This window comes from Vidua macroura, chromosome 1 (assembly GCF_024509145.1).
Source record: "Vidua macroura isolate BioBank_ID:100142 chromosome 1, ASM2450914v1, whole genome shotgun sequence".
In the NCBI taxonomy this organism is placed as follows: Eukaryota; Metazoa; Chordata; class Aves; order Passeriformes; family Viduidae; genus Vidua; species Vidua macroura.
The window spans coordinates 21,194,123-21,449,558 of record NC_071571.1 but is presented as its reverse complement, the minus strand read 5'-3'; the positions used below and the strand labels follow the sequence as shown (position 1 = coordinate 21,449,558).

The 255,436-nt window shown below is 39.7% G+C and overlaps 6 protein-coding genes and 1 long non-coding RNA gene across 23 annotated transcripts; 2 read left to right on the top strand and 5 right to left on the bottom strand.

Moving 5' to 3' along the window:
• Nucleotides 1-25,294: 25,294 nt before the first annotated feature.
• CROT (carnitine O-octanoyltransferase) lies at nt 25,295-44,662 on the bottom strand. Of its 5 annotated transcripts, none has more exons than XM_053991193.1 (17): nt 44,621-44,662; nt 43,662-43,785; nt 37,649-37,773; nt 36,426-36,607; nt 36,118-36,242; nt 35,431-35,539; nt 33,858-33,951; nt 33,639-33,764; nt 33,100-33,201; nt 32,388-32,471; nt 32,177-32,284; nt 31,773-31,903; nt 30,354-30,477; nt 28,453-28,531; nt 27,572-27,665; nt 27,277-27,396; nt 25,295-26,233 (listed from the first exon to the last, which is right to left on the bottom strand). In XM_053991193.1, exons 2-17 carry the CDS (start codon nt 43,774-43,776, stop codon nt 26,113-26,115), a joined length of 1,839 nt encoding a protein of 612 aa, XP_053847168.1. In that variant the 5' UTR covers nt 43,777-43,785; nt 44,621-44,662; the 3' UTR covers nt 25,295-26,112. The 5 variants fall into 5 exon arrangements, with proteins under 5 accessions (XP_053847168.1, XP_053847136.1, XP_053847160.1 ...); XM_053991161.1 differs by lacking the exon at nt 44,621-44,662 and adding an exon at nt 44,421-44,567 and having other exon boundaries at nt 43,662-43,868; XM_053991185.1 differs by lacking the exon at nt 44,621-44,662 and adding an exon at nt 44,421-44,567.
• Nucleotides 44,628-56,474, top strand: OLAH (oleoyl-ACP hydrolase). 2 transcript variants are annotated; one of them, XM_053991296.1, is made up of 7 exons: nt 44,628-44,712; nt 51,003-51,134; nt 52,705-52,843; nt 53,419-53,518; nt 54,545-54,708; nt 55,612-55,697; nt 55,941-56,474. In XM_053991296.1, the coding sequence occupies exons 2-7, from the start codon at nt 51,005-51,007 to the stop codon at nt 56,072-56,074; spliced, it is 753 nt and encodes a 250-aa protein (XP_053847271.1). In that variant the 5' UTR covers nt 44,628-44,712; nt 51,003-51,004; the 3' UTR covers nt 56,075-56,474. The 2 variants fall into 2 exon arrangements, with proteins under 2 accessions (XP_053847271.1, XP_053847279.1); XM_053991304.1 differs by lacking the exon at nt 44,628-44,712 and adding an exon at nt 45,523-45,533.
• Nucleotides 56,443-64,895, bottom strand: ACBD7 (acyl-CoA binding domain containing 7). The gene is made up of 4 exons (XM_053991317.1): nt 64,700-64,895; nt 56,975-57,092; nt 56,812-56,874; nt 56,443-56,724 (listed from the first exon to the last, which is right to left on the bottom strand). The coding sequence occupies exons 1-4, from the start codon at nt 64,709-64,711 to the stop codon at nt 56,651-56,653; spliced, it is 267 nt and encodes an 88-aa protein (XP_053847292.1). The 5' UTR covers nt 64,712-64,895; the 3' UTR covers nt 56,443-56,650.
• A 548-nt stretch (nt 64,896-65,443) lies between these two features.
• RPP38 (ribonuclease P/MRP subunit p38) lies at nt 65,444-69,600 on the top strand. Of its 7 annotated transcripts, none has more exons than XM_053991237.1 (3): nt 65,444-65,937; nt 66,510-66,639; nt 68,563-69,600. In XM_053991237.1, exons 1-3 carry the CDS (start codon nt 65,894-65,896, stop codon nt 69,436-69,438), a joined length of 1,050 nt encoding a protein of 349 aa, XP_053847212.1. In that variant the 5' UTR covers nt 65,444-65,893; the 3' UTR covers nt 69,439-69,600. The 7 variants fall into 7 exon arrangements, with proteins under 7 accessions (XP_053847212.1, XP_053847227.1, XP_053847249.1 ...); XM_053991284.1 differs by lacking the exon at nt 65,444-65,937 and adding an exon at nt 65,962-66,245; XM_053991252.1 differs by lacking the exon at nt 66,510-66,639 and having other exon boundaries at nt 65,583-65,879.
• A 1-nt stretch (nt 69,601) lies between these two features.
• On the bottom strand, nt 69,602-104,335 carry NMT2 (N-myristoyltransferase 2). 4 transcript variants are annotated; one of them, XM_053991202.1, is made up of 12 exons: nt 104,087-104,335; nt 95,576-95,711; nt 90,486-90,630; nt 86,381-86,499; nt 86,193-86,284; nt 85,970-86,086; nt 85,243-85,413; nt 83,959-84,067; nt 80,308-80,478; nt 78,256-78,423; nt 74,143-74,280; nt 69,602-73,954 (listed from the first exon to the last, which is right to left on the bottom strand). In XM_053991202.1, the coding sequence occupies exons 1-12, from the start codon at nt 104,194-104,196 to the stop codon at nt 73,934-73,936; spliced, it is 1,497 nt and encodes a 498-aa protein (XP_053847177.1). In that variant the 5' UTR covers nt 104,197-104,335; the 3' UTR covers nt 69,602-73,933. The 4 variants fall into 4 exon arrangements, with proteins under 4 accessions (XP_053847177.1, XP_053847198.1, XP_053847183.1 ...); XM_053991223.1 differs by lacking the exon at nt 95,576-95,711 and having other exon boundaries at nt 104,087-104,165; XM_053991208.1 differs by lacking the exons at nt 95,576-95,711; nt 104,087-104,335 and adding an exon at nt 103,667-103,737.
• Nucleotides 104,336-112,584: 8,249 nt separating this feature from the next.
• Nucleotides 112,585-200,011, bottom strand: FAM171A1 (family with sequence similarity 171 member A1). Its single transcript, XM_053991149.1, has 8 exons — nt 199,507-200,011; nt 149,785-150,012; nt 143,522-143,614; nt 138,343-138,501; nt 133,259-133,435; nt 119,920-120,036; nt 117,330-117,444; nt 112,585-116,690 (listed from the first exon to the last, which is right to left on the bottom strand). Exons 1-8 carry the CDS (start codon nt 199,598-199,600, stop codon nt 114,986-114,988), a joined length of 2,688 nt encoding a protein of 895 aa, XP_053847124.1. The 5' UTR covers nt 199,601-200,011; the 3' UTR covers nt 112,585-114,985.
• A 5,023-nt stretch (nt 200,012-205,034) lies between these two features.
• Nucleotides 205,035-236,653, bottom strand: LOC128814989 (uncharacterized). 3 transcript variants are annotated; one of them, XR_008439535.1, is made up of 6 exons: nt 236,575-236,641; nt 236,377-236,456; nt 235,721-235,761; nt 222,947-223,083; nt 222,037-222,184; nt 205,035-206,749 (listed from the first exon to the last, which is right to left on the bottom strand). It is a non-coding gene; the product is annotated as an uncharacterized LOC128814989 (long non-coding RNA). The 3 variants fall into 3 exon arrangements; XR_008439534.1 differs by lacking the exon at nt 205,035-206,749 and adding an exon at nt 221,169-221,800; XR_008439536.1 differs by lacking the exons at nt 205,035-206,749; nt 236,377-236,456 and adding an exon at nt 221,169-221,800 and having other exon boundaries at nt 236,575-236,653.
• Between the last annotated feature and the right edge of the window lie 18,783 nt (nt 236,654-255,436).

Sequence of the window (255,436 nt, the reverse complement as noted above, 5' to 3'; positions counted from 1 at the left end):
GAACAATTTAGCTCTTCATGAAAATCAAGATAACACTGTAAATACTTTACCAGAAACATCTGAAAACAATTTTTTTTAATTTTGGCCATATAGTTTAAAATATATTTCAGAAATTCACATCAAAAGCAGAAACTTTCCAAAACAATCTATTTTCCTCCATACTTTTCTTTTACATTTTTAAAGAAGTATTTGTTGAGATTTGTATAAAAGTTTGTATAATAATTCCAAGTCCACTATAAATGCTTGAACAGCTATGCTGCTGTTCACAATTACATAATTTTCAGATTTTTTTTTTCAGCAGACCACAACAGCCATGTTGCTACAACTGAACTACCATTCAATACCTCATCATGTAATTTATAGGCACAAACCTAAAAGGACAGACAAAGACAACTCCAAAAATGTGTTCTTCATTATATTATATTTGTACATCTTTAAATTGCAGTGGTTTACCCAAAGGAAGGGTTGACTGAACTAGGACAATTCTGGTTTAAACACCATGATTCCAGCACATCTTTCCAAGGGGCTTAAGAGGTCTTACTCCTCCTTGCCTTTTCAGTTAGGCTCTAACCATTCTGGTTCCCCTTGATGTCACAAGACACTTGTCTGAGCTCTGAGTCCTCCTTGTTGGAGCAGTCAGCTCTTGTCTTTGCCCATGAGCACCCTGAACACAGGATGATATGTATGTATTGTTATTCTGAAATAATAGGTCTTTTTTCCTCTGTCTTTGAGAGCCTGCAGCAGCAGTTTCAAGCAGTACTCACTGTTTTGAGGGGTGATAATTTAATGTTTTCCCACACATTTCTTGTGCCTCTAGACCCATTATCTTTGGAGCAAGTCTTTAGAGAGATGTCAGCATTGACACCACCTTGGCAATCCTAACCACTTTGCAAGCAAATGCCACTGACTGTGGGGAAACAGAAAGCAAGGACTTATGTTCAACAGTCTGATAGCCCTCCTGCTGAAACAATTAATCAAAATAGAGTACTCAGAGGAAAAAGAGAATTTAGGTCTAGAAAGTCATTCTTACTGCAGATTCTTATCTGGCTGTTATATACCAATGTCCTATTGCCCAGCTTTCTCCAGCATATTGACTTCTGCAAGGATAATTGATCCTTATGGAACAAGTATGGAACAAGTATCTCGTTTCTATACCCTTCTATAATTTCTGACATAGAGTGAGAGCATGAGTAAACTCCATCATTCTCCCTCGGCTCAAGAGTTTCTGAAAGAGTATTTCTCACCAGCACCATAGACCGTGTACCATGTCCAAAGGAAGATCTGGATCTCCACTAGTCTCTTCTTCAGGCATTCCCTCAGTGTTCTTCCCGAACTATCCCACATGCTGGGAGAAGTTCAATGGTCTTCCTCCCTGAAACTGACTCCCTGTCAATCAAGATTTAGTGGAACCAGTTCTCCTTTCTTGCTAGTAAATCCTTTGAATATGGTGTTTCTTTCCTTTTACTATACTTGTCTATAAAATCAACCTTCCTGGTAGCTTGATTTCTGTAAGACACTAAATATCTCCTTTAAGCATTTGTTAATGGGTAATCCTTGTAAATTGTTCATAGCACAAATAGACATAAACATAATATCTTCCTCAAGGTATATAGTCTATTTGTACCTTTATAACTATTTGTTATACTCTTCTCCCTCAAAATCCAGTCTAACTTGTAGATTTGGTCATTGAAAGGAAACAAGACAGCTTGGAGAAAAGAAGAAACTTGATACACTGCTTATGAATACAGGGCAAAACCATTCAATTCTTGTGCAGAAAAAGCTACATTGCAATTGTATCTATGGACAGCCTAAATAACTGTTATTGTCAAGTACTTAGTCTTGTAGACAAATTGTCTAGAACAATGTAGCTTAATTATAAATTCATTCTGTATTTCCAAGAGAGGATGGTATCATTATTCTATCATTATCATTATTACCTTAAGGCAGTTAATTGAAAGCTGAAAGTAAGAAATAGGAGTGGCAGCAACTTCAAATTCTTTGCTGTGAATTTCATGGACTCTAGAGCTATCAAAAGTAGAGAACAGGAAAGAAAAGAGTAGAACACACAAGGGCACCTCTTTAGCAAGGTGAGTACATTTCATTTTGTCTTTGTGTGCTTATTCCTGTATACATTTCATTCCATTAAAGATGGATATCAGTATCATAACGCTGTTGCTGTAGAGATCTAGCACAGGACTGCACATAACTCACAGTGAGTATTCAAACCTAAATAATTTCTCTAAGCAAATCTGTCTCCTGCAGGGTTAACAAAGGTCTGGCCAATGAAGACTGGGGCACATTTCATCCTGTTCTGCTGTCACTAGCAGATCAGATTAACAACAATCTTGTATTGTATCTCTTCATAAGAAGGTGCAAGACGATTATCATAAATACCTATATTGTTAATGCCTTGGCATAGAGTAAATGAATCACACCTTGAATGAATGCTCTACTAAAATTAGCATCTTCAATCCTGCATTACGTAATGTTTTATAAAACACTGGCTGCAGCCTTACATTCACCAAGCCAGAGACATTTTAATGGAAATACTAGAAATTGTATGGGCTGTTTTCAAATGTCCTGACATTTAAAGTCACTGACATTTTAGGTAACTTAAATATAAATATTGTGCTTACGTATATAATCTCTGAGTAGAAATGGTATCATTCATTTGCTTATTAAAGGAGATAAATATGTTAAGAATCTTTTTTAAATATACCAACACTTGTTCTAAGATAAAAAAGTGTGGTCCTTACACCATCTAACAAACTGAAATTGTTTTATTTCCACATTAATTCTGACTTGGTTCTCAAATCACAGATGAAAAAGGAGTAAGTGAATAACTTGATTAATCCAAGAAAAATTTATTAATTACATACACACAATCATTATATACAAGATGTTAAAATGAAGCAATGTTGAGGGGAGAAGGAATGCATATCTATATGACACAGGAACCCACTTACATTTCAAATGTCCATAGTTAGGACAGCTTTCATTACAACAATATATTAAAAAGCTAGGACAGAACTTAGAAAGAATGAAGCAACTATAGAATTACAGAATGACTTGAGTTGGAGGGGACTTTAAAGAACATCTGGTTCCAGCCCCTCTGTTGTTGACAGGGACACCTTCCACTCGACCAGGTTGTTTAGAGCCCCTCCAAGCTGGTCTTGAACACTTCCAGGGATGGGACATCCAGAACTGTTTTGGTCAACCTGCTCCAGTGCCTCACCACACCCAGAGTAAGGGATTTTTTCTTAGTACCTAATCTAAGCCTGCTCTCTTTCAGTTTGAAGCCATTTTCCCATGTCCTGTCCCTACATGCCCTTGTAAGCAGTGTAGGTGCACTGTGACCAGCACTGTTTACTCTCTTTACTGCTGGGGCTATGACAAGCTGTTTGGTTAACACTGACACCACACTTTTTTCTTTCTAGGCACTCTAGACACCCATGATTAACTTCTTACCTTCCCTTTTACATATATGATATTTTGTACAGCTTTCATTTTGGATTGTGCTTGCTTGTTGTGGAAACTTTTCAGTCATTCTTTGATATGCATATATTTAATACTGTTGTAAAGCAATACATCATTCCCATGTTGTTCAATAAATAAACAAACAAACAAAAAAAATTTTTTGCACACATTCCAAAACAAGAGTAGGAAAAGGCACTATGGAATTATGACAGATTTCTCCATCCATCAGATTAATTCATAATCTAAATTAAGTTTTCCCAGGATTTTCTTTTGGATAGCTCTACAGAAGACTTATCTACATGTATCTGTCTATTTTTCACTGTAAAAGAAGATGAGTTATTAAAGATCAGAGTTATTTACATATCTGCTGAATCAAAAAGAGCTTCGACACTACTCTTTATGCATATTAGAGTTGTGAATTGCAGTTGTGGATGATAATATTTCCCTGTTCAGCTTGTTAATGGTACATTCAATGAAGCATACAGCAATCTAGTTTTGCAGATGTTTATAATTTCGTTTCCTGCAATTTCCTGAGGAGCTTGATAAATAATTTGAAGCTTGGTTGCTCACTTGGTGCTTGTATGTAGACATTTGAAATCTTTGCTCTGAAGATATGATTATTCCTCCTAGCTCTCATTTCCACACTACTACCTATGAGACTTTAGCTGAAGAAAAAATGTATGTGATTTCCATCTAAGAATATTTAATTTCAAAATGAAAATAAATTTCAAAATATCATTCAAAATTTCTCTATATGTACTTCTGAAAAATTGAAATGCTAGAAGTAATTTCTGTGATTGAAATTTAACACCAGTTTCCTTTGAGCTCATGGTGAAAGATGTGTATTTTCTTTTTTATTACTCTATTCTGTAAATCAACAATTTTTCTTCCTATGGCCATGTCTTTAATTTGCCACATGATGGCCACATTTGTTCAGAAAATGGCTAAACTTATCTGCATTGTCTTTTTTTCTTTTTGCTTCCTCGTATATGTCCTGTTTGACTCAATATATGCAGTATTCTTCTAACCTAAACAGCAATGTTCTCTTCCTTGCCTAAGGGATTAGCACATCAAATTTACAGTCCTGACAGCATTGCTGCCATGTCCTTTAAAGTCAGAATTCCTAAGACCTAGACTAAGGCAGTAGACACTAACTGCTCTTCCCAGCGTCTACTACATCAAGCAGGCCTGCTGGAGGCAATCCATGATGGTAGATAATGTTTATCTCCACATTCAAATCAAAGGCCTTTAATTTATTTCTTCCTAATTTAATCTAATTTGTCACAAAACCTATTAAGATAAAGGAGAAGGATAAAGAAGAATCTTCCCATGTAAAAAGTATTTCAGAGTATTACAAGAGCAAAGAGGTTTTCATTTAGTCTGGGTAATTTGATTCCATATACAGAGTTTGAGTTCCATTTTTTTGAGTGACTTGCTTCTTTAAGAGAATTCTCATTCAACACCACTATCATTCTACATTGAATTTCACATGACCTCTAAATTTTACAGAACAGATATAGGAATTTAAAAAATAGGGTATTAAAATGCCTCATTTATATTGAAGTTAAACTGTTCACCTGTGAGACAACAGGCATTTTACCACCAACACTGGTATTTTATACTAGGTGAATTTAGTATTGCCTGTTAATAAAAGATAAAAGCATTTCACAGTAGCTTGATTTTGCAACTGTGGACAGGAAATTCAATGTTTGGGTCAATTTAATATACTACAGACTTTAAAACAGATGTTCAATGCACTTTCATATGACCTAAATGAAGATAATTTTTAAATAATTTAACTGTCTAATTGGTGAAACTGTCTGCAATGAGGACACTGAGATGATTTATTGCTTTACACTGAGAAAATTCTGTTTCTAGGACGAGATTGGTTCACAAGAAGAAAATAATTCTCAATAACACACCAATGAACTTCTCATTGTGGGTGAATATGTATGTGCACAAACACTACTCTTTTTTGAGTCCAGTAGCAGAAGAAGTGATGGGTCCAATTTCATCTGAACAGAAGAAAACAGTTTATTATTGTGAGGGTGGATGAACATGTTGGAACATGTTGCTTAGAGAGGTTGTGGAGTTTACATTCAGATATCCAAAACTAAACTAGTTATGGCCCCAAACTACTTGTTCTACTTAGCCCTGCTTTAGCTAGGCTTTGGACCTGACAATCTCCAGAGGTGCCCGTCAACTTCAGCCGTTCTGTTTTTCTGTGCAGGAAAAATGGTGGTCAAGCGTATAGATCCAACCCGTTAAACATATCCACTCCATACAGTGGCTTTCCATATGTCAAAACCATTCAATACGTCACAAGTGTATTAAGAAGTAAACAGTTATGAAAAAATGCTTGAACAGAATTTCATAGACTTCTGTACAAAAGTACATAAAAGTCTCCCATGCCTCAAAGATGACTGTAACACAACAAAAGGGATGTTATAGAAATACTTCATGAGCTCTGCTGACAGCCTGAGGCAAAGAATCAGGTTTGGGTTGTGTCTGCCAAAGGAGAAAAGTTCTTCACTTTTACCAACGAGTATTATTTCTAACAGAACATTGTTTTGACATCAAGACAGTAAGCCATGGCTTTAGTCAGTGAAAGCCAGGGACTGGCAAATCTTTGTTGTTAGGAATTGCAAATAATTAATACAGGATGGCCACAAGCAGCTGGAGAGTGGATGCTCAAATACTGCCTTGGCTGCTTCTCTCTGCTCTTCTGAGAGCAGGTTTCCCCTTCCCCTCTGCCACCTCCTCATTCTACTGCATTGATGTAAGACCCTTAAAGGCCACCCTGAGAACTCATAATGAAAGGAAAACACTGAGTTCCTCCAAGTTTCTAAGAGCTCTCACATTATCAAACCTCATTCTGATCAATTTTTTTTTGGTTTAATTTTTTGAGCTTTCGTCCATTCTCAACCAATGCTATCAAACACTAAAAAACAACACTGATTTTCTAGATATAAATACAACCATCCATTAAACTAATTCTAGAAGGAAAATATAGCATAATTTAAAGGCTATTATAAAACTTTGTGGCAATTTTTTCTTTATTTGTACATCAGTGAAGAATTTTTCTAAGAGATTTTCCTTGCATTCTGATCGGAAAGCTGGAGGTAATAGGAAAGTTTTCAGTCAAGTCATGGCTGTTCTTTTTTATAATAGAGATCTCAAGTGAATGTTCTCTAAAGATTATTCTAATATTTTGTTAATCTTATTACAAATATTTCACAGAACTCTAGGAATTCAACTTCTGTTATGTCTTTGAGCTAACATTTTATGAGTGAGGGAGCACCTGCATTTTCCCACCTTAATACCATCTGTGCCAGATCACTTGTACTCTTCCTCCATGCCCACATCTTTCCCTCCTCATTGTCCCCTTGCACTCCCCTCTTCCCATTTTGCCATAAGCCCTGCCTGATTTGCAGCCTGGTTTCTCTTCTTCCTGCCACAGCTTTCTTGTTCATCCTTTTTCCTCTTCTCCGATGCTTTCCCTCCTCTGTCAGTGGGTCAGGACCACAGGAGGGTGAGGCAAAGCCCAGTGCACAAATTGCTGCCACACATCTTGCTCTGAGGGGGGCCCTGGGAGAGGGATCTCTCACAGCTGGGTTTTTTTAGTGATATCTCCAAGATTACAAAAGGAATAGGGGAAAAGTGCAATGTTCATTCAGGTGGTGGCTACCTTTTCCATTGCATTTAGAGTTGGTTTTACAAAAGGCTGGAAATTGACACTTGTGATTCTGGCCTTTAGTCCTGTTCTGGAATTCTCATCAGATCTCCATGCAAAGATATGAAAAACATATGAGTTTTCAATAAAATGGTGACCCATATCTTCTATAATCCCATTTGGTGTCTGTAAGATTTAAAAATACAATCTGTCTCTTAGTGAATTTAGATCTTGTGATATAGGTGTGAATAGCTGCATGATGACACTGGGGCAACTGTAGAAGAGCAGTGCCACCAGCGTGGAGTCAGATATAATGCTGCAAAGTTTCCACATGTTGGCTGTTTTTATAACAGTGGCTAAAGAGATTTTTCATTTTTCTAATATATTTTTGCTGTTGATTTTTTCTTTTAATTAATTTCTTTTTAGTAGTTTAAAAAAGCAATACAAAGCATGTAGAGATGGAGTCCCTTTCTTAAAGAGAATATGGTCTTACAGACCTCTTAAACCCAGTGAGAGTTACAAACTAAAAGGACAGGAACATGGCAAAAAATCCCTGAGGATAACACTAAAATACCAAGGTCATGCACATGTGTTTATTTGTATTACATTATGAAGTACCAGTCTTGCCATCTTTTTGATCCTTTATCTAAATATAAACAGCATGACCACAAAAGTTTTGAAAATTGCATGACCAGCAAGTTTTGAAACTCAGAATTAAATAACAACTGTCACCCACAGAAAACCTGTTCCATGCCTTTATGCTCCAGCTGCCGCTGTTACCTAGCTCAGCTAAGGAACATCTTTGGGTACCTTCACTTGGCTGCCCAGTTCAATACAGCATCTCTCTTTGGTCACCCAGTGCTGTTCATTACTCTCATAACTCTGATTATCTCTCTTTCCTGCTCATCCTCAAGGCACTGTTTGCCAGCCACTTCCTGCCACGAGTGCACTAAACCTGATACAGGTTTTTCCTCATGGCTCAGAAGCTGAAAGACCTTCCCTGTTACTGAGACCAGGTCTTGTTTTTGTAGAAAACATGTGTATGACCTGAGCTTTTTAACTCCACTGCTTCAGGAAGGGCATTCTACTTGTTTGAAGATTGAACATCTCTTTCCAACAAAATAGATGCACAGTTCCTGTATATTAATTTATTCCTGGACCAGCACTGAGCCTTTGCTTTAGTAGCTCCCTCCTGTGGGTTTACTTCCCTGTGCTGTTTATAGAAATAAATCTTAGATTCTCTCAGATAGCATTTTGCTAGGCAACCAAATTAAGTCATTTATGTTTTCTTTTACAGTATAGGTTTTCACTGATCATATTTTTTTCATTTTGTCATATTGTATTTCACATAATTATGGTTCATCTGCTTCTCTTGTATTACTCTCCAATATAATTTACTTAATTCTGTAAGATATTCTGGTATTCTTTTGTCCTTGTCTTCTCACTGGTTTTCTGTACTGATCATCTCAGTATTGTACCATCAGAAAATTTCATAATCATGAGTATTGTTTACATGCCCAAGTAATTAATTTAAGTAAGAGCAATAAATCCCAAGACTGAGTGAAGAATTAATGTTGTCAGCTCCCTTGGGTATTATTACATCTCCATGCTGAACACCTCCGTCTTCCTTCTAACTCTTTTTTACCCTACTGTTCTTTTATTGCTTCACAACTATTGTTTAATAATTTATCTCATGGCTTTAGGATAAATTGGCATTAATGAAGCCCCAATGGATTAGTTTTACTGGGTCTAGCCTCTCTAGAAAAAAAGAGTACCAAAGAATTGGGTTCATTCTTTGCTTCCCTAAATCATGACATAATTTATTGCCATTTATTTCAGACTATTATTTTATTTAGGATTTGTTTGCAAGATTCCTGTGCTGTTTTTGTAGAGATATAAGTGCAATTTCTCAGGTTACTGTTTCTGTTGTAACTCTTCAGCCTCATGTCTCTATCCACAATTTGAAAATAATTACTAAAATCTTTGATACTGAACCAGTATTATGTTTGCCAGGTTATTCAATACTCTGGAATAAAGAGTTCATGATCACCATGAGAATCACATTCCTTCCTTACCATTTTCCCTCTCAGGTTAGATGTGGTAATTAAGATACCCCAAATCACGTTTGTTACCCTGCTTTTGGCAAGATGCACTTTTCTGGTTTTTTTGTTTTTTTTTGGTTTTTTTTTGTTTTTTTTTTTTTTTTTTTTTTTTTTTTACTGAAAGTTAAGGCTGAATGACAGTTTCAAGGCCATCCCTGGTGCAATTATCATCTCAATGTTTTTTAATTTCCAAGACACATTAAATGAAAACCCATTGTTGCAGACATTTTCTCTGTTCATCTGTAATTACAGGAAGATAAAATTGTTCAGTATATCACAAGTATAGAGGGGTAGTCAATACACTTTCTTCTACTCTTAGCAAGATATTTATTGGGCTTGAATTACTGTGCACAAAAATATTTTATACCTCTTCAATGTATTTCAAGGGAAATTTATGCATATACACAGTGAAAGAAAGGGTAATTTCTTGTTTGTGTTTTTTTTTTTACTTTGAGGTACCAAAACAAAGAAGAAGTCAAGCATACTGCTATCAAATAGGCTGTATCAGCCAACATCTCCATGGGTATTGCTTTCTTTTTGATACATACATCACAGGTCTTGGCCTTCTGGTATGGAATCATTGTGATACTTTCTAATTTTAATAGAGTTCACAGTCCCAAGATTCTTCTGCTTGATGAGGCAACATCAGCTTTGAATACTGAGAGTGAATCAGCAGTGAAGGCAGCACTGGACCAGGTCAGTATTGGTCAGTGCTGAAGTGCTTTTGTCAGTGCCCATGGAATTCAGTTAATGATGCTATAGGTAGGACTGAACAGCAGCAGGCTCCCCAAACAAGCTTTAGTTCTTCAAGCACTAGAGAGCTCAATGTGTGCTGAGACCTAAATATCCACAAGCAGTTTTGGGGTTCCCTGTGGTCTTATAAACACCCAGCAAAGTAATAGAAAAACAGCTCGGGGGTTTCTGCTAGAGCAGCTGCTACATGTTGACTGCTGTCTAGACCTAACTTGTAAACCACACCTATGGTTCAAAGCAATAGCCAATCCTGTATTTCTTGCTATCTACTCTAAGCATGTCTGTGAAACATTTACGGAAGAATTCCACCTATTACCCAGTCTGATTCAATCATTTGCTGATTTATTCCCCCCTCTATTTCTCTACCTTACCACACATTTATGCTTATGCTCTGGATGAAGACAAATTCTCACCATTGTATAAAGAGTTTCAGCAATGATCACAGTTTTTCTATGAACAAAATGTTCAGAGAACATTTTTCACAATATACTGTCACAGGAGAAGTACCTAATCTACCTTCTCATTGTCAAAGATATTTTAATCCCTAATGTCTACTTGGACACCTAATTGCCACTAATTTCAGCAAAATTGGACTCTCTCTTTGTCCAGTAGTTCTAATTCCTGATAATTCACACTACTTTGTGAAGCTATGCTTGCTGGCACACACGGGGATCTTTCTCCCAACCCATGACCTGGGAAGTGAATCCCAGAGACAGCAGGGCAGAGAACTGCTGATAGAGAGATGTTTGGTGGGATTCCCACCTAAGTGCTGCAATATAAAATTTACAGAGCTTGTTTAAACAAGACACTTAGCCTCTCACCTCCCCCACAGAGCTTTGAAGTATGTTTTCCTATTGACATTTCTGGCAGAGCATGACAGAAAGGCTTGCTGGGACTAGACTAGCTCTGATCGCTGATGTTGAGCAAGACATAGCTAACCTGTTGCCTGCCAAGCATTCCTTTGACCTCTTGCCTAATTTTTCTCTTCCTCACTGTGCTGAGCATGTACCTCCACAGAAGGTTTATCCAATGTAGACTCAACTCTTTTCCCTGCAGGCTTTACCAAACCTCTGATGAATCTCTGTTTACTCTTTTTGTGAATAAGATGTTCTGCTTCTTGAAATGAAGGATCTTAACTTGATTTTCTTCTACATTTTGGTGTGATTTTAACTTTTTAGTATCATCTCAGACATAGTGAAGCTCTCAGACTACCAAGAAAAATCATACATTTTTTAATAGAATGGTTTGAATGGCTGTCATTTCCAGTTCTTAAAATCATGATCCAATATAAAGACATCAGGTTTATCTAGAAATTCATGGACAACATCCCATACATTACAATTTAATCTTTTATTTCCTAATTCTAAACCAGATATTAAACCACTTATATTCCAGCAGTTCAAAATGTTCAGTGAAGATTTTTAAACTGAATCATATAAAGTTTGTACTCATTTCTTGGATCATTAGACATTAATACAAAGTCATCCCAGCAGACACTGTCACAATGTGTCTGTAAATAGATCTTTGTTGTGACAAACTACATATTTCTAAGATTCATTTTACTATTAATTAGCAATTTAAAAGATGGAAAAAACAATATGAGTAACAGAAGTATGATTTTAAGTACAATTTTAGATAAGTATTTTCAACTAATTCAAATGAGTCCTTTAGGGCAAGTAAAATTAAGTGATTAATTTTTTTTGTATTTTTGAAGTGTTCTGAAATAGAATGAATAAAATGAATTAATGGTAGTCTTTTTTCCAGGGAAAATTCAACACCTACCTGGGGAGGATATTGACGGGGAAGCTCAAAAGTATAAACTATAGATATTTGTGTTTAGAACATAACAGGGCATGAAAAAAACAGAGTACCTTAACATAGATTTTCCTTGCAACTCTATTTTGCAGTATCTGATTAAACTTACATTATTGCTTTAGTCTACCTTGAAGAAACCTAAAACTCTTGTGAAGTTCAAATTTCTCAGCTGCCCATTTTGATTTTTACCAGAATACCATTTTAAAATATTTTGTTCAACTCTAATATGAAGAGAGGAAATATTATACGTACCTGAAAATTTTTATCTGGAGCCACAATTTCACTGTTTCCAGTTCAGGAAAGGATGATACACATAGCTCAGTGTAATGCAGATTTTATAGCTGCACTTGAAAATGGTGTCATCATAGAATAAGTTCAAAACGAATTAATGGAACAGAATGGAGTTTAATACAAGCTCGTCAATATGCACATAGCTTTTCTCATAGCTTTTATCATATTGTGTACCATTGACCTAACTGAATTGAACTGTTCCCAAAGGTACCTCCAGTTTTCAAGTGTTTTCTCAGTGAAAAAACTCCAAGGGAAAAAAGCTCCCTAGGAGAGTGCTAAACTTCAGATTAAGAAAAATTAATATTAAGTAAAATGTTCAAGTCTAATTCAAAGCTGTGAATTACAGGAATTCTAAGCAATCTTTTTTTTCAGAAGCATGACATTAAAAATAAAGTATTGTGTAGGTAAAAATTAGGATTGTAGGTAAAAATAATGTGTAGGTAAATATTAAGGTTGTGGCAAAAATGAAGTTGTGGAGCTGATTGCATCTCAGACTACCTTTCCAAATCATAGGATTATTAAATCACTCACGTTGGAGATGGCTGTCTAATCCAAGCCCTGCAGAAGGCAGGGTGCACTCTGAGGCCAGGGCAGGGTGCTCAGGGCTGTGTCCTGTTGACTTTGAAATACTTCCAAAGGTGGAGACTCCACACCCTCCTCAAGCCCTCTGCCCCAGTGCCTCCCTCCCTCACTGTGAAAATACAAACTCTTATGCAAGTACCTATTTAAATCAACAGCATCTTAGTGACTCAGGCTCCTAAAGTTTTGTCAATCAGACAGGATTTATCTTCACTATTTTTATTATCTCCCAAGCTACTTCCTGAACTTCTCAAACAGTTTCTCTCAGACCTACACTTTAAATAGCTTTAAGTTTCATTTTCTATTCTTCTTGGCTCCCTCCTCACACTGAAAGTTGACCTTCTGATTCTCTTTTAATTTAGGACTTTTTATATAATTCTTGCATTTTAAAGAGACTTTCTGGCAGGTCTCTTCAGTTAACTTAGTTCTGTATATTTTCATAACAGTTTAGCATAATAAAATAATGAGAAAAAAATCTGTGGCTAAAACACACACCCACCCACCCCTTACACACTCCACTTATGAGTGTTAGTGTAATGTCAAGGTTTTCACTGAATATACAGAAGACTTATTGAAACTCAGTACTTGATTGGGCTTTGCAAAAATACTCAGCTCTTACCAATCTTTCTTCCTCTTGACAGGAATTGTAGTTTTTATTCAGAATTGTTCACTATTTGAAAGTACAGGATAAGATAGAATCATAGAATTACAGAATGGTTTGGGTTTGAAGGGTCCTCAAAGATCACCTATTTTCAACTCCCCTGCCATGGGCAGGGACACCTTCCACTAGACCAGGTTGCTCAAAGGCACCTCCAACCTGGCCTTGAACACTTCCAGAGATGGGCCAGCCACAGCTTCTCTGGGCAACCTGTGCCAGTGCCTCACCTCAGTTTTCTTCCCAATGTATAAATCTGTTTCACTTTAAAACTGTTACTGCCCATCCCATACCTACACTGCCTCTCCAGCTTTCTTGTAGCCCCCTTTAGGTACTGGCAGGCTCCTATAAGGTCTTTCAACCTTCTCTTCTAGAGGCTGAACACACTCAATTTTATCAGTCTTTCCTCATAAGAGAGAGGTTCCAGACCTCTGATCATGTTTGTGGCCTCCTTTGCATTTATCCAGCAAGTCCATGTCCTCATGCTGGGGCCCCCAGAGCTGGATGCAGCGTTCCAGCTGGGGTCTCACGAGGGCAGAGCAGAGGGGCAGAATCCCCTCCCTGCTGGCCACGCTGCTTTTGGTGCAGCCCAGGGTGTGGTTGGCTTCCTGAGCTGCAAGGGCACTTTGCTGGGTCATACCAAGCTTCTTATCAACCAACACCTCCAAGTCCTTCTCTCAGCTGCTCTCAGCCCATTCTCCAGCCAGCCCTTATCCACGCTGGATTACCTCAGTGCACATGCAGGACCCTGCACTCAGCTTTGCACTGAACTTCATGAGGTTTGTAGGGGCCCACCTCGAGCCCATCAAGGTCCCTCTGGAAGGCAGCAAACAACTTTTAGCATCATAATGTGTTCTGTTTCAGGCATCAGGAGCTGAGGATCAGTTACAGAAAGAAGTCAGTGCATCAGCCGTCTCAGAGGAAGCACAGAAGGGATCAAAACTGACTGGATAAAAACCACCATCCACTCAGAAAAGCATAAAAACATTCAGAAAACAGCATCATGAACTTTATGTAAAAGTTTATTTCTCTGTATTCAAATTCTCTCTGTTTTCCATAACTAATGGGTAAAAAAAGGAACACAGTCCCACTTGAGAGGGTAAAACTTTTAAACAAAATGTGTGAAGGCATCCTGTGTGTCTGGGTAAGGACACGTCATAAATTGACATCATCCTACAAGACTTCTGTGGAAATGCCTTTTCCTCTGAAGCTAATTTTTTTTTGTTGTGATACTTAAAATAGTTTGATTAATATTTTGAAACAAAATTACTTTAATATGGGAATAGCCTAAGTAGCAAGTTAATTAATTTAATTGTAGAACAAAACCAAACCCATGTAATTAGTCATACAACTGAAATAACACACCCTGAATAGAGAATAATTACTATTTTTGTCTAAATGTTTTGATATCTGTTGTTCAAAATGCATGTGTTAGCAAATAGATTCCTGGAAATCAAGATATAATTATCAAGCTGTCTAAGGACCTAAACCTGCAAGAGATCATATTCAGCAACAAGAAAGAAACAATTCTCTCAACATTCAATACCACCAAATGCATAAAGTGGTTTAAATTTTCAACTTCTGTGTCTAGATAGTTCCATGAAAGGTAAGTGACTTAATGTACATCTCATTTACATTTGCTAATTTTTTAATTTATTGCTTAGCTACTTTTTCTTGCCCAGTCTGTAGAGTTGTGAGCAACACCTTGCTTCCTTCTGCCTGATGTCTCGAAGAAAATGGTGCCTTTTCTGAAAAGACATGCAGCCCTTGCCCTCTCTTCAGGCAGAAACAGCCTCAAAATTCCCAGTTCTGTGATGCCTTGGAAAAGAAGAGATACTGGTATAGCTGTTATGGATGTTTCTCAACCTAATGTGTCTCATCTCATCATCTCATCTCATCTCATCTCATCTCATCTCATCTCATCTCATCATCTCATCTCATCTCATCTCATCTCATCTCATCTCATCTCATCTCATCTCATCTCATCTCATCTCATCATCTCGTCTCTCTGTACTCTGGCCCTGCACAGCCCTGCCCCAAGAGTGAGAGATTCACCAGCACATCTTCCTGCACACAGAGTTGGGTTGTGGTCAGTATCTGAGCAGGGTCTGGGGCTTCCTCTAGAAAATAACCAACAGAACTACAGGTTTGGATTGTAAGGTCTAAGAAAGAGAGGGGAAAACCCTTGGTATTTGTACAGTGCCTAAAATGAGCACAGGATCTTGTGGGGCCTGAAGACTTCTACATGATATACATTTATTTCTTAAAATAGTGTCTCATTTTTTTCTCTACCTTAGGGATGCTAAATTTAGGTTTTAAAATTTAGATTATCTCAGTTACAGCTTGAATATTATTTACATGGCAATATTATTTCTTAATTGTATGTACACAGTCACTTTACTTATCTGAAAAAGACAAAAAATACGATAAGGTAATAAAAAAAGCCTTTTTTCCCCCCTGAAACAGGATTTCACATTTGGCAAAACTGGAGAAATCCTTACAATGAGGCTTTGATCCATAGTATTTAAAGCACTTCTGAGTCAGGTAAAAACATTATATATTTAGCTTTCTGGAGCTTTAGAAATGCTTGTTTGTTTACATGACATAAATTGTCTTTGTGTTTAATTAATGCTGTGATCCTAACCATAAAGATTATGGTTAGGATTCCTTTATCTCAGTTTAGAAACCAGCTGTGCACAATCTTCAGAACAGGTCCAGGTAGATATTTTGAATGGTTTTAAAATGTAACTGTTAGTCAGGTGTAGAAAAGCTCAAAGGTAATTGTGGTGTTTATTTAGCTGTTTTAATAAAATCGAAGCACCTTTGGACAGAGGACCAGAGAAAGTAGACTGTACTCTAAAAGACTGAATCTGAAATTCAGATCAGCTAACTGAAATTCAAGGACAGCTAACTCCATGTATAGACTATGATCCACAAAAATGTACTAGTGAAGAGTACAGGACCTGGATATGTTACTAACTGCACTCACTGAACTGGTGGCTGCTCCTCTGTAGCAGGCACAGAGCCAAAAGTGGTCACAGCAGGGATTGGGTCTAGGAGCAGGGCTCTGCTGTCTGCAGAACAGTCAGCAACACAGTAAATCTCCTAAAAATCCTCAGCCTGAAGTGCAAGCAGGGCTGTCTCCAGTTGCTATGCAGTGAGGAGGGCAGCGAGGCTCCCAAGAGAGTGTGTAACCAGCCCTGGCACCACTGCTGGAGCTTGGCATTAGCTGCTTCCTGGAGCTGCTGCAGTGTTGAGCTGCTCATGCCCCTACACTGCTGAAAGATCCAGTGGAAACTGCTAAACCCTCCCTGGTAGGCACATCCTGCACTGGTACCTGCCCTGAGGACTGGACAGTGCTTCCAGTTTATATTTTAGCACAGCTAGACCTAATTCAAATATTTTTATCCTGCCTCTGTTGCCATTCCTACCCTTACAGTTGACAGTCTAACAAGCATTCTTTTTAATTCATTGCATATTTTAGGGAAATGTTAGTATTCAGCATCTTACTATCAATCCACAGCATAACGTCAATCCTTCTCTGAATTTCTATTAAATTTTACTTTCACCTTACCTATTTACAGGCATGTCTGTGATCCCTGAAGGAGTAGAAAGCAGAGCAATGTGATACTAGACCTCCCTCCCTTGTCATTCTCTCATTACAGACAGTGGTTTATCCCAGCCACGCCAGTCTCATACATCCACAACCCCACCACTTACTGAGTCCCTGCAGCTGAGTGAAGCTTTCCTGGCCTCCAGAGAGGGTCGTTTTCTCCCTGAGAAGTTCCCAGAGCCAACCTGAGTCACATCAGCTTCACTTGTTAACCCCTTTCCCTAGAAACCCAGATGGCCCCTCTTTCTAGTTTATATGGGAAGGGATTATAGGTCACCTCCTTGGAAACTAAGTCCCATGAGACTTTTTTGACCAGCCCAGGAGGAAAGTGAGGTCTCTCAGACCATGCTGAATCTCAACAAAAATTTATGATTATTTCATGGCAGTGATATTTTAGTTTTGATATTTGGCCAATTAATTTGAATTGTTAATGAGATAGAAAAGTATATAATTGACAAGATATTTTCCCCCTAAAAACAGTATCTTCTACATAAGGAAGAGGTGGTGTTGAGAAATCTCCCAGCACTGCACATTTCACATGTTCTCAGACGCCATACAGATTTTGCAGCAAACCTCAGAAACACTTCACAGCAGAGTTACAGCTCTCACAGTACTTGTAACTCACAGAGAATGAAGATTTATTTCTAGTTTTATAAGAAAGTATCTTGTTCAGTAATCTTTGCAGATGTATATTATACATCCAAGTAATTGTCCCTGATTGGCAGTTTCCATGGCACTATTTACTGAGCACCTGGTTGTCAAAAACATGTTAAATTCACAAGAAAAAATCCTTGTAAAGCTACTTTAATATGAACTAATGTGGTGTTTGCGCTGCTGCAAAAAGGAACTTGTGTTCCTGTATCTCTATTGAACTTTTAGAGCTATTGCATTTATTATTACATGCAATGAAAACCATGTTATGTGTGTCATCCTACCGTAACCTGAAGTGATTAAGTTCTCTTATGTAACCTAATTAGGTGATGTGCAGACTGAAGTTTTTTATTAATTAATTCTTTATTACATTTCTATTTAAGTAATATTTATTTATGTGTCACAAAAATATATTTTATATATAATTTCATTCTAGTTCATATTAATGTATAATCCAGTTATCACTAGAACGAATGAATCATCCAAGAAGGCTGTTGACCTTAAGTTATTTATCCAATCTGTTTATATGTGTAGACAGCATTGTGATCTCATGCTAAATATTGCAAATATTAAAAATATTAACAAAGTGCTTAATTGTATGCCTCAAAATGGAGATTGTTCTCTTTGTACTGTTTCTCCTATTTAAAGTGGTCACAGAAAAAAAAAATAGTCATCTCAGACTCCAAGTAAGGAAATGTCATCTTTTGGGATCTGGCAAGTTTATGTCATGGTTCTACATATAAAAAAATATGAGATTTATGGTATGCCATTGTGTTTTCTTGGTAAAACCTAAGAACATGGACTGTAAGTCTGAGTGAATATACAGAAGCAGAGGAGGAATACTAGATAAGATTCAGAAGGCTTGAGGGAAACATCTGTACAACTGACGAAAGACAAAGCTTCCAATTCCGCAGAATACTTAGACCAAATTAAGCACTTTCAGGTGGCCTCTGGTGAATAGATCTCTATTGTCTAGGTAAAAAATATTCCCTGTTTAGTTTTCAAAAAAAAATAATTTACAATGGTTTCATTCATTTCCAAGCTACAGGTTCCAGATTGGCACTAATTGACCAAAATGTAGCTATTCCTGGGACTGGGATGTTTTGTTGTTGACCTGTGGCTAGCAGCTGATTACTCTGCTTTTAGTCATCGTGCAAATTATTGCTGTAACAGCAATGATTCAAATGAAGATGCCTGCAGGACATGGGAAAAGAAGATAAGAAGGAACTGTAAATCACAGGAAAAAGGTTCCATGGCATGTTTAGGTTTCTATGTTGTAGTAAACTGTGTAGCTTAATAGGGACATTGGTGATGGATCAAGAATATACTCCTCAAACAAGTCAAAGTCTACCTTGTTCTATTATTATGACAAAGTGGTGATATAGCAAATATGAAGCTGAAATTTGAAAACATGAGTAACTCATTTGTGTCCTCAAAGAGTTTGTAGCATTCAGAGCATACTAAGCATTTTAAAAGTACTGGTTCCCTCATGCCTGTCCCAAACCTGCATTTGAGTTCCCCAGTGTTTTCCAGCACTCTGTTTTCCTTTCCTTTTTAGTAATTCTTTTTCAGTTTACTCCCTTTCAGAGGACCTCTCTTCTACCTCTCTTTCTCTCACCTTGCAATTGTCTGTGGGCTTAAGATGAAAAAACACTGTATAGAAACTATCAGTAACAAGGATGGGTGAAAATGTGACAGTGTAGCTGACCATGCCCTGCAATTTCTTGCTCTGATTTTCATTCCTTCCCTCTCAGCCAGGAAGAGAGGCAGGAGCCTGGGAACCTGTTTCAAAGGAAAATCATGAAAGGATTTTTAGTGAGGTAGTAATCAGCCTTTCCTCCCAAGTAACAAGCCAGAGGACAAGAGGAAAATGACCTCAAGTTGCTGCAGGAGAGGTAAAGAATCAGAATCATAGAATTATAGAATGGTTTGGATTGGAAGAGACCTTAAAGATTACCCAGTTCCAACCCCTCTGCCATTAGCAGGGACACCTTTCATTCCACCAAATTGCTCCCCCCCCAGGGATGGGGCATCCACAGCTTCTCTGGGCAACCTGTTCCAGTGCCTCACCACCCTCACAGAATGTTTTCCTAATATCTAATCTAAACCTACTTTTCTTCAGTTTGAAGCCATTCCCCCTCATGCTGTCACTACATGCTCTTGTAAAAAGTCCCCCTCCATCTTTCATGAAGGTTTTCTTCAGGTACTGGAAAGCTGCAATTAGGTCACCCCTAAGCCATTCCCTCCAGGCTGCACAAACCCATTTCTCTCCACCTTTCCTCACAGGAGAGGCTCCCCAGCCCTCTGATCATCTCAGTGGCTCTGCAACAGGTCCATGTCCTTCCTGTGCTGGGACCCCAGAGCTGGGTGCCGTGTTCCAGGTGGGGTCTGTCTCACCAGAGCAGAGCAGAGGGACAAAACCTCTCTGCCCTGCTGCCTACGCTGCTTTTGGTGCAGCCCAGGACACGTTTGGCTTTCTAGGCTGAGTGCACATGGCCGGGTCATGTCCAGCCTCTCATCCACCAGCACCCCCAGGTCCTTCTGGGCAGGGCTGCTCTCAATCCCTTCATTCCCCAGCCTGTGCTGATACTGGGGGTTACCCCAGCCCAAGTGCAGCACCTTGCACTTGATCTTGTTGAACCTCATGAGATTCCCATAGGCCACTTCTCAAGCTTGTCCAGGTCCCTCTGGATGGCATCCTGTCCTTCAGGCGTGTCAGCTCCACCACTCAGTTTGGTGCACCACTGCAAACTTGTTGAGGGTACACTTGATCACACTGTGTCATTAATGAGGATATTAAATAACAGTGGTACAAATACAGACCCCTGAGGGGCACCACTGGTCTCAGATTTTCAAAAGGACTCTGAGCCCTTGACCACTGCCCTCTTGGATGCGTCCATCCAATCAATTTCTTATCCAATTATCCTCTCATCAAATCCACGTCTTTCCAATTTAGAGAGAAGAATGTTGTGGTGGGGTTTCTCAAAGGCTTCACACAAGTCCAAATAAATGACATCTGTAACCCTTCCCTCGTACACTGATGTAACCCCCCCATCCTAGAAGGCCTACATCCTTGAGGGCCACTAGACAGGATATTAGGAAACATTTCTTCACTGAGAGGGTTGTTGATCATTAGAACAAGCTTCTGAGGGAAGTAGTTGAGTCACCAACCCTGAATTTTAGTGGTGAAAATAGCAGTGCTGATTACACAGTTGAACTCAATGACCTCAGAGCTCTTTTCCAACCTCAATTATTCTGTGATTCTATGGTACTTAGTCTGTTGTGTTTCTTATTTGTAGATTGTCTAAGCATTTATTCTACTTCTTATGCAGAAGTAGTGATGTGGAAAAAGGGATTTACTAACTGCATGGGTAGAGTTAAGTTTTTGGAGGTTAGCTCCTGTATTTAGAGCTTCTAGGCTTTTCCTTCTTCTTGGTGAGTTGGAGGTTGAGTCATGTTTGATTCCAAGCTGTTTTTTACATTTACAGTAAGGGCTGATGATTCACAAGCGTACAGATGTTCTGTCACACATTAAAATAAGAGTTAAAAAGGTTTATTTTTAAAAGACTATGTGTTAAAAAAAAACATATTCTCCTTTACATGATAGGGTAACCAAGAAAAAAAATCAAAACATTGTCTCTAATTATTCACAAAATTTTGCCAAATCAGTAACCTTGTTGAGTGTATTTTAATGCACTGAAATATGTCAAAGTTATTCCACAGCCACATTGTTTACAGCTGATTATCATCTCATGCCAACTGCCTTGGAGAGTATTTGTAAGAAGAGTTACAGGACTGTTAAGCGATGACCTGAATATCTGTTTTTGGCAGATTATATTAAACAAAACAATTTTTTGCAGATCATCAGTTTCTGGCAATATTTAAAATATGTCTTTCCATAGCAATTCAGCAAAACATTTTACTCTCAGTATATCAAGCAAACTTGAAGGAAAACAAGTCACAAGCATCTATTTTTAGTGCCAGGTGGAAATCTACTTTTTTAAAAGTGAGGTTCTTCCTGGAATACTGCCTATCAAGAAATGCCATTTTCCCACACCAGAGGTAAAAATAAACTACTCATTGAAAGGCAGTGCAGAAATGACATAGTTAAAATAGAGTAAATTAATTTCATACCTTCTTTATGAGCAGCAAAATTTATCATACACTTCTCTAATGAATGAAGTAGCTCCTGGTAGAATCCATGAGCAACAATTCAGAGGGGTACAGACACTATGGAGAGCTTCTGTGAAGGCAGTGGGATTCCCTAGTGCACAAGTCTGACATGGGTGACAGAAAGTGTGAAAGAATTGAGCTTCAGTCCCACATACTGACTGGTTTTCTAGACATATCTAGTGATACAATCACATATCCAGTGGATAATTTTAAATTTTCTTCTCCCACAAAATGAGTACTTACAAACTAAATTATGAGCTGTAGTGAATTTAGTGCTTAATGAATATACTTTGCAAAACTGATTTCTGAGATGCATATTGAGTTTTGATTTGCTAGATTCCTGACCAAGGCTAAACCAACTGCTGTTATTATAAGACTTGCTGTTGATATTAATTAGATGAAAGTAAATTCTCTTAATATTTGGGAGCATTAAGAAAATTAAGGCATGAGCTTCCTCTAGTTTTCAATTACGACTGGGTACCTAGCTTAAAAAAAACTAATAATTTTTGAGAACTTCTACTATTTTTCTTCTGTGCAAAACAGGAAGATTTTCAAAGATATAAAATGAATAGGGATTAGATGCCAAACTGTTGTATGAGCCAGGAAAATGTGTCTCTACATTTTTAGGAACAAACAGTGGTTCTCCTTTAGGTGTTTAAATAGCACTGGGTTTGGAATTTCTCCTTTAGGAGTTTGGAAAAACTCCCGATTTCTAAAAAATGCTGAGAAGATACCCTGTGAAAGATAATTTCTTTATGGGCAAGCTCCAAATCACTGGTTGCTTTTGACAATGCAGGATGTATGTTTACCCTGCAGTTCCTTGCAGGTGATGTGGGCTTGTTCACTGTATTGCAGAGCAGCGACAGCCCCATGGCATTATCCTCACGACAGCTTACACAAGGAAAATAAACTCTCATTGCTACAATGTGTGCTGGCTCCGCTTCAATGCTGTAATTCAGTCTAATTGGATATATTTAATAGCAGCATATCCACAAATGTTGTGACTATGCTCTCAATAGGATGTGGACTCACTTCTACTGCAGTTATCCATTGGATTATATCTAAAAATATCCATTAAATTGTTTTTTCTGTTGATGAATATCTGCTCCCAGACACAGACTGCTTCAGCAGCCATGGAAAATACTTGCACTGTTGTTACTTTGAATAAGGAAAAAAAAATAGCTTATATCTGGACAAAGTTTGCAAGCATCATACAAGTTACAGAATGCTTCTTAAACAATGTATTGAAATATTATTTTTAAAAATGAACATAAGCACCAATAAACTTAGGTCTTGAGTGGGTGTTATGTGTGTATACCAAGTAGATGCTTTCTTAGTGCTTAAAACTGAAATACAATATTATCCAGCATGTTATTTGATTATATGGAACTCTTTGGTGGATTAAGTTGCAATTCTTTGGTTTTTGGGTTGCAATGAGTGGGACTGAACTTGGAGCCATTTTCCATGTTGCTAGAAGTGAGCCAGAAAGTGCATGTCAAATGAGCCAGGCCAATTTGTTTAGGACAATTTCTAAAACTAATCAACTAAGATCTGCTTGCAGCAGAAAAGAAGGGCCAGACTGTGACCCTGGAAAAGTCTGTTTGACCTGATTTCTGGGGCAAATTAAAATACAGTGAGCACTGTCTCTTGTCCCTCATCCCAGATGTACAAATAGGAACCTGAACTAGTCATCAGGATAAAGTTTTTCATCTCCAAGGCCATAGAAGCTCTGTCATTGTTCTATCACAGATAAGAAACTAGAGACACCACAGGTGGGAACAGCTGCTGTACTGGTTTTTAATTCACCTTTTGGTTTTTCCACTGTGCAGACTGTCAGGAACTGTCAGACAAAGACAGTAAAGGTCACACGTGCATCCTTGTAGCTCACCACCTCATCCACCATCCAAAATGCAGACAAGATTGCTGTGGTTCAGAGTGAAAGGTTGTAGAGCAAGAGAATTAGCAGCAGCTCTGGACTGAAAAAGGCACCTACTCTTCTCTGGTCAATGTTCGAAGTGGGACATGAAATGCATGAGAGTGGGCAGGACCAGCTGCTGAAGTGCAGCACCACAGCAGGTTCAGTCTTTTAGATAAAGACTGATAAGGATGTTTCAATACATGTGGGTTTGGTACAATTCCATAAATAGTTTCCTAAAAACCCGTAACTAATAAATACCTGAGGTACATTTGCTTTAAGAATCCAACCCTCTTCCACCAGCACAAAATTCACAGTTCCTCAAATTAAAGAGTACAAAGCAGTCTTGAAAAAGCCTCACTGACTTGCCAAACTGAAAGCAAAGGACTGGGTGGAGAGCTCCAGGCAATGAGATCAGCACTGCAGCACAGTGCATCTGCACTCAGGGAGAAGGGCACAAAAACGGGAGGCTTTGAGGGCAGAGGCACTGGAGATGAAATGCTTTACACAACAAGGAAATTAATAACACATTCATGAATTCATGCATCTACAGTATATAACAAGCAGCTCTTACAACTCACAGAATTTAAATTTTTTCTCCCTGAATACTCTTCTGGCTTCAGTTTCTCTAGGCAAGGCTCAGACTGTGTCAGCTGAACAGGAAATTCTGGTTATGCTGGTGATTGAATGCCATTTTCTCAATAATTCACTTTCTGAAAAAGTTGTCCTTTTTCTGTATTTCTGTCAGGATTTCTATGTTCCCAGAAATCCTCAGAAAGGCAGGAGTAGGTGTATGGAAAATAAATGCAAATAAATGCAAAATCACACCCTTCATCAGACTTCAGGCTGGTTTGAATGAACGTTCAAAGCAAAATGTCCTTATCACAACTGCAACCAAGTTTACTAACCCAGTTGAGGCGTGAAAGGTTGTAACTATCAGACAAAGTTTATTAAATTAAAGAATAAAAATATTCACACATAGTTTGATCCAAAATACTAATCTATCTCAGAGAAATCACAGCATTATAAAGACACAGGCTTCACTGCCCATGAGATTTTAGAAGGTCATTTACCTCTGATAAAGAGGCTGGGTTATTAAAAGCATTGCAGAACAGGGATGGATTCTTTCTCCATGTGGGTTTTGGAAAATCTCAAACTATTAAACACTGAATGGTTGTCAGATGTAATTGAGACAAGATGTACAGGAAGCTCAGTAAAGGCAAGGAAAATAAAAGCTGAAATGAGGAGACCACTTTTTGAGGCAACAAGACACAGTGTAACACACCCTGGACTGCAGAGAAGTGTCAGGCACTGAGGGAAGAAATCAAAAGGGGAAGTGTTCTTGCTACTGTGGACCAGAAATATGCAACAGAGCCTCCAGAGGGCAAAGAGACTGGTTCCATGTTAGCTGAAAATTGAGTTGTTTCTGTAAAATAAATAATAGTATTTGATCTCTCTGAAACTTTAAAAGCTAGAGAAAAAACAATGGGTACTTTAGAATCTCTGTTTCAAATTCACCTGTCACCAAGATCATCTTTCTCTCACAGTATTGCTACACTACATTAAACAGTCCAGACATAAATTAATTAAGACAAGGTTGATTTTTGGAAAATTTTATTTCTGTAACAGGAAAATACAAAGTTGCTCAGAGAAATCAAGTATTAAAATCCTGAGAACTGTATCAAACTATATTCAGTGCTTATTTTTACTGTGCATTATTAGTGTAAAGCAGCAGATATTCACAGTTCACTAGAGAATGAAAACCGAAAAATTTGAAACTCATGCTGCTTTCTGTCTTTACTATTGAGTGATTCTTCTTCAAAATACTTCAAACTGTAGTGCTCTCATACTAACTACAAATGTAGTGGGAACATCCCCATTCATGGATACAACATTTATTTGGTATAATCCTGATAGCAAAAAATGAAAGATAACTTCTAAAATACCACATAACCCGATGGAGGCATTCTGTTTCATTAACCACTCTGAATAGGAAGCATAATCACATAAGAGGATAGTGTGGTTACTTTTAAGTACTCAGTTAAGTCCTCAACTGGCATAAACACTATCAGCAGACTACAAACTATTCTACATATGACTACTAAGGTCATAAATACAGGTCTCTCATCAATTTTCCACTACAACATCCCATCCCTAAGTATGTTTGCATTGTTGTGGCATATTTTAATATTGCATAGTTCTACACAGGTAAGGTACTACTGCTTGCATTGCTGTTGCAAATGGCTACATTATTCTTAAATGGGTATTGTTACTACAGTAAATCTCTCAAAAATAGATACATGTCACATAGATCATTAAATGTCTTGGATTTAACAGTACTCTTGAGTAGCATTTCATTTTTAAGTCCTACATACAGCATGTGAGCTTGCAAATCCTCTTACATTATTATCAAGCTTACAGCTCAGCTGTAAGTGTTAGCTGCAGCACATCATGGAAACACTGGAACAGAGTTCTGCACAGCACTTCTGCATCAGTCTCTGGACAGGATTTCCAAGAAGAACAGGTAGTAACGATCCTACCAATATAGAAAACAGTGAAGTCACTGTGCTTAATTGTCAAGGTCTAGGATAAAGTTACATGAATTGTCCTGAAATGTGGAATTATTGACAAAAATTCTGAAGTAAAAATTGTTACATAAACATACTGTCTCAACACTGAAAGAGGACTCAGATCCTTAGTGCCTTCAGTAAGCAATAATGTTGACACATCTTGAAATCAGATACTTTGATTTAAATACCTGTTACTACATACACAGTGACACAACTTTTCTGTTTATATTTGAAAATGCTGTGAATTATATTTCTTCTTTTTCTGCAATTAGTTTAAGGTTTTAGGTACTTATTTTCTATTTATCTAATAAAAGGTATATCTTGATCTAGTTCTATTTATTTAAAGAGAGCCATAGATCAAAGTATTAATGGCTTGTATTCTCAAACTGATTTGAATGGGCACACAACCCCTGCCTAGCTTTAGGAAGAAGTCATTTGAATTACACCTAAAGTAGCAATTTATCTCTACACATTCTAACCAAAGTGGTTTTGGATTTCATAAAACAGCAGTAATTTTTGTCCGTAAGACCAGTTAAGCCAAAGTTGGATCTTTTCAAATCGTGTGATTTTTGGAGAAGTGAAACCAAATGCTTTAGCCTCTCAAGATATGTGTCACTGCCACGAATGATGGGCAGTATGCTCACCTGTCCTCTTATCTGCTCTAGCTCAGCCAAAAAACACTTTTACATGTAACAAAATGATCTCTAAAGTGACAGCCTATTTTAAAGTTAACCTATTTTAAAGTCCTTTTGTTGCTCCCTTCTTTCACCTTCCCTACTCTTTATTTCTGCTTATTGTCAGTATCTTGGTGCTCACTTGCCCTCCATCACTTGTTCTTCCTCCCACATGTGCATTCCCAGAATGCCAATGCATCTATTCTCGTGTATCTCACTTCTCAATCTCTTCTGACACAATGAGCCGTATTTCTTCAGTATTTTCCTTTTCTCATTCTAGCCTTTTCCTCTGTGACAAATGCAGAGCCATATTCAAAATGAAATTATATCCTTACCTGTCATCTCTAATTGCATAAAAAAAGCCATAGCCATGTTGTACCATAGGGAGTGCAGATCCACTAAACCTAGTGTAGCCAGTCAGACTAGTTGAAAGGACAAAATTCCCACCTCCTCCACTGTGAAAGAACACAAAACAAAAACAACACTTTTGAAAGTAATTTAAACCAAAGTGAGTCTTACGAAAGAGTGATTTTGTCATAGAGATCAAGACATCAGCACACATAAGGCCAGTGTAGCAAAGGCCTTGGTATCAAGGGATACAACTTCCCATGGGACAAGAATATGAATTACCTGGCTGTGAAGGCCTTATCCCCATACAGTTCTGGCACCGGCAGTCCTTGCTCCTGCGCTATGAGCAGCAGACCCAGAAGATGACGATCAAAGCCTGTCAAATAAATGCAAATACTGAATCATTAACAGCAGCATTCCCAGTTTTTCTGCTTCTTCTGGTCTGTTCAGCTGGGAGCTCAAATAGCAGCTGAAGGACAGATAAACAACAGCATCATATTGTAGCATCCAAACACATTTCCCACATATTTGATCTAAGAGGTCTTCAACACTTTCAACTTGCAGCACTGAGCTCAAAAGCAAATTACTTCAGTAACAGAGATGCAGCACAGTCCCTGTGGAAAACAAAACCCAAGAAAACTCCCACTTCAGTCAAGGAGGAAGAGCTCCTCACAGTGGAAGTGGCCCACGGGCAATTATGTCAACACAGCGAAAAGGCTTTCAGGGCCATGACTGCTCCGAATTGTGATGACAGGCTGGAGAGAGTATGAAGTTCATCAGGTTCATTTCCCAGCTACTCTTTCTTATTCACAGAATGGTGTAGAGCACTAACACAGTTGGGTTAGAATCTCACTCTAATCTCTCCTGTGTCCTAAAGACCACCTTTTTCACTTTTCAGCCAAGCACATACTTGACTGGAAGGTATTCCAAAGTAATGATTTGCTAGGCAGAAAAACTGAATAAATATTCCAACTGAACTTATTTTTGGGGTACAAGGATGGGTGCAAGGAGCACGTTTTATTCTTCTCCTCAAAATTAAAAGTATAAAATATTAAGGGGTAGTTTTTATTCAGGTTGAAAATAAGGAAACAGAGAACTAGCATACAATGGTATTCCCTTTTCACCCGTGCGAAAAAAACCCAAAAATTTTGATCCCAGAGTACCTTTTCCATTTTCACATTCTTTCCTCATTTTATTGTGTTTTGCAAATGCCTTATGCATCAGCTGTAGCCGTTGATAATTCTGTAAAGGGCAAGATTAAAATAAAAAGCAAAAAGAGAGAAAAAGAAAAATCAATCCAAATGAGTAATACATCAGCAATCACAGATCAGCAGGTTTTTCCCTCTCATAGTTTCTTACAATTTTAGATAGAAGAAAATGGAGGAACTTGAAAGGTACATAAGAACCTCTCTTAAACTCTTTTCAGGAAAATGTGCTTGCTTGTTTTCTGTATCTCTGTTGTTTTACTCAGATCACTTTTGAACTGAACAATATTCTAAACTTCATACTCTTTCCCAAATAATCTGAAACAATGGAAAGGAACCAGTGTGAACTAGAGTGATCAAACCCAAAAACCTTCTACTATATCATTTATTCAGAAGGACACTAGCTCCTAATAGGTGCATTCCCAAATTTTCTCTGCTGATTGCCAATTCTGCCCAACATTATGCTTTTTCCAAGTTTATATTAGAACTTTTATATTAAAGTCAGAGAGAATACAAATAACATGGTTTTTGTAAAGGAGACTTGACAAACAGTCCTAGATGCTCAAGATCTTCACTTCCAAAACCTTAGATCTTGATAGCTCCTTGACTACTTAAGAAGGACTATTTATCCTTTCATTCGTCACACAAGAGGCTGCAGCAGAGAATGTGAAACAAGGATAGAAGCCACTCGATTTGGATAAAAATCAAGCTATTAAGCAGACAAGGGGCAAAAGAAAATTTAAGACAAAATGATAATTTCAAAGCATCTGACTTTAAGGTATTAAAAATTACATAAACGCAGACTTTCAAGCATGTTAATTTCAATACTATTGAACAGGTTTTTTTTAAGCTCCAGGAGTTAGTATTAAAAAAAAACAACAAAACAATAATAGGGAGATATTTGTAGATGCTATTTAACATTACAAAGAGAAAAATACTACAGTTAGTATACACAGAAAGTTACACACTAGTACTAGTAATAACCACAGAAGCCTGATAATTGGTTAGAAGGTAACTGAGGAGCAGGGAAATAATAGGAATCCATATTTGGAATAGGAAAGCAGATTTGGAAGATGGCCAGAAAACTGAGTTTTAAAACTGCAGTACATGCCAAAAGAAGCCAGTGAAGACCAGGAAAACATGTTCTTAAAGGCCAGAATTATTATCACACATGCTTTCTGACAGCTGTCTTTTGCTGTACTTTTCAGATGCATTAATAATACAGATTTAGATTTTTCTAAAGATGTGTTGCCCTTTGTCTCAAAAACCTTCTCCTTGCTTAATTTCTTAGGCTCTGAGAAATATACAGTGAGGGCAACAGAAAGAGCTTTAGCAGAGCTCTTGCTTGGCAAGCAAGGCATGACCTGCTTTGCCAGCCAAGCGCCAGAGGGTAGTTGCTGGGAAAAGAAAAGGTCTCCAGTTCAGCTACTTAGAGACAAACTCAGGAACACACCCCTGTTACCACTAGGACCCAAACATCTTTCAATCTTGCTCTCAGATGCAACTATTAGATAAACATTTCCTGATTTCACCTGAAAATTAAAACAGAACAACTGCACAGCACAATACTTTGGCTCCAACCCAGGAACTTTTTGAGGTGTGAAATAAATCAGTGTGAATGTAATTTGAGGCAGTTACATTCTTGAAACCAAAAGGTAAATAGCACACAAAACCACACATGACAGCACATCTCAGTCACAATGACCAGAATCAGAGTTCAAGCAACCCAACATTTAAAATTTGTCTCCCTGGAAAGGTGCCAACTCCCATCAATGAGACAACAAAAAAGCGAGTTTGAAGTGGTTCAGATGACAGGCCTTCTAAATACATAATAATTAAAGTAGGATTTCAGTATTTACACTGTCAGAAGGATCCAACATGGACTTGCACCATTCCACTGCTTCCACAGTACATGGTCTTATGGTCTCTGTGCGGCCATGATAGAAACGCCTGGTCATGGCAGTTTCGTAACAGCAGCCTGGACTAAGAACAAAAATTAAGGAAGAGTGTCTCATTAACATAACAAAACTGTTTGCTATCTCAAGGGCTAAAGGAGTCCTGCAAAAGATCTTGCACATCAAGCTCAGTTACAAGTACCAGAAGCCCATAAATTTTTTTATAACTTATGTTTCTGAAAAAGACCCACAAAGCAACTCTATGTGGTTTGATGGGACAGATGACTGAAAAAAGTACTATACTCATACCTTGAAAAGACTGCATTGCCATGGACATTTTCTGCAGACTACAGATCTACTAGCCTCTAGCAAAAAACAGCTGATATTACACAAGTTTCAGTTTCACCGTGTACTTCCACCTACACCATCTAAACCCTCATAAATTAAGAGACACATTTGAAATAAGCTGTGTGTTCCAAAGCATTTAGAGGGAAAGGTCAAAACCTCCTCTGCTGCACACTGACAGCCATCAGGCTTTTACATGGAGCAACTCCAGCTCTACTACAGTCTACCACTTAATATACAACCTACATCAAATATACTTGCATGTTTACAACAGAGCAAGGCTATTTTAGTCAGATAATTAATGTCCTCATGTTCAGCAAACCAACCTTTGTTGAGCTACACCTCACCAGTGACAAAAACATCACACTTCTATGATGAAACCCTCCTCCTTCCGAAGTAAGCAATACTCTGCTGGTCAGTAATGACTTACACAAGCCATAATGATTGCTAGTTAGCAAATAGAAATTTGGGAACACCAATAACAAGAAGAATGACACCTTTTAATCAATAATACAAAATTAAATGACACATCCAAAAATGCAGAGGCAGGCACTTGAAGGGTGACTATCTTCATCTCTATTATTCTGCCTAAACCTTCACGCCCAATATTGCTAAAGAAAGTGAGACACTGAAGTTTGTGAGGCCTTTTACAGGCTTAGAAGACTAAACATTTTACTGGTGGCTGCCACATGCTACAGCCAAAACTCTCTTCTACATTTGAGCAACTATTTGACATTAGAGAATCCCGACCCACTGTGCATTTCATGTTCCCCCAAGTGTTTCCTTTGTATGGCCCAAGTTCAAGTTTTCACAGACTGGGTTCTACCGTCCACTCCATAATATGTATATCTATTATCCCTATGGGCACAAGAACATAATTCTTCTGAAGCAAGTATGGCTCTATGCAACTGTTACTGCAAAAACCCCTTAGTTATTCATTCTTACATCCCCATGGCAAATTACATACTAACGTTGCAAAGCCACTGAACACCTCTACTCAATAACTAGTTTTTTATTCCTAATCTGGTATTTTCTTACCGTCCGTGGCATTTGTAATAAGCAAGCTGAAGGGCAAGCTGCACAAATGTATCAGGATGAAGTTTCCTCTTTCTAATCAATGCTTTGCCGAAGGATGTGAAGGCGTAAGACACCAGCTGCAAGTCAGATACCTGCCATACCAAAGGAGGAAAAATAACAGAAGTCAAGAAATATCACAGCTTGGTCCTCTGCAAATAAAACACACTCAACATAAACCATGATGTAACAAATTTAACCATGGTGTTAAATTCATCAATTCATCAGGAACATAGTCGTTCCTGTTCTCCAGCATGAAAAACTAAAAACATGAAAAACTAAAACTAAAACCTCAACTAAAAGCATGGAAATAGAATGAAAAAAATTAGTTATCAGTAACAACTAAGAGAACCAGGAGTAAATTTCACCTTCTTGTAATACAATTCTTTAGTACATCCGATTTCATTCATAATTTTTGAATCCACTGTGAATACAAGTTCCTCTGGCCATGGAATATCCCTCACATTATCTGATCCCTGGGAAGATCAAGACAGAAAAAAAGATGCAAAACCAGAAAATGTTATCCATAAGAAAAGGCACATTAACTGATAAGCTTGAAAGTTTATAAAAGATAGATACCTTCCATTTTCCCTCATTTTCAATAATCTTCATTTCAGCATAAGATAACATGGTAATTAAAGCCATGGCATCAAAAGGAGAATGCTAGAATCAGATAAGAGAAGATATTACATTTCTTTGCATAACAGCAAGAAGATCAAACTCTTCTGTTTTTTTCCCTATTCTGCTCCTTTTCCTGTCAACCAACAGCTTTACTGTGCAGTGTTGGACTTGTTTTATAGTTCTGCAATAAATACAGAAGTATTTTAAGTCCACCCACTGTTTTAACTGCTCTGCAGCTGGACAGGGAGGTACAATGTATTACTGCCATGAAAAGGCAGATTTAAGGAAAAATACAAGCCCTGCTGGCCATGTAATAATGAGTTTAAAATAACATAGTTTAAAAAACACAGTTGTTCAAATGGATACATCAAACAAAGAGTTAATTTAGAGCTTTCTTGTGTATTGTATTTTTATTCCTTTGGAACTAATCATTAAGTACTTTCAGAAATAAGATTATGACTTCAGATCCTCTTGTTAATTCAAGTATGGTGTAATGGCAAACACCATGAGAGAGCAAAGAACATGAGAAAGGAGACTGCTTTTGGAAACTTACTAGACCAGGTGCCACGTAAACAAGGCTACATTAAAGAGTAATACATTAAGCACTTAATACTCTGAAGGGGAAAATTCATTAAATAAATACTCAGAAGATGGAAAAAAAATAACTTACATCACAGAATGCACTACAGGTTCCATTGGAAAAGAATATGCTATTGTAGGATTTATCTCCCCAGCGCACAGTTGGATCACCTGTTAGCCCCAGCTTTGTAAGCTAAAGCAGAAGAAACATACTGTGAAGTCTAAAAAACACCAAAAACACTGCCAGTCTTTGTAAGCTAAACCTAGTCTACATTAAGATAGCAAGACCTCCCTGACAGATGACATTTTCATCCAATTCAAGAGGAACATGACTACAGGGCCAAGTTATTAATTAAAAGTGTGATTAAAACGTTAATGACTATGTCTTTGATGACCCTGAAGGATAGAGGGCTAAAATGTTATGAAGGTAGATTTCAGCCATTCCCACTTCCAATGGCCTAACAACTAAAACTATTTAAGTTTTACTATGGATCAAAAAAGCACATTTTTTACATATTTACCTGCTTCATTTTTCCTGTTCTGAAAGAGCAAGAGGTGCTACTTCTGTATATATGCAGGAGAAATTTTTATGTAAAGATGATCAGATATGAATCAAAAACTCTTAACTACCTCAGTGTAGTCCTCAGGAGTTGCATGAGGGCTACAATCATCAAGGCCAACCACAAACAAACTTCTCTGAATTTTTTCCAGAAGAGTTAAGTTCTTTGGATCAAGATGAATCAAATATTCCCGTAACTAGAAGGCATAAAAAGACAAAGCTAAGTGAAATAATGTTTTTCCAGTGATCACAATGCTTTTCCCAGAAACCTGCTGCTGAAGTATTTCTACCTCTGCCCATTTGGTCCTTTCATTGCTTGTTAGGGCTGCCAGTCCTGGTCCATCTGGTTCACTGTAGCATTTCTTCTGTATATATGTAAGTTGCCTTTAAGAAGATTTCAAAAACTGAAGTTAACAACAGATGGAGAGAAGGTAAATGTCACCTTGCGTTTCTCTCTCTTTTTTGCAAAGCTGGAATTTTGGTTCAACATTCACAAGCCAGTGTGAATTTTCAGGAAGCATGAATCAGCTCCCTTAGATTCTAAGGACAATTGAAGACCTGCGCAGGTTTCAGTCATTCAGCACCTACAAGCCCAGTACAACCACACATAAACAATTGTAGTGCTAAAACATTGCTACACGCTTAATTTAAAACTAGATTTAAGACTTCAACAGTGCAGGCTGAGACTTTGCAGAGCAGCAGACATTTGCCATACTGCAGCTTTACAGCTTCTACAGGAGCTAATCACATACAGGGCAAACCTTCCCCTCAAGACAAACTTTAACACAGAACACTTGCTACAGTACATCCTGAATGTAGATTCTGAACTACACAACAGTAATTTTCTTCCTACCTTTTCCTTTTGAGGAATAATTAACAGAGGGTTAAGTTTTAGTTTGCAAATTCAGTTTTCCACATGCTGTTCTCCATGTTAAAGAAACTCCATAAACTACAGGCACTTAATCTGGCTTCTTCTTTGTTCTGGCACTCTTGCCTATTTAATATAACTATTGATCATCAGTTACATAGTATCAAAAATGAGACACGCATGATGACCTTACAAAAATAAAGCCAAACAAAAAAAAGCCCCACCAAACCAAACCCAACCTGCCCTTCCTATAGACAATAGATTTAGGGGGTTTTGTCTGCATTCCAAGTGTTCATTTATTTCTTACTGGCTTGACTTAACAGGTACAACTACAAAAATTAGAAATGCATGTTAAAATATTAGCTATTAAACTACCAGACTATTTTTAAAAAGGGATTTTTAGATTCTCTAGTTAGGTTTATCTTGCCCAAGGAATTTGGCCATCCACTTTTTGCCTATTTTAATTACAAGCCTTCTGTTGTGCACTATAAGCAGCACTTTGACTGTTGCATTAAGTTATTCCCTGGCAAAATTAACAACCCTTTTTTAGTAAGGAGATGCATATAGATACCAAATCAGTCACAAGAGACTTATGCTGAAACTACATCTGTATGTAACAGGAGAGTTCAACACATGAGAGTGCTTCAACTTTGATAATGATTAAGTAGCGATGCAGATTGTACCTGGAAGGAATGATGATAGCTGTAATCCTACTCATTAAATGTAAAGAAACCATAAAAAATGGTATTTCCTACTAAAGTATCTTCTTTCGGCCCTTTTGTATGATGCTCTACAGACGTATTACAATAGTACACGGAAAGAAATTTCCATCCACTGAACAAGGATTTACTCAAATCTGAACCTTTCAGCTAAAGGAGAAGCTGTAGCCTCTCTCACACCTAATTCTTTGATCTCAAGGGAATTGAAAAAAAAAAAAGCCTCTTTTGTATGTAGCTTAAATAAGACAGCTCATTTAAAATAAGCATTTTGAAAACCTGAAAATCTCTGGAGGAGTCAGCATGCTGCCTTCATGCATAGCATCAAATGCAAATACTCGACCTCGACACAGGACTATCAAGTGAGATGGACATTCACCTTCAGCCTCTGAAATGAAAAACAGGAATAAATGAAAATCCAACCTCGGGGATAAAGTAACAGATACAGAAAAAACTCAGCAAGTCCTACAGACTTTTTTTGTTCAATTCTGCAAACTTGAAGACATTTTAAAAGCCAACAGAAGTCACACATAACTTTCACTGTTAAAAATTCCTTCAAGTCATTGCCATTATCTAGCAGCAAATTTCATTTATTTGTATCTCTTGTAGGCAGGAACTCCCTCTGCTGAAATGAGTGTTCCTTGCTGAATCCACACATACTTACAACACACAGAATTTGTCCTTCACCAATTCTTAATGCTGGTATGTTTATTACAGGCATCAGGCTGGTTATACACAATTTGAAGCAGAGCTTTGTTTTACTCTAATTTGATAAGAACTAAATATTGGACCAAAAAGGGCATTTGTAGATGAAGCACCTTCTTTGCTTCATTATATGAACACTCTACAACCAGTAGCTGATTTAGTGCTCAAGAAAGCAAGAATTTTACGGTTAAACTGACTACTCCTTTAGCATATTAATAAAAATAATTTGCTTATATTAATCCCCAATTTTCATTTGTTTACCAGTTTTAAAATAACTGCAGAGAGAGTCTCTGGTAAGTCCAGGAATTTTGCAAGTGCAGAAGAGCATTCGAAATTGGTTCATGTCCAGAACAGTACTCCTAGATCTCTCTATGGCAACCTTCTCTCTGTAGTAACAAACACAGCAACATTAAGCAAGAGAAATTAAAACAATGGAATTAAATCAAGGTAAGACAAACCTGGCTATTACAGCAAAGAATGCATGCCAATGGACATGAACACACATATGCAATTAAGGATACAGAGACCATCAATATTTAGGATCAGTAATTTTTTTCTTAAAGTCTTACGCTCGTAGGAGATCCCAGTATTTCAGGGTGTGCCATATATTTACACATGCTCTTTCTATCTGAGTGCCCTCTTTTGGTGGCCAGCAGTGCTCAATATAGGGACCAGGGCCTCCCATATTACAGTGTATTTGTGTTGAGATGCGAAGATCAAGATAAGCCACATTCAGCCACCAGTCCTCCAGCTGAAATGAAAAAATGTTTAACATCAGAACTTACTGTTATTCATTAATTCTTTAACAATTATGTTCAACTACCTGCTTTTCACTTTCTTATTTTAATACTCTGAATAGCAGGTCCTATATAACTCAAGGCAGGACAATGGTTCAAAACTAACTGATGAAGATAATGACACATTTAGCTCTTCTGCTTTCAAGCTTGAAATAAAATTCAATGCTGCTTAAGAATATTAAATGGTAAATTATGGTATTTCTTCCCTGATAACTCATCATCTTAAACTCTTGCAGATGTCAATTGTGGCTGCTGTGAATATCACAGACTACTCCATGAAGAATAGAAGGAAACTAGACTTGTGCTGAGAGGGGATGTGAGAGAGACCATTTGTAACGCACATTTTTTGCCACCATCTGAAAATCCCCACTCTGGAGTGTGTCCTGTTAGGATTTAGAAAGCCCTCATGAATTCCACTTGGTAATGACCTTCCTTGTATCGCCTTCTCTGTTAAAAGACAACTTTAAAATGCTACCACATAGTTTCCTTCTGAGAAGAAAAAAAAAAGAAACAAAACTCTGAATTCCAGGGTTTTGGGTTGGTTTTTTTTTTTTTGGTTTTTTTTTTTTTTTTTGGTGGTGGTGTTTTTTTTTGTTGTTTTGGTTGGTTGGTTGGGGTTTTTTGGTTTTTTTTTGGGGGGGGGGGGGTTGTTTGGTTTTTTTGTTGTTGTTTTTTTTGTTTTTTCCCACGGTGGAGGGAGAAGGGACAAATGTCATAGAAAGAGAGACTGACAGATAAAGCATTCAAAAGCTGGTAAATAACTTTAAAATTTAGTTAGTGAGGTCTCTTAGCCACTCAGCTTTGAAAAAAACAAATGACACATATGTAAGTGAATGAGTTCATATCCACAGGTCAAGTGGCAGATGTAAGGAAGATTTGAAGATTTAAAAAAGCAAAATGATCTTTTGAATTATATCCTGAATAACCAACTTTCCACAAGTTTAATTAAGATGTTGTACACTGAATTATGATTTCTTACATATCTAAATACACACCCAATTCCTTCTCATTTTGGCTCTCTCCAGTAATTTCTGATGCAACTCTTTTCCAATGCCATTTTCAAAATTTTTAACTATATCCTTGGTTCTTTGATACTCTTCTTGATTAAGAAATGGCTTCACTGTAAAAAGAAATTATTTTATTTTAAAGACAACTGTATACTAAGATTTATTCCAAGACTCAGATATTCACAGGCAAGGGGGTAAATGAGAATTAATTTTTCTAAAACAAGTATTTGAAGGGAAAACACCTTTTAAACACCTCTCAAAAGTCTGTAAATAAATCAGTATGTTCTAATAAAACATAAATACATACTTTTAAATAAATACAGATGATAGCAGACTAATGTAATTGCTGAAAACCTGAAATATCTATCAGATAACTAAATCAAATATATTTACATCTCTAAATACTATGGAGTTCTTCCAAGTAATTAAATTTACAGGAAATTTGTTTGTAAATTAACACATTGAGCACACACATCTGCCACCATACTGCAGCAGCTACAAGCTATTTGCCTGTATTTTCAAGCCCATTCATGGTCTACAAGCAACTTGCCCATCAGTTCTCATTCACATGTCCCTGTGTTATATCCACCTTTGATTGATACCAAATGCAGTTACTGGTAGATAGTTTTTCTGTTTTTAAATCCTTTTGGATTTCTCTCAGATCATGTGCATAATAGGCCAAAATCCTCCATAAACATCTGCAAAACTAGTCATTACTTTAATCTAAACATTCCTTAAAGACTTTTTACCATGAAATCTATGGTCAGTAATGGGCACTGCTGATGTAATTTTCCATACAGGCACATCTCATTTTTTTCCTATACTCACCTGGTGTATAATTTATTTTCTGTAATATTTATACTTAGATTGTGAAGTCAGTGGGAAACAGAATGGAGGGCTGTGAGTGAGGTGTGTTTCTGGTGATTCAACGCCTACACAATGCGGCCCAAGTAATTTTTGAGGCTGCTGGACACTATCATTAATAAATACCTGGTTTGCCTTGCTACTGGTAACCCTGTAATCAACTTATAGCTGCTAAGAAACAAAGAAAGAATACACAATTACAAAAATTTAAACAAATATCTGCATCATCTCTCATCTATCTCTTGCTTTTGCAAGCAATGAGCTAGTTTCAGCAGGGCAAGTTATCAAATACATAGTTAACCTAAGTATTAAATCTTAACTCTGTCTTGCTGCAATCACACCTGCTTGCCTGCAACCACTATTTTTCATTTCTTCATAAACCTAGAGATCATCTTGTCCAACACTTCATCTCTGTAGGGTCAGTTGCAGCAAGTTGCTTAGGACTGTGTTGGATTTTAAGCATCTCCAAGGATGAAGATTCTACAATCACCCTGGTAGCAGCCTGTTCACTGCTTGACCACTGTAGCAATAAGAGGAGTTTTCTTATGTTTAAAAGGAATTTCTTGTATTTCAGTTTGTGCCCATCACCTCTTATTCTGTCACTGGATACTACTATGATATCTGGCTCCATCTTATTTACTCCTCCACAAGTAATCACACATATTGCAAAAATCTGAACAATCCTAGCTTTCTCTGTCTCTTCCCATACGTCAGATAATCGAAGACCTTAATCACTGTCACAGCCCCTCTCTGGGCTCACTTCCGTATGTCTCCATCTCACTTGTATGGGGAGCCCAGGAACAGACACAGAACTGCAGATGTGTCCTCCTCAGCACTGAACCAAGGCAAAGGATCACTTCTCTGTACCTGATGGCAATGTTCCTTCTATAGGGAGCCCTGGACACCACTGGCATGCCTTGCTGCAAGGCCACATGCTGGTTCATGCTCAACTTCATGTCTACCAGACCCCCAGGGCTCTTCTGCATCCAGACATTAGGCCCCAGCTTGTGCTGCTGTGGCAAGTTATCTTCTCCTGGGTGAATGACTAGGCATTTCCCCGTGTTTGTTGAGCTTCATGAGGCTCCTGTTAGCCTGTTCCTCCAGCCTATCAAGCTCCCTCTGATGGCATAACAACCATCTGGTATATTAGCTACTCCTTCCAGCTTTGGAAGCTCCCAAACTCAGAGTACAATCTGTCCCATCATGCATGTCCCTTCACCACCAATGACCATATTAAAAATTACTGAATCCCTGGTGTACACCATCAGAGACTGGCCTACAGCTGGCATATGTGTTGCTGATCACTGACCTTCGAGCCCAGCAGATGATAGAGTTTCCAGCCTATCTGACTGTCCTCTACCTAGCCCATACTTTATTAGTTCATCTATGAAGATTTTTTAAAAGCTTTTGATATGCCAGAAGCCTTACTAAAGTCAATATAAACAGTATTCACTCTTCTTCCTTCATCCAGCAAGACAGTCACCTCATCCTAAAAGGCTACCATGTTGGTCAAGCAAAATTTCCTCTTCAGAAACCCATGCTGCCCATTCCAAATCACCTTCTTGTCCTTCATATGCTCAGAAATGGTTTTCATTATTATTTGCCAGGGATTCCCAGGAATTAAAGCAAGATTGATCAGTCTTGTCCTTCCTGAAGACAACAGTAACATCTGCTTTCTTCCTTTCCTCAGGAACCTTCACCAGTAATCAAGATCTTTCAAATATTATCAGAAGTGGCCTCCCAAAGATAAAGACCAGCTCCCTCAGCACTCATGGGCACATCTCAACAGGACCTATATAGTTTTTTTATGTCCAATCTGTTCAGTGCTGATCCTCTTCTATCAAGGGTAAGTCATCCTCACTCCTCTTCAAAATAATTCCATTTTAATCCTAATAATATAAGGCATTTCATTATTTTGCACTACTTGTCCTAAAGTGAAAGATAAGGATCCATTTTCAGATACATACTCGTCTCCTTGTATGGTGTGGTATTCCACAACAATAATGCAAGTCCTAGTGATATTTTTTCTATTCCACAGGATAAACATGGAGAGTGAGGGCCAAATATTACCTACAAATGTGGTCTTAAACACATTCTGACAACCTTAGGCAGCAAGACAGAACATCTACTTTCAAGTATTACCATACAATGCTTGTGTTTAAATTGCATTGGGACCTCCAAAAATTCCACTACAACACCATGCAACTGGAAAGGTACCAGCATTCCCCTTACATCACCACCCCAGATGATCAGCTATGGACATTCACATAGTGCCTACACATCTAGACCTCGTCTAGATGCAGCTTGAATTGCACACCATCATTTGTGAACACAAATGAAAAAAGAAATAACAGCAACAGAGCCATTCAGCTTTACCCTTTTGCAGATTACAGTTTTCATCCTGAAGCTCAAAGCCTTCCCTGACTGAGGGTAGTCCAACACTCAGATTTCCCAGAAAATGAACTTATTATCACACACTATTGAAAGAGAGGATGATCACCCTCTGTTATTCTGGTTACAAAGTCATTACAGAACAATATTCAAATAGAAAATGAAAATCAAACAAAATTATTTGGTTCTGGTCTCAATTCGTGGAATCATTTAGGCTGGAAAAGATCTGTCATTAATTCAGTTGAACCATTAAAGGGGTGACTAAGATTGCAAGGGGACTGGAACGAGATGAGGCTGAGAACTGTGTTTGTTGAGCTTATGAAGAGAATGCAAAGGAAGACCTGGCTGCCCTCCTCAACTGAATGGAAAGTCCTGGTGAAGCATAGTTCCTCTCAGAGATGGAATGAATTAGCATAAAAGAAAATAGAATAAAGGTGGAATACAGAAAATTTCTCACATGGAAAATATGAAGTTTTTCAAGTTTTTTGGTCATTGCTGGTTTTTTTTTGGTTTGTTGGTTGTTTTTCTTTTCCCTCCCACAATCATGAGGGTGATCAAACACCAGAACAGGTTACAATGAAGCAGTCTCCACCCTTGTAAGTAAACAAAATCTGGGTAAGCAGAGCCTGAGCAACATGCTGTAGTTGGAGCACCTTTGAACAGAAATTTGGTCCAGATAAACTCTTCCCAATCTACATGATTCTATGACCACAGGGTCTCTTTCCATTTAAAAAACTTTAATCAGATGTAGAAGCAGCACTGTTAAGAAGCAGAACTTGGCCTCTTTCTCACCAGAGTTCAGTGAAACTTCTCTTGCATTTCTTCAGCCCACAGATCTTGTCTTTCTTTCTGATGAGGAGATCAGCTCTGCCCATGAACAAGAAGTATCCCATGAAAGACACCTTCAGTTGCATAGTTAAGGAACCCTCTGGGAAGCTGGAAATTTGAGTTTTCATACTTTCATGTGGAGTCTATTTTTCTGAATCTCAGCCTCTGGGCTGGAAGGCTACGTAACATGGCTATGGCCACCTTCTCTGCTCAAGGCTTACTTTCAAAACAGGGTTATTCCTTAAAAGGTAGCAACTGTAAAGCCTTAAATAAGGCATATTCTGACACATACTTTGTCCAGCTTTTCTAGTTAGATTCTGGCTCTAAACAGACAAGTGCTTTACCAGCAGGCGCCCTGACTAATGTCAATTGCCTGGAGTCCTCCTCCAACCAATGAAAGAAGGTTTCCCAGAACTAATTTAAAGCCTCTATGAAGAATCATTTGGAGGCTCTGAATTGTTCTTCTGAAGCATCTCCTTTCCATCACTCATATTTATAGACTAAAATGACAAGCTTAAGCAATGAAATTCACAGAGCTATGTCTGGAACTGTGCCCTGCACCCTTTGACTTTAATATATTTGTACAAGGGAAGACTGGCAAATGCTGGGCTAACTTTTCTCCACCACCAGTGAGACTAAAGAAGAGTAATAGTGATTAAAATGATAGAATGATTTTGTACATGGAACAGTAAGCAGCAACTAACTTCAGCATGAAAAAAGAAAGGGACATGTGATAGGTTATTTATGAAAACAGATCAGAATGAGAACACAAGAGCAAACAAATTCAGTCAGATTTTCTCACTCCGTGACAGAGTTATTTATTAACCTGGAGAGACACATGGGTTTACAAAACTAAACAGCAATTTTGTTATTGCAAGTTCTACTCTTGCAGCACAAGTTTAGTTAATTGGCATTACAGCAAAAAGACTGCATTGTTTTAGACACCCATACACACACAACACTTTTGCTCAAAATCCACCACTTCAACATTCTGCATCAAAAAACAATTGTGTAAAGAACACCAAAGCAGGCTATTTCCAGCACTCAGAATAAATAGGAACTCAAGAGTAAACTTCAGGAATTTTATTTTGGGAAAGGGAAAATTTGGTGTAGTATGCTTCTGCTAAGGAGAGAACTCCAAGTCTTACTTTGTTAGCATTTGTGTAAAACCGGTAAGATGGTAAGATACAAAGTAGATGTTCCAGAAAAAAATCCATGTCTCAGAGTTCTGAAAATTATTGAAGAAATAGAGAAAAGTAATATCAAGATACTTCATAACGCATTTTTGCTGTTCCCAATAAATAAAGAACCAGTCATTTTTCTTTATAAACAAAACTAGATACACGTGCACTGATGTTGTTTTCCAAACTTTTCTGTGATGTTCTTTAGATTAGTCAACATGCAGAAAGTATCCAAGCTAAATTATGTAAAAATGCTCACCACTGCTTTTGCCTACTACTGTATAGTTAATAAGTGTTCTTTCTCACCAATAGTAAGTATGGAGAGTTTTAAATAACTTGTTTTTTAAAAAAGATCCTGGGCAAACACAATTATAAACAAGCAGGCAAACCAAAATTTTTAAGTGAACTATCTTTCACCAGACCACCTTTTTTTTTTTTTTTTTGGAGAAAGAAAAAAAACTGAAAAAAATCCACTCTCAAACCAAAAAGTTAACCAAGTGCCAAATTCCCTTGAAAAAAGGTAATTAGGGATAAATAAGAAACTTTTACTCAAGTTTCTCTGAGCACTTAATTTCCAGTTTTGAGCCTGAAAGAGACCCTTTGGCACTCTAAGCTTGTCTGTATGACACGCCCCAATTACAGTACAAGCTGTCTCTACAGTAACTTAGCAAACATCTTCAGATTAGCCTGGTTACAACAGCACATGACATGCTACCATTACGACATTAAGTCATTACCTGAATCGAGATATTTACTCAAAGATTCATCAAGAGGAGGTACTGGCAGGGAAGGCAGAGAATCTTGGTACTGAAACGTTCGCTCCTCTGAGGATTCAAGCAGTTGCTTTTCCATGTTGCAAATCTGCAGCACAACCAAACAGACTATTCACGAAGCCCACGTTCGGTGACGAATCTCCCCACACTGTTCTCCCTCGCTCCGGCCTCCTGCCATTTACACGGTAAAAGACAAATATCAGGAAACGTTCCCCGACAAAGCACGGACCGAGGGTTTCTTGCTGGCTTGTAGCCACGAGAGGCACACACACAGCAGGAGGAAACGATGACCAGGCTGCTATTGATGCTTTTCCCCAGCATGTCGCTCAAAGACTGTCGCTTTCTCTCCCAAGGAGCAGCCAGTCAGCCGTGGAACACCCGCGCGAGACTAGAGGATATCTGGGGAAGGGGGAATCACGCCCAGCCCGGCTGGCGGCCCCTCCTCGCCTCCCCGCAGAACCTCCCCAAGGCCCCCGCCCGAGCCTCGGCCGTGCCCCGACCCCAGCGCTGGCCGAGCCGGGCCGAGCCGGGCGCGAGGCCCGCGACATCACAGCAGAGTTTACAGCGGCTCAGGGCCCGCATCGAGGAAAGCCCGGGAGAGCCCCAGGCGGATGGGGCCTGGGTGTAAGGAGACAGCCGAACCGAACCGAGCCCACCCCTCTACCCCGCGCACTCCTGAGGAACAAGACCGGTGGAGACCACCGGTCCCAGATCCCTGCCCACCTCCCTGGCCGCCGCCTTTGCTTCTGTCCCACTTCCCAGCGGGTCCGGAAGCCGCGCGGGGCGGGGCGGCCGCGGAGGCGGGAGGGGAGCGGCCTCGCCGTCCCCTGCGCTTCGGGGGCCGGCGGTGAAGTTAAAAGGGCAGTTCGAAGTGGGGGGGAGGTGCTGACTCCCTCGAGGGCAGACGCGCCCCGCAGAGAGACCTGGGCTAGTCGGAAGGCTGGGCAGTCGCCAGCTGTGTGAAGTCTTAGAAGATTAAGTGCTGGTCTGCGCCTGGGAGAGGGTAACTCTGGACGTACGTACAGACTGGGGAACGAGAGACCTCATTTCCAGCGACCTGGAATTCCTGGTTGATGGAAAATTGAATATAAATCTGCAGTGCCCTGGCAGGCAGGAGGGCCAGCCGTGTCCTGGGGGGCATCGCCAGCCGACAAGGGAGGGGATTGTGCCGCTCTGCTGTGCACTGGGGTGGCCTCACCTCGAGTGTTGGGAGCAGTTCTGGGTGCTACGAGAAAAAAAGGACATTAAACTATTAGAGAGCTTCCAAAGGAGAGCTATGAAAATAGTCAAAGGTCTAGAGGGGAAGCCACATGAGGAGCGGCTGAGGTCACTTGGTCTGTTCAGTCTAGGGGAGACCTCACTGCAGTTACAACTTCCATCATGAGGGGAAGCAGAGGGGCAGACACTGATCTCTTCCTGTGGTGCACAGTGACGGGAAACAAGGGAATGACCTGAGGTTGTGTCAGGAGAGGTTTAGGCTGGATATTAGGAAAAGGTTTTTCCCCCAGAGGGTGGTTGGGCACTCGACCAGGTTCCCCAGAAACCTGGTCACACACCAAGTCTGCTAGAATTCAAGAAGCATTTGGAAGATGCTTTCAGGCACATGGTGTGATTCTTGGGATGTCCTTGTGTAGGGTCAGGAGCTGGACTTCACTGGTCCTTAGAACTCAGTATCTGTGACATGGGGAGAAAGCACAGCTGGAGCTGCACTAGGGGCAACAGCTCTTCGCAGCTGCTGTCCCTCATGGGCTGTGCTCTTAGCTTCTGTGGTGTCCTTAGCAGGACTGAGATCAGATGCAAGCCAAGGGGACTGGCCAAGGGGACTCCTCACGCAGGGTAAGTGGCCCAATTGCTTTGTGGGTGGGCAATGGCATAGGAATCTGCAAGGGTGTTTTTGTGGAGCAGGTCTGGACTGATGGGTTTCTGTGCCATCTGTTAAAATATTATGTGGGAGAAATGCTTGTAGGATGTGACTTACAGCTCCACAGGAGTAGGAGTAAGCAGTAGCCAGAGTGATTGGGTGGCAATTGGAGCAGTCTTCACATGCTGGAGCAAACATTTGAAGTTTGGTGAAGCACCACTTTTAATGGGGAGGGCACACGAGGCCCAGTGTAGTACACAAGCCCTACAAGAAATGACTGAGGGAGCTGGGGTTGTTTAGCCTGGAGGAGACTCAGAGGTGACCTTATCACTCTGAACACCTTCCTGAAAGATGGTTGTGGTCAGGTGGGGGTCAGTCTCTTTCTTCATGCAACAACTGACAGAACTACAGGATGCAGTCTTAAGCTGCGCCAAGGGAAATACAGGTTGGATATTAGGAAAAAGTTTTATACAGAAGGGGTGATAAAGTATTGGATTGGTTTGCCTGGGGAGGTGGTGGAGTCATCATCTCTGGATGTGCTTAAAAAAAGACATGATGTGGCACTTGGAGCCATGGTTTAGTTGGGATTTTAGGGTTTGGCTGGAGTCGATGATCTTGAATGTTTCTTCCAACCTATTGATTCTGTGACTTCTCTCCTCTTTGCATCTGCAGCAGTGGCACCTTCTGTTTCTTTTTGTTACTCTCTGCTGCCAAAATGGCTTCCCATTACCTACTGTCATGGTTTAACTCCAGCCAGCAACCAAGCCCCATGCAACAACCACTCACTCACTTACTCGCCTACCAGTGGGATCAGGGAGAGGATCAGATGGGTAAAAGTTAGAAATCTCGTGAGTAGGGAAAGCAAAAGCTACACAGAAAAGCAAATCAAAACAAGTAATTAATTTGCTGTTTCCCATGGTCAGGTGTTCGGCCATCCCAATGAAAGTAGAGCTCTGTCACGTCTAACAATTGCTTGGGAGGACAAATACCATCACTTAAAATGTCCCCCCACTCCACCTTATTCATTCCACTTCATATACTGAGCTCTTCCTGAAGCCTTTAGTGCTGCATGGGATTGTTTTGACCCAAGAGCAAGACTCAGCACTCGGTCTTCTTGAATCTCATACCATTGGCCTTGGACCATCAATCCACCAGCCTAGATCCCTCTGCAGAGCCTTTCTGACATCCAGCATGTCAACCTCCCACCCAACTTGGTGTTGTCTGAGAATTTACCGAGGGTGCACTCAATCCCCTCATCCAGATTATCAACAAAGATACTAAACAGGAGGTTGCAATCTCCCAACTCATTTTTCCCCTTGAGATGGTAATTATCTTTTCACATTGATGTATTTCCTCTTGATTGTTGAGCTACTTGCCTAGCACCATCCCTGTGCGCCAGCCTTTATCTCCAGTTTTATCTCTCTTACCTTTCACAATTCAACTCTATGGACTGCTTTAGAGCTCTTTCTCTCAATTGAACAATTTCCTCAAACATCTGAGCAAAGACAACATCTGGTAGTTGTTTCAGAGCAGAACTAGGATGACAGCAGCAGCAGTAGGAAAGGAGGGGAGATTATACTGCTCCTTGTGTTTGTTTTTGAAGTATCCACAAGGTCTGTATATTTGGCAGTTTCAACACCCTGGAAGGTCCAAGTAGTAAAGTCCATGTTGAGAATGTATGTTGTGTGCCTTTAATATTTATTTCAATAATTTTGCATTAGGGATGCTTTGGGCTTATCAGATGCAAGTGTTCCACAAATAAGTTTCTCTGTAATAACGTCCTAGATTTTTTTTCAAGACAAAGTAAAGAACAGCTTTCTGGAGGACACGATTTCAGTTGATAATGACACAAATTTTTTTTCATCAGCAGCTTTTAGATGTTAGCAATGACATCAACCAACTTCAAATATAGTCTGCTAAAAATCTAGCCATGAGAGATATGTTATTGGGAAAAATATGACTAATAAGATGGGTATGCTCCATACTTTTCCCCTATTAATTTATAGCATCTAGGTGTAAAGACAAAGGATTTCCTGAAGTCTTTATTTTTCAAGAAGCAAACACCAGTATTTTCCTGAACTCAGGAGCTACTGAGATATGGCTTCCCACTTTTTTTTTTTTTCCTGTGGTTTATGCATTTTGCTGTCTCTTAAATGGAAGATCACACCACTGCTTTTGCTGTATAAGAAAACTTTTAGGGATATAAATCTGCAAACCTCAAAAGCATGTAATAAATATTACAGTGCATGTAACAGATGTGTTTGCTCTCTAACTGGACCCCTCTTTTCATAGGTCTGTAATTTTTCAGAAAGTTTAAATGCCTACCCTGAAAAACATATTTTTAAACTTTTTTTTAAAAAGGATTATTTGAATAATGAATGTAACCAAATGTGTGTGATACAGTAATATGTGAGGTACTGATACAGATGCAGAAATAAAAAATTTCAACTGTGTTACAATGTTTAGAACACTGAGACATTGGTGTCTATCAGTTATACAAACTGCGTTTCTCTTGTGGAGATATAATCAGTAGAGGATTACATTGCCTAACGGTCCTACAGCCTGACAGTTCTATTCTTACAGGATTGCAGATACCAAGTGGTCAATGCCCAGCCAGGTGTCTCAGATACATGCCTAGCTGTAAGCAATCCAGCAGCTTTGATAACAGACTCCATACCTACCATGAAGTTGATCATTTGACTCCCAGGCTCACTATTCCACTTCTGTGCTTATTGCTGGGAGGTGAATGGACTACCTGAAATCTAAATTTTGTTAGTAGACTTGGATCTACTTGCCACCTGGGAAAGAGAGTTGCTTTTTCCCTGGCTTCCAGAATCTGCAGACAAGGGGTTAACTCACGTATGTGTGAATGAGACAGGTCTGCTATGTAGGGTTTGCAAGTGCCTGGATACCTGAGAGGCCTCTTAGGTCCTGGACTGCCCTACTGGCAAATACCACACTCCCACAGTTCACAAAGTCTTCTTCCACAGGTTTTTAGACTGTGTGCTATAGGATATATTTTCCTTGTGGAAATATCTTGCAGCCCTGTGCTGCAAGCACTTGGTGTTTCTTTGCCTTTGGCTTTCCGTTCCCTGCAGGGTGGGGCTGTTGGTCCATTTGTCCTAGCAGCCGGTCAGTGTGAAAGCAGTTTTATTGTCACTTATGTTTTCAGTTGTGCTTTTCAATTAATACTTGTCCACCTACTGTAAGGTGATGCCATGACAATAAAGCTCATGTAAAAAGTTTGTCATGCCCTGAAAGCCTGTCTCAAAAACATGTTTGAAAAATAATCGAGAATTCTTTGGTATCCCACATCTGTGTCCATTTTTAATTCTGTTGTATTAGAAGGATATTGAAATACTGAAGTCAGCGTGGCACGGTCCCCTGCGATTGTGACTGGAGTGGGTGGTGTACAAAAGAGTCTGAGATAATTGGTTTTGTCTTAAGAGGGGAGTGCCAAATGAAGATGTCTTCACCTGCCTAACAGAAGGATGGGCAGAGCCAGGCTCTTCTTGGCTGTACTCAGCAAAAAGAGGGAAGACTTGTGGATACAAGGCACAACAAGCATATAGATAGAAAGTATCCTCACTCTGAGCAATAATTGAACATTGGAACATGGTTACTAACACCAACATGGTTACAGTCTCCATCCTTGGAGACACTCAACACGTAAGGAGAGAAGATTTGAACTATATGATCTCTAGAAGTCCCCTTCAGCCTTCACAAGTTACTCTGTGATTTAAATGATGGCTCTTTTAATCTTTTATACAGCTCTCTATCAAGCTAGAATTTTATTTTCAGCTTATTCTAAATATGAAGAGAAAAAAGCCAGGAAATACTTCCTTAAAATTCGGTGGGTTTTCTTTTTTTCACTGGCTGAGCCATTTCTTTGCCAATAGTTCAAGAAAGAAACATTCTTTTGATTTTGAACACTCTGAAGTAGTTTTTTTATGCCATTAATTTATCAGATCACACATCTAACTTAAAATATATAGGGAATAAAATAAAAGCTTGTTTCTCTTGAAAAGCTTACAATCTAGGAGAATCTTGATTCTTCAGAAGAATTCTTATGTATCCTCTCTTTGTTATAATAGGATCAAAGTTAGATCTCACATATAAGGCCAATAGGTGGAAGTAGATGAAAATATAAAGACAGTTTGGAAATAATTTTTTTTAATTGCTGTCTTGTCTTGTAAAAAATGAGAAAAAAGACATTTCCCTAACCAGATATGCTTAGATTTCAAAGAAATTGAGATTCAACTGTACTCCAAAGATTATGTATTCATGTAATAGTTTGTGGCCTTTTTTTTTTTTTTTTTTTTTTTTTTTTTTTTTTTTTTTTTTGTGAATGAAAATTAGATTGGCTGAATGTATCTTTCAAACCAGTAAGACAGACTCTGCAGGTTCTTTGTTTCAGGGAGAGTTGTAAAATAATCCTTAAAGGCAAATTACTCCATTAGGTTAGCACAGATGTGTCATTTACATCCAAACTTTGGGGCTGTATATGTAATATCAGCATGCACCTGTCCAACTGGATATGTGAAAGCTTCCAAAAAGGTCATAAAAGGCTCCTTTCATTTTCAACAGGAGGATGGTGAGACTGATGTGGGTGACAACTAACTACAGGATTAGTTTACAGCTTGATAAACAATGTGCTCTTACTACATAGCTATGTAGTTGCTAGAGCTGAGTAAAAGACTGGGGTAGAGCATTATGCTCCAAGAAGCCAGGAAGGGACAGATTTTCTCATCAGTGCATGATCAGACACAGCTGCATCTTGTGACAGATCTGCATCCCAGTTACAGCTTTGACTTAGGTTACTCTCTGAGCCACTAAAACCAAAAAAGGGATTCATTCTGTATGCATCAGATAGTGGAGCTGTGCAGCTCATTGCAAGAGGATGTCATAGATGCCAACTGTTCAAGGGGAGACTGGAAAAGTACATGAAAGAGTAATTCATAGACATTTTATATATATAAAGAAATGTCATCCTGCTGTTCCTTTGCACGTCTATTTTACCACTGTGATAGAGAGAACATTGAACTAGGTGGCCCTTATGTTTTCTAGCTTCTTCAGATGGACCTTTTCTTTTTGTGTATATTCTAAAAGCCTATATTTTTAAATGGTCTTTCTGAAATCCCATAACAAATTATTTTGCTGCTTGTAATGTTTGTTGGGGTCAGTGACTGAGCATATATTTACTAAGGGTATTGCCCAATACTATTCTACCATCATTTATAAAAGCAGAACAGGTTTACAGTGTTGTAGGAAGATTATCTCGTATCTACCATAGCTGTTATAACACAAGCAGTTTTGATGACAGAGACTATTGCACCCTGATATTTCAATTAAGACTTAATTCACTCTAATTTTCCTATATCTGAAGAGTCTTGTTCTACAATGATGTGTTGTCTTGTTTTTTTGTTTGGTTGGTTTTTTTTAAGAAATGGAAAAGCTGGTTGCTTGTGTACAGAAAAAGCCAGATGCTATTTGTAGACTGATTTGCTTTCCATGGGCTGGAAGTGGAACTTCAAAATTAGCTAAATGGGGCAGACTCTTCAACGACTCAATTGAAGGTTAGTCATTTTGTAGTTACAGTAGAAGTTAAGCAATTCTGAAATACACAGTAGCCATTTTTTAAAATGGAATATAATAGTCTTGAGAGCACCACAATCGTTATCCAATGTGTCTTCTCCAGAAAGGAAGGAACTAGCATTCATTAGGAACTAGCATTTCCACAAGGGTACATTTTCTGTACCCTTGAATCAAATTATATTTGATTGAGTGAAAAAATTATATCCTCAGAGCTACAATTCACAAGAGTACAGTATGCTTGACTGCTTCAGAAACTACTGGTATGATTCAGAAACAGAAGTACACTGAATATTGTTGATAAGCCAGTCTTCAGCAAGGTTAACAGTGAAGATATGAGAACTATTTTTGAGAGGCTGCAGAATATCTCTTATCCAGTGTTTGTGCTTCTTGAATCAAAACTGAAATTTAATCTATGAATTTTATAACAGTGAAATGATGTTTAGTTACACTATGAAGTAATTTTCATTGCTCACAAGATATATCAACACTAAAAAGATCCATTGCTTGACCTATTTGAAGAGGAACCAAGGCCATTTTCCAAATTTTCCACAAAGAAAAAAATAATTTGATATTCATGAGCATTGCCATTGAATTTTACCAGTCCTCTAAATGCAAGTATACTTTCTGGTAAGCAGTTGCACATTGAATTTTCCTTGAAATTAGGAAAAAAAAAAAAAAAAAAAAAAAAAAAAAAAAAAAAAAAAAAAAAAGAGGAAAGAAAAAGGTTTTGTCCACTGGAACTACTTCCAAAGTACAGAAGATGCAAACTTTTCTGTACTGGTATCTATGGTATTAGGTTGTGGTTTAGTCAATCTCTTCTAAAAGAGTCTATCTTTGTGTCTGACCCATTACTTTTACATAACTGGCAGTATGCATGATGTTAAGGAGATTTGAAATAAATCAACAATTTTTCTGATCTATTCATTCCTTACTTTCACTAAACAGTGAGAGGAAAATCCTCAATTTTGAAAGGAAAATAATAAAAGCATGTAAATTTCATTCTCTATAAATATAAATAACTATAAATATAACTATAAATATAAATATCCACCAATTTGCACTATGATTCCACATTTTCCAATGTGCAGTGCTGAAAAGCTGACATAGAAGAAAACAGGGATTGTACAAGTCTAATATAGTTTCACTTACTAATGCTGCCCATGAAAGGATATATTTTACACAACCCTCAAACTTACTATTATTGAAATGAATTAATTTGTGGTTGTTATTAAAACTTATAACAATAAAGTTGCTTTCAAACCTCAGCTGAAATCAGGATCTTGTGGATTCTGACCCAAGGCATTTATCAATCAGATCAGCTGGAGGGGCAGCATTTGAGACTAAAGGAAGGGTGGAAACCTAATCTCTTGCAGGATTAAATCACAGTTGCAGCAATAGCAAGCAAGTGCACAGGATCAAGTGTAAGAAGGATTAATTAAAATAGTATGTATATTCTGCAGAATAATTTAAAAACTTAACTAAAATTATTTTACTGTGTCTATTTGAAATAACTATAATTCTTTTCCCTCCCTTCTTTCGCCTCTTCTGCAGTGTTCTGTATAAGGCTTCCTGGAAGAGAAACTCGTCTTGAGGAGCCTTTTCCAAAAGACATGACAAGTGCAGTTAATGAAATTATAAGTGTTTTGTTAGAAAAATTGAAAGAAAAACCATTTGCATTTTTTGGTCACAGGTAAAAATATATACATTTTTAGATACCCTAGTGAAGGAGTTTCTATTTCTGAGCTCTAGGAGTAGAGAGTTACTTGTTTTTATTTGCAAAACCTTTAGGAAAAATATGCCTCTGCAAGGATCTTCTGTCAAATCATCCTAAAACATGCAGTTGCTGTCAAAGACTCTGGTTATTTATTTATTTATTTATACCTTCAGGTACAACTTCTGAGCATGTGTTTCTAATCAATTATAATTGCATTTATTGTTAGTATTTGTGCCAGTGCTTGATCTATATGAATGCAGGGGGTGAACCATTCATGAAATACAGATTTTAGAGATTGCTGAGTCTCAAGTATTCAAAATAACTGTTCTTATTGAAAATTAAGGAGACTATTAAAAGAAAGAGAATATGAAAAGGTCTTATTTGCAAAATTAGACCGTGTAGGAATATACTTCATGTCAATAAACTAATATCATTATAATCTGCATGTTATATACCATTTCAGCTATTGTTCAAGATAGCCAGTTAGCACTGAAATTATGTTTGTATGTATGTTTTTACTTACTTTGCTTTAATTTCTTCTTGTGCTGCAGTTTTGCAACTTACCTGAGTTTTGCCGTTGCACTTCAGCTGAAAGAAAAGTACGGACTGGAGCCAGTCCATCTTTTCATGTCAGGAGCACATGCCCCAAATGTAAGCTACAGAATCATTAACGTTATGAAACAGAACCATAAATTAGCTACTAAGAGTAAGAATAATATTTTACAGTATGGTATGCAGAGTAGTTTTAATAAAAAAAACCCCAACATTTCTTCAGAATCTATGGAGTGAAAAGTGTTCTGAGGTTGACGCAGAATACATAATATTCACTGCTACTAACCTTAGCCTTGGGAGAACAGTCTCCTTAAAACTAATGCTGGAATTAATTAATGCTTAAACTAACTAATCCTTAAACTAAACTTTTTAAAATATTGTGTTATTTAGTATGGCCATTGGCTTAACACTCAAAAACAATCAAACCAAAATTCTAAGTGGTCCTCCTTACTGTGTAATGTGTGAAGTAACTGTCTTTCCCTAGTCTTTCATAAACCTGCTGCATTAGTCCTCAATACATTGGTCCAATTTTTTTTCTTCTCTCCTCATTCTGAGTAGGATTTTTAATCAGTTTTTTCAGAGGTTTTGCTGGTTCTGCTAGTCTTTCTCAGAAAAACAGTAGTGAAGTGGCATTTTTCCAGTCCTCTCCTCAGTCAGCATTTGCTATTTCTGTTATTCCGTTTCTAAAGCTTCTTAGCAGTCGTGAGTATGAGCTAGTGATTCATAGAAGCAATTATTATTCCTGCAAATTTCCATTATCAGTTGGTCTCTTCAGTCCCACATTAGCCAGGTTTATGTCCAGTGCTAGGTTTTTCTTTCTCTTAGATTATTTTACTAGTTGTATTTCAATAGTAAGAGTCAAGCTTGAACAAAATAATATTAACAGTTATTTGTCTGTATAAGTTTCAGAAGTAGAGAGTACTTGGCTCACTCATAGTTTGTAATTTCAGTAAGCACAATCTATTAGCCCTTTCCATGAAGTGCCCTCTGTGAATGTTAAATGAATCAGCCATTGTATTCTGGAGATGGAAAATTATTGTACTTTCTACTAAAATAATTTCAATGAAAAGGTTATTTAAAATATATTATATACAACATCTGATCTGCTTTTTTTGGTACCAACAGTCTGCATCATTTCTTGCCATCAAAAGCCTGATCCCACCTGATGAAATCGATGACCTTCTCATACTGATGAAGATTGTAGGAGGAAATTCTGAGTTTCCATCTGATGAAGACAGTTGGACAGATACGGTGCTTAGAGAAGATGCTAGAATTCTTCACACGTTTTCGTAAGTTTTACAACTTTGTATTACTTCTGTATTTGTATTTTACATTTTTACTTCTGTCTGATCATGTTAAGTTTCCTATTTTCTTTCTTAGTAACTTGTTCTCATTTCTGTTATAAAAAGAATAAGAAACAGTAAACATAGGGTTTTTTCCTTTGTGTGCTTTTCTGCTTGTTTTCTGGTATTTATGCCCTAGATGAAACACTGCGTTCTGCAGCAACCACAACTGTTACTGCAGTAGCGAACCTGTCATGGCAGAATTACAGTTCTACCTATGATCCAAAGTTAACAGCTACTAAAAGGGAATATTCTCGTGTCTTTTATTGTTTTCTGAGATTAACAACCTCAGTTTATCATGCTTCAGGAACATTGCATTCAGCCTCCAGATCCAAGGTCCTCTAGCCTAACCAGAAAAAGAATCCCTGTGTTCTGGGCACCCAGACAGCAACCGGCTTCCTGTGTCCTAACTGCTGTCCCCACTGGACGTCACATGACAGCTCATGTAGCTGAGTGGTTAAAGGCTTCTTGGCAAAAACAAGGACACTCTTGGATGTGGGACCCATTTTGGTCTTAGGAATCTGACATTGAAAGACACTGAAATGTTAGAACTTGTATATAAGTAGGTAACATCATTATTTATTGTAGGTGAGAATTTTTATTGCAGATCGAAGCTCTTTTTTTTCCCTAACTATTGGGTCATTCTTTCTTTACAATTTTATATCTAATTGCAGTAGGATAAGCGCTAAGAAACTTCAAGAGTATTTTCTTCTCCTGATGTCTGTATAATCTAACTCCTGAAATTTGTCAGATTTTGGAGAAAAACAAAAAACCTTTTTTGTATGTGGAAGCAAATTCCAAATATATTTATCTTATGGAATGTTTTATGACTACTTTTTATGTTCACAGATTTGAGAAGACAGACATGACTAGCCCCTTCTCCTGCGATATTACCTACTTTTCTGGGTCTGATGATAAAATATTTGATGCAAAAGGTACTTTGCTTAAATGGTTTTCCTCTTATACTTACACATTTTCTTGTTGTATTACACCTGTTCAGTAGTGTTTTCTAGAGTCTACCTCCTTCTTCAAGGAAACAAATCAACAAAGCAGTTTCAATATTTGAACCAAAAAATTGATATGGGATTTAAAATAATTATTAAATTATAGCTTTGAAGTAGTTATACAAAATTACCACAATAGTTGACATTTCTCTGACACTTTAAATATCTTTTTAGGTTGGCAAGAACTAACAAGTGGAAATACTTCCTTTTATGAGCTTCCTGGAGATCACTTTTATCTAATGAAACCATCTAATCAAAGCTTCTTGATAAAACACATCACAAGAAGCATAGAAAATGCCGGTCTATGAGTATTTTCCTCAATTTTAATAGCAGAATGTGTAGGGTTAGTCCACAGCAATTTGTAATAAGGCACTTCTTTCTCTAAATTGCATGCAGTTATGCCTCAAAGTTGTTCTGTTCTTCCTCTGTAATCCTTTATAAGGGGGAGTTTTCCTGATTTTTTGAAAACAAACATTGGCTTTGAGTCTTTAAAAAGGTTTCATCTTCTCCTTCTTCTCTTGCACATGTACAAACTCTTCACTTTATTCCATAACCTTGTTTGCAAAAAAATTACGTCTATGTTATTTTACTGTTAGAGCTTCTCTGTTTGTCTGCTCCTGTCAAAATGCTAAATATAATTTAATACCCACAAAAATCCATAATTCCCACGGAAAGCTTCATTTATTCAGTTCAAATTTATTTAGATTAATATACAAGCTAAGAAAAGATTATATATGCAAATCCCCTTTACAGTCAAACAGCTTATGCTTAAAAGATATTACTGTCAGACCTCACAATAAGGAGTTAGTACTGCATTTTTCTCAACATAGTTAGTTCATTAGCTACTGAAGAGTTAAGTATTAGTGGGAATTATTTTGAATATTCTAGATCCCATATTTTTCTACCATTGCTCTTGCTTTAGAGATATAGGCATTCATGGCATCCTCCTTTGATAAACCTGCAAAGGAAAGTAGGAGTCATTATCTTTCCTCATTTGTCATCCTATAAACTTGACTACAGGATGTAAATTTAATTGGTGTAATACCTTTTTTCAGGTTCCACGCCTCCCATTTGGCTTTGCCTTTCAAATCTAGCATTCCTGGACATTCTGCCAAAATAAATGCATAGCTTTGGTTATGCAGATTTACATAACATTAGATTGATTTTATCAAGATATGTGAGTAAATGTGAAGTATATATAGTAATACCAATATTAATATCTCCAACAGTAGCCTGTTTGTAGAATCCATATAGTTCCTTCAGTTCTTCATCAGTCGGTCTTGTTTTTAATTTTTTTACATCTTCTGCAGCACCATCAAAGGCAGCCTGATGAAAGAACAGAAATGATTCTCCTCTCAAGGGGTGTTTTTAAAACATGAGTTATAAGACAGTAGTATCATTAGATTTTCTCAGTGACCCACTTGAGTTTAGCAATCAGACAAGGCTTTTCCCTATGAAAGAAGCTTCATAAAAGTGTGTCGCCCTGGTTATCAAGAGTTTTCTAAAGCCTTCTGAGTTTACATTCTTGTAGAGAACTTTCTCACACAACTTTCTGTAAACAACCTATTGTTTTGCATTCTTTCATAGAGGCGGAGAAATTTGATGTACAGGTAGTTTGTCCAGTGTCGTTGGAGAGGTGGCACGTTCACCCTCCAATCCACAGGCATCTTTTGAGAACTATAAAAGATTGGAGTCAGAAAAAATAAATTAGTCTCTTCATCGTGACCAAGGCTGTGGTGCGTCGTTTTTGCTTGTGTCATTTGGTGACAAAAGTGTACATTGTTAGAAAGGGATATAGGCTTGATGGCTGATAGGGGCAGCCTCCACAATTTATGTGGTGTATATGTCTTTTACAGTCACACTGCAGGTATGAAGCCATTCACTGAACTTTACATCCCACAGTAATCTCTGAATTGTTTTGACCCTGCCTACACTGTGTTGGCTCAAGTGGTGGAGCTCAAATCCCTTCTGAGTGGTACTGCCCAATTCACCCTCCATTTCCTCTGCTCTGCTGACAGGGAAGTAGGTGACCAACAGCTGGCACAGAGGTACCTCATGGAGATGAGCTAATGCCAGGACCACCTTCCACAGCTATCTCTGAAACACAGGAGAGCACCAGAGCAAAGTGTGAATTTACTCCTTTCATCACTGTGAATCACACACTCACATCAACCCGAGGCTGTAGCCATTCTCGCTATAAAGCAGGTCTCAGGCTAAGGTTTGGAGTTCTGTTTCATGCCCAGAACATTTCAGAGAGAGATAGATTTTGTATAATGTCTACAGACCCATCAGGTCACCACACTACTCTAATGCAGAATGATACAAGCACTTTAACATGCTATATGCTGGTTTCAACAATTGTTTTAGCTTTTGAGTTGGATCTGCATTAACAGAAGCACAGTATATCCTGCACAAATATTTAATATGTACAAAACCAGCTGTATTGTTTTTTGACCTGGTTTTTGGTAGTTGGGGCGGTGGGGCTATAAGGGTGGCTTCTGTGAGAAACTGCCAGATTTTTTCACCATGTCCAGCAGAGCCAATTCCTGGTGGCTCCAAAGATGGATGTGCCACTGGGCAAGGCCAGGCCAATTAGAAATGGTGGTGACAGATTTAAGAAGGAAAATAAACAAGAAGTGGTTGCACAGTTGTAACTACGGCCAGTGCAGGAGGGGCAGGAGGTGCTCCAGGCGCTGGAGCCGAGATTCCCCTCAGGCCGTGGTGCCGGCCATGGTGAGGCAGCTGTGCCCCTGCAGCCCATGGAGGGCCGTGGGGATGCAGGGATCCACCACAGCCCGTGGAGGAGCCCCAGGCCGGAGCACGTGGATGCCTGGGAGGAGGCTGTGATCCTGTGGGAGACCCGTGGAGAGGGGCCCTGCTCCCAGGCTGGAGCAGCCTGACCTTGAAGGGCTGCAACCCGTGGAGGAGTGACCCACACTGCAGCAGTCTGGGCAGGACTGTTCCCATGGGAGGGGGAGCTGCTGCTCATGAGATGAGCTCATGTTGGAGAGGTTCACAGAGAACTGCCTCCCGTGCCACCCCACGGTGCAGCAGGGGAACGACTCCTCTCCTTGAGCAGCAGGAGAAGCCATGGGTGATGAACTGACCATAACCCCCATTCCCTGTGCCCTTGCACTGCTGGGGTAGGGGGTAGACCTGAGAAGGCAGGAAGGTGTTTGTAAGGGCTTATTTTACTTCTCATTATCCTGCTCTGATTTTGTTAGAAATAAATTCACTTTATGTCTCTAAGTTGAGCCTATTTTGTGCTCAATGGCATTTAACGAGCAATCTCTCTCTCCTGGTCCTTGTTTCACCTCATGAACCCTTTGTTACATTTTCTCTCCTCTGCCCAGATGCAGAAGAGAGTGAGTGAGTGGCTTTGGTGGGTGCCTGGCATCTGGCCAGCATCAACACACTACTTCAGCTTAAAGTTTGTGTAAAAGTCAGCAATAAGTACTGCGGCTCTGGTAAACAGATCACTGAGATCCTGGCATTACCTCAGAAGTTCACACTGTGCTTCTTTATACCACCTTTAGTTACAGGAAAGATTTTAATTATTTTTTTTAATAAGAAAACCTAATGCATGTTTATCTCCTTAATTGATGCCTTTCTCCTTGGCAAGTGACTGTGCTGGGTGCACCAGGTGATGGAAATAAGCAAATATGAATGAGAGCTAGGTTCACTACAGCATTCTGTATTTAAACAGAGAGAAAGTACAAGAGAAATGTTATTTCTTTTTTAAAATTTAAGAAGGAAAAATGACTAGTAATTTAATTAGAGAGTGATGTTCAAGCATCTTTCCTCACAGAAAGGGCCCTCCCTGGAATCATGAAACTACATATTCGTTGATGTAAGGACATGCCAGCTGGTGGCTGCATTAAGGAAGGGGCAGCAGGCAAAATAGGGTAAGGACAGGTAGCTGAGTGCAGTGCAGCTTCCTGCACAGAACCTTGGCCACTCTACCACCATGTGAGTCAGCTCTGCCTCCTAAGGTGGAATTCACTTTCTATTTTGGTCTGGAAATTTAGTGTGGCTAATGAGATTCACCAGATACAAACTTCTGAAGAATTTCTAATTTTTTGCAAATTCTAAATTGTTGTATGAAACCCACAAGTCGTCTAAGAACAAAACTGCTTGCCACAGGAGGATGTACATCTGGAACAGCAGTGTTGCAACAAGGAACAGCAGGCAGAGAAGTGCATTTAAAAGGAATGTTTTAAAAAATCATGATGTGTGATTAAAAAGGCATTCGAGCTCCCTGCAAAACAGCAATTAAATCTTGAATATTCTTTAAACCGCAGCTGTAAATTCACAGAATATTAGATGGGAAGGATTCTTTATGACAATACACATCTCTAGGTCTGTCAGTTCATAGCACCTTGAAGTGAAATGAAAGGAAAAGACCAAAATCCTACAGCAATGCAGATGCTTTTTAACAAATAATCTTCCAACTCAGTGAGAACCTCAGTGCTTGCATAACTGACAAGCAAAAGTGTCTGGGAGATTCCCACCAAATCCTCCCTGAACCAAATGTCCAGTAATGGATGAAGGAGTACAGAGAAGAATTGGTGTGTTAAAATTGATAACGACTGTTTAAGTTTGAGAAGTGCTGCTGTTTTATTTTGAATATAACAATTCTTTTGAGAATTAGACAGATTCCAAGTGCCATTTGTCTTCTTAAAGATCTGCCACTTGGTCATTCAATAAAATATATGATTTGGCAGTTTCTGCACTAAATTTTATATTAAATTGCTTCCAAATTATTTTCTTAAATCTAAAACTTTATATTCTAAAACATGTAATTACTTATGTAGTTTTTTCCTGTTTTAATAAAATTAATTTTCAGTGTTACTAAGATGCAACTATACCATAGAACCATAGAAAAATATGAAGCTTTAAGTCCTACTTTTTGTATCTTATTTCTTTTAAGAACACTGTAGATTTATTTTTTTTACAAATCAAGCATTTGAGAGTGCTGCAAAACAAATACAGGATTCTTCTAGAATAAAAAACCAAAAGGCTCAGAATACATTCATATGCTATGTATATATGTTACTTGTAATTTAGAGAAACCAAAATTGTGTGCTCTAGACTACATATAAAAGCTGAATCAATAATATTGAAATGGCCTTACAGTATCCCTTCTCAGCTTTTTTTTTTTGTAATATTAATATTTGATTTCATGAAAGTCTTGAAATTTTTATTTTTATTATTATGCTGTACTGTCTCTTGGTCTCCTTTTGCACAGCAACTGGATTTGCTACAACCACCTGAAATGCTTCAAGTAGTTCAGATGTTAAACTCAGTTTTAATTTTTCATCAAAAATTGCTGAGGGCCATAGTAAGTAAGTAAGTAAATAACGCTATTCTTCCTTTCAGCAGCAAACCCAAAATGGTGAACCCATGTGTTTGGGGCCAGGAAGTCACATCAGCACAAGCAGAGAATTTGGGGTTTGGGGCAGAAGCACCTTGCCCTGTATCTTAGGCCCAGCATGAGTGCCTTCAACCTGGGAGCAGGGAGGGGACAGACACTGCCACAAGCAGTAGTCTGAACTCACAGTCCCTGTGAGACTGCTTTATTTGACAGGTGCCTTATCCTTCCATGAAAACAGGCCTGTTCCACTTTGTGCTCACCTCGGGGAAGAGGCAAGGACATGGTGATTGCACAGAGACTCACATGTTCTGAATTTACATCCCAGCCTACCCGAGTCACTCCAGCCATTCCACGCTGCTGTGCAGTGTTCCAGGCGCTGCCGCATTAGGATATGAGGGACTTTTGTACTAAGGTAGCAAGGCAAGTCTAATTACACAAAAACTCCGATACACTAACAACAGTGTTTTTAGTAGATGTACAGCATTTATAATGGAGAAGAATTTAATGAGGGGAAACAAAATTAGCAATGCAAACTACCTTACCAAGGAATTAAAAATACTGGTTCAAAGAAACTGGAACTGTACATATTTGATGCTCCTCAAAGCAAAGCATTTAAAATCCCACTATTGGTACAGATGTATAAAAGGGATGGACATTCACTTACAAAAATAAATGTGCTGACCTATCATTCAAGGGTTTTTTTTATAGGTACAATTTTATTAAAATAAATATTTCATTATGAATACAAATATCAGAAATGTGACATTCTTGATTATAACTATGACTGACTCCTCCATCACAGATATCTCTTATATATTATCTACACACGTGCAAACAAAAGCAGGAGACTCTATTAACTGTAAGATTTAAAATTTGTATAAATAATAAACCATAACTAGGTTGCCATATTGTTTAAATTTAAATAACTTACTACTGCATGTGAGCTTCTGTCAGCACTGATGTACAAGGACCATTCAAATCTGTGGAAATCCTTCACCAGTCTGGAATTGTTTTCTGAGCTAAACTTCTGTCCTGGTTTTGTCTGGGGAATAGTTAATTTTCTCCCTAGTACCTGGTACAGGGCAGTGTTTTGGATGCAGGATGAGAATAATGTTGATAACACACTGATGTTTTGGTTGCTGCTGAGTAGTGCTTGCACTGAGCCAAGGACTTTTCAGTATCTCACTCTCTGAACATGAGGAGCTACACAAGAATCTGGGGAAGGGAGAGGGACACCTCTGGGACAGCTGACCAAACTGGCCAAAGGGATATCCCACAGCAGAGAACATCCATGCCCCCAGTGTAGAAACTGGGATGAGTTGGCTAAAAGGACTGATTGCTGCTCAGGGATGGGCTCATTCTTGGTCAGTGGGTAGTGAGCAGTCATATTGTGCATCACTTGCTTCTCCTGGGTTTAATTGTACATGACATGCACTCTTTCTCTCTTTCTCTCTCTCATTACTACTATCATTATTATATTTTATTATTATATTTTACTTTTTTAAAAAAATATTAAACTATTCTTATCTCAGCCCATAAGTTTTTGCCTCCTCCCCTTTCTCCCAACTGCTGATTCTCCTCCCCATCCCACTGTAGGCAAAGCAGGGCAGCAAGTGACTGCATGGTACTTATTTGCTGGGTAGTGTTAAACCATGACAACTTCACAGTAAGAATGAATCAGAATGAATCAGAAGCCCTGTTCAATTGTATAAGACAAAAGATAAAAAAATAAGGAAACCATTAAGCTAATAACCTTATTTTCCTATAATTTTATTATATTTGCATCTATAGGCAAGTATCACAAGATAAAGATTTGCAAAGGCATATCTTACAGAGCAAGAAAGGTGCAGAAATGAAATCTAAATACTAAACTTTTTGTTCTTTATCTCTCTCCAGCCAATCATTCTGCACAGACTGTTGCTTAGGATTTGCCTGCTTACACAACATGCTTATAAGCAGCCTGTAAAAATATAATTTCCTTTTAATCACGATAAAATTCCCTTTAACTCCTCAAATAAAAAGCATAAAAATATATACAGACATAAACATACACGTGCCTTGAAGATAAAAGCACAAATTATCAAGATTATTACCAGACACTGTCTTTTTGCAAAGAAAAAAGCTTGAATGAATTCTTCATTTACAGACGAATATTTTACCAGTTTGCAAAACTTATAAATATTTTACAGCCTCACTAAAGAGCACATTATTTTATTAATTTGTCCTCATTCCCATACAGGTAGATTCAGTAAATTTATGGATATGGTTGGTAACTGTCAACCAAACCAATGTGGACAGACAAGCTCTATAATGTCTAATGCAGAATGTGTACGGCATCTTAAAATTTCAACCACTGATTTTTATGTGAAAGTGTAACAGTATACAGCTACGGAACAGCATATCAGACTGCATTCAGCTCTTTCTTATCATAATTTATGGCTCATTGCTTAATCATCAGGCTAATAAACTCACTTTCTAGACTCAGTTCAAGGCAGAATAAAAAAAAATTATAATTTCAGCCATTATTAATTAAGCAAAGGTGGCGTTATGTTTGGGATTTGGCAATTTTGACCCACTGTAGAAAGAGATTTCTTCTTAGCTGTAACACAGCACAATGAAACCTCTGTGCTATTCAGCATAATTGCAGCTCAGAAGAAAATTGCTAAGCTGCTGGCTGTGCACTCCCTGCATCTAGGTCACAGCATTGTGCTGCTCACTCTTTGCAAAATGCGCACTAACTAAGCTGAGACAGACATAATGAGACAGGGATAGAAGAGCTTGCAAATCTTGAAAGTGAAAGGGATAATAGGAAAGCCTAAAGAAGAAAATCAGCTTAATCTATCAGGACATGGCCAAGACAAGGGAAGTATTCATAGTTTTCCACAACGGTAGGAGGCTAAAAGCCAGCAATAAAGATAATTTCCTCAACAGCTATTTAAAGCTACAATCAGAGAGTACGTAAAAGGAAGCTCTCTCTCTAGCCAGAAGAAAGTAGAAGCTCTCCTACCAAGACACAAACCTATCAAAATGTAGCAAAGATCCATCCAAAGATGCATACACCCTAAAAAATACACACATCTTCCTTAAAAATTATTTACGCTTCCCAAATGCACATATAACACTGCCTCAGTGTTAGAAGTTTCCCTCCCCCTTTAACAGCTCCAAGCAACCAGCTAGATCCTAAAAACATAAATATGTACCTGCCTTTCCATGTCTAACTCAGTCCTAGCAAACTCAGATGCATACCTGAAGAAACATAATTCATGCATACTCTGAACAGGTAAAATGACATGACACATGAAAAAAAAAAAAATCCAAAATATTACATGACCAATGAAATAGTTCAAATTAACCAGCTTGCATCCTCCACTTGTGAAAAGTAATGCACTATTTAACCTCCAAGAGTTTAGGCAGATTTCTCTTGACACAAGGTAACCTTGATTTTGCAGTAAAACTCCTTACGCGGAAGAAATACCACAGTCTCCAGCATGGCATTACACAGACGCACAGTGCATGCCTCTCCTCTCGCCTCTGTCTCTCCAGATGCAGAAGTGCGTACCTGAAGAGTCATGATGCTGCGGGGATGCGCAGGGAACGGCGTCGCTCGCTCCTTCTCCGGCGGGGACGCGGCGCGTCTGCCAGTCGGCTCCGGTGGCGCTGGACGGTCCCCGTGACCTCAGCTCGGCAGCGGAGCAGCGCCGGCAGCACACAGGGACTCGCTGCCGCCGCGCCCCTCGGCACCCGCTGCGACAGCTGAGCGGCGACCAGCGCCGGCCAGGGGCGGTGGCGGCAGGGAGCACTAAGCCCCCAGTGCTGAAAGCCTGAGCTCCAGCCATACTACTGAGCATTAGGCCGCCAGGTTGAGAGCACTGATACAGAAAGATTCCCAAGCTGTTTGTCTGACAGATTTCTTGAGTGATTTGAACTGCAACCAGTCCAGTTATTGGAACTGTTCCTTCTGCCGCAGTCCCTGCCCATGTCCATGTCCAGCCAACCTGGGACCTCGCACCCTTCAGCCGCAGCTCTGAAAAACACGTGGGTCATCCCTCACACAAGTGGCTACACACACAAAATACACTGTGAATGCTGGTTTTTAATTTGGTCTACTAAGTACAGAATAAAAATACTATTAAATTAATTGATAAACTACCCTCCAAATGTAACCACTTAAGAAAAAAAAATCCATCCCTCTTGTATCAATTAATTATTTATATTATTTATATTCATGCCTCTATACATTTATGTACATCATCTATGGTAGGTACTTCTGCATTTTTTAATCCACTAACTTCCATAAAATCATACCAAAAAACTAATTTGAGGGGAAACAAGTCCAGGTTAAACTAAATCAGGAATTAACAACAAAACAATCCGAGTAAATTTAAGTAAATAGGAGATTTAAAAAAAAAAAAACAAACTGAAAGCATCTCTGAAGCACCGGTGCCCTAATGAAGAAGCTCGGCTCTTTCAGGGCCAAGAAGCTGTGCTTAACCATGCTGCGCACTACGGTGAATGTGGAAGATGGTCGCACTTGTGAAGATTTGTTAAAGGCTGAGGGCAGACTGCAGGAAACACTGAATGGAACCAGTCCTTAACTGTCACCCTGGTCACAGAACACCACGCCCGTGCACAGCACGGCGCACACCGCACTGCAGAGGGACACCCCTGTGGCTGTGAAGTTGCTATGAAGCACCTGCTGACCTGGCCCTGGCTGCGTTAGCTGACAAACGACTAAGCAGGTCTGCCATCGCCTATGCGCCAGGTCTCGGGAGCGTTCGAGCCCTGGGAACGCCAGTGGTGAGCCTGCCTGCCAAGGGCAGGCCCCCGGCACCAGCGCTTTGTGGCTGCTTTGCACTAACGCTACGGCCGCTTCGCGATGCGGCCTTGAGCGCAGCCCCCCGAGCCGCCACAGCGGGACGCGCCCGACCGACCCCCACGCCGCTCCTGCTCAACCCGCTCCAGACACCGCCCCGCCGCGGAGAGACTCGCCCGCCGCGGCCGGGGGCGGAGCGGGGCCGGGCCAGACCGGGGGCGGAGCGGGGCCGGGGGCGGAGCAGGGCCGGGCTGCGTGCTGCGGCGTGTTCCTGGAGCGCGGGACGGCCGAGGTAGGGCCGGCTTTGTGCCGGCGGGCGCGGGGCAGCTGCGGCCTGGGCCCCGCGGTCGGGCAGCCGGAGGCCGCTCCGCTCCCGGGGCCGTCTGGGCCCGCGCCGGCCCGCAGTGCTTGGCGGGCGAGCGGCTGGCGACCCGGGATGCGGCGGCCCGGGGAGAGGGTGCTGCGGTCCCGGCGGAGCCCTCGCCAATGGGGACCTGGAGGCGGCCGCAGCGCGTTGTGCTGGGGCCGTGCTTAGCCCGCGTTTCGCTGTTGCCAGGGGCTGGAGGAGCCCCCGGAGCGCTCCGCGGCGGAAGCGGCTGGCGCGGTTCCTGGCGGCGGTGGAGGTGGGCGGCGTTTCTCCGATCTCCCTTCCGCCGGAAGCGAGGGCGTCGGGGCCGTGGTGCGAGGTGGAGGAGTTGTGTTCGTTTGTTCACTCGTTGCTCTATTTCCCTATACCTGCACGCTTGTTTTCCTCAGGGGTGCCCATTTTGAAAAGAAAAATGCAATCTGAACTGTGAACATGTTCCATGGTTTGGTTTTTTTTGTACGTATCTGTTGCTGATTTTGTCAAAGGTCATCAGAGCATCCCCAATTGAGACCTTTTAAAGGAGATAACGCAGAGCTCATTTTTTAAAAATTATCAGAAGCTTCCATTCTAAGTCACACGTAAGAATTCTCGTGGTCATTTCCATTTTTCACTTGTGTTCACTTTTTGGTTGTTGCTATTGTGATGGTAAGCAAAAGGGATTAGATAACTTCACGAATGATAGCTCCATGAAGGACTAATAGGTTAAGTCGGCAGATCTTTATTCTTACATCTCAGATGCAACCATTCTGGTTGCTTGGGAGCTGAGGGGAATGGCAGCCCTGTCCTCCCCAGGTGGTTTCTCCGGTCTCCACTGTTGCAGGCAGATAACTGGGTTGGATGGACCATCACCGAGGTGGCCCAGGGTATTTCATAGATTATTCTGAGAGTACTCAAGAGTGCCACGGTGGTTTTTTATGTATTTTGGAATTCTCCATTTTACTGTTCTCTGAAAACTCCTTTAGTGGTTTTGACTTTCATTTTGGATAGCAGTTCACATTGCATTGATACAGTTCTGTTCAAGGCAGAATCACAGACCATCTTGAGTTGGACAGAATTCATTCACAAGGATCATCAAATCCAGTTCCTGGCCTTTCCAGTCCAACTCATGGATGGCCCCCAGAATCACACCATGTGCATCTTTCTCCTCCAGACAAGAGTTTAACTGAGTGAAAAATCTATCCAGATAGCTGTTGCTTGATGGCAGTGCACTTGGGTCAAGATGGTATTTGTCTTTTTATATCAAGGTGGCTCACTACCAGTACACAGAGAACTGGTATGACTAGCGAAATGGTATCTTTTGGGTGGCAGCTTTTAGGTGTTCATGAGCTGTACATAAATGAAATCTATATGCCTGCTTGGGTAACTAGGAAACCTAGGAGGGAGTCATGTCATGGTTCTCCTGATTAGAAACCTGAGCTGCGCTTATTCTGTGAGCTTGCCAGTGCAACAATGAAGATGGCACTAGTTCCCACGCAGGAGCATGGGGGCTTTGCAATTTACCAGGGACTGCCATCAGGCTTGACCTCATGTCTTCACTGCTACTCTGGACTAGATCAGAGCAAGAATAATTACACTTTCTCCACTCCTGTTCAGTTTTTCTCACCCCTGAAGGCATTCTCCAGGTGACACAAAAGACCCCTTCTGAACTTCTAGAGGCTTGTAGGGAATTGCCTTCCTTCCCTGAAAGCATAAACTGTTAAAAGAGTCTGCAAGTTTTTATCACACCTTCCACATACAGAAAAACACAAAGGCAGGACTAAAGATTGAAAAAACAGATTTATAAAAATCCTAAATAAATGTAGGAACTTGTTTCATGTTGTGATTCAGTTCTTGCTTTTTTTTTTACCTCCCATGTCACAGGGGGCAATGCAGCTGTGCAACAGCGAAAATGGTGTGGTCCTTCAACCTGTGATTCTGGGGATGGGTTGTTGTTTGGTTGGGCTTGTGGGTTTTTTTACATCTACAATACCTCCAGCTGCTTTTGTTTAGCTTTAGAAGGGTCTGTTGTCACTGCTGTTGCCATACTGTCCTGTCCAGCTTTTTTTAATTTATTTAAAAAAACCCAGCTCCACACCTGCCCTTTGGAGAATGTGTGATGGATTAGTGCCCTGAGGAGGCTGATAGATGCCAGTATCACTGACATACGGCGTTTCTCTTCTGCATTTCCAGAAGAAGCTTCTGGTAGCAATGTCCACAGCAGACAGTACAGTATTTGAACTAATGTCTTGCTCTTTCTTCCTAGAGAGACAAAACACAGAACCACCTCAGGATGTCTGTAATTCAGCAAGGGACGGCAACACTTCGGAAAGCAAAGAAAACCACTGTAAAAACGTGTTTAGATAACCCCTTTGTTTTCCAATGGAAAACCATAGATGGAGAAGATATGCATTTTATACTAGAGACCTTAGAAGAAAGGATTAAACATATTGGACTTAAAAAGATTGAGAGTCCAAGGAGGAAAAAACGTTCCCTTACAAAAAAGCAAACAGAAAGAAAGTGTGATGCTGGCACCAATGAATTCCCTAAAGAGGAAGCAGAAAGCCACCAACAAAAACCAGGATGGACTGACATAAGTATCAGAAGACAGCTTGCTATTGGAGTTAATGAAGTTACAAAAGCATTGGAAAAGAATGAACTTCTTCTCTTGCTGGTGTGCAAGTCTGCCAAACCTGCCATGATCACGTCGCACCTGATCGAGCTGAGCGCGAGCCGTGCCACACCGGCAGGGCAGGTGCCACGGCTCAGCGAGACCGTCGCGCCCCTTCTTGGCTTAACATCCATTTTAGCACTGGGCTTCAAAAAGCAGTCTGACAAATTCACTGAAGCAATAGCAGCAATAATTCCAAAGATACCAGCTTTGGAAGTGCCGTGGTTTCAGTACAGAACTGAAGAATCCATGGCTTATGCAGATACAGATTCTTCAGAAAATCTGGAACCTGAAGAGCTTGCAGAGGTGCTGGGGGATAAGCTCCCAAGTCAGAAGAGGAAGCATACGGAAAGCAATCAGCCTGATCTTTCAAATGTAATTTTGCAGCCTTTGAAAATCAAGAAAATTGTCCCAAATCCCAATAAGATAAAGAAACCACCTCGCAAAAAGAAAAAGGCTTTTTCAGCATAACTGAGTTTGGTTTGTTCTATTAAACAGATTTTTAAATGCAGGATGGAGTACAGTTCTAACAGTTCTTTTAGGCTTTACAGTGTAAAGGTCTTGAGTACAAGGAGAACTTCATGTTGTATTTGGCTGAGGTACTTTCTGCTTTAATAAAAAATATTGCTCAGACTTGAGTGTTAGTCTTTACTGGGGGTAAGTATTTTCATTTGCAGCTGGAGACCAGAGTTAAAGCTGGTAATGAACATGTCAAAGTAATTTTAAGACATAATTTATGCTTCTTTGGAATGAATACAAAGCATTAAATGAACTCTGTCTTTTTACACAGATGAACATGCTTTAAGCAAAAGCGATTTAAGTATAATTACTCAAACAAATAAATACCAAAAGTGAAAGTTTATTTAAACAAAGGTCCATGCCAATAAAACTCTTTTAAAGCTGGGTTCAAGTAAATAGCACAGGCAGACTTCCCTTTTCAACTCTTATTTTTTGCTGCTGAACAACTTGTTTTGATCACAAATGTACGCAGACTTGGGTTCCACCTGATACCTGGTGCATGGCATGCTGAAGGAAAAGCTATTTCCAAATACAAAACCAAATGACTACTGCTGCAGTTTAAAAAAAATACTTCCATATGCAAACTATTAACACATATCCTGTGAGAAAATGTAAACCTAAACTCCATTAGCTCTCTTAATGAAATCTAAAATTATTTCCCAGGAAATTGACATAAGCCATATACTGTTTTATGTAAAGTAGATGAGAACTGTTACTGCTACAAGACAGAAAATGTATCATGTAATTTCTGAGTTTCCTTTAATTTTACTGGAGACTATGAAAAAATTTCCTAGTGAGGGAGCTGGGTTGTAGGAAGGAAGGGAAATAGCACTGCAATTCAGGCAATCAACAGCCTAGGAATTTACTTGTAGAAGAAAGCATAAAATACCTTGAGTAACTTTTGTTGTTCCTTAAAAGGTAAAATTTACATGTATTTTTCAGAGATTTGCTAATCCAGATTTCCACTGCCATCCAATAGCTCATCTGTATTTTGAATTTATTTAGAGATTACTTTAGTTCATAATAGCAACTACAAAGGCAGGCAGTAGCAATGAGCAGTAATTCTGTAGTCATGATGCTCCTTGAAGTTTAAACACAGCATTTAATGCTACAAATTGTTTCCATGTCTGAGGGTGCAAAAAGAGCTGAGATTTCTTTGCCTTGCTTCATAGTCCTTTATACACATCCTTTTTTTGGATTTCTGAGTGCATAAAACTTGGAAGGCATGCTAGCACTAGTGTGTTTCATTCCCAGGCTGGCTAACCATAGCATAAGAATTGTAGCATTTAGCATAAGGATTAGCTTTGGTTAAAAGCATAAGCACAGCAATTATCTTTCAAGCACTTCACTGCCTGCCCAGGTCTATCTCTGTCTTCAGGGATTTGGGTTCCCTCAGCAGACAGGAAGTTACTTTGGGAAAGAAATAACAGATGTTTAAAAAGCCAGGTGGGAAAGGTGGTAGAGCAAGCTTTATATTTGCCAATCCTTTGCAAACACGTGTTAGGTTCTGAGGAGTCTTACCTTCATAGCAGGACTAATGCACACAGGCTCAACCTTAGAAACAAGAGACGGGTCTCTCCTACTGAGCTCCTGGCAGTGGCCCCACACAGATATTCACCTTTTGTTTAGTACCTGCTTAGGAAGTCAAAGTGAGTTGCCACAATTTTCACCTCCAGAGTCTTATTATGTGGGTGCAAGCTGGAACACCTTCAAGATTCAAGTCCTGTTGATGCTGTGATATTTCAGCAAAACACGACAGGTGGAGAGCACTCAGCAGGAACAGAAGAGGCCATGCTTAACACAATGAACATGAACAGAACTCTTCAAGAGCTGCCCCAACACTCAGGCTTAGATGCCTGCTTCCCTCATGCTCTGGCTGATAAATTTTCTCTCTCACCTACAGTGCTGCACAGCTTCTACAGGAGCATGTCTCTGCCCTCCAGCCCCCTAGTGAACATGCAGAGGGAGCCAGACAAGACAGAAGTTTATCCCCTGGATTCAGAAGCAAATGGCACTATTTTACTAGAAGAGAGCACAAGACTGGCCACGCTCCTTCCTTCATGTGCCCTAACCTGAAGATTTAGGCAAAAGCCAGGCTGCAGGAAACCCAGGTTCAAGTCTGTCTTCTACCTGGACGTACTTGGTCCTATCATGGCCTCAGTTTTACAAAGGACAATACTTGGGAGGATCTGCCTTCTGATTTCAGAGGAGAAAAAGAAATCATCTGCCTAACATTTCTTCCACTCACAATTTTTTGAGGGGAAGGAAGGCAGAGAACATGAACATATCCTTCACCAGGGCTGTGATCACCTGGGCTGTCTCAGCAAGGAAGTATTTAAGCCATGAGGACAGAGCTATGCCCTGCTGTCCCACCTCACCTCAAGCAGCCCTGAGAGAGGACTGCTGAGGCTCTGCCTTTAAGAGCTGAAGCAGAACACATTGAGCTCCTTGGTGAACCTCATCCCAGAATGCTCTATGAAAATGTCTGCCAAGGAGGCAACATCTTGTCTTTTAGGAATTAAAAAAGTCTTTGCTGGGGTCAAGATTAAATCCTTCTTGTTACTTCAGGTATCACTACCATCAATTATGTTTTCAGGCACTTAATTCTGCTCAGGCCTCAGAGTCCAAGCTGTCTCTGCACCACCTGTTTTGACTGCTACTAGTAGGGAGGTATCAAGAGTGGCCAGAGATGTAAAGCCCAACTGCACCATGAGATCGCTCCTAAGTCCTTTTAAACTCATGAGGTCCTGAGCTGGTGCACAACCAGGGGTAAAACAAACCACGTTCAGTCCCTTCCTTTGTTTGAAGGAGGTTGAATGCTTTAATCAGCTATAATGCAGTAAGGGAAAGTATTTATCACTGTTTCTAGGGCAGAATCCTCTCACCACAATTCAACAAGAAAAAGAAACCAAACCACAAACCATTCACACAGTGGAAAAGGAGCGGGAAGAAAGAAAAACCCCACTGCTACAAGGTAGTGGGTAGGGCTAACAGTTATGAAGAACAGACAAATTTATCTTCATGTACAGAATTAAACTTCCAGCAAAATCTGCTGTCAGAATTACAGGCATGTTTAAAAGGAAAGTTAGACATTTGCATTTCATGAGATATTCAAGTCACATTCAAAAGATGCTCACAGCACAGAGGCTTCACTACCACAATTTGGCACTTTCAGCTAGAACAGTTTCTTAACACAGATTTTCTCAGTGCTCACGATTCTGCAGCATCCATGAGCTGAAAGAACTGCTATCATCTCTAGCTATGACGCTATGCTGGAATGCATATAAAGTGCTTCAGAAGCCACTCCCATTGCTGAGCATTCATGAGGGAATTAAAACAGCTCCACCCAACAACAAAGATCAGCCCTCCTACATTTCAGGAAGTGCAGTACAGAGACTTCCAAGGACCGAGGGCAGAGCATTTCTCTTTTGCTTACCAGCCACATATATAGCAAAACTTCTTGTTCCAAAGTCAGGATAAAAACACTACCAGGAACAATTTATGAATACATATTTACACAAGGTACTTTTCATTAGAATTACAGACTTCATAGGAAATAAAAGTAGACAAAGGAATATGTGCAATTTCGCAGAAGCGTTGAAAACATTCAAACTATAAATATCCTGATAGCACTACTAAAATTCTTAGTTTTACACACAGGCTGATGTTATTCTACTGAGGAAAAACTAAGGTATTGTGCCACAACTGTAAGTTAAGTACAGTAATGTATTCTCATTCTGGCAACACAGGTTACACCTGCACTGAACAGTGCAATACTGTTAAATCAATCCACTGATCTATTGAAGATCAAAGTACAAATCTGTATTTTTTATTGATTTGGCAGCGTTGCTTATGGAGAAACAAATGCACTAGTTAAACCAGTACACTGTCATACTGCTCCAGTTACAAAAACATCCAGGACTTTCATAGAGCTACAAAGGTATCATACTTCATGATTTTCCCCCAAATGATGATATCCATGTTAAGTAAATAAGCAAAGATACTCCAGTTTGTATCCTTCATTCTGTTACACTGACATACTTACATCACCACTTAATAAATAGAAATGCAGCAGTTCATCCACATAATAGCAAATATTTTTGTACCCTAATCCACCACTGAAGTTCAGTTTGTACAAAACAGTCTTTTCTACAGAGTGGAAAAAAATACTTTCTTCTCATCCAGGTGCAAGCTAAGCTTTGAAACTTAAATGAATGTGCTTTTTATTCTTTTCATGGACAATAGAAGAGTTTCATGAACCGTCTGAACTATCTGAAAATGCATAAATTTGGTCACATGTGGATGTTTTCACTGATCAGATTTAATGGACTATTTCAGTATCACTGACGTTGTGCTTTTACTCCTCTTGAACAACACCATTTCAAGAGTTATGGAGATCAAATTAACTCAAACGATGACCTCAAGAGTTCTAGAAACATAAGCATTCTCATTGTAACACAAGACCAACCTAAAGGAAGAAGAAAAATATAGTATTTTAGTTCAAGTATGACAGTAAATCTAAACATCAATAGTCTTCTGCATCTCAATTATGGATCATAAACAGGGCCAATTACATTATATGGCCCATTGTTGGCCAGTGTAAATTAATGTACCATTACATCTAATGGAATTCAGGAACTCATTTTTCTCCCTTACCTTTTCAGATTCCATGCCTGGACATCTCCAATTGTACAAGTAATACTGCAAATTTCCATCTCCAATCCCAAACTTGAGTTTTTCCAGGAATGTTTTGTTTTCCATTAAGTCTAGTGCATTGAACACATCAAATCCTTTCTGGCAACAGCAAAACATTTTTAAAATTTTACTTTTGAAATTTTCAAATGACACAAAAATGATACTTTACAGAGTGGCATATGGTATCCAAGAGACTTAGGCTAATTAAAAGGAAAAAATACAGTGGAATAAATCTTGCCTTTTAATTAGGCACACACACGAAGACATTTTCTCTATAAAAACTAAAGTATAATGCACAACTGTATTTGAAGATTAGCTCCAAAAGGGTATGAATTTTAAAGCCATTTTCAGGGCCTAATGTCTAAAGAGTCCCTAAAGCATTTTTCATTATTTTATCCTTACAGACATGCATTTTTTTACAGTGTTCTGACACATATGGCCTATTCTAGTTGTAGCTGCATAAATGCAGTTACTCTGTTTTTCAGCAATTTATCATTCTGTTAATGATAAACATATTTTGTGATTTAATCCTTTTCTGAAGTGCCATTCTCTTTAGAATTCAAATCTTTCATGTGATTCTCCCTCCCTTACTTATGCACCCTCTATCAACTCCTCTTTTCATAAACATCCCAAATTCACCACAAAGAGACATTTTTTGTCTCAGAAGAGCCACATGGCTGAATCAGTCTCAAGAGTTTCTTCTCCATTAACACATGCTCAAATCCTTTCTCCTCACTGGGAACTCTTAACAAGCAACCTAAACCCCAGATCTGGTAAGCCATTGCAGCAATAATCATCACGTAAGAAGAGGTGAATTTGCTCGGGGGTGTGGATATGAAATCCATTTATTTGCAATTATCTACAAGGGAGTCTGATCTAAGCTCCTGGAGTCTTAAAAGCACAAAGGTGCAGCACCAGCAGGACATGATACACTTTTAAGACAAAAGGTACAAAACAATAATGCTCAATTACTTAAGCACAAGAACATGGGGTAAGGAACATTCTTTACTCAGTAAAAGAATTAGATTTTTTTTTTCTTTTAAATGAGCATCACATATTAGGGAAAAAGAGGTCTGAAGAAAAAGAGCACTTAAGCTCTTCATCAGGACTACTTAACAGAAAGTTACACAGCACAGACAGTGAGTTTAGTAAGGCTTCCCGCTACCTTACACAAGGATCATTTTGTGTGCAGATGACGCCACGCTAAGTTAAATGTGCTGTGAAAAACACGCAGAAATAAGACAAATGAGGTGACAATATTTGACAGTTGGCATTGAAAGTAAATTTTGAAATATTCCAAGTAAGTAACAGTAACAGCAATCTCAGAAGGCAGGAAGGGAATGGGGGAGAATAGAGACACGCTCTAGATACAAGCACACCAAGTTGTGCAATTAAACACTCAAAATTCAAACAAAACTCTGCAGATGTAGTTTTAATTCAATATCTAAACACCAGCAGATTAGTTTCAGGTTAGTATCTTCTGAGAGGGATAAAAAGGTTTCTGTTTCAAGGTACTTTCTCCACAGCTCTGACAAACCACTTAACCAGACTCAGAAGAGAATTTCTTCCCTGTGTTCTAGATCTAGAAAATTTGTGTCAGCTTCAACAATAAAATATGCAGGGTTTTAGAGGGATTATCCTGATATAAAATCTCACTCTCTCTCCATGCAGAATACATAGAACCTAAGTTAATAACTCCAAATTTTGGGTTTTACTTTGAAGGTCAGGTGTTTTGTCCTGTAACTGCCTAACTAATTCTAAACTAATTTTATATAGTGTCATATGAAGATAAAAATAAACATTAGCTGACATGCAAACCCTAGAAGTAATTTGCTGAGCTGAATTTGTAGCTTCAAAACCAATGCTTTGGAGTTAAAGTACAGAAAGGATACTGTGGTGGGCTGTCCCCAGATAAGAGCCAAACACCCACACGGCCTTTGGTTTACGCCCTCCCACAGGATGGGGAGAAACCAGAAGGAAGGCAAGACGTCTTGTGAATTGAAATAATGACAGTTTAATAGAGAAAGCAAAAGCTGAAGGCACAAGAGAAGCAAAAGGAAGAATTCATTCACTACTTCCCACTGCCAGACAGATGTCAAACCACTTCCTGTGAAGCAAGATCTCAGCATGCATAATGATTGTTAGGGAACATAAATGCTATCACTGGAAGCATTCTCCCTTCCTCCTCCTTTCCTTCAGCCTTTATTGTGGAGCAGAACATCATATGGTGTGGAACATCTCTTTGGTCAATTGGGGTCACCTGTCCTGGCTACGTCCCTGCCCAACTTATCCACCCTCAGCCTCCTCAGTGCAGGGGAAAGAGAAAGCCTTGAGGCTGTGCAAGCAGTGTTCAGTAAGAACCAAAACACTGGTGGTGTTATCAGTCCTGCTTCAGTGACAAAGTGCAGCACCATATGGGCTGCAAGGAACAAAGTTAACTCCATCCCAGCCAGACTCAGTATGTTTGTAAACAAAAGGCTGTGAATAGGACTGCATTATCAGCTCTCTTCTGTGGCCTTACCTCTCCTCATATAAAACTCAACTGCCAGATCTGTAACTATGATTAGGCATCTAGTGATGCATTACAGGGCCAGCAGGTACTTAAGAAATCCACAGGTGTCTAACTCCCAATATTGCAAGAGATATAGGATGATCCGCTCAAAAGGAAAGAGCTGCATGTCACACTGAGAGAGAAACATATGCAGGGGAAGGTGCAAAGCTTTGGGGTCAGACCATGGAACTACCTCCTCACCTGCCCCACCCACAGCCTAGAGAATGGCCAGACACACAGCCTAGAGAATGGCCAGACACACAGCTCCCTGGGCCACACTTCTAACCCAGACTAACCTTTTTCCACCTTGACTTTTAAGAATAATTACCAGTATTTTTAGCCACTCCTGAAAATTATACTGGCTTCTCAAAGTCTGTCTCTGAACTTCCTTTTGGATAATTCTGGAGCCTGAATAATGATATTTCCCATAACTATCCAGGAGTTTTCCCTGACAAATAGTTACTGAACTGCTTCTAGGTTAACAATCCTCAGCAAGCAGTTCCCATCACAGTTGGCAGCTCTGTTGCAGTGCTGCATGAACATGGCTGGGACAGACAGGCTGAAGATTGTGTGGCTGTTTTCATGCATCCTGAAGTCTGAACAGATACAGCCTTTGCAGACCATCAGTGGCTTTGTCCAGAACCAACAGAGAAAGCCCAGTGGCAGATGCAGGCAGCTCTGAGCATGGCCTGCCAGGGCACTCCCCAGGAGGCTGTGACACCACCAGCAGTGCGGGAAGGAGGAGCAGGAAACATGCCTGTGCCCTGCAGCCTGCTGGGAATGGTGGCAGAGGGGGTGTTATGGACCAGATGAAGCCTGTACAGTGCTTTGAACTACCCAGGGCAAACAGGTCTTTGCAAATTCAGAGTGCTGGCATGTGCCATTGATGTTAGCACTGCACTCCCATGAAACCCTAGTCTAAGAGCTGAGAGATAGCTTTTCATTAGACCGTACTAAACTCTGAAAATTCTTTGGCTTGAGAACTTCATTTATAGTCTTTTCCCTTCCATTCAACCAAACACCTATCAGTATAATTCCATACCTAAGAGTATACTTAAAAGCTACACCATGACATTATCTACAGAGCTTTACATGGAGCAATGATAACATGATAAAGCTCACATAAATAAAATTTCTACATATTTTAGGAATAAGAGATATTTTTAAAAAGCAAAATGTATTTGATAGTGCTTATTAATTCATCTCCGAAGGAAATTATTTAGTGATACTTTTCATTCTTCTGATACTTAGTGATGATGGTCATCAGTGTGCTCTTGGGTGTATCCACAGTTCAAGCTATTGCAAATACTTTATGCATTTGTCATTCCCCAGCATCACTCAAAGTAAAAAGGAAAAACAAGCATACTGCTTTAGATTTTGATATATATATGGTGTATGTCTCATCAACTGTACTCTATGCTGTAAATGCACTGGCATGGATAAATTATTCCAGTTCTTACCTTGCCACTACTCCTAAAAATACTTTTGTGAATGAAGCAGAAAAAACTCAACCTACAACTTACCAATTTAGCTATAATAAGTGCATCATTCATTAAGTCCAACAGGGGAGTCTCTGTATGAATATTGTAAAAGGAATAGGCAGCTTTGAGGCTTTTATGAACAGGATGATGCATCACTGTTGAAGGTAATGTGTAGAAACTGAGGAAGTCTGTTAAAATACCATTTGAACCCTATAAAAAAACCAAACCAAAACAAGAAAGTCCATTAGTAAGTAATCAGTTACTGGTTAGGCTAATGTGACAGTTCTACAGAAAGCAATAAATGCAGCAAGGTTTGTGTACTGTAAGTACTATGGTATAGCAGCTAGTCTTAGCTAAGATTTGAGGAAACAAACATTTAGATTTTTCTAGTCTATTACACCACTAACATTTTGACACACAATTGTCAAAGCAGTAGTTTTCTATAGAGAAAGCTAACAAAGCACACTTCCACTGAAAGTATTGAAGCTTTTTTTCCAACCGAACTAGTTTTTAATAAAATATTCTTAAAATATTATGGCTATTTTAAAAATCTGATGACATTCATACCAAAGAATAATTTTCTCATCTTTCTAAAAACAGAGAAAAAAGTATACTGTGCTGGTATTCAAAACATTAATAAAAACTGCCCAGAGTATCTCCAAGAAAATAAGGTAAAAGAGACACACAAATACTTCTTAGATCTGCACATTACAAAGATGACTTAAAGGTCTGACAGTAGCTTCTCCAGGTCACACTGATCTTAAAAAGATTTTAAGCACTAGCAAACGTACACTTTGTATAGTAAAAAACTAGTCCAAGAGACAGCATAAAACAAGTAAGTGAAGACTGTGCTGTTTAGTTAATATGGCACTGTTAGTGTCACATTCATGCTAATCGTGGTGCTTGTGAACTCTCCTGTAGGCTTCAACTCACAAAGCAAGCCAAAAACCAAGTCAGGGAGCAGGGCAGAGGGCAGGGAAAAGAGGGAGTGGAGAAAGAAGGTGGGACTATAAATTAGACCATGGGAAAGTCCAATGAGCACTAGGCCCACTACAAAATAAGCAGAAAGCTAAGCTTGGACAATAAAAACTGATGGCTTTTATTTAGCTCTAGGTTTCCTAATTCAGCTGAGGCTCCTGCACAAATTCAGGTTACAGTTACGCTGACCTTCACAACCTACGGCTTTTCTGTGAGGAGAAGGTTTAGGGATGTTAGTCCTGATCATTTTAAAATAATATTATCACTTTAAGCAAAGTAATACACTGTCTAAATATACTGTCTACAACTGAATTTATATGGACTCAAAGGGAAGGGTGTATCTTTCCACTAGCTTTAGTGCATCTATTCCAAACATGTCTGGGAGATTTCCAATCCAAATGCTAATCTATTCCTGCACTCCTTATTTTGAGAGAAGCATTATGACCAATTCTTTGGAGGGTGGGGGTGGTAGATATGTGTGTGTGTGTGTGTGTGTGTGTGTGTGTATATATATATCTCCAAATTCATACACATATATACACATTCTTTTACTGGAAAAAACACACTTTACTGAAGCAAACCATTAAAAAACATAGTTCCTCCAGCAGGTGCCTCTAAAATTAGTTTTTTTAAAACAGAATTTTGTAATGGTGTTATGGCAGAAACATGTACACGTGGGATAATGACAGTCAATTCAAACCAAATCCTTATCTCAGTCATGGCATAATTTTTCCTTATTTCTAGAAAATAAGGTTTGAAGACCACTGCTTAGTATCATGTCATACCTCTGTATAAAGGAATCAAGAAATGCAGGTGGAAAAGTTGATCTTAAAATATGTAGGGTTCTTGTCAAGATAGTGATTATTTTGATATTCCAGATATTCTAGGAGCGCTGCAGTTTATCACAGCCAAACATATTCTTATTAACAGAATGTAATACAAAGAACAAAGCTAGTACTCATGGTATCAAATTCTACCTATAATACACATATTTCATATTGCCTGCATTCCAAAAACTTGATGCTGATATGAACTAGTCTGGCACTCTGAGTGCAGAGTGCTCTGAACTACTGAGTGACACTCACACACATTAATATATATTAGAGCATATTTTACCTCTACCACATAAGTGTCAATAATATGATCCCGAGGCAGGAACCAGTGGGCCACCTCTTCTTCATCCATCACAGGAGCAAGATTAAACTGTTTCAAGTAAGTATTGATTAATTCTTGTACTGCTTTAGTATCTTTTTGTTCCATTGGTCTCAAACCTGAAGTCTTTGTGGCCTTAGTGTAAAAAAAGAAAAATAAATGTTAAGATGTTGAAAGGAAAACTGCACACACAGCAAAGGCTGAAAGTAGGTTGCAGAGTCACTCCACTTGCTATAATGCATTCATTATTAGCCTACTTTATCCCAGCCACCTAATTCATTATGCTATTTTACAAACAGCTTTCAATCAGAATTTCCTCTCTTCTAATTATTGGGACAGTCTGGGGCACTTAAATCTTTTAATTTCATTATTGAAACAGCTTCATTTCTCCAGAGAAAGACATACCATCACCAACTGCCTACACTTTGTGCAGTTTGTTTTTTTTTTTGTTTTTTTTTTTTGTTTTTTTTTTTTAGGTCAATCTATTTTTTATCTTCTTCTAAACTACCTGAGGCCCAGACACAGAAACAAAACAAAGAAACTTGCATATCAGAAGTTATCTCAAGACAAGAACACAAGCAATTCAAACTTATGACAATTCTTGACTGATGACAGTCAAGCTATACATCAGTGTCAGCTGATTAAGTTTAATTATAAATTATTTAACTAAAAAGATTCTACCTATTTTTAGCATTTGTAAACTTCCTTGCTAACAACTTTCTATGCAGGCACAACTGCTATTCTGGTAACAAGAAAGCTTCTCATAACTTACAGCTGCCTGAAATTAAAAACCTATTTCAACAAATATTTTTCTGACTTCAAACATCAGAAAAGGAAAGAATTACTTTCTAGTATTATGCAATTGTTTAAACAAGCAAAAGTGATTTAAGTTTTCTTCCCATCTTTTGCCAGCCTTCTGGATATTTCCTTTTGGGGAGGCTAATGCTTACTCTCTTAAGTGCTCATTTATCCTGCCTCATCTGTCTGAGCTACATACTTGGGCACGTACCACATTAATCATAGCAAAGTTGATTGCAAGAGCAGCCAGGTAGAGACTTGATTACTGGAAGCCTGAAATTAGTGTAGCTGATTATGCTTTGCCCAAAAGGCATTATTCTGGGGGAGATGTTTATTCACACGCTCTGGGAGTCAGCAGCCAGATGAGAATTCAAGGAACATTTTGCCACAGCTCTGGCCTGTGTATTACATTTCAGCATTCCTGCTTTTCCAGGAAGCCTGGGACTATGGTTTGACTCCACAACAGTACATCATCTGTATTTTTAAATGCCCTTATTCCAGAAGGGTGTACACTTGACATACAGGAAGGATGGAAGAAAAGCAGCTGGGGTGGAAGCTCTTTTTCCCCCCAGTAATGCTCAGAATTGCCACCAGTAAGTGACTATTTGCAATCCCAGAGGTGAGGAAAGTGTACAGAACTGTGCTAAAATTTGTTTCTCTGGGCATGTAATCATGCAACTCTCCAGCGTTAGGATCCCAGCTGGTCACGAAAAGACAACAGACACAAATATACTCCTGTCCTGACTCTAAATACTGACAATTTTTAGTTCTTCCAGAAAACTCCTTGCTCAAGAGATTAAACACTTAGGAAAAAAAACTTTTATTTTTTGTATCTATAGGTACATGCACAGCCTTTAGGGAGGGTGATATTTATTAATTACAGTATTTATTACACCTGAAAACCTTTTTAATTCAGGCTGTTTAAGTGATTATGAATGATTAATTCTCTTAAAGGGAGATGAGCTCCTAGTGCCAATGATATTCCAAGGACACTAAGAAAGGAGGTTAAAATGCAAGAAACAGTGTTTGGTGCGAAGGGACAGGATAGCATGGACTGAATGGACAAATTCGTTTGACAATAGTGTTTATAACTGCCTGAAACTGACAAAAACAACCCTCAACAGCACTTAATCCCTTTCTCAGGAAAAAAAAAGCCTCCAAATAAACCCAAAGCACAAGATCTAAAGAGAAATCACCAGAACAAGGATTAAATCTTCATTTTCCATTGAGAAGCTCCCAAATCCAACCTAAAAATAACAAAAATCCTGAGGTATGTGGGCTCCTACATCACTCAGTTTTGAAAGCTGATTTTAAAAGCACCTATTTTCTATTTGTACTTCTGTGTACAGTGTATGTTTCCCTTAGCTATATTTTATGGATGAGATAATGATATATTATTTGTTTTCCATAATTTACTTCTCTGTTGAAACTGGGTTTTATGATAAAGGAAAATGATCAGGATACAACTGCTATTTCTAATGATTCTCTGTAGTTATATCTTTGGTACTACAAGTAAGATCCTTATTCTTTAATCACTTCCTCAGTTGTTTCCATAAGCAATGTTACTAGAGTCGCCACCAAAACCTACACTTGAAATTGTATATTACACTCTCCAGACTGTTAAAAATGTCTTCAAGATTTGATGGAAGCTATATTTAGCTGCTCAAGATTAAAACCCAATTAATTTGGTTATTAATTCTTAAGCTCTGCAAACTGCTGTCCTGCACGCAAGGGAGAAGCTGCACGTGCAGGCACAGGTGGCACCAGGCGGAGCAGGAAACGAGGCTCTCCCACAGCAGCAGGAATATGGATCAAGGCATGGCATGTGCTTTATTCCAAGGGCTGCTCAAATATCTGAGCACTAAGAGAATCTGCAGCATCAAGTCAAATATAGCAACAGACACCATTCTCCAAAATCAGATAAATCATTATAAATACTATGAGTGAGGAAAAAAAAGTATTGTTTTTAACCAGAAGAGAGGGTTTGTTTAAATAAAGAGAGGTTTACTGATAAGGTAGAGGTAAGAGATACTCTGCAATCCCTTCAAAAAAGGTAGCTTTTACAAGCAAATAAATTGTTTTCAGCCATAAAGCTCAGACTAAATTCTACAGGCTATTAATTACAGCAATGAGATTTTTTAACAGTACGTAGCATTTACAGTGACTTGCTCTGTCATGGAAATGCACCCTAAGGCTTTTTACAAGCTTAACTATTAGCTGAAAACATGAGAAAAAAAAATTTACTAACCTAGCTATGCCAGAATACTTGCTTTTTACTAGACCATGCAAACTAACAGTGCACAACATTTTGAAGTGGCTTTTACTGAGCCTGCTCAATGCAGAAGAACAACACTCTCTGACAGCACAGAAAAAAATATGAATTAGAGTGGAATCAACAATATGATTGTATTCAGCCAAGTTGCTGATGGATTTCTCTGAGAATTTTATGACATGAACTGTTGATTTTCTGTTACAGTAAACTCTTATCAGATTAAACATATCGAGAATAGTCTTATGCATCTTCAACTCAATCCCACATGTTTGTGAAGTCAAGCTTTCTGTTTTTTTTTTTTTTTTCCTTTGTTTAATGATTTTAGGTTAAAATTTGTATTTTCTCCATAGAGATCCAGATTTCCAGCAATAGTCTCTTCTGTTTAGTATAGCCCTTAAGGTCCTTTTCATCAACCAGAGATTATTTTTTTAATGTCCTGCATGCACTGCCTTTACACAGAAAAGCCTGTGCTGTCAGAGACAGATGGAAGGTTATTTTGGGCCTCACAATAACTGTGGGGATTCTCTAGATGTCATATTGCTTACATCAGGAAGTCTGTAGAGCTTCATTGTTCTTTGTAGAGTCATGTTTCTACTTAAATGTGAAAATTTCACCTCCACCAGTTTTCTGGGATTTAGTGATCGATGCCAATACCTGGAAATAGAACCAAATCATGAATTTAAATAGTACTTTAAGTGTCAGTGTCACTTGCATCCATTGCTCTGCTTTCTTGCTTCCTTCTTTTCAACTCTTCAAATTTGTTTCTAAGCAAGCCTGTAGTACATCTATAAGAAGGCTGATTAACAAAAAAAAATATTAAGGAAAAGTTATATCCAAGAAATAGCTTTTAAAACAAGCCTGCTATCACAGTATTCTCAATCTAAGCAAATGCTTTTTGATACAGAATGAATAAGCACAGGGCTAAACATTTTAGCATTTGTCACAGCCCTGAAAACTCACCATACATACATAGCAACATTTATTTTCTTGTGCAGACAGCACCCTCTGCTCATGTCTGAGCATTTTTTTTTTTTTGAAGGAGCTCTCCCTTTCCTAGGAGGTCATTGTGCAACAGAGCATCTCTGGTTATTCTAACACAGCATAGCTTTTTATTTCCCCTCGCCCCCCATCTTTCCTTACAGAAACTTACAGGATCTTTGGTGTTGATAGGTACAAAACAATTTCAAATCAAAAGGTACTCTGTCCTCCAGAAGTCTAAACAGCTGAACTAAAAGTGCAGGAACTGAACTTTTCCAAGTAGAAATAAAATCCATTCCAAGCAAATGGAATTATATTTGACTGTAACTCTTCCCACATGGTAGTGTTCCTGTATTTATCAAATGCCAATAAAGTCCTCCTTTCTCCAGGAAAGATGAAAGTATTTCAAAAAAGCAAATCATACAATTACCAGAAACGCTCTGCCATCTCTGGCAAGCAACCAGGTTAACAGGGAAGTGTCCCAGTAGGGACACAGGCCATTTGAAAAACACAGGTATACTATGTTGCCACTGCTAGCATGGCTGCCACCAGAAGGTCAACAGAAACATCTGTTAGTCTATTTAAAGTATGCTAAACAAACCACAATTTTTTTTTAAAAATTTTAGTCCAAGAAGCTATTTCATCCAAGGCACTGGGAGGGAAGGGGGAAAAAACACCCCAACACAAAAAAACCCAACACTAACAAACACTCCGGCCTTCAGGTTAGTCAAGGCCACAACATTTAATAGCTTTGAATTTTATCCTTTTACTGTTTTTAGACAGTTTTGTTAAATTTTCTTAAAAATTACTGTTATAGGAACCAATAATATTAAGAACATCACCTAGGTTACCTGCAAGTGGCCACAGGTTTGGGAAGTACCACTCCAGCAGTGTAAACAGCCTGAAAAATTCCTTCCAAGTTTACTCTTCTGGTTATTTCCCGAATCAATACAGGTGCCACCCGTTTAGACCTCAGTTTCTTATGGACACACAGAAAATTGATTTCTACCATTTTCTTCACACTAAAAAGACATTAAGTAGTTAAAAAATTAAAGAGAGTTACACATTACATGTTTCCATTTTTATAATTACAGCTGTCCATATTGTGACAGAAGAATTTGAAGTAAAATAAACTTGCCTGTGACAAAGTACATCTGCAATGAACACTAATCTATGCCTATGTGACAGCAATGATAAACTGTGCAATATGCAAGCTATCTCTAAGAGGTTTGCAATACTTCTTTTCCAAAGCTCTATCAAGACTTAACTGATTGCTTTACTTTAAGATGCAGTATAGCATCTAAGCAAAACTATGTGGAGTCACAATGCTTTATGTTTGTCAGTGTATGAAGACTTGGCAAAGAAGACCAGCTGATCAACTATAAATGCTTTTCAGCAGGGTCAGAAAACTGTATGGCATTAGATGCATCATTCGTCACTAAGAAAACTCTTCAAATAAATATTGGTGCTCTTCACCTTGTTCTCTCTTTTTAATTTCTCCATAGCAATGGATACCGGTTTAAGGTTTGTTTTGTGGCATTATTCTTTAACAAATACAAAAGTACTGGTGCATTTTACCTGTCATAAATACGAATATTTGCAGGGATGGCACTTATGAATCCTACCAGTTTTTTGTTTGAAGACACTCTAACCCCGCAGTGCCATTGCGGTAACCAGCCCGGAGGACGCAATGCCCTAGAATTGATGACAGAAATAATTACAAATTACTGCCTAAGAAGATGTAATAAAAACACCCTTCATTGCAGTCCAGCCAGAACAGAATGTGGAACTTGCTACTCACCACAGAAGAAATTCAGGTGAATAATCAAACCTAAACATATTATCATCATCTTCTACGTAATTCTCATTTAATAGTGTGTATAACTCCTTCAGCTGAAAACATACACAAAAAAATCCAAAGACTTATCCACATATCAATCAGAAAAAACTTGAATTATTTTAGATACATATAAAAATTGTTCTACTTACAACTTCAGCATTGCTAAGGTCCAATGTGTCCCACATAAAACCCTGTGGCAAAGAATATGGCTCTAGGCGGACATTGTCCTTATCTGGTTCAATTGCACCATGTGAAGTTATAACTTCATCTTTTGAGGGAGGATGAGAAAAAAAACAAAACAAAAAACTATTACATTGCTAGCTTTCCTGATACTTCTGTAAACTGCATTTATTTCACATCATGTATTTCCTCATAATTATGTGAATGGAACAAGAAGCTTTTAAAAAATGCTGAAAAAATTATTATTATTAGTTTACACTACTTCTCATTTTCATAGATCACATTCAGACTAATGACTGTCTCATCAAAATATTTATAGATATGCACAGAACCACTCCATCTCAACTGACACCCTGCATTTCATAACACAAGAGACAACAACTTATCAGCACACGCACAGCATTTAGCCAGCCATGAGATCCACAGCCTCATCATGAGAACATGTACTCACAGCTAACAAGCTATGGCTCAGATCCTGTTTACCACTGCCCTGAACAGACCTGAACTCAACAGGATTACTCAGGAGCAGTGACATAGCAAAGCTAGGGCATTTAAGAGATACTGGTGGTATGTGAAATGTGTTCCAAAAATCCTACTTGAAGGCATGCTTTCTTCTCTTCCCTTACTTTACAGCTCAGTCTTCCTGCACTAATAAACTGCAGCTGTTCCTCTTCTAAGGAGCAGCACCTACTAAATCAAAGAATCATTTAGATTTGGAAAGGACCTGTAAGATCACTCCAATCACTAACCATACACTGCCAAGCCCACCACTAAACCATCCTAGGTTTCATATCCTAGGCATCATATCTTTTCAATACCTCCAGGGATGGTGACCCCACTACTTCCCTGGGGAGCCTCTCCCAATTCTCAACCATCCTTCAGTGAACAGATTTTTCCTAACATCCCATCTAAATCTCCCCTGGCACAGCTCCCCTTGAGGTAGCTTCCCCTTGTCCTAGTGCTTGTTAGCTGTAAGAGGCTGACCCCCACCTGGCCACAACCTCGTTTCAGGTAGTTGTAGAGTGATAAGGTCTGCTCTGAGCCCCCTTTTCTCCAGGTTAAACAACCCCAGCTCCCTCAGCCACTCCTCATCAGACTTGTGTGCAAGACCCTTTACCAGGTTTGTTGCCCTTCTCTGGACTCAGTCCAGCACCTCAATGTCTTTCTTGTAGCATTGTCTTTTGAATGAGATTACACTGTAAGGGCTTTGGACCTCCTGATTTTCTCCCTGCATAACCTCAACATCTTTGCAGTCCCTTTGGTGGGGCATCTCTCCATCCATCCTTGGGCCTACTCTATGATCTCAGCAGTTCCGAGTAAGCCTTGACCAAACCAGCTGGGCAGTGAAATGTCCCTTGACCATTAATAGGAGCTCCTGCACAGTAAAGGTGTGAGTGACACTGACTGTATCAGGATCATCATTTGCCTGAAAAAGGTGGGGAACAAGGGATAATCAGTTATTCCCTAATAATCAGCTATTCCCTGAGAGCCTTGGAACACCATTTACCTAAACTGTAGCCCAAGTGAAATGGTACCATTGTTATGGGATGGGATTTTTCTGCTTTTTTTTTCAAAAAGCAGTTACCAATGTGTGTTACCACCATGGTGGAAACTTACTGATTATTAAAGCAAATTACCTTGCAATCCTATGAAGAGTGGTCCTAAGTGAGGCCCTTTACAGTGCCCTGGACTGCAGTGGGCTGCACCAGCTCCTCCCTCTGAGAGGGATGTCTTGCAAACCCTCAAGTCTGTGATGCACTGAAGACTTGCTGTGGACGAGGCCTACACTGACACCCTCCACTCCTCAAAGCTCAACCCTTCCTGCTGAGAAATGCAAGGGACTCAGTGTATGTCACTGGGCTCAAGGGGAATTTTTAACAGGCACCTTTGAACACGGTAGCATGTAAACAACTCTCTGCCTGTGTGCATGCGTTGAGTTGAGCATAGTAGGAATGCTGTTATCTAGAATCTATAATTAAGTCATTCTTATAATTGTAGTAAATCCTACGTAGGTTGAAGTCCTGATGAGAACAACAGCTAGTGATTGCAAGACTTCTGCCAGATGTTTAAAAAATATTTCATTTGCCTCTTCATCCTGGCTGGGAGGTCTAGAACTGACTCACACCACGGTATCTGCCCTGTTGGCCTTCTCCCTGATTCTTACCCATAAACAATCAACTGTATCGTTATGCCATCATAACGGTAACTGTATCGTTAGCCATCATCAAACTAGACAGTCAAAGGTTCCCTTGAGTATGAATTTTTCCACATGATGCACAATCCTGACTATAGTTATGACCTGCCATCCAGTTTGGAAGGTCATAATTATTAGCATTTTTAAGCAAACTCTGAAAAGTACCAACAGCCCAATATTACTGCCACTAAATGGCAGGTTTGGCATAACTAAAGGACCTATTGCTAATAATTTTAACTTAAGGCCAAAGGATTCTGAAGTTAGTTTACTGCAAAGATCCCTACAACATTTTCTTGAATTGACAGATTATTTTTTCCACCTAAACACATAAAGCATATCAACTAGTGATGACTTCCCAATCTGTTCATTCAGCAGATAAAGAAAAGCTTAAAAAAATCTGTGTGATTAATTCATAGAGACTGTTGGACAAAACCTCACTGACCAAATTCAATGAAACATATTTCTACTGAACAACACTAGCAAGTAATTTTCTTAGCCACTGTATGGGCCTTTTTAGACTGGAAAGTGACAGACTCTCCTCTCTATCTAAGATACATTGATTAGCCTGAACTGAACTCCTGGCACTACTGCACAGACACCTGAACTAGCTCTGGAAAAGCTTGATTATGGCCAGAGCATTTTTTGATTTACACTTTAACTTATTTTGGGTAGGGTCTTTCTCCATTTAGGCTGGATTGCTGGTGACGATTACTACCATTACTTTATGCAGGTATTTGGATAGAGTTTGCACAGGGTAAAGCCATGGCAGGTCAATTCAACCCAATCCAAAGGAAAATACTGTATCCAGGGACCCTGCTCTGGACTTCTCTATGCAAGAAAAGTCAGGAAGAAATAAGATTGCTATGGATTAATGTGAAAAGCTGCCTGTGGCAAGAGAGTGAGCAGAGTGCTCCTGTGCTTTAGATTCTACCTTATTTCTGCTTATTCTATTCCAGTCTCCAGCACAATGGAGAGAAACCTGCAGCACATAGCAGCACCAGCTACTGTGCTGAGAATGTTTTACTTGTGGGGCCCCCAAGGTATGTTCACACTGAAAAGCTGTAACTGCTTAACTTGAAGATAATGAAAGCAGAAAAAGAAGGTTCAGAAAGCAATGCAGAGAACACAGTCAGCAACTACTTTCTCCAACAATGAGAAGATTTACCAACTGTGTTATCAGGGATCAGATCAGTATAAAAAATAACTTGCCAAATTCATTATAAATTTAAAGGCAAGGAGAGATCACCTTATCATCTCACTTGGAATCAAGAAGAGAACAGAATCTGAGAAAGCATGTCTTCAACGTAGTGTATGTTGTGGAGGAGAACATGAACACACAGCAGAAAAAGAGTCTGTGTATCAGACAAGTGCCACTGTCTACTTAAAGCTGTATGAAAACAGTGCAACCTATGGCAGGAGAGTCATTTCTGTGATAGCAAATCCATTTATTGAAAAAAAAAATAAAGGAAATACAAATAAACAAACAAAACAAATACTACTAATAAAAACATTAAAGTTTACTCTTTGTCACCACTTAAGAGTTCTTACTTCTCCTAAAGTGAAAAAGACTTCTGTGTTCTATTGTTCAATATTTCAGACCTAAAATACACAAAAGAATGCTATTTCAATAGCATTTTCCATTTTTACAGAGGACATCAGAATGAGACTTATTAACTTCTATCTTGCATATTATCTGAGGGGAAGACAAGCACTTCCCTGGAAAACATCAAGAATTCCACATAAACTACACAAAAGACTAAGGATCCCTACCGCACACAGTTCAACACTATACCCATTTTAGAGAACATGCCACAGAGCTAGCACATTATGTCTTTAGTGATCATAAGACAGATCTTTTGCACAGATCCAGTTAAACTTACTAAGTTTAGGTACAGGCTGCGTATCCCAAAACTGGTATTTACGTTTGGTAGCCTCATCAATATTCTTTGCTGGGCCTTGGCATGCAGAGAGCAGCTCCATTGCTCTCTGGATGTCTTGAAGCTTCTGCATTGGAATGGCTGGATTCTGCACAAAGAGACAAACAGAACAGGAAGCTTATTGAGTACATTTACTTTGTGAATAGCTGTACAAACATGTTAATTTCTTTTACTGTTACCTACTCTTACATGTACTCTTCTCATCATGGTTAGTTTAGGTACAATGTTTGTAGACAGGAAGGTGGAAAAAAGTTAGGTTAAGCAAACAAAATAGTTGCCAGCAGTACTTGCATTTAACCAAGAAACATCAACATTTTTAACACAAATACAGCAGCATTAAGGCAGGATGCTGTATCGCAATAAACAAATGCCTCTTACATTCCCTGTTCCCCTGGTAAAACACAGTAAAATAAAATTTTAAAGAAAGGGTCAGTTTAGGTATTTAACAATAAAGACACCATTGGTACATGTGGAGTTTTTTGATAACTGTGAGTAAATATAACAGGAATAAGAATTTTTCCTGCAGAGGACAGTACAGCGGAATAATGGTAACAGACCTCTAAATCTAAAGGGATTTTTCCCTCTCTCTTTTTAAAACTGTTTGTTTTGTTTTGTTATCTTCCTGGTGGTAAGTCCTGTACTGAGGCATACCTACAGCATGCTTGTGCTCAGGTTTCCCTAGACTGCAGTGCAATAATGCATCTGAAAGAATAGTTTTAAATGTACTGGAAAATGTTAAGCAACTCTGCACAGAGATTTCAAGCCACACTGTTTGGTTTTTTGGGGTTTTTTTACTAAATAAGCAAAGGACTACTATTTCCATATTTCACTTTCTTTCTAGGATTCCTACATTGAAAAACCACCATAAAATAAATGTAATAATGAAGGTAAAGCTTAATTTGGGTGATCAGCCTCTGGTGTCCTCAATCACGAGAAGAGCAAAACTTTGTGCCTGGAGCTCAAGCAGCCTATCATTTAATATTTATAGTAAACACTTTTATTAATGAAACAAAATGCCTAATGTTTAAGTGTTGCGAATTTCACCTGTAAGTGTGCATTAAACACCTGTCAACTGAGTAACTGTGAATTAACATGTTTATACACTTTAAAACAACACCGTCCCAGCCTAAAAAACCTACTTTATTTCTATATCAGGATAATAGAGACATAAATTACTAATGCCACTAGAAAAATTCTGAAATCTCATTAGTACACCATGAAACCATACATAAATGCTGACACACTGTAATTTATTCTGTATATTTATTTAAAGTCTATAATATGTCTTCTATATTAAAAAAGCAGAAAATCTAAAAAAAACCCAAAAGTTCCTAAGAAAGATCTTACTAGCATAATAGTAAGTAAGACATTAATGTTCAGGTACTAAATAGACCATGGCTAGGGACATCAGGAGGAATCCCTTTCATTTCAAAACACTCAGAGATCAGCCTAAGAAGTTTACTTTCAATACTTTTTGTTTTCTTTCAACAGAAAGCAAGGAAAACCTACACAGAACTGCCCATGAATTATAAAAACAAAAGCCAGCTCTTTTGTTTAATTTCAGTTTAGGGTAATATCTCTTCACAGCACAAGACAGCACTGTTGTGCAATGGGGCTGAGGTACAAAATGATGGTTTTGCCTCAGTTTTGTTGATGACCTCAGGCCTTTGATGTCCCTGTGCACTGTAGCAGTCTGACAGAAACTTAGGAGACTGTTGAGCAAACTAATCATGCATAGGTCCCTGAAAACAGAAGAAAGGCATATAAGGATGCTAAGAGAGCTGCCTGATGTTAGTGCAACTAACATCTATTAAGTTTAAAATAGCAATTGGTGGAAGTTTCCTATAAATAGATAAAGGGAAATGTCACCTGTTTTCAAGAATGCAAGGGAGAGGACTCAGGTGTCCATCCATACTGTTTAATGATCTGGACTTGACAAAGAGTACTTTCTCTGCAAGTGCACAGATGATACCTAGAAGAAGAATTCCTGGAATTGTTGATACGCTGAACCACAGAGCAGCTATTCAAAGCTATTCTGACAAGCTGGAAAAAGCTTGTTAATCAAGTTTGACAAAAGCAAAGTCCTCCACCTGGGATAGAAAAAGCCCATGCAAAGGCAGAGGCCAACATGGACTGGTTAGGAAGCAGCTTGCAGAAAACAGCTTAGAGGTCCAGAGGGCAGAGGGCTGGACGTGAGCCAGCAGATTGCTGGCCAGCAAAAGACATCTGCATACTAGGCAGTACAGGTAAGACTGGCCAGGAAATCTTGCCTGGCACCCCTGAGATCACACCTTACAGTTTGGGGTTCTCCATTACAAGGAGAACATTGACAGAGTGTTGTGAGTTCTCTGGAGAGCACCAAGATAAATGGGGACTGAAGCACATCACACACAAGGAGAAGAGGATGAGAGACCTTGGTTTGCTCAGCCTTAAGAAGAGAAAGTTGAGGGAGTAGGAGAAATCTTGTTACTGCCTAATGGGAGGGCATAAAGAGAGCTGAGCCCTTTTTTTTCAGAGGAACACAGTGACAGGACAAGAAACAAAGGAGACAAGTTGCAAACCAGCAAAATCATTTAGATATAAGGAATTGCTTTTTTTTTAACCAGAAACTGTAGTCAAACACTGGAATAAGTTATTCACAAAGATCGTGAAGTCTCTGTCCTTGTAGACCAAGCAACTGATCTAGGCCTGAGCAACCTGATCTAGCTGGACCTAAGCAGTAGGTTGGTCAAAGAACCTTCAGATGTCCCTTCCCATCTATTATTCTGTGACTAGGTTATGTAGGCCACCAGTGACTGCAATAATGACTGATGAGATTGCAGATATGGCAAGCTTTCTTTGTGTCAGTGTGGACAGCCTACATCACTGGAACTTGTAATAGGGACAGATGGAAGTCTTGTAAGATGGGCAGTGAAATGTCCTCAAGGTCACTGTAAGCATACAATGCTATGTATTTACTGCTATGACTGCACTCACACCAGTGTTCGAAAGTCCACCACCACTACCATCACATATAAGGAAGGCAGAAGCCAAGGAGACTCACTGTTCTGCTTTACCCATCTCCATACTGACAGATCTGTTTACAAACTCATGTGACCTCAAAATCCTTTTTCAAAATCCTTTTCAGTGAGTTCAGGAACCCCATTGAGTTCTACCTGATGATCTTGTGTATCTTCTCTTAGAGGTAAGGTGTACAATGTTATTCTCCTCTAAAATATACTCTTTTCAACCAAGAGCAAGCAAACACTAAAAGCCTGTTTTCTGTAATAAATTTCATACAGCACAAGAATACAAAATCTAAGTATTACTCGAGAAGCAGACAGAATAATTATACTTTTCCACACTGATCCAGATCAGCAGTCTAAGATCCTTTCAAAAAATCTATAACAGAACAGTTGTCTATGACAGACCTGCAACACAGCAGAGAAGGCAGAATAACCCCCCAGGCAATGTTGATGCATTTGTGAGTAGAGAAAGTGAAAGCCATAAAAGAAGAGTAAAGTGGTTTAGCTGCCTAGAGCTTGAAAGAAAGACTTATAAAAGAATTTTTCCCTTATGCCAATAAAATAGAAAATTTTCTAAGATTGCTAATGAACTGACTAAACTTGTGTCAGTAAAATAATCATGAACAGTGCCACTCTAAGTACACAACTTGGAACAAGGATAGGCTTCCACATTTGCACATCACATCACATCAGAGAAATGGTGTGCAACACTGCAAGGTGCTGGACTAAAATTTTGCACAAAAAAAGAAAAAAAACATGAAGCAGCTTTCTTTTAATGCAATTAGAGGCAACACATGGAACAATAACCTTGGTCAGCAGAAAATCAAGGAACTCACAGGATAGCAATTAACTATGCCTTTATGTTATCATGAAAATTTATCTCATGCCAGTTGTAAGAGTGTGAAGTTACTTGTGCATCATTTGCCAACAGTCTTCTTGTATTAGCAGTTCATGACATGTTTTACAGAAAAGCAGTATCAAAACATGTGGCAAAGTACTTAAGATCTCTCTACATATTATAAAGTGTCCCCTGTGCCAAATGTGCCCATGCAAAGCAATCAGGGTAACACGGAAAAGATCTAAAGGGACAACACAAAAATCTATCACTATGCTAATGAGCCAGAACACAATCTTTTTCCCCTAAAATTAATTGGTAACCCCAATGTACTTGACAAATCTTACAGGACAAAGATTCCTGTTGGTACAATGGTGTAAAATTCTCCACAATAAAGCAAATGAAAGGAAATATAAACTACCTCAATATGCTCAACAGTCCAAAAACTTTCTTAGTTTTACAAACTTTAGTTCTTGGACTCAGATTTCTCTTGGGATAAAAGCTGTATGCTAAAAAGGCACCACATCATGTTCTGCTCATTCAGAACATGATAGACAAAGGCACACACAGACAATGCTATTTTATCAGAAAATCCACAGGCCTGTAGATTCCCTCAAGCAATTTTGCATTCTTAATTATAGTGGAGGCCTTTATAACAGCAAAATTTTACTTCAGCCTTTATCTCCATGTTTGAGATTACTGCATTTTATGTACAAATACATGCTGCTTCCTTGCCCTAAAGAGACTCTGGTTAGCACAGCAGGCCCACCTTCCCTCCTGCTGCTGCTGCTGAGAGAGCTTCATGCTGCACAAGTGACCAAAACTGCACTAAGCCAAGTTAGATGGTGGCTAAAAACTAAAGGCAATTCACCAAATACAAGATCTATTTAAAAGCATTACCATCACAGGTGGTATGCATTCTATGCAATGAGGCTGTCACTAGCTCAAGCTCTAACTGCTCAAAGAGAAAGACAAAACTCCTCCTCTGCCTTTCTCACAGTACAGCACCGTGGTGGTGACGGCAGCTCTGGACACACCAGGTTTTGGCTTGCTTCCCTCTGTTCAGGACAGGAACCATTTGCTTAATTTTCACACACTAAGGCAGAACTACCAACTCACTTTTACAACAAGTGACATGCAAATTAAAATTAAATTAGAAAGCACGCACAAATTAAACAGAACCAGGCTCTCACTTTTGAAGGTTGTTGAATTTTAATCTCCTGGGAGTCAGATGCAGAATCTGATTTGGTGCCTCCAGAATTTGGTTTCTCCTTTTTTCTCTTCTGCTTCTTTTTCTTCTTCTTCGCTCCCAAATCCCCTCCAGGACTTCTGCCAGAGATTCAAAGAATGTGCAATAAGAAAAATCAGTACCACTGAGCCTTAAATTTAAAAAAAAGTTAAATATGGAAAAGCCAGCATTTTGATATGAAAAATCCAACAGTGGATTGAATGTAAAGAAAAGGCAGCAGAAAGAAAGCAAGGAAGGGGGGAATTGACAGCATTGATATAAAACTTCCTGTAAGTGCTGTCTCATTTGTTTTATACTCTGAAACCAGCACAACCAGGCATTTTGACATACTCATGTCAAATTGTGACACTACATAGAAACCACTGCTCTTCTCCAGACTACTACCCAGCACAAAACCAAAATGACCTAATTCAACAGTTTGGAGGAACACAAGAAAGCATGGCAACTGAGGAAAGTAACCTCCTTGGAAACTCAGTAACTATTAGTGCCACAACAATTTTTCTCCTTCATGCTCAACCATAAGACACATCTCAATGTGAGAAGAATCCAGATGAAACATTCTGTTTTAATGAAATTTTGTTCCTAACTTAAGCCGCAATAGAAGTCTTGCTGAAATCCCAGTAAGAGACAATATAAAACTAACCAAATACTTGCGCTTTAAAACAATAAACACAATGGGGTCAACTTTAATTAAAAAGCCCCAGTAACAAAGTAAAAATTGCACTTGAGGATTCTGATATATTTTGACTATTGATAACATAAGTTATTCTTAAAGGAGATTTTTATTTAACAAATAATCAAGATACAGAATCAAGATTAGATCAGAATTTGCAAAGTGTGGGAGGTGTTGGCAACTCTCAGACAGAACGAAAATACAGAGGCAATGAGTCAATTAAGACTAAATTGTCTTCAAGAGGCTAATCTCTCAGCAAAACCATATGCGCATAATGGAACTGAAGACAGATATCAGAGTTTGGGGGGCTTCTATGTTTTTCACCGGAAAAGAAAAAAGTCAATGCAACAAACAATTGTTTCTTTTAATCCTGCAGGGGGAAAAGCTCCAGGTATCATACTGACAAACAAAAAGAGAGGAAACTCAGAAGAACATAACTAAAGTTATTGCGATCAACATATTTGCAAGGGACATATTATTTGCTGTAACATGCTCACTTTCAAGATTATGATGACCAGTCTTAGCATCTATGCCTTGTCTGAGCTGATACTGTCAAGAAGACATCCCCCCTCCAGTTGGGAGGCCCAAAGCCTGCAAACAATGCAACTAAGCAAAGACTGATTTTTGTGAGATCATTACTGTACTTTAGAATAGCCTGTAGTGAAAGATCAATCTTAAGAAGTCTGTAACATTCAAGGTTACACTGGGTTATGCTCGCAGAAAGAAAGCATGGTAAATGCCGCAGCCTCTAGAACAGGACCGAGTTGCTACTCAATGGACAACAGTAGAGCAGACCAAACACACTGGAGAGATAAGAGACAGTTTGAAGCATTTACTAGAAGGCTGCAGAAACAGAAGATGGACTTGTGTAAGTGATGCAGGGAGAAAATCTTTTGTTGCAGAATAAGCATACTGCCAGATCACCTACACAATCCACAGTGAATCACAATTTCATTGAATCACAGCACTTAGGTTGGAAAACATCTCTAAGATCATTGAGCCCAGCATTAACCCAAGTCCACTACTAAACTATATTCCTCAGTGCCACATCTACACATGTTTGCAATACCCTCAAGGACAGTGACTCAGCCACTTCTCCAGGGAGCCTTTACCAATACTCAACAACCCCTACGGTGAAGAGATTTTTCATCACATGCAATCTAAATCTCCCCCGATGCAAGTTGAGGCCATTTTCTCTTGTCCTGTCATTTGTTACCTGGGAGAAGAGGCCAACCCTCACCTGGCTAAAACCTCCTTTCAGGTAGTTGTAGATAGTAATAAGATCCTCCCTCAACCTCCTTTTCTCCAGGTTAAACAACCCCACTTCCCTCAGCCACTCCTCACAGGACTTATTCTTCAGCCCCTTCACCAGCTTTGCTGCCCTTCTCTGAACATGCTCCAGCTCTAGTTTTGAGGCCAGTGAAGGGCTCAAAACTGATTCAAGGTGTGGCTTCACCAGTCCAAATAAAATGGTATGGTCACTGTCCTGCTCCTGCTGGCCACACTCGGTCTAATACAAGCCAGGATGCCATTGGCTTTCTTGGCCACTTGGGCAGCAGTGTCGACTCATTTAAAATAATAAAATTCAAATTTATCTGAAGGTCTGTATACCAAACTGACATCTTGTACAGAATTTAAACGCAGAACAGACCCAAAAGACTTGCAAGTGGTTATAAATACAAAACAGTAAAACCTCACGCATGTGTACAAGACCTAGGACTTCACCACCTCTATCTGGCAAAACTGAGATAAAAATACTAGGGGAAGTGATTTCACCTTTGCTGAGATTCATTTAAGGAAGTATTTTCTTTACTTTCTGCAACTGCCCACCAACTTGTCTTTCCCTATAACACCTCACATATAGCAAACAAATGATGCCTCTGTGTCCCTGAGCTGGCTCCCAAGGATTTGTGTGCTGAACACCAGGCTATTCAGAGTTTCAGCAAACACTGCTCTTGAACAGACACCCTCAGCAGGCACTGAGCCCCGAACTGCGCCAGTGCAGCTCACTGTCTTCTTGTCTTTCAGAAGGATTCAGCATCACATACACCACAGGGGAATTTTGCTCACTAAGATTACCTGAGGGTCAATGTTTTATTTAGTTTGCTGAAATAATGAACAATTGAACTAAAAAAAAAGCTTGGCAGCTATGGAGAAAAATCAGCTTTGCCAAGCTTTACTAATGCTATCCCCAGTCGAACTGTACTTTTACCAGGACAATCAAAGTTTGTTCTTTGACCAATTCAAGATCTTTTTTCATATAGAAATGTATATTCTTCAGCTGGGAAAGAAGGAATACAGAAGTAAAGTGCTGTAAAATATATGTGGCATTTAAAACTGCACTACTAGTTCTTTAGTTTTTTTTTTAATGTTCCAAAATCCCAGTCCTTGGTTTATGACCTTTGGGTTTAAATTTTTCACACTGTTGCAAAATAAATTTTGGTATCTTTGTCTTACAGGTTATCCAGGGATCATTCCAAGCAGCTATTTATGCACAATCTCCTGATTGGCTCAGTTTATTTTTTACTATTACAATCCACACAATGTAAAAAGAGGATTTAAATAGAGTTCTACTCATCCTACTATTTAGGCACGCCTGCAACCCAGATATTTGGCAGCAGGTAGCACACAGAAACTTCTATGTACTCAGTAAACAGGTTTGTCCAACACAAGTTACAACCAGAGATACCAAGCAAATGAGGGCAGAAGCAAAACTGAAACATCTCCTGAGATTTGTGGTCCTTCTCAGGCACTACCTTGGAAAGAACTGAAAGGCTCTAAAACTGGGAGTGAGAATGGCTGGGAAGGGAGGAACTTGGTTGCTCAACTTGTAGTAATTATGCTAGACTTGACAGCACAAAGGATATGCAAAGGTAACAAGACTGAAACCAAAGGCTCCTATTAAAAGCTTTTTTTCTGACATTCTTGTATGCTGACTAATATCTGAATTCTCCTCTGTCAGGTCAGATATATGATGACACATTGAATCATATCTCACACTTAGAAGCTGGGAGGAAAAAAGTTTCCCATTTTTATGAAAGTTGACCTTTAAGCGTGAAATCTCTTTTTCCAAACTACCCTGCACCTGTAAAGTGACACAACTTCGCGCTCAGGTCCTATGTGGGAAACAGAAAAACAATACAGAGTTCAGGGTGCTGCCACGTCAAGTTGGCAGGTCAGGAATCACGACTTTTCATGCATCAGATCAACACATCTGCCCCAGTCCAGCCTGCCACACAGACCACAACAGATTATAATTAAATGTTAGACTTCTGGAAGATTTTGACTATGTCAGTCTAGTGGAGACACACTTACACCAGGAGAACTTTAATGATGGGAGGGCAAGTCTATACACTGAGGTTCAGCTGTATCTAAGTACAGGTACAGTCTAAGATATTTTTAACTGCACCCACAATGACAATTTTGTCAGTCTGATGAGTAAGAAAAAGGTGAGGCCAGCATAAAAGTGACACGTAAATCAAAATTCAGTTCAGCCAGAAGAAGGGTCAAAAGACCTTATTTTCCCCCAAAATGTCTTAACCTTGCCCCAGAAACAGGCTGTGGATAGGACTCTGAGATAGTCACTTAGGCCTACAGTTTTATGATTCTGTCTGCAAGTCACAAATGCAAGCCCATGATCCCACCCACATACCTTTCCACTTATGTACACACATCTGGTGTTTTGCATAGATGTGGGAAAAAATACTTTTGCTTCTCCCTGCATGTGGTGGTGTTTTGGTTGGATTGGGTTTTTTTAAACTGAAAAATGGGAATACTTAGTGCATTTGGGGAGAAGTGTGGCAAGGGTGGGGAAACTTACTTTGCGAGGCTCAGAGCAAATCCATGAAAAGTCGAGATGGAAAAATCCAGAGGAGCATGACAATCACCCTGTTCAGGTGGTCAAACTGTTTTGGTTCCCTTGGTTTGAGATTATCTTTCTCACTGACTAATTGTCACTATTATTTTAATTTCCTTTTTGAACACTAAATTCTGCTTTAGCAGAAAAAGCCTTTTGTAATATCAACATCTGTTTTATGTTACATGGAATGGCAATCTTAAGTTAGCAATTTCTCAATTTAAAACCAAGCATGCACTTCAGATGTTTATTTTTAAACTGCAAAGGCCTGTGTGGGGTTCTTGTCTTCACAGTACTTCTTTCTCTCTGAGTAAGTGAGGTTGCAAAGCTACATTTCTGAAGATGTTACACAGATCTTTTGATCACAAAAATCAGGTCTCGAGTATATGGGCAAGACTTCAAAACATTTTAAAGCAGTATTATTTATACTAGGGCTATCATTGGTTCATAAAGAAAATGGAAGTTTAGGTGCAAAGGGCTTTCTCATTGCTGTGAAAAACCACTGCCACTTCAAGACAGTATAGAAAGGTCTTGACCAGAAGGGTCTATGCCCTTAAAATTCCACTTACTAACAAACTGTCATTACAAAGAATCTCTCTGCATGAAGATTTCATTTGTATACATCTCAATACTTGAGAATACAAGGTTTTTAGCATGAAAAGCTAGCAGCAATACTTTAAACCCTAACCCAAAAGTATTCCTCAGATCTGCATGTTTCCTCTACCTCACCCTTCAAGTCTGTATCTGTACTCCGAGATGTAAAACTCACCTGCTAAAACCAAGCACTGCTTCCACTACCTTAAAAATATTTGCTTCTTTTTTAGAAGTACTATTCATTACAAAGTTGGCCTTTTTTAAACAAAAATCATAGGGGTATACTACTGAAACATTCAAAGCAAATAATTTGTGAGGTCTGGGGGAGTTGTTTAAAGGTCATACCTTTTTCTCATCTGTTTACTAAATGTTTTATGCCCAAGGCCTTTCTGGCAATGAGCATAAGGAGCTATTTAGAATGTGAGAGACCTTATAAGGCTGGACTTAGCAGGGTGGATCCAGGTGCAACAAATATTTTTTTTTCTACATCCACGCTAACAAAGATATTTTGTAAAGCACACTTTAGTACAACACAGAACAAATACAGCATAATGCGTCTAGCAGGAGCAAACTACAGAACAGGAAAATAGCAATGAGTCACAGAACATACATAATCTTGCCTCTAAAAAACAGGAGCAGAATCAGAGGACAAAGACATTTTCACAGTTGAGAGCTATTACACGGTTATTTTCTGCTGCACTCTTTCAGTGCTCAAGCACAAAAACTGCTGCAAATTAAAAAAAAAAAAACAAACAAAAAAGTCATATATATCTAAAAATTATGTTTTCCTGTGGGCAACATTCTAAGGACCTATTTTCAAATGTCAAGAAGCATCTTGAAAATAACTTAACTTACATGGTGATCCAATAGAGACTGACACACAATATTCTGTCTCCTTCTAAAAAAGTGCAGGTTAAAATAGAATGAGATTAAATATTGATCAGCACTAATAGAGACCACGCAGAATTTAGCAAGTCAGTTGACAAAGTCATAGTCTCATGTAGTTGGACTGGTCATAAATTGCTTAAGTATATAAACCCTAATCTAAAAGCTTGAAGCAAACTTTAAAGTTACTTCAAGAATTAATATACAATGACAGGGAGAAAACAGGAAATAATTAATTAGGCTCCTATTACTATAAGTTAATCTCAGATCAAGAGTAGATATTGCATGCTCTGCTGTGAGATTTTTCCTTTCACTTGCTGGAATTAGTTTGAGTATTTTAGCTTACAGACAAAGGGTAGCAAACAAGATTTTTCAAAGATTACAGGAAAATAAAGTAATTCAAGAGTCAATATGAGACTTCATGCAGCAGATACTAATAGTTAAGAGGCTTTTTCTACTGGAATGATCTACCACTAATTCAACTAAACTTACTAAAAAATACTCATTAAAATACATCTGGGATATTCAACAGAAGAAACAAGTTTGGGTAGACCATACAGGCTAAAGCCAGTGTCCCTTAGAGAGCAGTGAGACCCGTGTTGGAGTGGAGCAGTAAGCTGTGACTCAGAACACACCGAAGTGCAATTCTTTGTTCCCTGATTGCTCCTTACACACTGCACTCGCTGTCACAGCAGCCCAAGTACAGCCACACACAGAGCTCTGCTGCAGAGGGCAGCTACAGCCCGGGCATGCACACAGACAGACAGAGGAGGAAACTGAAGTCGGAATACAATCCAAATGAATTCTGGACAGGCATTACCTGAATCATGACCTGGCTATCGTTACCTGAATCATTACCTTTCTATCAAACAATCCCAACTAGGATGCCAGGTCAGTTCCTATGAAGAACAATAAATAACAACTCTCTGCTCCTAGGACTTTACTTTCACATATTTGAGAATCACCAACTGTGATATATTTACTGAAGCAAATGTTACAAAAGCCCCAAGATAAAAAAACACCATTTTGTCCCTTTTAATATCCCAGATTTTTATATTACTGTAATTATTTCTAACACAATTATTTTAGTGTGCATGCCATTAACTCAATGACAGAGCAGCAAGCATCAAAGTTTTCCCCCTTCCTGCCTTCTAGACAAGTCAGCCCTCCAAAGTCCCTTGGATTTCTCTTGCCACGTTTAAGATTGTTGTCAATCAAATCCTAGAAGACAACAGAGTACACCCTCAAACACCAATCACCTATAGAAAAGCTCTCAAGCAGATCAATTACAAATTCACGAGGAAGATATTTGTGTAGCACTGTATAGATTAACCTAGTTCTATTTTAGGTTACTCCAGTCACTCCTGGCTGCGACAACAAAGCGCCTTCTCTGCAATCACGTTTCTAACCCCTCAAAAAAGAAAAAAAAAAAAAAAAAAATTAAATGAAGCCGACTTTTGAAACACATTCCTCCCACTCCCCTGCCCCAAAAGGCTGCAGAGCAAGCCAGAACCTTGGCACCTCGTGCCCGGACGGAGCCACACTGCAGCCAGCCCAACACCGGTAGGGTGGCAGGGGCCGCAGCTATGCTGCCTGCCTCTCCCATCAGCTCCCCAGGCAACTGGAAACACCGCCTGATCCTCAGCGTGGGAAGATCTGAGACGCAAGATTAGTGGAGAAGGAACTACAACCAGACAACAGTGTCTGCCCCGGCTACTGCCGTGCTAAAACGCGCTCTGCTCTCCACAGCGCGTGGATCTGGAGGTAACATCTCTTGGAGGACAATGGGTGAGGAGGAGTGTCTGCGGGACAGGCTGACACAGACGATACCGGACCGGACCCCGGCCGGCAGGGAGCGGGCGGTGGGTGTGGATGTGGATGAGCGCAGACGGCCCGCGGGAGCCGCTCAGCCGGAACCACCGGGGGGACACGGAGGCATCTCCCCGCTACAGGGGACTTCCTGACGGCCAAAAATACGCAGAAACGCCCCCAAGCCCTAAAAGCGCCAACAACAAGGCAGGATTTACCCTCGCTTATACGGCACGATTTCAAGGCCGGTGTCCGGCGGGTAAGTGCCAGCCCCGCCGCCCCCTCACCTCGGGCCGGGCCGGGCCCGGGCTCTCCCTCTCCTCTTACGGGCAGAAGGGCGCGGGGCTCCGGGCCGGGCGGCGGGGCCGTTACACGCCCGCATGCTGCGGCGGGAGGCGGCCCGGGCTGGGGCCGCTCGGCCGCCCGGCGCAGGCGCCGCGGATGAGCCGGGCCGGGCCAGGCCGGGGCGCGCAGGCCGCCCGCCAGCGGGCAGGAGCGCCCACCACACCCGCCCCGCCGAGGGACCGCGCCGGGCATCAGGGGAGCCCGGCCCGGGCACCTCCAGCTCGGCCTCTGCCGCGGGGGAGGACACGGAGCTGCCTCCCCGAGCCGTGCGCGCTCCCCAAGCGCGCCCCTACCCCTTGGCGTGCTCGGTCTCCTCCTCATTGTCGCCGTCTATGCCGCAGGTGTCCTGGTCATCCAGCTCCAGGCTCTGCTGGCTGGCCGCGGACTCGCTGTCCTCCGCCATCACGGGGGAAGGAGGGAGGGAAGGGGCGGGGGAGCCTGTGAAAGAACCGGGGCGCACGGGCAGACGCGGTCCGGAGCAGCTCCCTCTAGCTGCGGTCCTTCCCCGCGCCAAAGCCGGGAACGAGGAGGCGGCGGCCGCCGGGGCTGCCCGGCCGCTCCCGCCACCCCGCGGGGCCCGGGGCGGGGCTGTGCGGGGAGCTCTCCGCGCCCTGTCCCGCCCGGCCCGGCCCGGTACACTCGGGCGGTGCCGCTCCCGGGCCCGGCCCCGCACTGGCCCCTCATGCCGACATTCACGCTGCTTCGCCGGGCCTCTACGGCCTCGGGATCCCCTCCGTGGGCGCTGCCCCACAGCCGCGGGAGACCCGAGCGCAGCCCCGGCGTGTCCGTCCCGCGGAGCCCCTTGGGCTGGGCCTGCGGCCGCCTGGCCTCGGCAACATCGACGCGCGTTCTGCCGGCTTCCCGTGTTTCCGTCTCACACCATAAACACTCGGACACCCAAGTTATTTTCATGGGTCTCCTTAGAGCTTCAGTAGTGACTCTTGGTGTGCTGCTAGGTGTAGACAAAATACCCAGTTGCTTATGGCAACAAATTGGAAGAAAGGAAGAGAGAAAGGCAAATAAATTACTTCAGATCTAGTTCTGCCTTGCTGCTCCCACTAATGTCAGCCACCAAAAAACAGAGAGCAGTGTCTAGGGGACCCATCACACCACCATAAATCTCAGCTTTCTGGATCTTTCCCCATTCTACCTTCCAGGTTCTGTCTCTCCTCAGTTTTCTGTAACAGAGGCAGTCCAGGTTCTGCCATGGCTACACAAAATTAACCTGTGTCTACGATTCAGAGATGCTTTGAGCCACCTCAGATGCATGTATGTACAAATGCACTTTGCCATCACTGTGTTTAACTTTTTCCTAGCTAACTCCCAGAAGAAGCTCCAGGACTCAATATGAAGCTCTATGAACAAAATTTTCAGCTGGTGCCACCAGGGCAATCCCTGCACTGTGGCAGGTGGGCACTCAAAGCACTTCCTGTTTTCCCAAAGCCTTTTGTATTTCTACAAGCTCCATGCTAGAAAACTTGGAATTGAATGGTAATGATTTATACCCAGGAAAACAAATAAAGAGCAACTTGTGTTAAGTATTTGAACTGTCAGGATTTCCAGGGTCATATCAAGCTTTCTGAATGAGATCCAGAATTTCTGAGTGCTTGGGTTGGCAGTGCTGCCAAACACCACATTAAAACATAAGATTAGGGTGCATTAGTTGTAATTTTTCCTTACCTTTGGACCCATGAAAGCAATTTTATGTGAGGAAGCTATTACTTCTGCCCTATTTGATTTACGTTTGATCTGGATTACTTTTTTCCATTTTTGATTTGAGGTGGCATCATACTTTGCTCTGTCATGTATTGCATGTGACATGTCAAGTAAAAGATCTTGCTGGCCAAACAGAAGAAAGCTAAATGTCCTTCCAGCTGTCAAACTCTGATCCTCTGTGTACTGAACGCTAGCCTGGGTCCTCCCTTCATCCTACTGCACTTGGTCCTTTACAACTTGTGAGTTGTCACAAGAACTTGTGATTCAAATGCATGAAATGGAATCTGTAATTTACATTTCTCCAAGTATGACCTCCCAGTGTCAAGCCCATCACTGTAGTTTAGAAGGAAAATGTTTCTATCATGTCACTCCACTTTGAAATGACCTTTAGGAGTAAACCTTCATTCAGTTGTAATGCATAGGAGAGAAAGGAAATCTCAAAACAAAGGCACAATACCCAACAGTTTTCAATAACAAAAAGCAATTGTAAAGTTGTCCTGTAGCCTGGAGAGAAGCTAATCCAGTGATTATGAATTATTTTTCCCCCCCATAATAATGTGTAAGAGGAAGTCAAGAAGAGTATGTCAATGACTAAACAGCTGTATTGAATCACTGTGTTGGAGAAGCTGTAGATTTCACTGTCTTCTTTCCTTTACCACAATTTTCCTCACTTCATTGAGACAAATGGAGTAGAAGAGACCTGGATCCTGACTCTTCTTGCGTTTCATATTGTCAGTTAAAGAGGCAATATGAATTTCTCCCAGCAAGCTACCCTGTTAGGCTTTCTCCCTGGAAGGGGGACTATAGCTGCAGAATGGCTGCTATTCTGTACATTGTAGCATGTATCCTGAGATTATTATCCAGGTTCAACTACTGCAAGGTCAAATGACAGCAATGGATTGTGCTTTGCATTTCATGAAAATGTAACTTTTGCTTATACCACAAGTAGAGAAGTTCACCAAAAGTGAGAGTTAAGCACCTGTCCCGCACTGTGGATTTCTGAGGCAGCTTTGCATTTCTGAAATTACAAGACATATTCCCAGAGCACTTAAATTCACTCTGCAGACAGTGCTCAGCAGTTACACTCCTTGATAGATGCTAGCTATCACATGTGTAGTTGTCTTCTGAAAATAGAGCAGCATGGTGATAAAATCTTTGAATTTCAGGACCCCAGATGCTCAGCCACAGAGTTATTGGAGTATGAAACATTAGGACAGCAAGCAGCAAACATGGCACCTGCAGTACCCGAAAACACTCCCTGTAGGCATCTGTACTTCCAACATCTCTGTTGTTGCATGTGAGTGTATCCAGGAAACTCCCAAAATGCTGCACACCAGTACGGTAGACATAACCCACAGACTCACACCAGTCTAAGCAGACCATCAAAAAACATCAGAAATGTTTCAACTTAACCAGGTAAAGAGCTTGTGTTTGTAAAGGTGCAAACTTACTGGTTTTAATTGATAAAAAAGACCTCTTCCTATATGTACATGGAAGATAAAAGCAAAAGCCTTTTATGAAGGTTGAAAAGAAGAAAGCACAGTCATTTTGCAAAAAAGCTAAAAAATTATTAACAAAAGAAAATAGACTTCCTTTGCAGGAGATACCCTTCACTTAATACTAAATGGCATATCATGAAATCAATTAAAATATTTGCGGCATATCATGAAGTATTTACCAGTTGTGTATTTTCATGGGTCTCCTTAGAGCTTCAGTAGTGATTCTTGGTGTGCTGCTAGATGTAGACAAAATACCCAGTTGCTTATGGCAACAAATTGGAAGAAAGGAAGAGAGAAAGGCAAATAAATTACTTCAGATCTAGTTCTGCCTTGCTGCTCCCACTAATGTCAGCCACCAAAAAACAGAGAGCAGTGTCTAGGGGACCCATCACACCACCATAAATCTCAGCTTTCTGGATCTTTCCCCATTCTACCTTCCAGGTTCTGTCTCTCCTCAGTTTTCTGTAACAGAGGCAGTCCAGGTTCTGCCATGGCTACACAAAATTAACCTGTGTCTACGATTCAGAGATGCTTTGAGCCACCTCAGATGCATGTATGAGCATAGGTCCAGATGCACAAATGCACTTTGCCATCACTGTGTTTAACTTTTTCCTAGCTAACTCCCAGAAGAAGCTCCAGGACTCAATATGAATCCCTACAAGCACTCAAGTACTTTGGGTATCTTGATGGCCAACATGAGTTCATGAGAACCCCAGGTTACTGAGGGAGGAGCCATCTTCACTTGGCCATAAGAAATACTGGGGATTGGGAAGCCTAAATTCCCAGTACAGGGACTGGATGAACCATCAGGTGAGACTGTGCAGTACGTGGGCAGGGTTGCCCTTCTCCTTGCTCTTCTGCAACTGAATAAAGCCAGCCAGGCACAGATATTGTTTCCCTCCAGCAGCAAGGCATAACCCAGACTTGTTTACCTGCCTAGCAACACATTAATTACATCCCAGTGAGCTGGTGATATATAATCCAGCATTCAGGCTATCGGCATCATCTGATTAGTCTATGTGTTTTGATTATTAAACACTGCAGAAGAAAAGTATGTAAAATTTTCATGAGGCATATGACTGCTCCTACCTTTACACACCACATTGAAATATTCATGGCATTTATAATTTTAAATGGATTTGGATTGCAAATAACAACTTAGTGTAAACATTTTTAATCTTGTAAATCGGAAGCAAAGTGGGTCCAATTTGAAAATTAGCTAGTATTTCAGTGTTTCCCCTATTTTTCTAATTAACATTTAAAAAGTTAATGAGCAAACAAATATATTTAGTTTATTCAAGTGGCTACTACTGTCACATTGGGTTTTTTCTAATTGGCTGCTCTTTATGGTGAAAACTTAAATACTGTCTTCCTCAATTCTGAATGAGAGGCAAGTGTAAAAGAGTAAGATTGAAAATAAACAAAAAAATGCACCAAAACACTTTGCACAGTTGTTACAGTTAACAACAGCAGAAGTAGAAATGGTTAGGGAAGAAAATGAGCTTGTGATCTCACATGTTGCACACCTGTATCCATGTGAGATCACACCTCTGATCTTTATGGTTTGTCTCACTCACTCTACCTCTTTTTAGCCCCCCCCCCCCCCCCCCTCCCGCATACCATGCTTGGGGAGCTGCAGACTTGCCTATTCTCACAGCCCGCTTGCTGATGGCCTGTATTGGCTGCAGGGTCAAGCTGGGGGCAGGCGTTCTCAAAGCATCCCATTCTTTCTGCTGCACTCTCCTTCAGCTTTTTAAAATTCCATTTTCAAATGCAGCTCATACCTTATCTCTTCTATTTTACAGCTTACCTTTGCACAGAACCATCTGTTTCTCCATGCTGGTGTCTGCATTGGCAAGGGCTGTGGACTGTACAGCACTGAACAGGGTTAGGCATTTACATGCATAGTGAAAACATATCAGAGCATTAAAAAATGTGTATGATAAATACAAATCTTTGTGCTTGAAGGTATGAGTGATAAGGATAGAAAGACTATTATTGCTAGTAGAGATTTCAGTTCTCCAAACCATGTTTTTGATGATTGTTAGAAGCAAGATACAAGACTTACATCAAACACAGTTTCAAACTGGTTCCAGCACTGCTCAGTTCCTCAGATCCTGGGGTCTCTAGCCCCAAAAAGTAAAAGAAAACCTTAATAACAGGAGCCAACAATTAAATAATTATTACAAATATATAAATATTTTGCCTTTTTATGTCTATTTTTATTCTGGGACCCTTCTCAAACTATGTATGTGAATGAGAATTAGTGGTGACAGATTTTTTGATAAAGACAGTGTTGACACAGGTACTGCAGGAGCTCTGACTGATACTGAGCAATTACTTCTGCCCATCCAATCTCCAAATCAGTCCAATTTACTCCCATCAGCTCTGCAATCAGCTCTGCTCCCAACAGCCTTTTACACTTCCTTCTATCAATGTGCCTGCTGTTTCCTTCTCTTTGCAGGGAGGCTGCAGGTACAGCCAAGATGCTTTATTTCTCTCATTCTGAATGGAGCAATAGATACATTAATTATTCTTTATCTCTTGACCATTTCAGTAGTTTTTCCAAAATGAAAGTTTTTAGAGTTTTCTTTTTGTTTGTTTCAGATAGTTCTTTACCCACAAACAAAAAAGAATTCTTTCCTGTGACAGATGTGACTTCTGGGTGGTAAAAAACAGATTAACAGCATGGTACAGGATGCACACCTATTCCATGGAGAATTACATTGAATTAAGAAGTGTCTCATAGACATAGTGTTTTCCCTATGAAGACCATAGAAAATCAGACTCTATTATATAAACTCTTCAATCTCTATGCAGAGGTTTTTTTTTTGGTTTTTTTTTTTTAGGTAAGATTTTACCCTTCAGAATTTTACAACTTTGATCAAAAGAAAAGACTGTCAAGTGTGCAACAACTGCAGAGTAACTTACTTAAAATATAGATATTAGACAAGCTTTAATTACAAAATTAATATATCAAGGCTAGGCTAGAAGGCAAGTGTGAATAAATCTCTTGGAAGTTGGAGGTACAGCAGAAACTCAGCATCAAGCATGGTTTTGACCCTGCAATGTCAGACCACAAGGACAATTAAGTTATTTAATACAAGCCTTTATGGTGATCTCATGCCGGTTCTTCCAGTCAGTCTGGGCGAGCAACCCTCACTTCGCCATTGCTTGATGTTGAAATGCTGAAACTAGTATTTAAGCCAGCTTTTATATTAAGTGCACTTATATACATACATACATGTGAATGTGTATCCATGCACGTGTGCCCGCACAGACACTTATCTAAGCATACTTTCAAGGATTTCAAGTAATGAATGACCAATCCAGCTGTCAAGACAAATACACTTCTCACTGGGGGAACCTGGCTATAATGCTTTGCTTTTCTCATTTTTATTTGTTATTTATTGCAGGATTGCTAGGTGTTAAATACAAGTTAGAGCAAATAACATAGATACAAAGAAACTAACACCTCACCAACACCTAAAAGTAGCTTCACTGAAAAGTCTAATCTTAGGGTGTCACATTTTATGTCCCACTGATGTGTGGCCTCACAGCATGGCACAAAACTGAAAGCAGAATCAGGGAGCTGGGTTTATAGAAGGGGCATTCCTTGAAGAGAGGGGAGACAGAAGCCAAGGCCCATAGCTTCTCTCATCTCCAAGCTTTTTAAACTTCCTACAACCACTAAATCAACAAAACCCCTTAAAAAACAGTGCTTGTAACAGGACCCACTTTAACTAAGTTCTTTCTGTTTTGATGCCCAACCTCTCTTGCTGCAGGACCAGCCATTCCTTTGAAAGTGGGATTTCTCATCTCACAGCATTACTTTAAGAACCATTTCATCCCTTTATAATATAAAACTGTCAGGAGCATTCCTCTGTTTGGTTTATTGAGGAGTCTGTCTTTCTAGTCATGTGAACACAAAGTCCTTCTTTACAGAATTACAAAAATAACATGTAAACAAGTATTTCATTTGTACCTCCTGTTGTCATCACATTTTCCTTCCCCGTGCCTCTTAAGTTTCTTTACAGAATAGCTATTTAATGATCAAACAAACTAACTGGCATTGTTCATTCCTAGAAGAAAAGCACATCAATAAAACAACAAATGCTTCAATTAAGTGGTAATAGACCAGGTGCCACAGTTTGGAAAGTAATTACCTGTGGATACCAGAAGATTACATCTGAAAAGAACTAGATACCTTTTCTGTTATTACTGACAAAAAGAAGACAGTACCTGGTCTCAATTTAACTGTTGGAATTACATGAGTAAATGTAATAAAAAATACTCCTCTATTCTGAAAATTGCACTTGATGCCTGCCTGTTTGTTCACCTGAAGCTCAAATTACAATTGTTTTACAGCACGGAAATGAAAATAGCACATATGATGAAAATACAGTGCATGTATGTAACTATCATGGCGTATGATATAGCATAATATGATATATATTATAAATCGTGTGTGTGTGTGTATATATATACACACACACATAATAATAGTAAGGTTAGCATTATGATGCATTAGTGTTGAACCTGACAGTTTTTCTGTCAGTTAACAGAGGAACAGGAAAAGAATAATTGAGTTGCTCCTATTTTCCTCAACTTTGGAAACAGTAGTTAAATTTGTCTTTATTTTATTTTATTCTAAACCCAAGGTGCTATTCACAAGGCAGAATACAGAGCCATCAGTGATAATGCATTTTGATTTGAATGGAGATGTCATAAGCTGAATGCTCCCCCAGCAAAGAGGCTGGGCAAGGTCTCTCTCTGCACTTGGACTGACAGCAGGCCCAGGAAACAACTGATGATCCTGTGCCAGCTGCCTACTGGTGTTACTGAAGTTGATAACTGTGCTTTTATTGAAATGATAAACTGCTTCACCCACAGCACATCTGGAGGAGCAGTTCACCACCAGGTGGCAGATACCACAACTTGAATTTCAAATGCTAGAGAGACCAAACTGCAGCACTGATTCAGAAAAACCCTATCTGTTGCACATGTATTTTAGAAAAGTAAACAGACACTCACTCTTCTTCTTTGACCAAGTCCAAGGATGTACTGCATGGACCCTACCATACTCTAAGTTACAGACTATTTATAGTTGATTACTGTGTTATAATAAATTTTAATTCCCAGATGAATTCTTGTTAAGAAAAAAAAAGCCTTTTTGGTTCACTGTGTTTTATAAGTGTTAGTAGTTACTTCACTGTGTAAGTGCAATATACATGCAAAAAAATTTCTTTGTATTTTACTGATGTATCTGCCTCAGTAAGTTTTTGAAAATTAAAACATGCAACTTACTACTTATAAGGCATAACATACTCTAATCTTAAATCTTAAACTGTTACCTCAACTGCATTAACTCTATTCCAGCTTCATTTAGCATGTGGCCCAGGTGTGGATATAGAGAAATACATTTCATAAACTATGTATTTTGCAAAATTAAACTATCACACCAATTAAAAAATACTATTTTAAAGAAGATTTGAAACATACTCACATTGTGTTTGTTCAAGTATATTTGCTGTATTAGGACCACAAATCATCAAATAAACATAAAACCAACACAATTAAAGAAACAAACCACTGCAATTTAATAGCAACAATCTCACTTTACAAGATAGCAATGATGGAAACTTTGCAAAGGAATGTGAAAAAAATAATGTAATTAAAAAAGACAGATTTAAGACAACAGAAAACTGGAAATTAAATAGCACAATAATTCTAGTATGCGGAAATTTTATTCAGAATGTTTACTTATGCAGCATTCTGATTAAGTGACACTGTATTACCAGCACTTACTGACATCTGATAAATACTATGCCCTTAAAGTCGTATTTTTCTGTTCAGACCTTGCACAAACTGACAATAAGTAACCCAGAGCCCAAAACCAATTCACAGGTGGTCAGTACAAAATTCCTAAACAGAACAGGAAAGGACCTGCCACATACACAATGAGTAAAATATAATTTAGTGCTAATATGGTGATTTCAATATTCAATGCACTCCACAATATTTCAGATTGCTTTTACAACATATACCACTTTCAAACATGAATCAAAGCAAAAGATGATCTGGCTTTGTGGATGGAAAGGAGCATTGACCTGGGAACTAGGACACTGGGATTCAACTCCTGTCTAGAGATCAGGTTCCCAGGTAAGACATACAGTAATATGGAAATTACAAGACTCACTTTCTATGAAAACCTTGAAATTTACTGAAAATAAAGTAATGAATGTGAGTTGGGGCTTATTATTACAAATTAAATAGGAACTATATAGCACTTAAATCACTTTGGAGATTATGTATTAACTTTAGTAAGCATGACTGCTGCTAATCTGCATAAAAATAATTGAATGAAACATGATGAACTGAATGTATACAAAGGATTCCACAAGAGCAGAAGTCACATACTTCCTCTTCTTTGAACCCAATTCATGAAAAATTGAGAAGAGTGCAGTTAAGTGTGAGTACCCACAGAAATCTCAGAAAGAAAACTGGCCCACAGGAAGTGTGACTCCACAGGGAATTTTGGTGATACCAGGATTTCATTTCCAATGTCTTCAGTGATACTTAAGCAAATCATTATGTATTTATCAAGATACAGAGGATGCTTTTCTGAAAAGGGGTCTAAATTTCAGTATTGACTTAAGCTCATGAGAAATGCAAAAGAAAGTAAGTCACATGAGCATAAATATGCACAGGAAAAATGAAATAAAAGTATTTTTCTTTTAAAATACCATAAAATAATGTGATAATCACTAACAGAGTAAAAAAAATCCACAAAGATACTTTTTGAAGTTTATTTTCAATTATAATTTTTGGATAACCCAGCAGCTCTGTATGGAAAAAGCACAGAAGAGTAATTCTGGCACTTTTGGATAGTACATTTGTTTTTTCCCCAAATTTTACTAGACACATTCAGTCCACTTGCTCAGTCGATAGTCCATTTTATATGAGCATGATTAGCTCATGGGATTCCAGAGGAAACTAACAATATATACAGTCAATTGAACTATCTTCTTGGCTACTCTGGGCCCTTTAAAATGTCTTCTAAGTCTATCCTGGCTAAACAGAATCCACAATATACATGATAGCTATAGAATACACGGTATTGAAATGAGAAATGCTTAGCACAAAATGGGACTCTTGGCATGCAGCTTAAAATAAAAGGTAGAAGTTCAGAAGTTTATAAAATCTCAAATGGGGTCAATTAAAAGGACTTAGCAAAAGAAGGGACTGTTCATTGTTACTGTAAAAAAGGCACTTTGAGAAAATGGTACCAGAATTGGAGGAATCTTAGTCGACACAAAGTTCAGTTTGGTTTCATAAAAAGGCTTCAATGCTAAGGGATGCTACTCAAGTTTCCTGCAGTTGTACATTAAAATAAATTGCTGAGTAGTTTATAATAAAGGACATAATATGTTTACAACCAACTTGTAAAATTAAGAAAAGCATAGTATAAGCAAAATATTACTAAAAGCAGCAATGCATAGCCTTTCATTGAGATAATGCACAATTTTGGACACCATGTGTCAAACTCCTGTTTTTAAGATACTTTCAGTAGCATTATCAACATAAAATTGGCCTACAAAACAAAAGCTTTACCAGCTCCCGTTCATAAGGAGATTGAGGTCATAAAGCAACCAAAACAATTTGTCAGTATTTTCAACATCCTGGATGACCAATATCAAGTATATGGAATAACAATCACACTCTTTGTTCAGCTATCTCACTGGAGGCAGCTGTTAAATCAGAGGAATGATTTTAATTCTTTTCTAACATTTACACAGTAATGCATTTAAGTTCTTTCAAATGTTGCTCACCACAGTTTGTTTTTCTCTTTTCTCTCCACAATATAAAAAAAAAAAAAAAAGAAAAAAAGAAAAAAAGAAAAAAATATCAAGCACTTCCACAGAAAGGATATTTGGCAATTTTATACTCCACTGAAGGGTGGATTTTCACAATAGCTCATTTTAGATTGAAAGTCATTAGTGGTCTTTCCTCTCGTTTCTGCCAAGGACTCTTCTTATCTTCACCTTGGTCATCTTCCTCATCCTCCTCATCTTCATCATCATCATCTTGAATGGATGTTCCATGTTCAGGACTAGTTAATGGCTCTGGTTTGATATCCACAGTTCTGGTTTCCTCCTGCAGGCTGGGCAGCTGCACACCACTTCTCTTACTGGTGCCTTCTAGGAGGCATCGGAGAGCATTGTCCTCAGGGCTACAAACTGCTGTTCCACACTCGCTGCCACTTTGGTCCATATCATCCAAGTACACAAGCTGTGTGTAAGCTGTGCTATCTGAAACCTTCCGCTCTCTCTGCTGGTGCTCCTGCACTGGGACGTGACTCTGTGGCGCAGACAGATGATCTCCTCTTCCCTTTCGGGCAGATTTTGGTTCATTCATGTCAACACCAGAGTCCAAACTGGCATCGTTACTCCCGTTCCTACCAGCTCTTTGGAGATCAATGTATGAATGTCTGACGTGAGCATTTGAACGCCCATCTAGAGAAACAAACCATGCTCGAGGATGAGGCAATGGCTTTCCACCTCCTAATTCCATCAAAGCCTTTTCTGTAAGAAGCTGCACTTCGCTATTCATCTGAGCCAGGGATGCATCGTTAAGAGAGGCAGGAATGGAAATAGATTCAGACATGGAAGCATTTTGCTGACTCCACTCAGCTGCACCTGCATCTTGCAAATGTTGCTGAGATATTGCTTGGGATGCCAACTGCTGGGGCTGCAGCTGCTGGGCAGGGTGTGGGAAAAGCCGTGCGTGAGTGTTAGGAAGCTCAGCCTGAAGTCTTTCTATATCAATCTGCTGGTCAGCTGGGACAACCAGGGGCTGGCTAACAAAAGGGTGTTCTCCGGGCAGCTTCATGTAATGACCTGGGATGACCAGTGCAGGCAAAACCTTTCTGTAAACACTGTCATTGACTTGGTCAACAGAATTGCAGCAGATTAACTGACCTGGTCGAGGGAAAGACGTAGGTCTTTCAAGGTGATCAACTGAACGAGACATCATACAATCAGTAGGTCTGCAGTCCAGCAGCTCTTTTTCAGGGGCTGAAGGTGTGGGGTATATTTGTTCCTGAATATTGTACTTACTTCCAGTAGCAATATGGTTCATAGATACTTGAATTTCTCTCTCTTGCTTTTCAAATAAAGGCTGAGACAGCATAGTATTGTAACTTCTCCTATACTCATCTTTGATAGGGGACTCATAGCCTTCAGCTGTTTCTGTAGATTTTCTTGTCTTTAGAGGAAAACTATCTGCTGACTTGTGGTAGTCTTTCCTTAGAGACCCACTGGGAGTCAGGTCATCCAAGGAAATTCTGCTCTTGTCTTTCTCCTTGTCAGAAAGCAGCTCCTCTCGGGAGCTAAACTCCTGGGAAGTACTGAAGGAGTGTTTGAGCATAGGTGTATGCATATCTGCTTCTCCAGTAGGTGATACCATCTCCATGTGGACAGCACTGATTAATTCCTTTGCCCCTGAGTTTTCAGCGTGTCCATTGCTAGCAACGGACAATCCACCTGGAAATTCTGACTCACGACGTGAAAATATTAAATTGATATGGGACATTGAGGTTGCTTGATCCTTCTTAGAAGTGTCCAGTGCTGTCGAAAGTTGTAGTTTCTTATGATGTTGACGTGGTCTTAGACATTTTCTTCTATAAAAGGCAGTAACAAAAGAAGTTATACATTTATGAATGCTGTACACAGAAACAAGAGAAGCCAGTGTGTTTTAACAGAAGATTTTTAAGCAGTGATTAGTATTAGGGGAATTGAACTTTTATTACATAATCTAAAAATTAAATGCTTATCCCAGCAGCGAAGATAAAATTAAAGAATAACTAATGTCATTTGGGAAATATCTCAAGTACCAATTACAAACTGGAGTAAATGTCTAGAGAAGGCAAGTATAAAATCACTCATTAGCAGGCATTTGCTGATAATTTAACATTCATTTTAATACAACACCAATAGATCATTTGCAAATGCCTAACAGGTACAGAGATCTTGAACCTATGCCCATGTTTGATAGGAAATTACATGGAGAACACAGGTACAGGTGTGTGTGATTCACTCGACTACCATCCTCCCAAAGGCAGGAATTTATATGCTGCATGTAACCAGGAACACCGGAAATTTGATCTCACTGTTTCTTGCCTTGCCTCTTTCTCACTTGTTGCTTGCCTTTCCCCCCCCCCCAAAGGAAAAATGTTTCAATACATAAGTTTTTAATTTCATAAGCACAAAAAACCTTGTATTTTCAACAAGAACTAAGTAACCAGGATGGTGATTCTTACCTGCAATAATACAAAAGCAGACACAGCAAGACTAGAAGTATGAGAGCCATCCCTCCTAAAATTGCCAAAAGAAACATTGTGTGATAGCTGGTAATGTCGTGTGTTACAACGGGACCTGGAAGGCCAGAAAAGAGAATTTAGACCTGTAATAATCTGCAATTAGGAAGAGGAACAACAGTTGAACAAGGAGGAGGACACTTTCCCTTATTATGAGGGTGTTAAACAAGTGCTGCTCATAGCCCTGGTGCCTACTGAACAGACCATCTCTGGAGAAGGGAGCAAGTTGTGGAGAAAGCATGTATTGGTTTTCATGACTGCAAGTCCAACTAGCTCATTCTGTGGAAAAGCAGTTAGTTTCAATGGGAGCATGCATCAGTCAATGCTGCTTTCCAGGTCCTAATGCTGACACCGTGTGCCAAAAAGCTCTCGCCACTGGAGAAAGTCCATCTCAGCATCTCCCAGCACTGTAATGCACGAAGCAACACTGTGGGAAAAAACTGCTCTTTAACATCTGTGGCTCTTCACACTAAACAGTACAGACAGTGCAGTACAGGATTCGCTGGAAGATGTGTTGGTGCTCTGAAGTCTGGATCAAGCCAAGCCAAGCAGATCCTCAGTAGCTTTAATTATCAGGCCACTAGTGACACAGTGTTGTAACTCCAGGTTTAAATAACGCTTAGTAAATGTTCTAACACACAAAGGAATGCACACATGTGGACATATGTTCACAATTATGCCTGTGTGACCCAGTTGGTTTGTAAAATCTTTATGATGATTTTGAAATAAAGACCCAAATTTTCATCTGCAGGCAAGGAGGTACAGCACCAGCTGGCAGACTAACATGCATGTACTGTGAAGGACAGCAAACTTGGCCAACTTAGAGGGTCTAGGTCATAAAGTTTGCAAAACCTCATCTGTGGATCTTGAGTGGTCTGTAGAGCCACTGCTAGGAAAACAAACATAATTTTTGTCCATTTTTGAGATAAGAAATCAAATAGATTAAATTAGGAGATAAAATATGCAAAAATTCATTAACTTATTAAAGTAACATAAATTATACTGCATTTGGGAAATCTAAATATTTATACATTTTATCCCACCACTACCATTACATAATTGATTTTACAGTTGCTTTAGGACATTAAGCAAAAAGAAGACAAGATAAATCATTTGAATTTTTCATTAAAATGTTGTTCTCATTGCAACTAAGTTTTAGGAACTCAGATCTAGCCCTAGAAGGAAGAAAAAGTAAAATACAAGTAGAAACTCTGCCATACAACATAAATCACAAGGACAAATAAGCATTCTCTTGTTAAGAGTTACAGGCCTTTTAATCTCAGAGTTACAAGCAAAATTCCATGACTAGTGTAACTTCCTTGCAATCTGGGGCAGAGCTGTACTGGGAAATGTTTGGCTCAGAGCAGTTGCTTTTTATTCAAGAACAATTATTTTGTAAAGTTCCATTAAATTTATTATGATAACTTATTCAGATCTGCACCTGCCTCTAAATTCTGTTCAGCAATGAATCAGCTGAATATTCCAGAATTTAATATCTATGATTTAAGAGAACCTCAAATAAAAAGCTCACATATAATGAAACAACTTAATGATATGTATGAGTAGACTTGAAAACCTGTCCTCATGTAAGAGTTTGGTTTTGTTGGTTATATTTAGTTTATTGAGCTTGCACAGCCAAGGCAAGCATGTTTTCATTTCTACTGATTAGGTTTTTATCTGGAAAGCCTAATGCAATCTGTAAGGAGTTCTGGGTTGGATTTTTTTTTTTGATTGATTGATTGATTGACTGATTGGCTCATTTATACACAGAAGTATTCCAGATTATTGGTGACTGAAGAGCTACTACCGAGAAATCTGAGGCAGACGCAGACAGAAAAGAAGGAAGCAAAAGTTGCAGCATTAATAAAGCTGCAAAGCACATATAATTAATACCTAGTTCAAAGCCATTTTTTACAGTTATGCCAAGAGGTTTGCAGATGGCAGTGCCACTCTAAAATACCTCCTAGAACTTTTAGGCTAAGTTATTCACAGTGTAAATTCATCAGTCACCAAGATGATGCAAAGCGTAACTCAGGGCAAAGTAGGCATCTTCAGTGCAAAAGGAAAAAAGTGTCAATCCATCCATCCATCCATCCATCCATCCATCCATCCATCCATCCATCCATCCCTAAGTGTCTAACACAGGATAATGATGGTTTTAGGTGTATTCATATCTCTGTGACTTTCTGTACAGAAACTTCAAAGCTGCTGGAATACCAACACACTGATGCTATGACTCCCACTGTTTTCTAGTAATGGTTCTACCAGGCAGTGGTGACACAAATGCATCAAAGCAGGAACACTTTGAAATGTTCTCCATTGAAATGATGCAGATATTTTGAGCACCAGGGTTGCCCCACACAATCCTGAAAAGATTTAACCCTTTATTTTCAGATTTCTGTTTTCTAATAATCCATTCTAATAATCAAGCTGTGGCATCTTAGATGAGGTCATTCTGAAAAATATAAACATTATATATAAATAAATAATTACCCAGTGCTGCAAATATCAACAAAATCCAATTCCATCTTACCTGGGATAGTAGGTGACATAGCTGCAACCCAGTAGCCCAGCTGAGGCGCAATATAAGTCCAAGTCAACTGATTTCCTTCTTGTTGTACAATGCCCAAACTACTCTTCAGCCATGTCCCTGTAAATGTAGAAGTTGTAGGAAGATTACATATATTCACACATTCCTCTGCAAACGAGGAAAATCAAGCAGCAACAAAACCTGTCCATGTGCGCTAGGGCCTGTGTGTGTTGCTGTGAAGTTGTGCCTTCTGGTCACTGGCATTTGAGAGCACCCACGGCTTTCTCAGAAGCAAAAAACCCCCAAACCCAAAACCTTTAACATTAAATAAAACTTCAAAACCTGTTAAAAGAAAACATTTATTGTCATATTGGGTTCCCCTGTTTTGAATATGGATATTCCTGAAGCTGATTATATGCAGATAGCCCACTTAAAAAATGTAATTCAAGAGACATCACATCTCTCTGACCACACTTGAGCTCTACACACCACCTTTCTACCAGCCCTGGCTGTCAACTTGTAGAAGACAGAGGAAAATGTTTCCTCAAAATGGCTTTCCTATACAAAAAGCAAGCTTAGTTACTGCCAATGATCAAAATTACAATGCACCATCACTGTGATTAACTCCGTTAATCATTCAGTATCTGTATAATACCCCCAGGAATACTGTTTGGTAACAGATGATGAGTTTTTTAAAACATGTTTCTCAAAGGAAACAAAATAATTTTCTTTTAGAATTATAAAATGATAATTCCAAAACAAGTAAGAGCAACAATTTTAAAGTAATGTGTTTAAATTCACATAACTCTTGAGTAATCCAGATTGACAATCTGCACTAGTTGAGAGTTCATGAAGATTAGTTTTATTCCAAGAGTTGGGTTATGAAGACCTTTACAACTGAACCAGCTGAATGCCTTTTTGTAAATCATTAAGATCCCTGATTCTGGGGCTGTCACCTTAGTTTCTGATGTAATAAATACCCAGAATGGGTTTTAGACTGCTCCTGTAGTCTTTAAACGAAACACAGAACTGCTGGCCTTGACTTGATGGGCAATCACTGAGAGGCCACCCCTGGTTCCAGACAATTTCCCAAACCTTTAGTCCTGGCTTGGCACCTCCAGTGGGTGCCATAATAGAGGGCCTGGCCTCCTTAAAGCCTCATATATTTTGATGGCCACTACCAGGATGCTGATCTGTGTACACAGAAGGGATAAACCCCTCTGCATTTCTGTAGTGAAGTTCTCTATTTCTGTGCTGAAGGGGGAAGAATGCTGTGTTTCCCTTACCCAGCTTCAAATGCTCACTTGAAAGGCAAGCTGCATCGTGTACTTGTGATTCCCCTTTCTTTAAATAAGTCTCCTACTTGTAATTCCCAAAATGGTGCTTTTCATTAGATGTCACTTAGGATTAAGAAACAGCATTTTGGATGACAGTCATCTGAACACTCAGCAGTAAGTACAGAACACACAGAAGAGGTGCTGTGGCTGGGTTTGTTGTTTTTGTAATACATTAAAGATCCTGATGATTTCTTCTGTGTTCCTCAGATTATCCACCTGTGCAAACCCTCCATAAGAATGGCTTTTTTGAGTATTTCTTTCCTCCCTACTACTGATTTTTCCTATGTAAGACCACTGTCTTAGCCAAATAATAAATCCGCCTGAATACAGTGAAAGGTTTAGAAGAATACATGATTGAGAGGCTTTCTAGATCTAGATGACTACTACTGCCAGATGCCAACTGTATTTGCAACCAAACTGAATTTGTTCAGGGAAAAGGAATTACTGATGTAATTATCAGTTTTCCAAGTATCATTTCCAGTCTGTAGAGGGTAGCAATAATCTGTTATTTCATAAAGGAAGTCACACAAGACAAGAAATTTTAATTTACAGTACTAAAAGGACCAAAATCTGTGTACACAGATTTGCATATGTGGCCTTTATAACTGTAACAGAACTGTAACAGAAATGTAACATTCATTTCTGTTACATTTCAGGAAAAATAGAATGGAATTGTCCACAATTACATGGAGTTTCTGGAAAATCTATGAAAAGTAGATTTATTTTTCTCCATTAACATGGCTATTAACCCTTCAGATTCTCTATCCATGCACTTTCAGGGAAGAAGTCATACTAATAGCCCTGAAGGTGAAAAATAACCTTTAAGGTCACAAATTGCTTTTATCTTGTCTCTAAAATGCCATTTGGTTAAAAAAATACGTAATCTTTAACCTTGTCATTTTTCTTTTTCTGCAAGATCTGGATGATGAGAATATGTACCAATTACTGAAATACACAACGATGTGAAATAAAACTTTAACAGAGATATAAAGTGCTGATTAAAAATAAAAGGAAGGACCAGGGTGATGAATACATTAAGTTTCCCATATTTTTCTTATAATCTCCAAGCCCTTTAAATTCACACACAAGCAGAGTGTAGACATGTATGTAATTCGGTGAAATTCAGTACCTTCCATGTCTATTTCTACATCTGTCTCCTCGAGCAGAAGCTGTTACTGATCCCCTCACTAGGGGGAACTTGTGTCCAGCATGCCTTACCCACATGATGCTGCCTCCCAAAATGCCTTTTGCTCAGTAATACTCTGCATAATGCAGCCATCAAGGAGCTCAGAGAGGCTGCAGGCATATTGCCATGAGCAGAGCTCTGCTGCTGTCCTGCCAAACCAGCAGCAGCTCAGGTTGCTCATATTTTAGCAACAAGAAGAATCTGTTATTTGCAATGGAAGCCAAGAAGAGTCTACTGCATAAGCCTCAGACAGGTTTCACACTTGTCTGCTGCTCACTTAGTTCACCTGTTCTTGGTAACCACTGGACTTACTCCAGGCAATGTGCTGGTCTACATAAATTAAGGAAAAATGTAATTCTGTCTCTCTGTTATAGATAGTTAAGATATTTCAAATGCGTAAAAGATATATCCAATATTGGTCATCTTTAAACAAAAGAGATGCAGCTTTTGTTGACCATACCCTACAAATTGGTGTATTATGACAGAAAATAGTAACTTCTAAATTGCACTACCCCAAGTTCCTTCACCAGGGTGACACCAAGCATGGGTTTCTGTGACCCATGAGTACACAATCTCATCGTCAGCCCTTTTTTAATACTTTCATTGTCCAACACTTTGGTGCTAAATTTGCCTCGAAAGGTTTCACCATCTCTTACCAGTAGTTCATTAATAAAACAGAGCATCCTCCCACATCATGGGATGAAGAAAGCAAAGAACTCCATCCTTTACAACAGCAGCAATAAAACAGATTTGAGTGGAAACAGCTGAAAACACAAAGTCCTGTACTGTTTCTTTTGTGAACAAATAGCTGAAAGCCAACCTGGTGTTACTGGAGGGAATTGACATACCTCCAGTATTCTGCAAATCCATCAGCATTTCCAGGTCTCTCATATTTCATTCTTTATAGGTTCTAATTTGCTGGTTGCTTTTCAAGTATCATTAAACAAACAGTGCTCTTGCAGCTCCTTACATGCAATGCCTTGCTGTAATGACTAATGCTGGACCTTCTATTGAGCAAAACCCAATTGCCTGGCTGTGCTCCTACCATTTCACGCTGCCTTACATGACCAAGAGTTCACTGCTGTGCAGCCTTGAGAACAAATTCCCTATCCTGCTTCAGATTCCTCCTTGGAGTTGAAAACAAGATGCTTTCCTGATCTAAAAATGAAGCCAATGACCCTCTATGTCCTCACACACCTGCTGCTGTAAGCAAAGGAGGAGACTGGGGCAGTCAGTAAAAATCTTTGTCCATTTTTCTATCAATTCCTGTGCAGTAGCCTGCAAATGGAAGAAGAGCAAGCAGCATTCATTCTTTCTGTGTTGTCAGGATTACAACTGCAGAACTAAGCAGGAGGATTTAGAAAGGAAAATTGGTCTTCCCTGTATGCTGTGTTATAATAATTTAATTTGTTATTTTCCGAATATCCTGTAACATCTACTTCTTCCTTCCACCCAAGTCAGCAAAATCAATGAGCTCCACTGCTTATTAATATTTATACTTGATTTGTAGTAATTGTTAAGTAACAAGTAATACAGGATTACTTAAAAAACCTGAAACCAGTAAAAAGAGCTGGATGTAATGGAAGTGATCATTTTTGCTCAAGACTGTGTCGTTCCAAAGAAAACTTGTCCATGCCTCTTTGGAGCAGAAACAGCAAGCTCAGTGTAGTTTGTAAGCACTGCATGATTTGGGCCAATTCACCATTAATTCTTAAAGACTTTCTGGTGCTTCATGGAAAACTTCTATATATAGAGACATTCTTGCTTATAGATCATTTTTACATTTCTCTTCCTCTTTTTCCTCTCTTACTGCTCAGTGGAGCCAACATGCTGATCCAAGATTCAAGTCAGGGGAGCTGTCTTCTGGCTCGAACTAACAGCAGGGGGAGAACCTAGATGCTTTAAGCTTTTCTCACCAAAATTATACTGCCCATTACTGACTTTTTGGAATAAATGATGTAATTTAACAAATGTATTCTTCATTCTTTCTTAAAAAGCTTTTGAAGCACCTACCCATCACTCGTTCATATATTGAACTCAAAAGCAAGGTAAGAGAACACAGCAACGAATGTAAAAATCAGAGTACTTTAAAGATACACAAATCTAAAAACAATCAGAAGGAAAGCTGATGTCTATCTGACTGCAAAATTACCAGAGAAGTTCAAGATTTCAGCAGAGCAGGAGAGATAAATTCTGCTAGAGAGAAGCATCTTAATACTTTGCAGTAACTTTGATTGTAATGAACACACTCATGTATCTCAGGCAGCTTTTAGGACTTGCCAAGGGAGGCCAGAGGGGGCCTCCACTGAACGAATTTAACAAAAAATGGCTTGCACATTATGAACAAATCTAACAAAAAATGGTTTGCACATTAAATCCCTATTTCAAGATACATTCAGCATTAAGAACACCCTTTTGTAATTTAATTTGGTTTACTTCTGAATCAGACTGAAAAATGGCATTTTCAGCAAGGAGTGCCCAGATGGGCAGCTATTGCAGAGAAGCCACTGAAGAACAGCTATTCCAGACTATCCCCCTGCACAGTCAGGTCACTGCAGGTATGGCTGGTTTGCCCAGGAAAGAGATGTCCTGTTGTCTTCAAAGACATCAACTATTTGATGAGACAGCTTGCTGGAACCAGGCAGCACGAATGGATACATGATGCCTCTGAGTAAGACATTGCTTCCATATTTTAAAGCTAGGCTTTATTATTTTAAATTGATCTGTAGTGAAATCCAGGGAATTGTCCCTCTGGCATCCATGTGTGCCTGTGCATGCTGACAATCCCACGCTGCTCCAGCTCAAGCAAATGGCAAACTTCCCACTGGCCTTGATGAGGCAGGAGTGCCCACAGGACCATCTGCTCTAGGGAGAGATGCATGGGACTCTTGCTCCAGCCAAGGAGAAGGAGGACAACCTCCCCTCCTGTGATTTGCCTGCAAGGGGAGTTCTCTTGCTGGCACCCCAGCACAGAGCTTGGCTCTCTGGGAGGATGTATAATGCTGCTTGCTTCAGGTTTAACTTCCCAAGCTGACCATTTTAGAGCCTTCCAGATCACCACTGCTGCAGGGACTTCTGCTGACTTTGATTGTGCTTTCTTTCTATCACTGACTAAAATAGTTCTAGTAAATGACTGTCAGATGGGTTTGCTGCAGCCAGCAGCTTCCCCCAAGGACAGTCATAAATATTGCTTCTTATACTATAGCTATGGTAGCTATGGTGGTTTATTTCCATAAATTACTTTTACATGTAAGCTTTTGGTAAAAAATTCTTCCATTGATCAAATACCATTTGCTTTTTATTTTGCTTCTTTTAACTGGCAATAGGATCATCCAATCCCACTCAAGCAGGGAACTGCTTACTGTATTATTAAGTAACACAAAACTGTGTTATTTACAACATTAATTATTTCCATCCAAGAGGTTTGACAAATAAGAGGAAATAATTAGTAAGAGAGCAAATTAAACATAATCCCATATAATATGAATTTATTTTTAGTCACAAGATGATCTTTCCTGGACAAAAGCACTTTGGAAAGAAAAGAAAGGTACTTTTAACTGTACTGGTTAATAGCATAGATGTTTTAAATAAATATTCCTTAATAAGAAGTGCTTTTCTTTCAGCATGGATCTCTTTTGTGCTGTCTAGATGTCTCTTAAGATTGCTCTGCTTAGGCAGAGATTCACACTTAAACAGAGATACATGTGTCTAAAGGAATGAGGCAGATTTTTATCAGACAGTGTAGGACAGCAAAGGATATTTAAAACATACTAAAAGTGCTTCTAAAAGTAATTGATTTAGACACTGCAAATGGCAGCATTATTAGGAAGAGTTAATCAAGGGCAAGTTTGTGAAAAGAACTTCCTAGAGCATGTTATGACATACATAAATTGTAGCTTTTCATTCTACCAGTTTAAAGCTGCTTATCAGATTTCTTTTTCCAACTGAACATCACCTTTAATCTGCATCAGGAGGGGAAGTTTTACTAGAGAGGGATGAGATTTTTGGTATTACTTTTGTTCTTTTTCTAAAAAGCTTTTAAAAATCCTGAAATGGAAGTAGAAAATTCCTTCCTGAATATTGCTGGAGCTTACTCTCCTCCTCACCTTCCCCCCAATACACATGGGTTTAAAAATTCATAGTATTTAAGTTAATATTACAATTTTGTTTTCAGGGTTGCTAGGCAACATCAAAAAATAAACGTCCCTGCTCTGAGAGCCCAACACCCTCATGATTCGTCCACTCTTACAGAATTTGTTACACAACCCTTCCAGGGCTAAATCCTGCTTCTGTTTTAGCAGCACCACCATTATTTCGTTAACTAAAAGGGAAATGCTTTTACCATTCTACCTTGAAGATTTTAGCAAGGAAATCAATGACTTCAATTTATTGTTTGTGCCTGAGAAGGTCTGCGGGTTTTTTGCAACTCTTCTCATTTTTCCCCTTAAATCACCTGTCAAGTGTTTAACAAAAGAACACACCAGTTTTCATTTTTCATTTTCATATTTTTTATTTAATAATCTTAATTATATCTGGGCAGAAGGCAGGGCACATTGTACACAGGACTGCTCACACTGCTTTGGTCCCCTTGGAGTATTTCCTTCCAAAATGACTTATTAAAGAAAATGACTTCCATACATAATTACTGGTTAATAATTGTATTTCAAAAGGAACAGCTTAGTTATGCCTGTTGGACCACCATCCCTAGTTACTGGTATACATGAAAGATACTGCCTTTAGAATTTGCTTTACCATGTTATTAATCATATTCAGTCAGTTACTGACAAAATTATCAGAACATGTAATACATAAATGCACATGCACAAAACACTGCATGCCTTTTCCTTCATTCAGCCTCACAATCACACTCACATTCAGTTTCTATTTTTCAAACTGGAAGTGGAAAGAGAGGTACACTGGGATTTGATCTAACATTGCAAGGCTTAAGAGCGAGGGGTTCCCAGGTTCTCAGCCTCTCCAGCCCCATCCCAGCACTATCCACTCCTACCTGGATTCCCACCAATCTCCAGGTCTTCTTCAACTGAGGCAGTTGAATAAGCACAAAGGTGTTTTCTCCATTTCTGGAATTCTGATGTCTGCCTCTTCCTAACTTCTCCTGCCATGGCTTCTATAGGTGGAGCTATAGGGCTGTCTGCATGACACTACATTATTAAAACGTGCTCCCAGAAGCCAGGGATCCGTTTCCAGTTTTATTTCCTTGACTATATATTTGTAGATTATTTGTACAAAGATCACTACATTTTGGCACCAACGTGATTCCTTCAATGTACTCTTAAGCATTACCTTCATGCCATACCTCATCTGCTTTGATATAAATGCAACTTAAATGGTGTACAAGGTGGGCAGAGGATTAAGCAATCCATTCATGCCCTTTCATATGTGTAAGCCACAACATCCATTTTGAAAACACACACTAATAAACAAACACAACTGTCTCCTATGACTCTCCAGAGAAATCCTGAGAGTGAGAACATACCTCAGTGAGCTACATTGTGAAGCATCAGAGGAAGAGCTTCTTTTTCTTTCAATGCTGAGGTCTGTCTAAAACTCTGAAATGATATCTGCACCTATTATGTAGACACTGTACATGGTAAAAAGCTGTGTTTGGTAGATGCCATTTCTATGGCAACATACAAAATATGAAATTCTTTGAGAGCAGTTAGTTAAGAACCTGTATTCTTTAGTGTATTTAGACTTTTAAGAATAATTTAAGCTTTCCAGCTGAGATTAAAAAGGAAGTCAAAATCAAATAGACAAGGAATTTTTAAACTACAGAAGTAGCTTAACCTTGAACTTCTGTGGTTTTCAACTTTGCAAACCAATCTCCCTATCACCACTGAATCCGGTCTAGAATCACATGCTCTGGATCTGATTATATTAAGCTCAAACCTTTGGGGGCAAGGAATGTGATTTCCTGAGCATGTCCATTTCTCATGCATAGAAAACCCACTAAAAGTCATGGAGAAATGTACGAAGTCCCAGGCCATGTGTGCAGCTGCATGCACTCCAAATGCAGACCATCTCTCCAAGGGCAGAGGCACAAACTCATACCCAGTGCCAGGTCAAGTGACAGGTTGAGAATGTTTCTGTTAAATTATTATTTTCTGTCAGTCACACAGGGTTATGAATGTGGTGGCAGTCAGAAATCGATCAAATTCACAACAAAAAGAAATGTTTTATTTTTAAACTAAAAGACAGTATTTTCTTTGGGTAGATTATCACTGCTACCACCTGGGAAGCTTAAACTTGAGACTTTTATAAATAAACCATCTTATTTGCAAACAATGCACAGTGAACTAGACTGGTAGATGTACAGTAATCTGCTTACACTTTCTGCCTGACAGTAGCTGTCGCTCTCTCCCTATAAACACTATGAACAAAAAACAAGCATAAGTTCACCTCTACGGAATTGCAGTCAAGTTTAAGTAGGCACCAATACTGCTTACACATAAGTATATCCTCATGACTTCTTTTGAGCACAGAAAACATTATTTTGATTTTGCTGAGGAAGGAACATCTGGAAATTCTGGTTCTACAAAAATCAATACACATTTTACCACTGACAGCAGAACGTTACCCAGAAAAAACAAGTACCAGACTTTTAAATGCGTTTAGAAATCTATTACGGCATTAAATGCAGTCAGAAAGTAGCAACCAAGAAGAGGGGAGTATATAAAGCACTGGAGTTCCCTAAGACACTTTTCTCCATATTCTACCATCACTTTACATGAGCACATGGCTGAAATTTCAGGCACTGGGGAAACATCCTCCTCTGCAAAGAAGCCAGTCATTTAAAGACAACAAGGTCACATCCAAGATGTACAACCAGGTGTTTGGGGAGAAGGAAGAACAGAGACACGGTATTCTGAACTCTATTTACATGTAGTGCACAAGAAATAACATATTTTAAGGAGGATGAACAAAAGGACTAAGGATTAACCCTTCCACTCCAGAGTCCTTTGCCACACAACTGAAAACCGTGTTGAAAATATTTTCCTATTATTGGATGGGAATAATTAAGTAGCAGTTGCATCATATTAATAAATCTCATTTTCATATTATGCACACTGGAATATCTGGTAGAATTTTGAAGTCCTTCATACAGCTCCAGATGTGGATCTAGAGGTCTAGGTGCAACATAATGCTTTCATATCACATGGAATGAAACAGAGGACTTAAAATGGAGAATGATAGACCTAACAGTTTTGCTCCCTGAATCCAATGAAAACCAGACACCTTAACATAAAACATAAACCATTTAAATGGGGGCTGAGGAGAATACAGCTGAGCCAAGTGCTGTGTTATTCAGTACAGCTGGTGGGAGCTGGAAATGACACAGGAAGCAGAAAGCTTCATTTCTACTGGGATATGTGGTATTTCTGACTTAAGAGGACAAGGCTAGAAAGAAGTTTTGAACAGAAATTTGGTGTCCAAGAATAGAGATTAATTATACTGATGTAAATCCTACTGACATCAAGGCAAATATACACGGAAGAAGTCATGATCCCGACCATCTGTTTACAGATAAAGAAAAAAATATTTTTTTCAGCCCCCCTCAGATTTTGAGAAATCCAACACAGCACTTGTTAGGGAAAAAAAAACCCAAACCCCAGAAAACCACACTGAGCACTCCTGATTATAAAAATGAGAATCCCTGTCTCTTATGTTCAAACCTTTTAAGTGCATGCCCTGAAATAAAACCACTGTCCCACAGTAGTGTGAAATACAAGACATGGGCATGTCCACAGCATGCAGTGATTAAGTTGCATTTCAGCATGTAATGTCTTTGTAACATCAATGCATCTGTGTTTATTAATGCCAACACTCAGAAATGCTGCAGGAAATGGTGGTGGACCAACACAAGAACAAGGTTACGTGTATTTGCTTACCCTTAAAACACCTCCAGGGCATTGACAGCTGATCTTCACTTTATTAACTATTCACAATGGTATTATTGCTTTAATTTGCTTGCTGTGCACACAAGGCAATAGGTTTGTTTCATAATGAAAAATCTCATTTGGAACAGTATGAAATAGATGCAGCAGATTGTCTTGTTTTGATGTCAGCCTGTTTTTTCTGGCTGCTCATTTCATCAGTGTCAGTGGAGCCACTCTCAGCCTTAAGCAGACTATGCTGCTTCTCATGCTTCTCTCCCAAGGATAGAAAGCATGGTCATGAAAATACAGATTGTTTATGGTAAACATCCTAAAAAGCCATTAGTTATTTTTGGCTGCCGTAAGATGCAAATACGCCTCATTTTTGTGGAAACTACGAAAATCTCTGCATTTCCAGTCAGATGCCTCTGGGTTCATATTAGTTCATCATGAGCTCAGCAAAATGTATGAGATGCTAAGGATTAAAATATCTCTGTAGTATTTCTGTCACTTCTCTATGTCCTCTAAAAGTGAGAGGTACTTCTGCTTTTTAGAGCAGAAATTGTATTCTATGCAGTAATGATGACAACCACATGGACCCTAAACAAAAGCCATGGCTTGCACGAACACATGCCCGCTGTACTGCTAAGATAGTCACAGTTTTCTGTCTGTGACATTTACTCACTGTTCAGATAAAAGCATGAAAATTTAAGCCATTGGAAATATATTAAGGAGAGACCAGAATATAACCAGCACTGAAAAAAAACCAGCCATGAAATGAAAGACAAAATCAGAATAATAAAGCTAGAGGTCCTGTCCTGACAAGGCACAGATCTGGCAGTGCAAATGGGTTACAACAACTTATCTGCCATCTAAGGATTTCTCCAGTACGGAGCCATCCCAGTCATTATCCATCCATCTTCCTTCACAGTCCAAGCAAGACAGGGATGTGGAATGACAAGATACCATCATGTTCATGCTACAGATGGCTAGTTTGACAGAGCTTAGGGTGTTAAAGTAGCTTGCACAAGATAGTGTGGCTGCTCTACTTATTAAATTACGCTACTCTAATTTCAATTGGTCGGGATGTGACCAAAATTCTACTAGTACTGGCAAGCTGCAATCAGGGCTTAAAAAGCATCTTTGTTCAACATCCTTGGTTGCACAGAAAGATGCTTACTTCAGCTGAAGTGTGAGCTGGAGCCTGAGCATATAATCTTCAATACCTTGCTCTCCATAGCTTTGTGAAGCTAAGTGGCCTGACAAAGATGCATTCTGTTTAGCAGTCCTCATGCCTTCTCCTCCCAATAACACAAGTGCTCCAGTAGTTTGTCATGAATCAAGCAAGGCTGGACTTGTCTCAAGACTGGGAGCCTCAAGCCTGCTACACTAATTAACTACCTATATTGCTCTATACTAATATATATACTGCACACAAAAGGGTAACTAGCTCTTTATATACAAAATTAAAAACCGTATTCCATACTAAGAGAGAGCTTTTGTGGCCTCACTGCAGGGGCATGGAAATTTGGCCATAAATGAGACAGCTACATAATCAAAATCAGAACCATTTACTTGCAATGAGTTACTAGCAATGAGGCAGGCTGCAGCTCTAGCACAGCTGACAGGAAGGACTAAGGAAGGACTGCTTCTTATGGGGAAAGTAAACTCATTCTTCCCTGTTTTGTTTTTTTTTTTAACAAGGGAAAACAAAATAGTTTCCATAAGAATTATTCAGTTTCAGGAAAAATTTAGTGAAATTTATTGCCAGTGTAATTTCCACAGTTAAGGGAAAAGCCAAATCCATTCACTGCACACTTTTTCTACTATTCTACTTTATATCATATTCAAATTTATTCTTCACTAAATCGTACTGCTTTACCCTCTAATACAGGCCACTTCTGACAGAAAATTCATAGGCATGCTGTTTGAAAATACATCTTTTTTTTCAGCAAACAGAGGCAGGTAATAAACAAAACCATTATTTCCCCCTTCACTTCTCTCTTCTTCCCTTCCTCCAGCATGCTGCTTTCATGCCTGCTCCTCTACTTCTAGGTGTGATCATCAGCTGGTTCAAAACATTTGTTTGCAGGACAAACTCCCACTGACTGTCTATACAGACCCAAATTTCTGGCTCCTTTTTGCCTCAGCATCTACCTTTCTCACCTTCCATTCTCCTTTTTATTAACAACCATCTGGTACATACTTCAGAAGGCACAGTACAATAACTGAAGGGGGATTACCAAGACAAGACTTAGGCACTCCTCTGCCCTTTAAAATCTGAAGCTGTAAAGAAGGCCAGTACAGTGTACCAGCTAGCAACAAAATAAATAAAATAAATTTTAAAAAGAGCCTAAAACATGTATTGCTGGGAAAACTCCTCTTCACAATGGTAAACACTATTCTGTAATACAAAAATTTGAGTGCATTGTACAACTTTTATTAACTAGTCATTCTGTCCTTTCAAAATATTTCATTACTTTTTCTTTTTAAAAATTCATTTAAATAATTTACATGTATTTTCCTGACAGTATTAGAAAATCTCAAAGTGATTTAAAAAGAAATCAGTACTATATTTCCTATCTGGCAGGCAGGAAACAGAGTCCGAGCCAAGAGGAGGACCCAAGGTCAGACAGCTGGCTGCTGGCAAAGACAAGGCAAGTTTCCATTTCTACACACTTCCAATTCAATGCTGTAGTGAATATGTCTCTCCTCAGTCTCTGGATGAAATGCAGTTGTCTCAAGTTTTTAAATAAAATATTTAATAATTGAAAAATGATACATTTACAAAAACTTTTGGTTAAAATTGGCACACAATGCTAAGTATATTTGCATATATACCATTGATCAGTAAAACTCAATTGTCTCTTCTTTTAGATAGAAAACAAAAGCCATCTAGGAAGCCACAATGAGAGGTTACCTACCAAATTTTTGGTCAAACCTCCATGCTGGGACGTGTGCATTGTGTTTCAAGTTGCTGTTTGCTGGCAGAGGCACTGTTACATAGATGGGGCCGTTCACAGGGACGGGGGTCCCGTCGCTGCTGAGGAGGTGGACGCTGACGGCAGTGACAGGGGTGAGGTCATACCTGGTGCTGTTTCCTAACGAGAGAGTGAATGAACACCGTGACTACAGAGTGTACAGAATTTAAGGGACACCTGTGTAGTTCCACACTGCAGTACTGCATCAATGCAATTCTCAGGGGATGGGAGCATCAGTTTCCTCCCTGCCTTACAAAAGAACTTTAAACCAACCAACCAGCCAGCCAACCAACAACCCCCCCCCCCCCCCCACCAAAAAGACCAAACCCAAGCCACAAATTTGAAGGAAGACGTATATGGTCTATTTTTCACCTAATTTTGGAAAAACATGAAGACAAACAAACTATAGTGTAAAAATATCCTGTACGTATTTTTTCATGTTAATTCATCTTAAATAAATCTGTATGAGTAACACAGTTTCATGGCAAAAAAAAAAATTTACAAGTCTTTACTGTAACCTCAGATGCCCATATTGTTAACTAACAAACACCAAAATAACCACTGGCACCTCACAAATGATCAGTCACATGTTTAAGAATGCCAAGTTGCATTTCCTTTGGCCTTTCACTGAAAAGAACCATGCTAAATGGATTATTAGCATATACTCTTCATGTTTAAACTGGATGCCAATGAATGTTACTTCATGACAACATACTTCTAAAAAGCATTATAACCCTTCAATGATTTAACCAAATGAACCAATGACAGGGATAAATATCACAGATATATATATATACACACAGGTGAAAAAAATCCTCTTGAGTTTTAAAACCAAGATCTGGAGCTCAAAGCAATGGCAGGTTCAAGTTGGAAGAGATGGAGCTTCCAGTTTTGCAAGGGGCTTGAGCCCCACAGGCCCATGCAGCTGCCAAGAGCACCATCCCTGCTGGCTCCGGGGCTCTGCAGCTGCTCTTCCTGCCGGGCGGTGAATGAGGGATGCCTGGCTGGCAGGGATGGGTACGGCCCCCACCGTAAGCCTGGTGCCTTAGGGTGCACACTGCCTGGGAGGGCATGTTCACACCCAGCTGTGGTGGCACACCACGTGGCCTTTGGGTATCCTCAGGTATCCCGGCAACAGTGCTCAACAGGATGAGTACATCTGAGGGAATGGTGAAAAAGTATTGAGACCTTTATGATTTCTCATAACTCTGGTTAAATCTCTAGGAATAGCCTTTATTGAATTTGATGTCTCTGAGTAACAGCTCACCAAATAAAGACATCGCCAGGAAAGGGGATGGGAAATGGGAAAGTGAAGGGAAAAAAAGGTGACAAAACTTTGCAGAATTTTAAATTCCTTGGATTTTGCAAGACTGCCAAACTGAAGAAATGGAAAATAACCAGAAGTAATGTTGCATGTGGCTCATTTATGAAAGCATCTAGTCTGATGCACACTTTGCCCAGATTTTCAGGCGGGTGTTACTGTTACACAGCTGATGTGCAAGGCACACACATGCTGCCTTCACTGACTGTGAATGGAGGGGCAGATGCTGACCTTACAGAGGGATTAAAGTATTGAGAAAACAGGTACTATGAAGGTGGCCATGTAGGAGAGAAACAGAGCTAACAGATTTAAAACAGACAAGTAAGCTTTGAAAATTCAGCTAGGGTGTAGGGGAAGGTTGCCAGCCTACCCATGCATCTGTAAATATAGGCTCCAATGACAAACATTATTGCCACTTTAACACTTTAGAATACAAAACAGCGAGACAGAGGAAGGATTTGGTGAGGGAAAAGTTATTTATTCCTGATCATTCACTATACTGCCTCTGCCATGCACCTATAACTTCTGTCAGATTGATGCTTGAACCCTTAGGCCACTAAGGTTCTCAGCCTGGTATCAGAGAAATCCCTCTTGGCAAATACTGTGTCCTGATGACATTCTTGTGTATACAAATTCCAAACAAAAAATTGTATAACTTCAGATTTTAGATTCATATAAAGGATTAAATAATGTTTTATATTTTTCATCTTTTTAGATATTGAAAGTTTTGAATTTTTCTTTTATTACTGTCTTGATATAGCATATATCTGTAAAAATTAGTTTTCAGTGCCAGAAAAAGCATTTGGATGGTGAAATACGATTTTTAATTAAGATGCACTAATACTTTGCTCAGCACTGGACTGAACCATTTATATTAGAAAATGAAAAAAATTCTGAAATCCACTGACCTCTAGCAAGAAGAAATAATTTTCCAGTTTGCCACCTTGTACAGTATATTAATGCTCATTAAAAAGATAAAATGTTTCTCTTTTTTGTTGTGAAGGCAAATTAAAATCAATGCCTATGAAACTCTCGCATGCTATAAAACTGATAAGCACACACAGAGATTAAAATGGAAAGAACTTCGATAAATGTCAGCTTTCATTTATTTCTTGTCATTTTTGACATCTGGTGACCTGTAAAGAGCTTTAAAAATAATCAGATAAAATTCACTGTCAGTTCAGACATGATGCTTTATAAAGAAACAAGCAGTCACAAAATGCAGAGGAGTAATGGTTATCAGCCAGCTTGGTCCATTGAGGCAGATGATGGAAAGTTTTGTTTAGCTGGGTTATAAGGACAAGATTTTGTGAAACTATCCTCCTGGTCTCTAACTGGTGATTAATATGAACAATAAGTTAACACTTTACAGGCTTGTCACTACTTGCAGTGAAATTCTTCAAATTTTTATGTTTAAAACATACTGATTCATGCAATGAATTTTCACTGCTCTGTATTATTAATTACCCAGTTGGGATTTTATGAAAAATGTTGAACTCAGACAGAATAGGTTTTAGCTAAAGCTACCATAAAAGCCATTCTGGACAAATACTGAGGGACCTAAATGGAGGGACCTCATCAAAATGCTACAGAAATGTAAATAAACTGTGGAAGAACAGAGAAGTAATTGTGGGGGAAGGAGAGAAGGGAGAGAGGGAAGAGACAGTGTTCTGCAGAATTCCAAAATTTCCCATGCAAATCAATGCTAAGTTTTTTTAGAATTCTAGAATTTGTCAGTATTCTTTTTCTCTTGATAACAAAAATATTAAAAAATCTCCAAGAGGCATTGACCTCATTTTTTATGCTTTCAAAAGTTTTCCAGGCCAAGTCTTCACCAAGTCACTTGCAGATGCAGAAAAGGATGTCAATCCAGCTTCAGGATTTTAAAGTTACATGCTTCCACATCAGGAGAGGCTTCTACTAAAGACAGAGGATATTTCACTTCTACTATACTGCATAATAAAATACATTGCTTTTGCAGTCTGTGTTACACCATACTGAATACCACAGTATTTGGAAAACAAGGCTCTTCTCAGTCTCTTAAACACCATTTCTTTGCCAGTCATTTTGGTCTTTTACAACACCAGTTTTACCTGAAAACTAAAAGTCAAATCCAGGGTCCCTGTGCTCAAGCAGAAAAGTTTCTGTCATGCAAGAATACAGAAGACTGAAAAACCTAAGGCTGCAAGAATCTGTTTTATAGGGGGCCAGGAGGTAAAACAGGAGAAAGACAATACCCTGGTGGTGCAGTTCCCATGAGATGGGATCATCTGAAGCCTTGGCAAGACCTGTGATCACTAAATAAATGCAAGAATGGGAAGCTGGGTTGCTGAGTACTTAGGAAAGATTTAGGAAAGAGGAATCCCACACACATTGCCAGCAGTTTGTTCAGTTGGTTTACAGATAAAAAGAAAGGAGATGAGGAAGTAGACAAATGAGGGAGATCAAATGCATTCCTTCATTTTTAAAAAGATAAAGAGGTTTTGATCATGTCTAAGTATGAAAAGTCAGAGAAAACTGAAGGTTGAAGATGAGAATAGGAAAATGACAGGGAGGTAGAATGAGATAGGATAAGATGTGCTCACTGGAGCAGACAGAAGGATTGGAGTAAGGTTGCAGACACATTTCCTGTAATAGAAAAGGGGATGTGCAGATTTGTACAAAGGGAAGAAGGGGGAAGCTAGCAAGCTACCATTTACACACATGACCTAGCATTCAAAGTCACTTAGATCAACACATCACAAGTAAATGCATCCTGAGAAACAGCAGGGAGAGACCTCAAGGGGATATTCAGGCTGCTTCAAAGCAGGCTCAGCTATGCCTCTGCCATCCTCACAGGTAGTCTAACTCTGTTCAACACCCTCAAACAAGTAATTCTACAGTTTAAAACTATGCTCACCATAGCAAGGTTTTCCTAATCACTAGTCTGAATCTCTCTTGCTACACTGCACGGCCACTGATATCTTTCTAACCCATTACAGGCACAGAAAACGAATTACTCTCCTTTTCACATCAGGCTTTTAAGAATTTGAATTTATTTTGCTATTTTGAATTTATTCTGCTATTCTTCTCTTACTCTCACCTATGAAACAACAATTATTTCACTCAAGACTGAATGAAAACTGGAAAAAGACTAGCAGGCAGTTGCAGTCATAAAAATGCATTACAACTTTGAATTTAACAGTGGTTGTGTTTCTACTATGAATATTCACTGTTTTCTCTTTGGTGCTAAACGAATTTGCACATTTTGGCTACATTCAAAAGTATCCACAAAGCCACTGAAACAACACAGTATTAAATTCTTGATATGTAAGCATTTTATTTATTTTTAGAGAAAAAGATTAAGAATTTTATGGCACCCTCAGGTTAAATTCTCTCTTGTTCCTTCACATTAATTTCCATCTTTTATGTGCACAGGCAGTGCATTTGGACACTCAGCTCTGAACTAGAAGTGTGACCAACTTATCTGATCTCCCTCCCATGGCCAAGGAGTTTTCATCTTTGCTATTCAGTGGCCTCATTTAAGGGATAGGAGACCTTACCCTCTTGTTCACTGCAACAGCATATTGGTAGGGCAGTTGAAAATATCATGTCACCCATATTTGAAAGAATGTTTGCTGGAATGGGGAATGGAAAAAAATTATAGGATCAAAAGTCAAGCCCTGGACCCATACGAAATTAGAGCAAAACCAAAGTAGTGGGTTACCTGTTCCATTTCCATCTAATCCCTGCAAATAAGGGAAACTGTCCACTTCCCAGGGTGAACTGGCTGCAGTCAGATATGCTGTCAAATCACTGTAGCTAGTGTTCTCTGGCAATTTCACAGATCTTCTCTGAAAGTGAACTTGTGGCTGAGTCCGTGCACCTAAAAATATTAAAAGTAACTTTATATCCAAGGTGGGCAGAATATTTAGGTGTTCATATTCATGGACACAATCTTACATTTTTTTCATTATAAATTGCAGCAGCTTGAGAAGGACAGAGACATCAGAAGGCTATTATGAAAGACATTTATTTTTTTACATTTTACATTTATTTTGCAGTCGCCATTATTTCTCTCCAGAGCAAAATTGTGGAGGCACCTACTGTCAGAAGCTTTTCTGGCAATGTTGTTTCTCCTCCACTTCCATTCCATGCCTCTTTTAATTAGTAAAACTGAAACTAAAACTAAGTTCAGAGGTAGGGTATGCAGAAGCTTAGGAAAGCATCCAGTTCACCATATTTGTTCAAATTTTGTTTTCCCTGAAATTGCAAGATAAATGTAGTTTATACTTTTCAAAATTATTTTCTAAGAGACAGTTCTACCTGTAGTCTCAATTAAGTTATGTAACTTCTGTAAAGCTTTGGCCATGAAAACTCTAGAACTGAGATGGTCACTATTGAAATCACTAGACTAAAAGATTCACTTGACAAACCTTGGGTGAAAAGATTTTCCATATTTTCCCATGCAAAGAACACATCTAAAATAGAACCAGATTACTTGCCATGTAGGATTTCTCTCTTTTTCTGTCTTGTACAGTGTTAGGGTTTCTTTCAAGCTCACTAGGTGTTAATTGAAGGGTCTTTGCTACAACATGATTTAAGATTGTTTCATGTACTATGGCATTTCATGTCTCATTTAAATCCCAGCCTATAAAGTCAATAAAAATCCTTTTTCAAAGGATACTCACCATTAATACTGTTTAGCAACACACAGCAAGACTCCATCTGCAAGTTTGTGTGCACAACATGCAAATTAATTTTTAAATCAAAAGCTATTGTATTCTCCAGAGCTCATTTTGAATACACACAGAACACTTCCCACACAGCACAAAATCAAGAGGCAAGCAGTTTTCTTCTTAATTCACATTGGAGTACGTGATTCAAAAATGTCTACTCAAAACAATTTTGCATCTTTTCCCCCATTAGTCTCTGGCAGCACTTTTAGGTTACATGTAGCTTCACTGTGAGAAAGAATAACGAGCTTGACTTCCTCCTAAGCTTTGTAACTGCCTGTGTCATTAACCTAGAGACTGGAATCTTTCTTGCATAATTTTCCAGCAAGAGCTCTAGCTGTGAGAAAACAAAACTCAACAGAACAAAATGTTGCACTGGCTAAGAAAAATGCCTGTGTACAGGAGTAAGCACCTCCAAAGAGCTGATCATTGTTTAGCTGTCATTTCTTTGGAAATTCTGCAAGAAAAAGCTATGAAATTGCTTTTATTTTTTAATTTCTGGAACATTTTAGTGTTTAGAGCAAGCTCTCAAGACTGGCAGTATCCTTAAGTGTTAAATATAGGCATTAAACAACACCTGTGTGAAATGGGAAGAAATCTCCCTTATCTGATTTCTAAGCATAAATGGAAAACTATATAAAATATTAAGTAAATTGACTGCAACAAACTAAGGCAGGATTTATCTCCTGTGTGCTGTGCAAGTAGCAGTTTGCTGTACCTCAGGGACTGATGTGCTCAGGCACTTTGGAGCCCTCTGACTGCACTGCTGAGTGGGTTCCTACAGCCCATGGGTATACATATCCACAATAACAACATAGGGAAAAAAAAACCCACAACAAAGAAACTGGCCTTATGATTATCACCAATAGTTCAATGTAAAATTGTAGGATTTTCAGCTGTCTAAGTGTGTGGTTAAGATGCATTATTCAAGTTGCCAAGAACTGGTGTTTTATTTCCAAAGATACAAACTAAGCAAAAATTAGAAACCAAGTAACTATTGTTGAGTCTGCAATACAGTAGTTTATGGGTTTTCTATTAAAAAAATTGATGGATTTCAGCACTGAGAGAGCCATGAGCTGCCAAATTTTAACTAGATAGGAAGGGCTTAGAAAGCCAACCTCAGTTCCTTCAATCCTACAAGAAGTACAAAGCCTTCTTATGGCTGAGCCCAAAAGCTGGCAGAAAACCTGCACAACAATGAACTCAGCTATAAGCTTTGAGGGTGAAGAAACAGCCTCCTCTGTGACAGTGCATACACAGACATTTGATAAATCAGTGCAGAGTAGTTTATTCACACCCTTGAAAAACAAATTCCTCCATACTGATGTTCACCAAAAACCTGCCACTCACCCTGACCCTTCCCTCAGTTCCTCAGTTGGGTCTCCCACACCAGGCAAGAGACTCCAAAGGGGCAGAAGACTGGGAGATTCCAGAGAAAGGCTTGTGAGGGAAGCAGCTACCAAGGCCTTCACCTTCTGTCACCACCTTGCTGGAAGATAATCCAATGCTCTCCTTTATCAGAGGCTGTAGTGGATTTTGGGGCATATGTCTGGGTATAGATTTATTAAGAGAATTGGAAGTGGTCTGATCTGTGCTGATCAGACTCTTGAAAGTATTTATCAATAAGTGATCACTTATCACTGGGAGTGGGTTATTAGTATTGCTTCTATTGCTGAAGATACCTATTTTTTACTTATAAAATCCAGTTTTTACTTATAAAATCCAAGCACATTCGAGTGTAAAATGTGCATGTGAGCTCTTCCCACATGATGTGTGTCATGAGGTAAAGACTGCTAAGCACTGATCTTACCTTCTTTGAACAGCCTCTTGTCAACACATCCAGATTGTCAACACAGCCAGATTTAAATCCTGTCACCTCCAGTTTGCTGGTACACTCCTGAGTAAGTAACCTCAAGGAGTCCCTGTAAGGCACCTCTTGTCACACTGCATATGTGACATGTGGCACCACACCAGCATTTGAGGTTTAATCTATGTGAAATAACATCTGAAGTCTCACCAATTCATGTTCTGATTGCTCATGGGTCAGAGACAGATAGAGAGTCCCCATGCAGCTTCCATTCACTACACACTGAAATTCAGCCCGTCACTGTGCTGGCATTAAGTAAAACTTAAATGACCCAGGGGCTGGCAAGCCCCATCCCTCACAATTACTGACAGCACAGCAGTGGATTGTAATGCCATCCTGAAAATGAAGCTGCCTGCATCAACTCACACAAACTTCTCAACTGCATAATACATTGCTGGCTTGATTAATTATTCAAATGCAATTGGTAACTTAGTGTACCAAGACAGGCCTTTCTTTCCCTTTGACTGGTGCTTCAAACACCAGTGTTCCCAGTCTGTTCCTGGTATAATGAGTTCTGCTTTGCTCTCATTTTTGCACTAAGGTAACTCCTGATCAGATCTTTTGAAACAGCATGAGGTTACTGGGAAGTAAATTAGAGAAATAACAGAGAAAAACTAGGTCACAAGGATTTTGGATGGAGACTAGAGAAGCTCCATTCAAATACTGGAACAATGTTTAGGCTGTCTTTCTTTTAGGCTTCATCGCAAGAGAAGTCCCAAGAAAAGAAATGAGGACTGGACCCATAAAATAGATTTTACTGGGCAGGACTGAAAGTTCAAATCCCAGTCCTTCGCATACTCCAGGTACCCCTTTCTTCCTTTATCCTTTTTTTCTGCTATTCCAGTAGAAGCAGTTAAATGATTCTAATTCACATATATTGTTAACACATTGGATCAATTCACTGAAGGAAAGAAGATTATGATGAAAATATTTATGAGTCTCACTCAGCTGTTAAATGTCCCTCTAGTCCTTTAGCACCCCCTGTTTTTTTGAAGGAAGCTGTGAAAACGAAAATACTGTTCCTTTTTCAGTTAATTGCATAATATTAGCACATTTGCATAAGAATATTTAATACAGCAGGATAATGGAATACTGTTGGCAAACAATGTTTCATGTCTTGCCTAATGGAATCCCTTGCATTTTAACACAGTTCACCATCCATCTAATTTACCCCATTAGACAATGTCCAGCTCTCAAACTGCAGAATGTATGTACAGCAGCTTTTTCTCCAGCTCCTTCTGAGTATTATATCAGCTACCTCATTTGTTTAATGCATTTTCAGCTCCAGCCACATCTAGTGCTATCACTAATGAAAAGCTTATTGTGTCTGGATGGCTTCTAACTAAAAAATATGTTAGGAAGGCATAATTGTATTATTTTCTCTCAGATAGAACAAGGTTATCTTGGAATACTATTGAGGGCACTATTTCCTTGTTTCTTAACTATCCAGTAGTTTTTAAAATGATGGCAAGCATAAGATTTATTGTGATTAAGACAGCATTTATGCCAAATAAGAGTGCCCACAGGAAGGATATGCCCTTGCTGTGATTCAAAATATCTTTAAAATCCCCAGTTCTTTTATTAACAGACTTACCTCAGCCAGCACATCAGTTGGACTAATTTATGTCAGACCCCTAAGTCAAATGAACATTTTATTCTTCCCTGTGCAGTTCAGAAAACACTGTTCCTCTAACTGATACTACAGTTACTTTAACATCTGTGTTTAGCCTTATGAAAAGGTTATTTTAACTTTATTTTTCTAATACAGTGGGTTTCAATGTGTAGGACTTAGGTTTGCAGGCAGTCTGACAAGGGGTCCACAGGAAAAGCAAGTTTATACAGGGTATACAACAATGCAGATACAAGAAAATTTTCAGTTTTCCCATGCCCTAAACATCTAAGTCATTCACACTAGGAAGCAAGAAAAAAAAATAAAACCAGAGAAAATCTTAGACATTAAGAACACCAGAAAATGTCTCCTTCAAGGATGGTTAAATTAGGCTAGATGAAAAAACATCCAACAGATAGTGTAAGAAATTTAATCTCTAGCTCTCAAATGGCACACTAAAGTCCAAACTCATTTATTACCGTGTAACTTGAATTCCCTAGTCACAGCAGTCAGAGATGAATTCAGCTATTAATTTGGTAAAACAATCCCACAGAGAAGCATTCCTCAGGGAACTCAGAACTCCCCACAGAATACCAGTCTCACTCACAGGACAAAGTTCAGAAAGCACTGTGCTGTCAGGCTTTTTCTTTAGTGTCCCTCAAATTTCAATTCTGACTTCCCAAAGCCAGCATACCTTGAAATCCTGAGACAATCTGGACTACATCATCATAGACCATCAGAGTAGCTGAGCGTTCAGGAAGAAGGCCGAGGCTCAGTGAAGAGAACACTGTGGGAGAGAAGTAGTTTAAGTGGCATATATGTAAATTCTTATAAGCATAATCCAATAACAACAGTGCTTACTTTCTTCACATTTTTGCAAAAGCAGGCCACCCAAACTATTAAAATCATATTGTATACATGACAGAAACCACATGCATTTTCTGAACCAAACAGTTAAGTTGCCAGAGTAACTACTGAACTAAACAAAATGTTCTCCTCTTTGACTCCTGCACGTCATGCATGGTAGCTCAAAGCACTGGAGAGTGCAGTGTAAAGTAAGGTTTCCTGCCTTACATGAAGCAATTCCCAGCTCTACAGAAAGACAAGAAATACATAAAGAGAACTGAAATGCTAACTCAGTCTGGCTGAGTTATTTTTCTGTGCAACAGCTACACTTCTTGCCTCAGGAAGATTTGAATGAAATTTAAGTACTTTGAGATGCTTACATAAGTTATACAGAAAGGCAAAGTATGATGATTAAGTCTGAATAATTTGCTTCAAAATGCAGCATGTACTGAGTCACCACCTACACCAGGGAAATGCTATTTATAGCAGAACTACTGTCATCCTACCAGTGGTGTGAAAGGGGGTAGATAAATGGTATTTGCTGCAAGAAGTCAACCTGCAAGGACCTCCCTCCCCACTGGGTACTGACACTCCTTGCAGGGGGCTGTGTCACTATGCACACACATCTTTGCAGAGTGAAAAACAGGATACAGTTTCATGCCAAGTTCTTCAGTCCCTGAAGACCCAAAATATGGAAGGAATTAGCCACAGAGCCCACCTGCCTCCTGCAACTATGAAAACAGTAAGGAGCCATGACTGCCTACAGTCCGTGTGTGGCTTTCAAAGATGGAACAAGAGAAGACTAATGCAGACTAGTTATTTTTGGTAATAACTTGCTACTATTAATAACTAGTAATAACTGGGCAGCATCCCATACCTGGATGGGACTCATCCCAGTCTGAAGTAAACACAAGCTGAGGAAGGCATTCTCAGAAAAAGTCAACAGAAGAACAACACAAACTCTTTTGATTTTCTGGAATTTTATGAACTTCCTTTAAATTAATACACATTAATGAATCCAAGAGGCCATATAGATGTTAGCTACCAATAGGAAGACTACACTATTTCTACTATAAGAAATATATTCTCCTTTTAAAGATCAGAAATTTTAGTGTTTGGGAGAAGTATGGGAGAAAGGAGAAAAACCTATGAGAAACACACTGAAAATAACTACCATCTAAAAGATGGTCTTAACAAGATATATAAACATTAAAATAAAAAAATAAAAATTATATATAATGTTACTGCAAGTACAGCTGGGTATTTTCTTTCCAATGCCCAAATGTGAAACAGATCTACACATTAGGCAACATAAGTAAGAAAGCCTAGTGCAAGTAGCACTAAGGCCACACAATTACAAAATTTGTCTTTACTCCAGTAACTTAATTTGAATGAAGAAAGCTAATATAATTTAGACACTCTGGGGAGCTCAGTACAATCAACCATGCTAACATCTTCTTCCATATGTGCCAGACTATAATGAATATATAACCTCTAAACTTCCCTTGGGCTTTTCTGCACAATTTTTTCTCAGCATGACAATGACAGAAAGACACAGCTTTTAAGGCCGGAAGGATGACAGTGATGATCCAGCCTTATTCCTGTATAACTACAGCCTTCCTGAATTAATTATTGCTGCAGATTCAATAGCTGTACCAAAACTTGAAAACATGTTGTAGAAAAACTCCAATTTTATTTTACAGGTGTCCAGTGGTGAAGAACACACCACAACATCAATGTTCTAATAAATAATTATGAGGGCAGTTAAACAATGTGCCTCTTTACCCATCAAAATTTATAGAGGTTCAATTTCCAGCCATTTGATCTTCTTTTTATACAGGCCTGCTAGACAGAAGAATTCTCTCTTACCCGTTTCCTGTTCGCTATGAGGGTATTGATGGACTATGATTAAATTACCCATGAACTTTCTCGCTAATGAAGAAAATAAATTAAACACTTCCAAGTCTTTCCCTGTAAACTGCATTTTCCAATCTTTTAATCACCCCTGATAAAAGTCCACAGTTTTAAACATTCTTCTTGAAGCATGGATCCAGAGCTGGACACACATTTCCCTGAATGGTTATGCCAAGGACAAGTCCTGAAATACTATACTCTGCTTTCCCAGTTTTTAACTTTATTTTACAGGTAAACGATTCCAGATGAGCTCTCCTCTCCCAGTGTCATAATCATCATCCTCCGCTCCTAAAACTGTATTTCACCACGGTGAATACCATGGTTTTCTTTGACTGTCCTGGTTTCAGCCAGGATGCAGCTATTTTGTTCTCTGCTGCTGGTACAGGGCAGTGTTTTAAATTCGGGATGACAATAATGTCAGTAACACACTGATGGCATGGGTGCTGCTGAGTAGTGCTTACCCTAAGTCAAGGACTCTGCAGTTTTTCATACGTTGTCAGTGAGAAGCTTTAGAAGAAGCTGGGAGAGAGCACAGCCAGGACAGTTGACCCAGACTAGCCAAAGGGAAATTTCATACCATAGAATGTCATGGCCAGTATATAAAGTGGGGGGAGCTGTCTGGCAGGGGTCAACTGCTGCTCAGGGATGGGCTGGGCAATTGTATTGTGCATCACTTGCTTTAATTGGGTTTTACTCCCCACTCTCTCTTTGTTAAGCCTCATTCTTATTATTATTATAAATTTTTACTTTATTTCAATTATTATACTGGTCTTACTTCAACCCAGAGTTTCTACCTTTTTATGATTCTCCTCCCTATCCCACGGAGGCTGGGGCTGAGGAAGCAGATGGATGGTACTTAGTTGATGACTGGAGTTAAACCATGACACTGCCTCTACCAAGGAATTCTGAACTGTGCTGTCTCAGCAACTCTCTCTCTTCATTGCATATACTGCTCCAAAAGAAGTGTCCTTTTAAGTAAGGATTAACAGTCACAAATGTTTTCTTCCAAATTTTTTACAAAGAAAAATCTAAGCGTAGTTAAGAGCAGACAGATGAACACATCTTCCATCATGAACACTTCAACAACTCAAGTGATGTTAAATTTATGAACTGTTAATAAGTGGAGTCATGCCTCTGCTGATAAATATTTTAATGGAAGAAGAGATCTTAAATCTTTTCCTCCTACCATTTATCACTATGTAAATAAATAATCCTTCTGCTTAAGCAGTAAAGAGGTAGTAATTATTTCTATTAATATAAGAGAAGTTAATTTCTGCCAAATTATAAGAACAGAAAACCCTCGATGTTTACTCCTTGAAGCTACTACAATAATATCACAAGTTCAGTGGCTGCACAGCTTTTCAGCATAACACTATTACTAATGCATATTGCCTGTGATGGAGGAATCCTGATCCTTTGGCCAAGTTCTGCTACAGCACATTACCACCCTTTAGCTTTCAAACCGACTCCCTGCTCATGGTTATCATTTTCCCATTTGTGGTAAATATGGCCATTGTTCATTTACCACAGCACACAGGATGGCACATCAGCTTAAACACTGCCCTGGGTGGAATGCTTCTCAGAGTGGGGGATCTGCTCTGCAGGGGACATCTCCTAGGACTGTTAACAAGCATTTTTGGGAAATGAGGATGCAGCTATATGGGTGTGCCTAGACTGCACACTGCAGAATGAAGATTGAGATATGCTGCCTATTCCCCATCATTCAAACCAGCTTAAAAATAACAACAAAACAACTTGAACATTTTTCCAAAGTTCTATACTGTGCTAGTTAAAAGCATGATAGGCATTTAATTACAAACAGTCCTTGGAAAGGTTTTTAAAGACTAGAGGCGTCTTAGTCAATACAAAATACAAAGGCCTAAGTATCTTAACTTATATGTCATGTACCTTTTCAGGACTAATTCAAAGAACAACCATATTTAAGCCTATTAAATTATCTAGTTGTAACTTGTTTCTTTAATCAAAGAAAGAATAAGTTCAAGGTACAGAAAGCAAAATAAAGGACTCTACTTCCAATTAAATCAATGGCAAACTATCTACCAGTTTCAGTGGGGGATGATCAGAGGTGAAACGAATCTACTTTCAGAGCTAAGCTCTCGTTTCAGCCATGGAAAGAAAGATTTTTGGAACCTATACAATTACTGCTCTTTAACTTCAATGATTTACTAAAACAAAAATGCCATGTTTCCTTCCCTTCCCTCAAAATCAGTATTTAAGAAAAACAACAAGCAAAAAACTAATCAAACAAACTCAAGGCTATGGAAGAGTACATCTCATTCAAAAGACCTAGGGTATAAGCCAGAGACAAGACACAAGGCAAGGTTATTGCATACTTTCATAATTTAAAAGCACATGAAGTATGCTGAGAAAGCAGCACTTCATCTTATTTAAAGAGAAGAAAACTCAAAGGAAATTTCTAAGCAGAGCCACAGAACAATTATGGCTGGAAGGGACCTCTGGACATCACCTCTTCCACCAAGCAGGGGTTGTCCAGTTGAGTTCTGAATGTCTTTTAAGGGGGACATTTCACAACCTTTCTGCACGACCAATTCCAATTTTGCTGCTTGTAACATGGAGGGGTGGGTCGGAAACAGAGACCACACACACCCAAGGTCCCTGTGGCAATAGTGAGACCTTTATTGTTTGAACCCAGCTTTATATGGCAGGTTTGAAATGTCCCAGTCTATAATGCTCTTTGGTCTGCTCTCAACACCTCCCAGTTTCCTGACCAGTGAGATGTCTGCAGCTTAGGAAGTTCATGGGGTAATCTGATCATAGTCCATTGGTGATTGGTTGAAGTCCCTGTGTGTCAACCCAGGGGTCAGTTTATAGAACCAGGCTGGGTTTCTTATTTAAAACTGAATTAATTGCTCAGCCACAGACTAGCTGTGACAGCTGCTACTGTAATGAATTGTTGCCTTTTACTTATTTGAAACTCTCTTGACTGCAACTCTTTCAGTTGCTTCTTACTCTTTCACCACACCCCAAAGAGCTTGACTCAGTCTTTGCTATTAGCTCCATTAAGCAGATGAAAAACACGGTGGAATACAGTACAGAAAAGTAGCACAGAAAAGTACAGAAAATGTGGAAGAAGGAATTCTTATCTTATCTGAAGCAAGTGAAAGCAGATAAGTAAACAGCACATTGAAATGCCTAAAGCATAGTTCTGGGTTTGAAGAGATTCAAGTTCCTTTCCCCTTCTGAAAATACATTTGCTACTCGACCTTGGAGCAAGTCACACAGCCCTTCTGGCTATGTTGATATTAATAAATAAAATGGAGCCAAAGCATGGAATTCAGCACTGCCCTGGGAACGTATACACTATTTAAATACGAGTGCACTTAAAACCTCACATGCCTTTGGCCCCAATTATCAAACCTGAGGCGTGTGTTATTTGGGTGTGATTTGGGTATAATACAAGCCTGGGACCATTCCCAAATTACATGGACCCTCATTGTAGCTGAGGATTACAAGCAAGTCAGATGAAACTCAGGATATGATCTTCATATAGATGTCACAGCTCAAGGTTTGAAAGCCACCCTCAATCTGTTCTTTTTAGCAGTCAGAAATAGGCTGACTCAATTTTTCCTCTTGTATAGCTAACGTAAGGTTCTGAGGCATTCTGAGAAAAACTAACACGCAAGCATTATTGTTATACTTGTTTGCCTGTGGAAGAAGCAAAGCCATGCTAATTAAGTTATTAAAAATCCTTACATCTGGATAACGTAACTGCAGATTAAAACCATTTTTTTGACATGGCTAAGAACTAAAAGACCAGAAATTTTTGTACACTACAGCCTATGGTGCAACATTTGTTGCTATACCTTGGAAGAGAAGCAAGAGTACATCACAGCTGCTGAAACAAGGTTCTTGGAAACAGAGTTCCCATAAGGAAAAAGATCTGGAATAGATTTCTATTTTCTATGGAGCTGTAGGAGCACCAACAGTTGTTTGAAAACTGATGTAGCACTGTATCGAGGACCTCCAGAAGGAGAGTGAACCTCTGCTCAGCCTTGGAGCTGCAGTTTAACTGAGGAAGAAATGTTACTGGTTTTGAAACATGCAGATGTTTCTCCTCCCACCCAGGATCTCAAGCATTCAAACACATCATACAAAACTGTGTAGCTTCCTTTAGATGCAATATCTTACCTCAGAACAAAAATAAAGATCTCTTACCAGGCAATCTTACAGGTTTCCATGGTGCAGAATTTGGCACATATGCATGTTTACTAGCAGTCACTATCAGCTGATTGCCCAACTTATACTGAAACTTGAGGAAGGCAGTGCCATCTGCTCCTGAGGTTCCAGATGCAATGGAGATCTGGTTGGTAAAAATCTCAATGAAGGCTTCAGTTACTGGCTGATGAGTGCTGGCATCGCTTACATGGACCTTCAGCGTTACTTCTGTAATGACAAACAACCACAGCGATTATTGTCTGAAAAAGCTTCTGTGGGAGGCAGCAGCTAGAACATGCTGACACACCAGTGACTATAAACACACCAGCTCTGACATTCTGGTGCCATGTACGACTTCTTATACTGGCCTGAAGCTCTCCATCTCAGGCAGTCACTCTTCAGAGACACTGCAGATTCTGCTACAAGCTAGACCAGGTCCTGAATTACTGCCTGACAGCTAATTTCAGCTGTGGAGGCATCTATCTTCCACCTGTGACCCACATGCAGCTGAGCAGCACATCTCCAGGGCAGGGAACACTCCCTTTGAGGGGCAACATGTCAATCATAGAGTACTGCTGTACTGTGCAATTCTAAATGTGTGCTATCAAACATCCTGTGGCAGTCACGGACAGCAGGGCATGGAAACTCTCTGTAAGGTCCCTGCCTTGCCGTGTCCCTGCTCCAGCCAGCCTTCTCCAGCAGCAGTGGGGAAAGGGAAAGGCTGCAAGTGGGGTTTGCTCCTCACTCCTTCCCAAAGCAATTCTCTCTGTGTAGCAATGGAATGGAGGAAATCCGCTGTGACGGAAGCCAAGAAAGAAAGTGGGCAATAGACCAGGCTGTGCTATAGCTAGGTATCTTCAGCTCTGGTGGGACAGAGTGCCCCAGCTGGCACAGGACTTCCCTGGTGATGTCTAACCAAAGTGGATCATGTCCATGTCCTCAAAGCACAGGACAACCAGGTGGGAGTGCTAGCAGTGACACCAGCAGCCCTGACACTACTGTATCACTACTGTATCATACTACTGGTGAGAAGCAAAGAAGTGATGGTTAAGGCAGTCAGGAGAATCATACATCCTGCAGATATGCAGTCTGAAGACAACACAATGGACTACATTATTCTTGAGTAATTTGCCATTTCTCCAAAAACTAATTACTAGTTTAAATGTTTCCAGATGTACAATATTTGTCCACTCTGGGCACTCCTATGACTAAACCATGCATTGTGTCACCAGGCTTTTGTTACATAAAATGGAGTGGCTTGTGCAAGACAGTCCCTCTGGAAGGCATTCTTCTGTATCTATGATTATTTTTCTGTGCCTGCAATAGTTCAATTGCCTCATGCTCTAAAGCAGCAGCTGTTGCCTTTCTGCAATAACCATGACTTAAATGCAATGCTGTGTTGAAAAGACCCAGCAATGATCTACTGCTTCCACCAAAACATTCCTTGGGTTCTTTTCACTTCCAGTTGCCTCTTCCTCTTAAATGAACACTTCCCTCCCTCTTTTCTCTCCAACTCTCCCCTTTCTCTCATTCCCATCCTAATATCTGGAAATTCTGTTGTTCTTGCATGAAGTTCCCTATCTCAGCTTACATCCATAGATGGTATTTTGCAAACTCCCTTTTTGTGTCAGGAACCTTCAGCCTTTCACAAGCAAGATCCTCCCACTCCATCTGCAAACATTTCCGCATGTGATGCCCAGGAAAGAGGGCATGACCTCCTGTTCATTTATATTCAAAAACATTACACTGATTTCTACAGAACAGTACTGGTGGTACAGTTCTGTTCTATTACTAATGCCTTATAAGAACTTATTTTGGTTTAAGCCCTGAGCTAGCAAGACATGACACCAAGAAGAAAACACAAAACTTAACAAAATCTTGTGGTGAGTTTCAATAGAGAAATGACACAACTGAGTATGGGGAGAAAGACACTGTAACAACCTAGATAAGTTTAAAAGGACATGTGGACCTAATACAAAAGTATCAGCACATCTGTCCTAAGGGCATTTCAGCCAGAAAGATCAATATCTTGGGCCCTTTCATAAGTAGAGACCTTCTCTCTGAATCCTACAGTACTGAAAATACCAATATCAAGCAGACCTGAACAAAAATCCCATTAGAGAAATTCATCATCATCGCAGTCATTGCTTTAGAACTTGGCAACAGAGGATGCCAATTTAGATGGGATCAGCATGAAATACATTCCAGCTATTAAAGATTCTGGACTTCTTCCCAGTTTTGCATTTAGTAGTCATAGGAAGCAAAGTACATTGAAAAGCAGTGTCTACATACTCCGGTGCCCAGTACAGAGTGCCTCCTTAAAAACCTTGCCTTGACCACCAAGCAACTTGTGTATGTGAAACCAGCCACATTAAGCAATGAAGGAAAACATATATTCATGTATTTACAAACATGAGGACAACAAACAGTGTAAGTCCTAATTTTCAAAGTGGAGTGATATGCTTAGATCTAAGGCCAGATAGCTGTGCTCTTAGCATTTCTTACTTTGAATTTCCTAGCAAAGAATGCAAGAATAGATGAGGTTAAGAATAATGGGTGATGCAAGAAGAAAAAGCAAGAGAACAGGATGAGCTGAACATTGCTATTAGCAATTTCAGTAACATGGAAGTTCAGCCTTCTCTAAAAACAACCACATATAAGAAGGAACCAGGGAGCTCTGGAATATTAAATACTAATTAAGGAAGAGGGTAAGAAAACAACAGAAGTATCATATCAATTTAATTCTTTATATACATCCAAAATTCTAGAAGAGAGACTACTACTAAAATTGATCATGAGAAGAAACCAACAAAATTTTCCTACATACACAAATCCATCTTTCTCTTCCCCAATTGGAGAGCTAGCCATGGGTATCTCCAATAGGAAATTTCTTTATCTCTCACTCTATAGATATGTACAGGCTTCTGTCTGCATACTTTTCTCTTTCTGCATCCCTCTCTTTCTGATAAGGCAGGACAGGGGCTTCCAAAATCCTTCTTATAAACAGAAATGACAACAGCAATCACCCAAGACAGAATGCTGATGTCCTGAAAGGCAGCAGACTGGAACTGCTGTTCCAAACCACACAGTCCCTAGATCATCAGACACTGGGCTTGTTTTCTCCTTTTTGATATTTAACATGTTTTTTCCTGAGCAGATAGAGAAAACCCTAGCAGCCTGAACACTCCTAATTCCTTTTCATGTGTTATCTTCCCTGACAAACATGTGAAATGTATACAACTTGCTTAATTCAGGGCCTTCTCCCACGCAACAGCTCCTTTTTCTTATCTAATTCAGCAGTGAAGTCACGAACACTAAGCCTACATTATCACTGTAATTTCCACAGCAACTGAATGATTAAAAGCTTAAAACCGGAAAGAAATTGTTGAAGGAAACATCCCCTAAAACAGTGATGAGAACAACCTATAAAAAGAGACAGTAAATTTCAGAATTGCTAGGATATATTCAGGCACTTCTTGAGGATCAGGGGAACTGGAGAAGAGAAATAAGACAGCAGAGTAAGGACAACAAGTGACCCAAGATCAATCTGATCTCTAATTAATAGGGAAGTCTTAGATCGAAAGACTAGGTATACTAGATGAAATCAATTAGAAGCTGTTTAGAAGACTTACTTTAAACTAAGGAATAGAGTATTTAAAATATCTGGCGAACTTTTTAGTTGGAACTCACACCAAACAGTGGGTATAAAGCAGGTGTGTTATTCTTGAGTTTTGCAGCCTATCACAGCAAGGAGCTCACACAGAATCAAAGACACATGGACTCAGAGAAGAAGCACAGCTGCAGAGGAAGGCAGGGAACTGAAAGCACTGCAAAAGATGAACTGCTAAAGGGAAGCCAAGCCTGCTTCATTCTCACCCTATTGTATATACAGTAGAAGTATTTGCTAAGTTCTGGAGGAGCTTTGTTCTGTGCTGCTAATGAGGTCCTGGATGGAGGAATGGGACATAAAGGTAAAGAATGCTGATGCTTCCTCATTTAAGAGCAAAGCAGAGACGGCTGAGGTGGTAGACCCTGGGCTGAGGAACTCACCTAGGGCAGCTGTGGTGTCTCTCACCTGCCCAGACAAGCCAGCCACAGTCAGGACAGGCTATGCTTGAGCCATAGCCCGGTCTGATGCAGCTGGCTCCTGACTGGTGTGGTGTGAATGTGTCTCTTTCAGACCTCATCTGTCTGGCATGTACTTCCCTGTTGGCAGTGGTAGCACTGGTGGGCACAGGTACAGAGCCAGAGTCACTTGTCTGCACTGCTAGTGTGTGTCCTGCCATTATATCCTTACAGGAAAGATTCAAGTCCAAAACAAGAACCACTTGTAACTGTCATTTCCAGGAGATAAACCACAGGCAAAAACACCCAAGGATGTTTGCAAGGGCAAAAAGCCTGTGTCTCCCTGTCTAGAAGTGCAAGTAGGAATAGGCCACTCACAGATGTTCAATAGTGCAACCCTTCAACTCTGCTTCAAGAATCCCAAAGCAAAGTGGGAAAAGAAGGTTAATGGGAAAGAGCAAATAAAACCAGCAAATGAAGGGACAAATTCCACAAAAATATCAAGGCTTAGGTATAGGTATGCTCAAGCAGGTCTAGTGTAAATCTGTTCTCTTATAGTCCTTTGTCTTCTTTTAAACATTAAACCCCCTACTTGTTTTTCAAATGAGTGCAAACCAAAACTACTAGTTATTGTGAAAAAGCTGCTTAAGTGTAGCACCCTCCTAGTTTTCTAGTACTAAATTTATTGTAAGCTATATAAAAAACTCCAGCATCTTCAAGGTTATAATTTGGGAAAGTGAAAAAAAAGACAAAAAAAAAAAAATCCCTAAATGGCAGCATTCCAATCCAGAATCCCATCTGTCTTGTTAATCTGATTTTTGAGATTTTACTAAGTTTAAACTTTCTCTGAGCAATCCTTCCTGTGCCATCTGCTCTATGAACTCTACTGCCTCTCCTGAAATACAATTAACCTTAAGAAAACTATTTCTTCACTTGTAACCCCTTCTCATACTCACAACTGCTCTTTACATTGCTGTAAACTCTCAGTTTGCAAATGGTTTCCTTCAGAACTGCTATCATCACTGCTGTCTTCTATAACTGAACTCTTGAAAAGTGAAAAGCAGTGGTTTTAGGCTTTGTTTGTTTGTTTGTTGGGCTTTTTTTTTTAAGTCAGTAATATAACACAGAAAATAAGCAACCTGAGCAAACTGTCAGATTCCACATACTGGAATAAACACAGAAAAGTTATGACACAGACTGAAAATCAAAGATCACAATCCTTTTTAGATCCCAAGCCTGCAATTTGGTTTCTGTGCACACACCCCTCTGTCAGGCAGACTCCCACTGACGTCTGCTGGACAGATGATCTCTTTTGGGAACAGGCTGACACAGGCAGCTGCGATCACTTAGCTTTTCCTTTGGGGGTCCCTTATCCATGGACAATGTCAGGATATTACCAAAGAAAGAGATATTTAAATTATCTAGGTTTTGATTAGAAAAAGAAAGCTTCCTGCTCACTTAAAAAAAGCCATTATGAACTTTAGGTAAAACTGTGTCCTCTGCTCTGACTGAGCTTACTGGCAACATGCCTGGCTTTGAATCCAATGTGCCAAATGGATAAGCCTTTCTGTCTCTTAACCTTTTGCCCATGTGTGAGGTCAATCCTCAGCCAAACAATGGGATTTTCATTTATCTAAAGGAAAACATTTTCCTAGAAAAAGGACTGTTCCCCATGCTTTAGCCACAGATGCCAACTCTAGCATTTACATATTGTATCATTCTAATGTGCTGCATCAAGAAAAGGAAATGTGTATGTAACATCCCTCCAGAAGCACACAGACTCTGATCTTCACTGATGTTGTCAGCTGAAAGTTCTCAAGTAGCACCTCAAATAGCAAACTACATGTGCTTGAACAAGATTTGCAGTGAAGATGATGACATTTTCTGTTCAGAACTGGTTCTGGCCCTCATTACAGGAAAACCAATAGTGCTACACAACCTTTCGCTCCACCACAGGTTTCAGCAGGACTCAGGTTTCAGCTGGGCTGAGTGTCCCACACTGATTTCCAGGAAACCCAACCATGCAGAGGACGGGACACAGGAGGTCTGCTCAGTGCCCGTTCAGAGATTCTCCAAATGATATCAAGGCTGCTGCAGTCCCTGGCATCAAGAAAAAAGCTCCTTACTACACTAGTCAGAAATCCAGTAAGGACTACACAACACAGCTTGGTTCTCAGACCCAGATTCAGAAGGGATTTAGAAAGTGGAGGGGTTCAGAGAAGATACACACAAAAACCCAGGGGACAGTGAAGCAGCCTTGGGACTGGCCATCTGAAGAGCATGACCTCCTCTTCCTGCAAGAGAAGGTTGGATCACTGGGCATAACAACGGAACTGCAAAAGATCAAGTCAGCTGAAGACCTTTAGTCTTGCTGACAGAGACAGCCAACAGCTGTATGCTGAACCTAAGCAAATTCAGGTGTCATTTCTTGGCAACAAGAGAACAGCTTATTAGATAGTAGACTCAGGCTGTGAGAAAAAAAAAAATGGGTTAATAGCTTTAATTTTAGTTCTAGGTGTTTAATTAAGGCTTACAATCAATGTTAAGAGTTAAGACAATTAATGTTTGGTTCTAGAATATTTATGAAGCCAGCCCAAGTGGTTGCTTGTGGTGCTTCTTTTTAGCACTGCAATCTGAATTTGCTTAACCCTTTGTACTTTAGAGGTCAAGGGGATGACTATCAGTAGGGTCCTCTCTATACTGAGTACTTGCAGTGTGATGACTATAATTAACCCCACACCTCAGAAGTCAAGGAGGAACTTTCTTCCTCAAATGCACAACTGATGGATTTCTGAGTTTTTCTTTTATTCCTCTCTCTTGCTCTTCCTCAGAAACAGCAGAGTGCAATGAGAACTGCATATTACACTCTCTTGGCTGACACAGAGAAGCCCCTACATGATGCCTGATCAGAGCATTCTGTTCACCTCATCTCTGCAGACAATCAGGATCCAGGACTGTGGAGGAAGCTACACCCGGAGAGCACTTGAGGCTTTTTCACCCTTCTCTGCAGCTCAAGTTGATTCATCCGTATTTCTCATCTAACAATCCTTGCTGCTCCAAATGCCTCAGGCATTGCTGGCTGTGGCTGGTTCCCCTAGTGCACAAGAATTTAATTTCCAGGGGATTGAAATAGTTTATCTTAAATAATTAGTCTTAATCATCAGTCTTCAAATACAAGACAGTTGTCTTTGATATGAAGGTCAGACAGGTGCCTTACTTACCTCTTCAGGTTTAAAATCCATTAAACAAACTGTTCATAAACTAAAATGGTAAATACATTAATTTATCTCACAATGCATTATCTCCTAGGGATAATCCACACAATTTTTAGTAAACTGTCACAAAAAGAATTCTACTATATGAACTAGAGCAATTGATGCCACATACAATGAAAACCAGGCTACTATACAACCCCTGTATTCAAAGGGGAGGGAGGGGCAGTCACAGGATAATAAAATAAAGACATCCATCATGCAACAGTCCAACATGTAAAAGAAGATTTGCATATCCTGACCTGCTAGAGCCTAGAGCATTACCACCAAAATTAATTTCTTGGGAAAAAAGGTAGGAATTTGCTTTAATTAAAAAAAGTGGGAGCTATATGCATTATGCCCAGATGAGACTCCGATACCCTATTGTTAAGTGATTAAACAAGCATTTATAATTAACTTGAAACTCACACAGCTATGAAACTCATGAATAGCAATAGTTGCATTAACAGGTCTGCCTTTGATCTCTACAGGAACTGTGCATGACACAAACTAATTTCAATTCCAAACCTTGCCTCTTAGACATGGAATTAAATAAAATACTGTCATGGAGCACAGATGGAAGTTGAGTTTCAAAGCTCTAGTTTGCCACACACATAATGTATTCTTTACAAGACATGAAAAAGTAATCCCAACTTAAACCCCTCTTTCTTTTTTTTGTAATAGAGTTCTTTGAAACTCTGTTTGGGGATCAATATGGAATGAGAAGTTAATGCACTGATATTTTCCAGTTGCTCAGCATTAGATTTCTCCCCTGACTCAAGACCTCAGCTGATTTTTGACATCAGCTCTGAGGATAATACCACACCGAGCTCAGCCGCTTGTGGTTTTAAGCCAACTTTATGCCTACTGCACCATCAGTCTAGTTTGGAGGAGGGCAGAAAGGCAAAGCTTGGATTTGCTTAGCCACAAAGGCACGTGTTACATTTTCTCTGAACAACTTTATCCTAAGTCTATTAATAAAAGTATGCATCTGATGAAAGCAGTTTAAAGCAAATGTATTCTATGCCCAATGTATGTTCAATGGGGCAGTGACGAGACAAGCACTTTTTTTCCCCTCATTTTCAAGCAGTTTTAATCTTAGGTTTAATCTCTAATTCCCAAAGCCTGTTGCGAAAGCAAAACTAGATATCACTTTGGAAGAGGGTATTTTTACTTGGGTTGTTTGTTTTTAAACAAACCACTCTAACAATTCAAACAAATCCATCTCAAGGGCCTCTCTACATTCCCATTGCAGCCTGCAGTGCAAACTTTCACTTTCATCTCAGTAATCCACTGACGTAAGCTCATGAACATACAGAGGCAAACTGCTAAAATTTTATCTAGGCACTTGCACATACCCTTTCTTCAAATAACTCAACAGTCGATTTATAATCGCTTCATTCCTTAAAGAGGTTATCCCCAGCTGGCAGACAGGAAAATTAAACTGTAGGTGAAGCTACACATGGTAACCATCTCATTCCTCCAACCCAGCCAGTCTGAGCAGAGAGCTCTGCAGAGTGATGAGGAGTGCAGCACTACTGTTAGCTACTCCACAGCAAAACCAGGAGCATCCCTTCCCACCTCTCTGGCCTGGCTGTGGACTCTTGCTCCTTCTCTTGGGCTACCCCACTTCCCCTCAGACCTTCTGCAGCTTTGGTTGCCTTTACTAAGCCAGCACTGCACCAGCCTAACAAACCGAGTGGCTCCATGCCAGGTTATCAGGCTGAACTGCTGAAGCAATGCAGCCCCACGTGCCAAAATCAGCAGAACAGGCAGGTGTGGGGGTGGAGAGTGGTGGCCAAGTTCAACACTGGCAGAGGAAAAGAAAGGATTTGGACCACCCCTGCTGGTTCACAGGCGTTTCAGTCAGCTCTGATGCACCCCTTTGGAAGGGTACCTGCCCATCTCCTGACCTAGGCAAGCTTAAGGTCAATATTTGGCACATAGAGTTGTAGTAAATCTTTATTCTGCATTAATTCCAAATCCCATACTGATTCTCCAATAATTTCCCAACCTCCACTGCTGCATACTGGCACCGTAGCAGTAAAATCTCTTGGCTCCATAACTACAGGATGCTTGTGACAATGCCAGGAAAGGGTTGGTTGGTATGGACTTTTGCACAGGCATTACAGAGTGTTTACAATAGCTCTTGAACACCCAAAAACCTCTACAGTCGGTATTTGCAACTGGGTGGAAGTAGGAGGTTACCAATTTTCCTCCAAACCCTAAAAAGAAAGCTTCCTTTTATTAACATCTCTGCATGCCACTTCCTGTGACTTCTGTCACAACAGCACCAAGATTAAATGCCACCCAACTTGTCTATATTGAAATTTTCCTATCCTCCAAAATCACTTATTTCCAAGTTTTTGAGATTTTTCTGTTTAAAATACTATTTCTATTTCCTCATTTGGAATTGCTTAAAAATGTTATTAATCTGTTACCTAGGTCTTCTTCTAGATAATCAATAAAAACTTTAAATAAAATAGGACTCGTTACAGTTCCCTTTATCCTAACACTGTAAAGCAACCCCAGCTTAATACATGGCCATTCATCACTATACTTTGTTTTCTCTTTCATCCAATCTCAGTCACATAGAAGCAGCCTTCTGATCCAAGTCAATTAATTTTTTCAATTCATATTTTTAACCAGGCTGCTGTACTGTCTATACTTCAGCTGTGATGACTGCATATATATGCAGGGCATACATAACTGACTCAGCAACCAAAACTTGCGTCAGTTTAAATTACTGTAATAGCCATGGTGAGCTAAATTCTTGGCAGGCGATTATTTTTAAGAGCCATTATGATTTCATGAGAAAAATAATTCCAATTAGATTGAAACTGTGAATTTTGAAAAATTACTTTCTATTCCCCTACACTGGAAGTCAATTATGTAGATCAGAAGTTATTGGCTCTTCCACAAATTCACAACCATAATGGAAAGGTACAGTTACAGTGGCAACATTCATCTTTCTTAGACTCACTGTATATAAAAACCACAATGTGACAATGAGGGTTTGACATGCTGCTCACACACCTCATCTTGCCTTCCAAGATGGGAAGAGCGCTGGAGAATACCTTTGTATTTCTTGGTCACCTTGCAGCTCTGATTCCCAGAGCGGCTTATCACAGTTGCATGATTACCACTGTAGCTAGAAATGAAGGTTTGGAGGTCCACAAACCAGGCTTTGGGAATGAGTAGAAGTAACTTGGGAGTAGCCTGTTTGTTTAGGTAGTATATATAATTGCCTATCTAAGGGGGCGTCTGAAAGGGATAACACTCTGCTGAAGGACTCCTGGGGTTCACAAATCAAAATGCTAAAAAACAACGAATCACAGCTGATCAAACAGATCAGTGAATTATCTGTTCTATTTAGAGATCAGTCTTGATGTAAAATGCTGTGACTGGCCAATAAATGGCAGAGGAAGGCTGAGAGGAGATGGGCAAGGGCTATGTATCCTGAAGCTCAAGAAATAATGCAGGGTAGGACTGACCACAGCTGCTGCAAACAGGGCTGACTGTATCTCAAAACAAATGGCACCCAAGGGTGGCCTTCGTGTTAGATGAACAGCTATGTCATTTGAGTGAATCAATTGACTATACCACTGCTGAGTGGATCAAATATTTCTCCAAGTTCATTAAAAAAGTGAAAATGTCTCCTAAACTAGCACAGGGAAGGCATATACACAGGGCTCAGACCAGCAAAACATGTAAGAATCATACAATCAGTAACATAAATAAATAAAATCAGAGATAGCTGTGGACTGGTTTCAACCCATGTATTCCTTCTCAGCAGCTGGTGATGGCCAGCATCATGATGGTGAGCATATTACAGAGACCAAGAACACGTACCACATATTGGTGTAGTGACTGAATTATTATTGTTGTTAATGCATTTCATATTAACAAAGTACAAATTACATTGGCATTGTGATTTTGGAATATTTTTTATCATTCTGCTAAATCAAAAATCCCATGTAATGTTAAATGTATCTTCAAATAAGTAAACTTGATATTACACATGTAGCCTACCTAAAAGAGCCCAGTCAGAGCATATAAGATTCTGGCAAATGCTGGCATTATTTACTAGTTTGTCCATTTGACAACATAAAAGACTTACTGGTTTCACTCTGGCATAAGCCCATTCTAGATAGTTATAGATGTAAACAGCACTGTGCTCAAGCTCTTTCCCTCAGCAAAGAATCCCTCAAATTCTTTCATTTTACCTTGTCTGTTTCTTGTATTACAAAACACACATCTACTTAGAAGTAACACCATCACACAGGACTGCTGGTGTTTTCAGCTGGACAAATACAGCCACTTTCCCACTGACAAGCAGATATTCAGAACTGAAAACATTCCAGCGGCGTGCTCTGCTTCCTTGGCACAGACAGCAACACAAATAATTTGTAGGCTACTTAGTCTATGCATTAAACAAGCATTATAAACTATTATACTGGTTTAAACAAACAGCTGTATGTCTGGAAAGCGATCCACTGTGTGCAAACAATGCTTACAGGAAAAGCAGGAGGAAGGCCTTTCTGAATACCCAAATCATACAGATGCTACACTTATACACAGACATTGCATTAACAGAATGTGCTGGGAAAATTTGCTGGGGTGCAAATGAAAAAGGATACGAGACCAATAATCAACTTTCTAAAAGAGTAAAATGTGCTATTATATGTTGTGCCCAGAATGAATATAGTGTTAGCACTTGAGGACGTGGTTTTGTGATGGACATGGCAGTGCTTGGTTAATGACTGGACTTGATGATATTAGAAGTCTTTTCCAACCTTACAGATTCTATAATTAGCAGATAAAAGGTTCATGTATGTTATGCATGTACACATGTATGCTAAGTTAAACTGAAAACACAAGGTACATCTAATCACAGTAAAAATGACAGCATTTACTTACACGTTTCCTTGACAGTACCAGTTGTTATCACTTCCCTGAAACCCATTCAAAAACCAAATTTACAAATACTTTCTTGAAGTTAAGAAAGCATGTATTTCTTGCAGGGATATCTCCTCTTTGTTAATTTGTAATTTATTCTGTTCTCACATTTACAAAGGAGTAGCTAAGAAAAAATACAGTATTCAGCAGTTAATCATTACTTTAAAGGAACTAGCCCAATAAATTTAAAACATATTCTACCATACTTAGTCATAAATACAATTCCAGTGAGTAATACCAGAGTACTAGCCTTCTAGTAAACATGTAAAATAGAGATATAGATTCCTTATATTTCCTTCTCAAATTTAACAGCTGTAGGAAATCTATAAATACTAATTTTTAGCAGCATATTCAGTGTCACCTCATGCTATGTATTATTTTGACATTCACTTCTATAAATCACTGTACATTTAATTTTAAAGTTCAAATAATTTCAACATGTCCTGAGATTTGTGAAATTAACATCCCACAATACAAAAGTAAGGTATTCCTTCTGCTTTGTTGAGCATATGTTCTAAATCAAAATTGCTCTTTACTTTTTTTGCCCTTCTTCACACTAAAACTCTGAAAAAAAGAAAAAACCCAGCCCACATAACTCAAAGGATGTGTGTATGTATAGATTCACAATCTACAGCACACAGTTATACAGGAAGGCTGATTTATTTATTTCAACAACAGGTCTAACAACACAGTTGTTCTCTTGAGGTTGCAAAATTACTAAAGGGAAGATGAAAAAGGACAGTAGATTGCTATTACTGCTCAAAGCCAGCCTGAATTCCCAGACAGCCCTGTGCTACTTTAACAGCACAAGGGAGGCTTCCAGCCATCAGCTGGCCAAGCACAATATACACGCCTTTAAAGAGCATAGAAAGTTGAGAGGTTAAGAAACACCACAGCACCCATTCTGAAGGAACCAGAGGTCTACTGCAAGGATGACAACAGCCAGTTCAGTTGCCTTAGATGTTTATAAAGACAAAAGGACTTTGGGTCCACTGCTCTAGTACAGGATCAGCAACAAATACCACAGCAAAATACTGACAGTTCTATGTAGTTGCAATAAAATTCTACAGACACATTAACATCCTGTACCCACACACATGTGGATGCAATATATGAGAAACAAAATAATTAAAAATGCAATTGCCTTAAATGGCAACTTTAAAGAGCTTATTGGCAGACTGAAGTTTCTCTCAGAAATGCCAGCATTACTCTAATGCTAAGATGTTCAAGGTGAACAAGAAGAATTTTAACTTCAGCTTTGGACCATTCAATCAAATACTCCCATCTGAGTTGGTAGCTAAAGAAAAATAAAATTGAAGCAAGTAAGAATTATTACCAGCTAATTAATATTTGCACTTCAAGTTCATTTTTCTAGCTGTTAAATGATTATTAAAATTAGGCTGAAATTATTTTGTAGTTACATTCACATGGAGGCCAAAATGCTTGGGTCTCAAATAGCATGTAACAGCAAGATAACAGTTCAGCTAAGTACAGCAACTAATAAATAGTGTATAGATACTCCTTTAAAACATGATGATTCTTATATTACCTGCAATACCAAAGCCAGGCAAAATACATTTCATATTCTTTTCAATGAGTGTTCTTACATATAAAACACTGCTGCCTACCTTGGAGTTTGGATTAGAAATTCACTTTTCTTACTGCCATGCTAAAACTGCAGTGAAGTGGGTGGAATTTCTTAAAATCTCTTTTTAACTAGGAACCTCAGCCAAACTGTTTTTGAGAGCCACTGCTCCAATTCCCTTGGTAGAAAGGACTTCTAGAAAATCAAATAGGTAACTGTGAAGCAGAATGGGTGAGATTTCACAATCCACTTAGGGATGCAGTGCTAAACTTGCTGTCAACACAGACAGTGGTAGCAGCAGATGGCTCTGCAGGCCATAAGCTATTTTGCACCATGCCTATCTTTTTCCACAAATCAGAGGGGTTTCCTGGCTAAATGTCCTGGGAATTGCCTGTTACATTAGCAGTAACAAAGCCTGGACTCTGAAGATGTGGCCTTCACCTTGATAGCTCTCACGTTTCTGCTGCCCAGGCTACATCACATGCAGAAAGGGTCTGTGAAAAGCAGCTGCACTCCACGCCAGGAATCCTCTCTATCAGGCAAACCCATTGCACAGCATCTTCCCAGCCTGGGTCCCTGGAGCAGCACAAGAATGTGCTCAAGCCTGAGGGCCTCCCGCAGGAATCCTGGCCTGGGCTACTTTCTGCTCTTGTGCTGAAGACTCACTTGGCTTAAAATCTGCCACCTCTTTGGCTTGATGACATACTGCTAAAATAACTTGGTTAAGATGACATATTTAGACCCTCAGCTATTAATTTTTAAAATTGCTTATGAAACACCTTACTTTATATTTAACTACCTTCATTCTGCTGTCCTCATGTTCCAAGACTCCATCACTCACTAATACACATTTTTTTAAAAAGAAAAGCAGAGAAAGCTCTGCTAAATGCAATTAACAGTAATAACATGAAATAAATTGATTTACACTGGAACAACATGTCTTGTTTAAACTTCATTTTATTTAAGTAGCAGTGGTAGCAAATATATTTAAGTAGCACACCTGCCAGAGTTTAAAAACAAAACAACAAACACATGTACTTTACTTTGGCTCTCTCTAAAACAAACCCTTCCAAGTTTCACATGAGACTGTATCAACATCCAGAAGAAAACAGGTTTCAGAAGTTCATTTTACAAAATGTACAGAGAATGTAAAATTACTTTTTAAAATATGAGTTTTCATTTTTCAACTGCTTCATTACAACCCTTGCTACGTTGCTCCCCAAAAGCATCCTGAAAATATGCATCCTTTTCAGATCACTTGCAGTGACAGCAGGCACACTGATTTCAGCAACTGTAACAGCTCAGTTGTGAAGTTACCAAACCTTTTTGCCAAATCAATCAAACCCAGAGTTACAAGAAGCCCTAAAGCATGTAGCAAAATATGTCGAATATCTGAAAAATGATATGATCATGAAGGTCAGAGCAGGTGGGCGGCCCCTTGGTACAGCAGAGTCCTGGAGCTCCTTCCTCCAGAGTGAGGATGCAGGTTCCAGCAGACTCACACAAAAGCAACATCTTCCTGTCATTTTGTGTGGGCAGCCACAATTGCTCTTGCCTATGACTCAATTGCAACAGTTAACAGATGGGACTTGATCTACTCCCTTTTGAAGAAAGCACCTGCCAGCCTGTTTTGGTTTTCCCCCTCCCATAGCAGTTTTTTTCAAGCTCCATACAAGGCCCTTGAACCTATAGATTACATCAAGAGTCACAATTGACACCTGAAAAAGAACAAGTCATGAGGCTTGCCAGAGTTATACTGCCATTTTTACTGTTACTGGATTTTTTAATATAAATAGGATCCATAAAAGCAAAAAGGTTAATAAATACTAGTGAATGATGAAGGAAGTCTATTAGGATGGCAGTGGGGCTGCTTCTTGGTTTAGGGTTCTCAGGAAACAGTCACAAACTCTATTTAGGAAAAGAAGCTTTGAACTCAGAGAAAGAAAAGTAGTACAATAACAGAGTGAGAAATGTAATGAAGAGAGGGCAGCATCCAATTTTGTATGAGTTTAATGAAAGCCTACAAATAGTTTTTTAGCTTGCAGAGAATTGACAAAACATTTCACATTCAGTGGGACTTTCACCTCCTATTAGATAAAAAAAGATGAGTGAATGTATCCTTGTGAAAGGAAAGGCCTTTGGGCAAAAGCAGTAAATGGACCTTAACACCAGAGATGCACAACTGGGAGCCTGCCTGGTTACCTGCCATATCTGTCAGCCTGGGTAAAATGGGAGGGGACAGGAGGACAGTCTCCATTCACTGCAACAGGGAAACAAGAGTGAGGAGAGATACTTACACAAAGGTCACAGGTCCACAGATGTCTCTCCATGTTCCTGAAGTTTTGAAAAAAATCCCATAAATGGGTTTTTCTCCCTGAATACCAAACTCTCCTTCCTTTTTAAGTCCTTATCACGTTCCAGTAATTCTCATCAGCTCTTGACTGATTCTTGCTATTTGCTCTTGCTTTTTGCCTCAAAAGTGACCCCAAAGCATTCAGAAAAGCAAGATGCAGAGAAAACTTTTCCTTGGTGCAGCAGTAAAAGATGAACACCTACATGCCACAGGCCCTGCTCGCTGGTACAGCCATTGCTCCACTTTGCTGATGTGCCAAGGTCTCTGGGATGGAGGTGTAAGGCAGCAGGGGCAGCACACAGCTGTGTTCCTGCCAACAGCCAGGAGCTCTGCTGGGAAAGCTGCCCCATCCCCCAGCCTTGGGCCTACACACTTCATTGACATCATCCAAGCTTCACTCCCCTTGCAGCACATCCACCCCAGATACTGACAACATCTGCTTTGGGCCAGAACACCCTGGCCTTTTGACTCCCATTTCTCTTTGCGATCATTTGCTACATTTTATTTATTACAGCAGCTGGATGTTCAGGTTTAAGATCCTCCTATGCACGTGGGTTTTGTATGTGAAGTATCATCTCCCCGTGGATATGGGGGTGTTGGGTGGGGGAAGGGAGGAAAAAGAAGAGAAGTTCAGTATTTCAGGCCACTCCCTTTGATTTGTAGAGTAAATGCATCACTGCTGTGTGCCAAGACACTTCAGTCCAAGGGCTGTACACAGCTGTCATGGAGCCAGATCACAGAATCAGGGCAGCTCCACTCCAGCACCAGCATATGGGTGACTACTGCCTCTTCCCTCCCACATATACCACCCTCATCCCACCACCTCAGGACTGTCAGCCAGCTGGCAAGGAACTGAGGTGGGATGGGGAGACCAAAGAATCACAGGCTCTGCCTTCTCCTGTCATAGCAGTCAAGACAAGCTAAGAGATACAAACACTTGCCTACCCACACATTGTGCTGTGATGCTGTTCAGGGCTTGTAGGACTATTACACCCATCCCCTCAGAGGCACACAGTGACTCACAACAGCACTGACTTCACACCCTGCAAGCACCAAAACCAGCAGCAGGGTTTGGGGGCAGGGGAAGGAATATCGAACAACATGCCCCAAAACCACCCAAGCTGTGCAAAACAGCAAGTCCAGTCTTGTGCAACAGGACCCAGGGAAACACCATGGCTCTGGGATCTGTACCCACTGCTCCGACAGATCCCAGTCCCATGCTGGGAGGACACCTAGGAGTACCCCATCCCTCTGACTTCTGCAGCTTGCTCTCCACAAGATGAATTTTGAAATGGCTGTAACCCATCTGGGTCCCACCCTAGCTGGAACTGCAAAGCACATGGTGAACCCCTTCTCCCCCTGAAGCTTTGGCATAGCCTGTGTGACAGCACTCAGCATCTGGGACACTTGCAAGATAAAACCCGAGCAAGCCGCAAGCAGAAAGGCATTTAACACTAGCATGGCTCTTTCAAACACTTAAGCAAACCATAGGTTAAAAAGCAATGTAAGTGCTAGAAGATGATCTGCACATTGCTTTTTGGGAAAAAAAAAAAAAAAAAAGAAAAAAAAAGTCAAATGGAAAAGATTTGTCACTCAGGAGAGATAAATGGTGGTGGAGGACATCTACACACACCAGCAACCAGATACAAAGCAGTACCTAAAAATAGTCAAAGGGAAAATTAGTAAAATAGTATGCTTAAATGAAATTATGTGATATATATGCAATATGTATGTTATAATGCAATATGTGAGATGCATCTATAGATGCTCTTTATATCCTGCCTTGCCTCCAAAAATCTTTGTGGGTTCCTATGAAGTTAAATGTCTACAGATTATTTTTATTTTTTAATCAGTTTAATTACGTTCTTTGTGGAGAGTAAAATATTTTCTAGCTTTTAGACAAGAATTTTCCAATAGTTTTATCTGGAATGCTCACTGGTTTTGCAAAGGACAGCTGTAGGACTTTCACTTGCACATTCAGCTACTTCAGAAACTGCAAGTTTTAGCAAGACCAGAAAATGAAGTTTCCTGAATGGTCTGTATATAGCTCCATGATTCCAAAGGCTGTAAGGATTCATGCTCCTGTGACATCAGCATACCTTACAGAAAAAGTCAAGCAACATTTGGAGTGTAGATTTAGGCTATTTTTGAATGCTCTGCCTTTATACATCTAACAAACTAGTTCTAAATTGTTCAAAGGTTAGTACAGGAAGAAAACAGTTAGTTCTTAACACTAATACAATTTTACTTTGAAGTATGTGAAACCATACAGAAAATAAAGGGTGTTTACCAGGCAGCTGTTTGGTTCTACAACCTACTCATGTCCAGCTGACAGGCCATAAAATGAGCACCTAGAAAAGCAAAACTTTAAGGTTCAAGCACATAGACAACACTTCCAAGGCCAGCAGCACCAGAAGTGTGAATAACATTATGTAGCATATCTACCTTCTACAGACTCATAAGCTTCCTTTCCAGTATTTTGGCTTTTATTATACTGGGATTTTTGAGATTCACAAGCATTGGTGAGGAGATTGAGATTCTGACATTGGTGAGGAGAGCTTATCAATAAGCAGAGATTATTCAAGTTTTATATACCACAATATGAAGATTTAATCAACCTTTGTTTTTAACAACGTACACACAATAAACTCACAGTTTACCAAAGAACTTCAAAACCCACACAAAACCGGTATTTAGTATTATTCTTATTTATATCTGGTCTGAAAAATTCTACAGTAATTTCTTCACAGAACTGATCTTTAAAAAATAGTTATTAAAAAACCCCATAATCATCTGATGTGTATGAAACTTGATTCCAAGAACACCACTTTCATAATAGTTTTAATGTAGTAAAACGGGCTGTGAGGGTCACCAAGTGACCAGACCTCTCCCATTTTCAGCCTGCATCCTGCCCAGATTTGGAAACAGAGGCAGGTAGGAAGGTGACTGGCTAAAGTTTTGTAAAGAAGAAAGGATGACAAGTACTCCCGTAGTTTGAAGGAACAGACAATAGTAAGACATGGGAAAAGCTTCTCAGTTCTGAACACTTCTCATGCCAAGGAAAGTGGCATGTCTAGCCAAAGTCCTCTTTTGTACATTGCTCCCCTCCAGGGAAGTGCGACAGATGCTACAGGAAATTGATGTTTCTATCAACTTCTTTTTTTGTTTGTTTTGTTTGGGGGTGGTTTTTGTGTTGTTTTTTAAAAAACAGATTGATAAGAACTTGATATTTTGTGAGCTGTGTGGTGACCACATAGAAGTATTTCTTCATTGTGCTGAAGGGAAGACTGACTCCCTGGCAAGTGCGTTCACACAATGCCTCTTTATTCAAAGCCAGCCCAAGAGGGCTCACAAGGGGGTGAGTGGGCTGACGATGACAGCCTCTTTGCGAGAACAGGCAGGAATCTGGTGACGCACTAATCGCTGCCTTGTTTTTTTCACTGCAGAACCCCTTGTGTGCCTGTTTCAGAAGCCAACTTTCACCCTGCTTTGCTGCCACAGCAACACAGAAACCATCATGTGGGAGTGCTGAAAAGAGATTTCCTTGTGTTATTGAAACCAAGAGATCCAGCAGTAGACGAGGAACCAAGAACCACTCTTTTACCATCTTGTGGACTCATGACACTCAAGTCTCAGAGACAAAGCACAATTTGAGGCTCTTCCTCTCACTCAGTCTTCAAACTAACATCTGCACACACGCTCCTGCCTCTACAGATAATATTAGACAAGAAAAATACTCCTGACTTTTCTTGTTCTTTGAGTAGATGACTGTTTCTCAGCCTGGCCTTAGGCTGACTCAAAGATCTGCGAACCTTCACAGCACCTCAGTGGAAAACAAAGACTGATACTGGGATTTGGGCTTGGTTTGCAAAGATGCTCCTGCCTCTTTTCACTTTACAGAAAAAAAACCCTGTGAAGGAGAAAGGAAGGCTGTGCAGATCACTGAGACATCTAATTACACTTTGCTTTTTTAATTTCAGGTAGATTTGCAGCTTTCTGACAAGTCTATAATGATATAGTTTTTCATTTTGCATTACAAATGTTAACAGTCAATACCCCGACAGGTACTGAAACAGATAATAGGTTGCTGAAATTCTGTAATGTAGAAAATTCAGTTTGTGGGTGGTGTTTTAAAAGTAGCAGTTTCCCTCATAGGGAGGTGCTCATAGGGAGGTGAAGGTAACAGCAGGACACTCACTAAAAGCCCACTGCTTCTGTCACGCTCTATGCTACAGACAGAGCATTACTTGGCCACAACAGGAATCCAACACATTTTATGACTATACGCCCCCATATCATTCACAATTATTAGTGATATCACCACATGGCCTATCTTAAATTTGTATTTTCATATAGAAGAAGGAAAGAATGTTTAAGATGAGATATTTATTAAAAAGAAAACAGTTAAATGGGAAGTTTCTAATTTTCTTCAGCCAAGCTAGAACTGAAACGTATGAAAATCAGAGTCTCACTTAATTTCACTGCCTCAGTATATTCTGTTACTTGGGTGACTATTTTCCCACAAAACTTTGGGGATTTTATGCATTACACTTCTTATGCATTCCCTCTTCAACAGAAGTACTGGTTCAGAGACATAAAGGAAAGTGAGGACTAACTTCCTTGCAGTTAAATAAAGAAATCAGAGTTTTCACTTCATATGGGCTTCACTTCAGGGCTGGAATAATTGATCATAAGGTATTAATACTGAGCTAAGAAATCCAATCAGAAAGGCCTTAATCGTACTATCAATAAAGCTGTAGACAACTTTATTTCAGCACCATTCACTTTGGTGGTTGTTTAATTCTAAGTGGCAAGCAAAAACTTACTGTACCTGATATTTCAAGGACTAGAAGATTTCAGTTGTTGTTCAAAACCAGGAAGGAATATTTATTTATCACCATATGAACATAATATGTTTAAGAATTGAAGTATGTAATCTCAGAAGAGATACAGCAACGTGGTGTGGCTGCTGGAATCACCATCTATGCATAGCATGCTGACTGATAAAAAATTACCTTGATGCAAAATCTTACAGCGACAGAGCCAGAAGCAGAGCTCTGTGAAGATTCTCCTTTCCCCCTGGGCAATCAGACACCACATCCCGGTGGCTGTCAGACAGTGCCAGGAGCAGGATGACTGTACCATAATGGTCTTTGGTGACCTCCAGGTCCACTGAGGTCATTCCCCATGACTGGAACTCCTCAGAGGCTCTGCAGGTTTCACCACCACAAGAAAGCAACAGGACTGTCCCCATGCAGGACTCCTACTCCCTGACATTTGACTCGCTTTTCAGATCTTTCATCTTACTTTGACTTCTTTTCTTTATGGATCAAGTGCTGCAATTATCAGACCAATCTCCAAGAGTGTAAAAATGCTGCACTGAGAGACATAATGAGGGATTTTATATAATCTGCTTTATGTTGTCAGAAGCATTCAAATCTAACAATTCAGGAAAGGTCAATATTTCTCCAGTGACAATGAGGAATACAGTATGCTTTTTTTGGTACTTCTATTTGCAAGCAAGTTATACACTCATACTAGCTTAAAACTGAGATGGAAAAAACATTTCATATATGAAGATTTATGTAAAAAAAAAAAAAATCATAAGGCAATTGGAAAAAAGTTTATGGTCAAACTGTTTCTCCAGGGAGTACTTGGAAAGCAAAGGGAGAAGGAGACTGATGGAGCAGCATTCCCTTTAGTTAATTAAGTTCAGCTGTATTAATTTATTAACAGATGTCAAAGACAACAAATCATGATTTGTCAGTTTAGAGCAATTTCACAAAGCGATCTTTAAACCTCAGTGGTATTATTTCCCTTTGCTTTCTGAATACTACAAGCCTGCTAAAAATGTAGTTAATCAGCCTGCTATCAATGTTGATACCACAATGAAAGGGATAAAAATGCATAAAGCCCTTAGTTTTCTAGAAAAATTATCCAAGGCAATGAAATGAAGCAGTATTATAGTTTTCAAATATTTCAATTCCAGATTTCCTGGAATCTCCAGGAAATCAATCCACAAACACACTGCTTACATAAAACCTGCCTACAAAATTAAGATTCCTGCATTTGATATGCTCACCTCACCTTTTAATTACACCTAAAAATGAAGAGGTTTGAGATTTTAGTTGAGATGTCCCATGTCTTGCAACTGTATGGGTTTTTTTTTGTCCACTATCCACTGTGTTTAAAAGAGAAAGAGTGGATGTTGTGCAATTTTATATAGCAAAAAACACACCTCATTCAAATTGGGCTGCAGTAAGTTATTCTAAACCATGGAAAGAGAGAGCTTGTGGAGAGATGTACTTTAAGAAAACACAGCGAAGAGTTCTGTGGAAAAGACAGACACTAAAGCAGCCTGGAAATTGACATAAAAAGCAATCTGTTTTTTCTCCATACTTAAAGAGAACATCCTCACCAAGCCACTTTTTAAAATCAATTGGATTCCATTTCTCCTTTGAGTGCTTTTATTACTGATGTCTCCTAATGACTGTTTGTACCTCAATTTCCTTTGACATTTAACATGCACATTAAATGCTACCTGAAGGTGAAAACATATTACTTAACAGTTCCTATATATGAATATAAAGGATATATCACCTGAATTGCAGCCAATTCCCCTTCCCAAACAACAACCAAAAAAGCCCAACCACAAGCAGAAGCCAGAGCTGTAACAGGTCATTAATTTACCACAACGTCATAAACAAAGGACAGTAGTGGGCAAGCTTTCAATGTACAAATTTTTCTACTGTGAGAGTCCTCCTGCTTTCAATCTGTTACAGCTAAATGCCCATGCTCATTAAAAGCATGCTTTGCACAAACAGGACTTAAAGAGCAATGAAATGCTTACTTTCAAGGAAAAGGTGTGGTTGCTCACAAGTCAACATGATACAAGAAAGCAAGATAGAAAAGCAGTATCACCTGTCAAGAATAATATAAATCAAACAAACCCACATTGCTCCGTTGTATTTTTTCCAATACTACCTATAATCTTTCACTTTTAGCCAATTTAAATTGACCACAGTTTGTGTGTCCTTAAGGTTCTTAGTCAATTTAAGCATTACAGTAAATGACCAAAATTTTAGTAATCCATAATTTTGGTAAATATTTAGGAAAGTCATTTGATGCATGCCTTAGACCTCCTTGATGAATGCAGAAAAGGCTTACTTTGTTTACTTCATAAACTAAGGTAGGTAGTAACATTTATGAAATACACAGCACACATGACTTCAGACAACCTACTTACAGAAAACAGAGGGAAAAAAGCTACATGAGTGAAAAAAGAGCAAATTTAGATCTTAAAAAAATGTCCTCAATTAACTTCATTTGACTGAAGGGATGTTTTTTCCTGAGCATCCAACATATAAGAATACGGCAGCTCCCAACCCTTACCCTCATTTGCCTTTTGCCCCGGAAGAAAACAAAAGGAACAAATGTACACAAATTTCTTCTGAGGACAGAAAGCTCCTCTGGCACACACCATTGGAAAACAGCACTGATACAATTATCATATGGAAGCAAAGCACACAGAATTTCAAAGTGTAATTTGACTACTGTCTGGTTTTTAAAATCACATTTTTTCTCCAAGATACTAATTTCTGTTAAGTACAAACCTAATTGGCATTACAAGCATGTTAACTTGTAATAGACAGAACTTCATATTCAGCTGTACCAGAACTGTTCTGAGCTACTTAAGCAACAGCACACAGATGCCACTCATTTGGGGACTCTGGATTAGGCAACACACCCCACAGAAAGGATAACATCAAAGAAATTAACCAGTAAGGGGGGTCCTTTTCTCTAAAGGAAGCTTGGTTAGAAAGATCTGGAGGATCTGCAGATTTGTCCATTCAGTACCTCTCTTGCTCTGTAACTTTATCAGTGCTACTGGAGGAATATCACTATACTGTTTAGATACGAGGGGAAAAACTCCTTTAAGAATGCAAATACTTATGGGTACTTGAAGTAAAGACATTTATAGTTTTAGTAGCCTCATGATCCTGTGTAACAATTTTTCAACAGGAAGTAACACTACAAGGAAAGGACTCCATCTTGGATTCAGGAATCCCAGTTATTACTTTCTCCAAGCCTTGACTTGTTGCTAAAAAGAGTGAGCATAAGCATATGTCTGTGTAGGGGAGGAAAGGAGGGAAATCTGCTATAAATACTGATGCATGATGACTTTCAGAAAGTACCAGAGGAGATTCCAACTTGGTCAAAAGCTACTGCATTTTTTCCCAAGAGAAAGATATATTTCCTCTCTCTTCTTATGCCTAACTATCAGCTTTTTGCCCCCCTACATCTTAGCAATATAATTTACATTAAAAAGCAGCAAAAATTCAAGTTCTTCTTTGGTTTGACTCAAATTGCTGCTTCCTTGGTGCTGACTGTACCCACAGTCCTTATGTGTCCACTCTACAGATTTACATCTCTGTGGTAAGTCATGACAGTTGCTCAATTGTCTTTAAACATCAACTTTTCCATAATCCACGCATCCCAATTACCTTGCCAGTGAATGTATCTGCAGCAGGTTGGAAAGCAGGTTGAAATGAACACATTTGCTGGTATAAAAAGACAACCAGACATCACGGTTCCACTGAGAAGAAGAACGTCGTAGCCTCTTGAGCTGTAAGAATTTTGAAAAGTGCTTTTTCTCAAGATAAGAAAACTATCTAATCAGAAGACTCTTCCCCAGGCAGTTCTAGGAGTGTCTGAAATCAAGTTCAATGTAAGCCACTGTCAAGCACCTTATATCTTGACAGCAAAGGCAAAATCTACAACGGAGCATGAATTACCATCAACCTCCTCAACTAACCAATTAAAATCAGAGAGCCTCTCAACTGCCCAGTCATTTTATATTTGTTAAGATATCAACAAAAATTATGCAAAATATTAAAAGTAAACCAACTCCACCACTGAGTGAACTTTTTGAAAAATGGGATGGTATTGTCCTCAAAATACAAACATATCCCAATTATTCCCCAACTGCAACACAGGGTACAGTGTCCTTTAACTGACAACAAGCGAGGCAGAGAATTGACTACCCCATTGATTTCTGTTTGTGTGTTTGAGATGGGTTTTAGCCACACAAATTTAAGGTTATCCAGAGCCAGAGGGTAGGTACAGTGCACCTGATAGATCCTCTGTGACAGAACTCAGTCAGTGCTTTGACTAAAATCAAGTATCAACGCTGGGAAATGAGGCTGAACCACTAAAATGTGCCTTCAGGCAGTTTGGGTGGGTTTTTTCAATGGCAGCTGCAAATGTTACTTTACAGATCAGAGTCTCCTGAATTATGTATACAAGATGAAGTCAAACCAGTGATCCTATAAACTCCATTATCTTTTGCTGGGTTCAGCAGTTTACCAGTGTGACTACTGAAATAATTAAACCTATTCACCTGATCAAACCATTATATTGACATTTCCAAAGGCCATACACTCTTTATATTTTAGACACAGCTTAATCTACACTCAGCCTCAAAATACACAATTATTATAAATTAGCAATATTTTACTGTGGTTTGGATTAAGTTAATCAGACTTTAAACCAACAGATATCTTTTTAAAAAATAAAAGAATGAAAACAGGATTTGCCACACCAGATCAGGCCACTACTGTATCTAACATGGTATTTGCCTTCAGCATTGGCTCGATACTGTGGATTGGCAAGAAAGTGACAAAGTCAGTCTAATTAGAAAAAAAAACAGTTACATAACATACATATATGGAAGTAAAAGAATAAAGGATAGTGTAAAGGGCAAAGTGTATTGTCTTAGATAAAACCATGTAATAGACCATGCATTTGTCCAAGAGTTAATTCACTGTTCACGGTTATAACTCTGCAAGCAGTCCAAGGAACACTTAAGAACAATGTCAAAGTATTCTCACAAACACTGCAAGTGAGAGCAAATTTAGAAATACAACAGATAATGGTAAAATGACAGATGGGGCTCCGTCTGTCAAGCACTTATATTTGATAAAGTAATTTCAAAAGACCTAATGGAGATGAAAATTTTCCAGTGGGTGCAAGAAGAGACACTCTTCAGATGTCATTCATTCCAGAAGAGACTCACCTTGGGTACAGTATATATATATATATATATATATATATATATATATATATATATATGGTGTGTATATATATATATATATATATATGTATATATATATATATATATATATATTTATGGGGTGGTTAACAGACTTTAGGTAAAAAACTCAATTACGAAGAAAAGGATAATTTCTTTTTTTAGCCCAAACCAAGTCAATGACATGGTGTGATGATGACCAGTGATGGTCCTAGTACAGCCAAATGCTGGTAAAGGCAGATGAGTGGTTGGGGACAAAAACAGTGGAACTGTACCTCGATTTTCACATTTGCATAAGTACCAGTATATTCATTTTTATTAAGTAGTTTTGCATTTTGTCAGGTGAGAAGAGTTGCTCACAACATACAGACTTTAAGATGTTTCATGGTTACCAAGGAACTTCCCACAAGGGACTTATAAATCAGGAAACAATTCCCATATCCATGTTACTGGGGGGTGTTTTTCAGGCAAAGAATTGCTCAGTTCAGACTGAACTAAGTTAAAAATCTACATTTCTTGTAGACAGACACAACAGCCATGGGATGGCATAGTATGACCATACTATGCTGAGGTCCAACAAAATTCTGAAGTAATGGATAAAGAGAGGAGAAAATTAAACCAGGAAAAAAAAAAAACCAATTCCATTCCCCTATGCCACCTCCTTCCCTCTCCCCTGACAAAAGAAAAATCTATGAAAATACTTGAGAAAACTAGCCAGAAAAAGATCAGGTTGCCAGTTAAGCCATAGTGGTATAACATGTACCACACTGTAGCAGTAAGCAAGGCACAAGACAAGGCCACACAGCAAATAAAGAACTTGTGCCTGGTATTAACTTTTATTGCTGCTTCACTCTGATGGTTTTCAAGTAACAACATAAAAACTAACAACAACAAAGCCAAATGTAAAAACAGAACATTCTTTGATTAAAAAAAAAAAAAAGTTAAAACATGAAATATTATTGAAAATAGCTAAATAGTTACTTGCAGTAAACTTGGACAGACTTAGCTGTTTGGGGGACTTTGTGAAGAAGGGTATTTCACAACCCAAAACATTCTCACAAAATCCTAACATACAATTCCCACTAAGAAGGAGGCAGAAAAATTGAGGTTAAATAATATATTACACTTTTAATATGGATGTGAAATAAAGGCAAAGGAGCATGCAGAGAGGATTGAATTTCCCAGGACAAAGTACAACATACTAAATGGGAAGACTGCCATTAGCTATTTCCAAGATCATGATTTTCCACAGACAAAATCTAGAGGTTCCTGTTGCTCTCCTGTGAAACTTAGCAATATGATGTATCCAAGTTAATACCTGTGCCAAGGTCCCGTTTTTGGCACTATGAAAGGCAAAGAAAAAAATTACCATATTCTGGCAGCTTTATGAGCTTCTTGAAACAAGTCAGACCACTTCCTCTACAGAAATTTGATTTGTATACTAAATGAGCTGAGATTCATTGAAACTTTTACATTTTGCACAAAAAACTCATTCTAATGTTTCTACAGTTCTGAATTATTTCAGCTGTTGGTCAGAACATCACACTGTAGCCAAATATGAATCAATTAGCTCTCCAAATGAAGAGTATCCCTCTGTTCTTATCCAAGTGGTAAGAGTACTTGGATAGTCTTTTTTAAAGCTTCCACTTATGCTGTTTTATCACCCAAGTCTTTTACACTAAAACAAGCACACTAAAAACGTCACAGATTAATGTTTTGCAAGCAGATTTGCTGGAGAACACAGGCACCATTAGATACATTTCACTCCATCAAGTCAAAAGGCAAGGTGTGCAGTAGTCATACCTTTGTGTGATCATAGAATAGGCACTTAACAGAATTAAACTCTTCCCAAAATTAAGAGCTACATACACAAGTTTCCTTTGCTTTTCAGTTACTCTTACTATCCAGTGGTGGTTTTGTATTAGTGTTTAATAACAGGTGAATCCATCAGAAACAAGAAAGCAAATTCTTCCATATTCAACTGTCATTCACATCAGCCCTGAAATGCAGTTACATACTTTGCCTTTCAATCTCTTATCTAACATATTAATTACTTTCCATGTGGACTGAGAATAAAACCGTAATTACTTTCAATTGAGTACAAGTTCTTTTGCATGAAGAATGGAAAAAATTACTTTGAAAATAGTAATCTGTATAAAAATTATCAAGGAATACTAACATACAATTCCTAACTGCAACGTAAGTACAAAAGAAACTGTAAATCTCAAGAAATTAGAGAGTCATTTTTTCAACTCTTTGTGTTGACTTCAGTTTATAATTTAAATACTGTGTCACCTCAGGCCATTTTTAGAACAGGGGTTTTTGTTGCATTCCACAGAAAAGGAAAAACTAAAAACAAAGGAAAATATTTTCGCTGGACCTTCACTGTACTATTACCTTTTTTTATGCTTCTATTCTTCTCACTTTTTCTTAGTAGGAGTGTTTTACATTAGAATAAAGAACATAAAGGAATCTTGTGGGTAGCCAGATCCAGGCCTCTCTTATCAGGAGAAACATGCACCAAAAAAAGTAAAGATTTTCAAGTTCTGTCTTAAAAGAGGTAATTACTCATCTTCCACACCCACACAACTGGCTGCCTGCCAGAAGCCCACTCCTCAATGGCTATTTCTTTTACCTGCGTATTTTTCTCAAGGCCAAACTGTCAAGTGCTATACCTACCTTAAACAAGTCCTTTCTATATCTGCAGAGAGAATCACTGTTTACATTTATTTGGAGTCTTATAAAATAACCTGTGACTGACCAACACTTTTGTATCTGTTTCCTCCTCTGTAACTAAGAGCTGGTAAGCCTTCAACTTAGAAATTAAAGTTATTGGTCCCTAAATAGAAAAATTTATACTGTAATATAGTTGTTTCATTTTGTAAAGACTCTTATGAAAATCAAAGCTTTATAAATGTTATTACTAGAAAGGTGAATGAAAACCTACTAATATAAATATTCCACATCTCTTCCCAGGCTACTGTGCTTGGTCACACAGAAATATTTTAACAATGTCAAATGTAAAGCAAGATCCTTACAAAACACTACTAACAGTTTGTTACTACAGGTTTGGGGACATAATCTGAAAAGGAACAACACTATTATCCCATTCAATACTAACAGGAGCTTATGTGCAATGTTGACATGTTAGAGAAAAAAGATCCAAAATAGCTTTTGCAACAGTCTATCCATCAAAATCTTAGCTTTGTAAAAAACAACTAAAATAGTCCTGAATGTTCTTTGCAACAGCCATTTCCCACCTCCTACAAATAAAGAGCAAAAGTAATATAAAATGACAGACAATTTCCCTAACAAAACAAACTGTCAAGAAACACAAACAACAAATCCCAACAAATGTAATTCTAGCAAGGTAGGGCAGCAGGTCATATGGATTAACCTGGGGATGGCAGAGTCCAGCCTTCAAACAACCAGCTTGAGTAAGAAACATCAAGAAATCTTCCCCAAGCTCTCCCTATGCCCTTTTTTCTTTTATTTTCTTTCTTTCTTTCCCTTCCTTGAGAGTTTTACGAGTATCGGGATGAAGTGTTAGGTCACAGAAAGCTGAAATTCACAAAAGAACATTGCAATCTGTACTAGACAAAAATTGAGTTAATTATGCCACAAGGAAAAATAATGCATGATTGAGCAAGTTCATGTGTAGTGCAAAAGCTAGGTAGGAATGAACACGATACAAACAAAACATAACATTTAATAATTTATTTATTATCTCTAATCATCACACAGTGATGTTTAGATGAGTATTCAGGGCCTGAATTGCCTTACTGCCTCCTTTCTGGGAAAAGAGGAAAAGACTGAATGTAATGGAGCTGCCCAGGTGGCATGAACTGATAGCAAGAGAATAAAACCAGTCCCTCATGGCTTCACCAAGCTGTGAGGTCAGGCTACCTATGACAATCTTTTCTGTATAGGTAAATAACATTCACCTCTGATTAAGCAAAAGAGAAAGACAGCTTTTTGATTGGGATCAAATACTGCGAGAACGGCTGTTCACCCAGATACCAAAGGTGTGTGCAACAGTGTAACCACAAACAGCAGCAGCAGATAAAGATGCTCATGCTCAAACTGCCCAGCACCATCCTCATCTGAATGTTATTAATCCTCCAGCTGAAGGACTGCAGAGTGTCAGGTGAGCACACCTCATCCCTGTCTGTGCAGCCAGGCAGTGACTCCATGCACCAACACTGCTCAATGGTTTTGCTGAAAACCAGTTGGAGTTATCCCACCTGTGGAATGGGGATCTTGCAGTAAACTGCTGCAACATCCAAAGCTGACTGTGCTAGATCAGAAACAAAAATATGGAAATATTTTAAATGTAAGGAGGAAATAGTACAAGGAATATGTTCTAAAACTGCTTATCAAATAAAATATAGATGCCAACACATATGGCACTAAAAGCATACAAGCAGGGCACTACCACAGCTCAGTATATATTAAATTCTACATAGCCAGAGCACTGAATAGACAGATGAAGAGTGAAATCAGTGTTCCTGAGGCCACAGGCAAAGGTGAAACATCCAAATTTTCTGGCAGTTCACTGGAATCATTGCTGTCCATATTTTAACAACAAATGCTCTGAAAGCAATACAACGCTACTTAAAATAACCTGGCATACTGTATACTTCTTGGCTGTGGTATGGAATTAATTTTGAGGAAACATTTGCTTGATTTCCCAGACAGGTATCCTTCTACTGAAAAAATAATTAGTAAAAGTTTGACAATTCTCTCAAACACAGAAATCTTTCCACTCTTTCTGGTCTTAACAGTAGCAGCACCTTCCAGCCAAGTACAACTCAGAAAAACCAGCTCTGAGTGTGGCATAATCATGCTATGTCACAGTTTTTCCTCACTTCCTATTTCACTGGAAAGATGATGGAATCACACTTTCATTGGTGCTCAGTGATAGAACAGAGGCAGTGGGCAACAACTGAAATAAAGGAGGTTCCCTCTGAACATCAAGAAACACTTTCATTGTGAGGGTGACTGAGCACTGGCACAGGCTGCTTAGGTAGGTTGTGGAGTCTCCACCCATGGAGATACTCAAAAGCTGTCTGAAAATAGTCCTGGGCCACCAGCTCTAGGTGGTCCTGGCTAAGCACAGAGATTGGACTAGAGGTACCTTCCAAACTCAACCATTATGTGATCCTATCTCCATACTATTTCAATGCCATTCCCCTGTTTGATGGATATTACCCATCCTATTTCCCTCCTTCGACTTATCTCAATATTAACTTCACAAAATTAAAGTCAGAGCAATTGTACTGAGGTACATAGAAGTTGAAAAAACAACTTTGTCAGAGAAATAGATAAAATCTTCATGTCTGCAAGCTTCTCTCTCAATTTTCCAAGGTGGTCTAAAAAGTTATTGTTCTAACAAATAGGACCATGTGCATACTACATTCATTTGGATAACACTAATGAAGGAAAATATAAGGGATTATCAGGTTCTAACTACCTTACCACCTGAATAAAAATTAATTGGTTTCTTTTCTGAACACTTGTGGTTCTGTAGTTTTCAGCATCTCTGTTGGTAATGACCCATGTACCCAATCTTTAGTTTGTAAATTTTAAATTTACCTCTTTTTTTATTTTAACTGGGTATTTGTGCAACTGCAACTTTCACTGAACTCAACTAGATGGATCAAGCTGTTGGGTTACAACCCTGTCTATGCACATGGCAGTAAAGGCCAGCAAAATACCATATTCCATGGACTTTAATATTTCAGTTGCTCTGGCAGATAAAAAGTATTGAAAAATTTGCACAATATTACTAATAACTAATATTTCAAGTGAAATGCTTGGAAACATCCTCTGACTCATAATGGTGAAGTCAAGCAGAACTCAATTTTAAGATGAGGCCAGTAAGATTCAAAAAAATGCTTACAAGGTACTTGCTAAAGAGATGAAAATCCAGTCTGTTCCAGTACCATATTCCTACACTTTCATAGGGTTCATGATTCATATTCAGAACTGCACTCCAGACATTTTTAATCAAACACGTAAGTTAACATATTGCTGTACTTCATTATCTTTCCCTACAAAGTGAGTTGTGGGCACATCTTACACACCACCTGTAATTTCTGCAGCATTACACTCTAGATTGCAGGGCAGAAGGGCCACTTGGAATGATCAACAATATAATACTAAGGAATTTCACCTAGCCCTCACTTCTGCTCTACATACAAGCACCAGCTGCAACCATGCAGACCAAGCTACTCACTCTGAGAACAACATGCAGTCATTCCGCACACCAGAAAGGAGAAATGAGACAGCTTCCCTTTACTTTCAGCTCACAAAAATTTGCTTTCCATGTTCAGCAGGTAACAATTATCCTGCTCCAGGCTGAAAGCAAAGCAGACAAGGTAGACTTATGAGATCAAAGCAGTGGGGAAAAAAAAGTTGAAAAATAAAAAAATCAGTAATCCAAGAATCAAATACAGGCTATTGCTGGTGCCTATAATAGCTCTCAGAAAGTCAAATAAACACAGATGACGAGCAAGGAAATCTGAAGTTTACGTAACACACAAAATCTCGAGACTATTAGCAAAAGTTATTAAGTGTTCCAAAGTCTGCAAATGGCCCCCAAGGAAATAATTCTAAAATAATAATAATAAAAATTAACCAAAAATCACAAATTGCATTTATTCTGGCATAAGACCTGTATATTTCTTGGAATTAAATATCTGTCTTTCTATTAAAAACATCCATGTCTGTTCAAGCTGGGTTTAAAACATGACCAGAAGACATTTACTAGATTAACACCCTTGCTATCATGTTTTAATTCTTTAAAGACTCACACAATAAAAAGTCAGCATCTGATTCTTAACAGTTAACAATAAGGTCAATTTTTTTTTCATTAAAAAAAAAAAACAAAACTAACTTTATTCCTCATTTATAATATAAACCAAGAAAGAAATTAAGGAGTTAAAGCTGTTTTGCAGCTGTTATTTTAAACTCCTTTGGGTTTTACAATTTTCAGAGCATGTCAGTTCCTCCACATTGGAACTTTTTTAAAACACCCAAGCAGAGGAATGTCACAGCACCATCATCTGCTATAAGTACAATAGTCAGAGATACAATACAGCAGAGGACCTCCTCCTCCAAATCTGTCACTTCTAATAAGTTATGGGGTAGCCAGGAGCTGGTTGAGACCAGACAGACAGAGAAATCAAAATTAAGAGAATATGTAGAATCAGACATGACCTATATAGAAGTGACAGGTTAGGCTGAAGAGAGCAGTATGATTTCTTAGAGGGAGAAGATATGTATGGACAAGGGACAAGGACAGAGCCAATGACTACTCAGTGAAAAGGACAAACAAGAGCATAAAACCTTGAATACTGTTATTAAAAAGCAGCACATTGAGGCAGTATTCAAGCACACAACACACTGGTTTCTTGTTAAAGGTGCTCAGAAAGTAAAGACCAAATATGGCACTAAAACCCAGCCACAGTGAATTTAGCTCAGAGACAAAGTCTGCATTGCAAGACTTGCTGCGCAAATGCCACACAGCAATCAGATACTGTCTTTAACCAGAATACCTAGAATAGGTTTTGCACAAGTAAGAAAAATAAATGCTTATGTTTATAATCCTTTAAACATCCCTTTTTCCCATAAGCTCATCTTTTCCACAGCTATTGAGAAACGCTATTCCATCATACAAACATCCCGTCACTACATCAAGTCCTTATATCTGGGCAATACAAACCCTCTCTCAAAGTGAGAATTGAGTGAGAATTGAATAAAGAAGTTAGCATTTCAAGATAGATAAAATGCTACCCCATCATTTCATAACCTTGCACTAAGTTTACTTCCTCTATTAGTATCCACTTCCATTAAGTCCAAGCTATCAACATGAGCTAGTAAACAGTAAACTGCCCTCCAGCTCATACTCGGTATCGCAGGACAGCAGCTCTGAAGCGTTCCCGAGCATGCCAGCTTTTAGCAAATAAGACCTTCTTCACTTACCAGCTTAGAACAAGCAGCCAAAGCCAGTAAGACACCAGTATGTACCTTTCATGTTTTCTACTCTGTTTACCTCTTTCAACTATTTGCATTTTCAGATGAACTTGTTTCCTGTTTCTACATTACTTGCTTTCTTCTGTTGCACAGCTTACAACATTAGAAGGGGTCTCAAAGCAGAACTTCTAGTATTTAGCTCCCTGGCAATGGAAAACATTAGAAGCCACAACACCTTGACAGATTACAGCCCAGCAGAACCCCAGTCACAGGCTTGAGGCCCTCATGCACTACTGCTATCTACAGATATCTAACAGTCAACCAAGAAGTTACAAGAGTGGTAAGCAGGGAAAGCCCAGCATCTCCAAGCACTGAGAGCAAAACAATGAGACATCTGTTCCAAGCTCACACAGCAAGGCAAAAACAACTGCACAGCAGCCACCATTCTTCTGAACAGGAGCCAGTAAGATGAATGTTTCTTCATTTTCCCCAATGAGTTCACAAAATGTTCATAAGAATCATCCTTTTATTTATTGTAGATCCATACAATCTGGATGCTTTTCCCAAAAAGCAGCAGCAGTGGGGCGTGGATGAGGGTGAAGAACAGGAGCACAGCCTGCTCACTGCTCTACATTCAGTCATACCAGCCCACGCTGAAGAAGCTGCAGTTTAGGATCCTCAGTTGACAGAAAGCCAGCACAACAGACCACCTAAGTCTGGATGCAACATGTCAAGAACACAAAGGACTGGCCAACACAACAGCAGTTGGTAGCCATCAGATACTGCCATGGCTATCAAGATAACCAAGCTTCCCTCAAGTATGAACAACAAAGAAACACAGTGCTCACTACAGCCTCATCTCTGCACATCCCTCTGTGGTACTGAATGCCAGCAAAATGCCTCATTCCACCTAGACACTGAGCATCTCTCACAATGAGCATCAGGAAGTACTGAGCAACCAAATCCTTCTCAGTCTCTTCTGATGGGGATTAAGAATCTGGGAAAGGAACCAGACACATGGATTAGAATCCTTCAGAAGCTAAAATGCAGTTGTACTTCAAGCAACTGGAACAAGCTGAAACACTGCCAAGTTGTCAGGGACTTAAGAGTTATTAGAAGGAACACAACTTAACTCCTTCATGAGATGTAGATGTGACACTTAAAGACGTGATTTAGTGATGGACTGTCGTACTAGGTGATCTTAATGGTCTTTTCTAAATGATTCTATGATTCTTCAAGTTAACATCCAGGTAAGAAAACTTCGGCAACGCACAGCAACAGTTTTCTGTTGGAAATACAGGTCAGAGGCAAGTTCACGTGAACCTGACAATTCATATAATGTCTCCAGAATCGACAAAAGGATGTGTCTGCACAACCTCCAGAAAAAAAGAATCAGGAAATAACTAAGCAACTCTTAGCAAAATTACCTGATAAACTATTCATCTCCTTTGTACTTTGGCCTGAGCATGCTCCTTGCTCTATGACAACACAGCAGCATACTGAGGATGACACATGTTCATCTCCTCTGAAAGTCAAGGTCATCCTGACTATGTGAAGAATTACTGGCCACTCCACAAGCTGATTATCTACACCAGAACTGCTGGTGATTGAAGTCCTGTTGTCAGAAATTACGAATATGGCAGAAGATTCAACTACCAGACATATTCTAAAGGGATGCTCAGAGTGCTTACAAACCATTAAAAAAAAAAACCCAAATAAACCCCCCCCAAAAAAAAAAACCAAAAAAAACACCAAACAGCAAAAACCAAAAAAACCCCAATGTACAAGACATATCACGTCATGTTATCTAAACATGTATCTTTTTTTGTTGTTGTTGTTTGATATTCCTGCTAGAGAAAAATGACAGCATATCAGTTACAAATAACTCTATAGAACAGTTAGAACCCAAGGACCTACTATGACTACCAAAGAGAAAAATCTACCAGTACTGATTTTCAGTAATTTACAGAGTCATTTCAGTCATTTACAGAGTAAGACATCTGATTCAGCATCTGGTCAATATTTAAGGTATCTTAACCACCCTACTTATCTTAATACAGATAAAAATATAAACAGTAGGTCAGTTCTCCATTTTAATGGTAAGTGTATTTGTGTGTCTAGAAAGGATATTTTTAATAGTATCAAAAGCACTATCACAAGCTAAAGGCTGAACTGTCTTGAGCTATTAGAATGAGAGAAAAAATTCTAAGTGCTATAGTTTTACATAAAAGATATAAAGGTCTAATACTAAAGTTCACTTTTTCTGATAAAATTGGAAATTTCTAAGAACTCACAATAATAGTATGAGATACCATGAAAACTGCAGGGGAAAAAAAAATCAACCAGGAGCCAGCAATGTTTAATTAGAGGTCTCAGATTGTTTAAAAATCCTGAACAAGGGAGTACATATATTCATCCACTCAATTAGTTCACATGCTTTCTATCTGCTAGCAAGCAGTTGTTGCAGATCTACCTGTCATGAACAAGAAGGAACAAACACATCTGTATGCATGTGCAAGCTAAAACTGCTTTGAACAAAACCAGTGAGCAGAAAAGATGACACAACTTCTGGTGTTATTGAAATATCCACAGGAATCCAAGGATAAAATCGAAGCTATGTATCCTGGAGAACACATTAATTTCACAGAATAATGACCACATACAAAGGACAATCTCTGTAAGTTGTTCAAAGTACAGAGTATCATGCCATGAACACATAACTGAAAATGGTGGAAAATGCATTACAGTTTTACTACTGTGAGGTAAGCTTTGATTCATACCATATGGCCTTACAAGACAAGCATATGTGCACATCTGCACATGTGTGCATGAATGCTGAGGTCTCCAACCAACTGCAGCCATCCCAGTTTCTTAGCAGAAATAAGAAGACATGATTCCAACAAACAAATACATACTTTTTCAAGAGTCACTCAAAAAAACTAATCCTACTGACTCACAGTTTTTGTCTCAGAAACCTGGTAATTAAGACAAACAAAGGTGTGAAGATAACTAGGTACTCTAGCAATACTGTATTATTACTGTATTATAGCAATACTAATTTTCATGCTCATATTTGTTTTACTCTTTACAAGGCTTAAAACCCCCCACCAAACAAAACCAATCACACTAATACATGAATAATTCATGACAAGGAAAGGGATTAATAGACTTACAATTAAGTTCTTTTATTTTTCCGTGTTCTTTTTAAGGTGGTATAAAACACATTGTTTTTTATTTCGCCCTCAGGTGAGGTCCACTGAATTCAGAGCTATCTCACAAAATCAGAGGTCATCAGTTTGGGTGTAAAGTAGCAAAAATATTAAACTTAATATTATACTGTAAGCATGGAGAACACTGAAAAATACAATTGGTTATCAGCAAAATTCCTGAAATCAACATTTATCAGTGTTGTCTCACTCTCTGAATTAAAATAATTGCTTCCTATGGTATTTTCTGCATTGTAACTACAGACAAGTATTGACTTTTTAAAAGCACCTTGAATTTGAGGTGTTTTATCCTCCTGCTGCTTCAGAGCATGAAATAAGATTCTGATGTTATCTGCAACATCAAGTTCTGTGAGTATGTTTGAAATACAAATTTGTTTACAAGACTATGTTTTAAAATGTAGGTTAACTTCTGTCAAAATGAAATAAAGCTAAAAACTAAGCTCAACTCAGAAGGAAAGGGAAGGTGAAGGAAAGTGAAGAATAAAAGGAAGCAGGATCTTAGTAATCATAGCTGGAATCCATTCAAACTTCATTTCCTATATAGGAACTTTCATGCCTTCCTATCACCTTTATGCTTTTTATTTTTGCCCCCTTTTTTAAAATCTTCTTAGTTTCTTTACATACATATATTCAGAAAAAAAAAAAAGCTTGCCATTCATTTTGGGGACAAGTTGCTGTGCACATAAAAAAAAAAAAAACCCTCAGATTTAAATATCAGTATAACAGGTGGGGGCTCTCCGCATTCCCAGAAGGCTGAAAGCAAGCCCAGACTGCTGACACACCACAATGCTGCCCACTGCCAGGCAAATTTCTGGCTTTACCCTTTACACTCATGCAAGTGTGTCAAAGAAAAGCATGGAACTGCAAGAAGAGGAGGAATAAATCTGAACATTATTTCACAAGGGTCCGAGCAGAAGCTTCATTACTAAGTATCACTTAATTCATTAAAAGTTCCCTAACCACTGAAGCAAAAATGGCATGAATTAAGAACAAACTCTTGTGTGGGCTTGATTTACTTCCCAGCCCTGACCTAGACAGTGTATTGTCATGGTCACTGCACTTTCTCTTTACTCCTGACCTTATTTTATGCACAGCAGACATACCCTACTCATCCTGTGACTAGAGAACAAGCAACAAGCCTTTCTTTTCCAAGGAGGATACACTCTTTTATTCATTTGAACTTTTATTACTTTCATTATACACTCAAGAAGCTGTAAGAATAACTTAGAAGATTGAACTCAGGAAGAGAAATGCTGTTCTTTTTGGCAAACATTCCCATCGCCTTCAAAGCCTTTGGGCTGTTAAAAGCTATTCGGAATTATAATATTTGGAGTAATGAAGGCAGCATTTTACTATCTCCACAAAGACATACCAGAAAGTAAGCAATGATCTGCAACCCAATAATGTCAGATACCATTTGTTTAAAGCCAGTCCCATGATGCACCAAGGCTCTGTCAGGATGGACTGTTTTGAGTATATCCTTACTAGCTGTTAACCTGTACAGCATTAGGCAGAATGGCATGAAGTTACAGTGAGGCATGGGACTTTCTGCCCCATGTCATCATCATGCTAAGGAAACAGTGCCGCTCATTTACTTTTCCTCCCATTCACTATATTTCTTCTTGGAAATGCTAACATCATCACAGGCACACAGAGTACATGAGAGAGCTTGGCCAGAAGAATTTAAGCTTTAATATTTTTCCCCCTGCAATCCGGCTGGGGTAAGGGAAGATGACATTTGATTACCCTGAGCAGCTAACTGATGCACGACTTGATCCTCAAATGCATCAGATATTAAAAAGCATCTTTGTTTATGTCCAATCATCTATGGTAAGCAAAGATTCTCTACCACTCTGAAGGAACCTCCTTCAGGTCCTACAGGTCCTCCTAAGGTCTATCACATATTAACGAGTTATATCTTGAGAGCTTATATGCATTTTTTTAAAAAATTTTTTCACCAGTTTAAAGTACACTTCAAAGCATGCATTAACTTGCACATAGGAATAACCATCACCTTTCTAGGAGTCCACCACAAAAACTCCTCGACTGTTTGCCTAGCCCCTCACCCCTCAAAACTCAAGGCTATTTTTCTGTGCATAAAAAATCTTGAGACATGACATTACTCTGACCCCCTCTCTAATGACAACATCAGCTGAGAGGGCTCACTCAACTCTTTATGCAGCAATCCCTTAAAAAAAACCTCAAACAAATGAAAAAAACCCTCCAAGATTCACTGAGAGATTACATACAGGTAAAATTACTAATTAAAACAACATCTTCACCAAGACACTGAACACAGCTAAAGAATGGCACGTAGTTTTGGCTGAGCTAAAGCTTCAAAGAGCAGGTAAGTATTCATATCCGACCTCAAGAAGGAGGGCCTTATCAAATTTCTGGAAAAACGAATGGTTTTCAACAAGAACTTTAGTATGGCAGATTCTCTTCCTTCAACAACTGATTTTTAAAGTACTTCTACTAATTTAATATTCTAAAGCCCACTGCAGTTATAGCTTACAGCAATAAGCAAACTGGAAATTCATCCCATTTTAAGTTCTAGCTCCTACTGCTTCAGGCTGCTTGAAGCAACTGTATATTTAATTTTCATGTAACATGCTAACAACAATATTTACATTGACTAAGTTTAATGCCATAGTTCCCTCTAAAAAGTTTTAACTAGCAGTATACTAAAGAATGAAATAAAAATTCCTTTGTTCTTATAGGACAGTTAACTTTTGAAGAAAATGAAAATGTAACAGCCCCCACACACAGGTTCACCACAAAACAATGAAAACCCAGCTCTCATTTCAAACATGTGTTCCTGGCTCCTGTAAATCATACATCAAGAACCTAGAGACTGGCCCAAGCTTAAGTTACATCCCAGGACTTCAAATGCTGAAATAAACTGTGAATGCTGCAAGAATATTCTGGGTAATAGCAATAAAGATAAGAGATAAGTATATCGTTGTGCTTCACTGTGTCTGTCAATGTTATTACCCCAAGTAGCCTTTTTAACTGCTGTAATATTTGTCCAGGTCAGCACACAGCACACTCAGCACATTTCAAAACTTGCCAGGACCACAATGCAGAGAGAAGTAAAGAAAGCTCCCATCTTGAGCTGATGGTTCTCATTCTGCAAACACAATGCAAAGCCTGGACAAGTTTATCCCCCCCCCGCCCAGCAGTGTGCTCCTGCCCTTGTCCACCTCACTCCCTGCAGACCATCAGTCCTGTCTCCAGAGCTCCTGGATACATTTATTTCTCTAGAAATGCTTGCCCAATTCAAACAGAAACAAGAAAAGGCCATGAACACTCCCTAGCACACTTTCCTGCCTGTCATCATTAAAAATAAACCAAGCCTTTCAGGATGAGAGGGCCAACACAGGGACAGAAGGAGGAAGGGTAGAATAAAGAGTTAATAGTTCTTATCTCTCAGCTGACACTCTAGTCTTGGAGACATCAATGCAAAAGTGCAGCAGCTAAGGAAAGTAAGGCAATTATCTGAAGGAAGGTGGGAATCACTCTGGCTGGCAGACAGGGAGGAGTGACCAGACACTAGCAGGCATCATGTGCCAATCACGTCAAATCCTGTGCTGACAACTTGCTGGCAAAACTTACTCTGCCAGAAGACTATGGTAAATGCCAGTACTGCCCCCATGTTTCTTTAGCATTCAAATAAACTAAAATGCATAATTTCATCTCAAGCCATTTAGAACATCCAGAGAAAAGATGACTCAGGTACTAACTCACCTGTTCCCCTACAAATGGGAGAAACACTTGTGAGCACTTGAGTCGTCACTGTACATGTCACAGTACACTTGAGCTGTAACTGCGGATGGAAGTCTGTTTAAATTTCCATGCAGGGTAAAAACTGGAAATCCTGGGCAGGGACAAAAACCTGTTCTGACAAGAGACGGGTGCAACTGAATGTGCCTCAAATCATCTGCCAGCATCCACATCCAGGTCTGCCAGTATTAACTGTATAATGAAGTTTTTTTCCTACTGTAAGCAAATTGGTTTTTCAAAAAATTCTTTATGCTTTTACTTTGAGCAGTGGGATGGTATCATATGTCTAGATAAGAGCAGTTTCCTTTAAGTAGTAACTTCTAGAACAGTTACCTTTCTAAATGCTGTCCCTTAGGTCTTATGCTTTAGTTCTACAAAAAAATGTAATCCTGCATCAACTGGCACTGCTGCCATGAAGTCCTTGTTTTCCCTTACCAGCTCCTTCCAGCCCTTTCCACTGCACCAGCAAGAGCATTTGTGTCATTTCTGATGAATCCAGTCAGGAAAATGACCCAGGTGAAGACTGAGCTGAGGCAAACAGGAGTTTTCATTTGGATAATTTCCTTGATCTGGTTTACCACATTGCTACACAAATGCCAGTGTGAGAAAACAAAGATGAGAGTAACGATGCAATTTAATTCAGAATAAATCAACCCCTGGGAATACAAAGCTAATTAAAAACATGGCAAAAATACATAGGCAAGTCCAAACAACTCTACAAGCCTCCTTACTTGTTTCTAAAGTTTTCTGTTTATTTACTCTTGGGAGTGAAACACTTAGGTTCATAAGCATAATGCTACAAAGACAAATGGTTTAGAAATGTAAATAGACAATAACTCTTGTTTGAGTCTTGAAAAGCACATAACCCAGCCAGGTAATCCAAGAGTGTGTTCCTTCACATAGTTTATTACACTGTATATATTCAATAGCTCAAGGCCAAGCCAGAGGGCAACACGGAGGGAGGCAACAGTGAGGGAGGATTCATCTGACTAAATGGGAATTCAAATAAGTGTTGTGTAGGCTGCCATGCTAGTCACTGAAGATTCACACAGTGGATATTCATCAACCCAAATGTGCTTACTCCAGGTGACAGGAATGATACTTGGCTCCATTAGGTGAGATTATATCTTCTTGTCTGTAAAAGGACTTGGGCAACTCACTACAATGCAGACACTTGAAGACTGCAGACGCCCAAGTCAGACGAGATGCCTCCCATCCTGGATGCAAACTGCATATCTCTCACATGAGGAGTACTTGATATGTACAGACTGCAATATGAGATATTTGGATCTTAACCTTTCACAACTTTTCACAATATCGTGAAGAGCAAGAGAGCTGGACAAAACTGCTGATACATTAATTTTCTTGCAGTAGCAGTAAAAATGCAGCTTTTACCTTAATTTGGTGCTGTTTTCTTAGCAAGTCTCTCAAAATCACCTGAGAAATACCTGCTGTTGTGTTAGTATATGCCTTTGCTTATAAAGGATAAGAGACACCATGTTTCAATAATGACAATCACAAAGGTGGGATGAAACAAGAGGAAGAACCCAATACCACTATCACTTCTGTTCATCAATGCAGGAAGAAGGGCTCTGTTTTCTTTAACAAAGCAGGAGTACTTTATCTACTTCCACCTCTTATTTATCTCAGCATTCATGGACTGTCATGGTGAGCTCCTCTTTACTGCTGAACACTATTATTGTATTATACCTACCACATAGTACAGCAGCCCTCATCACTCCTGCAGTTACAACTAACTGGAAGCATTATGCACCTCACTGGATTCAGCTTCTTTGTTGTCCCCAAGTTGAAAGGATGCTGCTACTTCCTTCCCCTTGGCTTCCGCTCCGTGCTCCATTTCCTCTCTGCTAACTCCAGCTGCCACTGTGTCTCCTCAAAGCCCTCAGGGCAGAGAGGCTGAGGGTGGCTCCTACAAGTGACTCCAAATCCAGCAAGGCCCAAGTGGTGCCCTCTATACTGTTACACGCTCTTGCCTCTCCATCTGAAAAGCACCCACGACAGCAGCAGTTTGCCATGGTGCAGTTCCCACTCACAGCAACAGGGAGGCTTCACCTGCCAATGCATGAGGTGTAAGAAAATGAACAGAGACAGGAATTCACTCCCTAGGATGCTGCCACTGAATAGCACAGGTGGCGACAGCTCACAGAACTGCAAAAAGTAAGAGTAGAAACAATTAAAAGATGCTTCGGTGTTGGATTTCCAGGGACTTTTGTGCCCTGCCTGCATAAACTACTTGTACTCAAAACATACTTTTATACCCACTGCAGCTCTGTTTAAATATACCCAATCCCCAAGTAACTAGTAACACCCTAAGTAATAGGGAGTCAAATTTAGAGACTATACTGTACATAAATGAATTTTTCCTTCAGTTTTTCCTCAAGATCTGTTGCTCTTCAAGGTAGCAGGAGTGGCATGGGTACATCTGAATCAGAACATCAGCATTTTACAGAAATGAAAATGCTGCTCTATGTAGGAATATACTTAAAAATACTCCTTTCAAGGGCTCAGACATGCCATTATGTCAACTGTGATTCTGTCTTACTATTTTAAAGTGGAAGATTCAATGCATTTAGAAAAAGCAACAAAAAAATACAGTATGTTCATATTCTTATGCCTCTGTATAACAAATACATATGTATTTTCCAGTTTCTAATAAAACTAAAAATGCTATTTGTAAAAAGCATGTGTATAATGCTTATTACCCATGCACAGCAAGCCAGATATTACATTAACTGAAAGCTTAATGCAAACCAGCCTTCAGAATAATGTTTCTGGAATTTCTGAAGGAAAAAAAAAAAAAAACACTCAGTTCTCTCTGGCACTTCCTAAAACAAAATGTTTTAGTGTACATTATTAACATGTATTATATTAGTATCATTACACTGATTTTTTTCTAGTAAATAAAACCATTTACACACACTTCTTGCCTCCCTTATTTTTGTTCCCTGGCATGTATATGGTAAAACCATTGGGACCTGTGGGAGAAACAGAATACGAACACCACAGTTCTCTCAGAAGTTGCCTTTCTTCTTTCTTACTATCTAAAGGCAGAACAGATATATATACTGGAGCAAAGGAAAACTGATCTTAAAAAAATGCAGCTTGCATAAGGTAATGAATGTATAAGCCAAGAGAAATACTGAAAGTGCATTGTTTTGATTTCAAGTTGCATGTATTTCTGAGAGATTACTTAGTTTGCCTTTGGCTGACTGGAAGAACACTCCTTGAATTATAAGCTTGAGGTTCACAAAACTGTACTGATCCAATGTACTGGCATTTGAGATGTGGAATAGAAGCATCACTCCCAACCACACTGCTCTTCAGTGGTGAGACTTCAAGCAGGGCTGTTTAGAAATGCCATTTAAGCTCAACCTCCAACTTGCCAGGTACAGCACATTCCTATAATGACATGACCAAAATGTTGCATTTCCTTGACATACATATTCTTCTTGATTTTCTTCTTGTGCCAAGCCTGGCTTTGTCCACAGAAGACAAAAGTAAAGAACTAATCTGAAGTTTGTAGTAAGAGGAAGTGGAGTGACATTTCTGTTCCTCCATTTATCAAAATCTCTGGAGATTTCTGATATTTTAAAAAAAAACTAAATGTACAATTCTTCTTCCTCCGCAGCACACAAATACATATAGTCAAGCTTCTGTTAACCATTACAATTAAAAACTGTAAAATTGCATTTCATTGGTACCAGAAACTTTTATTTGAAACCATTCACTTAGCCAAAAGTTGACATAGCCATCCGTAAAAGATTCATGAACCCAGTTTTAGTCTCAAGCAGGAAAAGGCATCAGTGCGGTGTTAAAAAAAAAAAGACAAAAAATAAGGAGAGAGGGAGAAATACATGGCAATTAACACTATCTGAAGACGTAAGTGGGCAAAAAAGACACAAAACACAAGTGGACCCATAAGGAAAGCCAGCATATGAATTTGTCACTTCACGAGTCCATACATGCATTATTAAAGGTACCTTGAATCACTTAGTGCAAGATATTACAAGACAAAAGGGTGAACACAAATGCTCAGGAGAAAAAGACTGCAGTTTTAAATCCTCAGATCACCTAGGTAACTTGTTCATCTGAGGGAAATCAGTTACTAGGCATTTGCAGGCATTAGCATTTCAAGACAAACATGAAAAAAAACCCAACCAAAACCTAGTGCTCACCTGGATCTGATAATTGATAAAATCAATAAACACCTCATCTTCATTAACATTTTACAACACTATCTACTATGGAGTAAACTGGCTCCTCCACTAAAATAAAGCAACGTCTTTTTTACTGCTTTAGAGCAATTTAGCTTCTACTCTGAGGAGTCCATTTGTGGTCTCAATGAAATAAACCTTTGGATTTGATGGTCATTAGTAATTTGCAGCTGAATGAGAAGAGACAGTAGTAAGGCAGTGCAAAAGGAGAGAAAGACTATAAAGACTATTTCTGCATCATCTGAACTTTAGCATAATTGCTCTAACTGCAAGCATGGGATAATCAGTTTAAAAATAAACAACAAAAAAAAAACCCAACCCAGAACTGGAGGGTCTTCTCAGAGCTGTTACTGTGCTGTCCAGAAAAGCAGACTTTGCAGAATGTCCCGCTGAAATTAGCTGACAAATTGAAGCTGTGAAGTTAGCTTCTACAAAGTAATGGAATGGAAGCTTGCAGGAAGGCAATTCCAAAAAGGAGCACCCAAGCATCAACCCTCCTGTCCTCCATACACACAGAGGGAAAAAACACTGCAGATTCTGATTAAGCAGCAGCATCTGAATTTTTATTTACCATCATACTGGAAAACAATTATCTACCTAATCTCATTCTGGGATTGTGAAGGTGGGATATCCTGAGCATATTTGTCTACTGGTAGGCTATTATTTGAATTGGGTGCTATTTATTACTCAAATGTTATTTTGTTATTCATAACTTCTTAATTTTGAACAACTAATAAAATAGGAAGACCAACTGAAATACAAGCTAAAACCATACACACTCCAGCAGACAAACACAATGCCAGATTTCAGCACTAAAACAGAATATTCTAGGATTTCTCTAAAAAGACCACCCTAGCAGCTACAAATGAATGATCCTCATCTTCTACTGAAAAGCGAAGTTTACAGGCGATAAAGAAATTTAATCCCTTCCCAAATTACACTGATTATGCTTACATTTTCCCTGGGTTAATGTTACATCTTCATATAACTCTTAAATTCCTATTTGCCAGAGGTCTGTTGTTAGGTTTTACACAAGACTTGTTAATATGAAAAAACATGCACCGTATATTTTGTGTACTCACCAAACAAATAACCAGTGCCAATAGGAATTCAGCTTAAGGGCTAGTTTGGAGGCTTATTTGTTTCTTTTAATATTTGCACACATTAATTTCAGCACTAGAAGAAACTGAAGTTCTGGAATACCTGTTAGAACAATTAGAAAACCCAACCAAAACCAAACAAAAACCCCACAAAACCATAATTTAATCCTCATCTAAAATACCTGTCATCTCATCTGAAATACCTGTCAGGTTTTACATACTTGAGAGAAGTTACAGTGGTAAAGGTTGTAAAGGGTACCTTCATGGACATCTAACAGCCTCGATGCTGGGGTTCCAAGTATCAACACTGACAAAAGTGAAGGTATCTGCAAGAATTTTACCCAATTAAAGCAAGTACGTTACTGAGACTTAGACGGTACCTCTGTGACCTTCAGAGGCCACAAGAGATCTGCATAAAGAAGTAATTCAATTTTCTAAATACGGTGCTAAGTGCAGAGCTTAATAAACAGTACTTCCATATTCACAAATTACGTAATCAGTCTGGCTGAGGAGAATTTGAAGCTGAGACTGTCTGAACATATGCCTGAGACCAATAAAGGAGAGAAATGCTTGATCCAAAGCATCCCTCCTCTTCCTTTCCTAATCAGAACACTGACTACAAATGCCACCTTCAAAAAGCTCCAAATCCAAGACCTATATATTTGGCTTGTTAACACAGACATGGAACATCTTAACCAAGTCTCATTTGATCTGTCCCATCACGAGGAGGGTTCTCCACCCCAGTCTCATGTAACCCATCCAACAACAAATACTGCAGCTGAAGCATTTATTCCCTAATGGCATGCTCTGGCTTTCTAACCTCTACCTTTATTTCAATCATTTGGTTTTTAACTAGTCCATTCACAGCCACAAAGAAAAAGACAGTCATGTGCAAACATCCCTGAACCTTGGCGATGGCCCTTTATTTGTACCTATAACTGTGACCATGGTACTAAAAGGGCAAGAGGAAAAACCAGTTAGTTTAGGTTTTACAACGATTTAGCACTTACTGTGCTGTGTGTATAAAAACTGGGAATGTACCTAGTACTAAAACTCTTTTCCCTAGAAAATCATCACACCCGATAACCAGGAAGTTATTCAAGGCTACAAGCTGGCATCACATAAACTTTCAAAAAAAGATTCACAGTAAGGAGGTGGTAATTAGGAAGCAGAATACACTTTGATACGAGATCAGCTCCACATATCCCCTTGTACCAATGTACATGTCCAAAGAATAAAGACTGGGTTTCTAATCAGGCTTTAGAAAGTGCTATTATGAAAACTCAGATGTTCTTACATGGAAGACAAAATTAGACATTTCTATTTCAATAAAGATATTCTCAACTCACTGACATAGCTGTTATTACTCAAATAGTCAGCCATCAGTCTTGATGTAGATGTAGCAGCTACAGACAAGCCTTCCCATGCCATTTGAATTGAGCCTGACAATAGAAGACGAGTTGAAAGACACCAATTCTGCCAATACCTCACCACTTTGATTACATGAAGGAGATTTTCCATATGATACAAAAATTATAGTCGATTTTGATATTACCTTGGTATCTGAAGTGCTAGCTTCATTGGCCACACACAGCTCTGGTTTTCTGGCATATCAATAAATTCAGTGTATCTCAAGTTTAGTGGCCTCTGAGTTTTAGTTAGTGGTTCTTATTACAGAACAGCTATTTTTTTGTCCTTTAAAAAAAGCAGAAACTGGTATTACATTTGATGTCAGATTGCCTGGCATGGTAGGTTTTCCTACAAGACACCTCTGCCTTTTGACTACTCTGTGTGTGAACACATGCCCACCCAGATTCGACTTAGGGCACCTAAATCCAGCCATGAAAGAAGGAAATCAAAAAGGTTACTTTCAATGTTTTATTTCTTGCAGCAAGCATCGTTTACTGGTCGTTACAACCTGTGTGAGATAAGGAAAGCTCTGAGGAAATAGGACATAACCAGACCCTTCACATGGTGCACATCCACCCCAGCGCAGTGGGAAGGATGCTGCCAGCCCACTGCCATGAAGGCTCAGCCAGTATATGATTGCTCGTCCCAAATGACACATTTAGCCATTTGACAATACATACCACAAGGCCAACGCTGACCACAGGGGAGTATGCATTTCCTTCTAACACGTCTTGTACCCCTATGTACACAAGTTTTCTGCATCCTGACATACCCGTGGTCCCAGCAGGCGCGATGACGCCGCAGGATCCCTACTGGAGCCCGACGGAGGGCTTGCCTTCCTGCCACCAAACGCAAGGCCAAGGGCGAGGAGGGCACGGCGGTGTTTCCCCCCTCACCGAGATTCCACACGGCGGGGGGAGGGCTGGAGGGCAGGTGCACCTCGCCGGCCGAGGGGCTGCCACACCACAGCACAGGTGAAGATCAGGCTGGCGCAGCCCAGGGCAGGATCCGCAGCCCGGCACAGGAGCATCAGGAGCTGCTCCAGGTGCCCCCGGGCGCTCGGGCACTGGCTCGCTGCGGCTTCTGCGCCCGCCCGGGCGAAGGCGGAGAACGACCCTACCCGGCCGGGGAGCGTCTCTGCCCGGCTGCCCAGGGGCAGCGGTGACAGACCCCGCCCGGCCGGCGGGAGCCACCGCGCCGAACAAAAGGCCCGGCGGAGGCCCGGAAACGTCCCGGGGCCGCGGCCGAGCCGCGCCGTCAGCCCAGGGGGCGAACCCCAGCCTGGCCGCCCCGCACGGCCTGAGGCCGCCGGTGCCCCTCACCCGCCTCTCACCGCCGCGTCGGGCCCTGCAGCGGGCACGGTGAGGAGACGGGAAACCGGGGGAAAAGGACGCAATGCAACAGCTCCTGCGGCGCCGAGGGACGGAGGGAGGAACGGAGGGGGCAGCACAATGAAGCCAGCGCAGCCCCTGCCCCTGCCAGTAACAAAAGCTCTCCAGCCGCGGGGCTGCCCCCGCTTCTCCGGGCTGCGCGGTCTGCGGCGGCCGGGGGAAGGCAGGAGAGGTCTCACATCACCGACCCGCTTCCCCGCCGTACCCTCGGTCCGGCCCCTCGCACAATGCAGCCCCAGCCGCCCCGGGGACCGCCGCACAAAGCGGGCCGGTCCCGCCGCCCATCCCGCACCGACCTTGAGCCGCCTCGGGCGCCCCTAAGGTTTTGGTCACCGCCTTCCACACGTTGCAGCCCAGCAGGCAGAGGAGAAGCGCCGCCGACCTGCTCATTTCCACCCGCCGCCGCCGGCCGCCGCCAGGGAGAGAATCGCCGCCGGAGCCGCTGCCCGGAGGAGGAGGAGAAAGAGCCGCATCAGGGGCTGGCCCGCTCCGCGCCTCCCTCCATGTTGCCGTGCGCTGCCCCTCCTGCTTTCTCCGCCTGCTGCATTGTCGTCCCGCCGCTGCGCCCCGGCTCCGCGTCCCGCGCTGTCCCCCCGGGCAGGCGGGCGGCGGAGGCGAGCAGGAAGGAAGGGGAGGCGGGAGAGCTCCGCGGCCCCGCTGCCTGTCCGCTCGCGTTTATTCTTTAATTCCGTTCCCGTTTATCCCCCCGCTCTCCCCGCGGGAGCGGCCCCGGCTCCCCGCCTGCCCCTTAACCCTTGGCGGCACCCCCTGCCCTGCCCGCGCCCGGCGGCGCAGCGCCCCCTGCCGCCCGCGCCCCGCCCTGCCCCGCCGCGGGGCTCCTCGGCAGCGCCGGTGCTGCCCCCGGCCCGCCCGGGGCGGCCGCGCGTCCCACGGGGCAGCGGAGCCGGGCCGGCCCCGCGCCCGCCGCAGCCGCGCTCACCTGCCGCGCTCACCTGCCGCGGGGGGCCGGGTCCCGCCGCCCGCGCCCGCCGCCCGCTCTCCCTCCCTTAACGGCTGCAAAATGGCCTCCCCAGCCGTGCCGGCCCCGCTCGCCTCCCACCGCAGCCAGCGGGAGGGACGAGGGGGAAAGCGGGCGCGGTGACCTGCTCTTCGCTCGACTGGGACGAGCCGGGTCGCAGGGTCCCCCGCGACCCTGCCGCCACGCGTGACCTCCGGCCGGGCCCCTGCCGCTGCTGGAGTATTTAAAGCTAATTTCAAAAACAAAACGAACCAACCAACCACAAAGCAACAGCAAATGCACCCATCTACTGGTTTTAATACAAAATAGCTTTTTTAAATGCTATAGCAAACTGCACAGGAACGGTGAACTCTGGGTTGGAAATCGTGGCATTGAGGGCTGAGACCGGGCACGGTGCCTCCCGCCCCGCCCCGTGCCGAGAATGGCTAGGGTAGCACTGGGGACATTCTGCCGGGGGCAGGGTACTTTCCCTGGGGGCTTTCTCACTGGCGTGGTTTGCATCTTCCCTAAGAGCATCTCTCGGCTTGCTTTCCTTCAGGCCAGCGGAGGCAGAACACAAGGGCACAGCAGTCACTCCTCCCTTCCCGATCTCTGCTGAGCATTACGCGTCCTAAGGGAGGGAGAACAGGCGCTCCTCATGTTTCCTCCAGCACGGAGATTGCTGCTCCAGACAGCTATTATGTCAAGTCTTTACACAGCTGTGCAAAGCAAAGCTTCTGCCCCACTGCCTCACGGATTTCCCACGATCTGCTCCCAAACACTGCCAGTGCTTCAGTTGGCCTCTAAGACTGAAGTTTGTATACCTACAAATTTAATCTCTCACTGAGGTGCCCTAAAGTTTCAGGATTTATTTGTAAATCAATTTTAAAATAAAATCTTCCAATAAAAATGTGATTCATTACAGATTGATTTTTAGAAAGCAGTACAGTTGTTTATTTTATCATTTCAGTATTTGACCAGAGTAGCTACATCACAAGCTACAGGTTGTTTATTTTATGAATTTTATGAAATTCTGGTACCCCAGAAGTGTTAAAACTGATTTAACATAGAATTTTCAGACACACTCCAGTTGATTACAACATATTTCACTTTGGTTTTACTGTTTTCAAATACATTTTCTGAGAGTTGGTAAATACTGTGTAGACATGCAACTTTGTCCTTTTATCCCGAGAATTTAGAGGATTTATTTGTAAAGTTCAATCCCATAAGAAAATGAAGTACAAAAAGGCCATTCAGTTCACAGAGAAGACTAAATGAACAAATACAGATCATGTGATCTTACTCCTGCTTGTCATAAACAAAGATTTCAATATTATAAACTCATGGCATGTCTTAAGTGTGAGGCAACTTGCTCCTAAGGAAAGGAGGTTGGCCATATGGTAAATAATATAGCTTTTTTCCCCCCTTTCTCTGGATGTTCATGAACTTAAATTAGCATCCGTAGGATGAGCTCAGAGCTAGAAACTTATTTAAAACCTAATTCTGTCTATAAGGAAAGGTAGAGCATTTTGTTACAAAGAGGAAAATGCATTTTCCTGAATATAGTTGTATTATTTTCACAAAAAAACCAAACAGATACAACAATTCTTGCAACATCAATGAATAACACATAATGACTAAGGCTGGAAAGAAATGAGATATCGCACAGAGAAATCACAGAATTCAAATGGTTTGGCCTGGAATGGACTTTAAAGATCACCTGGTTTCAATTCCCCTGCATAAGCAGGGACACCTTCCACTAGACCAGGTTGCTTAAAATCTCATCCAGTCTGGCTTTGAACACTTCCAGGGATGGGGCATCCAAAACTTCCCTGGGCAACCTCTTCCAGTGTCCCACCATGCTCACAGTAAAGAATTTCCTCCTGCTATCTCATCTCAACCTGCCCTCTTTCCATTTAAAACCATTCTCCCTTGTTTTATCACTTGTAAAAAGTCCTTCTCCAGCTCTGTCTTGCAGCTCCCTTTAGGTACTGGAAGGTGCTGTACGATTTCCCCAGAGCCTTCTCTTTTCCAGCTGAACCACCCCAGCTCTCAGCCTGTCTTTACAGGAGAGGTGTTGCAGTTCTGTGATCATCCTCATGCCCCTCTTCTGGACTCCTTATTTGGAGCCCCCAGGGCTGTTCAGAGTGCTCCAGGCAAGGTCCTGTGAAAGGAGAGGGCAGAATCACCTCCCTCACTCAACCTCCTGGTCACTTCTGATGATGCAGCCCAAGGTACAGCTAGACCTCTGAGCTGCAGATTTTGAAAGCACAGGCTGTGTATAGTACTGGACACGCCCCACATTTCTCTTTATTTCAGCCCAGAAAAATATTTTTATCCTTAAAAACTATGCTGGGCACACAGGACTTGTCTCTTACCTGAAAAGGCTAAATTTATCTATATAATTACATGGTAACACTCTCATAAATGCTGCTATTCATGTAATGAAACTGAGCTATTCCTCCAAATAGCTTCTCTTGAAATGATCTTTTCTTTGTTGCCCCAGTGAGCACTGAAGCATCTAAGACTGACATACTGGTAATGCCATTGATTCCTGGATGAAAACTCCCTGTGACACAAAGGATAGTTGATATCTTATAGCTCAGTTCAAATCCTCTTCAGACTTAAGCAAGTATAAGTTATACCCCAGGCACGTGTCCATGCCTTGTTTGCTGACACTCATTGGCTAGACACCCTTAAGGAAAAAAAGGAGACAATTTACTGCAGCCTGAGAAAATACCACAGGAGCAGTGTCAATAAATAACATTAATACAATAAAATTACCTAAGTCAGGCAGTAATGAGAGCTCAGTTCTAGTCTGGGTCATACATGACCCAGCAGAGCGCTCTTAGAGCAAAGAAGGTGAATGGTATCCCAGACTTCATTACTCAAAGCATTGCCAGCAGATCAACAGAGGTGATCTCTCTGCTCAGCACTGGTGAGGCCACACCTGGAGTGCTGTGTCCAGTTCTGAAATCCTCAGTCCAGGACAGACACAGACACGCTGGGGAGAATCCAATGACAGGTCATGAAGATGAAAAAGGACTGGAGCATCTCTCCTATGAGGAAAGGCTGGTCAGCCTGGAGAAGAAAAGGCTCAGAGGGAATCTGATCAATGCATATAAATACCTGAAGGGCAGCTACAAAGAGGATGGAGCCAGGCTTTTGTTGGTTGTGGCCAGTGACAGGACCAGAGGCAATAAGCACAAACAGAAATGCAGGTGGTTCCCTCTGACCATCAGGAACCTTTTATTTTATAAAAGGCAACTTTTATTTTATTGTGAGAGTGTCTGAGAACTGACACAGGCTTCCCAGTGAGGTTGTGGAGTCTCCATCCATGGATATATTCAAAACCCACCTGGACACAATCATGGGCAACTGGCTCTATCAGGCAGGTTGGACCAGATGACTTCCAGAAGCTCCTTCCAGCCTCAACCATTCTGTGATTTCTATTCAGAAAGAATACTTGAGCACTAGAGGTGCAGTGGCAACTAGATGGCTGGGCCTATTCCTAACCCAAGGTGGGTACTTTTTCCTTTCTGCAGCATTTCTTATTTGTCCAGTCCATGCTGAGGTATAGGCTACCCTGGAGCGAGTCCTGCAGGGTAACCCTCAGTTAGCTGGTCAATGGGTGCCTGGATAGCGCAATTAAAATCCCCACCAGGAAGACGGAAGGACTCTTGAGCTGCTGGAATCCGAGCGGGTTTATTGAGGACTGATTGACGGAGTAGGGATGCAGAAATGGGAGCAGGGAGACAACCACACTCAGGGGAAGCAGACTCGGAGAGCCCCAGGGAAGGAGGAGCCAGAGTATATAACTGGGGAGGGAAGGAGTGCCTAGGGTACAAATGATCCAATGGGAAGAGGGTGTAAGGGATGGAGTAACATAAACTGGGCCAATGAGGGAAAAGGGAAGGAGTGGTTTACAGAGGGAACCATTAGGAGCAACGAGAACGGGGAACTTTCCAGAACTTGGGGAGATGACAACCACAAACTGACAGGTGATGGGCATGTGCTCATTTGCACTGGGGGGCAGAGGACTTTGGGGAAATGCCTTATGCTAAACGACTGTAGTTTCCCATGGCATTCCCACACTGTCCTCCCCATGGGCACATCCCACACTGATGCTACACAAAGTACATTTTTACATTGTACAAACAATGTAAATTATATTTTAAATTGTACAAACACATTTCAAATAGTTGACTATTCAAGTTACGAATACTAACATACTTAGAATATGAATACCTATTAATGAGGCTCTCTGCATCAATCATTAGTAGACAAACACATTCAATGAGTGCCTTGGAGACTATATGGATTAGTTTGCAGATAGGCTTACAGTTAAAATTTCCAATTTTTAATTCTACAATATTCAGACACCCTTGAAAGGTATGCTGAATATGCTTAAGCAAAACCTTCAGCTAAATAGTTCTTTTCTGTTCATTCTCACAATGTCTACTGCTGTATTTCTTGTGGTATTATTTCCACATAGAGTTATGATATAAGTTATGAAAGCAGTGCTTAGATAACCAATGACAGATCTATAATAGAGGATTAACAGTTAAATATTTCATATATAGCAAATTAATTCAGTGACCAGAAGGTGCAAATATTTATGATAAGGACATAGCTCTAACAGGCTATCTAGCCTTTCTGGTTGGCAGTAGCAGTGTGTGCATTTGAGAATTGCTTTGAAGTACTTTTATAATTTCTATAAGAGTCCTTGTTTACTAGTGCACAAGTTAGTTTACATATGGAAGATCACACAAACCTAAATCTAAAATAAAAAAAAAAAAAAAAAAAAAAAGAGTGAACATCAGATATAAAGTCATGAAGACTATTTTATTTTGCAGTGCTTCTGGTAAATTGAGCCAGCTACAGATTATGTGGTATTAAATATTTTACATGAAAATTATAGAAGCTATTTAGTCCTCGATCTTTCAAAGAAAAAAGCAAGGTTTTATGACCAGGACAACAATTATTTCTTATTCTTTTGAGAAATCTAGCAGTGATTGAGTACTACTGTTGTTTTAGTTGTAGCCATGCTGAGCATGGATACCAAAACATAATGCTGTCTTTGGCATAAATACCTTTCACCCTGAAGATCTCAGATCATTTCAATATTGACATACACATGCTGTGCTATTAATATGAGACTCAACTACTGCCTATATGTGCTCATAAGGTAAAGAAATGTTTGGCTCAGTAGACCTAAGTACTTGTTTACATAGGGAGGCCAGTGTGAAACAGTTATGTGTGAAATACATCCCCATACCTCACTGTACACTTAAGTCCCTTAGTAGACAACTGGATGTTGACCAGCTTGAGACTTCAATAAATATTAGAGCCAAAAGTAGCTTTTACTGCCCTATTTCTATATTAAATAAAATTATATTTATCTTATGGGAGCTGCCAGAATAGGACTAGGCTGAGATTAAAAAAAAATCTGTAAGCATTGCATAAAGGTTGCAGAGGGAAAGCTAGTAGGGATTCTTGTAGTTAATATGAGGGTTTTGGGAGGCCAGGCTCAGCAGCTGAGAAGGGACTGGGAGATCTGAAGCAGGGATGAAAGGAAGACTGAGGAGTCAGTGGGTTTGGGGACAGGGGAAGAAAGGATGAACAAGGGCTGTGTGGGGCCTCTAGAGCTTTTGGGAGCTATGGGAGATACCAGAACATTTTGTGACAGGCAAGGGGGTTTTTCAACCTCTAAGGTAGTTCTGTTTTCTAGATTATCCTGCATTTCTGAAAGATGAATTTAAAACAAACAAAAATATTTGAGAGTCCCAGATGAATCCCTGACTCTGAGAGTTAAGGATTTAGAAAGAACACCAACATAACAAAATTCTGAATAAAATAAGAAAAGGCGACAACATTCATACTAAGGATTATTATAAGGTTAACATAGACTATAATTTAGAGGAAGTTGTTATTCAGCATTAAAATCCTTCCTTGCCCTTTTCTGTTATTTATGCCTCCATTCAGCTGAAAGGATGTCTGTCATTTGGATATCAGCTAAGTGAACCTGAAACTTTATCTGAAGAAGGTTTGATTTAAACTCTGCTGGATATTATTTACATGATTGTCTGAGCTGCCACACAGCTCTTATGATACAACAAAGAAAAAGTCAGATTAAAACAAACCAAACTTCCTTTATGCTACAGCAAGTGATAACAAATTATACCAGTAAAATAGAAGCTTTCTAAAGTATATTTTGGTATAAAGCCTTACTAAAACCACTGTCTTCCCTAAAGCTCTAAATAACTAAATCTAAGAGCCTTCCCTCTCTGTTTAATCACTTTGATGAAATACACTCAAAGCAGTTTAGATCTGAGTTCCTCACCACCAAGTCACACTGTTGCTCTCAGCTCTCTCCTGGAGGCCACCACAGCAGTACAGCTCTTGTGGAAGTTGATAGCGACACAAACACCCATCCAGGCACAGCTCTGTTCACAGAGTTTCTGAGTGTTTGTGCTTCCTTGTGCCTCCTGATGACAGTTCATTTGAGTCAGCAAAAATAAAATGCAAAAGGAGTCTTGCTTAATGGCCTTGAGCTGTCATCACAAGTCCTGGACTAAAATCTTTGGGGAGGAAAAAAAAGAAACCACTTTATAAATCAATACAAAACTGGCAAAGATTGTTCTCAGAAACCATAATCTTACATCTTAAATCTTAAATCTTTAAGATTTAAAAAAAATATTTTCACTGACTTTCTAAGTCAAATATGTCTTTCTGTGGCACCCCTTCCTCTTCTCTGCCTGTTACCTCTGTTCTCACATCTCCTGTCATCCAGGACACTTCACTTATTCTCATGGTTTCGGCTACTGCCTATATCAACCAAAATCTAATTTATCTTTCTGCTCCAAATTTTATTTACTTCAAACTTTAGTTTCAAGGATATCAGTTTTACAATTGGAAGTTATAACATTCTACTCAAAAATATTGAATTTTCTTTACCATTTAAAACCTGATCACTGTTCCTTCTCACCCAAACTTCTAAATAGCACTTGCTTTTTTTTCTCTTTGTCTTTTCTTCCATTTGTTTTATCTCATTCATTTATATACCAGTTTATATTTCTGACCTTTGCCATGCCTACTGCCATAGTCTTGTCCAAGCAGTTTTATGCAGTCTCTATTACTACAGGTACTCCCACCTTCCTACTTCAATCTCTTTCCTCCCTTTATCTAAATTGAGGAATGGGGATTTTTTTACTGATCAGAGCCCATCCCTTATCTTTGGTTGGTGTCAATGCACCTGCTGAGTCACACAGACAATGCTGCATCAATGTGAATCATTGTTTTTTCATACGAGATAGAGACTTGTAATTTTTAAAGCTCAGGGTTTTGTTTTTTTTTCCAAATGCCATTATGCAGCAGCTTTAAAATAGCTCAAAGTCATTGGTAATTTGCAAATACCTCTGTTCCAGAATAGAACAGAATAGGATATCCTGAGTTGCAAGGGACCCACAAGGATCATCAAGTCCAACTCTATCTAAAAAGCTCAACATTTAAAATATTTCAGGTATTCATTTCACCATATTATGGCACCAGTGCTTACTGGAAATAATTTTGGGAATATTTTAACTACCTAGTTAAAAACCCCAAAACATTGTGCTTATTGATATAACTTTCCTCAGATGACTGTTCTGCTGCATCTGACTGCCACACACATCCCATCACACCTTAGTAATCCCTTCGACAGCTACAGCTGTGCCGCCAAACACAAGTAGTTTCTTAGCTCCCAAGGGCCCAGCTTTGAATTAGCGAGTGCTAAACACTGTCCCTCCCACAACAATTTATATGATGCATTTTGTGATGGTTTTTGTTTTCCTTCTGTCACTGAACTCAAGCTCACAGTTTGCTACCAAGCTGTTTCACATGACACGTAAGTAACAAAATTCTACAGTATTAGTACGTGGAAGTTGCTTGGGTTTTCACATGTGTTTATGCTTATAAATGGTTCTGATGGTTTACTTGCTACTATTCTGAGTCTTATGGGTCCCAGGATATCTCAGTGTCTCAGGATACATCTTGGTGTACTTGTGCTTTTTTCCTTGTCCTGCCATCTCCCAGTATTTTGGATATAACCAATAGCCAAATGCAATATCCTTAAGATTTTTGTCATTCCCTGCAACCTTTATGCCTGAAAGTAAAGATAATCACAGTCCTGCTGTTTTCATGTTGCTCCTGAAGACCTAGAATGCACTTGTTCTCTGTGCATAGCACAGAATGGGGAAGCAACAGACATGAGTTTCTATATGAAGCAAAATGTCAAAGGAGCATCTGGCAGGGAAGGAAGGAAGACAATGTCAGAAACATGTCGGAGTTTCAATAAGGTGACCAAAGGACCGATGAACAATACAAATGTTTCTGTCAGCTGGGGGAAGAAGAGATGACTGTATTCTCTATGCCAGAGTTTAGGAGAAAATTAACTTAGTCTCTGCTTTAATAGAAAGGAGATAGCAGATCTTTCTCTATGCATTTAAAATACAAATGATAGAGTAAAAAATAAAGGGTGTTCACCTGCAAAATAAAAGACAATTTAAATTTGAATGGTCATCTCTCTCTCTCTCTTCTCTCTCTTTTTTTTTTTTTTTTTTTTTGTGGCTCATGCCTTTTCTTTTTAGAGTGCACTGAGACAAAACATTTTATGTATTCTAGATTCAGCCAAAAAGTTAATTCCCATACTGTAATTAACAGTATGTGCCCGAACAGTTGTGCCCAAACTTCTCCAGGTCAAAGTTTGCATATCTTCCCTTGTATTTTCTGTATACCTATTAAAAATGCACTGAGCTCTGTCTGCACTATTCTTTCCTTTTCATTTTCCCCCTTGTTTGTCCAGAGCATGGTATAAGCACATGGTGTGATTCTTGGTCCTGCGCAGCGACAGGAGTTGGATGATCCTTGTGGGTCCCTTCCAAATCAGGATATTCTATTCTATTCTATTCTATTCTATTCTATTCTATTCTATTCTATTCTATTCTATTCTATTCTATTCTATTCTATTCTATTCTACTGCTGAATAGCCTGTTCATTTTAACTGTGATACCTATCACAGTAAGTTTGTATTATTCTTGATATAAAGTAGGTCATACTGACTGAAGACATCCTGACAGAACCCATCCTTGACTTCTAATTAAACCTGACATCTGTACTGTTGATTACAGATGTATTAGAGTTGAACATTTGTTGAAATTTTTATTAAATGGCATTAAAAAGATAGGAGAGTGGTTATTGTCTTGGTTGCTATCTGAGAATCATCTCTTCCCAACTTTTTGGACTACTTTCTATCTGAAATAGATACAGATTTCCAAGGGAAGGGAGCAGGAATGAGAGAAAGAGCATCTGCAGATGGTTTTGTCTAAAATAATCATCATCTGGAAAAGACAGAGCTTAACTAGTGTGCAAGAAAAACACAGTGAAATGTGAAATACTGAAATGACGGGCAGGACTGTATTATTTGTCTCATGAGTGCATAAAACCAGGCATTGTAATTCATCAGAAATAGAACTGGCTGTGAAGGACTTGCCTCATGACTACTTAGGAAAAAAATGAGGCTTCCTCAAGAGGCACAAGCCTCAGAAGATGGGGCTGAAATGTTGTGAAATGCTTTTGTCTCTGGCATTCTGAACCCTTTGAACACTCATGTGAGCAGGCCTGGCTCTGGGAAAGGCAAAGTGATAGTTGTGTATTGGAGCAAATTCTGCGAGCAACAAGCTGCTGCTGTTCACTGAAGCAGAGATCAGCTGCTTCTAGGTAAGGCAGCAAACCTCTGGCTTTCCCAGGCCCTTCCACTTAGCTTGGCTCACAGGCTTTACCTGATCTGTTGGTGTTTCCCACCATGCTGACACACCATATGCCTGCTTGATTATGGATTATCCACTTTAATTTTACACCAAAACCTGTGCTGCTTCGTGAGGAATATTCACTAAGCATTCCTACAGCTCAGGATGCTCCAGGAACAGCCCTCCTGAATGTATGCCTTCTATAAATTAAAATTAAATTAAATTAAATTTTAAAAAAAAGGGGGGGGGGGAAGAAAAAATAAGGTATTATCAGCTCCTGCATCCAGCCCAGAGAAAACTAAGGCAAGAGCATTTGTGGCCATATGTTGGGTAGACAGGGTAAAGACTAATAAGAAGTCTAAAAATGTGGTGGGTTTTTTCTCCAGGATGGAAGAAACTTATGGGTCTGCTGAGTGTGGAATTGTGGAATAATGTCCATAGATAAAATGTCAGACTACCCCTGCAATGCAAGGCTCACAAGGACTACTCTGTTTCTCTTACAGCTCTTGTACACTGAAAAGAAATATGGGAGACAGGAACTGGGAAAATTTATTGAGATCACTTATTGACTAAGGTGGTATGGCCATCAAACAGAGTACAAAAGTACTGTGCCACAAAACCCGAGGTGATGGCAGTTTCTGCTTTCATGTGAAAAAATTATGCAAATACATACTTGCATTGCAATGTATTCTCCAGAGCACAATGAATATAGCTTTTCTGGGGAAACCCAGAAAATGAGAGGTGAGCTCGTTACATGTATCTTATGGCACTGTGATTTTATGAAGCTTGAGAAAATGAAGACACAAATGAATGGGTTTGACCCAAGAAAAACAGTCAAGCCTCTACGTGGATCACGTACTTGCAGAGAGAGATGCTCAGGGAGCCCTACATTTGGCCTAGTTGTGGGGACATTATTTCAGCATGAGAGTGACTCAGACTAGTCCCAGAAGTTAATCTGTCCAAATGTACATTGAATTTGTCTGCCTCTGCTTCAGACTGGCCTAGCATGTGCCAGCCTACTTTTGAGATGTGCTCGCTTTGTGTTGAAGGATTTCAGTACCTCCATCAGGCACAGTGTTTACAGGAATGTTTAGACACACAATTCCTATTAAAATGAAGGACTCAGGCCAATGAACACTAATGAAATGTTCACTGTAGGTGACTGAAACTCTTCAAATGTTAGGCTTAACCATGTGTGCATGCATATGCCTGTGGTTATACACAAACTATTGAAAATAGAAATCAAGTAGAACAAGACAGAAGTTGTAAAATTTAAGCATGCTTTTCTTGGATTTCCTTTCCATTTGTTTAAAAAAAAGCATTTGTTTATGTGTTTGCCATGCCACCATGAAAAATTGTCCCTTTTCAATCTTTTTATACATATCGTAAAATGAAATGTAGATATATATCAAGACATAAATGCATACATATAGGCATACAACTGTATCTGTGCATGGTAGGCAAATATAAATATGAATATGAATATGAATATATAAACATACAAGGAAAGTATTACCGTAATAAAAGACTTTTATTCTTTGTTTAGTTTTAAGTCTCTGGAGTTAGTATAATTCTTTCAAAGTTACTATGAAATGTAACTACTGTATGAAGGCACACAAATACCACACATTCAGCAAAACAGCTTGACAAAACAAAAGCACATTGGTACAATCTTACAGCTCATGTTTTTACTTTCCAGTAACTAAGGTGTGCTTCAGAATAATGACATTAGAGGCTAAGCATAGCTGTGACTAGAGTCCAGGCTAGCAAACCCTGCTGGGATAATTAGCATGACCTCCCTGCTATTGCCATTAAGAGACATTAAACTGAGAGAATGTACAAGGAGTAAAACAGAAGTGGAAAGGACCAGACAAAGATGAAGTCTAGGGACTGGGAAAGTGGAGAAGGTTGCAGGGAGTTCCAGCTACGAAAATGTTGGGAACAATGGTTTCATATTCTGTAATATAATGTAATGCTCCCAGCTGGTCTTAACCCTGATGGAAAGGCTTTGTTTAAGAACTATAAAAAACTTCATTTTTCATAAACTCTGAGTAATCTGGGAAAAGAGAGGCTTTGTCTGATCTGAATTATGTGGTCTTTGTTCACACTGTCTTCCTTACCAAATCTAGGGAACAATATGAGAGCCCTCCTGTGGCCAGCTGAACACCTGTAAATTCCCTTGATCGCAAAGACAAGACAGCCCACTAGATCCTTACCTAGTGTCTGTTTTCTTGTTCAATGGGAGTAAGTTGTTATTATCAAACTATTTATTGTGTAGAGGTGTGCATGGCATTCTCAACAATAAATCAAAGGAGACTGTCCTCAAACACTGATGTTAGAGCATCTAAATAAGAGCACAGACAGAGTGAAGTGGAACACAGAGGTCACACTAGTACAGAACATAATGACTTACTATCTACTGCTGTAAGTCAGCACAACTTCACCAACACAGACAAAAGAAGATAAGTGGATTGAAGAGGTAGCCATATGGAACACTTTAACAAAAGGCAGTGGACTTGAAGTGGAAAGGATGGCTCTGAGCACCAGTCTGTGTCTCCATTCACAATGCACTGACATTTACACCAAGATGGAAAAGATGTGAAATCCTGTGCTCTGACTGGGTGTTTTTGATATATCCCTTTGCAGAATGTAGATACTGCACAAGCTCCCAGCAGGATTCTTGTTAATAGTCTCCCATTTCTAGACAACTTGGACTCTACCAGGCTAATACTTATTCATATCAACTTTGTTTACAGAAGTATCAGAACAAAAGGATTCAATAGCATAAGAAAGGCTGAGAGATCACATTTTTGATACCCATAACCTTTCTAGTAAAAAAAAGTCCTTCTGCTAAAGGGGCAGAAAAAGATTCTATGCAGCCTCTTAAAAAAAGTGAAAAAAGGGAGTAGCTCGTCTAAGTACATAGAGACCTTAAACATTAGGAAAAGATCAACTTACATTATAAATATTAATTAAAGTAATCCCTCTAAAGCTAAGAAATTTGATACCAATTTATCCCTTTCATAACTACAAAAATCAAATAATCTTTATTTTATATAGTCAAATTCAAGAGGACATACTGAGAAGTGACAGCTTAGCTCCTCTGAACAGATATGCTCGAAGCCTAGCCTGAAGAACCAAGAGTGTGCCCTATGCAATGCAATGCATTACATTACTGATCTCTTTAAATGGACATAGGCAGCTGAATACCTTGGGAGAGTTGTGAAAGATAATTTACACAATATTGGTGATGATTTTCATTAGCATGAGTAAAAGTCCAGGAAGAAAAAGCAGTATTTGATCCTTCCAGTGCATCATTAATCAGTGTTGCCTACCATCAGGTCACCAGTTTTGTAAGTCAGAGCAAAATGCTGTTCAAATAATCTATATTTGCAGTTTTTCCAGCAGCAGATCAGCATTACCCAAAACCCCTAAATAGTTGCTCCCTGAATTTTTTGAGTTTCATGATCCTTCTAGACTTCTAAATTTAGCTGTCTTTGTTCTCCTTGTCAGGCATGTGCAACATGTGACAAACTCTGGCTCAGTACAAGAATTTTAACTTGTGAATTAAAAATCTGCAAATCCAAATCGGTCCAAGTGGGGGCCTTTCTCTCTTCGTAGTACAGGCAATTGATCAGTAGATGGTGGTGGTGCACTTCACCTGATGCAGTTGCCCGATGAGAGTAACCAGCTGTTAAACCATTTTTATTATAGAGCACACCAGTAACAGTCTTGGACATGACTGAGATTTTAATATATCAGAACATTAGAACATTAAGAAATGAGAAATACTAAATATGTGTGTCTTATAAACAAGGAAAAGTATTTTCTTTTTTGTTTGGTTTGTTGCCCCCTAGAGTTTCAGCAAACTTTTAAACTTCTTTTTCCTCATCCTGTATTTTAATTCAGTGAGAACAGAGTCCTTCAGCTTTTGCTGTTTTATATACTAAATAGAATGATAGATGCAAGCAGAAATAAAATAGAGTGGGAAGAGAAGATGCCTAATGAAATTGTCAGACTCCAGAACTCCTTTCAACGTGGATATTTGGCACTTTCCCTCCCACATTGACTTTGTCACCGCAGTAACTCTCTGGAGGTGAAGAAGGGACAGAAGGAGCTGGTTGTAGTCTCCTTTTCCCAGGCAGGTAAGATGGAGAGGACGAGCACTGGGGACATCCTTCACCTGTTCAGGTACAGGATTCTGGCATGCCTTTGTCTCTAAGTCTTGACCTGTTTGCACTGCTGTGGATATTTTAGAGCTTCTTTCTAGGGATATGTATGCCATTATGCACCTGCAGCCATGGTGCCTGTCATGGGGATGGACTGTATTGATCTTGGGGTTCTACTGAGAAAGATGAAATAAAGTCTTGGAGCAGGATCACAAATGAGTGAATTTGTGCTGCCTTTCTGAGCAGAACAAGTGCTGAAGCTTTACAGCAGGACGTCTGATGGGAGTGACATGCTGAAAGCAGTTAAGATATATGGTAGGCCAGGAGTCACGTAGCAGGGGCAGATCATATTTCCAGTTAAACATGTTTGCCATCTGCTGGCCAGGCTGCAGATTTGCCTGCTGCTGCACTGGGAATTAGCAGCTTCTATTATAAGTGATGGATGATTAGAATGTAGAAAACACAGTTTAGCAGTAGAGTAACTTTGAATATTTATAGGCTTTAGTTTACAATTTTAAATGTAATGACTCCAGAACTGGGCAGTTACAGGGCCATATTAACATTTTTAATTTGCAACTCATTTCTACCATCAAAAGCAATACTTTCTCAGTTCCTAGGTCATACCTCCTGGGCTGACTGATGCATTGTGTCATGAACAATCAGAGCTAAAGAAGCAATTTCATTTGGGCTGTGCATAAAACCTATTATTAAGTTAAAACCAGATATTTATTCAAAATTGAACTCATACTTGAGAAGAGGATGAGAAAGCTGATCCAAACTGTTCCTTTTCCTCAACGATCTGGTGCCAGAAGAATTTGGTGTCAGAGAAGAGACTTGAGGGGGAAGTCCAGAAGACCTGGCTGAAAGTGTCTTCTGGCCATATTGGTTCCTATTCAGTTTTAGTTTTGGTCCTATCTTCACCCAAAACTGGAACTACATTGTGGGCATGGGTGAGTCTTTACTTCATCTCAAAAGCACCAGTACAAGTTGGGCAGAGAAACAAAGAAAAATGTGCCCCAAGGCTAACAGGCCAGAAACAAGAAATGACCTTTTCAGATTTACCCAACATGAGTCAGATTTTCTCCTTTCCTCCCTCCCTACTTCACTGTAATTTTTTTGTCACCTAGAAAGAAAAGCATGTTTAAAGCTGTAATATAAAGAGTAATTCCCATGCTGCCCCTTTTGGATTTGAAAGCTGGTAAGAATTTATTGCTCAGTAAGTTAAATCTGATACTGTGATATTTCTAAGGGCAATGGTTATGTAAATACATCCTTATACTATCTCTGGGGTGCCACTGCAAGCAAAAAACACAGTCCCCACAGGGTAATGGTATCACCTTTACATGACTGAATATAAAAAAATGGAAGACCATAAAAATAATCTGTTATGAACAGTTTCTCTTTTATTAGGTCATGGAAAAATATGTTTGTTTTAAAAGGAAATAAAGTAGTGAAGGAGTGAGAAATTTAAATAATTTTTCATGTTACTTCAAATCTTAAAAAGGGCATACAATAAAATACAAAGAAATTCATAAACTCTGATTGCTCAGACATAGTTAATTTTGCACTATGAAGGTGTCAGTGCAGAAACATTATCCCTGTCAGAAAAAAATCAAGTCTCAGGATAAAATTAATATCTTAACGAAAAATCATAACACAGCATGTACTGTAAGGCTTAGTCATTAGTGAAGTTATTTGATACAGCTGTTTCATACAGTATAATTAAAATGATAAGTTAACCATAGTCATGACAGTTCTTCCTTGATTAGTGTATATTATTCTTTTATCAATTTTAGAGTCATGAACTTTTGGTAAGTTGGGTCTAGGACCTCTATATGGATTCATGAGGTATTACATGCAAATACAACTTCTAACCTTACAAACACTGAAGAATATTTACTTAAATTTAAGTATCTCCAGTAACTAGATGGAGCAAATAGTCCTTTAAGGCATATGAAAGTCATGAGTCTCTCTCTCTCCAGCTGCCCCCATACACACACCCACACCCACATCCACCCACCCACCCACACACACACCCACCCACACACACACACACACACACACACACACACACACACACACACACACACAAATATATATATATATTTCTTTTGGATGTAGTGTTAATGTTAGTTATCACACCTGTCCATTTAATGTGAAATCTCTATATGCCCAGTTTCCTCTGTTCCTTACCATGTTATAGGGCACAGTACTGCACCCCCTGATTCTGTAGATGATGCTTATATGTAAAGAAAGGCAGACAATAGAAGTAGAAATTTGGTCTTAAACTTTGACTTGAACACAGTAATTTATTTTGTGCTGACTATTACCTCACTGTGACTGTTTCCAAGAAAGCAACATTTAGTATTAAAGGTGAATTTCAAGCTTTCCAAGGCATGCTGTGGGAACTTTCCTGTTGCTCTAAGAGCTAATGAATTTTTCAAGATGATTCTTTAAAAAATTGCCCCTCAGCTGATTACCTCTTTTGACTGCTGTTGATAGACTTACGAGCAGTACTGGAAAGAGTTCCAGTGCCGGGAAGAACTCTGCAAGGCTGCTCTGGCCATTCTTCTGCTTTAGGCTACACTCAATCTCTGCAGTTCAGCCCAGTTTTCCAGACTGTATGTCCCAAGTCACTCCCCAGGGAAGATGATTCGTATGCTTCACTGCTCTGCCTGTTCAGAAACACTTTCTAACATCTAACCTAAACCTCCCCCAGTGACACATAAAGCTTTTAGGTTTTTATCCTATACAACATGAACATGGCAAACAGATTACTTCCTTTTGCAGCAGCAACTTTTTACATGTCGGAAGTTGATGTCTGTCTCCCTCCTCATTCTTCCCTTTTGGCTGTCAATCTTTGCAGACAGTTAATTATTCTTACTGCCCTCCTTTGGATCCCTTTCAGATTATTCATATATTTTAAAAATAACTGGAGTTGCCAAACATCCCTTATAATGTGGGATTTCCCATGTTTAAACCTCAAATCTCATATGCCATATTGAAAACATGTGAAATATTTCCTGCTTAAATATTTCCTCTGTATTTGAATAGATGACATGGGTTCTGAGGTTGAAACATAGAAACTTGCAGCTACTCCCCTGCCCATTCTTCAGAGCTGCCTTTGGCAGCACAGAGCCATGACTTGGATGTGGCTGTGACAGAAGCAAAAACCAAAGTGTCCCTAAAGGAGCTGGGGAGGTCTGAAGAACAGTGCACACCCTGAAGCACCAGAAAGGCGTACCAGTGTTTTAAAATTCAGAACTCACCAATTCTGAGATGCTCCCCTGTATCAGATGTAATCTTTCACCCAAGGACTTACCAATGTAATAAGGAAAGAAATACTCCAATGTTTTGTAGACAATGCTTTTGTTTGTATAGCTCAGGAGATGACATTTTAGGTCCCTGTCTTCTGTTTTGCTTGGGATTCTCCATGCTCTCTCCTCTGCAAAATGCTATCCACAAGTCATGCTCCATCCTGCATTTGCTCAGTTCCTTATACCTGATTACCTAAGGACTTTGTCTGCACTGTACTTCCACTTTTTCTTATCAGAACAGTTTTTTTTTTAATTTGACAAGATTATTCTGAGTTTTGGTGCTGTCCTCCATTACTCTTGCTGTTTCTGCCTGCCTGGTGTCATCTGTGAATTTAATGCTTGCTCTCCTTTCAAGTATACAAATTATTAAAAAAAAAATGCCAACCGAAACTATAACCAAATCTTGAACTTTATCTGATGTAACTTTAATTTCAACAAAGAACCATCTGCTATGTTATTTGCAGCAAGTCAGAAGCAGAACAGACTCTACTCCTCAGAACCATTTCCATGGATATGATGCAACACAGAGGTATGGGTTTGCTTCTTCCACTTACAGAGGTATGGAAGTACTGTGTTGCCAGTATCAGTTCTTGTCTCTGGAAGAAAAGACTGGACAGTCATTCTGAATGTCCTTAGCCCTGTCCACTGTGGGAGAAGCCCTGTTTCAGAGATGTGAGTGCACATTTAGCTGGGGCAGAAGATGAGAACAACCGGAAAGAATAAATATCTCCTCTCAGAGCTAAGAATACTCCAGCACTAAGAATGTCCTCTGCAAAATATCTACTTCAGCAAATAGGAATGCTTTTTCTGGAGTCCCTAGGTAACTGCTAATAGTAAGAGAGAAACTACAGCCTTTTTCAGGCTCTAAGACCTGTGACATTCAAGTCTAAAAATATAAACTGTAGCAGAACCCCAATTGCATGAGAAGAATTTCCTTTAACATCATCAAAAGGTCTGAGATCTCTCACTTTGTGAAGAGTTTTAGAGGAATTGTCTAATAATTTTCTATGAATATGTATGAATCTTTCCAGTCTGGGCCTATAAGAAGAGTGAAGCTTGGCATTTAGGAAATACTTAAACCTAATTCACTTCATTTTTTTTTGCCAGCACTCTGACTGATGACATTTCTGTGTAAAAGAAGGCTTTGCAGATGACCTTTCTATTCCTGCCAGAGAGACCTTACAGGCAGTGGCATATTCTGTCATTACCCACAGTGAAAAAGATACTATTTGTCCCTATCCAGTCTGGACATCTTGGCAGGATCAGAAATATATTTCTAGTTAATTCAGTCCCAGTGCAAAGCTTTCAGTAACCAAAGTGGGTAAAGGAAAGCAATTTGAACTATATTTGAAAGTTAATGTCACTCATTCTATTTCCAACTGAATTTCTAACTTTTAAACCAATTGTTATTAAGTTCTAGATCATTAAAAAAAATCCTGTTGAAAAATGAGATGGTGGTTTATACCATCCACTTGCCAACAGTGAGAGTAGAGGTGTCTGGAAAGATATGAAATGTATAGCCTGTGCTGATAGAACATGGACTCACAGGATTTATATGCACTCAGGGACCACTTACAGGACTGTTTTGTGCCTGTGTGGCCAGCCATGAGAATGTCATTGGCTGGTTTTTCTTTGCAATGATGCAAGGATGTAATAATTCCCACATTTTTCTCTCAGTGACAGGAGGAAGGTATCTTTAAGAGCTGGAAGGCTGAGGATTGGGACCTCTAGTTTCTCTAAGGTGATTTTAAAAGATTCTTTAACTCCACACACTTCGTATTACTAAGCTCCTTAAAGATTTATGAAGTTTATGACAATCACTTTTCTCTGTGAAATTTCCTTTCTGCTCAAGTATTTACAGGACCAAAAAGTTTTCTTTTCCCCCCCCGTCAAGTCAGCAAATCTTATCCTGTGAGAATTTCTGAATGAAAGGGGGAGATTAGTGTTTCAGGAACATACCTTAAACTCACTTTAGAAGCATTTACTGGACTTCCTGACATGCCTCCTATCCAGCTGGCTGGGCAGTTATTGCCCTGCCTCCCTCTGGGCTTCAGCTTTATTTTATTGGAAGGAATTGGGAAAAAAAATTCCACAAACAAGCTTTGAGATGCTTTATATCATAAAATCCCACTTGGGATGTGATTGTTTTTGACTAAAGCAGGGAGCTTCACTTAATGGGATTAATGACATTTCCATCTGCTTAGAGGATCCTCCTTTTCTCTCCCTCTCATTGACAGGGGAAAAAAGTTCAATTGTAATTGTATTGCAGGATAATACATCCAGTGGCTTTTGAATCAGTGCCCACAGCTATCGCTGCCTCAGCTGTACAGAAGACAGCCGACTGCCCTCAGGGGTTTTACCAAGACCTATTTCTCACCAAGACAGAGAATATTTATTTTGGTCCTTAGATGCACTTTGACATTTACAGAATCTTAGAATATACTGAGTTAAAAGGGACTCATCAGGATCATCAAATCCAACTCCTGGCCCTGCACAGGATCCCCCAAGAACCACACAGTCTGCCTGAAATTAACAGCTCCTTTTTTATGTCCTGCTCAAGATGTTTGGGAAAAAATGCAAAACATCTTATTTTTTTTAACATTAGCTCTTCACAGAAAAACACTTCAAACTAATTTCCTTTCCTACATCTTTCAGTTTTGGAGTATGCTTCACTGTGATAGTGATGGATCTGCATAGCAGGATCACACAACTGTTTTGCTAGGACAAAGTAAGATGTAGAAAGACAGCAAAATACAGAAATCCATTTTAAAAATAATAACTCCCACATCACTGCACAAATTACTTACATTATGTTTTTGACATTAGTACAGTGTGCTTCAGAAAGTCAGTTATCCTTTCACCCTACTCTCCAAGTTTATTTACCGTCACTGAGCTTTGTTTCCCCAAAATATTAAGAGGGTATTAAAAAGGGTTTTTTTTTGAGATTGAGAACTACATGATTAATATGCTGTTATTGGGCTTTTTCTTTTACAGCATAAGTAATCCTTAGTTGTACTTTTCACATGTATGTTTTGTTATTATAATTGTATCTGGCAGTAAATTCATAGTTAGAAAAATAGCCCTATTCATAACAGTTTCTAAAATCAAACAAGTCTTAGAGGATGGTGTAATTTTAAAAAGCAGATCATTACTCAATTATCTGCCCAAACATGTGTTGTTATTTAAGGTTACTTGGCATTTAACACTACCAGTGACTTTTTATGAGGTGAAATTAAAATTCTGTGCCCTAAGGAGCTTGTGAAAGGTTTCATCAAAAGAAAAAGGTGCAAATGTTCATAAGCATGCCTTGTTCAAGTCTGAGGCAGAGATAATATGTGTGACACTCTATATACTTAGAAATTTTCTACTTTATTTTCTACTGCCCAAAATCTGTTTTATCTTTTCATTTCTCTATCAAAGTCTTTTATGCAGGCCTATGTCAATGACAATCTCTCCTTATGAAGGAGTAGAACCAGCAAAGCTGATCATCCACCAGGATGCCAAACGCACTTGGTGCAGGGTGTGTGAGGACTGGGGTCCTCACAGAGCAGCCCACTCAGCATCTGAACCATCCCCACCATGGAGTGCTCTGTGCCCTCCCCCCTCTCCTTCATCTATGGGCCTCTATACAAATATGCATGATTTCCCTATGTGTGTTTAATCTTTGATATTTAATTCAACATATGAAACTATTAAACAAGTAGAGTTGTTTTAATGAGTACACCAGCATTTTTTCCTTATATGGATTTGAAGAGAACTGGATAAATTTTACTTTTACTTTAAACATTTTCAATGGAAACTTGTATTTTCAAAGGAACTGTAAAGCTTGCAGAAACTCTTCAACAAGGTGAGGCATTATCTTCTAAATAAGTTTTCATTTTTTCATAAGGAATCCAAAATATTTGGAAGGTTGAAATTAATATTCTTTGGTTTTGCTGCAAGACTTGCAGAAAGCCTCAGGGATTTTTATTAGGAGCTCTGTCACTTTAACATTTCTTCATGTAAATGAAGCTCTTGTTAACTTTAACATTTCTTCATGTAAGTGAAGCTCTTGTTAAATGCTATGTAAGGTTAAATTATGCTCTGCAGAGATTGCTAAGAAGTTTGAGTTAAATATGTGCCCTCCTCTTGATTACCTGATTTTCTTAGGAATTCATCATTTCACTACTTCTATAATTGCCATGGAACCTAAGCAACTTCTTGAAATGAGCCAGAATTTCCAAAAAACCCCAAAAACTACAGAAAAAGAAGAACAGTAGCAGGAAGAAAAAAGGTTCTGACCAGTAGGTAGGAACAAAAATTTAATAGTGTACTCTTCAGAGTGTGTCCCACTTGCACATCATTCTTGGAATTAATCTGTGCTGTAAGAATACCAAGAAAAAAACAGCTAACCTCCATATTTCTGATAAAAGGAAATATATAATATTACATTACTTTTCATTAATATGTTACTTTTCAGTGCTGTCTCATCACTGTTTTTTTCCCACCACGTTGTCTAGCTTTCACCCATAAGCCAAGTAGAGGGGCCTCAGGGCTCTGAAATACAGCTTGAATGACGCATTAATCACTACTGAAAACTTACAGACTTCATGCTCACCTGGTTCCTTGGTGCCTACATCACTTAAGCACATTTTTAATCCAAGCATCTCCCAAATGAAGCCCTCCACAGGTTACATGCTTCCCAGAGGAGGAGTTTTGTTATTTAGTTCTTGCTAAGGACTGTTCGCCAACAGGAAAATGTATATCTGAAAAACACAGGTTATGTCCATATGGACAGGTTGAAAATTTGATCAAATGTTGGACAACAACATATCCAAAGTGTTCATTTTCCATAATGCAGCAGGCTCATGCCCAGTCTCTCCAAAACACCAGAAGAGAAAAGATGCAACAGTAGAGTCTTTTATGTAGAAAATGACTTAGCAAGCCTGCTGAAACATCCCCTGAGAGGCTAAACAAATTTCTACTTGTAATTCTTTTATATCTCCTTTAAGATGGTATTTTCTCCCCTAAATGCAATGTTGAAGTTCTACTTTTAGCATGTTTAAAAAAATAAAAGTTACATTTTCAAAACTGAAAAAGAAGTCTCTGTGAATAACCAAATCTCAAGAACTATAGCTACAGATACAGGCATTACACCACTCAAAAGTTTAAAAAAATATAGTGTTTGAGCTTAATAAAGCCAGCATCACCTGCAAGCCAGATTAGTAGGAGGGTATGATCTCCTCCCAAACTTCAGGGAAGGGTCATATTTTCAGGAGTTCATAACTCAGTTGTAAAATATTAACAACTGTTTTCCAGACTTCTCTTTGGTACACAAGTTTCAGTCCAGAAATCCTTCCATTTAATCAAATACAGTTCACATTAAGGGACAAAGAAACCAATTTTTAATCTATTTACAGCGTTTTGTTTATAACACTGAAGTTTCACCACTGAGAATCAATGTAAGACATAGAATACAGTAATGTTTATTTGTACAAATTGAAGAGCAATGTTAATTATATAAGTACCTAGTTTTGCATACTACTTTTCACCAGTAGATTTCATGAAGTCAGATGTCATACTCCATGTTAATTAGATGAGCACCTAGTTCTGTGCAGTACTTTTTACCAGCAGTTGCCAAGAAGTCAGGTTTGAGGCCTCTGATCTACAATCCAAGAAATAAGTTGACTTACATATAAGCTGATCTACCAGACTGGGAACTGAGGTAGGAAACACATCTGGGGATCTTTACTCTTAACTGGGCCTGGTCACCACAAAGCAAGTTACATGTGCAATAAAAAGTACAATGTATTATCTTCACACATGAATGTGTATTACAAAGTCAGGTCTGTAACAGCCTGTTCACCCTACACAGCTCCAATCATGGGTGTAGCCATGGCTTGCTCTGGCCCAGAGAGATCAGCAGCTCTACATGGCTCCAGGGAGGGTCTAATTTACCTCTCAGGGGCACCAGGAGTCTGTCATCCATGAGCTTTGGAGCATGCCATGCTGGTATGTTTCTTTAACAGTAACAGGAGATTATACTTATAATTATACTCACAGTATAATTATTATACTGTTATAGTATCCTAAGAAACAGGGTTTAGTTAGAGATTCTGCAATTGTCCTAAACACCTAGATATCTAGATATTGAACCTACAAATTTTACTGGTACACAAATTCAATTCCCACTCATCCCCCTGCAAAACAAAGCAGAGAACAAAGTCACCCAGTATTATCCTTCACCTGAACACCTCTAATAGCAATAGTTTTGTAAAGCTTTCTTTTACTGAATCTATTGAATAGAAGCATTGCACACTTCATACAATATGTTGTGTGAGATTGTCTTCTGTTGTAATTTGTGTTCCTTAGTCTGTAAACCATACAAAAATAATAAAGTTTCTAAAAAAATTAAATAAAATATAGTGGTCTGATTCCTTGCTGCACTATGAAGCTTAATCTGCAGTCTTCAGTCACCTCTGTGAGCTTATTTATATCCCAGGCCAAGCATGCCTGTGACAGTACAGAAAGAACATCTGTTTATGTAGAGCAAACATTTATTACCCATTATGAGGACAGCACTGGAACAGAGATAGAATTAATTACAGTAAATTTAGCAGTATGAATTGAAGGACTTGACTCTTATTAGCAAACAGAGGAGAGAAGCTCAGCAGGCAGATAACATCTTTTATAGACAGGGATCATATAAATGCCCATTTCACACTTATTTAATCTTGCAAAAACACTATTGGGGGAAAAAAATGTTCCTGAAAAGCAAATGAGCTATTCTAAGGCATTCAGACAGAGTTTGTGTTGAAGAGAGCTCTGAGCAGTTAGGATAGCCTATGATCCAAGCTGACAGACCTGCTGGGACACAACGGAGCCCTGAGTGCCCCATGGACAGATGCAGAGCAGTGCTGCCAAGGCGCCTGCCTCACCCCTTTGGGGGTGTGCCAAGGTAGGGATGCATCAGCATCCATGCTCTGCACCACAACCCACATGTGGTGCACACAAGAGGCTGCCTGGGGTAAAGGATGCCAAGTGGGGCAAGGAAAAGCGTGCAGAGCCATGCAGGCAACCTGCCCAGGTTTTAAAACCTTCAATAAGGTTCTGCAGTGAAAAACAGTGTGTGATTGTTGGCATACTGCCATTCTCCAGAGGTAAGAGCAGCCACCAGAGTGGTACGTTCTTGTGAAGATTCCTGAAAACGAGACCACCAGATCTGGGAACCAAAGTGTTATAATACCTTTCTCTTTATTTCCTAAGAATGCAGCAAGACAAAGACAAATTATTAGTAATCCATCAGTTGATTTGAGATGGGAATGTAATAAAAAACCAGAAAAAACAGCTCACTCTCCCATATCTAAAAACCCAACCAGCCAAAATTTCACCTGTGAAAAGATCTAAGAATTAATATACTGACTGACTGGGTCCAGCTAGGTTGGAGGGTAGATGTTGAAATTTCTACAGGACTCTCTCTGAAACACAGGCTGTATCAGAGAAAGTAGAGCAGGAAATACTTCCTAAATTATTTGGAACCTCTTCTTTATCTTCACAGATAGGTATATTTCTACATATTGGCATCTAGTGCTGGAATCTTTTTCCCCTAATAAGGTACAGGTGATGAGAACAGCACAACAATGAGGAAGGTCCCTTGCACACTGTCTGTAACACTGTTGTTAGGGAAAAACTAAGAAATGTATAACTGCTTTCCTAGTTTTGTAGTCTTTGGTCTATTACTGAGTAATTGGTGCTGAGGATACTGGAATAGGTGGCAGTACCCTGGTTTTGTATAGTCACTTTTTTCATAGCTTGCAGGTAGGAAAACTTTAATTTAAAGCTTACAGATAACATACAATAAAAATAGCTATTGACTTTATTGGCATTTTAGAATGCAAGGTATTTTTAGAAATTATTTGGAACCTCTTTATCTTCACAGATATTTCTATGTTGCTTGTGAAAGAATATAATTTAGGTGCAAAATGTTTGAGTTAATTCCTCTCTACAAACTCTTTCTTACTTATATCTGTAACTTGATGATAAACACCATCAGTTGCAGAATTCTGTAATGTAATCTTTAGTTACTCAAAACACACCAACATGTCTCCAAATTATTGCAAGTCATTTAAGTGTCCAAGTTAGCCGGTAACCCTTTGTGAAACTGAAATTTGGGCACCAGGGATTTTGTCACATAGCCTAAGTGTTCATTAAAAATGACAGAAAGAAAAAAGACATGGAAAAAAAAGTAAATTCTGAATTCTAAAATCTAAACCCAACATTTGGTTGAGACTTGAAAACCATAGTTTCATTTGTAGTTTTCTCAGGATATCAGCTAGAAGTCAGCATAAGTGTACACAAACAAAGCACAGATCTGGAAATACCACTGTGTCAGATTCTCAGCTTTTACCACAGACAATGCCAGGGTGTGTATATTAAATTGCTGTGGCTTTAGAAATGACACTGTCTTCCTCATCCTTCATCCCTAACCCCCTTGCACAACTAGAAGGAACCCTAGCAACACCAGTTCCTGGCCTGGCAAGTGCATTGTCCAGACCAAAACACCTAAAAAGTAATGTTAGTGATTAGAGGGAAACCACTGTCCCATGGCAGCACTCACAGAACTGTCTGTCATGATTTTCTATCATCAAAGGGCTAAACAGTGATCAGTGTATGACTCTACAACTGTTTTCATGGATATTTTATAATTCAGACATCATGTCTCCCAAAACTTATCATATGTAAATAACAAGATGCATTTAAAAGCCTGTTTCTTTATAAAGCACTTAAAATGTAGGGCACTCCTGTGCCCTATAGCTGTGTTCAGATGCTTCCAGGTCAAGTAAAATTTGTAGCAAAATCAAACTGGGTATACACAGTCACCTATAGTTCCTTTAAGCAAGGCCACCTCAGAGAGGTAAGAATAATAGTTTAGGAAATATTGAAGAGCCTTTTTTCCCAGCCAACATACACAAATCTACAGCTACTTTGTTCCCAGAGTGCAATTTTCCTGTATCACATCATGGAAATTGTTGCTTCATATGGCCTGAATTTTGGTATATTTTTAACAGTGCTTCCCTAATGTCACTGTTCATCTGCTATTATAAAACAATACTTACTGCTTGTTTACACTTCTAGCTGATTACATTCATATATTCTTCATAGAACAGTTTTCTACAACAATTCAGGAGCTACAACCCCAATAAACCAAAATAATAATCCAGTACAATCTTTCCCATCCTAATAGTTGGAATTTATTTCTATGCAATTTCTGGATAATTTTCAGCCTTTGTAAATATTATCTAACACTCTATCATCTAGGGAATGTTCTAAAATCAGATTCATGCACATATAATTGAGCTTTTTGTTTGGTTTTGCTGCAATTTCTATTCTGTAGCAAATATAGCATTTATAGCTCTGACAACTCTCAGAGTTTGTACCTTATTTGAAAGTCATGTATTTGCAGATGGATAAAAAGTATCTCTGTATTTTAGTTGCAGTATTTGCAATACTTGATCCTTGTGGTGATGGCCAACAGTCAATTTCATCTAATGATACTTTCTATAAGGACATTACATTTTTATATCCATAGACCAACCTCAACTTCTTTGAGTTAATTTCTGATAGCACCTCTGGTGTACATCCTCTAAATGTCCAGTTTTCATGCTACTGCTGCAGGATATCTGCATTAATGCACTTCATTGAAGTCTTTTAGACTTCAATTTAGACAATCTGGATTTGCCTTTACCACTGCTGGTGAATCTCAACAGTTTTGTCAAGCACCAGTTACAGATTTTCCAGTTACAGTCACCTTGCCACTTCATCTCATTCTGCGTGCTTTCAGGGACCCACGTTGAGTTTAAATCTCTAATTCCCTGGAAAAGCTCTTCCTGCCTTCAGGAACTCTGTATTAGGACCTAAATGGTTCAAATAATCAGGCAGCTAACACCAAGCAAGTCTCGAGATAAGGATGAATAGATGGGAACCCAAGGAAAGAGGCAGAGGCCACAGTGGGCTGGAGAAAGGGCTTCTGGTTTAGGCAGTCTGCAGCTTTTCGTGCATGTGAAGAATTGCAGCTGCTGATATTGTCAATATGCCAGAAAAAGGAGCAGCTGCAAGAGAGGAAGGAAAGGAGGACTTTATAGGACCTCCTGACTTGACCCCACACTTCTGTAGTGTAAATTTTTCCTCCCTGTCCCCTGCCATTCTCTACCCATAAAAATTTGATTACTATGATTTCATGCAGGTGAAGCAAATTTCAGTTTTAAGGCTTGAAAGTTGTTTCATTTTCAAACCCTGAGGGTTTACAGTAAGAGAGTGGGAAATGAGCTGTGAGAGATCATGGGTGTGATTTTACATGTGGGGTTTTTGGCCACTCAGTTTCAGGAGCTGGCATTTTAATACTGCTGAAAGAACTCCACACTGAGGATTGCAAGCTATCAGGTGAATGTCATAAAATGAAATACCATCTCTGCAGGATGTGGTTTGTCTGTGTTAAATTTCACATCTACCATTCATAAGAGCATCCTTGTAAACCTAAAAAATTCAGTGTTAATGTTAGTATGTATTTAAATAAAAACATTAATTAAAAACCTATTTTAAAGCCTGTTATTTCTCGATTCACATCTTACAGAATAAGCTATGACTTTTCAGCATATAGAGTGACTATAAAAGAGAAACTGCAATTTCCTATTCCTATGTAGTTAATTTTTTTTCTGAGTCCTTATTGCTTATCTAATGTATTTCAGTCATATAATTATTACATGTCCAAGGGAATGTACTGTTTCCATAACTAAGCTCTTTATTAGATATTTCTGTTGAAAAAAAAAATTCAGAACTTTCCATTCTATTTTTTTCCCTGCAATGCACAACTGCAGAGGTGGGACATATTCATGTTGCAGATTTCAGTTTTTTCTTCAAAAATCAGCGATTCTTTCTATTATTTAAAAAATTTTAATATTTTGTAGACAGCTTTACAGGAGATTTAGACAGGTCGTAAAAAGAACCATAGCCCTTCATGACAGCATTATGACCTGTGGGAAGCTGGGGAACAAGAGTATGGGCTACTGGGAGCACAAGGCTTCTCAGACAGACCTTGCTCCTGCCTGGGCTAAAGCACTGCCAAGTTTGTGAAAGGTTCTTTGACATAAGAAGCCTAGGGGCTGTATGAGAGGAGCTTGGGTTTGGTACCTACAGTAGGAGCCAAAGACAGACCAAGAGAGATGGATGTGTGTAGGATATGGATCCTGACAGTGGAATTGGCTGCGTGCTCTGATATAGACTTTAGTTTTCCTTCCCATAAAAAACATTCTCTGTGACAGGAAGAAGAGGGCTGGTAGGGCACACATCCACAGCTCACACTGGTAAAAGACTTACCAGTCTCAGTGCAGGAACGTTTTCAAATCTGAGTGTTCATATGTTATCTATGGACTATAGAACCCTGCTCTTTCTTCCAAATTATTCATTTTCTCTTGTATCAACTAATTCTAGTCCTTGAAAATATATGGTGGAGTCTTTCACCCCAAGCCCTCCTTCCTGCAGCTCACAAGGGATGACCACTGCTCTCTGGCTTACTAATTCCTTATCTAAAGGGAAGCTGTCCTGCAAGCGCTGCTAGATAAAAACACACTATCACACTTAATAAAAAATGAAACACAGGGACATCAGACAGCAAACATAAACACTCCCACAGACCTTCTGCCACCGTAAAATAATTCATGGGATTGGAGCTAGTGGCATTCTGTCCCTGATAATGTTCCCAGTTGGCTTACCAGCATCTATAATTTCCCAGGGTGCTTGCAGAACAATCCCAGCTCTAGTTTCAGTTCAATAACTTACTTTATTTGTAATCTGCTGTTAAGGAAGTTGCAGATGTGGTCAAGTCTCACTCACTGAGCAGAAAATTGTGTCAGGTATATCAGAACAGCCATCACTGAGCTCACTCAGCATTGTGGCTTTTCATAGAATAGTCCCAAAAGAAAAAGTCTAACTGCCATCAACTCATCTTTCCTTTTTGAAATGTCTTTCACAAATCACTGCAAAAGGTCTAGGGAACAAAAATCTTTCTTAGACAAATATGCCCAAACAGAGAAAATAAAAATAGGCTATGGACAACATTTAACATAAAATCCAATACTCTTCTATCTTCAAACCAGTAATTCTGCGAGATCATGTGGGAAACTACCAAATTTTCCGCCTTTTCTCCTACAGGTGCTATGTAATAACACAGTTTTCAGTGGGGGCCACATTTTTCTCGCTTTATGAGATTTTCGTAGCATTCTTATCACTCTCTCATTCACAAGAATCTTTTTTTTAAGAATGCTAATAATTGTTCTCTTAGAAAGTCAAGTCTATAGAAGAATATCTGAATGGAAAGCACAAAAAAGAGAGTTTTCATAACTGTAAAAGCCTTTTCTGAGAAATAGCTCTAAGTCCAAATGGGAAATAAGTAGAAGAGTGAGTTTGCATGTACTAAGTCCTTTAAAAGATACAGCTAGATACGGTGCCAAAGAAATGTCTATTATTTTCTACTAGGCATGTAAAAAACTATGACGAAGAATGAAAAAGAGAATTATATCGAAAGAAGGTGCCAATGGCAACCCTCGGGCGCCAGCAGAATACTCCTATTGCAGTCAGGGATTCAGAGGCACACAGCAGCATAACAACATTAACTCAGATGTTTCTGTTAAATTTCTTCTCTTTTGTTTTTCGACATCATCATTGCAATAGCCTTTTTACTCCCTTATGGGCAAAAAAATCCAACAGAATGTGAGAGCAACAGGTGAACTGAAAACATTTCTACACTTGAGTGATATGTGGCTTCTGCTAAGACCCAGCCAAAAAGGTAGTTCTCATATATAACATAACATGGGCTTTTAGGAACATAAATCTATGGATACACAACACAAAATTCATTGCAAAATTGACGTAACATGAACGAGCTGCTCTTAATTGAATGCTATTTCCTTTTTCCTGTTATTCTTTATTAAAGTGCATGGCTGCTCTGAGAATCTGTACTGCTAAAATGAGTTGCAGGGTACATGACACTCACTGCTGTACCATTGCACATTTTTCCAGGACTAACAAAAGAACTAGAATAAGAGTCTGAAAAGAATTTTGTTCCATTATAAACTCAGAAACTTAGAAGCTTGATTATTTCTTCACTCATTGAACTCCATTGCAAAAATAGGGCTGGATCCAGTGTACTTTGGATAGAGGGGAAATGCACTGGCAGCACATCATCGAAGAGAGTGTTTGCTGCACCAAATCAGCCTGAGCTGAGAGGTGAAAGCTACACTAGGAAAGGGATTTAGGGAAAGGGAAGTATTTTATATAAGTCATGGAAGGTACAATCAGCAATCAGGATCCAAATCATAATGGAGCTATCTTCTCTGTAAAACCTCCTGTAATTAAAATCGCCTAAGTTCAAAAGGGAAAAACAATGTCTTACTACATTCTTAGTGAAAGCCAGGATATTGTAGTATCATTACCTGAAAAAAAAAGTAGGCTGAAATTTTGAAAGTCTCTGATGATAAATATAAAAGTTAGCTTGAAGGGAGCCAAGACCAGACTTTCTTGCTGCTAATAAAGTTAAACAAAGTAATACTTATTTCATTAAGTGTGCCCTGGAATGTTTTCTGTTTTAATCTCTTGAGTCACATAAAAATACACTGTAAGTTAAAAATCAGAATAATTAAAGTAATGGCTATATTTATAAATGCTGCTACTTCTTTTGCCAGGTAATTTGGAGTGTTTTGCAGCAAAATAAACAGATGTTGAAAATATTAACACACTCATATGAAAACAGCCTCAACATTTAAACAAGGACCATTTGAGAAAAACACAAAAAATAAAATAAGGAATCAGAAGGAGAGAAAAAGTGGATAGAGGCAAAAATTATAAATGATGGATGAAACATGACACAACTGAACCCCCTCTGGTGCAGAATGCAAGGACAGCCAGAAATGCCCCTTAAGATGCTGTCTTCTGATAATGTGTAGGAGAGGGGTAAAGCCCTGGCATCAATACAGACACCCTCCAGTGCTAAAACTCCTAAGAAACACCATGGACATGTCCTAGGGGTGTTCCCACTCTGCCACTGCAAAAAAGGAAATGAGAAAAGATTAATATTTTCTCCCTTGCAAAGTAATCATTGGCACACTGCTCTCCAGGAATGTGTTGTTCCAAAGCTCATGGGGAAGCAAACTTCACAGGACAAACCAGTCCCATCCATGCCCTATCTCCAAAGGGAAGAGACACCTCAAGAGGGGTGTCTCTGCCTAAAGGAGACTGTCTGTGCCTTAGCCCTCTCTGTCCCTTTCCTTGCCTTAACCAATAAGCTGCAAAGCTGGAACGAGGATAGTCTGATCCAGAAAATGTCTGTTAAGAATTCAGGACTACAAGGGATTTAGAGTAGGTGGCAACAGATCATAGTACCCTTGTCACACAGGAAATCTTCACAACTCCTAAGGCTGCTGAGGCCCCTAAGACCAGGTGAGCTACCAACCTGTTTAGCATTGTAAACAACTACAGAAAACCTCCTCTGATGGACAGAGCTCCCAGCATCATGGGTCTGTCACCAGCCATCACAGTGCACAGGAGCCACTAACCACTCTAAACCACTCCACAAACTGCTTGACATTTCCAGCTTCAGATGTTGGACTTAAGAACAGAAAAAAAACCCTCAAATCCAAAATAAACATGTACTTTTCCCCCTTAACAAAAGTCATTGCTTTTTCCTCCTTAACTTTAAGGCTTCAAAATTAACCACAAAAATTTCCTGTCCAAGAATAAATAAGCCCCAAGCAATTTCATGACACTAAACACCCTCACCATCACTCATTCACCTTTCTTTAAAAGAGAAACAACCCTTATATGTCTCCTCAGTAGTTCTGTGAGGCCTGAGGCTCCCACCTCACTTACTTAAGTAATAGCCTAACTTTAAGCACTTAAACTCACGCAGGGCCCAAAGCAGTCACACAAAAATGAGAGTGCAGAGTGTAATGTAACACTTTGTACAACAGATAAAAACAATGTATTGTTTGGGTACAAATTCTGGCAAAGAATAAATTTTCCTTTTTAAAGGAAAGACCAATATTTTGAAATGAAATTCAATCCAAATATGAGCTTGGTTCTGTGTTCTGATACACAAACAAAACTCTAATTAAGTGAATAAATGTCATTAATGTGAGTGTAACACTGACATTAAAGACTGTGTGGAGATATTTAACTGCCTCAGAAGAGAAATTGAGGAATTGCTTTGTGGTTTTGCTGCTCAGTGTGAGCATTGACTAACGACAAAGTTATTCTCATCACTGGTAACACCTAAGCACAATAGAGTGTTGAAAAGCATGTCTGAATTATGGATAGAAAAACTTGATCAGTGGTATTTTTAAGAAGCCATTCAAACTTTCATTAGGAGGAATGCTGGGTACTGAGTGTACTGAGGCCTGTATGGAGTGCAGGCTTTCTGGCTTCAGAAATTTAACTCTTCCTAAAGAGTTAGCAACACTTTTCAATGGCAAGTACCTGAATGAAACCTTGGGTAGCCTGGGCATACTCAGACTAGCATGCAGTATCAGAGACATCACTGTACTTGTAAAAAGTCTTGCTAGTCTGGGCACACAAATTAGGTTTCCTTCCATTTATATAATGTCTAAAAGATACACTATTAAAATTTAACATGGTAAATTATCAATAAGGAGAGTTCTGGGAACATTTGGTGCTCCATATTCTTGACTGCCTTCATGACAGTTCTGCTTTCTAAGTATTAATCCATCTTCCTGTCTTAGGAAGATCTATTTCATCTTTCTACCTCTAGAACAACTGTGGTAACCACATCTGAAGTAGTTGAAGTGAATTGTCACACAATCTGCCTGTGCTTTGGCCATGCTTTAGTCCAGGGGGAATACAGTATGGGGCTGCACATCCTCCTCTCAGCTACCCGCCTCCTTCTTCTGTACCTGACTCATGCCGTACCAGAAAAAACACTCTCTGCTGTAGAGCTCCTGGTCCAGAGAGGTACATGACCTTGAGTTGTTTAATTTTAAATAGTCTTTGCTGAAGAACAGTTAGGGAAGAACTGATAGGTGACTCCAAGATACTGGCCTTTTTATAGTTTGGCACAGGGACGTGGATGGGAGTTCCTGCACACAGAGATTCTAAAATCATGGGGCCAAATGTGGCTGTATTGGCACTAAGGAAGTTACATCTGGGATGAGTTTGGCCCTTAGTTTGAGAAAATGAAAACCTTATGAAAATCTATTGCTGAGTTAATGACAAAGCTGAGCAGTAAGCAATTTTCCAGTAGGATCCAATACACATGATAATGAATTGTTTTCCTTCTTTATTGGCAGCCAGCCCTGTTTAATTGGGTTGCTAGAAGGTGGGAAGTGTCCAGAAATCCTGTTTTCTAATCCTATTTGCTGTTTGATCCTTGAACACACTATCTTTTAGGGCTGACTCTATGTGCACCTGTGATACACCAGCACAGCAGCTTCTCCTGACAGGTCTGCTTTGCCCAGCAGCATCCAGACACAACCTACACTGTTTCCAATGGGCTGGGGTTGGTGGAGAAAGCAAAACTGATGTCCTGCCAGAATGGTGGAATGGGACATCTCCCTAATGCACTAATTATTAACTTGAATGAGATACAGCTGGAGATCAGCTCTCAGAAGAGATGGGGGAAAGTCTGTAAGAATAGAGTCCCACTGAAAAATGGCTTCTGCCAGAGATAGTAAAGCTTGGAAGAAAACCCCACCTCAGCAAGCAGAATAGGTGAAGAAAACCTGTTCCCAGTGCAGCTATTTTACCCTGCACTCTTGAGAGCAATACCAAATGTACAACTGGCTTTCCAGAAGGCCTGCATGGGGCACAGGAATGTTCATTGTGAATTTATCTCCCTGTCCCAAATTCTCAGTTCTGGTTGGAAGGGGATGTGTTGCCCTCTCAGCAGATTTTGCCACTGAAATAAGTTTTGCTCTGTGTGCAAGATACTAGGAATCATTCTGTTGCTGTAAAAAATACTGGAGAAGAATAAAATACTTATTTAAAAAATAATTTAATATAATGCTCCCGAATGTTCACAAAAATGGAATTTTAAAAAGAGAATTAAAAAAAATCCACAGAAGAAAGGTTTTCTAATAACCTTTAGTTTTCAACCTCTTTCCTACCACTGAAAACAGTGGCCTCTGTCTAGCATTTAAATTTTCCTGCAGCTTCACAGACACTTCAGCTGGAATATCAAAACCCCATAGTATGTGCTGTTGCTTCACACTAACCATGATCTCATTATTATGATACAAATGAATGTATCTTTCACAGCAGTCATTATAACTATAAAGAACTCAATGGCTGTAGTAGCTCTAAAGACCTCAAACAACTAAATGAATTATAAACCATTCTAGCTTTCCTTAATCAGAGTGAACCTTTCCAGGTGTTCTTTAGTCAAATCACTTAAGCAGTGTCCAGGTTTATATACAAACAATGTTCCATTTGCTAGTTTATAGTTTCCTGTCCTTTACCCTCTTTAAAATGTGAGATTCAAATCTGCTACTTCTTAATGTCCAGGAATCTCTTGACTCTTGTGATCTAGAAAATGTCAGTGAAAGGATTGCAGATGTGCCTTTCCTAAAAACTTACATTATCTGGACTTCAGGCTCTGTTTGATTTCAGTGCATCTAGAGGTTTTTGTAGCTGATACTGCTGTTAACTCTAACACATGGGAGACTCTCACCCTCCCTTTCCTTTCTGCAGACAGCTACAAATGAGCTGCTCAACAAATGTTCTGTTTGCTATCATCCAATATCTATTCCTCACTATCATTTTTCATTGACCCAATGATTATCCTTTGTCTGCTGTGTGTATATATATATAAGATCATGTAACATTTATCACACTAACCACATACAAATTCCAGAACTGGACAGTTGTAAGACATTATTTTATGTGGAACCAAAGTCACTTATCTGAATGATTTGCAGATGTGATCTCAGAACTGCCTCCAAGTGCAGAGGGAGGAATGTTTACTGTGACCAAGAGCCTCCCACTCATGCTGGAGTGGGACCACTGTTTGCAGTGTCCGAGTCAGCCTCGGCCCCAGCTCCTAAGCAGTAAGGATTGAGAATGCAAAAAGTGATTAGTAAGCCTACTGCCACTTAAAGTATTATTTATGTTGCTTAACAATTCACTCCCTAAATTGTGTTGATTTTTTAAAACTGTCTTGAGGTATAGCAGATATATTTACTATGCATTATAGAAACTAATTTAAAAACCATGACCAACAAGGAAAAAAAAAATCTACCTACTGTGACATCCTTCTTTGTAGTAGTCAGCCCAAAGACATCCCCTGTAGCAGAAACAAAATTCATTTTAGTTTCCAGGTAGGAATAAACACCAAAAGCCAACTTAATTTATTTAAATAAATGCCATTAATGTATTTATTACTGTACCTTCAGCTATGGATGTTTATTTGTGCAGTAATAAAGTAGTGATTGGCAGTAAGAAATGAACCAATTGATGTGCATGTGCAGCACCCAGCAGACACTAAGTAAATCACAGGGGAAATGTGATTCTCCTCAAAAGACTGACATTTACAAGGAGAATTTAGCCTTTAAATGTTCAGTAGGTCTACAGTGGGATGTCATCACATCTTTTCATTTTCCCCATTTTGTTCTGCATGGTTCCCTTTGAGCTCCCCTATACTGAGTTTGGATAATGATTAGAGTTACCATCTGATAAAGCAGTGTGGTTTATAGATTAAGAGAAAGTTTATTTTATAGAGATTAAAACATATTAAAGCCAACAGATTTTAAAATAAGTTATCCTGCAGTCTCATTATTTGATTTTCTGCAGTACATCAAATTTTATATTCCTGGAGTAAACCATGTTTTTCCATAGCAAAACAGAGGCAAAACTGATCTTAGCCTATCAGATAAATGTATTTTCCACCAGCAACACGCACCAGTTACTTTGCTCAATGGTGTCTGTTTCTCCCTGACAACAGTCACGCTGTTTTCAACCTCTCAGTAACCCTCAGTTTATCTATAACGACAAATACAAACTCTGCTTTACAGCTAATATTTAAGCACGAATATTTGACGCGGACTCCCTAGTCCGCGATAGTTGCGGGGCAGGGACCGCACACTGTTATTTTCATTACCTAAAGCTCCCCGGGGCGCTCACCGTCCCGGAGCGAGCAGGGCGGACCCCGGGCCGTGGGCGCGGCCCGCTCCCCTCACGCGCGGGGCGGGGCGGCCGCCGGGGGGCGCTGCGCCACAGGCCACGGGCCGGCCCCGAGCGCTGAGGGCGGGCGGCGGCCGCGGGCCCGGGCCGGGGCAGGTGCCCGAGGGCGGCGCGGCGGCTTCCTGTCCCCTTCCACCCGACGAACGCAGCCGTGTGCCCGCGGAGCTCCCCCGGTGCGGTGCAGGCTCTCGCCTCCTCGAGGGGGCATCTCTGCCCGGCCACTCCCGCGGTGGGCACAGCCCGAGCCCGGTGCCAAAATTCTGCAGGCAGCACCCTGCAGAGATCCAAGGACAGCTCTTGGCCTTAGGGCAGGCACCTGTTTTGTTAATTCTGGTTTAAAGATAAAATCAAATTCTTTGGTGTCACTGAGTCCATTTACAAATTTATTTTTTAACTTATTGTAGAATGTTCATAGAATCCTAAAGTTGCTAAGGTTGGGAGAGACGTTTAAGATCATCAAGACCGAGTGTCAACTTGGCACTACCACTGGAACCCCTAAACAACTAAACCATGGCACCAATGCCAGATCCAGCCACCCCTTAAACACTTCCAGGCGTGGTGATTCCACTCCCTTACTAGAAGGGGGGGGGGTCAATTGTTAAGGCGTTCAAATGGACTTTAAAGATCTTCTGGTCCCAGTCTCCCCGCTATGGGCAGGGACACCTCTCACCAGAGCAGGTTGCTCAAGGCCTTATCCAGCCTGGTTTTGAACACTGTGAGGGATGGGACACTCGCAACCTCCCCGGGAAACATGTTCCAGTATCTCACCACCCTCACAGTAAAGAATATCTAAAAGAATATCCTAATATGTAACCTAAATTTGCCCTCTTTCAGTTTTCTACCCGTTGCTCCTTGTCCTATCACTATAGTTCCTGATTAAAAGTCCCTCTCCAGCTTCCCTGTAGGGCCCCTGCATATACTGGAACGCTGCTATGCGGTCTCCACTCAACCTGCTCTTTTCCAGACTGAACAGCTCCAACTTTCTCAGCCTGTCTTCTTTTCAGCTTCATGGTCTTCATCTGGACTTGTTCCAACTTGTTTCATGTCCTTACATTGGGGACACAATTCTCTGGCTTTTTTTTCCATGTTCATTTTTATATCTAGCTCCAACCTTTTTGCATTTTTTATTTCTATTCCCAAAACAAACAGAAAAAGTGCTTTCTTCTGGTTTGTTTGCAGCCTCAGGATACCATTCCAAATATTTTCATTTACTTTTTTTTTTTAATCCGCATATTTATCTGTGTCTTATTCAGAGTGAAAACAAATACTGGAATATTATGTCAGTTCCTCTCAATTCTTCTGCTTGACTGTGATTACACAGCACTATCTGAAACACCCTTGAGACAGTGAAGTGGTTCAGAAGTGCTGTTTACAGCCCCTGACAGAGGCCCTGTTCCTCTTCCAGCTCTGTCTCCAGAGCTGATTAAAGCAAGCACAGTATAAAATCAAAGTTGGGGTCATTTGTGCTTCTATCCTGGTCAAACTATACTTGGTCCAGAATTAGAGAATTCTGACTTTCTGGAGATTGTATTCACCTCTGAGAGTCAGTTGAGAGACCCGGCAGTCCTGGGCAGCTGGCTACAGCTGCCAGCCTGATTTGTGGCCAAAGATGATGTATTCTATTTTAAACATAGTAGTTAAATTAAAGAATTAATCTTTTTTTCCCCCCTGGGACTTCATAAAATATCATAAACAGGTAGAAGTTAGACCACATATTCCTTGATATTTCTAATCTTTAGGCAGTTCTACAGCTTTTACTTTCAGCTGTGCCAAGAAAGCACTGACTGGCACATTCTGCCTAAAGCTGTCCCAACCTTAGTGGAAGACAGTGTCACCTGAAGGGGAGAACTGCAAACTTTCTGTATCTGAGATTAATTTTGTGGGATAAAAAAAAGTTGTTAATATTATCTACTTGCCATGAATTACACGTTCAAGTGATGACATACTAAATCAGAGAAAACATTTAGAAATATCAAGATCTGGTGGTTCATTACTGATTTTTTGTCTCTTTCACAACAGTCATAGTATCAAACAGAATCATAAGAGACCTTCCTTGAAAGAAATCTGAATTTCTTACAGCCATGGAAAGTTTTCTTTCCTGCTTACATTTTGCATTGTAACACCAAGTTATATTTGCTCTCTTTTTGTGGGAACACTGTACAGGTGGCTGGAGAGCAAGTAGAACTAAACCTTGAGAGGCAAGTTGAGAGCAGATGAGTCAAAATAATTGGTAGAAGAGACAAAATTTTTATTTAAAAATATTATGTCCTTTGTTTTTCTAAGTTAATATCGGGCATATGATTCATCCAGCAATGTGTGATGCTCATTTATTCGATGACCTTGCAAAGAAGTTGTATCCATTTCCTGTGTATGAATGGAACCAGGGGACCTTACAGTGAACAGTAAGGGACTGTGACACAGACCAAGTGCTGAGAGGCAGTGTACATTAGGTTTGTCACAGTGCCACACCACCGTGATGACACAGCTTCCACACAGGAGCTGGCTCCTCTCTTGGCAGCTCAGAGCTCAGGCAGAATGAACATGTGTCTGCCTGCACCCATCTGCTCAAAGTGTCTCAGATTTCCCCAAAGGTAAGAAAATGCATTATCATGCAGAGCATGCAGATTGCTCTATGAGTCCTGGTTCACATTTGTGCAAATGTTACTGATTTCCATGTATTTCTGATTCATCTTTAAAACAACAAATTTTCAGAGTTAACTAGCTGAAGCTCTGCTCCTAAAATACTGTCCTCCTGCTGATTTTCTAGAATTCATGAGCAGTTTCCTTCTCTGGATAGAGTGTGGGGAACTGATACTTCTTGATTTGAAGAGGTTATTTAGGAACTGAGTAACAATTCTACGATGAAATGAAGTCATTTATGTCTTTCCTGCTGGGTGCGTGGCAGTGAGCATGGGTCATGCCATCTTGTGCAATGCACAACTGTGTATTAGTATACACACAAACAATCTGAGCTATAATTCCAGTTCCCCACACTCCCTCTGAGAAACATAAATGAATCCCAACAGAACAGGATTTTGCTCTCCTGACTATACCAATAACCATACCACATCCTCCAGAATGTTCTTTCAACAGTGTGTTTATGGGATAAGTTTTCCCACTAAAAATCACTGCAGGAACATTCTCTGTTCATCAAAACATGAAACCAAGTGGCTGCTGCTTCTTGAAAAGCATGAAGGCGTTGTTGTGAATATTGCTCTAGTATTTACAGGGGAAAGGAAAAAATAGCAGCCTTTTAGAGAGGTTTAACTCAAATCCCCATGTGCAGCAGTGTTGCCTCCAGCCTAAAGCCAATGTAGTTTTTGATCCTAAGCCTTGCAATCTGAAGTTATCCTGTGGTTCTGCAGTTGTGTTTATTTTGGAATATACACAACAAATAACAAGGGGAAGGATATACGAGATAACACAGAGAACTATAGGGAAAGGGGTTGCAGCTCCAAGGAGGGGGGAACTATTTGCATGTGGCCTCTGAAAACCAAAAAAAATGTCTGTAGATAATATTTGCTTTTTCTATGCTCCTTTGGGCAAACAAAAATAAAGGACAGAGGGAAATTATGTTTTTTCTAAATTATAGCCCTGGGTTACTAAGGATCAGATAATGTTTTAATCAGTTGATCTACTGAGGAGGGGAGCAGAAAATTTTAGCCTCAGACTCTGGAGAAGGTTGTAGAGCAGACAGGAAATCCACACACTGTAAATGAGAATCTGCTGTGAGCTGGGTGAAATGCTGAAGTTCTGTTCTGGGGGGAAAAAATACCCACCATCTGAATTTGCTTTCATCTCAGTTGGAATGAAAAGTTAGAATTCATACTCCCCCATATACTAAGTATTCCCCAAAGCTGAGTTTTGGGAATACAAAAGTGGCCTTATCAGAACACTTAATTTGGGTGAAGTCATAGCATTTTGTCTTGATAAAGTCAACAGACTTTTTTTCAGCTTTTGATCTGGAAGCTCTTTGACAGAGAAAATGATGGAAGCCTGTTCTCTGAAGGATGTATTGCTCCCTCAAAAATCTCATGGATTGTTTTTTCAAGCAAGCGGGGGCAGAAGTTAATTGAAATATAACTCTGCAAAGATGGCCAGCTTCACAGTGATCCAAAAGCCACTAAAACATTTTAGTAAAAGGCAGTGTGTGACAGAGTGACAGCAGCTTGAAAATCCTTAGTGCTGGCAAGGATGCGACATTTTATAGACTTTTGCACATATATATATTTGTGCTACAGTATAATGAAATCTATTGGAAAACTGCTATATTTTCCAATAACATTTTAAATGACCACAACTAAGCATATAAGGTAAAAGAAAAGGCTTGTTAGTACCTGAGCAGTTAATTGTGACTGGTCGTTTGTTTTTAGTGGTAACTAGCATTTGTTCTCCTGAGGTCAGCTCCTCTAGAAGATGCCAGGATAGCCTTGCTTAGAAGCCAACAACCAGGAGTGAAAAAAATAAGGATGGAAGTATTACAAGTAGATTAAATGTTATCAGTGGGAACTGGGAAAGAAAGAGCAAGAGAAAGTGTTACTGCCCTCAAGGGAATTATAAAGGCAGCAAGCTAAGGAACCTGCAAGCAAGGAAGAGCAGGATTCTGACTAAGAGCAAGTGAAAACACATTATCTTGGCCCAAAAGGTCCACCACTGCTGATTTTCTTGAAAATGAAATCAAATGCAGATCCACATATTCACTAACAATTAAAGAGATTATTAAAAAAAAGTTATGTAACTAAATGCAATAAAAACTTCACAGGTAAGCAGGTAAAGAAGAGGGGATTATTGGCCACAGCTGATAGAAGCAAAGTGCACAGAAGAAGCAAGAAAGAAGAGTGATGAAAGCAGTGATTAACTGTAATTGAGCTCTTAATGGAAACAGATTAATTTCGGGTTCTACAGGAAAAAGACATGAAATATTTACTCTATTATCTTGTCTGATACCAAGGAGGAAGGCAGTTATTTTAAAGGAGATTCATATGGCTGATAGGGAGGAAGGAAGTAAGGACAAGTTTAAATTAAGACGTGGGAAACCAGGGAAGAATGAAAAAAACAAACACTGTCAAGGAGATGAACTAGGTGACCTTGCAGGTGTTCTCTATCACATGCTTCCTCTTTATGAAGAGAGCAGGGTCTTGGTAACAGATATTTAGAATGCCACGTTAGTGGCAAACTTCAGCAGACTTGTCCTGCTACAAAGAAGTAGTCTGCTTCTCTGCAATCTCTTTAGAATAATGAAGATACTAAAATGCACTCAGAGTTTCAGCAAATCAACTCTTTAAAATACTGTCAATGAGCAGAGGTGCAGCTTTTCTCCTCTTACTGTCTAAGTATAGTGGTATCTGAGTTGAGAATTATTTTGGTGTTTTTTCCAGCTGCTTTGTACTCTGCTGAGAATAAACAGGATAATTGTTTGGGCTGATCTGCAGTCATTTTGCACAAAAGCCATCCTTTCTGTTGAGCGGCTTGCATCCAGTTTGTATTTGTGGGTCACACTCCAGTAGTTTGCTACACCCTTACACTGGGAGATACCTCAGCCCACTATTTTCTTTAATCCTAGGCCAGTTTGGTTGGAAGGAATCTTAAAGATCATTTAGTTCTTACTGCCCTGCCACGGACAGGGACACCTTTTGCTAGATCAGGTTGCTTAAAGCCCTATCCAACATAGCCTTGAACACCTCCGGGGATGGAACATCCACATCCACTTCTCTGGGCAACCAGTTCCAGTGTCTCACCACCCTCACAGTAAAAAATTTCCTTCTATATATAAACAAAATCTACCCTCTTTCAGTTTAAAGCCAATACCTTCTCGACCTATCACTGCACTTCTTGATTTAGAGTCAGTCCTATCGTGCCTCAGGGCCCCCTTTGAGTACTGGAAGGTCACTATAAGGTCTCCCTGGAGCTTGGCTAAAAAGCCCAACTCTCTCAATCTGTCTTCACAACAGAGGTGCTCCAGCACCCTGATCATATTTGTGGCCCTTCTCTGGACCCGTTCCAGCAAATCCATGTCTTTCCTATGCTGGGGGACCCAGAGCAGAATAGAGGGGAAGAATCAGCTTTCTCAATCTGCTGGGCATGCTTCTATTTGTGCAGCTCAGGGCATGATTGGCTTTCTAGTCTTCCTGAGTATATTGTCAGCTCCTATTCAGTTTTTCATCCACAGATACCCCTAAGATCTCCTGTGCAGGGCTGCTATCAATGCAGTCATTGCCTAGCCTGTGTCCGTGTTTGCCCTGACCTGACCTTGTTGATCTTCATGAGGCTTACATAGGCCCAAATCTAAAGCCTGTCAAGGTCTGCCTGGATGTCATCCCTTCCAGTCAGATTACCAACGGCATCACCAGTCAGCTTGGTGTCATCCACAAATCACTGTGGGTGCACTCAATATCACTGTTCATATCCCCAGTGAAAATGTTAAATAATATTGGTCCCATATGGCTCCCTGAGGGACAGCACTGCACTCATTGCTGGTCTCCATCCAGACATAAAGCAACTATTTGAGTGCATCTCTCTGAGTGCGACCATTCAGCCTTATCCATGGAGTGGTCCACCCATCAATTCCATGTCTCTCCATTTTAGAGACAAGGATGCTGTATGGGACAGTGTCAAATGTTTTGCAGTAATCCAGGTAGATTTGAACTGGGCTGTTCTTGAAGTCCCAACATTGTGGGGAAAAGAGAATGAGAAAACATCAGTCGTTGCATTCAAACCTGTGGAAGTGTTGAAGAGAATTGCTAAGGGAATAGCCAGACAATCAGAGGAATACTATGCACTGTTGAAGACAAAGGGTACTAAGATGCTAATCCAGTGGGGCCCCCCATTGTCTGCATTTGGATGAATTGGATGGGATTTTTGCACTGCATACCAGTGTCTTGGATTTGATTTCTTGCAAAAGAAGTAACTGAGTACTGTCTGGTGCTGTACAGATGTATGTGGGAATCCAGCTGAGAGCTAGTAATGCTGGCTCTAGTCAGCCTGGTCAGGTGCTCCTTATCCCCAGCCTTTTCTCTCTGAGAACACATATGTTGGAAAAAGCACTGCATTGGAGTTAAACCTCCTGTCACCAATCACAGAATTACAGGTTATAATACCCTTCTAAGTCATTAATTTCAGGCACATGCAAGGTAGTTGCTTTCTGAGTTCCTTTTGGCTAACAAGAGTGACTACCACTGTGGAGATGACAGTAAGCTACTTTCTAGTAGTTCGTCCACCGGTCGCTTCTTTCCTAAACACTTTTTTTCCCCCCTTCTTGCCTGTATTCCTCTTTATTTGCAGTCATGCCCTGACTGTTAAAAAAGACATCTACATTATGGCACAACAGGCATGACTGCTGGAAAACATCTTCTCTAGAGCTGCACTTCACCCCCTCTTTTCCTTCTTTGTTGGGCAACCCTCTCACTTATGCTTAATCCCCAGCCCCTGCACGAGAAGCATTTTAGAATCCCCCTTCAGGTTGGGTATATGGCCAGAAGAACCCTTAGGCAACTATTTCTGTCTTTTATTTTCATGCAAAGAGCAAAGTGTTTCAGTACAATGGGAAATAGTCTTATTAAAATTCATGTCCAGTTCTGCCTGAGTGGATTTATCAATAGTAAAGCAAATGCACGTCCTCTTATATTTGCATTAGCACCAGCAAGAGCACAGGGTGATTTCATTTCATGGGACACGTTCTCCCTCTGTTTAGAGGGGAGATCCACAGTAACAAATCAATAGGTTGTCTTAGAGGCTTTCAATAGCTCCCATAGCCCAATGGAAGGGGCAGCTCCCAGGCTGTCTGAAATTCACTCAGATATAAAAGGATGCAAAGAAAACCATGCACTTCTAGGACTATGTACTCTGACAGCCATGCTCTTTGTGATGTAAGGTCATGCCAACACTGAGATGTCCTGCCCAAGGAAAGTAAATGAAGGACATCAGTTGACATCAGCATTGCAGAGTTTTTTAAATGATTGGAACCTGTGATTACTGAAACCATCCAGTGCAATTTTCTCTAGCTCTACTATCATCATCATCATCTCATCATCATCATCATTATCATCATCATCACCATCACATAAATGAGTATATGCATGTGTTTTAATGAAGGAAATACAGTAAGTGGTTGACCTCTGAAGGACAGCACATATGTAGTGCCAGTTTCCTGAAGGATCCTGACCTCTATTTTGATTTAAACAACAGACCTTAATGATATGGAAGCTGTTTTTTCAGAATCCATTGGAGGTAGAGGAGGTTCTGTACTAACGAACTCCAGACAAGAACTCCAGGCAATGTTTACTAGTCTTGAGAAAACTGACCTTTCATTAATGTTAGTGGCTTCTTTGTGGTGCATCAGCTTGCTGCTCAGTGTTTGTAAACTTCTCAGTCGGTTCCGCCAGGGTCTCTGGAAAGTGTGGAGAGGCCACAGCTCCCCAGTGGTGCAGCTGACACCCAGCTCCTCCAGTCTGTCCCTTGCTTGGACAAATCTCAGTAGCAAACTAATCTGAAACACCAGGATCCACTACCAGACAATTTGTGAGCAAGGTGGAGGCGCAGGCTGATCAGACTAGCTGTTGCAGATTATTTGTCCAGCTTTAGCTTTATAAACAGTATGTAATCTGCCACTGTGTGAGGGTGTGGGAGACAGTGTGTACAAACACAATGGAAAAGCCCCTGAATACATGCTGCCTTGTAATCGACTATGTCCTAGAGAGGGTAAGAGTAAACATTAGCAAACAATTCTGACTTTCCCCTAACCTTTGCAATGAAATCATCCTATAATTTATGGTTTGATTTTTTAAAATGACTTTTTATTGGATTAAAAAGCTCATGTGTGCATAAAAGTTACTCAGTCAAGAACATATATATACTCACAACTCCTAAAGACTAGGAAGACTGGGGTCCTTTTTAAATTTCCCCTCCTTCCCCCCCCCCCCCCCAAAAAAAAAGAGAATCATGAAGAATGTCTTGTGTATGAGTTGGAATCCAGACAGAAGTAGAAAAAACCTTGCCCTTTTTGTGTTTTCTGGCATTCTACTATCTTTTTAAAGTTATGGTTTTTTGTGTCAGCACTCAGCAGATTTTAGGTGAGATAAAGTGTCCATTCTTTTCTTTTTGCCTCCTTTTTTCCACCATAGCATCTGGGATCTTAAAATGTAAAAAACCCTTTGTGATTTATCAACCCTAATTGTCTTGCAGTGGGGTTTCAGAGAGATCATTAGCACACTCAGACATAAAGCAGATGTTCCAGTGATGACATGTCAGCAGAAGGGAGTGTGTTTCTTTTTACCTCCTCTTTCTTTCTTATTCCTTATCGAATCTCATTCCCCTCAACACATTTGTCATTTACAGGGGTGAGATGTTTGTTGGTGGCAGCAGAGGGGCAGGAGCAGCTCTTGCAGCACATGCACTGTGAAGCCACCTGTGTCCTCTGCTGTGCCTGGCTGTGGCACAGGTACTGTGGGTCAGGATGGTTGGTAGCACACAAGGGTTAGTAGCCCTGCCATGGATACGCAGGTGAGTAACTGTGTTGATGTGTCACACCTGAGAAAACCATCCCACCACAGTTACCTAAGAAAAACATCTCAGCTGCTCTCCTGGCTTCATGTCCCAGCAATGAGGCCCTTTCCATGAGGCTGTTCATTCACCAGCTGCCTGGGTGGAAAAGGCTCATAACAATTCAGCTTCTGAAGCTCATTTATTTAAAGAAAGTATTATTTATTAAGATTTTCCTTTAAAAAATAGATGTCCTCTGCCCTGAGGGAAAGCAATAAATGCTCTAAATTATGTTCTCAATCAAGAATTAATCTGGATGACTGGACAAGGGAGTAAAGAAAGGAAGAAACAAGAGCTTCAATTTATAATGAAACATTTTCCCCCCAGATGCCTGGCAGTCTATGTTGGGAAGTACAGAACATAGGGCACATCTGAATCTGAAAAGGCAAAGAAAAGAATTGTGATTATATCTAGAATTTAAAAACATTTTCTCTAAGAAAAAACTCCAAGGAACAGAAAAAAATGAGAAAATCCCAGATAGCCATCTTGATAAGAAACATTTCCCAAAGAAAAACCAATGGAAATCCTGCCAAATCAGGATTCTTGTTCATGGTTATATATCAAATCCTTCCCTTATTCACCTTAAAACTATGCTGCGTGCAAGATTTATTTTATTCTTGTCATGGTAAATAAATCCATGGCTGCTTGCCATATTAGGAGTGAACACCAAACTTGAAGTACAGTTGCACCCATTTTAAGTTTCAGTGTATCTGCACACATAATTGTAACAACACATTTACAACAGAAATGTCACACAGAGGCATCATATCTCCCACTACATTTTGTTTCTAATATGAAGAAGCCAGCAACGGGCTAAGGTAGAGTGCTTATCAACTTCTAGCTTCCAATTTCCCTTTTCAGTTAAGAAAGCTGTGGGAGACTTTGAGAAGAGCTGAAGAGCTCACGGTTGCTGTTCTCCCATGCCACAGCCAAGATATCTACAGATACAATCACCCTCCCATCACTCTTTGTATGGAAAGAAGGGAGGTTTTGGTAGCTGCTCTGACTTTGTGATGGCAGTGGGATGGTCTTCAGTGCTCCTGAGTTTTTCATAGATGAGCATTACCATTAAAATCAGAAACCCTTCAATCTGGAGTAAGTCCTGTAGTTTTGTGAGTAACCCTATGTTCTGTATGGCTAATGTTCTTGTCTACCTTTATCTTAAAAATGAGATTATAAATGTATTTGATGAAAGCTGCAGTGCTGGTAGAAGGCTAAGTTCTTTAAAACATTCGATTTTTGGGGGTTCTTTGACTGCAAAGTAATTTCAGTGTGAATCAGAATCAATGTGGCTCACTTTGAGTGGATTACCAACTAAACAGACAAGAAGTGACAAATTTTAACTTGGAAATAGGAGAACATTGGCAATGGAGTCTCATCACTGAGCAGGTGTTTCTAAAGGTATCCAGTTCTGCTTCCATATTATCTAATGCTTTATATCAATAATTCCATAAACCCCACAAACATTCCTGTAATATTGAGATACAATAAATATTGATGTTGATATAACAATGATAGAAAACTCCCTGTTCAAAGGGAGTGTAGGAAGATGAAGTAACTGCTGCAACTGAGACGTAAATTTTCGAGACTGACAATGGCTAAATAGCTGGAAAATCAAAATATCTCTCAGATGAATTTAACATAGTGTGTAATTAATTCCTGCATAATTGGATGCTCAGGAGAGGCAAATAAGCACTCAAGCATGAAGAATGGCAAAATCCAAGACAGTATAGTCTTTGGGTTCATCATGATGGACTGTCAGCCCAGTGCTTCCATAACTGTCAGGTTGGGACCACTGGATTTGTTTCAGGAGTGAGAAAGGAAATATCCTCCAAGGAGAGGTCTCTGTCCAAGTTTTTCCGAAGTGTTTTTCACCATTTTCCAACATAACTTCTCCTCTACATCCATTCTGATGACACATATAGCTACCAGGAATAGTTGCTGCAGATGGTGCAGGAACAAGTCAAGCACACATGGGAATGTTTGAAAGGTCGGTTGCTAGATGCACTGCAGATGTTGCTTGTTTGGAACACTGGTAGCTGTTCTCCCCACAATTATTTCAAAAAGTACATAAACACGGATGTGAATAGTATATTCTTTTTTTAATCAATACTTTCGCTTTGCCATAGTTTTGTTCTATATTAGACATTTTAGAAAGGAAAGAAAAAGTGACTGCAAAGCTAGAATATCTCAGGAAAAAAAGAGGAAGATCCACAATGGGGAAGGCTAGCTTTTGTTTTCTGCTGAATGGCATTTTTAAAAACAAGTAGAATTCAGTATTTCTCACAGAACCTTGTCCTTAGTCTGGCATGCTTATGAGAAAAGCAAAACGAGAACAGTATGCATGAAACTGTACGCTGCAAATACTCTATGCCTTACAAATGCAGAAAAAAAACCTTGTCACTGTAGATGTTAAGTCTTATATTTTGTTTGTTTTCTCTTCCCTGAATGTCATTATTCCAAAATTAGTTTGTTTATGAACAAACTTATAAAACATGTAAAAAATTAGGAGATAATGGCTTTACAGATTACAAATTCATTTAAAATAAATTTGTACGTTTTGCTTAAATAAATATTAAATGTTTCAAACATTGACCCTTCTTTTCAGAAATGGGGTTGTTTTTAAGTGGTTAAGTTTAACGTCTTTTAAAGAATCTGATGCAGATTCTGAGTTTTAGAATCTGAAATTAAGTTCTTGTTTAAAAAAATTTTAATTACAAACTTTTGCATTTGCTTGAACAGGGAGCAGCTTTGAACTGCATATGACTCACCTGCATGGAACAAAAGGAAGTCAACCCCAACCTTTGAGAACTGTAGTCAGAGGGAAATCCTAGACATGCAAGAGAAGTCAGTTGGACTCTCTGTATGTGTATTTCCCCATCACTAATTTACACCAAAGAAAAGTATTTTACTTTCCTCTCTCTTCATTCCACATGCTCCTCAAAATTCAGAGTTGAGCCTGAAGGTGGAAGATGTCACCCTCCAACATAATATCTGTCACAGGGGAATGAACCTGTGAGGCTGTGGTGGATTCAGTGCTGCTGATCTCAGAGTCACCACCTACCCAAAGAGTCTTTTTCTCTCCAAATATCCCCAATGCCAGTGACTTCAGCGGTGACTACAAGCACTTGGCTTGTCAGAAATCCGTAACAAAAAGTATCACAATTGGCCAGTTATAAAATGTGTTGCTACTACTATGGCTGTGGCTTTTGTAATTAGTTTCAGGACAGGCAGAATTTCTGATGCTGAGTTTCTCCTGACAGTGTGCATGAAGCTGAGTGGGTAGCACGGATGTAAATCATCAACCCTGCTCTCAGCGGGGATGCTGTTGGCGTTCCTCACTGGAATGTGCACTGGGGCTGTGTTTTGTGAGCAGCAGCAGCCTGTATCTGTACTTCTCAAGTAGAGGAAAGAAATGGCTTTGTGGAAGAAACTTCCGCATTACAGACATTCCAGTTGTCCTTTGAGCCACAGCCATAACTCTCTCCAGATGTAACCCTTCACTTCTCCCTCTTTACAAGTTTATTTTCCTTGTAAGGAAGAAAAACATGGAAAAGATTTTTGGTGGGTGTAAACCAAACTGAGAAGTACTGAATGTAAAGAATGAAGATGGCTTTATACAACATTTGGCAACAGCCAGTGAGCTGAGTCACAGATGCAAAGCCATGGAAGAGCTAAACCCCATCAGGTGCTTCTGTCTAGGTGAAATTCATCTTCTTGCCTAACATTGCATGGGAGAGGAGTATGTGTGTGCTGGTGCAAACACAGGAAGGGAAATCTTTGCCTAAAGTTATGGCTTGACCAAAGAACTCTGGCCTCTGTAGCTCTTGGTACAAAATCTGGGCCAGACTGAAATCTGGAGGTTCTGTACACATCCTGCCTGGGAGGATTCTACCACAGCAAACATATATGTACAGGGCTATGGCAGACCTATAGCTCTTATGCTTCTCTGTAGAAGCAGTGAAAGCACTCAGCTTTCATGTTTTTAAAGTGTTCTCCTCGTAAGACTATGGTGATAATTCTGGATTTCAGTTTAAGTTTTGGGCATAGGCATGTACCTTTCCAGTTTTTGTATGAAGAATACTTCCTAGTTTTCAAGGCTGGAGGATCCCTACAGCTAAACCTATGTTCAGGCATGATAAAAGAGTAAAACACCTTTAGTTCCCCAACCTGGGAACTCTATCTCACACTGTGACTAAGGGCAGGGGTAAAGGGACCACAATCATGTGTGCTATTTTGACCTTTTGGTGAATAACAGCATTGTGGTAAAAGCTGAAGTGCTGATTGAGCTGTGCTGCCTTTTACCAGAAATCCCCAAACTCTGCTCTCCTCCCAGAGGAGCTGTGGATGGACCTGCCCAAGCATGTTCACAGCTGTGCTGCTCTCCAGAGAACCAGCTGAGCAGAGAGAGGAGTTGCAAGAACAAAGTTTAGACTCCAGGAAAACTTTGGGGTTGTTTTGGACTTCAGTCTACTCGATGGAGAAATCATAGCAGCAGTCTCAAAATAGTCATTGTATTGACTCTGCTGCCGTATTGTTCTCCTGTCTGGCCACATCATTGAATGAAAAAATGTGGGCTTATTTTCCCTGAAAAGATATAAAGGACATCTTGTCAAGGGACCTTGAAGCAGATATTCAGCTTTTCCTGAGGTTGCAGGTAGGATGGTAAGCCTATCATATTTGTACCTTTAAAAACAAGCCCCATTGACAAACTGTAAATTTAAAAACAGATCAAGTAATTTCTGATGCCAGCAACCCTGGGCATCTCCTAGACACTGCCAAATGTGGCCTCATACCATTAAATTTTTCTTCCCCCAGAAGCCCTCCTGAGGCTGTCAGTTTGCAGAGTGGGCCCGATGCCCAGAGCTGCAGCCTTGGGACAGAGGTCAGCTATGACAATAGCATAAGAACAGGAAACACAAAAACCTTTACTCATCAGTGACACCAAAATTAATTTTTGAGAAGGTCCAGGAAATTACCTGGGAGCAAATGAAGACCTTCTGCTGAGGTGTGGTGAAGCCACTTCAGAACATCTCAGTGTGGAGCCTGCTGTCTTGAGATACAGTAGTTCTCTTCCAAGGACAGGCTGAACTACTGATTCAATAATTCACATTTGAAAGAAAACTCTGCACACACAGATGCAGTAGGCCAGGATTATTCCATATTTTATGTCAACACACAAATATCCTACAGAGCATTGTTTTTCTTTCCTTCCCCCCACTTCTATGTTTTTTGGTCTGGTTTATGTTTAGATTCTTATTGAAAACATGTGAGAGTATTACAAACATGAATTTGGCTGCCAAGACTTAGGTCCCTAAAGCCATATGTAGGTATCTAGAGTGACTGATTTTCAGAGATCAGAGTTCAAAGTATGGTAGAGTAAAGCACTGATTTAGGTGCCTACATAAAAATGCAGTTGCTTGTTTTGAATGGTCAAGTTAGAAAATATTTTCACAGTATATTCAGGACATTGAACATGAAAATGATGAACCTTTGAGCATTTGACAAGTTAAATTTTTAAATGATTAGCAGAACATGGCAAGGTTGTAAACTTTCCAAGACATTCATTTGGGATCTCAAACAACATAGCTGTAATTCCAGGCTTCTTCAAGTTCATTTATTGGCAAGGGATTACATTTGGACTGATTGTTAGGAAACCTAAGGCTGATTTAAGAGAATTTTAGGAATCTTAGTTCAACAGAGTAATTTGGACCACATACTAGTTGGGGCAGCCAGCTCACAGAGGTATCCAGCCTTAACACTGCTGCTTCTACTGCTGCTGTCTGTAGATGCTCACATGTTATTGCACAAACTCAGAAGTGTATCAGCAGGAGCACTTCATTGCCAGAGTTTTTGCAGCTGGTGCAGGGTAACTCAAAGTCTGTGGGAGGCCCAAGCCACTGAACCTGTTTAGATGGTGCCACACAATGACAGGCTCAAGAAAGGATCAGAGGAGAAAAGGACACTACGTGTATAACAGCCTCTTGGCCACTGTACTAAGCCAAAAAAGCAGAGCAAGTGAATGCTGGAATTAATTTAACCTGTCAGGATGTGAACAACCATTTACTTTTCAGGAGAGAACCATAACTAGGTGATGGACATGTCTGGGGAGAGACTAGTGCTTTCCCACAGCACTAGTGCCACTGGTGTAGAAAAAGATGCTGGACGCCTGGGAACCACAGAACAAGCAAACATTAGCACTCAGAGAGAAGATATCTTCTTGGGGTTCTAAATGCCCATGCACTGAGCATTTTGTAAAACAGAAGAAGCAACCCACTCACTCCCATGAACACAGACCACAACTTTCCAGTCCCAGGAGATCGCTTTACTCAGTTGACTGCAGCCAGACCCTTCTACTCTCTCTGTAGTCCCTCTGCATCGTGGCCTGCTGTGAGCCACAGCACAGCACAGCCAGAGCAGAGCATGTAACACAGGGCTGAGATGAGCTCCTGGGCATGACCTCTGCCTGCTTGTCTCCTCTACCTTGCACACCAGTGCTCTTCTGAAAAGTGGCCTTGGGACAGTACATTCCAGTGGCATCCAGTTCCTCAGTCCCCAGCAAGGCAAGGAAAATAGCCGAAGTTGATGCCTGCTGTTTCCTCCATGGCACGAGGCTTGAATGTTACCAGATGGGCTCAAGGGAGTTGCTGGACAGTAAACCCACAGCTGTCATTTCCACTGGCTGTATAAGGCATGGGAGTAACTAGGAGAGATGCCCTGGGTTGCCTTGATAGGCCAGATGACTTCTATTTAGGTATTATGATGCCAAATTTAGGAATCCAGAATAGGAAGTCTGCTTATGGCCCTGGCATGCTATGACCGTTGCTTATTATGCTGTTCATAATTATGTCATTGTTTCTGTATGGTTCTCTTTTATTACATCCATCTGCTGCTCCATATTTTATATTTGAAGTGAAGCCCTTCTGTGCCACAAATTTGCTTTGTGCCTAGCACATAGTAAAGGCATGCCAACACCCAAATCCTGCACTTCCCCCACAGGTCATGGTGGAAGCACTGAACAGTTGAACAAAATAGTTAAGACAGTAGATCATGTGGAAAAATGCTCCATCCCTCCTTAGAGCACTGGCATTTGAGGTGTTTGTCAGCTGGTGCCTGCTATCTAGTGTGGCAAAAAATACAGGACTTGGAGGGCATAGTAAGAGATTGACTCTATTCAGCTTTTTAAGCTGTAGACATCATTGGAGTACATGGAGAAGAAAAGACAGTTTTTACAAAAGCTTTACATGCCATCTTTACATCTGTGACACAAGCTGGCCAAAACAAGGAACTGCATTGTTAACACACAGGCTTCTCTCCCAGCCTCTTCCACTCATGGTGGTTTTATGGCAGCTTTAGATGCTGATATGAAGTGATCCTGTTCTGTTTGACAAAATGCCATGCCTAGGCCAAGACTGTCAAGTGTTCTAATGTTTCTGACTGCTTGGCATCAGGCAGCTCTGATTTTTTGGAGGGTACCCAGGGATTCAATGCCCCTGTCACTTCATCTGTAGCCACTCCTTATTTGAGTCAACACACCAGCTTGGCTGTTGCTCAGAGACACACATTTTCAATTCTTTGAAATCCTCTTCAATGATCTGATTCACAGTTGCTTGTGCATCTGTACTCCCATTCAGGGCTGTGCATCTCCTGTTACAGAAACAAAAAATGCAATAACCTGGTGTGCAGCAGAGCAAAGACAAGGCACTGGATTTCTATCTCATTGTTGAAAATCTCCAGAGTAATTCTGGAGAAGCTCTAGATGTGGTATGTAATTCCTATATAATTCTATGTTCAAAAGAAATACAAGCTTGATCCTTTTAGTGTTCATGGATCCAAAGCTGAAAAGATAAGTACTTAATATTACTAGTTCTTCCCAGCTAAATTGTTCTACACAGCAGCTTGGAAAACTATTATTTGTCTGACAGTTCAATAGCTTCATATATATTGGATTGATGAGAATGGACTAAGCAGACTTTTTTCCTGCAAGCCTGAGATGAATAAATAGCTCAAGTCACAGTATCCATTACTACTTTTTTCATCAGCTTGCTTTTACTTTATTTTATCACTTATAAATGATGGGCCAAATAATGCAAGCATAAATAGCTATATGGTTTTATGGGTCTGTGGGGAAAGAAAGGGAGCAGTCACATGCTTCTCCAATACAGCCACTTGAACTTGCAGCAGCTGGTCCATGGAGGCTGATGTTACTGAGCACTGACACAGCTTTTTAAGCTTGCTTCAGCCTTAGAGAAATAGGAGAGTCCTGGTTTCTACCTGAGGAGTTTATTGTTTGCAACACATATCCAGCACTGTTATCTGGTGGCCCTGCTGCAGATGAGGAAGCAAGGGATGAAGTGCTTTCCCAAAATTACATGAAGTTTGTGGTCAATCCCACTACCCAAACTCAGCCCAGCAGCCAAGCACAAGGCCATCCCTTTCCTCCCATGTCGCCAGTGTATACTGGGAACAAGCTGAAGGGCCTGGGGTGGTGATGAGGGAGCTATTCTGAAGATCCAGGGTACATATTACATGGGCAGCTTTGGGGATTGGGCCTGCCTTAGCAGCCAAGAGGAACAGGCAGAGCTCAACTAGTAAAAGGTTGTTTTGAGAGGTGGTCTGCAAGGAAGGGGTAAGGACATTGTTTTGGGACATGGGGGATCAGTCCAGGAACAAAACTAGGGATGAGATGGAGCAATATGAGCAGACCAGAGAGATGCTTTATCTTTGGGGAGGCATATGTAGGTGTGAAACAGCAGGGTATGAATGATTTTCGGATGCCATCCCATTCAGCAGCTGTGTGAGAAGTACAGGTTGCTGTATCCACTCTGGCTGGACTGAGCTCTGCCCAAGCCTCCCTCAGAAGGAGGTAGGGGGTAGCCATGGGGTGAGACCTGCCTTCAGGTCCAGCTAGGGCCTCATCACATGACAGGGCCAGGAAGCAGCTGATGAAGTCCCAAGTGAGGAGACAGAGCTGGGGAGCTGCTGCCACCGTGGTGCGGGGAGGCTGAGGGGAAATAATGGCTGGAAGCACAAGGAGGAGCTGTGAGGAGGGGCTGGGGGTAGGCAAGACACCGACTGCAGGAGCGAGTCAGGGAGAGAGCAAAGGGGCACAGACAAAGGAAGAGAGTGCTTCAGGAAAAAGGGGCACCAAGCACAGAGCCCCTCAGTCCGATGGCAGCTGCAGAAGCGCCTCTTCACACGAGGTCTGGACAGTGCTGTATGCTGGAGCCAGTCCACATCTT

Excerpts from the sequence above, each read along its gene's own strand:
- ACBD7 (XM_053991317.1), bottom strand. Across the intron at positions 56,875-56,974 it reads TGTTGGAGATATTAATATTG|AATGTCCAGGAATGCTAGAT; the intron begins GTATTACTATAT and ends TTATTTTGGCAG. Across the intron at positions 56,725-56,811 it reads GGCGTGGAACCTGAAAAAAG|GTTTATCAAAGGAGGATGCC; the intron begins GTATTACACCAA and ends TTTCCTTTGCAG.
- CROT (XM_053991193.1), bottom strand. The coding sequence starts at position 43,776 with ATGGAAAAGCAACTGCTTGAATCCTCAGAGGAGCGAACGTTTCAGTAC. Across the intron at positions 35,540-36,117 it reads CTGCAGTTATTTTAAAACTG|AGGCTGAAGGTGAATGTCCA; the intron begins GTAAACAAATGA and ends TTTTCATTTCAG. Across the intron at positions 30,478-31,772 it reads TATTACAAATGCCACGGACG|TCCAGGCTGCTGTTACGAAA; the intron begins GTAAGAAAATAC and ends TTTTGTTCTTAG.
- RPP38 (XM_053991237.1), top strand. The coding sequence starts at position 65,894 with ATGCGCCAGGTCTCGGGAGCGTTCGAGCCCTGGGAACGCCAGTG. Across the intron at positions 65,938-66,509 it reads GAGCCCTGGGAACGCCAGTG|GGGCTGGAGGAGCCCCCGGA; the intron begins GTGAGCCTGCCT and ends CGCTGTTGCCAG. Across the intron at positions 66,640-68,562 it reads CGTCGGGGCCGTGGTGCGAG|AGAGACAAAACACAGAACCA; the intron begins GTGGAGGAGTTG and ends CTTTCTTCCTAG.
- NMT2 (XM_053991202.1), bottom strand. The coding sequence starts at position 104,196 with ATGGCGGAGGACAGCGAGTCCGCGGCCAGCCAGCAGAGCCTGGAGCTG. Across the intron at positions 86,087-86,192 it reads TCACCTGAATTTCTTCTGTG|GGCATTGCGTCCTCCGGGCT; the intron begins GTGAGTAGCAAG and ends CATCAATTCTAG. Across the intron at positions 78,424-80,307 it reads TTGACACTTATGTGGTAGAG|GGTTCAAATGGTATTTTAAC; the intron begins GTAAAATATGCT and ends GTTTTTTTATAG.
- FAM171A1 (XM_053991149.1), bottom strand. The coding sequence starts at position 199,600 with ATGAGCAGGTCGGCGGCGCTTCTCCTCTGCCTGCTGGGCTGCAACGTG. Across the intron at positions 150,013-199,506 it reads GGCGCCCGAGGCGGCTCAAG|AAGTAACGCTGAAGGTCCAT; the intron begins GTCGGTGCGGGA and ends TTGTCATTACAG. Across the intron at positions 117,445-119,919 it reads TATGTCACCTACTATCCCAG|GTCCCGTTGTAACACACGAC; the intron begins GTAAGATGGAAT and ends CTGGCCTTCCAG.
- OLAH (XM_053991296.1), top strand. The coding sequence starts at position 51,005 with ATGGAAAAGCTGGTTGCTTGTGTACAGAAAAAGCCAGATGCTATTTGT. Across the intron at positions 53,519-54,544 it reads CAGGAGCACATGCCCCAAAT|TCTGCATCATTTCTTGCCAT; the intron begins GTAAGCTACAGA and ends TGGTACCAACAG. Across the intron at positions 55,698-55,940 it reads TAAAATATTTGATGCAAAAG|GTTGGCAAGAACTAACAAGT; the intron begins GTACTTTGCTTA and ends ATATCTTTTTAG.